The 242,890-nt window shown below is 41.0% G+C and overlaps 11 protein-coding genes, 3 long non-coding RNA genes and 2 pseudogenes across 22 annotated transcripts; 11 read left to right on the forward strand and 5 right to left on the reverse strand.

Annotated features, from left to right (window-relative positions):
• Positions 1 to 8,536: 8,536 nt before the first annotated feature.
• On the forward strand, positions 8,537 to 14,618 carry LOC113421939 (olfactory receptor 9G4-like; annotated as a pseudogene).
• Positions 14,619 to 23,312: 8,694 nt separating this feature from the next.
• LOC113421924 (olfactory receptor 9G4-like) lies at positions 23,313 to 24,271 on the forward strand. Its single transcript, XM_026682580.2, has one exon. It carries the CDS (start codon positions 23,327 to 23,329, stop codon positions 24,269 to 24,271), a length of 945 nt encoding a protein of 314 aa, XP_026538365.2. The 5' UTR covers positions 23,313 to 23,326.
• Positions 24,272 to 33,663: 9,392 nt separating this feature from the next.
• Positions 33,664 to 34,585, forward strand: LOC113421938 (olfactory receptor 9G4-like; annotated as a pseudogene).
• Positions 34,586 to 43,664: 9,079 nt separating this feature from the next.
• On the forward strand, positions 43,665 to 44,615 carry LOC113421926 (olfactory receptor 9G4-like). The gene has a single exon (XM_026682583.2). It carries the CDS (start codon positions 43,665 to 43,667, stop codon positions 44,613 to 44,615), a length of 951 nt encoding a protein of 316 aa, XP_026538368.2.
• An 8,109-nt stretch (positions 44,616 to 52,724) lies between these two features.
• LOC113421909 (membrane-spanning 4-domains subfamily A member 12) lies at positions 52,725 to 65,108 on the forward strand. 2 transcript variants are annotated; one of them, XM_026682553.2, is made up of 7 exons: positions 52,725 to 53,216; positions 55,421 to 55,602; positions 56,602 to 56,718; positions 57,247 to 57,303; positions 58,660 to 58,806; positions 60,733 to 60,849; positions 61,894 to 65,108. In XM_026682553.2, exons 2-7 carry the CDS (start codon positions 55,423 to 55,425, stop codon positions 61,900 to 61,902), a joined length of 627 nt encoding a protein of 208 aa, XP_026538338.1. In that variant the 5' UTR covers positions 52,725 to 53,216; positions 55,421 to 55,422; the 3' UTR covers positions 61,903 to 65,108. The 2 variants fall into 2 exon arrangements, 1 of the variants encoding a protein (XP_026538338.1); XR_015746611.1 differs by having other exon boundaries at positions 52,999 to 53,216; positions 60,733 to 61,292; positions 61,624 to 62,519.
• A 4,399-nt stretch (positions 65,109 to 69,507) lies between these two features.
• Positions 69,508 to 76,363, forward strand: CCDC86 (coiled-coil domain containing 86). Its single transcript, XM_026682575.2, has 4 exons — positions 69,508 to 69,969; positions 70,662 to 70,791; positions 71,944 to 72,018; positions 75,711 to 76,363. The coding sequence occupies exons 1-4, from the start codon at positions 69,737 to 69,739 to the stop codon at positions 75,828 to 75,830; spliced, it is 558 nt and encodes a 185-aa protein (XP_026538360.2). The 5' UTR covers positions 69,508 to 69,736; the 3' UTR covers positions 75,831 to 76,363.
• LOC148133257 (uncharacterized) lies at positions 75,801 to 84,572 on the reverse strand. Its single transcript, XR_015746612.1, has 2 exons — positions 82,922 to 84,572; positions 75,801 to 76,731 (listed from the first exon to the last, which is right to left on the reverse strand). It is a non-coding gene; the product is annotated as an uncharacterized LOC148133257 (long non-coding RNA).
• A 1,590-nt stretch (positions 84,573 to 86,162) lies between these two features.
• BAAT (bile acid-CoA:amino acid N-acyltransferase) lies at positions 86,163 to 108,319 on the forward strand. Of its 6 annotated transcripts, XM_026682570.2 has the most exons (5): positions 86,163 to 86,335; positions 89,346 to 89,398; positions 91,942 to 92,426; positions 96,202 to 96,404; positions 107,474 to 108,319. In XM_026682570.2, exons 3-5 carry the CDS (start codon positions 91,964 to 91,966, stop codon positions 108,089 to 108,091), a joined length of 1,284 nt encoding a protein of 427 aa, XP_026538355.2. In that variant the 5' UTR covers positions 86,163 to 86,335; positions 89,346 to 89,398; positions 91,942 to 91,963; the 3' UTR covers positions 108,092 to 108,319. The 6 variants fall into 6 exon arrangements, with proteins under 6 accessions (XP_026538355.2, XP_087806712.1, XP_087806713.1 ...); XM_087950586.1 differs by lacking the exon at positions 89,346 to 89,398 and having other exon boundaries at positions 86,230 to 86,335; XM_087950587.1 differs by lacking the exons at positions 86,163 to 86,335; positions 107,474 to 108,319 and adding an exon at positions 102,394 to 104,030 and having other exon boundaries at positions 89,352 to 89,398.
• Positions 108,320 to 115,541: 7,222 nt separating this feature from the next.
• On the forward strand, positions 115,542 to 130,034 carry ZP1 (zona pellucida glycoprotein 1). Its single transcript, XM_087947079.1, has 16 exons — positions 115,542 to 115,803; positions 117,228 to 117,346; positions 118,377 to 119,305; positions 119,620 to 119,790; positions 120,484 to 120,655; positions 122,317 to 122,757; positions 122,812 to 123,340; positions 124,161 to 124,304; positions 125,341 to 125,525; positions 125,629 to 125,726; positions 126,201 to 126,328; positions 126,419 to 126,602; positions 126,898 to 127,048; positions 127,655 to 127,739; positions 129,133 to 129,249; positions 129,866 to 130,034. The coding sequence occupies exons 1-16, from the start codon at positions 115,617 to 115,619 to the stop codon at positions 129,985 to 129,987; spliced, it is 3,762 nt and encodes a 1,253-aa protein (XP_087803205.1). The 5' UTR covers positions 115,542 to 115,616; the 3' UTR covers positions 129,988 to 130,034.
• Positions 130,035 to 143,159: 13,125 nt separating this feature from the next.
• Positions 143,160 to 151,264, reverse strand: LOC113429589 (pre-mRNA-processing factor 19-like). Its single transcript, XM_087950595.1, has 16 exons — positions 150,960 to 151,264; positions 149,240 to 149,389; positions 148,344 to 148,420; positions 147,880 to 148,021; positions 147,704 to 147,777; positions 147,561 to 147,623; positions 147,314 to 147,355; positions 147,090 to 147,164; positions 146,417 to 146,492; positions 146,057 to 146,166; positions 145,749 to 145,904; positions 145,555 to 145,624; positions 145,323 to 145,408; positions 144,483 to 144,653; positions 143,775 to 143,880; positions 143,160 to 143,603 (listed from the first exon to the last, which is right to left on the reverse strand). The coding sequence occupies exons 1-16, from the start codon at positions 150,976 to 150,978 to the stop codon at positions 143,506 to 143,508; spliced, it is 1,515 nt and encodes a 504-aa protein (XP_087806721.1). The 5' UTR covers positions 150,979 to 151,264; the 3' UTR covers positions 143,160 to 143,505.
• A 2,345-nt stretch (positions 151,265 to 153,609) lies between these two features.
• Positions 153,610 to 161,965, reverse strand: LOC113429590 (pre-mRNA-processing factor 19). Of its 2 annotated transcripts, none has more exons than XM_026692091.2 (16): positions 161,705 to 161,965; positions 159,994 to 160,143; positions 159,097 to 159,173; positions 158,634 to 158,775; positions 158,458 to 158,531; positions 158,315 to 158,377; positions 158,068 to 158,109; positions 157,844 to 157,918; positions 157,332 to 157,407; positions 156,971 to 157,080; positions 156,193 to 156,348; positions 155,999 to 156,068; positions 155,767 to 155,852; positions 154,926 to 155,096; positions 154,222 to 154,327; positions 153,610 to 154,050 (listed from the first exon to the last, which is right to left on the reverse strand). In XM_026692091.2, the coding sequence occupies exons 1-16, from the start codon at positions 161,721 to 161,723 to the stop codon at positions 153,953 to 153,955; spliced, it is 1,515 nt and encodes a 504-aa protein (XP_026547876.2). In that variant the 5' UTR covers positions 161,724 to 161,965; the 3' UTR covers positions 153,610 to 153,952. The 2 variants fall into 2 exon arrangements, with proteins under 2 accessions (XP_026547876.2, XP_087806709.1); XM_087950583.1 differs by lacking the exon at positions 161,705 to 161,965 and adding an exon at positions 161,517 to 161,559.
• Positions 153,969 to 156,285, forward strand: LOC148133258 (uncharacterized). Its single transcript, XR_015746613.1, has 2 exons — positions 153,969 to 154,081; positions 156,164 to 156,285. It is a non-coding gene; the product is annotated as an uncharacterized LOC148133258 (long non-coding RNA).
• Positions 161,966 to 162,165: 200 nt separating the features above from the next.
• TMEM109 (transmembrane protein 109) lies at positions 162,166 to 176,709 on the forward strand. 2 transcript variants are annotated; one of them, XM_026682557.2, is made up of 4 exons: positions 162,166 to 162,983; positions 164,403 to 164,671; positions 166,569 to 166,671; positions 175,363 to 176,709. In XM_026682557.2, exons 2-4 carry the CDS (start codon positions 164,435 to 164,437, stop codon positions 175,743 to 175,745), a joined length of 723 nt encoding a protein of 240 aa, XP_026538342.1. In that variant the 5' UTR covers positions 162,166 to 162,983; positions 164,403 to 164,434; the 3' UTR covers positions 175,746 to 176,709. The 2 variants fall into 2 exon arrangements, with proteins under 2 accessions (XP_026538342.1, XP_026538346.1); XM_026682561.2 differs by lacking the exon at positions 162,166 to 162,983 and adding an exon at positions 163,071 to 163,441.
• Positions 163,021 to 163,245, reverse strand: LOC148133259 (uncharacterized). The gene is made up of 2 exons (XR_015746614.1): positions 163,160 to 163,245; positions 163,021 to 163,081 (listed from the first exon to the last, which is right to left on the reverse strand). It is a non-coding gene; the product is annotated as an uncharacterized LOC148133259 (long non-coding RNA).
• A 19,279-nt stretch (positions 176,710 to 195,988) lies between the features above and the next one.
• TMEM132A (transmembrane protein 132A) lies at positions 195,989 to 219,587 on the forward strand. The gene is made up of 11 exons (XM_026682574.2): positions 195,989 to 196,310; positions 207,798 to 208,012; positions 208,915 to 209,133; positions 210,698 to 211,098; positions 211,560 to 211,709; positions 214,312 to 214,504; positions 214,587 to 214,730; positions 215,694 to 215,899; positions 216,156 to 216,429; positions 216,969 to 217,160; positions 217,614 to 219,587. The coding sequence occupies exons 1-11, from the start codon at positions 196,241 to 196,243 to the stop codon at positions 218,799 to 218,801; spliced, it is 3,252 nt and encodes a 1,083-aa protein (XP_026538359.2). The 5' UTR covers positions 195,989 to 196,240; the 3' UTR covers positions 218,802 to 219,587.
• A 2,265-nt stretch (positions 219,588 to 221,852) lies between these two features.
• On the reverse strand, positions 221,853 to 242,184 carry SLC15A3 (solute carrier family 15 member 3). Its single transcript, XM_026682582.2, has 8 exons — positions 241,459 to 242,184; positions 238,635 to 238,933; positions 236,263 to 236,428; positions 231,106 to 231,216; positions 228,372 to 228,540; positions 223,654 to 223,812; positions 223,183 to 223,341; positions 221,853 to 222,921 (listed from the first exon to the last, which is right to left on the reverse strand). Exons 1-8 carry the CDS (start codon positions 242,023 to 242,025, stop codon positions 222,797 to 222,799), a joined length of 1,755 nt encoding a protein of 584 aa, XP_026538367.2. The 5' UTR covers positions 242,026 to 242,184; the 3' UTR covers positions 221,853 to 222,796.
• Between the last annotated feature and the right edge of the window lie 706 nt (positions 242,185 to 242,890).

Genomic DNA, 242,890 nt, shown 5'->3' on the forward strand with positions numbered 1-242,890 from the left:
AAGTTGTCCGGTTGGTTGAATGCTGATTTATTTTAATCCCCTGCTGGATTTTATCCATTTCTTTCTTGTTCTTTTCCTTTCATGTTTTTTACTTTTTTTTTTTTTTTTGAAAACAGTTTTATTAATTTTAACAACAGACAAAAACACATAAAACATAAAAACATCATCCTTTCCTTCATGAGTTTACAGACAGTGTATCGGTTGGTTTACCACTTTTTTTTGTGCATCCATTTCATAGTCTCCATTGTAATTATATTACATAATAGCTCATATTATCAATCAACAATTATATAGCCTGATATCATTATTAAACAATCATTTGACTATAATTTTGTTAATTCATACTTTAACGAGATAACTATAATTTGCTTAATTTATTTTATAGCAAATCATAAAGTCATACTAAGTCTATCTTAATAAAATTTTATAAAGATAGTATCAAAGAAAAAAAAGAAATATGTATTCATTATTTCCTAAAGTTCTAAATATTCTATTATTATATTTTATTATCTAGCCATTGATAGAAAAGGTCCCAAATTTCATAGAATTGTTTATCTTCTTGTTCTCTAATTTCAAATGCCAATCTACTCATTTCAGCACATTCCAATATTTTCTTAATAATTTCTTCCTGTGATGGTATTTTCTCACGCTTCCAATTTTTAGCAAATACAATCCTAGCTGCTGTTAACACATTTACAATAAAATATTTCAAATTTCTATTGTATGTATCAGGTAAGATTCCCAATAAAAAAATCTCTGGTTTTAAATTTATATGTTTCTTTGTCATTTTTTCCAATCATATGCGAATTTTAGTCCAATATTTTCTAGCGTCCTCACAAGTCCACCACATATGGTAATATGAGCCAGGTATCTGATGACATTTCCAGCATTTTTCAGATTTATTCTTGAACATTCTTGCTATTCTTGTCGGGGGGAAATGCCACCTGTAAAACATCTTATACAGATTCTCTTTATATGCTGTTGACATTGTCATTTTATAATTTTGAGACCACAATTTTTGCCATTTCTCTAAATCAATCCCATATCCAAAATTCTTCCCCCAAACAATCACAGTTTCTTTAACTTGTTCTTCCTCTAGTTTAATTTCCAGTAATTTTTTAATCACTTTTTCATCAGTAGCTGTCAAAATCTTATCTATGTCAGTCAATTTATCATAGAATCCCTCCACACTTCCACGTAAAAAGCAGACTCACACCCACACAGAAGATGAGACACGACCACAGACCAGAAGCCGCACTGCAGCTGCATCACTACCCACTTCAAACCCCTCTGAGCCATACATGAAGCGAACTGACCCCCACCATGAAGATGCAGCACGACCACAAACTCAAAGCCAAACAGCAAGATCACAGCTCACCAGCTCAAATCCCCCAGTAACTAAGACCAACCTGAGCACAACCAAGCCCCCACCTGAACAGAACACACCTCCAGCCAATCAGAACATGGCCAACCCCCCAACCAATCAGAACACAGCCAAGCCCCCACCCAATCAAGTCACACCCCCACTAGCAGTTAAAAGGAAGAAGCAGCTGCAAGCTCACATCACTCTGAGAAGCACAGAGCTGAAGACAGAAGCCTGAAGATGATGAATGAGACTTCATCGAAACGTTGCCTAGATACTTACGCAGGAGAAAACCCGAATAACCAGTGGGAAAATACCCAAAGCCGAATGCCATACATGTAAGTACCCGCGAAAACTTAAGAATATATATATATATATATATATATATATATATATATATATATATATATATATATATATATATATATATATATATATATGGCCTTCAGCTTTGTTCGGGTATTTTCCCACGTCATTATAGTTGTGCTTTTAAAGTTGTAGCAACGTTTCAGCAGAATCTCATCTGCCATCATCAGGCTTCTGTATTGTGTCCGTCTGTGAGTCAGACTTTTACAGTGGTTTCAGATTTAAATTTGGGGCAGCCTATTGCTGTGCCAGAATGGTTTTTTTCTTCATCCTGATTGATTGGGAGTCTTGGTCTGTGTTTATTGGTCTCGGAGTTTGCTGTGTTCTGCTTGATTGGTGTCTCTAATATCTTCTGTCTGTTTTTTTGCTCTTTTTGTATCTTGATTGGCTGGCAGCATTGTGTTACTTTATTGGAGGTCTTTAGTGCAGCTTGGCTTCGGGTAAATGGACGGCTATCATTAGTTAGGAAGCTGGGTTTCATCTGGATGCCTGGTTGGGATGTGTTTGAGCTGGAGGTATCAGGGGGGATCTGTTTGTGCCCAGGTGTTTGCCTGGCTTGTGGTGTGGAGATTTTTTTGTTTGTGAGTGCAGGCTTCCAAATGATTGACAGCCTGGTGGAATCATCTCTTCTGTTCATGCTTTCTGGTCTTTTTTCAATCTCTATGGCTTCTCTGATGATTCTGTGGCTGGAATTTTCTATAGTGGCTAGGGTTTTGGTGCCATTGAAGTTGATGCTATGACCTGTGGCTTCCATGTGTTGGACTAGTGAGGAAGTGTGTTCCAGCTTTTTGACTGCATTTTTGTGTTCATCCAGGCGGGTGCTTATTCTTCTATTGGTCTGTCCAATGTATGTGGCCGGGCATGATGCACAGGGGACTTCGTATATGCCTTGGTTTTCCAGGTCAATTTTGTCTTTGGGGTTTCTGAGGATGGCTGCTATTTTTCTGTCTGTTTTGAAGGCAGTCTTGATGTGGTGTCTGTATAGTATCTTACTAATTTTGTCTGTAGTGCCTCTTATGTAGGGCAGGACAGCTGTTCCATGGGTCTGTTCATCTTCTGGGTCACTATTATGTCTCAGTGTGTTTTTGTGGATCAAGTTGGTGATTTTGCTTTTGTGGAAGCCGTTGGCTGTCAATATTTTAGTCAGGGTGCATAGTTCAGTCTTAATGTGTGTCTTGTCTGCCAGGCGTTTGGTTCTAGTAATTAGTGTTTTAGCCACGGAGTTTATCCTGGCTTAATGAAGCTAGTGAGATTATATCATTATTAAGTAAGAGAATAAAATTAAAGCATTTAGGTGAAATCAGGCAGTATTTAGGATTGACAATAGACAAAACCAATAGTGGATTTAATATATCACAAGTAGATAAAATATACCAATTACTCAAAATGTATAAAATGGAACTGTGTAAACCGGCAAAGACTCCAATGAGTCAGGAATTTTGTCGTACTGATGCTCAGAGTTCAAAATTTGATAAGACTATTTATCAGTCATTAATAGGTAGCTTATCATATATAAGTAATTGGTCAAGGCCAGATATTGTATATGGAGTTAATCAACTGGCAAGATTTAGTGCTGAACCAAATAAACGACACCGGCAAGCGCTAAAGCGTATATTAAGGTATCTTAAGAAGACAATGAATTATGCATTGTATTTAGAGCCAAAAAGATGATTTGATTTTGAGTGCATATGTTGATGCAAGTTTTGCAACAGATATAAAAACAAAAAAATCAACTTCTGGTATGGCTATACTATTAGGTAAAACACTGATTGGTTGGAGGTCTATTAGACAGCAACATATTAGTATGTCCACAATGGAGGCAGAATTTTCATGTTTATCATTACTATGTACTGATATAATTCTGTATAAACAGTTATTGTTAGATATGGGAGTAACTGTTAAGAATGCCATTGTTGTGTATGAGGACAACCAAGCAGCCATACGGTTGGCTACAAATATCGCTGTAAAGACTAGATCTAAGCACACTGAGCTTAGATATTTGAATGTTAGACAATCTGTGAAAAATAGTCTGATAAGATTAGAGTACTGCATAACTGAAGAAAATATTGCAGATGGATTTACAAAAGCCCAAGGTGCAGTAAGGCACAAGGAGAATTGTGAAAAATATGGGTTGAAATTGTAAATAAAGATATATATTATGATGTTACCCAAAGGGGAGAATGTTAGGGATAACATTGGTTACCTAACTTAGTTTGGCTAAATATAATATATGTTTGTTAGTTTAAATGTGTGTGTCACTTTAAACTGTAAGCCAAGTATTTGGGTGCAGTTGTAAATCGCCATAAGAGGGAGCAAGAGAGCTCACTGTTCGCCGGCTTTTACTGGAATGCTGACAGAGAAGGATTGATGGTGATTGCTGAGTGCGTTTGCTGAGAGAAGAAAAGAAGGTTTGATTTTGCTTTATATCTCTGACTGCAAAAGAGATACATCACTGGACTGATTGTTTGTGAGTTGAACGACCTATCTTCTACACTGGACTTTGCAAACTGAATAACCCTCGGACTATCTGAACTTAGTGTATGACATATGGACTGCTTTGACTATGCTATAACTCTTGCTGGAATAAAAACTATTTAACTGCACAGTGTATCTGTCTTACTGAGTGTAAAGCTACAACAACGCTTTATCTCACACACACTCTCTGTCTGCTAGACTGCCGTTGCACGTTCTGCTAGGGTGTTGTATCCCTAACACTCTAAAATTGACTCTAAAATTGACTCTAACATTCACTCTAAAATTGACTGGCAGGTTTCTTTGTACACTAATCTTTTCCCCCCAACACACACTTTTCAGTTTGTTATTGCTTCTTTGTTTTCTTTCATTGTTCTTTCTCTCTCTCTTTGTATCTTTGTATTTTCTGTAAATAATTATTATAATTTAAAGCAAGGGTCTTCAAACTTGGCAAGTTTAAGACTGGTGGACTTCAACTCCCAGAATTCCTGAGCTAACATGACTGGAGGAGGAATTCTGGGAGTTGAAGTCCACCAGTCTTAAAGCTGTCAAGTTTGAAGACACCTGAAAAGGGATGACTATTATAAAGTCTACACTCCACCATTTTTTTTACAGAAAAGTGATGATGAAGTTGAACTTCTAAGGGCTCTCAACATGGAAGAAGTTTACTGCCCTGGAAATCTCAGGTAGCTCCAGGGAATGGTGATTTTTCTCCTTCCTGTATGTTTACATGAAACTCCCTTTAGAGTAATTAAGAAAAAAACTTTTGGCATGATACTGATGTTCCTTCCATCTTCAGATCATCAGAGGAAAGACTCAATCTTAAATATTTCCATAAGGCACTAAGGCTTCTGTGCATGGTGGTCATTTCCTCCAACCCTTTCTTAAAGGAAGGCTGGAGTCAATCCTGCCTCTGACAAGAGTCTTAGAACAGGAGTTGAAAGACAAGTCCAGGTAGAGTTCTAAGAAAGGACAGGAAAAGCTGTTCACAGCACATATTTGTGATGTTGAATTAACTAAAGACTTCTGTGAAGTGGAGAGAGCTGTTCACACTTCTGAGAAAAGGAGATAGTAATCTGGATCTTAGCAGAAGATGGAACTCCCTGATCAGATGAGTGTCAGGAAGAATATTGGCTGAAAAACCTCCAGGTGCAAAAGGGGAATGAGGACAGATCATTTCTGCTGCTCCTCTGGCTGGAAATGAAGTCACTCGGTGAAACCAGGGGGAGGAGTGGACATGCTCTTTAGGCCACAAGAAAGGTTTTTCAGTGAGGCACACAGCTCACACAATAGCACTGGGCATCCTCCTTTGTTTATTGCTTGTATTTAAGAGATGGGCTTACAAGGGAAACCTGAATGGCAGTCAGAGTGGAGCGGTCACCTTCAGGCATTCAATTTGGAATTCTCCTCAAAACAGAAAATCTTTCTGTTTTGTTTTGTTTTGTTGTCACGTTTGGGGGAATCCTGTTTGGATTTTTTTAAGCAGGAGCGTATCTGGTTATACTGGTGAAATTTGGAAAGGGAAGCTACACTCCAGTTATACATTTTGGGGATAATCATAAAGAACAACTTATTCAAAGAGCAGTGCATGGACTAGGAGTGACATGATAGTAGTGTTCCAATATTTGAGGAGCTGCCACAAAGGTGTGTGTGTGTGTGTGTGTGTGTGTGTGTGTGTGTGTGTCTGAATCTATTCTCCAAAGTACCTGAAGGCAGGACAAGAAACTAATCAAAGAAGGAAGCAACCTAGAGCTAAGGAGGAATTCCCTGACAGTTAAAAGAATTAATCAGTGGAATGACTTGCCTTCAGAACTTGTGGGTGCTCTGACCAACACTGGAGGGTTTTAAGAAGAGATTGGGCAACTATTTGTCTGAAATGGTATAGGGTTTTCTGCTTTTCTGGTTGGACTGGAAGACCTTCAAGGTCCCTTCCAACTGTTGTTCTGTTATTCTACTGTTCGGTTGTTCATGTCAGTGAAATCAAGTTGTAGCCACAGGGCTGTGAAAAACCAAGGGATTGTATGACTAAGGAAAGCTTCAGAGAAGATAGAAGAAGTAAGATCTGCAGTTCACCTGCCTTGTGTGAGATATTGATATAATTATTGTTTAGATCAAACTGATAAATATCATTCCCCTCCCCGTTTTTTTTTGTTTTTTTTTTACAGACTGAGACTATATCCACTGCTGTAAAACTAGGCTATTGGACCTGACCATGTCCCTTTCTTTACTTGTATTTTATCAAATCCAGGGTTCCCCAAACACATGAGAGTGGTCTCATCTTGTCAGCCTAAACTCTTCCGTGCCTCCCCTCCCAACCATAAAGCCACCCCCTTGGCTATATTCTGTTACAGCAAGAGTGCATGTAGGCTTTGTTTTTACTTTTACCATTGTGCAAAGTAATCAAGAGACTTTCTTCTCCATCTCAGTCCTATTCAATCTACTAGAATGGTTTTGATTGTCTTAATGACAATGATATGACATATTACTACTTTGTTATAAACTCTCCCCCTTGTCGCTCCTGCAAAATTCAACTTTTAATAATATTGGGATGGTTTACTGTATTGATTTAAAAGTGGTTTTATAACACAGAAGGCAGTGATATGTCTCTTAAGCACAGAAATGGTGGAAGGCCTCCCTCTCAGGATGCAGAACATGGACTTTGCAGTCGAAATTGCACCTCTCATTTTCAGACCCTTGATTGATTATCTCCTTTCTCCAACTTGGGCCATTACCTGATCAGGATTACTCATATGTTTCAGCCACTTGAACTCTTCACACAGACATGGTTAGAACTGCTTCATTAAGATAAGTTTTTTCTTAGGAGAGTTGGGCATCCATGCACTGAGGCAGACATCCTATTACAGTCCCCTTAATGCAATCCCTTCTCTTTGGATAATGTAGTTAGATGCAAGTCCTAACCAAGTGCTAATCAAGTAGCATTTAACAATATCAACCGTTCCTAGCAAGGTGGCTTTTGAAAAATCAGGATATTCAGCCCCCCCCACCCCATTCAATATTTCCAGATATTGAGGGAATCCTTTAGGTATTGGTTGAAGGGCTCCAATCACAATTGGTTAACAACAGATTTCCTTTTCCATGGGCATTCAATTTTAATCTTTCCAATTGTTTCTCCTCCATCCTAGCATCACTTGGTAAAGTCACTTGAACGAACTAAACTTTCCTTTTTTCTATAACTGTTATATTAGGCATGTCATGAACCACATGTCTGACTGTTCAGATCTTAAAGGTCCAATAAGATGTTTTCCCCAAACCTTTTCAACTTGATGGTTCTAGTAGTTTTTACTCAGGACATTCAAATCTAAACCTCTGGCCAAATTTCTAATGAAGAATTTTGGCAGTGGTTACTATTTAATAATATTATCATTAATAGTTAATTATGGTTCCTTGCACAGTCGTCCAGATGTTCAGATTGGATTAGCCATCCCCCCCCCACACACACACACATAGCAAGTCCTTCCCAAGGACCTGGGAGAAGCAGATGTAGATGTTTGACAATGTTAAAGGTACAGGATCTAAGCTCTTCCAAGGAAAGCTGCCTTTTGCAGTTAACAGCTGTTGATTTTCTCAATACCAGTGGCATTCAAGTGGAGCTCTTGGAATTGCAACCAAGGTGCCTTTGCTTTCTTTTGCCACAATTGTTCCTATTTCTATTTGCAGGTCTTTGTATGCTGTTATCTTCTCTAATTCTTTCTCTTCTATTCTGCAGTCTCCAGGTGCTGCCATGTCTACTATCCAAACGTTTTGTCTTTCTTATTAAAACTGTGAAGTCTGGGGTGTTATGTGGCATGTGCCTACCTGTCATCTTGGATTCTAAAGTCCCAAAGCACTTTAGCTTCTTCATTTTCTATTACTTTCACTATTTTATGGTACCATCAGTTTTTATCTGCAGGCAAATGTGTATTTCTTTTAGATCTTCCAAAACACCATTGTTGCTACTTTGTTCATTATTTGTAATCATATTTCTAAGAACTTGATTATCCAATCATATGATGGGGAGTCAAATATCTTCTTGTGAACAATCCAAGTTGTTCTTCCTTCTCTTGCAGTTTTCCAGAAATTGTTGTTGTTGTTGTTGTTGTTGTTATTATTATTATTATTATTAAAACTCATTTGCCTGCTGACTCACAACAATATTTGTTTGTTTATCTGTTTGTTTTATAGGCTGAGACCTCTCATAGAAACGCATTTACAAAACTCATGGGGTCAAGACAAGTGCACCTAATGCAAAGAGGAGATAGCATTATTTTCAAGTAAATCCTACACTATGTAAAAGTTTACAGAACATCAAAAACCAGAAGCCAAATCAGTTTGGGGCAAAATTAGCAACAGCATACAGAATATCATAAATAGTTTACAAAACATCTTTCAAAATCATAGCATGAATTCATTATTCAGGGCACAAAAATGCAAAAACCTCACTTGTTTTTCCTCTCTAAATAGGTTATGCTTGGAAAAAATGGAACTTGAAGATAATCGAACAATCCTTAGTGATTTTGTGATGGTTGGATTTACAACAGACCCATTTCTACGCACAATTCTCTTTCTGGTATTCTTGACTTCCTACATCCTAACTGTTAGATCTGAGGTGGATCAGTTCGAGTGAGACGCGAGACCATTCTAGTGAGTTCAGCTCTTTATTTAGAATAGGAACAGTCTGAAGAATACAAGCCGCGGCAGCCCTTCATATAGGGCTGGCTCGCGGCTCGGCGGCCAATGGCAGTGCTTTGAATCTCCCGCGATCAGCACAGCCAATCGCGGTAGATTCTTAGCGCTCCAATCACGGCCGGGGTTTCGACCAATCAGGTCGCTGTCCGTCTTGACCAATCGGTTGCGAGGGTTTGGAGTATGCTAATACAGCACACCCCTCCCCTCTTGTTTTCGTCTGTCGGTGCGTCGTGACGTAGTCGCGCAGGTAGGCGGGGCTTCGTACCTGTCTAGTTGACCTGCGCGGCTCAGTTTCCGTTTGGTTGTTGACCGGTTTGGAGGCCTTCTCTGTCGCTCCGGTTCTCGGGAATGGAACCTCCTGGAAGGTCGGGCTGGGCCTTTCTTGGTAGCTCCCTCCCGGTCTATCCGGGCTGGTTGAGCTGCCGTCTCTGTTGTTCCCGCCGGATCTTTCCGGGCTGGTTGAACTGGCCTGGCTGTTCCTTCCCGGTGACAATTCCGGGGTTGCCTGTTCTGTTGATCCTGTGTTTACTGGTGAGTAGGACCGGTTTATTTGCGGGTTATTTGTTTCGGGTGGGGGTTGTTCAGCTTGCACTAGGGGGGTCCCTCTTTCTTTAACGCTTGCCGTTCCCCCCCCCCTTCTAGTTTCTTGCTCGGGTGTCTGGTTGTTGGCTATTCTGGACCTCAGTTGGTTAATGTGCCATTTCCAGTTTTTCCCGTCGCTTGTTTCTAGTTGGTATGATATGGGGCCGGTTATTTGGGTGATCATTGCTGGTATCCAGAGTGGTTCCCCTGATAGGTTTTTTGCGTATACGGCATCACCTATGTTGAATTTTCTGTGCTTGCTGGAGGAACCCGGGAGTTTGTCAGGGGTGTATGTGGGGTGCATTCTATCTAGTGTTGATCATAGTTTTCTGCCCATCATTAGTTCTGCCGGGCTTCTATTTGTGGTTGCGCTAGGTGTAATATGTTGGATGAGGAGCATTTTATTGATTTTGTCTTGTATGTTGGTTGTTTCTATTTTCTGTATGGCTTTTTTGTGTATTGGACCATGCGTTCCGCCCGTCCGTTCGCCTCCGGATTTGCCGGCGCGGTTAACGCATGGCGTATGCCCTGGCCTGCCAGAAATTGTTCAAACGCTAGTGCGGTGAACTGGGGCCCGTTGTCCGACACTATTATGTCTGGCAGGCTGTGTGTGGCAAAGAGTTTGCCCAGTTTCCTTATTACCGCCTCCGTTGTGGTTGATTTCATGGTGCTTACCTCCAGCCAGTTGGAGTAAGCATCTACTGTGATGAGGTACATGTGCCCCTTGGTTGGTCCCGCGAAGTCTATGTGAATCCAAGACCACGGTCCTCTTGGTATTTCCCATTCATGTATTGGGGTGGCGGGAGGACTGGGTCTGGATTCTTGGCATTGTTTACATTTGGCTACCCAGGTTTCGATCTGTTTGTCCATGCCTGGCCACCATGCATAGCTTCTGGCCAGGCTTTTCATCTTAACCATCCCTGGGTGCCCCTCATGCAGCATCCCCAATACCCTTTCTTGCAATGTTTCTGGGATTACCACTCTGTCCCCCCAAAGTATACAGCCCTTCTCGGTAAAGAGTTCAGTTTGTCTGTTTCTGAAGGGTCTGAATAGTTCGTCCCTGTCCCCTTCCGGCCATCCTTTTCCAACCCAGCTTAGGACTCGCGCCAGCCGCTTGTCTTTATTTGTTTCTCTGGCAATGTCTGGCGCGGTCACTAGTGGGTTGGGTATTGTCTCTATTTGAAGTACCTTTGTCGTGGGTGCTGGGTCGTCTTCCAGATCGGGCAGGGATGAGCGGCTCAGGGCGTCTGCGTGGGCGATGTCCTTTCCGGGTCGGTGAACCAGCTGGTAATTGTATGCTGACAGGAATTCAGACCACCTTGTCATTCTTGGTGATAGAATGTTCGGTGTGGCCTTATTTCCTGCCAGGATCCCTAGCAGCGGCTTGTGGTCCGTGATGATTGTAAAAGTCCTACCGTAAAGGTATTCGTGGAATTTCTTGATGCCTGCGACGACTGCTAGGGCCTCTTTGTCGAGCTGGCTGTAGTTCCGCTCCGGCTTTGAAAGTGTCCTTGATGAGAAGGCGACGGGTGCTTCCCTCCCGTCTGGTGGCTGAGGATGGCGCCGATCCCAAAAGGCGATGCGTTGCACGTTACCGTTAATGGCAGGGTCTCGCTGTACTGGATTAGTACCGCGTTAGATGTTAGCAGGCTCTTTGTGTTGTTGAAGGCGCTCTCCTCCCGTGCTCCCCAGGTCCAGGTGGCTGTTTTATCTAACAGCCTATGCAACGGTTCCGCCACGGTCGCCTTTTGAGGTAGGAAGACATTGTAAAAGTTTAACAGTCCCAAGAAAGCCTGCAGTTCCGTTTTGTTTTTGGGTCGTGGCGCTTCCCTTATGGCTCTCAGTTTCTTTTCTGTGGGGTGGATCCCTTGTTTGTCTAGGAGGTACCCTAGGAACTCGACCCTCTCAGCCTGTAGCTGGCACTTCCCTTTCTTTACTCTGAGTCCCGAGTCTCTGAATTTCTTCAGTACCTCCCTCAACCGGGCTTCTAGTTGCTTTTCGTTTTTCGCGGCCACCAAGACGTCGTCAAAGTAGGGCACCACCCCTTCTATGCCCTGGAGGAGTCTTTCCATGAGGCTTTGGAAGACCCCGGGTGCCACGCTGACTCCGAACTGGAGCCGGTTGCAACGGAAAGCCCCCCAGTGCGTTACGATGGTCTGGGCTTCGGCGGTTGCGGCGTCGACCGGCAGTTGCTGGTAGGCTTGTGCCAGGTCGAGTTTTGCAAAGATCCGGGCTCCCCCCCACCGAGTGCAGAAAGTGCTGTACTACTGGGACGGGGTATGCGCTTTGCTGGAGTGCGTGGTTTAGGGTGGCCTTATAGTCCCCACAAATTCTCACGGACCCATCTGGCTTGATGGGGGTGACTATGGGGGTCTCCCACCTGGCATGATCGATTGGCTCCAGTACCCCTTGCGCGATGAGCTTCTCTAGCTGCTCATTGATCTTGGGCTTGAGTGCAAATGGCACTCGTCTGGGCTTGAGGCGGATTGGTGCGATGCTCGGGTCTATATTAAAAGAGATAGGGGACCCCCGGTACTTGCCTAGGCTGTCGTCGAAAACTTCCCGGAAGTCCTCCACGAGCGCTGCTTCCCAGTCCGACTCTGTGGTGCGGTGGATTCCGGTTACTTCAATGCCTAGGGGTGCAAACCACTGTAATCCCAACAGGCTCGGCCGATCCCGGTCGACAATGGTCAGGGGTAGCACTTCGGTGTGGTTCTTGAAGGTGACTTTAAAATGGCCTCTGCCAACTACAGGGATGCGGTTTCCCTGGTAGTCTTTGAGGGTTAGTGTTTGGTCTTCTAATTCCTTGCGGCGGATGGAGGGAACCAGGCGCTTGATGGTGTGCCATGAGACCATGGAGAGGAAGGACCCGGAGTCCACCTCCATGTCGCATGGCTGGTCTTCTATCCCCACTGTCACGTATACCTTTCTGGCGTCGCTTGTGGAGGAATGGGCCACCGCCGACGGTCTGGTGTGTTTCCTCCCTTTGTCTTGCCTCGTTGAGCCGCCTGTTCCGACCCTCTTGGCTCCAGCGCCTCTCCGTCTGGCGGTCTCGGTATCTGGTGGGGGTGTTCTCTTGCCTCCGTGGGTTGCCATCTCGTCGCCGTGGGCTGTAGTGTTTTTTATTTCTGCACACCTTGGCGATGTGCCCCCGTTTCTCGCACTGTCAGCAAACGGCATCAAGGAACCGGCAGTCCGAACGGGGGTGATCGCCTCCGCAGCCGGCACACTGGAACCTCGACTTACGACCTCGGGGTTCCCATCGCCCTCGTGCTGCTTGCAGGCGGTGGATTTCCTCCTCCTCGTCCTCAGTTTCTGAGAAGGAGTCAATGTCGCCGTGGTGCGTGGTTGTGTCCCGGTGGTCGATCTCGGGTTGCCTTTCAGGGTTCAGTGTCGTCTCTCCGGTCGCTGCTCGTGGCGTGATGCTCGATTGCCGCATCCGAGCCGCTGATTTCTTGGCCGCTTCAGCCGCGGCTACCTCTATGAGCGCATCGGCGAGGGAGATGTCGCCCTTTGCCATGATGCGGCTCTGGAGAATGGGGTCTCGGAGTCCCAGGACGACGCGGTCTCGCAGGGCTTCGTCCAGGTCAGCGAACTCGCACAGGCCACCCAAATCTCGTAGTGCCGCTATGAAGTCGCCAAGCCCCTCGCCCTCGCGCTGGTCCCGCCTGTAGAAATCGTGCCGCCGGATGAGGATGGGCATGACGGGGGCGTAGTGGCTTCGCAGCAGGGGCTTGAGGTCGCCCCACTCCATGGCCTTGATGTCCTCCGGCTTGGCCAAGGCTTTGGCCATTTTAAACACCGCCGGCCCGCAGTGTGTGAGGAATACGGCCCGTTTCTTGTGGCCATTGGCATCTTTAAGATTGCTACTCTCGAGGAACATCTGGAACCTATCGGTATAGGGTTCCCAGTCCTCGGTAGCGGGATTGAAGGGTGCGGGTGGTGAGTTGATGCCGGCCATGCTGCTTGCTGCTGTGTGCCGCCTCGCCACGTGCTGGGTGGTCTCTTTGTCTCACGATCCCACTTTCATCGCCAGTGTTAGATCTGAGGTGGATCGGTTCGAGTGAGACGCGAGACCATTCTAGTGAGTTCAGCTCTTTATTTAGAATAGGAACAGTCTGAAGAATACAAGCCACGGCAGCCCTTCATATAGGGCTGGCTCGCGGCTCTGCGGCCAATGGCAGCGCTTTGAATCTCCCGCGATCGGCACAGCCAATCGCGGTAGATTCTTAGCGCTCCAATCACGGCCGGGGTTTCGACCAATCAGGTCGCTGTCCGTCTGGACCAATCGGTTGCGAGGGTTTGGAGTATGCTAATACAGCACACTAACATTGACTGGTAATCTGGGCCTCATGGCCCTGATCTACCTGGATTCTCATTTGCACACACCCATGTACTTCTTTGTGGGTAGCCTTTCCTTCCTGGATGTCTGGTACTCCTCAGTCTACACTCCTCGGATCTTATATGACTGTTTGTCCAAGAACAACCACATTTCCTTAGCGGGTTGTGCAGCTCAGTTCTTCTTCTCTGCTGTAGTTGGTGGGAGTGAATGCTTCTTACTGGCCTTCATGGCCTATGACCGCTTTGTGGCCATCTGCAACCCATTGCTTTATACCATTGCCATGCCCAAGAAGCTATGTGTCCAGCTGGTGGTGGGAGCCTATACAGTGGGGTTTGCCAATTACCAGTACACACTGGTAATACCTTCCGTCTACACTTCTGTGGTATCATCAACCACTTCTTTTGTGATGTGCCACCACTTATGAAGATGACCTGTGATGACAAAAGAGAATATGAACTCATCCTGACTGCTGTCATTGGCTTAACTTTGCTTTCAGCCACTGCTGTCATTGTGAAGTCCTACATTAGTATTGTGGCAACCATTATTCGCATCCGTTCAGCTGCAGGGAGACACAAAGCTTTCTCCACTTGTTCGGCTCACCTGGTCTCTGTCTCCCTCTACTATGGCACCATGCTCATTACATACTCTGCACCCAACTCTCATCACACCGCAGATTGGGACAAGGTAAATGCACTGTTCTATACTGTAATCAACCCTCTGGTCAACCCTTTGATTTATAGCTTACGCAACAAAGATGTGAAGGCAGCCTTCAAGAAAGTCTGGGGGAGATTCACAGCACACAATTGAATGGCAAACTCTTTCTTTAGGGTGGACTGCAGATGAGGAAAATAACCTCTAGGCTCCAATGTCTGTCATCCAACCAGCCTCTTTTCCTCTTTCGTCCTTCCCTCACTTCCTTCCTTAGTAAGAGAAAGTGGAGAAAGTCATCAAGACTTAACTTCAAAGATTAGCAATCATCCTCATGCTCAAAATCCCCATGCTTTTCTTAATTAGCAATTTTTCCCATATGTGTACCTTCCCAATCTGCTAACCTAGCATTGTGAACTTTTTATTGCACACTTTTAAATTGTTTTAGCAGTTTTAATTTGCTTTGTGTTGTTGTTGTTGATGTTGTTTCTGTTGTTGCTACTATTCTGGCAATGTGAGTCACTAAATATGTTTAGGCATACCTTGGTTGGAGGTTTATATCTATTCCAAATTCTCCTAATAGCACATCTAAGAAAATGTTTTTCAAAATATGCATTAATACTGGCTTTCTCACACAATTATGTATCCAACTCAAATCTCAAATAATGTCATTCTAGTTACAAAAGGTTTCTATTTCTTAGCAACATCCATTCCTTCATCCAAACATAACAACTACCTACAAAACTTAATCTCAAATCAGGTAAACCCAATCTGTCTCTTTCTTCTGCATCGTGTAACACCTTAGATTTCACTTTCAAAGGTGTCTATGGAGATTCTCAGTCGTCTAGGTAATGGCTGACCCAAAGGTGATTTTTCACAAGGCAACTGGACTTTCTGGTTTTTCTTGGGAGACATTTTGCTTCTTGGATGAGAAGCGAAGCGACTTCAAAGAAAAAAACCAGAAAGTCCAGCTGCCTCATGAAAAAGAACCTTTGGGACACTCTTAAAGTTATATCTAAATCCATGTGGGATAGATGTGAGTCCTCAACTCTGCACCAATGAGGCAATAAAGATCTGGAGAAATTTCACATGCCCTCCCTCTGCTCCATCCTTGGCACTGGTTCTCTTGGCTACTGTGGCTACTGTATCTCCAGCCTGATGGTCTTGGAACATGTAAAATACAGCAGTGTCAAGGTCAGATAATCAGAGTCCAATTTGGGAGGGGAGGGGACATATCTTAAGAATGGATGGCCATTGTATTGTTGCTGAATGTTGTACTAAAGACTGGAAAGAGACCTCAAGATCACCCATGCTAATACTAGAAAGACACTATGCAGTGAACCTTATGCCTCTTGACATCCAGCCAAAGGAACTAGAAGCTCTGGATGCTGACAGAACCTGCTGCCAAGCCCTGTGCTATGAAGGCTCCACTGGCTTTGAAGACAGGCGACAACAAAAACTGATGGAAAACCCTGAGCAACATCATTAGAATAATGTCCACAATTACTGCAACAATGGACTTCACAATTACTGCAACAATGGACTTCCAGTGCCCCCATTGTAACTCATTGCAACTGTTATCATTGGTTTCAATCTGCTGGCAGCCACTGCTGTTATCGTGAAGTCCTACATTGGTATTGTGGTAGCCATTATTCGCATACGTTCGGCTGCAGGGAGAGGCAAAGCTTTCTCCACTTGCTCAGCTCACCTGGTCTCTGTCTCCCTCTACTATGGCTTCATACTGATCATATACTCCACACCTAACTCTTATCACACTCCAAATTGGGACAAGGCAAATGCATTGTTCTATACGGTAGTCAACCCTCTGTTCAACCCTTTGATTTACAGCTTACGCAACAAAGATGTGAAGACAGCCTTCAAGAATGTCTGGGGGAAATTCACAGCACACAAATGAATAGCACTGTTACATTCCTTTTTTAGGGTAGACTGCTGATGATGAAATTAACCTCTAGGCTACAGTGTCTGCCAGCCAGTTAGTCACTTTCCTTCTTTGCTCCTTCCCTTACTTGCTTCTTCGTAAAAGAAAGTGGAGAAAGTCCAAAATTAAAGATTAGCAATCATTCTCTATGCTCAAATTCCCCATGAATTCTTTCCTTAATCAGCAATATTATTCCATATCATCCATGCTAGAAAGACACTATGAATTGAACCTTATGCCTCTTGACATCCAGCCAAAGGAACTAGAAGCTCTGACTGCTGACAGAACCTGCTGCCAAGCCCTGTGCTATGAAGGCTCCACTGGCTTTGAAGACAGGCAACAACAAAAACCGATGGAAAACCCTGAGCAACATCATTAGAATAATGTCCACAATTATTACAACAATGGATTTCCAGTGCCCCCATTGTGCTACAGTAGAGACTTTGCTCTTTCAGACTGGCACTGCAGAGCCACCTCCACAGATCCATAGATGAATTCCACAATAATATCTTCTTGGAACCCAAAGAACTACCCATACTAATGTTTGGTGTATAACAATACAAACAACACTTTTTCTTGTTGGGGACTCTTGTGCCACTTCCCCCTCAACTTTATACCGCTTCCCTGGCTTATAAAACAAAATATTTATAGTTACATCAAGATGGTGATTTCCCGCCCCCCCACCCCCCGCTCGCCCCCACCACTATGTGTAGCCTGGGAAAATACTTAACTTCCTAAGTCTGCCCCTTTTCTTCTACACAATGGTGGTCTCAAACTGTAAATCACCACCCAAAAACATATGAATATTGATCTATAAGAAGCTTCCAAGGAGAAACACAGTGAGTTAGTGCTGACGGTTCAGGAATCGTTATCCTTTAAATCACCCTAACAGAAAACAGTCCATGTATTTAATGCCCAGATATGCCTGACATATTATCCCTGTTCTTATGCACATTACTGGCTATCATATGACAGACTTCAGCCACTGACTGGAATCAGGATCCTAACATGTCTAGACATGTGGATAAGGAGTATCATTCTTTGTTCTTGGGTTGGAGGTGATGACATGAGCATTTGTGCTACTAGTTAAATTACCAGTATATCAAATTACATCATGACTTGCTAGTAGGAAAATAAAATATTATACAGGAAATGCTTCAAAATATTGTTACGGATGAGTATTCCTATTTTTCAATTCAATTTTCCAAAGCTTGGTATCTTTTGTGTGAGCTTACGTATGTACAGTAGATATGTACATGTTTCCTACTAAAAAATTGCCAAACTATGTGTCTTTAACTTTTAGAAAAGGTAAAACATTCAAAAAAAAATTTTTCCTACATTTGTGGCTATGATTTTTAAATAGCCATAAAAATAATTTTTAAAAAAATTAAAGCAAGATTCATTTTTTTGTATTCAGGGTACAGATACACAAAAAATAATGCACAAATTGGAGTTTACTTCCAAAATATGATGAGGTTTGGGGTCTTAGGGAGTGGACTCCAAGGTCCCTTCCTATTGTTTGATTCTCTGATTCTGTTAATTATCCATTTTAGCCAAACTCTATGGCAGATATTTACAATGGAAATCCCAGGACTGGCTGCAATAAGGAAATATATTTGCAGAAGAGGAGGCTGGCTTTCAGGAAGACTAAACTACCATTAATGAGTGTCTAGTAGCCTGTCGTCTCATTGAAAAATACTCCTTCTGCAACACATCTCTACATACCACTTTGATAGGTTTTAAAGCAGCATTTGATTCTATGTTCTGAGCTAAATTGTGTGAAAACTTGGAGACATTGTCAATTGATCAGCATTTACTTTTTTTTCAGATTTGAAATATCAAAGGACTGGCCCACGGTGCCTCTGCCGGCCAAAACAGGCTGGGGAGGCGCATATGGCCCCACATGGCTTGTTTTTGGCCTCCTTGGCCTCCAGCAGCATTGTGCCAGCCAAAAACAGACCTTGTGATGCCTCTGTGTGGCTCTTTTTTGGCCGGGAGAGTGCTGCAGGAGGACTGGCTTGGACTGGATTACAATTATGTGGCCTCAAGTAAGTGCCTGATCTGGATAGAAAACAAGCAACGTCCTATGTTAATGCTACAGTTTAATGTCAGATTTTACATACTGTAGGTCCATTTAATCTAAAATCAACAATCTATAATTGACAGCCATTTCTATTTACTATCCTGGAAATTTACCTCTGCTGTTAGATCTGGTATTATCATGTTATTCATGCTATTGTATTTTTATTATTAGCTAAATAATAAAAATACAATAGTATAAATAGTTTTTCTGCCTGGGAAAGCAATTTACTATTAAACAATAGGATATAAATTTAGAAATAAAACATTTAGTGGAGTATGAAGAATAAGTAATAAATGTTTGCCAGTAATACCTGGTAGAAGAGATAAGAAAATGGTTATAGTAAATAACTGTGGAAAGAAAGAAGGGGAAAAATGCATCTTGAGCCTGTGTCAAATGCCCACCATGGCCACGCCGATCCTGGTCACACCCACCACAGCCATGCCCACCCTGACCCCACCACACCCATGGCCAGCACCCACCCACGACCCTCCGAGGTCAAACACAACCCTGATGTGGACCTCAATGAAATCGAGTTTGACACCCCTGCCATAAAGGTTTAGAACCAGGGTTTCAGATTACGTAATCATTCACTCGAGGATTCACTGGCAGCTTTCTTCAAACAGTAATCCTTTTTTCATTTTTTTTCTCTTCAGTTTCTTATTTTTTTATTGTTGTTATTTATTTTTGTTTCTCTCACTCTCTGCATTTTTGTATTTTTTCTGTAAAACCTGCTTAAATAAATCATTATAATAATTATAAAGGGATGACCATTATGAAGTTTATATTCCACCATTTTTTTTCCAGAAAAGTTCCTTAGACCAGTGATCCCCAACCTTTTTTACGCCGCGGCCCGGTATCCCCAACCTTTTTTATGACGCGGCCCGGTACCGGCATTAGCTGGGCGCCGCCATCTTTTTGATGAAAAAGTGCTTCCGGTGACCTCACTGGAAGCACTTTTTCATCAAAAAGATGGCGGCGCTACGCCTCGATGAGCTTTTCCGGTAGAAATGGCTTTCTACCGGAAAAGCTCACGAGTAGCTGCGCCGCCATCTTTTGATGAAAAGTGCTTCCGGTGAGCTTTCTACCCGGAAAAGCTCACCGGAAGCACTTTTTCATCAAAAAGATGGCGGCGCCATAAGCCAGCGGCCCGGTAGGACTTGTTCAACGGACCGGTCCCTCAATATGGAAGACGATTGCTTCCTTGAAGACCTCAGGCAGCCTCAGGGAATGGTGATTTTTTCTTCTTCCTTTATCTTTAGTCGAAACTCCCTTTGGAGGAATTAGGAAAAAACTTTTGGCATGATACTAATGTTCCACCTTCAGATACTCAGAGGAAAGACTCCGTCTAAGTACTTCCACAGGGAACTGAGACTAGTTAATTTGAAGGTATATTGTGCTCATCCTATTTAGGAAAACACAAGGCTCCCATTGTTAGCTTGTCCAAACAGACTTAGTGGGAAGACGCACCCTACTTCATTCAGGTAAGTTTGGCATCTCCAGGTTTAATTTAGGGAGATTCCTTCCAAGATTCTATTATTCTTCCAAATAGGACTTGATCAATTGCTATCTCACCTTTTTCTTACATCTACTTGCCAAGGCAGTTTCAATCATGTTCAAACCCATTCATTCTTGCCCTTCTGTGAACAAAAGTTCCAAGTTCTTTGAAAGTGATTCACTTTTGTGATTTCTGCTTATATTCAGAAGCAGCTCCATGCATCATGTGCATGGCAGTCACTTCTTTCAAGGTTCCAACCCTTTCTTAAAGGAAGGCTGGAGTCAATCTGCCTTATAATCAGAATTGAAAGACAAAGTCCAGACAAGCTCAAAGAAAGGACAGGGAAAGCTTTTCACAGCACACCTTTAAAATGTTTAATTGCCTAAATGGCTGGCTGAGTGGAAGGAGAGTTGTTCACACCTTTGAGGAAAGGGGACAATAATCTGGATCTTAGCACAAGATGGAGCTGCTGATGAGATTAATCTTATTTTTTTAAAAAAACCTTGACTGAGAACCTTTCAGTTATACAAGGGGAGTAAGGGCAGAACTTTCCTGCTGCTCCACTGGCTGGAAATGAGATCAGTAAGTGATGCCATGAAGATAAGTGAACCTTCTATTTAGACCACAAGAATGATCTTTCAAGGAGACCCATAGCTTACACAAGACTGAGCACCCTCCTTTGTCTGTTGCTTGTATCTATAAGATGCTTTTTCAGAGGCAGCTTGCATGGCAATCAGAATGGAGCAGTTGACTTAACTTTGCTAATTTGGGACTCTCATTAAAACAGAGAAAATCTTTGTGCTTTTTTCTTTTTCCCACACTTGGGAGAATCTTGTTCAGATATTTTTAGGAGGGATGTGCCTGGTTATTCTGATGACATTTGGAAAGGGAAGCTGCAGTAAAATTATATATTTGGGTACAATCAAAAAGAACAACTTAGTCAAGGTTGCTATAAATATAGTTTTCTGAAATTTTATAACAAAGAGCAGGGCATGTCAGTGAAACTAAGTTATAGCCACAGTGCTCTTTAAAACCCAGGGGTTATATGGCTTAAAAGATAGAAGAAATATTTGGATATTCTTGTTTTCTGGAGAAAAATATTAAAGATTGTATTGTATATGAGGAGTTTTTCAATAAAGGAGTGCATCCTGATCAGAGGTGGTATTCAGCAGGTTCTGACCAGTTCTGGAGAACCAGTAGCAGAAATTTTGAGTAGTTTGGAGAACTGGCAAATACCTCCTCTGACTAGATATTTTACAGTATCCTTCCCCTGCCACACACCCCAAGCCATGTTCACAGAACCGGTAGTAAAAAAAATTGAATCCCGCCACTGATCCTGATAATCAGATAATTTGGAGATCAGGATATTTTACAGAACAGAAGAAAAGGCAAGATTTAGGCATGGGGTAATGACAATAAGGAATTGAACTCACAATGAAAGTAAGCTGTGAAATGTTGAATCCCAATAACTAATGAAAACAAAACAAATTAAAGATAAAAAGAAAAATGACAAAAGCAAACAATTCAGGAAATGTTTAAGAAAATATTGGGAGCATTGGCAGTAAATTTGGAAATGTTAGATTCCAAACTACTGGGTCCAATATTAATATGGTCAAAATAATGGGAAAGAGAATTATGAGCCAAAAGCAAGGGTGAAAATAAGAGATGGGGACATGTTCAGATACTAATTTGATGCCAGTTTTGTTGCAAGCTCCTCAGCTAAGCTGATTGGGGATAAATAATAGAAAATATTCTCTGAATGCCGCTTCAGGGTAAGGTGACTTTTATGCTTCCAGTCTGAGTTCATAAAGGACATGAAATAGAGTACCTGGTTGCACAATATATTATTACCATTAATGCAAAGATTCACACACTGTTCAGATATGAAGTTCATTGACATACTTTTAATTCCATAACTTTTGGATCCAGACCCTGTCAAAATGAACTTCAAACTCATATGAACTCATACGCATGCAAGTAGATCTACTTTTATTTATCTGTTTAAGAATTTAGACAGCATGTGTATCAATTCTTTGCCAGATACAAAGAAACATTCCTTCTATAGTCACTTGCAATACATGGCATTCAAGATTTGGGTATGATTCATTTTCATTATTTTTCTGGTCTTCCTATCCAGTGCTTTTAGTTCTGCTTCCGGATGTGTATCTAATGACTAAAATTCCCTGGTGTTGATTGCCTTGATGGTATTTCCTCCACTGAATTTGGCATTTCCTCCATTGAATTTGGCATTCTTCACTCCCTTGATGTTTTTGTTTCTTACCTTCTTCTTGTCTTTGGTGTGCTTGATGTTGTCAGCTTGAAGATACCCAGGTATTTGCAGAGATCATCTTCATCTAGACTTTTAATGTTATTCCCATCTTGATTCATTCTATTTTCACCAATTTTCACTGTTTAAGGGTGAGCAATAGAAATAACATTTAGGCTTATATACCACTTCATAGTGCCTTACAGCACACTGAAGCGGTTTACAGAGTCAGCATATTGCCCCTAACAATCTGGGTCCTCATTTTACCAACCTTAAAAGGATGGAAGGCCGAGTCAACTTGAGGCACACAGAATCAAACAGTGGGCAGAGTCAACCTGCAATACTGCATTCTAACCACTGCACCACACTGGCACCTTACAAGGCACACTTGTCCAGTCCAAATTCCATTGCAATATCTTGACTGTATATATGGTCATGATGAGCAGTGATTTTATTTCAGATGATGTTTTTCCATATAACTTCTGATCATCAATATAAAGGAAGTTGGATAGTCTGGCAGATATATTTGATGTTTGATAAGTATGACCTGAGTTATTCAATGTTGTTGACAGAGGAATCAGTGTAATGACAAACAGTAGTGGTGAATCTCCTTGAAAGATTCCTCTCTTGATATTAACCTCTCCCAATCTATCATCATGCACCAGCAACTGGGTCTTCCATTGTGCCATTAATCTTCGCACAAAGCTTCTGGTTTTATCACTGACTCCTGTTATTTCTATGCATGCCATCATCCAATCATGTGGCAGGGAGTCAGATGCCTTCTTGTAATCTTGTTTGCTTTATATGCTAAGACCTGTCATACCATTTGAAAACTACATGGATTAAAGTGCACATAATGTAAGAGGACATAATACTATTATTTTCATGTAAAATCTGCATTCTGCAAGTTTACAGAATGTTCAAGAACCAGAAGAAAATCAATTTGGGGTATGATTAGTAGAAGCATATCAAATATGCTTTTTTCAAAATATCTTTCAGTGTCATAGCAGAAATTCATTGTTCAGGTCACGAAACTGCAAAACCCTTAACTGTTCTTCCTCTCTAAACAGGTTATGCTTGGAAAATGATGGAAGCTGAAGATAATCGCACATTGCTTAGAGATTTCATCTTGACTGGGTTTACAACAGACCCATTTCTACGCACAGTTCTCTTTGTGGTGTTCTTGGCCTCCTACATCCTAACATTGACTGGGAATCTGGGTCTCATAACCCTGATCTACCTGGACTCCTGCTTGCACACACCCATGTATTTCTTTGTGGGTAGCCTTTCCTTCCTGGATGTCTGGTATTCCTCAGTCTACACTCCCCGGATCTTATATGACTGTTTATCCAAGAACAACCACATTTCCTTAGCGGGTTGTGCAGCCCAGTTCTTCTTCTCTGCTGGATTGGGCTGGAGTGAATGCTTTCTATTAGCCTTCATGGCCTATGACCGCTTTGTGGCCATCTGCAACCCACTCCTTTATGCCATTGCCATGCCCAAGAAGCTGTGCATCCAGCTGGTGGTAGGAGCCTACATAGTGGGGTTTGTCAATGCAATCGTACATACCGGTAACACTTTCCGCCTACACTACTGTGGGAGTAATGTCATCAACCATTACTTTTGTGATGAGCCACCACTTCTGAAGATGGCCTGTGATGACACAAGAGAATATGAACTCATTGCAACTGTTATCATTGGTTTCAATCTGCTGGCAGCCACTGCTGTTATCGTGAAGTCCTACATTGGTATTGTGGTAGCCATTATTCGCATATGTTCGGCTGCAGGGAGAGGCAAAGCTTTCTCCACTTGTTCAGCTCACCTGGTCTCTGTCTCCCTTTTCTATGGCACCATGCTGATCATATACTCCACACCTAACTCTTATCACACTCCAAATTGGGACAAGGCAAATGCATTGTTCTATACGGTAGTCAACCCTCTGTTCAACCCTTTGATTTACAGCTTACGCAACAAAGATGTGAAGACAGCCTTCAAGGATGTCTGGGGGAAATTCACAGCACACAAATGAATAGCACTGTTACATTCCTTTTTTAGGGTAGACTGCTGATGATGAAATTAACCTCTAGGCTACAGTGTCTGCCAGCCAGCTAGTCACTTTCCTTCTTTGCTCCTTCCCTTACTTGCTTCTTCATAAAAGAAAGTGGAGAAAGTCCAGAATTAAAGATTAGCAATCATATGCTCAAATTCCCCATGAATTCTTTCCTTAATCAGCAATATTATTCCATATGTATACCTCCCTAATCTTCTTCTAACCTTGCATCACCCTGACTTTTTATTTCAGACTTTTTAAATTGTTTTAGCAGTTTTTAATTTACTTTATGTTGTTGATGATATTATTGCTGTGGTGGCACAATGGTTAGAATGCAGTACTGCTGGCTGACTCTGCCCACAGCCAGCAGTTTGTTCCTGACTGGCTCAAGGTTGACTCAGCCTTCCATCCTTCTGAGGTTGGTAAAATGAGGACCCAGATTGTTGGGGGCAATATGCCGACTCTGTAAACCTCTTAGAGAGGGCTGTGAAGCCCTATAGAGCAATATATAAGTCTAAGTGCTATTGCTGCTGGTCTAGCAGTGTGAGCTACTAAATATGTGTAGTGCTCCCCCTGAAAGTGCTGCTTGTAATCAGTTGCTTCTATCCTTTTCCCAAGTGACCAGCCCACCTGGCCTAGGCACACTAGCACACCTTGGAGAGAATAATGGGCTTTAATTAAAAATAATGACTATTAAAATAAAATAAAATAAAATAAAATAAAATAAAATAAAATAAAATAAAATAAAATAAAATAAAATAAAATAAAATAAAATAAAATAAAATAAAATAAAATAAAATAATAAAATAAAATAAAATAAAATAAAATAAAATAAAACAGCAATGACAGGTAACAACACATACCAGTACAACAGACATGTAAACAATAACACAGCAGCACATTAAAATGGTGGTACTTTAAATAAAATCAGTTTAAACAATACAATAATATAAAACTAAGCCTTATGGAAGCAATGTTGCCCAAGCTAAAAATGTCCCAGTGCCTCCCATGTGGCTTAGCAATGGCCAGCATAAAGATCCAAGCTTCCATTGGAGCATTCAGTTAAAACCTACAAATAGGTCCCAAAGATTGTGGGCCAAACTAGTTCTCACCGATCTTGTTACCTCATAAACACATCTTCTGCAAGCCAAGTGAGAGGCCTATGGAGTCTACCTCACATGGCAGCTAGGATACAGTCCTCAGGCTGAGATATAACCCGCAGAAAGACAGAAAGAGAAAGTGCATCGGCTGGTGAGATTTTATTTTAATTATCTGGAACTTAAGCTCACTCTAGAAGAAGAAGAAATCTGTAAGATTTTTGACAGAACTCGATAAGGTGGATTTAGTGGCGATTTTTTTTTTAGAGCTGTCAAAATGAGGCTTGGCCGCTCTCCCCTTTCCAAAGGAGTTCCTCCTTTTTCCTCAATCTTTTTGCTCCCTTCCAGTCTGAAGAAAGTTAGCACCTACCCCACTCCTAGAAGAATGACATATTTTAGGAAATATTAAAAAGGCAGAATATTATATTTTCCTGGATGAGAAAAGGAGAAATATGTTCTTGTAAAGCAGCCCCCACCTTTGTTAATAGCCCCAGAAAGACTGGGCCATCTTATCTACAAGACAAAAGGCCTACAGCTCCAGGGTGATAGGATTAGCCCTCAATCAAGATCCAAACCAGGACAAAGCCATAATAGGAATTGCTCAACACCCTTTCAGAACACAAGCCTCTTCATTACATCATCACCCAGCAAAATTCAACCAAACCTGGGACACAGACAGCCTACAAGGTTAACTGGACCTCCTTGGGAGTCTGGCAACCAATAGGATACCCTCCCTTGCCACAAGAACAGGAAGCTCAAAGGCAAGGCCCAAGAGAGAATGTATGTTTATGTATATATTTCCCTGTAGTCAGCTACCCAGAATCACATGTGCTTGGTGGTTCTGCTTCATCATTAAACCATCCTTCCAAGCACCCTCCATGTTTCCAGTGTCTTTCTCCCCACTTGGAACTGAACCCAGAAGGACATTTCTTTGAACAAGTCCTTTTTTTCTCTGAGCTCCTGGAATCTTTCTTCCTACTCCCCAACATTTGATTTAACTCTCTCTGTTTTGGACTATATTTTCCAGAAATCTACAGGGCCCCTTTCTGTCCCAATTCCCAAGGCAAGTCCACCACTAGCCAGCCAACCAGGTAATGCTGCTAATGGAACAGGCTGCACACATTTAGGCTCTCTTTGTTAACAGGTATATATACCTATTCCAAATTCTCATAATAGCATGCCTAACAAGATGAATTTTATAATACTCATTAATATTGTCTTTATCATACTATAAAAAACTATGCCACCCAAATCTCAAGTTATGCCTTTCTAACTGCAACATTTTTGTATTTCTCAGCTATATCCATTCTCTCATCAATTCATTTAAATAAGAACCTGCAAAATATAATCTCAAATCAGGTAAATCCAATCCTCTTCTTTCTTTTGATTTTGTAATATCTTAGATTTCATTTTTAATGATACACCTAAATTTGTGTGGTATGAATATGAGTCCTGGACTCTGTAACAATGACACAATATACATCTGGAGAAATTTCACATGTGCACCCTCTGCGCCATCTTCAGCACCTGTTGGCAATACTGTGTCTCCAATCTGAGGGTCTAGGATCATGCAAAGTCCAGCAGCATTGAGTCCTTCATTATCAGAATACCCATATGGTAGTGGGAGACATATTTTAAGAATGGACGACCACTTTATCGTTGCTCTATGGTGTACTAAAGTCTGGGAAGAAACCTCAAGATCATCCACACAAAACTACAAAGCCACTATTAATGGAACCCTATGCCTCTTGACATCCAGTCAAGAGAACTAAAAGCTGTGGCTGCTGGCAGAACCTGTTGGCGAGCCCTGGACAATGAAGCCTCCACCGGCTTTAAAAGATAACAGATAATCAGAGTTGAAAAGGACCTTATAGGTCATCTGTCCAACCCCCCACCCAAGTGGGAGACCCTACACCATTTCTGACAAATGGCAGTCCAATCTCTTCTTGAAGGTCTCAAGTGATGGCGCTCCCACAACTTCCGAGGGCAACTTCTGTTCCATTGGTTGATTGTTCTCACTGTCAGAAAGTTTCTCCTTATTTCCAGGTTGAATTTCTCCTTGTTCAGTTTCCATCCATTATTCCTTGTCTGGCCTACAGGTGCTTTAGAAAATAGCTTGACCGTCCAAAAATTGATGGAAAACAGTGAGTTGCACCACAGAATAATACCAGGTTACTACAACAATGGACTTCCAGTGCCCCCCATTGTGCTAGAGACTGCGCTTCCAAATCGGGACTGCAGAACCAGCTCTACATCCACAGATGAACTGCACAAAAGAGTCTTCTTTGAACCCAAAGTATTACGCGTTGTCTATGATCAAATATGGCCAAGGAGTGGAGTCGGCTAACAGACTCCACTCATTGGCTCAGCCACTGGCAGGAGAAATAAAGTCCCGTCAGTGGCTGAAGCTTTGGACAGCGCCGGCTTTAAAAGCCGGCACCTGCGGCAACCATGCGGCTTTTTGAACTGAACCTAAATAAAGACTATTTACCGTTCCTGCTGTGTTCTGCCTCTCATTCGCGCGTGGACCCATCTAATATTACGATATAAATGTTTGGTATATAACAATGCAACTACAAATAGTAGTTTTTCTTGTTGAGGACTCTTGTGACAAAAGCCTACCAACTTAACACCCTCTCCCTAGCTTATAAAACAAAGCCTTTATGGTGACATCAATATGATGTTCTTTTTCCCCTTGTCCTGGGTAAATAGCACCATTCTAAACTTGTTAAATTTGCCCCTTCTGTTCTTCATAATGGTGGCCTCTAACTGTAAATCATTACCCCAAAACACATCAATATTGCTCCATAAAAGGTTCCAAGGAGACATAAGTGATGATGGTTCAGGAACTCATGATCATTTAAATCACTGTATCTGTCTCCTAATAGAAAACAGAATTTGATTCACAACTGAAATCACCTGCGGTTAATACGTAGACATACCTAGTCATATATAACATCACCCTCACCCCCACCCACCTTGCTGGCTGTCATGTGACAGACTTCAGTCCATGCTTATTTCTGACCTGTCGAGACATGGATAAGGAGCATCATTCTTTGCTCTTGGGTTGAAGGGGATGTGTGTGAGCATTTGCATTACCAGTTAAATTAGGTCAACTTAAGTTATGGCTTACTAGTGGGGAAACAATATCTGATCAACGACTTGCTTCAAAATGTTTATGTATGCGAAAATTCATATTTTTCAGTTCAACTTTGCAAAGCTCTCTCCCCCGCCCCGTGTGTGCGTGCGCGTGTGTGTTTTCTTAGTTCAAATATGCCAAACTATGCGTCTTTATCTTTAGAATAGTTCAAAAAGGGTTTTTTTTTTCTGAATTCAAGGAAGTGGTTTTAAAAATTCAACAAAAAATATTTTTAAATAAAGGGTGGCTTTCAAAAGTGTTCTCTCTCTCTCTTTTTCTTTTTGCATTAGAGGCACAATTTTTTTTTAAAATCCATGCAAATTAAAACATTTTTAGGTTTTTCTCCATTTTACAAGATACAAATTAATTTCCAAAATATGAAGCCATTATATTCACTTAAATTACTATTGATTTGAATCTGTATAGGCTTAGAACCAGGGCCCTTCGCAAGTTAATCATTGACTCTAGGACTGACCAGAAGGTTTCTTAGTAAGTAATCCTTTTTATTTTCATTTTTTTCTCTTTAGTTTGTTATTGATTCTTCCATTGCTTTCTTTGTTTTTCTCTCTCTCTCTCTCTTTGTATTTTTCTGTAAAATTTATTTAAATGAATAATTACAATAAATGTTGTAACCATTAAGAAATGTACATTCCACATATTTTTCCCTAGAAAATGCCACAAGACAAGTGATGATTATAGCTGAACTTCTAAGGCCCCTCAACATAGAAGATGATTGCTTACCTGGAGATCTCAGGTAGCCTCAGGGAATGTGATTTTTCTCCTTTCTTTTTTTGTAAAATAAACTCCCCTTGGAGAAATTAAGAAAAAACTTTTGGCATAATCCTAATGTTCCATCTTCAGATCATTATCATCAAGAGGAAAGACTCAATCTAAGTACTTCCAAAGGGAATTAAGACTACTTAATTTGAAGTAATATTGTGCTCATCCTATTTAGGATGACACAAGGCTCCCATATAGGCTGATCTGTTAGCTTGTCCAAACAGAACTGTCAGGAAAATGTACTCAGCTTAATTCAGGTAAGCTTTGCATTTCCAGGTACAATTTAAGGAGATTCCTCCCAAGATTCTAATTTCCCCAGTTAGGATTTGACTAATTAACTCCACAGTGTTCGAAGTTGGGTCACTTTTCTGATTTCTGATTTGCATCAGAAGCAGGTCCATGCATTATGCATGGCAACCCTTCAATTTCTTCCGCATTTATCTAAAAGAAGGCTGGAGTCAGTCCTGCCTCTGACAAAAATCTTAGAAGGAGATTTGAAAGACAAAGCCCAGGTAGAGCTTTAAGAAAGGACAACAAAAGCTTTTCACTGCACTTCTTTAAAACGTTTAATTACCTAAACTGCTGACTTCACCATCTCTGGGAAAAGGATAGTAACATGGATCTAAGCAGAAAATGGTAAGTCCCTAAGGCAATAAGTCTCAGGAAAAAAAACTTGGCTAAAAAATTATTGTTGCACACGGGGTGTGAGTGTAGATCTTTTCCACTACTACATTGGCTGGAAATGAGGTGACTTAATGACACCAGGAAGAAGAGTGGACCTTGTCTTTAGGGCACCAGAAAGGTCTTTCAATGAAGCACACAGCTTACACAACAACACTGAGTGGCCTCCTTTGTTTGCTGCTTCTATCTACCAGATGCATTTTCAAAGGCAGCTTGAATGGCAATCAGAGTAGAGCCGTCAACTTCACCCTGCCAATCTGGGACTCTCATTAAAACAGAGAAAATATGTATGCTTTTTTCTTGTACTTTGCTTGTACTTAAGTGATGCTCTTTCAAGGACAGCTTGAACCACAGTCAGAGTGGAGCAACCAACTTCAGGCAGTCAATTTGGGAGAGTCATTCTTTATTTTTTCCAGACTTGAGAAGTATCTTGTTTGGATTTTCTGCCTGGGTGTGCCTGGTTATTCTGATGAAATCTTGACAGGAAAGCTGTACCTCAATTATATAATATGAACAAGAGAACAATTTAACGAAAGTTGGTAGAAAATCTACCTTTATGAAACTTTGTAAACAAAGAGCAGTGCAAAATAGGGAAATCGAGTAATTATCTCACTCTCACTGCTCTGGAAAGCTAGGTGATTTCTTCTCAGTGTGGCAGAGAAAATTTTAGAGAAGATTCAAGAAATATTTGAATGGTCTAATTTTCTGAAAGAAGATTTCAAGGGTCCAGATTGGTCGAACAGTTTTTCAATAAAAGAGTTGCATCATATGAGATAATTTGGAGATCAGAATATTTTAGGGATTAGGCATGGGGTGGCTCAGGCTAACTAGGGAATCTAAATGCATTAAGCAGGAAAGCTGTAAAAGACTGAACACTGTAGGTATCACAGAATAAAACAGTGAATTTCAATAGCACAATAAATATAGTCATTGCAGTCAAGGGTGGGATTCTACTGGTTCTGTCCACTTCTGTAGAACTGGTTTCTCTGAAGAGCAGCAAACAGAGAGCATACATAGAACCAGTTCTATGTCTGCTGCTGTTTTGGCCCGCCCGCCCGCCTGGGCTCTTACCTGACCTTTATTTCCTGCATTTTCAACCACAGCTGCTTTGCACGACACAGCTGTGGTTGAAAAAGCAGGAAAAAGGGGCTTTTCCAGCCGCTGTGCACTTGCATGCAGCGCTGCTCAGCTGTCCAGGCAGCTCAGCAGGTCGTAAATTGCACTCACACGACTCACGCATGCGCGCACATGCGCACACAACGCAGAGCAACAGAACCGGTAGTTATACCGGTCAGATCCCATCTCTGACTACAGTTCAAGTATTAATCATGACCCCCAATGTTACTCTGCTTTCTTGAAATCCATTAACTCTTTCTTTCCCTTTTTGGTTTCTGTTATACGTATTACATTTGAAGTTCCAATCTAAGTTTTCCCTCTCCGCAATTTTGAAATAATTCTGCTTTGGATGAATTGCTCTCCATTCAATTGTGTTGAATGCAAAATAATGTATATGTGACCTAGCATCTTTGGTACCAAGCATTCTCTTATAGACATCAACATGTTTGGAAGTAGTTCATGCTAGATTCATTTCAGGCCCCATGCCTAAGGAATTGTGTAATGTTGCACTTTAAACTGTTCCATGTACCCTATCCTTCATTTAAGGAAATCCTTGAAAACCTGAAAGATCAGTGCTGGTTGTCAGCAAAATTAGAATTAATGTCAACAAGAAAAATGAAAGTGCAAATCTCAGGTTTATTGAACAAGTATCATCCCCAGCATTTAATAGCTACAGATTTAATGCACAATTATGCAAGTGATATGAAATAAATAGGTTGATAGTAACAGGAGACAAAGGACAAAAGAAAATAATCCAGAAGATGGTTTGGATCATACCTGGATACATTTTAGCCTTCACCACCGCAAATGAAGCCATTGGTGAGGTCTGCTTTCTCTAACCAGCTGCCTTCCCAGATGTGTTGCACTTTCAGGGACTTTGGTCATGCAGTGACCATTCTGGATGAGCATTATGACAACTGCTTCCAGTATATTGGGGAAGAGAGAACCAAGTTAAGAATGCTTTGGTGAAGTATTTGAAGTCTGATGACAGAATATTAAGGGTGAAACTATGGAATCCACTACTAATGCTGCCAAAGAACATTAAGGTGAGGAGAGTCATGAGCCAAAAAGAAAGACTGAGAATGGGGACTGGGAGCATTTTCACAAACTAATTTGATGTCAGTTGCCAGTTTTGTGAATGCAGGGCTCCCAGATGAACTAATTATGGATATACTGTATGGCAGAGACCTTCTTCTTGATGTAGAACATGAGTGGGACAATATTCATCCTACCAATCTGAGGTTTCCCTTTGTCCATAACTGGCATGTAATAGATTGGCTGGGTGGTATGTCATTACTATTACTAGTACCCATCATCCAGATGGTGCTCAAATATGCAGTGCACTGGCTTTTATTACATTGCTTTCTCTTGGTCTGTTGCATCTGACAAGATTATAGGAAAAAGAATATAGGGAGGGATCAAGTATGCCTTGAGATGATTGGGGGGGGGGGGGGAATATCAGATAAATTAAGGAATGAAAAATTTCCAAATAAGTAATGATTGGTACTGGTTCATTTAGGAAGATGCATACTTTTTAAAAAGATATTGCTATTTGTTTAAAAATTTGCACAACAATTTCCCCTTACAATTTATGTGAAATTTTCTCTGGTGGTCAGTTGCCAGAGGCCATAGTATTCACTTGTTTTTACAAGTTTTAAAATATTTGGACTCAATTCCAGAATAAAATCCCCTCTAAAGCTGCTTTGTGAGATGCTGATATCAAATATTATGCCTCAGTTTTCCCTTTGGTTTTTACAGACTGAAAATCCATGCATTATTGTAAAATCAACAGGTGCAAAACCGGGCCTTCGGATTCTCAGGTATTTATACATGACCTTTTTTGTTCACTTGCATTTCATGTTAGCAGTAGATGGCCCTGTTAAATGTACACTTCCACCATTACAACACAGTGGCCTCATCTTGTCTGGAACCCAGGGTTTAAATGGTGTTACATCTTCTCCCCCAAACATGAAGTCTGCACCTTCATGTGGACTTCACCTTCTCCATTTTAATCTGATAAAAGGTACAATAATTTTATTCATTTAATTTGGGATGCTAGATATAGGATCACTTTAATCTCTCGTTCTTTTCTTTCTTTTTTTCTATGTGACCCCATAACAAAAAGAGGTGTCTATGTAATTATCTGGGGAAATACGTAGGAGTAGTTAAATATAACCTGTCCTAGGTGATGTCTCCAACTTCCCAGATTAGTCTTCCTCATTGTCTGCCTCCAAATTTTTTTCATTCCCCAACTGTCTTACAGGTTTGACAGCCAATAATATCAGTCAAATACTTCCATATGCTGAGAGCTATATTTAGAAATATCTGGCAAAATCAGTTTGGGATATCATTGACAACACAAAATATAACTAATTTTAAATAGCTTCCTATAAATGTACATAGAAAAGTAGAAGCAAAATTAGTTTGGAGCAACATTGACAAAATTGTACCAAAGGTCTTGGGAGTTCAACAAATCTTTCATAAAATTGGAATTAATTCTCTATGAAATGCAGAATTCTAACTTCACTTTCCTTTCTAAACAGGTTGTGCTTATAAAAATGACAGACGTGGAAAGCAATTGAACATTGGTTACTGATTTTGTCTTGGTTGGGTTTACAACAGACCCATTTCTACAAATAATCTTCTTTGTGCTGTTCTTGATCGCCCACACATCTGGGCCTTATGACCCTGATCTACCTAGACTCCTGCTTGCACACACCCATGTATTTCTTTGTGGGCAGCCTTTCCTTTCTGGATATCTGGTACTCCTCAGTCTACACTCCTCGAATCTTGTCTGACTGTGTGTCCAAGAACAACCACATGTCCCTTGCTGGTTGCACAGCCCAGTTCTTCTTCTCTGCTGGATTAAGCTTCAGTGAATGCTTCTTACTGGCCTTCATGGCCTATGACCGCTTTGTGGCCATCTGCAATCCACTTCTTTATGCCATTGCCATGCCCAAGAAGCTCTGTGTCCAGCTGGTGATAGCTTCCTATGTTGCTGGTTTTGCGAATGCCATTGCACATGCTGGTAACACCTTTCGACTACGCTTCTGTGGAGAAAATGTCATCAACCACTACTTTTGTGATGTGGTGCCACTTGTGAAGATGGCCTGTGATGACACACAAATATATGAATTTATTCTGGCTGCCCTTAGTAATATGTTAGCAACCACAGTTGTGATTCTGAGCTCCTATATTGGTATTGGGGCAGCCATAGTGCGCATCCACTCGGCTGCAGGGAGACACAAAGCCTTCTTCACTTGCTCTGCTCACTTGGTTTCAGTCACCCTCTTCTATGGTTCCATTCTTATTATGTACTGTAGACCCCACTCTCAACACACTCCAAATTCAGACAAGGCAAATGCGTTGTTCTATACGGTAATCAACCCTCTGGTCAACCCTTTAATTTATAGCTTACGCAACAAAGATGTGAAAGCAGCCTTCAAGAAAGTCTGGGGGAGATTCACAGCACCCAAATGAATGTTATTTATATTATATTTCTCCAGACTGGATTACAGACAAATTAAGCCCCCCATCTATACTGTCAGCTTTTCTTCTTTCCTTCCTTCCTTCCCTCCTTCATAAAAGATGGTGAAGACCCAAGAAATTACTGCAAGAATTAACTATCTTCAGTCCTCAAAAATTTCCACACTTACTTCTCATTGTGAGCAACTGTTTCCAAATATACACATCTTCCCATTCCTCATCCTACTTTACAACTCAGCATGATCATAATAAAATCATTGGACAATGAGAAGCTGGAGAAAAAGTTTGACTTCAAGCTAAGAATTAACAAACTGAAGACAGCTCTTTTGTGGCAGAATGAAGAACTGATGAATAGACTGGATTTTTGTAAATTCTCTCTTGACAAGGAAAAGACTTCAGATCACCCACAAATGCTCTACTGAATAAAGTTTTTCTTCACAAGGATCCAGCACTCTGGAAGGTTTAGAGCAGTGATGGCTAACCTATGACACACGTGTCACTTGTGACACGCCGAGGCACTTTGACTGACACGCCTGTTGGTGTGGGGAAAACCTGCACATTTAGAGGCTGCCTGTGCTCTGCTCCAATCCCTGCTTCTTGCTTGTTGCGTGGAGGCGTGGTGTCACCGCTGCCACAAGATCTTTGCAGCAGAGAACCAGTTTTAACTGCCATAAACTGAGGTTTGTCAGTTTCATTACCTCAGGAACGCTACAGGAGGAAAGGAGATCCATGAGGTTCCTGTAAGGTGGCCTTCCGATCCCCACATCCTGCACCTGCAGCCCTGAGACCAGGAAGACGAGTTTCACAGCCCTGTGTGATCACCCCAGCCCAGTCCATCATAAACCAAATTATTGATATTTCTTGAAGTGACAAACGACCCGAGGAAGGCTACACTTTTTCCCGATTTTCAACACACCAAGCTGAAAAGGTTAGCCATCACTGGTTTAGAGCTCTGGGAGATAACACTATAATATCTTACTCAAACCATGCTTGGCACCTTTAAAAGAACACCAGGTTCACCTATGCTCTTCTCTAATCACTTTAAGAAATTGCTTGTTCATTGTGATTAAAGTTAAAATATAGATGTTATTCCTGTGTTAAATTTGTGAAGGAATTTATGAGAGGGGACAAAGAGAAAATGAAACAAATCAACTGGTGGGATGTTGTTTGAAAATTTTAACTTTCAATTAAATTACTATTTTTAAAAAGAGAGAAAGTATGAGTTCTGAGGAAGATGTACACTTATGGATTAAAGGTGTGCTTAATTGTCTCCCAAACTCTACTCACAATTTGGAAATTACCTTCAGGGCCCTGCTTCATTGTCACATTCATATAAACATTCCTCCACTCATGATTATTTTAAGAAGTATGCAGCCTTAATCACATTGCCCCAAAACCAAATCTTTTCCTGCCTCAGCAATCTGGCTGGACAGCCTTTACTGGTTTCATATGGGATAATTTAAAAACAACAATTGATGTATTTCTTCAGCTTCACTTCCTCCCCTACCAACAAGGATCACCCATTAAGAAGAGAGATGAAAATCAGCAACTTTATTCTTTATTGAAGGGTGTAATGGGGCTACCTAAGTGAAGGCAGGTAGCTGGGATCAAGGATCGGCCACCTTTCAATTTACCAGAGTGACAGGATAGAGTAATTGTCATTCAGTCTATTGCCGAACAGGGTGTTGCACTCTTTGCCATGACTGAAAATAACTATTTCTCCCTTTTCAATGTACTTCCCTCCTTTCTTGAGATCTTCAACAATAAAACCTCAGGAAGAATCTTGAAAAGGAAAGAAAACTACAGGCAGCACCTCCATCCCAGAGACCAAGTGAGAGACACACACACACGTATCATAAGCATACACACTTCCATGACAGCTTCGTGAGGAGAGGCCTATTCCTGTTTCTATAACTAGTGATTTCCCGCTCTTTGAAAAGAGCAAGAACTGGGTTTGCAAGGAATCCACTTAACATACAATAATGAACATGGCAAGCACCTAGCAGGCATGACAAGGAGATCTGAGATGCTTCCATGGAAATCATGCACCTGTTTTTCCTGCCAGATAAAATGGCCAAGGAAGATGGGAAGGGCAACCTGAAGGAGGTAAATCACCACCCACAATACATCAATATTGATCCATAACAAGCTTTCCAGGAGACATGCAGTGACGATAGTTCAGGAACTCACGATCATTTAAATCACCATATGTCCCCCAATAGAAAACAGAGTTTGATTCACAACTGGAAATCACATGCAGTTGATGCCCAGCCATGCCTGAACATATCATCCCTACCCTTACTGACTGTCATGTGACAGACTTATTGGCTGTCATTACAGGCTGTCATGTGACAGACTTCAGCCGATGCCATGAATCATGATCCTGACATGTCTAGTCATGTGGATAAGGAGTAGTATTCTTTGCTCTTGGGTTGGAGGGGAGGTATGTGAGCATTTGTGTTACTGGTTAAATTATGTTGAATTAAACCATAGCTTGCTAGTGGGGAAATAAAATCTAATACAGAAACTGCTTCAAAATGTTTATGTGGGTGAATATTCTTCTTTAAATTCAACTTTGCAAAGCTGTGTGTTTGTGTGTGTGTGTGTGTATGTGTGTGTGTGTGTGTGTGTGTGTGTGTGTTTCCTACAAAGAATTTGCCAAACTTTAAATTTTAGAAACCTAAGTTGAAAAAAAAGGGGGGGGGGCTGATTTCAAAAGCTCCCAAAAATAGAATATTTTTAAGAGGTGTAAGGCACCATTTTTTAAAAAATAATCCACAATATTTAGGTCTTTAGGCTTTTCTTTGTTTTATAATGCAGAAATTGGAGTTTATGTCCAAAATATGATGAAGCCATAATTATTCACTTTAGTTAGTTTGGATTTGAATCTGTATAGGTTAGAACCAGCATTCAGATCAGGTTAATCTTTCTCTCTAGCTAGCAGCTTTCTTATTAACCTGTGTTTTTTTTCCTCTTCAGTTTATTATTGTTGTCTTTGTTATTTTCTTTGCTTTTCCTTTTTATGTTTTTATCTAAACCTATTTAAATAAATACATTTTTATAATAATAATAAAAAGGCTGACCATTATCAAGTGTAAACACTACTGTTTCTTCCAAAAAGGGCCATGAGACAAATGACATAAGGTGGGATAAATACATACATAAAATGACTGAACTTCTAATGTGGATGATGATTGTTTACTTGAAGATCTCGGGTAGGGAATGGTGGCTTTCCCCACATTCTTAGATGAAATTCCCTTTGGGAAAGTTAAGAAAAAACATTTGGCTTGATACTAATATTCCACCTTCAGATCATCAGAGAAAAGACTCAGTTTAAATACTTCCACAGGGAACTGAGGCTACTTAATTTGAAGGAATATTGTGCTCACTCTATTTAGGAAAACACAAGTCTCCCATTTATTGTGATCTCCAGTCTGACTTAGTGGGAAGACATACTCCATCCACTTCATTCAGGTAAATTTGGCATCTCCAGGTTTAATTTAGGGAGATTCCCATCAAGATTTAATTTCCCCAGCTGGAACTTAACTAATTCCAAGATGTTGGAAGGCAGATTACTTTTCTGACTTCCAATTCACCCCAGAAGCAAGTCCATGCATCATCCATGCATCATGCATGGTTCAATTTCTTCACACTTTCTCTAACAACAGGTAGGAGTCAAACCTGCCTCTGACACATGCCTTAAAACAGGATTTGAAAAACAAAGTCCAGGTAGAGTTCTGAGAAAGGACAGAGAAAGTTTTTTACAGCACATCTTTAGAATGTTTAATTACCTAAACTGCTGATTTCTATTAAGTGGAAAGAGAACTGCTCACACCTTTGAGGAAAGAGAACACTAATCTGGATTTAAGCAGAAGATGGCATGCCCTGTCAAGATCAGTCTCAAGAAGAATCTTGGCTGAAAAACGTGAGGAAAGAGGCAGATATTTTCTGCTGTTCTACTGGCTGGAAATGAGGTCACTCAGTGACACCTGGAAGAGGAGTGCATATACTCTTTTGGATACAGAAAAGGTCTTCAAAAATGCACACAGGTTACACAACACTGACCCCCCCTCCCCTTTGTTTGTTGCTTGTACTTAAGTGATGCCTTTTTAAAGACAGCTTTTAAGGAGAGCTCTACCTGGACTTTGTCAGGGTGGAGTGATTAACTTCAGGCAGTGAAGTTGGGATTCTCATTAAAAAGGAGGAAATATTTCTGCTTTTTTCTTTTTCCCAAATCTGAAAAGAATTTTGTTTGGATTTCTCCTTGATGGGCACCTGGTTATCCTGGTGAAATCAGGTCAGTGAAGATGTACATCCAAGAAAACAACTGAATCTAAGTTGGTAGAAACTTAGTTTTATGAAATTTTGTAGTCAAAGAACAGTGCAGAATAGTGAAACCAAGTGCTCTGGAAAGCTAAGTGGTTGGATGGCTGAGAAAAAGATGTGTGTGTGTGTGTGTGTCTGTCTGTCTGTCTGTCTGTCTATCAAACTTCTTACCCATCCATCTTCCTCACAGAGGGGCTTTAGAGAAGATACAAAAAATGTTTGGTCTAATTTTCTGAAGGGCGATTTCAAAGGTCTAAAAATTGGAGAGTATTTCAATAAAGAGTTGCATCATATGAGATAATTTAGAGATCAGAATATTTTCAGGATGGCATGGGGTGACTCAGGCTAACTAGGGAATGTGAATTCATTAAGCAAGGAAGCTGTAAAAGACTGAACTGTGTAGGTGTCACAGAATAAAACAGTGTATAGGTAGTCCTCAACTTACAACAGTTCACTTAGTGATCGTTTGAAGTTACAATGGCACTGAAAAAAGGGACTTATGACAGTTTTTCACACTTATGACCGTTGCAGCATCCCCATGGTCATATGATTTTCATTGGGATGCTTGGCAATTGACTCACATTTATGACAGTTGCCATGTCCTGGGGTTACACAAACACCTTTTATGACCTTCTGACAAGCAAAGTCAATGGGGAAACCAGACGCACTTAATAACCGTGTTACTAACTTAACAACTGTGGTGATTTACTTAAGAAATGTGGCAAGAAAAGTTGTAAAATGGGGCAAAACTCACTTAACACATTTCTCACTTAACAACATAAATTTTGGGCTCAATTGTGGTCTTAAGTTGAGGACTACCTGTATTTCAATAGCACAATAGAGAAACAGTAATTACTACACATATTAATCATCACCCTCTAATATCACTCTGCTTTCTTGAAATCCACTAACTCTTTCTTTCCCTGTTTGGTTTCTGCTATGTGTTTTAGATTTACAGCTCCAGCCAGCCCAAGCTTTCTCTCTCTTCAATTTTGAAATAATTCTGTTTTGGAGGAATTGCTCTCCAGCCAATTGTATTGAATGTAAAACAATTCATAAGTGACCTAGCATCTTTCATATGGGGAAGGGACCAAAGTACGGGGAAGCTCCAATTCTTTCCAGATTGAAAAGACATTAACAGCAGGTAAATTAAAGAAAGTGAGAATTCAGAGTTAGCGTGATGATCCATGAGAGTTAGTTTAGCAAGATGCAGATTTTCTAAAAAGATACCTGTTTAAAAATTTACACTATGGATGCAACATTTCTTTGACAATTTAGAAGAAATGTTTCCTCTGATGTTCAGTTGATTGGGTGCATAGTATTCACTTATTTTTGCAACATTTAAAATATTTAGATTAGATTTGAATTATTCTAGTCCCCTCTAAACCTGCTTTGTGAAGTGTTGATATCAAAAATTATACCTACAGGTTCAAAATTTCACGTGCAAAACTTCAATTTATTTATGTATGACCTTTCTTCACTTGCAATTCGTGTTAACAGCATGTAGCTCTACTACATGTACTCTTCCCCCATTACAGTACAGTGGCCTCATCCTGTCTGGAGCCCAGATTTTAAATAGTGTTACACCTGCTCTCCTAACTATGAAGCCCACCTCTCACCTGATTTGTATTACAGTAAGAGTATTTTCAGGCTTTGCTGTTTTTTCTACCAAGTGATCAAAAGACCTTTCCATCTCAGCCCAATAAAAGTTACCAGAATGCTTTTGTTTATTTTAATTTGGGATGGTAGATTTTGGATTATTTTAATCTCTTATTCTTTTTTTTCCTATGTGTGCCCATAGCAAATAGATTATTAAAAATATCTGGGTTACATAGATTTAAATTATTTTATAATTTAAGCTTTCAAAAATGTAATTTTTTGTAGTTGCAAACATTTTTATTTTCTGCGTGCATATGATTTTCTTAGTCTTGTTAGGAGCATAAGTCTAATTCTGAGCAGACATTCAGATTTACACACTCTCTCTTCGTTTTTTTTAATAAAATTTTATTAATTTTTAATAAACAAACATACACATACACAAACAAAACACAAAACACAAAACATGAAAACATAAAACTTCTTTTTGGAAAGTGGCTTAGTCCCGGGTTACATCTTTTTGAACAGACATAAATCAAATTTATGCTCACTTTATATACCATTTCATAACTTATTTACCATTCTATATTTTCTATATGGCTTCTCCCCTCTTTTCACTCTCTTAATTCTATTTTATTTATTTCATCTCGATTTAAATCATTATACTTGTATCTTTTGTCCGTTCTGTTTCAATTATCTATTTATCTTTTGTCTTTAACACAAAATTTCTCCTGCAATCACTGACTGAAGTATGATGCTTTTATATCTTTCCCCTAAATTTAACACTTAAAATAATATATAGTTTCCATTTTGATTCTGCTTAGTACATTCTAAAGCTACATACTACATTTTAAAATAAGAAAATAATAAGTTTATAATATAATTAAAACAATAATCCATAGCAAATTAAACTCTATCATTAAATCTTAAGCATTTTACACATTCCCTTTAATATTTTATTAAATCATATAATGTTCAAATTTTCTAACTTTATTTCAAATACAGATACAACAATACAGTCTTATGTACTTTTGCAGAATCTCTTTTTTAATTATGTTTTTATCCTTTATCTCTGAAAAAAACCTGTTTCTTTACATCTTGTTTCAAACCTTTGTAACTTCTCTTCCCTTTTTCCCTTCCTTTCTTCTCCGATCTAGCCTTTTTACCCCTCCGTCTCTTGATCTCCACCCTCTTAATCTCCACTCTCTTCTGTATTCCCCTTTTCTGTTGCTTTCCGACATTGTATCGATTTTTCACCTTATTTTTCCCTTTTTTTGTTGTTCTTTTAAGTCTTAAATTCTCCATTCTCTTTCCCCTCTTTCCCTTTTCTTCCCCAGTTAAAATTGTTTGTTCATTAAAGATGGCTTCTTCTTCTTCCTCCCAACCTTCTTGTTCTTGTAATTCCTGGTAGGTAGAAATCACCATTTCTAAGAAATGAAAAACAGATCCAGAAGAGCCCTTCCCTTCTTCTTCCTCTTCTTTTAGCTTTTTAAATCCCATTTTCAGTTCTTCAACAGATAATGCCATTGTGAAAAAATTTTAAACAACCCAAATGTCTTTCAAATAATAATTTCCAAAGGTCCCAAAGTCACCAAGCAATCCAGATAGACACAAGCTGTTTCATTTAGCATTTTCTTCTTTTTATACTTTCTCTTCCTGGGGTACAGTTCAATTGCAAAGTTCCAAAATGTATCTTTTAGAAGTCTTATTACAGTTTAACTCTGATCTTATAAGCTCCAAGCAGCCTCCTCCAGCAAAGTCTTAATATTAATTCTTTACCTCTCCCTTCCCACTTATAGCAAGAAAAGAATTTTTCTTTTTAATTCCAATGTTCAGAAATCTTTAATGTCCCCTTGGCTTTAATTTTCAAATTTAATTACCTGCTGCTGCCAAAACGGGTTTTTCCTATTTCCATCTGCTATCTCCGTAGGGAAGGAGAGTGAGAAAAAACAAAACTTTCCCTTTTAACTTTCAACCACCGCTTTTTACGATCTTCTTTGGGAACAATGTATCTTTGATGAGGTTAAGTTTCCAGGGTATTTAGATGTTACTTGTTGTCCTGGTTCAGCCAAAAACTTTCACTTTCTCAGCTTCCTCCTGCACATTCTTGTCTGGATGAAAGCTTCTTTGTGGCGGCCATTGCTGACCACCGCTCCACCGCTTTTGGAAAAGGGAGTTAAGCCAGCTGATGAGGGGGGGTTGCGATTCCCCCAGACCCCTGCTGGATCTCCCCTATCTTCAGTCACCTCTATGGGGTAACTATTAGCCCGCAAATCCAGCTGGATCAGGGGCACTCCAGCGGCGAGCGCGGCCGAAGCCTTGCAAACTGGAAGTCCCCAGACTCTCTCTTCTTGAGCCTTGGTAAAACTGTGAAATTTATTTTATGTGTAGTACATGAAACCTAATTTATCACCACACAGACTATAAAGTCAACTCTTGGCTGGTGATGAATGCCCAGAAGAAGAAAAATGTTCCTTCTCAACACTGCTATTTCAGCAGATGGCAATGTAGCCCCAAAGACCTGAGTGGGCCTCTTCAATTAATCATATATCAATCTCCATATCAGCTGAAATATCTTGGGTCAACCAAGGAAACTCCTATACTTTACTCTCCCTTAAATAATCCAGACACAACTTCAATGTGGGAAATCATTGCTCAACCTTTTTTTATATCCCCTTAGGAGGAGGAATCCACGTGGAATGTATGTTTCCATTTCCCTGTGTTCTTTTAGAAAATCCAATATTTCTTTAAATCCAGATTGACTCCTCATGTTTACATGAGCAAGGGTATGTAGTTATCTTGGCAAATAGGGAAAAGTGGCTGCACATTATCTGTCCTAGGACATAGCTCTAATTTCACAGATTAGTCTTCCTCGAAATTCTACTTATCACCAAGCCTCCTAATGGTCAGACAGCCAATAACGTCACTAAGATCTACATTCAGAAAGCGTTGGAAAAGCTCACAGAGTGTATATGATTCTGACCTGCATCCTGCAAATGGTTATAGAACATTAAAAAAGCAGAAGCAAAATGAATTTGGGGCAACATTGGCAAAATTGTACCAAAGTTGTTGGGGGTTCAACACATCATTCAAAGGCTTTGAATTAATTATCTATTCCTGGTTCTCTTTCCTCTGCAAACAGGTGATGCTTATGAAAACAATGGAAGTGAAAAGCAATCAGACATCCATTACTGATTTTGTTTTGGTTGGTTTTACAACAGATCCGTTTCTACGAATAATCTTCTTTGTGCTATTCTTAGTCTCCTATATGCTAACACTGATTGGGAATCTGGGCCTCATGGCCCTGATCTACCTGGACTCCTGCTTGCACACACCCATGTACTTCTTTTTGGGCAGCCTTTCCTTTCTGGATATCTGGTACTCCTCAGTCTACACTCCTCGGATCTTGTCTGACTGTGTGTCCAAGAACAACCACATGTCCCTTGCTGGTTGCACAGCCCAGTTCTTCTTCTCTGCTGGATTAAGCTTCAGTGAATGCTTCTTACTGGCCTTCATGGCCTATGACCGCTTTGTGGCCATCTGCAATCCACTTCTTTATGCCACTGCTATGCCCAAGAAGCTCTGTGTCCAGCTGGTGGTAGGTTCCTACGTAGCTGGTTTTGCAAATGCCATTGCACATGCTGGTAACACCTTTCGACTACGCTTCTGTGGAGAAAATGTCATCAACCACTACTTTTGTGATGTGGTGCCACTTGTGAAGATGGCCTGTGATGACACACAAGTATATGAATTCATTCTGGCTGCTCTTATTGGTAGTAATATGTTAGTAACCACACTTGTGATTCTGAGCTCCTATATTGGTATTGGGGCAGCCATAGTGCGCATCCGCTCGGCTGCAGGGAGACGCAAAGCCTTTTTCACTTGCTCTGCTCACTTGGTTTCAGTCACCCTCTTCTATGGTTCCATTCTTATCATGTACTGTAGACCCCACTCTCAACACACTCCGAATTTAGACAAGGCAAATGCGTTGTTCTATACAGTAATCAACCCTCTGGTCAACCCTTTAATTTACAGTTTACGCAACAAAGATGTGAAAGCAGCCTTCAAGAAAGTCTGGGGGAGATTTCTAGCACACAAATGAATGTCTACAATGCTGTATTTCTTCAGACAGTCTTACAGAAAATTTAAGCCTCCCTCCCTCCCTCCCTTCCTTCCTTCCTTCCTTCCTTCGTGTCATATAATAGTGTTTTCCTGAAAATATCACCTACCCTGAAAACAGGCGCTAGGCTGATTTTCACACCTGCACCTAAAATAAGTCCCACCCCAAAATAAGCTCTAATTAGGCCCCGCCCACCATCTGGTTGTACGAGATGGAGTGAGGCGCAGGCTTAAAAAATCAAGCTCAGGTGGAGGTGGGGGGAGGAGCTGCTCCACACACCCTGCACCCACTTTTCTTAGGAATGCCGCAGCCAGGCCTCCCATGCCCCGACACCTGTCACACCACTGCCTGATGTCTTCTGCAGTCGCTCGCGGCCACTCAGGGCAGGATGCAAGTGGCCACTTTTTCCTGCTTTAGCTTTGCCCTCAGTCAGGAGCGGGATGGTCATGGTGAAATGGTGGGTGAACTTGCTTGCAAAGTATTCCTAAAGCCTCAGCAGGAGGAGAGGGTCACTTGACTAGTAGGCTGAGAAAGTGGGGTTAATACACAAGGTGTGGGTACAGGTCAAGCTTGGCATTTCACCTTCCTGCCTTTTGCAAACTTTTGGCCACACGCAAGGAAAGCAGAAGGAACAGAGACCCTGGCTTGTTTCTCTCTCCCAAACTCCGCCAGCAATGGGTCTTTGCGAGGCTCATTACACAGGTGATGCCTCTCGAGGCAGTACACCGCAAGGCTCATTAAAATCCTTATTAAAACGTGAAAAATTTGAATTTTAAGTGGAAGAAGTCTTCTTCTGAGAACGTATTGTATATTAATAAAAAACATGATAAAAGGAGACTTTGAAGATTGGACACTGAAGGCAACCAAACTTTACAGCACTCTCTAAGTGGTTTAGAGAGTCAGCCTATTAAAATTAAATCATAGCTTGAATCACTTTATATCTTTCACCATTTAGCAAATAATGATGAGTTCCGATTATCTTTTTTTTCTTCAGAATATTTTTATTGGAATACCAATGTATGCACATTGTATTGTTTAATCAAAAAGACCAATAGATGATTAAAATGGTTGGATATAGTGAATGCAGCATTGTGGGCAAAAAGAACTACATATTTTTTTTGTTGCAGATTCTTGGGCAGAAGGATTTTTCATTTATATAGAACTACTTTAAACCCACTACTGTTCTGAGTGATTTGATGAGTCAAAATGACAGTTTCCATTTTGGCAAAAACATCTGATGCTTTTGGGGAATTTATTTATTTAAATTTGTTATAGCTGTGAAATTCCATTGAACTCCAATGGGAATGATGGTCTGGGGGTCTTGGGGTTCCATAAATTGGGTTCTAAAGCACTCATGGTTCAAATTACCATATGGCAATAAAAATTTAAAAATAAAATAAAATAGAACAATGGCAGAACTTTACAAACAGCAAGGTTTCATGTTTAACAATTGCACAATAATACAATTCCTTCAGAATAATTGGATAACGTGATGTGGTGAAAGCAATAGCTTGCTTTTTCCAATCACACAACACTACAAAAAGGAAGCAATGTAGCAAATAAGTTCATTCATTTGTGTTATAGTGAAAAGTTTGCACTAGAAATGTTTTGGCCATGTTCGTGCCTGTTTTACCCACAGGAGATATATCATTGGGCTTCTGCAATAGCATTTGCACCAAGATAAATTCCTTGTGTGTCCAATCACACTTGGCCAATAAAGAACTCTATTCTATTCTATATATTAGCTTATTGAGTGAGTCTGGACCATCTTCTCCAGGCCCAATCTATCTCACAGAGGGGTGTCCATAGGGAGAAAGAGAAAGAACAATATGTATGCTGTCTTGAGCTCCAGAAGCTTAGATAACAAAGAAGTGAAGGCAGCCTTCAAGAATGTCTGGGGGAGATTCAAAGTACCCAAATGAATGGCAGTGATAGTGTATTGCTCCAGACTGGATTACAGACAAACTAAGCACCCATCTGTACTGTCAGCTTGTTTAGAGTAGATTGCAGATGAGGAAATTAACTTCTAGATTTCAGTGTTTGTCAGCTAACCTTCCTCCCTCCCTCCCTTCTGTCTTTCCTGTGGAGAAAGTCTGGAAACCAAGGGTAACTTCAAAGATTAGTTATCATCCCCTATGCTCAAACAGTCCTGCATTATTTAAGCAAGAAGCATATGTTTAGGAGAAAAAGGGTATGTTTGATGGCATAAATTAGATATTACATTTTAAAGCTGAGCATGCAAATCTGTTACAGTGTTGTGTCAGCTGAAGGCTGTAGACACTTTTCCCAGGTTCTTTGCTTCCTCCTCATCAACACTCTCAGCCTAGGCTCAGTAGAGTCCTCTGGAGCTTGGTCTGAGTCATAGTTCTCAGTTTCTAGGAAAGGAAGGGGAGAGAAAGTCATGGGTGTGTGTGTGTAAAATAACTGACAAACTCTGCAAAAATACTGGTGTACTGGGTATAGAGTTAGGGAAGTAATAAATTGGCTACTACTTTTCATCACTGACTTTTTAAGCATCTGTCATAGAGTTCTCCATTTTGGCAGCTCTGCTCATGCTCAATGGGCTTTGCATGCCATAGTAAAATGTACAAACTCAATCTTAAATGTATGATATTTTGAGGGCATTGTGTTGAGGTAGGCTTATGTTATTTGGAGAAAGAAAGGAAATTCAGGATTAAGGAAGAAAGTCTGTCATGTAGGGAGAAATCTTCCCAAAGACCTTCACAAGAAGGTAAATTGGACAGTAGCTTTACTTGTTAATTTATTTGGATCCTTTTCAGAAAGAGGAATAGAAATCTGCTGATTTTTCCCTTCCCTTTTCTCATGCATTTTCATTGTTTGCGCAACTGCTTAATCTCCCCTTCCTGTTCTCACATATCTCTGTTGTTGGAAAAGGGAATTTGGAGCTCTCTTGGGGTCAACTTCCTTCACTCACAGCCTAACCAACCAGCAGTAAAAATGGCAGGTCTTTTCACCTGTCCTTTCCAGACAGTTTAGAGTTAATGGGATCTGGGATAGTCAGTTAGGAATTGAGAGCTGTCCCCTTAAGGGAATGCATCATGGTAAATGTAGTTAAGGTATCCTGGAAAAATGTAGTTCATGTCATGTGGCCACAAGTGTAACCCTGATTGGTCACTTTTAACCCTTGGTGGGTTGGGGGAGGCTTCTTCACTCTTGCCTGAACACAGCCTCATGGTAGCATCTCTACCCCCTGCTTCTATGATATGGGATGAAAGGGAAAAGAGCTAACCATCTTTTTACCCAGAAAGACAGATATGCAAAGGATTGGACATTAAGAAGAATCTCATCATAACTCTGAGTTATCTTGAGAATGCCTGATGAACCAGTAAAAAGACTTTGTGTGGATGCTTTGTGGAGTTATCTATCTGCCCTTGTACATTACAGAGGACAGTTTGTACAGGACATAATATCATCCAAGAATATGTATTGGATTCAAAGTTTCCAAACCTCTTTCCACTGTTTGCCTCTTTAAAAAGAAACAAGTAGTATGAAAGGACAATTCAATGCATCAAGGACCACATTGTGAAAGATATTAACTCTGCCTCCAAGTAGTTTTCTGTCCCCCTACCTAGTTCTTTAATCTGTTTATCACTATTACTATTGTAAATTGAAATTGGGTTGGTTAGTTGGTTTTCTTTTGTTTGTTACAAGCTGCTCAAGGTTGGGCAGACATATACATTCTTTAAAATAAATATAATTAATGTTAATCCAAATAAAAAGTAAATTTATCAAAAGTCACAAAAACAACAGCTGAAATTATCATTCCACCCAAAAGATTTAGATGAAGTCTTGATTTTCTTCCAGGTGCAATGCCCAAGAAAATGCATTTCACAGTCTGGGCTCTTACGTATAGTAAGACATTCTCTTATATGGATTGTATTGCAATACAAACCAGTATTGCAATATTACAATATTTATTACAATATTATTAAGATTCCCTGTAGCAGGGCAAACTATCCTTCAATGACTAGGAGCTTTGGGTCATGCACTGTTTTTTAACCTAATATCCCTCACAGAGACTATCTTCCAGAGATAAGGAGAAGGGCAGATTGAATGCCTCTTAGGCTCTTGGAGGAAAGGAAGCATATCAGGATAACATGAATAAGGTTTATGCAATATTTAACGCTGCATAGTTGAGCAATATCTGAGTTCCTCATAAAATTACAGAATGGAACAATGAAAGATGTCTCCGTAATTTCCTTAAACCAATTATTAGAAAGCACTCTCCAAACAACTAGGGAGCCAGTCTGATCTAGTGATTAAGGCACCAGGCTAGAAAATGGGAGTCTTTGAGTCCTGCCTTAGCCATGAAAACCAGGTGGGCAATTTTGGGCCAGTCATTCCCTCTCATCCCAACACACCTCACAGGGTGGTTGTTGTGGGAGAGAAATAGGAGAAGGAAGGTATCTTGGATTATGTTCACCACCTTGAGTTATTTGTAACTATGATAAAGGTGGCATAGAAATAAACAAACAGCAGGGTTCACTTCTCAATAAATTCCTATTCCAAATCCCTTGAGAGAACATTTTCTAGATCTTTTCAGACCTCAGTAGTTCAAATTGCCAGATAAAAAACATTTTCACCATTCTGGCTGGGAAGCGCCACATTTGGAGAATGCCAAGTTGCAGAAGGACTACTGTATGAAACTTTTCATTAAAAAAAATTAAAGCCATATTAAATGTATGTACAGAATAACCGCATTATTGGTTAATCAAAGCTCATAGCCTAGTTCTCTGCAGGACTGCTTGTTCAATGATACCTAACATCTGATTAGATCTAGGCCATCAGGCTTACGGCAAGTCCAATGGTTAACATGTACCAGCTTCCCTAGGTAGAGCAGACAGGAAATTTGATCAGATGAGCTGCTTCTAATTTGTTGTAAGACAGCATTCCAGCAAACCTCCAGTCCAACCAATAACTGGGGAGACAGACATCTTCTCAAAAGTTCTGTTTTATTTGTATAGTAAACTGGCACATCTGCGGAATCCCAAAACTGAAAGTTCTAGGCTTCCTTGCAATAAGTAAAAACTACAAATCCACCCCCTGCACCCATCATCACATCACATGCCCCTATCGCCATCCGTCCCAACTTGAGACTTCCCCTCACTTATGTGCAGAATAACATGACCTTGACTTAGAAAAAGAATGCTATTGTGTCTAACCACATACACTCCAAGAAATCCCCCCCTCCCATTTTCCCAGGCTCAAGAATGTAGCAGTGTGGAAGCATCTGGTCTCAATATGGCTTCCAAAGCTGACATACAGTGGCACTGAAAAAAGTGACTTATGACCATTTTTCACACTTATGACCGTTGCAGCATCCCCATGATCACGCAATCAAAATTTGGCCGCTTGGCAACTGGTTCATATTTATGACGGTTGCTGTGTCCCGAGGCCATGTGATTCGCTTTGGCGAGCTTCGGACAAGCTAAGTCAATGGGGAAGCCAGATTCTCTTAACAACCATGCAACAACTAACTCAACAACTGCAACAATTCACTTAACAACTATGGCAAGAAAGGTCGTAAAATGGGGCAAAGCTCACTTAACAAAGGTCTCACTTAGCAAGAGAAATTTGGGCCTCAATTGTGGTCATAAGTCAAGGACCACCTTTACAGCCTGGGGGTAGGTGGGGAGTGTTCCTTCTGAGCTTGATTGTCCATTCCTTGTGTGACTGTGGGCTCTGCGCTCTTAGCTGCTCTTTCCCAAGGCAACATCTCTTCTGCCCATCTTCCATTTCCACCTACCCTCATAACAACATGTCATCTTGTGGACTTTGGAGATGGGCTCTTTGTCTGTGGGCCCCATCCCTACTGCCCTATGAGATTGTACCTTCTCTAAAAATCTAAATCGTTTCAACCCCATTTTTGTTGAGAGAAGCCTTTAAAATCCTTTTTTTTTCCCAGCAGACCTTTCGTTACAGTGATTTTGGATTTTATTCCTTGGTGCTTGTTATTTCCTTCCCTGTTAAACAGATATTGGCTGTTGTTGTTGCTTGCCATTGTTTTCGGCTTATTTCATTGCTTTAACATATTGTATACAGCTAGAGCCATGATGGCAAACCTATGGCATGATGCTGGAAATGGCACACAGAGCCATTTTTGCTGGCACGTGAGCCGTCACCCGGAACAGATCCACTGCGCATGTGTGAGCGCCTCCTGCCAGCCACCTGATTGTTGGGTATCTCCCATGTGTGTGCGGGGGCAGGGCGCATGTGGGAGACATGCGTACATATGCAGAGGTGTGCGGCGTGGGGGGGTCATAAGCGCATGCACAGAGGCATGCAGGGCATTGTGCGCGCATTGCATTATGGGTGCAGGAACACACGTATGCACTTTCACAACACAATGATGAAAACATTAGCCATCACTGGCCTAGAGTCACTTAGATCAGTATTTTTCAACTTTTGGCAGCTTTCAAATGCATTTGACCTATATGATTATGATAGCTTACAAAGTGAAGAAACAATGTTTCTGAGCTGGAAGGCAGAACCTGACTCAACAATTCAGCTTGTTGGGAAATCCTTGGGCAAGTCTGCCTCTCTCCATCCTACAGCTGCCCCTTCACTCAACATAATATTCAACCATTTGAAGATCTGATGAGGAGCTGCCTATTAGGGCATCTAATAGAAAATCAATTTTTGCCATTTTTTTCAGAGAGGGGTTCTAAAAATATGTGTTTCTTACACCAAGAATTCAAATCTGCTATTATTTTTGTAATTGCATGTTTAGTTAATACGGTAAGTCCACATCTGAATGATATACCCCTCAAATATTGTTTAAGTTTGTCTTCTCAAAATTACACCTTGCGCTACAAAAATCGAAAGTTTGTTTCTGCATGAATCTTATCTAGCTGAGGAAAAATTAATCCATGTAATCATACATTAACATCAGAAAGCAATTATCTGAGTTACAAAAATGTTTAAGCAAGTTTCATCAAGTCTTGCTTTGATTTGTTCTAAATGAGATGTCAACACTTCTTTTGCCTCTGATATAACTCTTACATTTCTCATGTGTACACACTCTGCTTGCTGCCTCTGTAACCTGTTCCACGCCTCTCTCTATTGATTGGGCATGGCAGGGCCATTGTGGTACTTGCATTGGTTTGTTGATGAATTTCTTTATTACCACTATAGTCAGTTTGCACGTCAAAGGTGGCTCGTATACTCCTTCAGACCAGTCAATCAGCTCCAGCAGAGTGAATGCTCTGGCTTGACCTCTAGCCAGTGCATGGCATCACCTCCACCGGTATTAACATTTGTAGAATCTCTTCCAATGGTTTTCAAGCTTTTGTCAATGCCTTTCTTCTTCATGAAATACACCAGATTACCTGGAATCACTTGAGCAGGTTTTCCTGTTTGTGAGCCTTTCTCTGGAGTGAAATGATAAAGATATCTTCCACCCAGCTCACTGCACACCGAATAATGTTCTTCTTTGATGGGGAATTGCTGGTCTGAATCACTTGCTGGGGAATTGCTGATCGGAAAAGTTACACTATTTATGTAGCACATCCAAATTATATTAAAGTAACCAAAATACCTTTACAATCCCCAAGGCATGTCACAACTTTTGAGCATCCCTAATGTTTGAAAATTGAAAGTTGAAAAACTTGGCTGGAGGGCCTTGCTTGAGGGATACAGACCCTAGGATGACTCCTTCCCCCCCCACACACACACATCTGTATTAACCACTGCTAACCCACCCACCCCAATCTTGGTATTTCTCACCTTTTGAAATGTAATGTTATTTTTGTAATTTTAAAACTTTTAAATCTTAAATCAAGTCTGGTTTTAATATTAATTTTATTAATTATATTGTACACTGTCCAGAAACCCTCTCTGAAAGAAGATGATGGTAAAGAATTAGGAAATTAGGAGGTAGGTGGGTAGGTAGGCAGGCAGGCAGGCAGGCAGGCAGGCAGAAAAAAACAAATAATTTTTTTTAAAGCAACAGAATAGAATAGAATAGAATAGAATAGAATAGAATAGAATAGAATACTTTATTGGCCAACTGTGATTGGACGCACAAGGAATTTGTCTTGGTGTAAATACTCTCAGCATACATAAAGGAAAAGATACATTCGTTAAGAATCAAGAATCATAACGTACAACGTACAACGCTTTATGTAAAACATTTCCCTAAAATAGCAGATACACTTTTCTTAGGAATAAACTCATTTCTCAATCGGAGCAGCTGCTTCTCGCATCCTCCTCCTCCTCCTCCTCTTTTACCGGTATGTTACAATCTTTGGCGACGCTACGTTAGCGACCATTCTGAGAAATGTCCCCAAATTAGCCGCCGCGGAACAACTACGGAGCTGGGAAGGAACAAGCAACCTCTTTGCGCGCGCGCAGAGCCGAGATTCGGCGTTTCCTGACCTCCGTTCCGTTTTTTCTTTCCCGGAAAAGCGGTGCGAGCGAAACTGTCAGCGAGGGAGTACCACCCACAGCCGCCTGGTCTCGGGAGAGGGAAGCCGGCGCGGGGAACGAACGAGTTGTGGGTCTGCGGCAACTGCCGGCCAAGGACTGCAAGCTTATAGAAGGGAAGAAGCGACCCTCCCGCGGGTGAGTGTCTCCCCCGGCTCCTTACAGATCGGCGGTGCGTTTTTCGGTGGGAGGAAGGAGCGGGCGTGGTGCAAAACAACGTGGGGTCAGAGAAGCGAGTTGCTTCCCTGCAGGCAAAGCCGAGTCAGACCAAAACATTCAGTTATGATCTTATTTATTCGATTTTATTATTATTATTATTAGCAAGAGTATAGTGGGAGAAATAGTACAGATTTCAGTTGCCCTCTTCTTCAGAGGAGGCAGCAAGCGTAGAGGCTCCGGTGGTATTGGCAATTGAACAGGGAAAGGGTTCCGTGTTCTGCACACAGGTATCCAGGCTGGAATTTCGATTTTGGCAATTTGTCCTCAAGGATGGACTTTTGCAGCAAGGCCGTTCGTAGGCTGATTTTGGAGAACCAAGATAGATGAGATCCCCATCCTCAGATGTGAGGTCCGCTCCACTTTGGGACACTGGTGGGGTCCTCTATTCCCCACCCAGGCTGTCCATCTGGATTGGGTCTTGCTATTTACTTTGAAAAGTCCATTCATGTAGTTGCTCTTTGTGTTAATAGCATCTCTTCCAGGTCGACCCTAAAGTTCTGCCACATTTCCAGTTATATGCTGCTATTTTTATTTCTTTTCAGTTGTACAACGCAAGAATGAATTAAGCAATTTACATACATGATGAACAGGTTGACTGGAGCATTTTTCCTTAATGCCAAAAAAAATGAAACATGAAACTCCTAAAGAGGAAGAAATAGAAAATGTTCTTTCTAAAATCTTGGTTTGTTTTATCATTAATAAGAGGGTCAGGAAACACACTGTAATTCTTTTAAACTTCCAGATAGAGGCCTTCTGAATATGATATGAAGGATGTGGGTCAAGTTACACATGAAAAATAATGAAATATTGAAACTCTGTGGATTCCTATGAATGCAGCAAGAAATTGTACAATAAAACCTTTGATTGGAAGCATCAATCATTCCTAAAAGTAATCAGCTGGTGATTTATATGGTTTAATGAAGCTGGTGCTTCTTCTTTAGATAGACAATTAGTGGCAAAACTGAAGTGGCTTATTAAGTTGGATGTCAGTTCAGTACCGGACCTACCACTCTTCTCCACTCTTATCAATGACTTCTTTGGTAAATAGTAAAAGAAATGCTTACCAAATTTGTGAATGATGCAAAAATTGATATACCCCTTTTATAAAAAAATGAAAATGATCTAGGTACGGTTAGATAAATAGGCTAAAAATATCAAAACTGTATTTAATAAAAACTAGTGTTAAATTCTCAGAAATAGAAGTCAAACAAACAGATATAGGATGGGGGGGGGGGGTATTAGGCTTGGTAACAATATTGGTCCCAAAGGTGCTTTTTCAAAAGACATCTGGACTTTCTGTTTTTTTCTTTGAAGACGTTTCACTTCTCATTCAAGAAGAAGAAGCTTCTTGGATGAAAAGAGAAACGTCTTCAAAGAAAAAACAAAGTCCAGATGCCTCTTGAAAAAGCACCTTTGGGACAACCATGACTTGGATGACTGAGAATCTCCATAGACATTTAACAGTATTTATGAAACATTTATTGGAATACTAGTTAATTGGAATCTGAGCCAGTTTGTTCCAGTGGTTAAGGCATCAGGCTAGAAAGTAGTATAATGTATCAAATATAATGTGTGGGGGGGAGAGAAATTCACTATTTTTTGAATTGGACAGATTCATTTTAAATATTGGTTCACCAGGATTCTTATAAACTGGAACACATTCATTTTGGCTCTTGCTAATTATGCGTTATTATGGATGACATCTTTGCACCTCGCTGTTTGAGGAAGTTGCACAACATTCTCAGAGACTCTTCTCGCCCTGCTTACAATCTTTATAAACTGTTGCCCTCTGGCAGAAGATACAGAACCATTAAAACTCGGACCACAAGTTTTCTGAATAGTTTTTATCCCAGAGCTATAATTGCACTTAACAATGAACTTAAGGACCACCATCAGTGAGCTATTGGACAGTATTACTTGGTCTGTTGTGTGGATGCTTGTGTGTTTTTAGGAGGCGGGGAATTTTGGCGGGTGGGGAGGTGTTTGGGGATTGTCATGTGTGTGTGTGCATGTTGAGTCTGGTCTCTGGGTGTTATGGGAATTTCGTTGTATATATACTGTGTATATACATACAATGACAATAAAGAATTCAATTCAATTCAATTCAATTTGGTTTTCTTCAGAAATGGACAGCAGTGTGACAGAGCATGGAAATGTGAGGATCATCACTCAAACAGTCCCACAGACAGGTTCTCTGCCAACACTGGCAGCTACAGTCAGAGTGGTTGGCTCTGCTTCTGCAGCATCTAAGTTCCTACTAACCCATAACAAAAAGATCAAGAATACTCTGCTCAATGTGATTGGGGTAAGGCCCTCTAGATTTGTCCAAGTAAGCCCAAATTCTGTGAAGGCCTCTGCATTTCTCTGTGTCAGACAACTCAGGTCCTCAAGAACGTTCAAGAAAGACCTGTTAATAAATTGAATTATATTAGTAGAATCACAGCATTCATTTTTATGTGATTATGCTAGTGACCAGAAAGTACACAAATTTTTATTGGGAGTTCCTTATGTAGAGGGTAAACATGGCTTAATCCTTCCTCTCCCCATTCCCGAGTTCTATTCTAATAGAATTTTTTGCATAATCACTAAATAAGAAGCTTATACCTCAAAGACATTACAGTTATTTTTGTGTTAATGTGGTTTTAGCAGATATTTTTGCTATTGTACTACTTCTATTGGGTTTGTTGGTAATCAGATATATAAGAATAACCTTGGACTCCTTGCAAAGCTAGAAAGATTTTTGGTTTTGGAGGGCCTTGGAGGCAAACTTCTACTTTTTAGCATGGCATCCCTAAAGGATTTAGTATTGCTAGACTCCTCTTAATGGCTTGGTTTTTCCTTAACCAATGCTCAAAGTTCACTCTACATTTATTTATTTTTTAAAGTGAGGATTATATATTTTTTTTAAAAGGAAAGCCAAAGGAGGAGGAGGAGGGAGCAGCACAAAGAGAGCACTGGATGGTCTCTCTCCAGCTACAGCCCCTGCAAATCATCTGTGCTGAAATCCCAAGAACATATTTAAGGAGTTAATCATTAACCATTTAATTGAAATGATGGTATTGGTTTTATTTATAATTCGGAGTGTGATTTTCATTTCTCCCCTCCCTTTTTTATATTGCTGTCTTATCCAAAATACTCTTTCTAATAGAGGAAAAACTTGATTTTGCAGGAAATTTCTCATTAAAACTTTTGCCATATTTGGGATTGCATAGTACAAAATACTCCTTGGATTTGTTAGATCGTGATGTTAATGCTTTAGATATCTAAATATATTACTTGCACCCTCTTTTCTTTTTTCCTTCAGATCATGCAGATCATTTTTGGAGTTACCCATGTGAGCTTTGGCATTGCCCTGACAGCAGCTCAACAAAGCTTCACCGTCACTGTGCAAAGTGGCATTTACTTCTGGATTGGGATCCTGGTAAGCAAACTTTTTGAGAGGCACAAAGGTTTACCCATTTTCAGTCTGTAGAAGCTTCTGCTCGGTTCTGTATAGTTTCAGAATCAGGGAGAGATTCTGCCCTCCAGTAGATAATATGTTTGTTCAGTACAAACTTTTCCTTACACATTTTTTTTCCAACTTGGTGCTTTCCAGATATCTTAGAATTCAGTTCCCATATCAATGCTGGTTAGAAAGCAGTGAAGTTAAAATCCAACGCAAGCCAAAGACACCAGGTGAAGGGATACATTCTTTCATAGAGGACTTTCTGAGCATATCTCACACAAATTCAACTGGCTTGCCTTGGCCTACCCATAGGGGAAACTGGAATAGGCTTTTTCTCATCTTTTAATTGCCTTCAGAACTTAGTGCTTGAGTAAGGAAGAGGGATGTAAATCAAGTTAATTAATAAATGCCTAGTAGGGACAGGCTGATTCTAGGAGCACTGGTTCTGCAATATAAAATAAGCTCACCCTTATACCTGCTGTTTGTTTTTCTTTGCTTTTGTAGCTCTTGATCACTGGGTCCTTGTTGATAGAAGTTGAGAAAAGACAATCTGATCTGCTAGTGAGTATGTTGCCAGATTTATCAGTCTGGCTTTGTTTTTCCCCCCCCTCAGGTAAAGCCACCTTAGCATGAAATAATAAAGAGACAGCTGGCTTCACTACTTCACCATGCTGCTCCCATCCACCCTAACAAACTCCTGTTTGGGTTGATTCAGGTCTCTGGGATGGGGATTGACTTAAGAGATTTAGTAAGTGCTGGGAAAGGCCATTTGAAAGAACTGGATCATCCTGCAGCCCAAAGCAAAATAATCTTGGAGGACAGTGCCTGAGAACAGAGGGAAAGATGCTTGCCCACACTAGTAAAAAGTGTCTAAGCAAATTCAAGGAATTATCTGAATATGCCACCAAGAGAATGGTTAGTGACGCATGTTAGATTGCATCTACAGGAAAACCTGCATTGGATTAAGGGAAGGAACACTACTTTAATACCAATATAGTTAAAGAAAACTCAAGGCTGCCTCACATCTGAGATGGAGGTTATTTAAAAGCAATATTGGGGGAATTCACTGGTGCCTTTTTGCTGCAATTGGACTCAAATGGGAAAAGACTCACACTTGACCAAGATAACTAAAGGGATGTCTGCATGAAGAGCTTGCGCCAGTTTACACTCAGCTCTGGACATTTGATCATGTGCCAACCTATTTTGGGGAACTGTGTCTTCCTCGCTGTGCATTGTTTTAGTTGAAACTGGAGCAAAACTGTTTTCTACCTTTAAATTATGGTTGCTCCAGTGAGTTTATGGATGGTATAATTTCTTCCTATGAGTAGAAATCAGGATTACTGACATGCTATCATTTAACTATTTTAGCTTGTAAGAGGCAATATGCAGGAGAAAAAGAGCCGAATGCCAGATGGAGGAGGGAGAAGAATGGTGTGGGTCATGGAAGGTGTTGTGGGGGAAGCTCAGTTCAGGAGAAATACAGGTGGGTGGGCTGGGGAAGGTTTGTGGGTGGGTTTCTTCTTCCTTCCCCTTTCCCATTTCACCAGATAGTTAAATGGCTGCTGCCAGGGGAGGGGGAGGGGAGGGAGCAAAGGGTTGGAAGTCTGTCTGGGAAACTGTCACAGAATGTTGAAAATAAAGATCATGTGACTGGAGCAGCAGCCCATCATTACAGCAGCAGCCAGTACCATGAAACTTTCTCAAATTTCATTCGGGAGTCATGAGTGCTGTATTTTGGATTCATTCTGTCAATTAGCCTGTTTGAGGTACCTTGGTTCAAAAATTGTTGCCCTGTGATGCACCATTTTGCCTGGCTAAAGATCATGACAACAAGAGTTTTAGTAGTATATAGACAGATGCTTCTAAGAGTTACACAGGATGTGTAACAACTAACCTTTATCTAATATATTGATGTAGGTGAAATCTGCTTTCTTTGTCAACGTGATATTTTGTGTAGTTGGACTGGTTGCAATAATCCTACATGGTATTGAGATTGCACAAACTGTTAAAGAAGGAAACCCATGTGACTCAAATCCCAGTTTTTACTGCCGAAATTATTATCAGGTAAATTCCTGACCTTCATATGTACATAGCAGCAGTTGAAATTATTCTGACATAGTAAGATTCAGACCTTACAAGACTCTTCAACTTGTCTAAATTTGGTATAGATATAAGCCTTATTCTCTATAATGAGATTTATTTTGTTTTGTAGTTTTTGTGTCTCTTGCAGAACTATAATTAAATTGTGCTACACAAGTATTTTTAACTGGAAACAAATGCACCAACTGAGTTAACATACTACATTAAGTTATGATTTCTTTAATGATTTACCATGATGTTATAAGTAAACTGCAAATAACTAAACACATACAACATCCTAAGACACAAATTAGTGTTAACAATTCACAGTGGTTGGGTTCACAGTCAAACATTATTTCTGAGTATAATGTCTAAATCCAATTACTGTATTCTTTCTATATTGATTGAGAAACTCATGATATCATTTCTTTTGATTTATTCAACCTTCCCATCTTAGCATTTATTTCTTTGCAACACTTCCCTGCTTATCATCTCCCTGAATGCAGCAATTTGAATATAACCCATGCACGTTCTATGGCGTGCAACTCTTCGCTGCCTGCACTGTTCAGTTGCTACTTAAAGGAAAGATCTCATTTGAAGGGAGGGGCATGCATCCTGGTGGATTACGGCTTTTTCAGTCTTCATATTCATCATAAAAATTTTCTCGATAGATGGGTAGCCAGAAAAAAAATAGGAAAACTAGAAATACAAGGAAGAAGCTAACATAAAGAGAAACTAAAAACCCTGAAGAAGCAAAGAAGCCTAATGTTACCACCTGCCTTTTTTGCAAGGGAAGAATAAAGATAATGAAGACATTTCGTCCCATTCCCATCTTGGCTTTTCAAGCAAGGTGGTTCCCTAGGCAAAAGTCTGAAAAAGCTCTTGTGGGAAAGATTAAGCTGGGGCAAGCAAAGCCCATCCCCTGTGACTTCCTGACTGAGGATCACAGTAGGTGACTCCTGTCTTCATCTGTACTCCCCCTTTTCATTTCAGAGGGGCTCAGGCAATACTCCTGAGTGAGGTGGTACAAAAAGAGCAAATAAGCTCCAAGTTATCAACATACGTTAGATTAAACTAAGTTTATATCAAGTGTAACTAAATTAAATAATTGAGTAATATTTGGGTTTTAAGTTAATTAATTGCTCTTCACTTCATTGAGATATGAATTCCTATAGTTCCAAACAACTATAATGATAATGTTTTCAATTCTATGGTTTATACAGGTGAAACTCAAAAAATTAGAATATCGTGCAAAAGTTCATTTATTTCAGTAATGCAACTTAAAAGGTGAAACTAATATATGAGATAGACTCATTACATGCAAAGCAAGATAGTTCAAGCCGTGCTGTTTGTGCACCTTTTTCTTCCACACTTTTCCCTTCCACATAACTTTCTATTAATGTGCTTTGATACAGCACTTTGGGAACATCCAACTTCTTTTGCCATTACCTTTTGAGGCTTTCCCTCTTTATGGAGGGTGTCAAGGATGGTTTTCTGCACAACTGTCAGGTCAGCAGTCTTTCCCATGATTGTGATTCCTACTGAACCAGACTGAGAGACCATTTAAAGGCTCAGGAACCCTTTGCAGGTGTTATGGCTTAATTAGCTGATTAGAGTGGGACACTTTGAACCTTTTCACAATATTCTAATTTTCTGAGATTGTGGATTTGGGGTTTTCATGAGCTATAAGCCATAATCATCTCAATTATGACACATCACGGCTTGAACTATCTTGCTTTGCATGTAATGAGTCTATCTCATATATTAGTTTCACCTTTTAAGTTGCATTACTGAAATAAATGAACTTTTGCATGATATTCTAATTTTTCAAGTTTCACCTGTATAACAGAGGAATTTACAGTCAGGTGGAGTGGTGGTAACCAGCACATTTGTATGTGATTTTGCCCACAGATTCTGTCCTTTGGCCTGAACTCTGTGTTCCTCATCTTTGTGCTTCTTGAAGTATCCATAGCTATCGTGGCCATAAGTAGACTCAGGACTCAAAAGCAAGAGAGCTATCAACCAATGGTGAGGATACAAACTTTTGTCTGAATTACTAATGTAGCAAAAATGTAGTCTTAAACCAGAAGCTTTGAGGGCTATAAAGGAGGAGAGCCAAGTTAATCAATGAGCTAGATAAACTGTGTTATCAAGGAGAGATCCAACCTAAAACTAAAGAGAAATTTCCTGAAGTGAGAATAATTAATCAATGGAACAGCCTGCTTCCAGAAGTTGTGGATACTCCAACACTGGAGGTTATTAAGAAGAAGTTGGACAGACATTTGTTTGAAATGGTATATGGTTTTCTGCTTGAGCAGTGGATTTGGATTAGAAGACCTCCAAAGTGCCTTCCAACTCTGTTGGAATTCTGTATAATCCATAACAGCAAAAAAAAGCCAGGAAAGTCAGTGTTTTTCATATCTCACAAATATTATTAAATCCACATCACTCTATACACATGATAAAGTACCGTATTTGCCGGCGTATAAGACGACCCGGCGTATAAGACGACCCCGCACCACCACCAGAAACGCCCTCCAGAAATCCCCGGGGCTGCAGCGGCAGGGCGGAGTGCCAGGGGCTGTGGGAAGAGCAGGAAGGCTGCAGCCTCGGGCGGAGCGAGGCGAGCGGGATGAAGCGGAAGCGACGCAGGGGATCCGGGAAGCCAGAGGCGCCTTCGCTGCGTCCAACAAGCATCCGAAAGCCGGCAGTGGATATACCGGCGTATAAGACGACCCCCCCACTTGGAGGCATGTTTTTCGGGGCAAAAAAGTCGTCTTATACGCCGGCAAATACGGTAAGCCACAGCTCATGAAAGCTTATGCCTTGTAATAAAATATGTTAGTTGGAAAAGATGCACCAGAACTTCCTTCTGATTTTCAGGCTCTGGGACTCTCAAATCCTGAACTTCTTTCTGTTACCATTTAGAGATTCCCAAATGTTCTCCAGCCATTTTGATTCTGCTATTTTGGGAATTATGCAGAACAATGAACTTGCTATTCCTGAGCAATTAAGTGGTTAAAAACTTTTACAGATACTACATTAATCTTTGTGTATGTGTGTGTTTTCCAGGCATCATGAAGACAAGTGGTTCCTCTTCTCTGTCACACAATGCTGAATATTTACTCTAGATGCTTCCCTGGCTTGAAGCAATATGAGTGTGAGCTTCCAATCTTTACCTTTCCAGTAAACCTTCCCTTCCCTTGCTAAATCCCAAAAATCTGCCTCAACCTAGAAATGGAAAACAAGTTTTGTGTTTGTTTATTATGAGCTTCTTCTATACAGGGCAGCCACCAGTTTATCCTAAATGCAAGGCCTGTCACATTCCCCGTGTTATGAAACATCCTATGTAGTTTCATCAGTGTTCATATCCTGAAAAGCACCAATCGTGATGTGTGCTGGCGGTTCTAAATTTTATAATACAAGGGTTCTACCATCACTTCCTTCCATTTGTAACTCTTTGGGGTTTTCATGAAGAAGAGACAGATTATTTGAAAGTGTTTTCCTCTTCCCCACCATAAGAGGCCATCTATTTGGAATCGCCTTTAAATTTGTATATTTTCCTCTGTATGTTTGTACGAGAGAGAGCTTTTTCTTAGTAGGCTTTCTGAGTTTTTTCAACTTCACTTTTCTTTTTTATACATAACTTAAAATTTTAAGATGACAGAAACTATCAAGAACTAACGTTTAGAATAAAAAGGAAGAAAGAAAAGAAATAAGAAAGGAAACAGAAAAATTGCAGAAAAGAAATATAAAGAAATTATTTCTGATTTTATAGAGCTGTGGGGTGCAGTGGTTCAAATGCAGTATTGCAGGTCTAACTCACTGCTCATTCCAGGAGTTCGATTCTGGCAGGCTCAAGGTTGACTCAGCCTTCCATCTTTCCGAGGTTGGTAAAATGAGGACCCAGATTGTTGGGGGCAATAGGCTGACTCTGTAAACTGCTTAGAGAGGATTGTAAAGCACCGTGAAGCGGTATATAAGTCTAAGTACTATTGCTATTGTTATTTTTATAGTAATTCTAAGCATAAATGTACATTAAGCTTTTACCCTATAGTTACAACACTGTTTACATTTTTTAATAATTATTTTATCTTCTAATCATCAAAACCATGTATGGTAATTTCTTTTTTTTTTTTTCTTTTTGTTTCACATAAAAAGTCCATAAAGGTTTCCAATCAGCACTGGGCTGTACTATAAGAAATGCATTGATTAGGAGTCAGAAAGGTAATTTGTACTGAAAACAGAGAGAGAATTGTTCTGTTAAATTAGTTTATTTTTGTTGCCCCAGGGTTGAGTTTAACCTTATTTTATTAAAGTAGTAAAAGAGAATGGGAGATATGTTACCAACTAATTACCAGGAGGTGCTGCCTTTAGGAAAAAAGGAAACTACCCCTGCCAAAGGAAGAATCATTCAGAGATGCAACCTATCAGGAACTTGAACCAAATTTCTTAAACCCTGATCACATTGTGATATGATACAGAATTATTTCTGAAGCAAAAGAAAACAAATGGTTATTGGCTGGTTTGTGCATTCAGCAGAAAAAGAATAGCCTAAACACTTATCTTGGTCCATTATATGCCATTTACTTTAGTATCTCCACTTTCTGTAGCAAAAGCTTAGCATTTAATTCTAATGAACACATTAAATGGTCCATAGATCCAATTTATCCACTCAGATTATAATTTCTACTTTTATCAGATCAAATTTTCTGCTGTTTCACAAGGTCTTGGTTATTTTGCCTTCACAAACTATTTCCATATGAAATGCTTACTTTTTAATTTATCTGTTTTAGAGAAACTTTTGTGCCCACTCTGCTTCTTAGAAGTGCCCGCCCATGATTAAATTTCACAGATGATAAATACAGAGGTGATACCAGGCCCAAAACTAAGAATGACGTGGTGATCCTTTCAAACTGAATTCTTTATTATTTCATACTTATTGAAAGAATCTTGCCAGATTGAGGACGCTACTATTTGCATCTACCATATGCTATGTGAACAATTTTAGAGAAGGGCTGTTTTCACCCTCTTTTTCTCAACGTAATATTTGGACTGAGTTGTCTCTTAACATCTCTGGATTGCATCCTTTCCCTCCTAGATTTCATGACATCTATTGCAAGCACTTTGATGCAAACCTTATTATGTTTACAGCTTTATTTGTAAAGCTATGAAACAAAGAACCATTTCACCAAGTAATCTGTGCTTCAACTCAAAATCATCATGAATTTTAGGGAGTTTATCTCTTTCGTAATAAGACAGATCCCAGAGTGACTGTATAGCTGCATGTAGTGTTTGTTCAAACATTGTGAGTACTTCCATTTGTACTGGTTTTTTTTAAATATTGAAAAAGGTGCTTCTTGTAATGGAAAAAAGTGAAACAAGTGCCTTTAGATTTCTGAACTATGTAAATATGGCTTGTCATATTCACGTTGATATTTGCATTGAAATAACTATTAACAGTTGCATTAGTATTACTTTGCAGAATGTATGTTAATATTTGTATAATTATCAGAAATATTTCTTGTACTTAATGTAAGTCAATTTTCTAGTCTCTTATTAGGATTATGTAAATATCCAGCTCTGAAAGGAAAACATGATTTATGGAATGTGTGCCTGCATTTGTAGCACTTGCTGGGAATAGTGTAAATTAAATCATCTTTTCCCAGGTTTGTGTATCAGTTATGGATGGCAGCAGCAAGACCCAACAAAAAAGACACTTGTTTTAAGATATTCCTAGCAGATGCTCTGTACATGCTACATAATCTAGACAAATAGGCCACTGGTGTTTTTTCACATTGCACAGCATCTCCCTCCAGCAAGATGTAAGGGGAAAAGAGGTAGAACTTTCAGAGGCTAATTGTAAGCAATTTTCATCTTTATTTGCAAGCTAAATCAATTGGATTTATCTCAACTTGGATTCCAGATCACAGGTTGCTCTGACAACTGCTTGCCCAGTTCATATAGCTTCCAGCTTTTGAGGACATTGAGAGGTTATAGATAGGTAGGTAAACTCATCAATTTGCTTACCCCTTTTCCTTCTTAATTGGCCACTCTAGTTCAGGCACCATGATTAAGCCAGGCAACCAATGTCTCAGAATGTGGAACATGTTCCTGGCTGCTCAAAAAAGGTAGCTATAAGAATACAAAAATATGTGAAAAAGGGAAGATTTTCTGATAATAATTATAGACCAATTTTGAACATTCTATTCTTGGGTAGGATAATTGAAACTGTGGGAGCCCTAAAGTTCCAGATGCATTTGAATAAAGCTGATTTTCAGAGCAAATTAGAGTATGTTCCTGAAACTGCTTTGATCGTGTGAATGACCTACAATGGAAATTATATGTGGGAAACTACTTGTTCTTTCTAATATCAGTACTTCATTAATAGTTCTCATGAATCTTTTAGCAACATTTGAGACTATTAATCATGGTGTGGGAATAAACTTTGGATTGGGTTCGAGTAATGATTAAACTAATGCCTTATACATACATGTCTGCCTAAAGGTCACTGAGATAAAGCAAGGAAATTAAAAACAAACACTAGAAACAATTAAGCAGCTCAGACAACTGTAAACAAGTCTGTGTACTATATCTAATTATTGTAATCCACAATGTGAATGCTTACTATGTACTAAAATCTCAATAAAAGGGAGCACTGGAATTTGCTCTAGGCTCCCATCCCGAGTACACACGCTTGTGTCTCATTCTTTCCATGGGAGACCACCACACATGGTAACTTTCTAGGTTTTCTGCCAGGCTTTGCAGAAGTTCCAAATCCTCCCTATCAAGAAGTACCAGAAGGTAAAATTGTTTGACACCTAGGTCAGGGGTCTCCAACCCCTGGGCCACGGCCCACTACCATGGCCTATTGAAACCAAGTTGTGTGAGTGGCAGGCTAGCGCATATTCACATGCAGCTCAATTTCCACAAGCAGTGGTCTGGCATGCATGCACATGCTCACACAGCTCAACATGCACAAATCAAGCTGTGTGCACATGCACCTGCGCTCCAGCCCGCTGCTTCCACAAGTCAAACTGCATGCGCGCTGGCCTTCCACTCACTTGGCCCAGTTCCCTCCTCCTCAGCCGGGCCGCCAAGCTGCAAAGGTTGGTGGCCGCTGACCTAGATGATTGATCCATAGTGCTTCAGAGTTCTGTCTTGTCCACTATACTATTTTAATACCTTATGAAAGAATTCAGTATGTTGGAGAAACTTGCTGCTTCCCTACCCCAAAAGTTCAATTGGTACCCATTAAATTAGCTTTAATGGGATGAGACAGACAGCTTATGTTAACTCAATCATTAATTTATATTAATGGAAACCAGGACACATAATTAAGGCAGACTAACAGCAGATAGCCTGAATCTGCAAAGATGAAGTAAGGAAAGCAAAGGTTCAGAATGAACAAAGACTTTTAACAAAAGTCAAAGATAATTTAAAAAAAGTTTCTTTCAACATATAAATAACAAGCAATCAAGGAAACAGTCAGTCCAGTAAAGAGAGAAGATAGCAAAGAAGTAACATAGTAGAGAGAAAGCAGAGTTGCTTAGCTCATTCTTTGCATCAGTCTTCACACAAAAAGAAACTATAGCCCAACCTATCAAAAATATAACCATAAAAGACAGGCTAAAAATTAAAATAAGCAAGAAAATGCTAAGAGAACACCTGTCTGATCTTGATGAATACAAATCACCAGGACCTGACAAAACATCCCAGAATTCTGAAGCAGCTGGCAGATGTTACCTCAGATCCATTATATCTTTCAAAAATCCAGGAGCACCAAGGAACTACCTGAGGATTGTAAAACAGCTGATGTGGTTCTCATCTCCAAAAAAAGGAAAAATACAGACCTTGGAAACTACAAACCAATCAGCCTAACATCAATACCTAGGAAGATACTGGGAAAGATAATAAAAAAACAGGTCTGTGAACATTTAGAAACAAAGTTATGACTAGAAGCCAGAATGGGTTTGTTAAAAACTCATCATGCTGAACCAATCTTATTTCATTCTTTGACCAAGTGACTAAATTAGTGGGCAAGCAAAATGCTGTGAATATGGTATACTTAGATTTCAGTAAGGCATTCAACAAAGTAGACTACAACCTACTTCTTGGTAAGCTTGAAAAATGTGGGACAGATACCATCACCACCAGACGGAGTTGTAACTGGCTGACAAACCATACTCAATGAGTAGGTCTTAATGATACTGTGGTACATCTGGAAGAAAGTAAGCAGTGGAGTATCACAAGGTTCCATCTTAGGCCCAGTACTCTTCAATGGCACATTATTCAGGCAATTGCCTCTCCTGTTAATTAATCTGACCAATTACTTAAACAAATGAGAAACACATTTCTGAAGATTTCCTTTGCCAGAACATGATTAAAGGTTCTCAATCACTGACACTATCACTGAATTTAGAGGTCATAGTGACATCAAAGAGCATATCATGCTCATAGTGACATCGTGCATGTTTATATAATTATAGACAGTGCATCATCTAACTCTTCTTGACTCTGTTTTACTTAGCTTTGTTACAATACATCTCAACTACTGTAACATACTGTGTATATATGTATATATACAGACGAACACTATACAGAAGCCTGATGATGGCAGATGAGATTCTGCCGAAATGTTGCTACAACTTTAAAAGCATAACTATAATGATGTGGGAAAATACCCAAACAAAGCTGAATACCATGTATGTATGTATGTATGTATATGTTTTCTTAAGTTTTCGTGGGTACTTACATGTGTGGTATTCAGCTTTGTTCGGGTATTTTCCCACGTCATTATAGTTGTGCTTTTAAAGTTGTAGCAATGTTTCGGCAGAAGCCTGATGGCAGATGAGATTCTGCCGAAACGTTGCTGCAACTTTAAAAGCACAACTATAATGACGTGGGAAAATACCCGAACAAAGTTGAATACCATACGTGTGTGTGTGTGTGTGTGTGTGTGTGTGTGTGTGTGTGTGTGTGTGTGTGTGTTCCAGCATAACTCTGGAACACTTCAAACAATTTCAACCAAATGTTGTAGACAGATGACTTACCCTCTGGAAAAAAATACTATGGGGGTAAGACACTTCTAACACCCTGGGGGGGGGGGGTTATGTGTTTTAAAATGGCTTCTTCTGTACAGCACAGTGGAGTTGCCATGGTAACGGCTTCACAATACACAAAGGGGCTCCCTTTGACTTGCAATGCTGGGCGAGAGAGCTGCTACATCTAGAGTCACAGACAGTGCAACAGCGTGAGTTCTGACTATAGGATTTTCCTGTCTAACACAGGATTGGGATAAATAAATACCCAGGCAATCCGAGGTTATTAGCTGGTTACTTAAATGAAAATTCTCTTTGCCAGAAGCATGATTAAAGGTTCTCAAGGAAATGGTAATGATACAGAATTTAGTTTTAATTTTTTATTTTGATTGCATTATTTTATATTCTATTTTTAATATATAAGAAAACTTTAGATTGATATAAATAGATAGGTTAAAAATCAAAAATAAATTAAAAGATACTTCTAGTTATCTTAATAACTTTATTCCAGAGAATTAGACATAATATGTAACAACACAACAAATGCATGCATCTCATAATGTAGACCATTGATCCATAGAAAGTTATACAATTATCAGTTTATTACTCTTTGTGACATATTAGTCTCTCTGCTATTTTTAAGCACTGAGCATTTGAAATATTGAGAATATCAAAATGTCAAAATCATTTTCTTTTCATAAGTTCATATATACATTTCTTATATATGATACAGAAACAGGATCTGTCTCATACAGTACTTGATCAGATTGGGCAAATTTTCAAAATAAATTTACATTTTTTGCTTTTTCAAACAGGTAACAAAATCCAATGAGTTCAGAGACAAATTTCATATTAAAAACAGATAAGGAATTGTATATCCAGTTGCTCTTTTCAATAAATGAATTAGCTCAAATTTTAACTTTTAAGTGTGAACTAGCTTGCTAAAGCTACAGGAATTGTCTTTTCTTAGACTTTTATAGCATTGTTATTCAAAGTGTTTTGCATATATTATATAAATATATATAAATGCAACAGTAATTATGGTTGAGACCATCAATCATTGCTTAAAGTCTTTAATATGCTTATAATGTTTCTTCCACAGCCAAGAAACAGAAGTAGGAGGCTCAGGGATGACTAGATATTATTGGTTTAAGAGTTGATCAAACAAACAAACAAAAAATTTTGTAACTATTTTCCTAATTCAGTTAGTAATTAGGAACCAAGTAAGAAAAATGTAAGTGCTTTAAGTTTAGACTTCAGTCAAATGAAAATAAATAAAATATACTAAATATACTATAAAATAACAAAAGCTTATATTAATGCCCATTAAAATATATATTCTTCTAACAGCCAAAAAATGCCAGTGGTATTTTTAATGATATTTTAATGGATCTTCTTCCACACCTAAACGCTTTCCAGCTGTTTAGTACTGCATACTACAAAGCCCAGAATGCCCAGCAAACATGCACTTCGGAATTCTGGCCATACTGTTCCCAAAATATTTACAGGGTATTACATAGCGAAGACGATTGCACTGAATCTTTACCACTCTTGCCCCGCATATGGATTCCACTAAAAGCAGCGGATACCGGAAGTTGTATTCAAGAACAAGTGAAACTTACCCTCTTTCTAGTCAAGGAACCGCTCTAGCTTACGTAACTTCCAATGAATAGTGCATTCGCGGAAGGCTGCCGCAAAGAATGTTATCTAGCTCGTAGTTTTGCGCATCAGCGTGCGTCGCATATGGGACGTCATCCGAAAGGGCCCTACTGGAGTCTTCCTCGTGGGGTAGGAGAGGGGGGTGGAGGGGAGAGAGAGAGAGAGAGAACGTGTTTGTTAGCTGGGACTGTAGTGAAGAGACAAAAAGGAAGGAAATGGCGGCGCTTATCCCCGAGGAGCTGCTGCAAGCCGATCGACTGTCTCCAGAGCCGGAACGGGGTGAGCAACTTCAGCAGCTGGGGAACGAGGAAGGGGCTATTGCCTTAGTGGAAGCTGGATCCGGAAAGCTGCAAATAGCTGCTTTGGGTAAGAAGCGGAAGGAGGCAGCGTCTATCCACAAAGGAAAGCCTAAATCTGGGCGGGTATGGAAAGACCCCGGCAAAAAGCGGTAAGAATGCGATCTTGGTCGCCAGATGATCGGACGCAGCATCTTGGCGAGCAGTTTTCTCCACGTCAACAACTTTTAGGATATAAGGACTTCCAACTCCCAGAAATTCCCAGCACGAATTCTGGGAGTTGAAATGGGCTGCCGTTTATGTGTATTTTATACCGCTTTGTTAGACAAATACTGCGTATTGGTTAGTTCTCCTAGACAGAGTTTATTTTATGCACTTCATGCCTACCTAGTGTGCACAGTAAAATGCTACCCCAAAAAAGATTAAATGTTAATATTCATCCTCAGTTCAAGTTGAGTGTAAATTTTAGAGGGTTTGTATTAAATAACCAACCTTTGGTGCCACACGAATTAAAATCATAGTATGCTTTTAATGTCATTCTTATTTGTTAGGGTAATGTTTTTGATCTGCAAAAATAGGCTTTTGTTTCATTGGAACTCCTTGCCAAGTAAAAGTGTGCAGGATTCTTATCCTAGATCAGCTTCACATAATATACTAAATGTTACTAAGATTGTTTGGTCTAATTGCAATTTATGGCTCAGTGTATTGCACCAATTTGACTATTAGTTATTCTGTAAGGCTTTATTAAGGCAAACTATGGCTGTCTTGTATAAGGTGATACCATCTAGAGCTGAAACTAAACTCTTATTTGTAACTGATAATGTAAATTTTGCCATCTCCCCAGGTTTTCCCACATGATCCAGGATAAGCCTTTACATACTTCCTGGCAACATAAAATGAAAATACGTCAGGAAAAGAAGTTGATCAAAGATTTTGCCCAGGAGCTGAAGGAACAAAAACAAAGGGAGCGTGAGGTAGGTAAAATATGTTTGTCTCAAATGTCTGGAAGCAATGTGTCCATATTATTATTAAGTAACTATAACGTATCCCTAAGCATCTCTGCCAGACACCATCTTCATTGATATTTTTTGTCACTCTAATTAAGTTATGGACTGAATTAGCAAGAAAAGACTAGTGCTAAGTCTGTTGAACTCACACTCTGTTCACAAGAATTGTGAATAGAATTCCCAAAGGCAGAACAGAATTCACAAAGGCATATGGATTAGATATAGGATATACTTTTGGCCTGCAGAATGATATGTTGTAGCTGTTTTGAATTTGGCATCTAAAAGGTTATTTATTTTATTGAAAGTTTAAAATAGGATTGCTACCCTTTTATTCAGGCATACATGCATAACTTTGCTGATGCTACTATTTTGTAAAGCAGAATATGAATTTCTGCATATCTTTGCTGTTGAATGTTAATAGAGCTTCCTGAGGATCCTACTTATATATTAAGAAAGATTGAGTGAAGATCCAGAGCTTGATACTTGTTTTATTTAGGTCATAAACAAAAAATGACATAATATATACAACATGGCCACCCATGGGGAAAAGATAGGCAAATGACAACACTTGCATTAGATGTCATGCCACAATTTTTGTATTTGATATTGCTGCTACTCATGTTGCTGCTTTGTACCAGTGTGAAAAAACACCCCTCCCCCAATTCAGTCAATTCAAATAAAATAATTAGAGCCAATTTACAAATGCTTTGTTCAAAAATTGTTGCTGGTTTGAACTGCTTTTATCTTACGTAAATCCCACAGATATTCTGTTCATTTTAGTGAAGGTCTCAACTCATAGATTCTATAGTCACATCATGTTCTGCTTAAAAGAAACTTCTGAGGACCTCATAAAATGGTAACTTTTATTTCAGCTTACAAGTCTGGAAAAGTTTGATGAGCGAAAACTTTTAAAGAAATAAAGTGTTCTTCTGTGTTACATACTTTGCTACTTATTTTTGAGAGTTATTATATAAAGTCAGTTTTTTGGTTCATAAAGCTGTTTGCATATGCTTTTTTGTCAGTATTTGTACTCTCGTATATTTATGGAATTATTTGGTCAAATTTTTTTGCTGGACTGTGACATATAAGATAGCATGCATAAAAGCCTCTTCCTTTCAGGAGAAAAAACAGCGAAGGAGGGATAACTTAAAAAGAAGGCTACAAAATGAGAGGAAAGCGGAGGTTGTGCAAGTGGTGAGTTTGGGATCAAGTTATTTTCATTTAGAAAGAAAATATCCTTCCTTGGTTGAAGAAGAGTGGATTGTGTTTCATAATTAATGTTTTACTTAACTTGGTAGTACATTATAATGGGTTCGGGTCAACAGCAACATATAATAAGTTATGCTTTTTCATTGTTGTTAAAGAGCATTTTGAGAATTGGAGGCTGAATTATTGATCCAGTAACTGCACAAATTTAATATCACTCTGTTGCCTCAAATGGGAAATCCTTTGGTGAAATGGAACTGCATTTAATTTTTCTTGTGGAAGGAGAACACAAGGGCCTCAGTACAAAGGCGCTGACAATCCAAAACAAGTAAAATTATACAATAGTTGAATGTAATAGAATAGAATACTTTATTGGCCAAGTGTGACTGGACACACAAGGAATTTGTCTTGGTGTAAATACTCTCAGTATACATAAAAGAAAAGATACATTCGTCAGGAGTCAAGAATCATAAGATACGACACTTAATGATAGTCATAGGGTACAATAAGCAATCATACTAGGAAACAGTCAATATAAATTGTAAGTATACAAGCGACAAAGTTACAGTCATACAGTCACAAGTGGGAGGGGATAGGTGATAAGGAGTGATTACAAGATTTAACAGTAATAGTGCAGACTTTGTAATAGTTGAATAGGATTGAGGGAATTATTTCTTTAGCAGAGTGATGGCTTTCAGGGGAAAAACTGTGTCTAGATGTTCTGGTGTGCAATGCTCTATAGCGTTGTTTTGAGGGAAGGAGTTGAAACAGTTTATGTCCAGGATGTGAAGGGTCTATAAATATTTTCACAGCCCTCTTTGACTCGTGCAGTATACAGGTCCTTGATTGAAGGCAGGTTGGTAGTAATTGTTTTTTCTGCAGTCCTAATTACTCTCTGAAGTCTGGGTCTATCCTGTTGGATTGCAGAACCAAACCAGACAGTTATAGAGGTGCAGATAACAGACTCAATGATTCCTCTGTAGAACTGGATCAGCAGCTCCCTGGGCAGTTTGAGCTTTCTGAGTTGATGCAGAAAGAACATTCTTTGTTGTGCTTTTTTGATGACGTTTTTGATGTTGGTGTCCATTTTAGGTCATGTGATATAGTAGAACCTAGAAATTTGAAGGTCTCTACTGTTGATATGATGTTGCCTAGTATTGTAAGAGGTGGTAGTATGGAAGGGTTTCTTCGAAAGTCTACCACCATTTCTACGGTTTTGAGTGTGTTCAGTTCCAGATTGTTCTGGTTACACCACGAGTTGTATAACCTGTCTGTACCTGTCTGTATGCGGATTCATCGTTGTCTTGAATGAGACCAATCACTGTTGTATCATCAGCAAATTTCAGTATTTTAACAGATGGATCATTTGAGATGCAGTCATTGGTATATAGAGAGAAGAGAAGTGGAGAAAGCACACAGCCTTGGGGTCCCCCTGTGCTGATTGTACAGGTATCTGATGTGATTCTGCCCAGCTTCACCTGCTGCTTCCTTTCTGTTAGGAAGCTTATGATCCACTTACAAGCGTGTTCAGGTACCGCTAGTTGGTTTAATTTACTTAAAAGAGTGTCTGGAATGATGGTATTGAATGCTGAACTGAAGTCTACAAAGAGGATCCTTGTGTAGGTATTAGAAGATTCAAGGTATTGTAGGATGTAATGCAGAGCCATGTTAACAGCATCATCCGTTGATCTATTTGTTCGGTATACAAACTGCATGGGATCTAACAGCGGATCCGTGATGGTTTTCAGGTGAGACAGCACAAGCCTTTCAAAGATTTTCATAACTACAGATGTTAGAGCAACTGCTCTGTAGTCATTCAGTTCCTTGACGGAGGGCTTCTTTGGCACTGGGATGCTAGTAGAGCATTTGAAGCAGGAAGGAACATAGCACATCTCTAATGATCTATTGAAGATTCGGGTGAAGATGGGGGCCAATTGGTCAGCACAGACTTTTAAGCAAGATGTAAATAGATTTTCTGATTTGGGGTCAAGATATTGGTGTGCTGCTGGTTTTTGGCAGCCATGATTGAAGCCTTCGCCTTTCTCCCTCCCAGCCTGAAGTATTAGGAAGGTGAATAGGATCCTGGGGATAGGTTCGTCCCTAGCCTGAGTTCAAGTGGAAAACATGACTTGCTAGCTTTGCATGTAAATGTGCTTGAACCAAGTTCCTACATTTCTGCCAGAGAGATTCCTTTTGAGAAAGAGCCAACATGAGAGATGCATGCTAGGGATCAAGCCATGAATAAGGGGGCTTCAAGGCATTTGATAAGATCCATTATAGCAGGTGTTTCCAACCTTGGCAACTTTAAGACTTGTGGACTTCAACTTATTCTGGGAGTTGAAGTCCACAAGGCTTAAAGTTGGCAAGGTTGGAGACACCTGCATTATAGAGAACATGTGCTTCTTGAATTGAATTGGTAATGATAGTGTGTCACTGGAGTTCACCTGGCCTTTTCTTTCAATTATCTGGGCTCTGGTCCAAGTGAAAGCTAGTTCCAGAGTCCAAGCTGATAGCTATGTTTCATTGTTAATACTTTACTACCAAGATTATTCAGAGTTCCATACTATTGGGAGATCATAACTATGAACTTTGCAGCATAGAAAAAGTCAGAGGCATACAAAGATGGGAAAACATATAGCAGTACAAGTGTCAGTGTTCCAGCAAACCTCCACTCCAACCAATAACTCTGAGACAGACATCTCAAAAGTTCCTTTTCTTAGGATAGTAACTGGCACAACTGGGGAATCCCGAATCTGAAAGTTCCTGGCTTCCCTGCAATAAGTAAAAACTACAAATCCATCCCCTGCACCCATCATCACATCACATCACATGCCCCAATCACCATCCATCCCAACTTAAGACTTCCCCTCACGTGCAAAATAACATGACCTTGAATTAGAAGAAGAGTGTGGCGCGTGTTTTTTTTTTTTTTTTTTTTTTTTGTTTGGGGTGGGGGTGGGGGTGGGGGGGGGGTGGTGTTTTTTTTTTTTGGTTGTGTTTTTTTTTTTTTTTTTTTTTTAATTTTTTATTTTATAATAAAAAAAATTTTTTGGGTTTTGGTTTTTTTTTTTTTTTTTTTGGGGGTTTGGTTTTTTTGGGTTGTTGTGTTTTTTTTTTTTTTTTTTTTTTTTTTTTTTTTTTTTTTTTTTTTTTTTTTTTTTTTTTTTTTTTTTTTTTTTTTTTTTTTTTTTATTTATTAGGCAAGGAAAAAAAATATTTTTTTTTTTTTTTTTTGTTTTTTTTTTTTTTTTTTTGGGGTCCAAATATTTTAGGAAAAGAAAAGTGTGAAAATGTTGGGCTCCCTTTCTTGTTCCATTTACTGTTGACAAATGGAGTATCTGTTGCCAGATGACAAAATGACGGAGCTTGCTTGTGATGGTGCAGGCATGTGCCAATCCTACTTCTACATTTTCTTTGTCTTCCTTTTGCATGTGTAGAGTTTAATCTGTTGCTTTCTTTAGATTTAAGCACCTTGGAAAAGATTTAATATTTATTCCTTTCTGTGGAAAAAATGTGTTTTCTATGGAAAATCTGTATTTGGTTCTGTTGTGGGAATTTTGTAAACCAATAGCAATAACATTCTGGAAGCCTCTAGTTTGGTTGATTGTTATTCAGAAAGTTTTTAAGTCTTAGATGAGCATGAGATGAGACCATATTTCTCCTTTTTTTTTTTTTTTTAGATTCGAAATCCCTTAAAACTGAAGCGTGCAAAGAAGAAACATTTGCGGCGCATTGAGAAGCGCGACACATTGGCCTTGCTGCAGAACTCCCAGGCACAACTTAAACCAGCCAAGCAATAAGAGAGCGGAAGTCTCTTTGGTAGCACATTGAAAGACTTCTTGAAATGCAAAAGTTGAGAGACAGAATCCAGTGTACGAAGAGACGTTGCTATATTACAACTTTTTATTTGGCTTCTCTTGCAATCAGCAATAGGACATTCCATGCAAAATATCTCATTGTATCCCAATAATTTATCATCTCATAGCTTTGGCATTAAAAGAACAAATTTGGGGAGGACAGCTGGGATGTTTGAAAATGAGAAAAAGTCCTAAAGGAGTTATTGCAAAATCTACAGCTTCTAAAGACTAGACATTTGAGTATTGTGAGAAAATGTAATCCATATCACATTTTTCTTTTTTAGTCCTGTACTTCCTCGTCACTATTAATCAAGGAAGCAGTTTTACAGCAAAAGATTTATTGGGTTATAGCCATTGCTGTATAAAAGTAGAAGTATACTCCTGTTTTGATCCATTTTTAAAAAACCAAAACTAATTGTGGTTATATTGCTTAATACTTATTTAAATGTATGCATATAAATCATATTGTGATGTTCCTTCTTGCTTCGACTGTGAGATATATAGCATTTGAAATTCTCTGCAAGTTCTTAAGCCAAAATACTAAAATAATTACTTTCAGGATAGTTCCTTTTACAGGTAGTCTTTGAATGGTCTTACAACCATTCATTTAGTGACTGTTCAAAGTTACAACAGCATTGAAAAAAGTGGCGTATGAATGTTTTCCACGCTTATGACCCTTGCAGCATCCCCATGGCCATGTGGTCAAAATCCAGAAATTTGGAAACTGGCATGTTGCAATGTCCTGGCATTGTGATAACCTTTTGCGATCTTCTGACAAGCAAAGTCAATGGGGAAGCCGGATTCACTCAACAACTGGGTTACTAACTTAATGGCAGTGATTCTCCTGAGAGCCGTTCGGATCATCCAGTGTGTGGGAGGTGCTCCAGTCTGCGTCGTTGTAGGCTGAGCTTAATTACTGAGGAACGCTCCGCCTCCGTCACGTGGCTCCCTTGCGTTCCCCAGTTTGCGCTCAGCCTACGTGAGATTAGGCTGTGTAATTCTTTTCTCTCTCTGGCCGATTCAAGCTATTAACTTTCAGGTTTGATTTTTGATTTAAAAGGGACAATCCTTCCTTCCTTAGCCTGCTCGTATAGGAGATACAAGGGGAGCACGTTTTCTTCGCCCCCTGGGGTTGTAGAACGGGTGGCTTTAGCGCTCGGCGCCAATCCCCCAATTCGGACGTTTCCTGCCGTTCTTTTCGCCGCGATCGCAGCGGCTTGTTTAAACGCGCCAGATAGCGCTGCTGGCATTCCCCCACCGCTAACGCCGCTTACAGCAAGTAGGGGAACAGCTTTAACTACCTTCTCTCGGCATTCCAGGTGCCAGAGAGGTCCCTACTCAGCCCTGAGCAGCCCGTAATTACAGGAGCGTGGGCGGTCGCCTTTTGGGCACTGCCGCGCGTGGGGCGCCATTCTTGAGGCCTCGTTGTGCTGCGGTGACTGATTTTACATACAGGCCCTCAACCAGAGGACCGATTGATTAATCTGTGAATTTGGACAATATTGTTGGCCTTCCGCAGCTGGCTCAGGGCAGAATTTAGCAGCCTATCCCTCCCGGTTGTTGTCTGGGAGCTCCAGCTGCCAGAGGCCTCATTACAGCCTCAGGCATTCTAATTCGAAACATTGGTGTCAGTTAGCAGAAGAATCATAGAATATTAATAATTATAATATTATTTTAATAATCTAATAATATTAACAATAATAATAATAATAATAATATCAGTAATAATAGTAATAATAGTAGTAACAGTAATAATATTACTATTGATCACAACTCTATAACTGCATCTTTGCAGGTCTAGATTCATATATATATGTATATACATACACATATATAGACTTATTGTGAATTCCTACAGCACCCACTGGAGGCCAAGCCTTGGGGTGCACAGAACCTTAATAATTAGACCAACTGCTATATTATAGAATTTATACATCTAAATTCCAAAAGGGGGTGTGGACCAGCTGAAAGGACACCCGGCCTTTGTTGTAGGTCGAACCCTTGGCGAGCCAACCGCCCTTAAAATTGTATTGTAGTCCTTTCTCTATAATGGCAGATGACAACTTCAACAAGCGCCCTTCTTTGAAGGCCAAATCTAAATCCTATCACCTGCAAGCAAACAGGCTAAGGAAGCCCCTAAGGAAGCCCCTAAGGAGACCTCCAAGGCTTCTCAGAGAGAGCGCCCTACGACATCATAGGGCTCTAGAGAAGGAATTTGACAGGCGATCTAGAGAGGCACAACCGGTTCTTCCAACCCTCCTGCCCTCAGCTCCTTCTACCTCCTCCCCCCTCCTCCAGTTTGTTCTCCCTCTCCAGGCACAGCCCATCCCAGGGACAACAGGTTCCCGGTCCATCGACCAGACGGACTCCTGAAGCTACATTCACGCCCACGGCCGCTGGCCTGCGCCCAGAGGAGGCTGTCACACCAGAGATTCCTGCACACGTGCAGGCTTGGATGGAACGGGCCATTCGCCAGGGGATAGCAGAGGGCCTTCAGCAGAGGGTCAGGTCCGGTCCCCCTCATTGGCGTCCGAACTCGATCCGCCATCTGTCAAGTCCTCGCCCAGATCGGATCCCTTTCATGGTCAGGTACCTTTACAGGGGCAGCCCTCCTCCAGAAAGAGATCTGGAGGAGGCCATGGAAGATCAGTTTGGGGTGGAGGAGGAACTGGAATGGGGTCTATGCACCAAGAGGAGCTCCTATCGGAGGTAGACCTCTTGGAGGGGACATGTCCGAGGACGAGGCCTTACCCGGACCAACCCACTGTTACGGGACTGTTCAAACTACACATGTTCAAGTCGCTGTTATTCAAAGCCAGGATTATTTCTGGCCTGTCCGTGCAGCCCTCCTTGACTCTCTCCTCCCCGGCAGAAGGCCAGGAGGATGTCATTTTAGACAGCCCGTGGTGGAGGCGGTGGTAATCCCGCCCCACCCTTATTTCACGACCTGGTCTCTAACCAGCTGAATTCCACTAGGGCCCCCTGCCCCATCCAGCCTGGACAAGAGGTTCTTCAACCTCGAGTCAAGCTTCTGCGACTTACTTAATTCTCCCGGGTAAATGACCCCATCGTTGGCCTGGCCTCTTCGTCCGTCCCCAGTGATCCTCTAGAGGCCCTAAAGCCCGAGGACTAGAGGTCTGAGCTCGCCTCCGTAGGGCTCATCAAGCAGACACCTGGGCCATTAGATCAGCCACTGCCGCCGCCTTCTTCACCAGATTTCTATCCGGTGACTTCGTCCAACTGAAGCAGCACGTCTCCCCTCCAACACTAGGGCTCAACAGGACGTAGCAAAATTGATGGCCGCGGCAGAGTTCTCCGCCGATGCCACCTACCATGCGGTTAAGTTTTCCGCACGAGCAATAACATCCCACGTCATAGCTCGCCGCCTGCTCTGGCTCAAGCACTGGCAGGCGGACATAAAAACAAGGTTAAGCTGGCCACGCCCCCATAAAGGGGGGACAAAATATTGGGTTCTGCTTTGGACCCCTTGCTTTCTGAAACCCGAAACAAGAAAAAATTCTCCTCCTCTTTTCGGAGGTCAGAATCTAGAGCCCCTCAGCCATTTCGGAGAGGTTCCTCCCGTCCCTTCTACCAGTCCCCTTCCCGCCCAGGTACCCTAGGCCATTCCTTCTGGCCATTCCAGCCCCAGGACCAAACCGATCCGGGCGACAGGAACAGGAGGGGCAGCGGCTACAGGCACCCCTCCAGGGGTTCAGGAGGGAAGCCCTTCCGGCGTAGATAGATCCCGTCCCTCCCTTCCCATCGGCGTCCGCCTCTGGCACCTCGCCGACCGATGGGACCCCTCCACTTCTGATGCTTGGGTCCGTGATACCGTTAGACTTGGTCTCACGCTTGAGTTCCAGCGCGCCCTCCTGACTTCTTCATGGCATCCCCCTCAAGGGACCCCTCCAAACGCAACCTAATGGATTCAGCAATCCGTCATCTCCTCACCATACAGGCCATTCAACCCGTCCCACCATCCCAGCGTGGACAGGGGTTCTATTCTCACCTCTTCGTGGTCCCTAAATCCTCTGGTGGATGGAGGGCCATTCTGGACCTGAAACGTCTTAACCGTTATTTGGTTTATCGCAGTTTCAAGATGCACACCCTACAGTCCATCTTACTCAGCATCTGGCAGGGGATTGGCTATCCTCCATAGACCTTTCCGAGACATACCTTCACATCCCTATCCGGCCCTCCCATTTCAAATTCCTCAGGTTCTGCTACAACCATCGCCACTTCCAATATGTGGCCCTTCCTTTGGGCTGGCCTCGGCCCCGGAACCTTCACCAAGGGCCTCGCGGCCCTGGCGGCCCACCTCAGGAACCTCCCGGTCCGCCTCCATTGTTATCTGGATGACATCCTCATCCTCTCTCCCTCCAAAACCCACGCAGAGAGGCATTTTAGAGCTACTCTCTCAGCCCTCCAAGACCATGGCTTCCTAGTTAATTGGCAAAGAGCCAACTGTCACCATCTACACGGATCACCCCTTGGGGGCCGTCATTGACTCAGTTCAGGGTAAAGTTTTCCTTTCCTCGGAGAGATTCCTTAGCATCCAGGAAGCCATCAAACATATCAGGTGATCAAGGAAGGTAACAATTTTAGGATTGTCTAAATTACTGGGTAAATGGTCTCTTGTATTTCCATTGTTCCATGGGCCCGTTTACACTCTAGATCCCTACAGTGTTTCCTGCTCCTGCTCCAGCGGGCCGGCAGAAGCAATTCAAAGGCCTCAGTCAAGGTGCCTTCAAGGGTCCTCACGCCTCTCCTCTGGTGGACCCGTCCCACCATCAACAAGGGCCATTTCTTCAAGGAGCCCCAACGCCTCACCCTCACCACAGACGCCAGCCTGTCCGGATGGGGCGCCCACATCCACTCCCTCTCAACACAGGGCAGATGGTTACAGGTAGACCGAAATACAGTATAAACGGGTTGGAACTCCGCGCGATCCACTTGGCCCGGCGCACTTTCCTTCCACACGTATGCGGGCGGCATGTCCTCATACCCACGGACAACGCCACCGCCAAGGCTCACGTCAACCGACGGGGGCACCCAGTCCATCTGTTTGATGAGAGAGGCCGCGCACCTTGCCGTTAGGCGGAGCGCAACCTCCTCTCCCTCAAAGCCGAACACATCTCAGGGGACTCAAACTCTCAAGCGGATTGGCTAAGCAGGACCACGGTCGACCAGTCCGAGTGGCGCATCCACCGTTACTGTTCAGGAGGCGACCAGGATGTTCGGTCTTCCATTGGTGGATCTCTTCGCCTCCCCGCTCAACACACAACTACCCAGGTTTTTCTCCAGGTACCCCCCACACGGGCCGAGAATTACGACGCCCTCCGTGTCCCTGGCACACAGGGCTCCAATATGCATTCCCTCCACTAGCCCTGCTTCCCAGAGTCATCCAGAAGCTTATCTCCGAGAGAGCGGAGCTGATTCTAGGGCCCCCCTCGGGCCCAGGCGCCTTGATTTGCGGACCTCCGCAACTTGTCGGTGGCCCCTCCCTGGAAAATTCCTTCCAACAGGATATCCTTCTCCCAGGGGCCCCTCCGACACCCGGACCCTCAGTGGCTCCAGTTAGCCGTTTGGAGGTTGAGCGGGAACGTTTAAAAAACGAACACTTTTCTGACCAGGTTATTACTACCATTTTAGCTGCCAGGCGGCCTTCAACAACCCGTATATACGACGGCACTTGGAATAGCTTCTGCAAGTGGTGCCATAGTCTCCAGGTCAACCCGATTTCACCTCCCATCGCTCAGGTCTTGGAGCTTCTCCAAGAGGGCTTGAGGAAAGGGTTTCTACAAACACCTTGCGGCGTCAGGTCGCAGCTCTCTCAACAGTCATTGCCTGTGATAATCTGGGTTCCCTCTCCCACCACCTCGTATTCGGACATTCCTCAGAGGAGCCACCAACTTGTGTCCACCAACCGTACATCGATATCCTACCTGGGATCTTGATAGGGTCCTGGTGTCCTCACTAAACATCCCTTTGAGCCCCTCAGGAGGCCTCACCCCAGTTATTAACGTTCAAAGTCGTGTTCCTGGTGACTATTACTTCGCCCGCCGAATATCAGAGCTTGCAGCCTTGTCGGTAAGGAAGGACCTTTGCATCTTCCATGCCGACCGGTGGTCCTCCGACCGGATCCCACCTTCCTGCCCAAGGTCAACTCGGCCTTCCATAGGGCTCAGGAACTCACACTCCCGAACTTCTGCCCCAATCCCTCTCGGGAAGGGAGCAGCTTTGGCACACCCTGGACGTTAGGGCGGGCCCTATGCGTTTACATTAAACGTACTCAGCCCTTCCGGAGATCAGAATCCTTATTTCTTCCAGCCCAATTCACTAGGCCATAAGGTGTCCCCGTCTACCACCGGCCGCTGGATTAGGGCTACTATTGCCAAGGCCTATTTGTCCCAGGCCCTGCCGGTACCCAGGGGGATCACAGCTCACTCCACCAGAAGTGCAGCCACCTCAGCAGCTTGGGCCACTCAGGCTCCACTTCCGACATTTGTAGGGCAGCCACTTGGGCATCCCCTTCTCCTCTCATTAGACACTATAAGATAGACACGTTTGCCTCGGCGGAGGCTTCGCTTGGTAGACGAGTCCTTCAGCAAGTCTTTAGGGAACCTCAGGGGTTGCAGGGCCAGACGGAGTCCCCCCGTAGGACAGCCAAGCTTTGGTATGTCCCACACACTGGATGATCCGAACGGCTCAGGAGAATGGGCGTTGGTTCTTACCTGACACGCCAATTCTCTGAGGCCATGAGGATCATCCAGCCCCACCCTTTAGATTTGCCGTCTGGTGGGAACTTGTTTCGCCAATGAACTCTTTAGCATAGGAGGATGGGAGAACGACCTTCCTTCACTTTCGTCTTCGCAAACTGGGGAACGCAAGGGAGCCACGTGACGGAGGGCGGAGCGTTCCTCAGTAATTAAGCTCAGCCTACAACGACGCAGACTGGAGCACCTCCCACACACTGGATGATCCTCACGGCCTCAGAGAATTGGCGTGTCAGGTAAGAACCAACGCCCATTCACTTTGTGGCAAGAAAAGTAAAATGGGACAAAACTCAACTGTCTTGCTTAGCAATGGAAATTTTTAATTCAATTGTAGTTATAAGTCAAGGACTACCTGTATTGTAGAACATTCACAATAAAGTTATATCTACTTGTGACAAAGTTATCTGTTGGGCCATGCTAGGTTGAACAATACACAAAGGTTTTACACAAACAAAAGGTGCAATGTGAAGGTGATTTCTTTGAGTATCTGAAGATGTTGCACAAAGATTAGATTGTTGCCTGAGAACAGCCAAGCTACATATGGATGAATTCATACATACATAGCATTTCTGGATAAGTGTGGAACTTTTTTTTAAACTAGAAGAATGAAAGATAATGAGAATATTAAAAAAATGCAAATTACTGAGCAAGGCTGCTGTTTCCCTGAAAATAAGAAATTAGCATTTGTGCGTGGGAGCAAATGCTAGCTGTACCTTTCAGACTTTTTAAAAATGATGTCTAGAAACCTGGCAAAAGTTCATACAAACTGTTAGGTTCAGGGAATAACTGGTTTAACTTCTTGCTTCTCTTAAGGCACACCTGGGGAATTTCTTAATCTGTTGTAATAGCAAGAATTATACGCCTTTCATTGAAAAAAGAAGTAATTGCTTCTTACACGGAACTTGGCAACTCCAGTGCTAAGTTCTCTTTTGTTTGTTTTGTCAGAGGATTGTTATAGGTCCAGTTGACTGCCCATTTTTTTTAGTTAAATGAAAGTTGAGATCAAGGACAGCAAGCTCACCTAATATTTGCCTCCTATTTTCCCCACAACAGCAACCCTGTGAAATGGGAAGGCTGACAGAGTGAGTAGACCGAAGTTACACAGCTGACTTTCATGCCTAAGGCAAGACTTCTAGGCCAACACCTTTACCTCTATACCAAATTGGCTCTTATACGATAAGAGTGATCTTTTATTTCAGCATTTTTCCCCTTGTATTTCAGGTTGTAATAGTATGTGGGAATGACTTTGAGGGAAAAGGGAGGGGGGGAGCTGTCAAAAGTGGTATATAAAAGCTGCTTAATGGCCAGAGAAAGAAACTAAGGAAGGACCTACCCTAAATTGATCTAACTCTTGTTAAAAAAAACCAGGAGATTTGTACTTTCAGAATTGCAAGGTTCTGTTAATATAGCTTTACAATAAACTATAAGTAGTTTGTCTAGACATGTTTCCTTTCTGGTTTACCCTGGAGGACTGACTGACCTGTCTTAGCAAGTGTCACAGTTATGGTGGTAATGAAACAGTAACCTTAAGACCAGTCTTACATTTATTACCCGCACATATTTGAAAAGCAAAATAAAGCTGAAGCAACATCATCAGCACTGTCACTGTTTCTCTCTCTCTCTCTCTCTCTCTCTCTCTCTCTCTCTCTCTCTCTCTCTCAAGTTTTTTATTTTGTATTTACAACAAATCCATCTTTCATTTAACAGTGTCAACTGGGTATATATATTTTGTGCTAACAATTATACTTAACATACTTTCCTTGCCAATATAACAGTAATCACATTTTCTTTTTAAGCAGTTATCGGTTACATATTTTATCTTTATAATAATCTTATTTCTCTATATATTCATCTACTTCATTTCAACTTTGTACTTTATTTTCCAATCATTGATAAAATAGATCCCATACCATATATTATTCAGTTTCTTCTTTTTCTTTAATTGCCAGTGTTAATCTATTCATCTCTGCACATTCTAACAGTTACTGTTTCTCTTAATGACCAAGTAGCAAGTCCCAATTGTGGTTCCTAAACAAGGACTGCCTGGATATGTAGTCATAAGCACTTCAAAGCACCATCATGATAGTCTTGGGTACTATAACCAAGCTTATGTATATTTTGTTTCATTCATAATCATTTTGTATGGCTTTATTTTCAAATTAGTCCAGTGGATGGCTAATGAGCTATCACAGGTAGTCCTCAACTTACAATCTTTCATAAAGCGACCATTAAAAGTTACAATGGTGCTAAAAAAAATGACATGACCAGATTGTCACAGCATCCTTATGGGCAAGTTATATAAACTCAGATACTTGGCAACTGACACGTGTTTCCAACTATTGCAGTGTCCTGAAGTCACATGATCGCCATTTGTGACTTTTTCGGATGTCTTCCAAAACTGAATTTGCTTAATGACCCTGTGATTCATATAACAATCATGGTGATTCATGGCAAAAGTTGTAAAATCAGAAACAAATCGCAATGTTCCAGTTGAAATTGTAGTCATGAATCAGGCACTATCTATAGTATTTTTATATATACAACATTTTTCATCTGTCCTAGAGTAGCAGTAGCCCCATGGTGAGAAAGGCAGCAAATAAATTGAATGAATGAATGAATTGATACTTTCATCTCATATAGGATATTTAAGTTTGATTTATTGGCTTTTAGCAATCATACCCTTTTTTCAGACTATAATGATTAATCGTGAACAAGATTATGGAAGGTCAGAATCAGTGTAGCAATAGTTGTGGAATTAACAGCCTGAGCTTTTATTAAAATGGCACCCAAAGAAATGCTTGAGGCAGCAGCAAACATGGAAAATCAAGCAGAGGAAGAAACATGGCAAGGCAAGACCCCGCATGGGATGCATCATTGACACATAGCTGAGTTGGCTTGGGAAATCCTACCAGTGGTTGGAAAGGGCTGGACTGAAACACTGACAATAACAGCACAAGTACTAGTTGCATTAAGCACCAGATCCATAAAAGCTGTGGTCTACCACACTAGGCAGGACCCAAGGTGCAGATTATGCAGAGGGGCCTCAAAGACAATCCAACATCTACTAACGGTGTAATTATAGGAACAGCATATGCTGAACAGCATGACTAAGTAGCTGGTATTCTGTATTCTGATCCTCCCAAGTCCAGATGGGAGATTTCATACATGGTCATGGAGAATAAAAGGGCTAAGATACCATGGGACTTCCAGACCAACTGTCAGATACTAGCCAATCAAAAGTCTGCAGTGTTTGCATATTATAATGATATAATCAATGTTATCTAGAATTTCTAGAGACACAATTTCTTATTACCCAGTTTGCTTTTTCATAAATGTGATGACCTGGAAACATAGTTCAAACACAGCTATAAAAAAGTGGGATCTAGGAGTAGCTATGTTTAAATGGTACATTTAAGAAGGAAAGGCCATTGTCCCCACAGTCATACTGTATTTTACAATGGGTGAATTAGATATAGTTTATATCTTTCAGTTAATGATTACCACTAAGCGGTTTTGATAACTCAATATAAACAGGCCATGTTAATCAACCAAGACCTCATTCTCAGATTTTAATTTATAAAGTGGTGTTTAGAAGAGCTTGGATCCCAAGCAAACAAACCGAAATAGCAAGCAGAGAGAGACGTGAGAATTGTGGGAAAGCACTGGAGAAAAGTGAGTTTGGGGTTCCTTGTCAAAACTTGCCTACTATTTGGGGAACTGCTTTTTCATGGGTAGAGTTTTTGTTGTACAGATTGAGTGGTTGATCTAATGTACACCGAAAAGATCATAGTATCTCAGGAAGTTCATGTTCCAGAGTGAAAGAAACATCCAGTGTTTTGAGTGGGAGGATAGCTACTGAAGTATCACAATCTCACTGGGGAGGTTTCACTACAAAACTAAACAGATAAGAGAGTCTATTGTTCCATTTTATTTACTTGGTATTGTTTTGCAATCTGCATTGTTAAACTGAAAGCCAGGTGAAGTATCCATTGCAAACAGAATGGCAGCATGAAAACGTTTGAAGTGTTTAGGAAAGACGTTTCTTCTCTTCTTCCATTTCCACTCTCCCTTCCCCTGCACCTTTTGATAGGAAAACAGCTCTCAAGCTGAAAAAAATGTAATAAAAATAAGCAATAAAATACAATAGAAAGAGGCAATATTGTACAAGCTATTCAGAATCTTGCTCAGGGTACTGTGCAGAAACAGAAACAGCGTGTTTAGCCTTGATTTTAGAGACTGTTGGGAGAATTATCTTTCTGGGTTCAGTTCCAAGTGGGGAAAAAGACACTGAAAATATGGAGGCTGTTTGGAAAGATGGTTTAATGGTGGACAGGACCACATGGCTTGGAGCTCCAAAGAAGGAAGGCTGAGATGCTGAGAGACCCTTGGTTTTTTATCCTCTGTTGGGATTTGAATTGGAGCTTGTATTCTGATTGGTTGTCAGACTCCCATGGGACCATGCAGGGGCAACTCTGTAGTCTGTCCTGAGTCCCAGGCTTATTTGAGCCTTGCTGGGTGATGATGAAATGAAAGGGCTTTGGGCAATTCCTATAGCTCTACCTGGAGATCTTTGTTATGTAAAATAGACTGGCCTCGGCCAGAGTAATGGCCCATTAGCAAAGGTGCTTCTGAGTTTCTACTCTTTTTAGGGGAAATATTCTGCCTTTGTAATATTTCCTAGGATATTTCAATTTTCTAGGAGAGGGGTGGGTTTTAACTTCCAACAAGACCAAGGGAAATTGGACATTTGAGGCCACAGAAATTGAGGAATGAAGCCTATGGAGATGCGATAATAGCAGGGTCAGGTATCTTGGAGAATGGTCATATCTGAGAATATTACCTCAAAAGGCAAGGAAATCTCTCTTTCTTCAGGGGTGTCCATAAGTAGAACAGAAATGATAGAAGTCAAAATACCAGAAAGGAAGCTATTTGGAAAAGAATGCTTAGTTCAGCAGCAATGCCATCAATAATCTTTACTGCATAAAAAGCATGGGAAGGAATCTGTTGAGAAGACTGTTACATAGCAGGGATACAGGATTCCTCATTTATACTCCACTTATTTCTGTACCATTTAAATATTAACAATAGGCCTTTAGGCCTTTTTCTGGATTTTAGAAAACATGAAGTTGTGGGGTGCATCCCAATATTCCCTTCCTCATCAGGATGAGATTAAGAATGATCAAATGTCATGAATACTACAAAAATAGGAATAGATTCTCAGTTTTACAACATTAACTCCAGAGATGGATTTAAGCCTTTCCAGGTATGACCTGCAATTTCTGATTATGGATGATTTTTGGGGAAGTTAAAAAATTAGTCTGGAGATGTGATGGGGAGAATGGATAATCCAGAACTGTTTGTCCTCCTGTTAATCTGCTTGTCTATGGCTCTAAACTTCAAATGAAGCAGAAAGAGATGACATGGAAGCAAGCCTAAAAGCAAAATAGACTGACGCTCTGGAATATATCTATATATATAAAAGGGAAATACCACTCACGCATCATCACAAAATCTCCAGAACTGTAAAGCCTACAAACTTGAAATTTGGCACATATGTTCCTCTTGGATTCTAGGTGCTCACGAAGAAAGGATTTTTCAAAATGACCATCAGAGCATTAATAATTTTGTATATTATTATTAACATGTTCTGATGCTAAGGAGTTCTATTCCCCCTCCCCCACCTAAAAAGATGCAAAACACAAGCAGAGGAGAGAAGTTTCAGTTTCAGTTTCACAGCACCATCAGCTTTAGTACAGAACAGTTGAGCTAAGCCACACCCATGCTCCTTGCTGTCTCCTTCTTGCTCACACAGCAAATACTGTTTCAGTTTCCAAACAGCCCTCAACTCTCTCACACACTGACAGGACGCTAGCCATAGATGCCAGTAGGCAGAGCCAGAATTTTTTTCTTCTTATTTTCCTCCCCAAAAACTAAGTCCAATCACATAGTTTTGTAGCAAAGCATGGGTATCCAGCTCGTTGAAAAAAATGGGAACAAAATTGAACTTCATTAATCACCTCATTCTTTAAAATGTTGGAAACAAAGGAATTGTATCTCACAGTGACTTAAGCTCACCCAACATTAGGACCCAAAGAACAAGAGTTTGAATAGGAATACCATTATCTCTGCTAACTTATGAAATATTGCCCATCTGGAGAAAAAAAAAACTGAAGTAGATCTTAAGATAAAAATTATCCAATTATCTCAATTCAAACCCTATTCCAAGTAAATTTTTGTTTAAAACACTATGCAAAATGCCAGTTTCCTAATCAACCAAACTAACCAAAACTACCAGTTACAGAATAATAGAAAGGGCAAGTCCTGTAAGATTGAAATTTGCTTCCCACTCAGGATCAAAGCAAAATGATGATTTCATAGTTGCTGAAACTCAACAGTCATTAAGAGCACAGTACTTGAAGTAATATGACCCAAAACATTCTGGAACAGCAGATTCTGTTTATGCATTATAGGCAAACTTTCATTTATCAAAAAAACAAAAAAACAAATCACCTTATCTTGCCTGGAATAGATGACAAAAACCATGGTGCCCTTGAACATTTTGGGTGATAGTGTTGAAAGGTGTCAAAATGCCTTTCTTTTGAGGATTCGATTTTCCCGCTGGGAGAGCTCCGGTGCAAGGATACGGACAACTGCTTGAAAGCTGGATCTTTTTATTTTTCAGGAAGGCGGGGGACAGCGAGAAGTCTGCGTTCCTGGGCTAGCTAGCTTCTTATGGTAAGTCCCTGGTTTTTTATACCCTTTTCTCCCTTTGTAAGTTGATTTTGTGTGAATGTTTGTATTTGTGCTTAATGTTTCAAATCCTGTTTGAGTTTGTCTTTATTCCCGCCAGAGGGCAAACTCCGCGGGGTGCGGAAGGCAAACTCCATGGGGTGGCTAGATTGTATTATTGGTTTTCTCTAATCTCTTTTAGCTTTAAGATAGTTTTTCATATTTGTTCTGTGGCAATCTCCTGTCTGTCCCTTTTGTAATTTATATTTTGTGTCTTTTGTCTGTTTGTTTTGCTTATTTGGTATGTCCTGTGTTTGTAAGGGTTTTCTAAATTATCTTTTTGTTTCCTTTTCTTATTTGTCTAGTTTTCTTAATTACTTAGGCTTTTGTCTATAGGGATTCTTTAATACCTTTTTTATTTGATTCCTTTTCCTATGTAAGTTTGTTTTATGGCTGACCTGATGTTTCCCTTGGGCTTTTCCTGTTTTTGTGACACTACTGTCTTCATGAAGTTCCCTTTCCACAATAGTACATGGTCACTTATTCTTAACTAAAAGGTGAATTTGTTTTAGCTGAGTGGGATGTATTCCAAATAGTTTCCAAAATATATAGTTTTATCTACTGTTAAATTGTTTGGTTTGGTGGATGGGGAAGTGGGTTATTCTGTGCTAATTTTGGAAATATAGGAGTTTGCCCGGAATGCGTTAGGGAACATTGTTTTCATGGAATGTTTGAAACTTTTTCATCACTGCCATTTATTATATGTGACTATGAATTTTGTTAGTTTGGTTAGATGGACCATTTTTAGACAGTACAGATTTTTACTGAGAATAAACCATAATTTCTTGGTGGAAGCTTGATTCTTTTTGTATTAAAGCCTTCCGATGCACTATGTGTCTGGTGAGATTCATTGGTCTGGCTGGGTAGGAGATAATACAGTATTTCTAATTGCTTCCTAAAATAGTGATTCTTGTCTGAAACCAGAATTGAAATGTGAGCTCTTTTGGAGTCATTGCTTTCTTGATGCACATAACTGCAGAGTTTTGTCTGTTTTACAGAAGTGTTTCAGCAGTGGTATTAAGGCTCACTGGTGCCCGAAGCACTGACAAATCTTGGTGCCCGCTTCCTTTGTACATATTACACAAACAAAGCCATATTCTTAACTTTGTGGTGTCCCCTTTGGGCCTGGTGTCCTAAGCATGTGCTTAGTCTGTTTAATGGTTAATAGACCACTGTGTTTCAGTTAATTCCTCCTTGTTTTAGGTATAGTATATTTTAAGGCATTAAAAGGTTAAAAGAAACTATTATTTATGTAGACATTCTGTAAAGTGACCCTGGGCAGAAAACGGTTACAAATTGAATACTATACCGTATATTTTCCTTTCTTTCTAAAATTGCTCATTCCAGTCCATTAAATTCCATTTCAACTTTTATATCACCCTGAGAATTAGTTTATGTCACATGTGGAAAATCCAGTTCCCTGTTTTCCAAAATCTTCTCTGGATCCTCTTTAAACCACTGTTTGCTTCAGTGAAGAGTGAAGAAAAGAATTCAGAGTTCTGCTCAAAGTCTATTTTTTCCTTAGCCGTCAGCTGGCAGGGCAAGCCTTTATTCTGAAGAAGTTTGGAACTGAAAGGTATTGTGTTTGTTGTGGGGGGGAGAGAAACAATTGCACTGTGCCTCTCCATTAAGCCTGAGAGAAGAGAAGCTGGCTACATGAGGCTGGTTCTGCAATCAGGCAAATCCAGAGGCTCACTTTGAGGAGCAGGAACTGGAAGGTGAGAGGGCATGCAAAATGCAGTTCTGTCGGAGGGAGTTAGCTGAAAGGAAAGTTTATTTTATTTATTTATTTATTTATTTGATTTGCCAATTGTTTACAAGATAATAAGTACAAGTGTATACATAGTTGTGAATACATGAAATTGGGTACATATAAGAAAAATAAAAGAATAAGAGAAACAATAGGACAGGTACGGTAGGCACGTTGGTTTAACTGTCTTGATGTATTGATATATATATATGTATTGATATATTGAAGTTTAACTGTCTTGATGTATTCTTAGTGAACTTAGGACATTTCAAGTTAGGAATTTTCTGTGGAAAGATGATCTCACACAGGTGTGTATCCAAAGCTGCTTATTGTTCCTTTTCCCTCCTGCTGGTTTTAACAACACTTTGATAATCTTGCAAACTGATCTGCAGCTCAAACCTTTTGATGCTCATAATTTCAAAGTAGGAAATTGTAGGTGCAGGTTCACAAAAGATATCAAAAATAGATTAAATATGATTCATTTGAATTGATGTCATCCCACACAAAACTTAGGAGCATTTATAAAAACCTCCAATTGGTCCCAGTTGGGTTCTCAGATAAAGGAGTATCTGAACAAGTTAACAGACACCTCTGAAATACTTCAGCTTTGCAACGCAGGACTGGCAGAGCAATGTAGATGACATTTTGATCACAGATTGGGGATGATGTGTGAAAGCGGGGAGGTAAGGAAACTGAACAAGCCTCAAATTTAAATGATTAGAAACCCGACTTTCCCCAGGTACTCTCACAAACTGGCTGCTATGGTCCACCTCAGTGTCACGCCAGAAGTCTCCCTTGCTGACTTGCCAGTGAAGATTTATGCCTCTGACCTGGCGCCCTCCCAGCTTGTGACCTTATATGCATCACTGACAGATGAAAGGGGGGTGAAGTTCGTAGCCAGAGCCTTTTACCAAGCCAATCAGAATGGAGAAGTGGATGTGGCTCAGGCTTCTGCTCTGGGAGGCAACTATACAGGTGTGTGGCCCATGGGCCTCTTCTACACTCTAAAGGCTGAGAAGATGTTCCACAGGCTGCTCAAACGTGACGTGACAGGCAGCCCCTTCTATGTTCAGATTAGCCTCTTCAATTCTGCTGTGGTTGTACCCTTGCCCACACATGAACCACTGGCTACTTGTACTGTGGAACGATGGTATGCAGCCCCTGGAGTGGAACGCATCCCCATTAAGTCCGGCAAGGTCCGGGGAGCCCTCTTTTTACCTCCAGGTAAGGATTCTGATTTTCCTTCCACTTATCTTTATTTCCTCTATCTCTTGCTTGCAATGGAGGGTGGCTCCAGATGTATTTAGGGTAGTAGTGCCTAGACTTCCTAGCCAGCATGGAAGCACAGTTGATTTGTGCTTGGATGAGCAATCCCATAATCTGTTATCCCTTTGAGATTAGCCAAACCAGGAGACCATCTTTACAAGTTTGTCTGGATCTATATTTTGATAACCACCATATTTCCCCAAACTTCTTGGTTCCTGGTATCCCTAGTAATTCCCATATAGATTTATAATATTAATATTCTTGAAGTATTCATCTTTTGTTGGCTAGATTGAAAGGTCTGGTCTCCTTCTCCACCTCTGCCTCTCTCCTTTGGATGGAGAGTGGCTGTTCTGCAGATATGAGCACAGAGCACTTTTCTCTAAGTTGGATCATAATACTGATAAAAGAGACCATGTGCCCATGCACAAAGCAAGTGAAAATCTGAACACTTTTTGAAAAAGGGGCACATAAAAATAGAAAGGCATGTTGTGTCACAAGGAGGGGAACAAATGCATCACCCAGATATGCACAGATGTTGTTGGGAAAATTAAAGCTAAGAATGAGTCAAAGTTAGTGAAAATTGTAAGGACAACAAAAAGTATTCATCATATATATCCAAAGGGGAAAAAAACAGCAATTCATATATGAGCTACGAGAACTACCCATCTCATCTTTGGTCCATTTTTTTCTGAGAAGTACTCCATTGGACAGAAATATGCTCAGGGAACACTTACTGACTTTAAAGGAATTCAGTCTTTTGAATAACTAGATCAGGGGTCTTCGAACTTGGCAGCTTTAAAACTTGTCAACTTCAACTCCCAGAAGTCTTCCTCCAGTCATGTTAGCTCAGAAGTTCTGAAAGTTGAAGTCCATAAGTCTTAAACTTGCCAAGTTTGAAGATCCTTGGACTAGATCAGGGGTCCCCAACCGCCGGGCCCCAGACCGGTATCGGTCCATGGATCACTTTGTACCGGGCCGCAAAGAAATAAAAAATAAAATAAAAATGGCGGCTTTCTTCGCCTTCGGTGAATGCTGCTGGGATCAGGGATCAAGAACACAAAGGAGAGAAGGGGAGGGAGGAAGCAACCAAAGCCTGTCCTGCTCTCCGGCTCAGCGGCTTCGGTTTCCTCCCGCCTCGTTCCTCTCTCAGTCGCTCTCTCGCTCCTCCAAAACAACCAGAAATAAGGCAGGCAGGCAGGCAGGCAGAACGGAGCACTGGATTGAACCGCGGGCAGCTGTGTGGGGGTGAATGGGCGCTTCGGAGGAGCTGCGCCGACAGGAAGCCACCCTGCCGGCTTCTTTGAAGCAGTTTCTTCCTGGGCTGGTGGAGGAGCGAGAGAGCAACTGAGAGAGGAACGAGGCAGACACCTGAGGGATGAGGCTGAGGGAGGGAGGGAGACACCTGAGGGGTGAGGCTGAGGAAGGCAGGGCCGAGAGGCGGGGCTTCTCAGCCGTCCTGCAGGGACTTGTCCTGAGCCGCGGAGACAGCCGTGGGCCGCCACCACCCAGCGCTCAGTTTTGAAGGCGCTCCTCAGCCAGGCGCAGTTCCTGAATCTGCAGCTGAAACCCTCCGTTTTAAATGTCCCAATAGAAGAGAATATCTGTCGCTCAGGGTTGCAATGAGGAGGCATTGGCGCTCCCTGAACTTGGTGGTTTGCTGGCAGACGTTTTATTACCCGACTAGGTAACAACATCAGATGTTACCTAATCAGGTAATGAAACGTCTGCAAGCAAACCACCAAACTCGGACTCCCCCCCTCCCCGGTCCTTGAAAAAGTGTTTCTGTGTGAAACTGGTCCCTGGTACAAAAAAGGTTGGGGACCACTGGACTAGATGATTCCTAGACCACCAACCTGCTGACGATCTGGTCAAATCATTATCTTTGAAATTATCTTGGAGAATATGTGAAATACTAAATAACTAAAGCAGTGGTCGCCAACCAGTGGGCCACTGGTAGGCCGTGAGAAAATTTTGGTGGGCCGCAGAGAAATCTCACCCCCAGAGCACCCCCCAAAGCAATTAATCCAGGCTGCACAGAAACACAAGGTTGCTCAGCCCACATGGCCCGTGGGAACCCTCCCTGCCCACTCACTCCTTACCCGGCAAACTTGTCTGCTAAGTTGCTATTTTTCCTTTTTCTGACCATCATCTGTTCTGCTGTGCCGGGAGATTTAGATTAGCTAGAAAGCAAGAAATGGTTGGATTTCTTGCTTTCTAGCTAAGCACAGCTGAACCTCCCTTAGGACTGAAGGTTTGCTTGCAGGCAAATTCCATGCAGACTCACGGCAAGCAAATTTGAGAGACTGAGCTAGCCGATGGCAGATAGATAGATCACTGAATGATTCTGTGAGCAACTCAATCTGCCTGCTTTGCCTGATTTTGGATAAAAGTTGCTTTTTTATATAAAAAATTCAATATTTACATGCATGGTGTGTTGTGAGTTCATTTTATGAGTTTGCTTGCAAGCAAATCTTATGTGACAGACTGAGCTAGCCAATGGCAGATAGATAGATTTCTGAATGAATCTGTAATTCTGTGAGCAACTCAATTTGCCTGCCTGCTTTGCCTGATTTGGGGTAAAAGTTGCTCTTTTTTTAAAAAAAATTCAACATTGATATAAATATTTATAATATTTACATACAAGCCATGCCCAGCCAGTCACATGACCACCAAGCCACACCCACAAATTAGGCCATGCCCACAGAACCAGTTAGTGGTCCCTGGGATTTAAAATTATGAGTTTGGTGGTCCCTGAAGTCCAAAAGGTTGGCGACCCCTGGACTAAAGGATAAAAATACTGCCAGAAAGGAGGAACTGGGGAACTACAAATCAATCAATTTGGCATAAATATTTGGGATGTTTCTAGAGCAGATCATGAAAGAATTGACTTGTTAGCATCTTGAAGCAATATTTGAACTTTATATACTTACAGTAGTACTGATTTACAATATTTGTAGACCACCCCAGTTATGAGAGTCTATTATCACCCACCAGTATAAGTTAGCATGTATCAGACTAATCTTTACTTTCTATTAAGATTATGGAAATGCTGTAAATACAACACTGAATACCAAGATTTCATCAATGCATTTGACAAACTATGGCATTCTCATCAGCAGCCTGGATTATTGTAATCGACTGACATGTCAGTTTGGATATATAGTGACTCGAAAATCATATTCAGATTTAATCTGAATATTTAATCATGATTCTTCATGAAACTGCAGTGAGATACTGAATTCAGTGCTGCAGACTTCAGCCTGGATCTTACACAATTTAATATTTTTTATTAATGTCTTTGATGAAGAGGCAGAGGGAATGCTCTTTAAATCTGCAGATGACATAAAATTAGGTGAAATAGTTGGTGCCCTAGAAGATACAGATAAAACTGAACATGGACGTAGCAGTTTAGAGAAATGGAACAAAAATGACAGAAACTTAATTGAGACAACGAAAAATCCTTCATGCATCTCACAAATAAGATGTGAGATGCATAACTTTCTAACAGTACCTGTGAAAAAGAATTTGCAATAGTAGCTGAGTGAAAATTAAATTTGGCTCAGCAGTATGACCTAGCAGCAAAAACAAAAAAAAGCAAATGCAGTTGTAGACATCATTAAAAGTATTGTTCCCAAATCAGAGAAAGTAATGTATTTGATAAAGGGATATTACTCTTTGTTTTTCATATCTTTACTTATCCTTGTTTTTTTCTCCCTCTCTGCCTCAACGCCAGGCCCTGGGCCATTTCCAGGACTGATTGACCTGTTTGGTGGAGCTGGAGGACTAATCGAATTTCGAGCTGGCTTATTGGCTAGTAAAGGCTTTGCAGTCCTGGCTTTGGCTTTTTTTGCATATGATGATTTACCACAGACTCTGGAAGTAATAGATCTGGAGTATTTTGAGGAAGCATCCAGACTGCTCTTAAAAAATCCTAAGGTATGCCTGAGATTATATTTTATCTTAAACTTCTTGTTGGGATTCAGGAAAGATCCTAGAGTTTATTCTCTATTTGCTATGCAGAATACTCCGTATATACCAGGCATGCTATGCACCCATCTGATATAACAAGCTAAAGACATTTTGGGCCTGATATGAGCACAGCACAGATCAATAGCATTATTCTTGAGGGCAGAATGATGAGAGTAGCTGTTAGGTATAACATTGATACCAAATATGGTTTGGGTGAATAAATATATAAAACTTAGATATCATGGTTTATGTGCTTATCACTTTAAGCACAATGCAGCAGGCAATTAGCCGATTAAGGGTGCGGTTAGAAGTTACAATATAAGGAAGCATTAGAAGCTGGCTGTTACTGTGGGTTACTGTTTCTGGCTGTCTGTAACTGTAACTGTGTGCTGCTGCGACTAACTGTGATTACTGACTGTGAGTGCCTGTGACTGAACTGTTATTGTTTGCTACTGTTTGCTGAATATCCAGCGTTTGTTTCTCTGGAGAGTGAAACCGGAGGAGGAGAAGATATCTTTATCGGCTGATAAAGATATTGCAAGGACTCTTAACTTGGACTATACTAGTGAGTCTTACTGGATGGAAATACTGTGAATGACTTAATGGACTGAATGACAATGCTTAAACTCTAACTGGATTAAAAACTATTTAAACTACAAACAGTGTTTGTGTACAGTGTGTGTATACTCTGGGGCCCTTCCGCTCTCCTTTGGCTGTCTGGCTTGACTACTGCTGCAATACTCTGCTAGGGGCTAATTCCTCAAACCCTAACATTGGTTATGGGCCCAGCTGCATAGTCTAACTAACCAGGATATAGCAGAGAGAGTTGGTGTGAGTTGCACATTACTGTAAAAACAAACTGTTTTAATTAGTTTAAAATAGTCAAAATATCTGAAGAGTAATGGCACAAGTAAATTTGTCACAACTGTCCATGATATCCAGGCTGGATGGAACAAACTATGTTTCATGGTCAATGAAATGTAGTTTACTTCTACGCAGAGAAGGTTTGTGGGACATTATAGCAAACCCACCAGATGTGAGTAGCTGGGATCCTGCTAATGATGATGATAAAGAAAAGTTACAAGACTTTAAACTGAAAAATGAGCAGGCTTTATGCATCATAGGACTGACTCTCTGTGATCAGCAGCTTGTCCATATTCGTGGAGAAGAAAATGCTGCAAACTGCTGGGAGAACCTCAGGAAGATTTATGTTCGGGACAGTGTAGGAGCACATATAAATCTTACACGGAAGCTTTTTCGAACGCATCTTCAGAGGAATGGAGATATGTTAGTTCATTTAAACTGTATGAAGAGCATTTTTCAAGATTTGCAAGAAAAAGAGCTTATATTTAATGAACTGCAACAAGTCTACATAATATTATCTTCATTAGATCAAAGCTATGATGACTATGTGACTTCGTTAGAGGTATTGCCAAAAGAAAGCCTCTCATTAACCGAGATTACAGGCAGGCTACTAGAAGAAGCCAGAAGAAGGCGTGAGCGTGACGAGCTGAGAGAAGATAAGAAAGAAGAGAAATTATCTTCAAAGCTTGAAAGAAACCAGCAAAGCAAAGTAAAGCACCTGGAAGAAGAGAATTTATCTTCGACGGCATACACAATTAAAAAGTGTTTTAATTGTGGAGGCAGAGGACATTTGGCAAGATTCTGCAAAAAGAGAAAAAGCCAGAATGTAAAAAAGCCAAAGAAAGCATTTGAACTAGCCACGTTTAGCAACTCTGATGTGAAGAATAATTTATGGGTGGTTGACAGTGGTGCATCCCACTGCATCACAAGAGATAAGACAAAATTTATAAAAATGTCTACAAGTTCTCAACATATATCTCTTGCTAACGGCTGGAACCTGAAAGCCAAAGGTCAAGGTTTTGCAAGTTGTCCGTACATAAACCAGGATATAAAAATGTTGTATGTACCGCAACTAAAGTTTAATTTGCTTTCAGTAAGGGTATTAGATAAATTAGGTTATGTAATTACTTTTAAGGATAATAATTGCATAATTGAAAAAGATAACAAAAGGGTAACTGCAGCTTTAAATGGAACATTATATGTATTAGATAATAGTAAGAAAGGGGAGGCTCAAACTGTATTTAATAATATAAAGCCTCATGAAGAATGTATCCATTTATTGCATAGGCGTTTGGGGCATGTAAATTTTAAAATGCTAAAACGTACAGTTGAGTTATCTGAAGGAATAAGGTTAAAATCTTGTGATAAATATTTGCGTTGTAATGTTTGCTGTGAAGATAAGAGCAAAGTATTGCCTGCAAATAGGCTAAATGGTTTCAAAACAAAAGAACCTTTAGAAGTAGTATTTGCAGACATAATAGGTCCAAAGAAACCCAGTATGGGGGTGCTAGATATATACTGAGCATTATGGACCATTATTCTAGATATGGGTTTTGCTATTTAATGAAAAGCAAAACTGAAACATATCAACATTTTTTCAATTGGCTTAGGTTTGCTGAAAGAAAGTCTAAACGACAACTGATAACCCTGGTGACAGATAATGGTACGGAATTTATTAATAACAAATTCCAGAACAGACTTAAGGTAGCTGGAATAGAGCATAGAAGTCTGCTCCATACAGGCCAGAACATAATGCTTTTATTGAAAGAAGAGGCCAAACACTACAGGCAATGGTTAGAACAATGTTAAATGATTCTGGGTTACCTGATTCTTTGTGGGGGGGAGGCTACAATGTGTGCTAATAACATATTGAACAACGTTGTTAATACAACAACAGGTGAAATTCCATTCACCAGATGGCATGGCAGGAAACCTGATCTAAGTTACCTGCACACATTTGGTGCACCAGCATGGGTGCATATTCCTGCACAACTCAGAAAAAAAGGGGCAACATAGAGCTAAAAGATTTTTCTTCGTTGGTTATCAGGCAAACCATAGGGCATATAGATTTTGGGAGAAAGGCACATCTAAAGTGTTATGTAGTGCTAGTGCCCAATTTCTAGAACATGAAGGATGGGAGAAATTAGAACAGGATGCCAATAAAGATGTAATTATTGAATCCTATAGAAATCCCATTAGTTATCCCTGTAACTTTAAAAATAAAGTAAAGAGACAAATACAGAATGAAATAGTGCCCATAAAGGAAGAAACAGATTCAATAGCTGAACAGGATGAGGAAGATGAACAGGTAGTAGTTCAACAAAGTCCTCCTGTAAGCCCTGTAATTCCCAGAAGAACTACACGTGTATCTAGACCGCCTGATAGGTACCAGGCTAACACAGTGTGCCAGATTAATCAAGTTCCTAATTCTGTTGAAGAAATTAAAAAGTATCCTAATAAGGAAAAAGAAAAATGGTATGCAGCAATGAATAAGGAACTGAATTCATTAAATGATATGAAGGTGTATGAAAATGCCAAATTACCTGTAGGAAAGAAATCCATTGGCTGCAAATGGATATTTAAGGTAAAAACAGATAAGGATGGTAATTTAATCCATAAGGCAAGGTTAGTAGCCCAAGGTTTTAGGCAGAATGCTAATGACTACGATGAGGTGTTTGCACCTAGTCTTAAGGCAGCAACCTTGAGGGCAGCTTTAGTGTGGGCAGCTAGTAAAAACTATATAGTTAACCATTTAGATGTGGAAACTGCTTACTTGCACGCCCCATTAAAACATATTATTTATATGAAAAAACCTGTTGGTATTAAAAGTGAAAGTAAGGATAATAATGATTGTTGGTTGTTAAAGAAAAGTCTCTATGGTCTTAAACAATCAGGCTATGAATGGAACCAGTATATTGTAAAGGAACTTAACAATATAGGATTTAAAGCTGGTTTAGCCGATCCATGTCTGTTTAAGAGGGAGACAAATGGGAAAGTATCATTATTATTACTATTCACAGATGATATTGCTTTGATAACTGAAACTAATGATGAAGCAAATAAAATAATAGCATCATTAGGAAAGAGAATAAAGATCAAGCAATTAGGGGAGATAAAGAAGTATCTCGGTTTGAATATAAAGAAAACACTGAAAGGTTTTAAGATATCTCAGGAAGATAAGATAAGCAAATTACTAAAAGATTACAAGATGGAGCTTTGTAAGCCGGCTAAGACTCCAATGAGTCAGGAGTTTAGCAACACTGATGTACAAAGCCCTGAGTTTGATAAGGTGATTTATCAATCTTTAATTGGTAGTTTGAGTTATATTAGTAATTGGTCTAGACCAGATATATCGTACTGCGTGAATCAGTTGGCTAGATTCAATTCTGCACCATGTGAAAGACACTGGATTGCAGCTAAGAGGATATTAAGATATCTTAAAAGACAATGAATTATTCATTGTATTTAGAACCAAAGGGTGATTTAATTTTGAGTGCTTATGCTGATGCTAGCTTTGCATCAGAAAGAGACACTAGAAAGTCGACTTCAGGAACAGCCATAATGCTGGGTAATACATTAATAGGCTGGAAGTCAATAAGACAAAAGCATATAAGTTTGTCTACTATGGAGGCAGAATTCTCCTGTTTATCATTGTTATGTACAGAGTTAATAATGTATAAACAAATGTTAATTGATATAGGTATAACAGTAGATTATCCTATAATTATACATGAAGATAATCAGGCAGCAATTCAAATGGCCACAAATATTGGAGTAAAAACAAGGAGCAAACATACAGATCTAAGATACCTAAACGTGAGACAATCTGTAAGAAGTAAGATGATTCAGCTAGAGTACTGTATGTCGGAGGACAATTTAGCTGATAATTTTACTAAAGCCCAAGGTGCCAGTAAGCACCAGGAGAGTTGTGAAAAATATGGGATAAGATTGTAAAGGTATTATATATTTATATCACCCAAAAGGGGAGTATGTTAGGTATAACATTGATACCAAATATGGTTTGGGTGAATAAATATATAAAACTTAGATATCATGGTTTATGTGCTTATCACTTTAAGCACAATGCAGCAGGCAATTAGCCGATTAAGGGTGCGGTTAGAAGTTACAATATAAGGAAGCATTAGAAGCTGGCTGTTACTGTGGGTTACTGTTTCTGGCTGTCTGTAACTGTAACTGTGTGCTGCTGCGACTAACTGTGATTACTGACTGTGAGTGCCTGTGACTGAACTGTTATTGTTTGCTACTGTTTGCTGAATATCCAGCGTTTGTTTCTCTGGAGAGTGAAACCGGAGGAGGAGAAGATATCTTTATCGGCTGATAAAGATATTGCAAGGACTCTTAACTTGGACTATACTAGTGAGTCTTACTGGATGGAAATACTGTGAATGACTTAATGGACTGAATGACAATGCTTAAACTCTAACTGGATTAAAAACTATTTAAACTACAAACAGTGTTTGTGTACAGTGTGTGTATACTCTGGGGCCCTTCCGCTCTCCTTTGGCTGTCTGGCTTGACTACTGCTGCAATACTCTGCTAGGGGCTAATTCCTCAAACCCTAACAGTAGCATTGCATTGCCACTTTTTGTATGTGCATTGTGACATCCCATGCACATACAAAAGGTGCAGGGCTGACCCCTCAATACTGCAATGCTCTTTTGCCATTTTGTGGACACCCATGACACCCACTCCACTTGGTTTTCATTAAAGCATACATTTTTTTTCCCTTAAGCTTCTTTACGTGTAGCTGAAAAACAAGCAAAAATATGCAATTGAGAGTCGTGCTAAAAGTGTACTGCTTTAAAGAGTTGATTCATAAAAGCAGCAACGTTTTTTGTCAGGCTTGCTTGCTTGCTTCCTTCTCTGTCATATTTTCTTGTCACATATTGGCTGGCTGGCAGAAAGACAAGGTGACCAATTTTCCATTTTTGAATGGTGTAGATCTGCAATAATCTAGCATGTGCACTAAAAGACTCATTTTTTTATAGCTTTGATATTGTTTGTTCTCATTGTTTTAAAGAAGAAACTGATTTAAAATTTTATATATATATCTCTGTGTTTGCTCATCTAGGTAAGGGGTCCGGGACTTGGAGTTATTGGTTTATCCAAAGGAGCAGAAATTGCATTGGCCATGAGTACTTTCTTAAAGGAAGTAATGGCTTCAGTGTGCATCAATGGTCCAACAAGAATGTGTGATACACCACTCCATTTTCATGATGTCACTATCCCTGGAGCTTCCTTCAAACATGAGAAGCTCTGCATTAATGAAATGGGATTGGCATCCATTTTCTACTGCTTGGGACATCCTCTGGATGAAACACTTGAAGTATCTACCATCCCTATGGAGAAGACTCAAGGGCACATCCTCTTTGTGGTGGGAGAAGCTGACCAAAGCTTTGATAGCAAGGTGTTTGCTGAAGCAGCCATAGCTCGAGCAAAGAAACATGGGAAAAATAATTGTAGCCTGTTGTCTTATCCAGGAGCTGGACATCTGATAGAACCCCCTGGATCACCAGTTTGCTTTGTCTATCCACTTCGGGTTTTTCCCTTGCCAATCCAATGGGGTGGGGAAATGAAGCCTCATGCTAAAGCCCAGGAACACTCTTGGAATGAGATCCTGAATTTTTTTAAGCTTCATCTTGGACCACTTCAGAACAGCAGTTTATGATAAAAGAAAGGGCCCATTGTTTAGCTTCTTTTAGAATTATGCATTTGGTTGGAGCCATTGAGGCCATGAACTCCAGTCTTCTTACTCTATGCAGGTTAAAGTTAAAACATCTTCTTTAGATGAAGGGGATCCCTCTAGCTCTTTGACTAATTAACTGCTCTTGGTGTTAGGAAATTTTTCAGAACATTCAAATAGAGCTTGACACCTTTTAAGATTTGTGGACTTCAACTCCCAGAATTTCTCCTCCAGTCTTGTTAGCTCAGGAATTCTGGGAGTTGAACTCCATAAGTCTTAAATTTGCCAAGTTTGAAGACTCTTGAAATACAGTCTGTCTCATATGTTTATATGTCCCACAGTTTGAGAAGAAAACAGACATTAGCATTCTCTGTGGGCTTGTTAATGCTTTTATATCCTTTCTTCCATCTTTTGCTTTTCATAAAGCTGCACATGTCAAGATACTTTGTTGCCATTCTCTAAAACTACAACAGCTTGTGTGAGTTCTTAAAGGGTGGAACATTTCCTCCTGAGATTTGGAACTTACATTTCTTCTGGTGCAAAGTAAATTACATTTGCTCTTTTTTTATAACATCACAATGCTATGTGATAGTTTTCAACCAACAACTATTCTAAGCTTTTTTATTTTTTGAGATACTAGTGTCAAATCAAATATCTTCCATCCCATAAGTATTCATCTGAATTATGCTTTCTAAATGCTTAATTTCACCTTTGGTTTACTTTCAAAAAAAAAAAATTTTTTTACCAGCGGTTTATTTGACCTTTCTAGATAATTCTGACTTTTATTTCTATTCAGTTCGCAGCCAGGTTTAACGTCATCTGAAAATGTGATAACTTGGCAGTAATTGTAACCAGAAAAAAAGACCATTCATAGGACTTACTGATCCATAGTTTGTTTGATCCATAGTTTGTTGAATAAGCCATTGCTGCCTAATTCACATAAAATGCCAATGACCATAGAATACAAAACTATCAACCTTTTTACGTTCACAAACCATAATGAAACATAAAGTGATTTGCTTGGATTTGCTTAGTGTGATGTGGGAACTCATTGTCAGCCCCAAGGAACCAAGAATGGCATAAGGAGCTCCTTCAGAGTGCTCAGAGTACTTCACCATCTGGTCAGTCTCAACCGTCCTTTCAGCCTGCCCCTGCCATCACACATGATGATGTTTCACGGATGAGAAACAAAATGTTTTGTTCTTCTTCCTCAAGAAAAAAACAGTCCAGTTGCCTTTTCAAAAGCACCTTTGAGACAACTATGACCTGGATGACAGAATCTCCACAGACACTGATTACACTACTTCAGAGTACTTTCTTGACTGTTACTCGCCAATAGACATAAATTTTGCCAGACTAAAGCACTTCTCAGTGTGACTATTAGATTTATCCTGTGAGCTGCAAGGGAGGGTCTGTTTTTGCCCTTTTCCTACATACCAGAGATTCAAAGCTATGTTGTCTCTTTGCTCCCCAGGAAGGAGGTCATCCTCCTGTGATTCTGGACTACAGTCTAGATGAGATGATTTATTATTCTGACATGGTTTATTATTCTGTAAAGTACATATCAGAAATACAACTTTGCAGTAAAGGGGAATATATATATATATATATATATATATATATATATATATATATATATATATATATATATATATATATATATATTCTCAAGTTTTCGCGGTACTTTATGTTTCGCGGGTACTTACATGTATGGCATTCAGCTTTGTTCGGGTATATACAATGATGTGGGAAAATACCCGAACAAAGCCTGATGATGGCAGATGAGATTCTGCCGAAACGTTGCTACAACTATAAAAGCACAACTACAATGACGTGGGAAAATAAATTTCCAAGTTTCTATTTGTCTCATGGTTCCATAAGATTGATTGGTATTTCTTTAGTAGAAGTGCTCAACTGTAAAATGAAGTCAGTAATGGTTCCTCCCCACCCCCCGCCCCAATTCCTATCCCAAAGAAAGCCTCAACCGTTGTTAGGATAGCCCATTTACAATATAAACAAGAAAGACTTCTCAGCCAAACCCAAAGCTAACTGTTCCTATCTTACATTATTTTATTGTGTGGATCAGTTTCTATCTTAGCAAGTAGCAGCACCTAATTGTCCTTGGAAGCCAAATATAGTTGGACCTGATTAGTACCCAAATGGAAATATCCAAGGAAAAGTTTTGAAGACAGGGCATACTTCTTTTTGAGGCAAACAGACACCAAATACAAAACTATCTGTCACACTGCGTGTCCAGAAAATAAACTGACCATTGTCTCACAAATGTGGAGTGGAATGGATGAGTTCCAGAAATAGGCCTATGTGTTCAAGGCTTCTCTTTCTCCCAGATTTGCATATTAACAAATGGTCATAAATTGTGCTCATGGGAGCAGAAGTTGCTGTAAACAGCCATAAATATGGGCCGGTTGTGAAGCACCCAAAATGTGATCACATGACCTGGGGCGGAGGGGAAGCCATTGGAACTTAAAATCCAGGTCATAAGTAGAGATGGGAAGGCCTGGAAAAAAAACTGGAAAAATTGGAAAGAAAGCAGGTTTTGGTTTTTTTCCAGAGCTGTTTGGGAAAAAAAATTGGAAAAAAAACCCAACCTTTCTTCCCAATTGTTCCCTTTTATTCCAGGCCTTCCCATCTCTAGTCATAAGTACTTTTTGGGGAGGAGGGTCTGTTGTAACTTTGAACCAGAGGTGGGTATTCAGCAGGTTCTGACCAATTCTGGAGAACCGGTAGCGGAAATTTTGAGTAGTTTGGAGAATCGACGAATACCACCTCTGACTAGAGATTTTACAATATCCTTCCCCTGCCACGCCCACAAAGCCACGCCCACAGAACCGATAGTAAAATAAATTGAATCCCACCACTGCTTTGAATGGTCACTACCTGTAAGCTAAACAGAAGTTGAAAAATACTAGTCAATACAGCAAAGATGAAAGCTTCTATTATTGTTGCCAAGAAAATTAACAAACGTGTCTTTTATGTCAGTGGAAGTCAAGATCAACACAAAGGAGTCTTTGTTTTTTTTGTGGGCTAAATGTTTTTGTTTTTTTTATTTTTCTATCCTTTCATTCCTTCTTTTGCACAGTGAACTTTAAAATATCAAGATAAGGCAGTCAGTTTTGAAAACAGGACTTTAAGAATCATGATTAGGAAAAAAGAAAGGAACAAGAGTGGAGCCTGAAGAGGGATATTTGGATAGAAGTCTTTAAAAAAATTTTTTAGCATTAAGATAACAACTCTCGTTATTTTAAGGAATCATAGCATTATTATCTTAATTCTATAATTTATTTAGGTGCCCAGAGAAACAAATTACAGATAGTTATGAGGATGAAATATAAAAATTGTTGTAGGTATTATTTCAGTTATCTGAAAAATGAAAATTCAGCCTATTTTTCATCCTAGTTTGTTAAAGAGAGAATGTGCACAAGACAAAAGCTTCAGTTCTTGCCTTAGAGTGCAACAAAACCTCTGTAAAATACTATGGGTCAGATCTATCACACCCCTGGGGTCCCACGAAACTAAATCACTGGCTGCTTGGCTCTCCTCACTAATAGCCCAGGGAAGTATACTCTAATGCAGGGGTAGTCAACGTTTTTATACCTACCGCCCACTTTTGTATCTCTGTTAGTAGTAAAATTTTCTCTAACTACCCACCGGATCCACAGTAATGGTGATTTATAAAGTAGAGGACAAAACCCCTACCGTTCACCATGAAAGTTGGTACGCCCACTAGTAAGTGGTAGGAACCAGGTTGACTACCACTGCTCTAATGGAAAACTTAATACAGTTTAGCTGCAACTGACTTGTTAGAGCAGCACTCTCTTCACCAGTTGGCAGCAGTGAGAATAAGGAGAAGCAATTTTGTTTGGACGGGTGAGAAAAATGTGATTTAGCACATTGCTATTGAGCCAAGCGGAACCGAATAGCCTGGTAAAAGCAGATTGGGAACTTCAGGGAACTCTTGCTGAGGGCACTTCAAGACTGGACAGTGTCATAGACACCACAAGGCTAAATTGACCAGATTCAGGCTGACAGAAGAATGGCCATCTGATTGTTAACTCTTGAATATTCATTGATAATTGCCCAACCATATTAAGCGGGAAACACTAAAAGGGATTAAATCTGCAAATAAGACTCAGTTAACTTCACAAGGGGTCTCAGGTAGTTTTATTTATGACTACACAAGACAGGAGGATTTTGATGGCAGAAAAGGCATTATAATTAAGTGCCAAATTTTAAAACCAAACCCTGGGCAAGTTTATATTTTGCCCAGTAGAATTCCATCACTTCCTTTGACAAATTCATTCTGTGTATTTAGGTTTTTGTGATAAGTGTTTGGATCGGGATTAAGAATTTCCATTTTCCCTTGGCTATGTTTGCATAACACTTTTCAAGCTTCTGTGAACTATTTTTAACCTTGGCTATGTGTTTATTTCTCCCCTTATCCACCCAGGTAAAAGGCCCCAAAATTGGAGTTATTGGCTTGTCCAAAGGAGCTGAAATTGCATTAGCCATGGGAACCTTCTTAGAGGAAATAGCAGCTGCAGTTTGCATCAATGGTGCCACAAGTATGAATGGTGCACCCCTTCATTTTCGCGATATCAACATCCCTGCTGTTCCCTACTCGACAGAGGCAATTCTCATCAATGAAATTGGATTGATGTCCAGTTTTAATGTCATGGGAGATCCTCTGGATTCAGTTCATGAAGTCTCTGCCATTCCCGTGGAAAAAGCCCAGGGTCACATTCTCCTTGTGGTAGGAGAAGCTGACCAAAGCTTGAACAGCAAGATGTTTGCTGAAATGGCCTTAGGCCGTGCAAAGAAGTTTGGGAGAACTAACTGTAGCTTATTACATTACCCTGGGGCTGGGCATATGATAGAATCACCAGGATCCCCAATTTGTTTTTTGTCTTTTCTCCGGGCTAGTCCTATGCCCACAATATGGGGAGGAGAGTCGAAGCCTCATGCCAAAGCTGAGGAACACTTCTGGAAAGAGGCCCTGAAATTTTTTGAGCTCCATCTTGGCCCAGCTGGAAAGCTATGTTATGAGAAAAACGTGCAGATTTCATAGGTTCTTTGGGTCCTCAAGTATTATCAAAAAAAGTCTACTCCAGAAGATAGAAATTAGGTTCTCATAATGCAGATGTCATAAAGATAACTAGAAAGTAAGAATCATGTGCCATGACAAGGCTCTGGAAATGCAAAAAGATGAGTGGTACTTGTCTTGTTTGGTCTATTGTGAATTTCAGAGGATTTCTATACATTTCTATTTCAAATAAAATGATGAGTTAATTATAAATATATTGGCTTTGAAATGAATTATTTGGCCTCTTGAGTAAAAAAAAAACTTCATAAATTCTCAACGTTTTACATCTATTGTAAACAGCTTGTTTTATAAGCAGCTATCATCTGCAGGATTCCTAATTAATCTCAGGGTAGGATCTATGTAAACCATGCTTGGTTCTATTGGGATACTGACTTACATGCATTATAAAGTTATTCAATCACTTATTTCCATTTTTACCTTCTTACTGTTTTAGTATGATTTAGGTAAAAATGTTAAAGAGATTACATAGTGGCCCGACGGTTGCAGAAGGCCGTGGCAGCCAAAAACGGAGCTTGGAAGCCTATTTTCACTGGCAGAAGCACCGCGGGCCGGTCCTTCACTGTTTCCAGGATGGCCCCGCAGGCCAGATCAGATCCCATGGGCCGGATTCAGCCCCCACCCCCCGGGCCTTGAGTTTGACACCCCTGACTTAGTGCAATCCTTAAACTTAATCACAAGTAGGAAAAGTGGCAGTAGCTACCATCACCACCACTACATCTGTCATCAACATTGCCATCTCCAGTTGATCCTCCACTTGCTCAAGGCTGAAGGTAGAGGGCTAAGTAGTATAGCTGTTCCTCAACTGTCAACCATTTGAAGATAAAACGGCACTGAAAAAAGTTACTCATAACAGTTTTTCACACAGCCATCGTAGCATCTCCATAGTCATGTGATCAAAATTCAGACACTTGGCAACTGGCATGTATTTATGATGGTTGCAGTGTCCTGGGTCCTGCGATCACCTTTTGTGACCTTCTGATAAGCAAAGTCAATGGGGAAGCCAGTTTCCCTTAACAACTGTGTTACTAACTTAACAACTGTCATGATTTACCTAACAACTGTGGCAAGAAAGGTCATAAAATGGAGCAAAACTCCCTTGTTTAGCAACAGAAATTTTGGGTTCAATTGTGATCATAAGTTGAGAACTACCTCTAATGCATCCAGGGCTGAAGGTCGCGCCCAAAGATCTTTGCTCACGGCTCTCAGAGCAGCAGGGGCTGGGAGTAAGCAAGCCTAGGCCCAGGATCTCAGGCAGCATGAGCATGTCAGGTCCCATTAATTGAGCTTGATGCTGTGGAAAGGGAACTTCACGAGGACAGTGGTGTCACCCAAGCAGGAAAAGCCCAAAGGGAACATCAGGCCAGCCATAAAACAAACTTGCATAGGAAAAGGAATCAAATAAAAGGTATTAAAGAGGCCCTTTAGACAAAAACCCAAATAATTAAGAAAACTAGGGAAACAAGAAAAGAAAACCCTTACAAACACAAGACATGCCAAATCAGCAAAACAAACAGACAAAAGACACAAAATATATTGCAAAGGAGACAGACAGGAGATTGCCACAAAACAAATATAAGAAACCATTAAGCTAAAAGAGACGAAAGAGGACGAAACCAATAATGCAATCAAACCACCCCGCAAAGTTTGCCTTCCACACCCTGCGGAGTTTACCCTCCGGCGGAAATAAAGACAATCCCTGACAGGATTTAAAACATTAAGAAATACAAACACAAGCACTCACACACAAAAGGAGAACAGGGTATAAAAATCAGGGACTTACCATACGAAGGTAGCTAGCCCAGGAACGCAGCCTCCTTGCTATCTCTCGCCTTCCTGAAAAACAAAAAAGATCCGGCTTTCAAGCAGTTGTCCGTATCCTTGCGCCGGAGCTCTCCCAGCGGGAAAATTCGAATCCTCGGAAGAAAGGCATTTTGACAGCCTTTCAACAATGCAATTTGCTGAAATAGTTTTACTTTATTTGTTATGAGCAGTGCATATTCTGGGTATGGGCACTGTAGGGATAATCATAAGAAACACACCCCTCTCTTTATTTCCATGCCCCCAGAGAAGGCAAAGAAAAACCATCATAGAAGCTAAAGCAATCCCTGCCTCCCTGCAGAATGGCCTCAAGTAACCCCAATTAGAAGACTGAGACATGCCAAATTGATAGGATTAAGGATTAAGTCAGTAATCCCAAAGCCACACAGAATTTACATTCCCCACTTTTCCCCAGCCTTGATCCTGACCACCACCCAGGAAACCAAACAGGGACAATTAGAGTAGAGAATCTAATCTAATCATATAACCCTATCAAGTATGTCAATCTCAAAGGTCCAAAAGGGTATAAAAATAACTCTACTCCTCCTGCCAGGCAGTCAACTGTCCCAGAATTGATGCTAAGTCATTTCGCTTCTGATTCCTAAATAAATGGAGCCTGTCTCCAAATTCATTGACTCTTGCATCTTTCTCCCGGCTTGGAACTGGACCGGATTTTTCTTCCAACAGTACTGTGAAAGATGAATAAAGAGTTAGTGGTGTGGATCCCTTTGCACATATAGTACAAGAAATACTTCTATTTGCCTATACAAATTATTAGGCCCAAGCTCAGAGATAAGACAGTGAGCTCCAATTGAGTTCAGTTCTTTATTTGCTCGCACGTAATGGGCAGAAGCTTGCCAAACTACTGTATGAAGTTAGCACCCACCCCTGTCCTAGAAAAATGAAATATCCTGGGAAATATTTAAAAGGCAGAATATTTTCCCTAAAAAAAGTAGAAACTCAGAAGCAGAAACTCACCTCAGAAAGGCAGAAACTCAGCCCCCACCCCACCTTTGCTAATGAGCCATTAAGACCTAGGCCAGAGTACTCTACATAATAAAGGCCTCTACCCACATCTCACCACCTGGCCTGGGAAGATTGTATCAGCCAACACTCAGGTGAAGCCATGTGGTCCAGACCAAGCCTACAAAGTTAAGACCCCCGCCCCTGGGAATCTGACAGCCAATGGGATACATTTCTTGCACAGGAACATGAAACACTAAGGTGGGGCCCAACAGAGGGTATATAAGGGTCTCTCAGCATCTTGGCCTTCCTTCTCTTTTCCTTCACCTTGGAGCATGAGATCATCCTTCTTTGGAGCTTCAAGCCATGTGGTCCTGTCCACCATTAAACCATCTTTCCAAATAGCCTCCATGTTTCCAGTGTCTTTTTCCCCATTTGGAACTGAACCCAGAAGGATAATTCTTCCAACACTATTTCTAACTTTCAAGATATATCCTGAGAGATTCTAGGAAGGTTTCCGTAAACCTCTTCCCCCCTTCAGCACAGTGTCTTAATCTAGCCTCTTTCAAGGAAATCTCTGGGTTGCCAAAGTCCTCCCCCTCTGCACATTCCATCACATCAATTGCTCTACATATGCACTTAACATATGCCTACCCACTCTCCCCCATTCCACCACTTTTGCTTTTTTAGGATTCAAAAATTTGAGGAACCGTTACAATCCAGTGTCCTTAACTGTCTGGGCAAGCTTATCCGAGAGTAATATGGAAGCAATAAATCATCTGCATAAGGTAATATGGACAAGTTCCCATTTCCCACATTTCCTGGGGAAACAAAATTCTCCATTCAGAGCTGGGATGACCTAATTAATACATAGATGAAAGTGGAGCAGTGCAAGCACACATCCTTTAGAAATCTGTATTTTGTTGGAGGTGATCAGATGTCCTCCTGGGATGACCCTAATCTGAGTTTGAATGCCTGTGTATTAAACACAATCATGATTAATATCAATAGCCTTCTATCTAATTTAAACCATAACTTGTTTCTACTGATAAAAATCAAAAGCACCACAGAAACCCACAAGGACAACAATTTATTTCTTGAAGGCAAGTTTTACAAACATATTTATAAAATCATACAATGCAAAATTGTTGAGTATTCTACTCTAAACCCTGCCTGCTACTCTGCAAATACATTGTTTCAGTGACTCAATCCTCTAATTTGTTAGCTAGATGTTTTGCATACATCTGGCTGTGATGTTAATCACCCTAATTGATCTACAATTCCCCAGAGGATTACCTTTTTTTCATATGGGGATCACTAAGGCTTGCACTGCAACTCCTCTTGAGGGAGTTAGTATGAGGAGTTAATGTTATTAAAAAGTTCAACCAAAATAGGCTTCCACCAAACAGCATTAACTTTTAATGAATCTCCATAGGTATAATCTTCTCCTGGGGCTTTGCCTGAGACAAAGTCAGAATCAGAGGTTCAATTTCTTTTAGAGAGACAGGGGGCTACAGAATAAGATTTGGATTAATCTAAGAATTGTCCTGGGTGGGATAGGAAGCAAACAATCTCTTGTAAGAATTCTCCCATTCATTTTTTGATTCTCTAGTTTGGAAAAAGTTCTTATCTTCATCCAAATTGGCTTTCCAGACTAATGCTGTGTTTTTAAAATCTATGGCAGTCAGGAGAGAGTGCTAAAGAATCATTTCATATATTTTCTTGTACTTTAAGAGTTTATATTCCCCTTTTTTTCCTAAGCAGCTCTATGATTACCCATGTGTAATGATTTTCTTTTGCTTTTCTTGCGAAATTGCTGACCATTCAATATACTGCCATAGTCTCAAACTGAAATATCTTTTATGCTGATACATAGTAGGCTGTTTGATTTTGGCCAATTTTCCATTCCATTAAAGAATTTAGAAACTACTTCCATCAGTTGCATATTTGATAAAAACAAACATATAATGTAATAATGTAAAACTTAGGATGGAATCTTGCAGCAATGGAACTCAAGCTTCCATTTTCCAGTCTGTTGAAGAACCAGGGCTAACTTTACTCTGTGGGGTCCTTGGTGCTCTCTCTTGCAAACACTGCTCTCTACTAGCACTGGTGATGTAACCTACTTGGGTAATGAAACATCTATAAGAAAATTAGAAATTTTACTAATAGAAGATATTTCTTTACTCTTTCAACATGTTTTCCAACCCGACACAAATCCACTTAACCTGTAGTAAGCCTTTTTTGCTATCCAAAATGTAATGCAATTCTTTGTCAAATATTTTGTCAAAATCAGGCTGAATTGCAACCATGGTGCATGTCAAGATATAAATAAAATAAAATTACCTTGAATGGTGGAGCTGGAGGAATGGAAGAGGATAAATGTAATATAAAAACCTACCTCTGCCTTGCTGGCTAGCAAACATCTTTGTAATTAAAGTCAGAACTTTATTGCTGGTCCCACCATCTTCAAAAGGGAGTATCTTTGAACAGTGATAAACGTTTTCACTGGAAAAAAATGTTATCTGATTCCAGCATGTTTGTAGCAGCTCTCACATTTTTTAAAATAAATTGCAGAGCTAATCAAATTTGTTTTACTGGTAGAGAAGCAGTTGTTCAAGAAATCTAAACAGAAACACGCTTTGATAGAAAGTACAAGCATATTATGAAATTAAGAATGGCTGCATAAAAGAGAAATAGTTGTTTAGCAAACACTTTCCATAAATCCAAAGCAATAGCCAGCAATAACCAGGAAACTGATTAACCTCTTAAAATAAACTTTCTTGAAGCAAAAATATGCCTTCATTCAAGTCAAATCTGGCATTTTAGAGAAGTTTAATTCCTCTGAAAAGTGAGGAGGTAGGATGTGATTATTTCACCTTGCAATCACTGGTTTATGAAGCAACAGACTGTTGAAAGCAACCACTGGAAACTCTGGGAATTCTTCAAACTCTGTGTAAGTTGTGGAAGAATTTCCAATACTTCAGAGAAGAGCATCTTTAGTACAATACAGCATTATTGGATTGATGGTCCCTACTTCCCAAAACTTTCAGCAAGATCCATTCCCACATTGGTTTAACAGACTCATTTCCTGGCAAGGCATTTGGGAGTACAAATATGATATAACTAACACGTGGAGGTTCACCAGATTCTAGTGGTAACATTATTTGAGAAGAAGCAGAATTAAAGATAATGATGGTTGGAGGTTCTTAGTAGCAATATTAAAATGAAAGATTCATCCCTCCTGACTTCACATTGCAGAAAAACACTCTTAATCCAATGGACATGGGGTGAAATGAGAACATTGGAACAATAAATTCAGGGATCATGGGAAATATGTGTAACTCTCATGCTGTGAACCTGTGTCTTTTTTATTGCACTTGAAAATCTCCTCCAGAGTAGGTGATGATTTTTAGTTTCCCAACATTAATTTTTTGGCCATCTTTTTCAGTTTGGATCCTCTGATCTTTAAGAACTTTAGAAACTCTGATAGTGACTTGTGTTTATTAGCATTTAGGCTTTTAGTCACATATCTTTGGACCATCTAGTGGTCACCTGCATTTTTGCAGGCCAAATCATGACTGGAACAAATATATCAGACATACTAAATGGAAAGATTGCAATCATTTACCTCAGTGGTGTTTAGGGTCAGGATGCAACTTAGAGAAAGGCAGAGAAAAGCAATATAAATTAGAAAGTAAGTAATGTGACCATATGCTCAAATGGTACAAATTATAAAATCCATGAATATAACAGAAAGAATACAATAAACAACATTCTACCAGAAAATAGAGGCTGAAACACTTCTTTCATTTCCAAGCTAATAATATTTTCATCTTCCAATCTTTGGGCTCAGTTTATCACAAAAGAGAGGTATAAATAGATTGGGTAACTCTAAAATTTGCAGAAAGACAAAAAGAGATTCAAGGAAAAAGAAAAACTCAGGGATGAAATCTAAAACTGTCTAATCAAGACTAAATTAGTATCAAGACGAAGAAAATGGAAAGCTATGGGTGGCTCCATGGTGTGGACTGGAGTACTTTGTACATTATAATATTGCGGGCTGCTGATTAATTTCTTTTAAAAACCTATATGCATCATAAAAATAATTTAATCTGCACCCTTCATAACAAATCTCTGGCAGACATAGTTTCCCTGCAGAGTAGAAACAGCTGCACTGTGTAATAGGGTGAAATTCAACAGGAGAAGCTATTCCAGTCTTATCTTACTAAATTTGTTTGCCCTAAAAACTTCAAAGAAAATGAAAGTGTGCAGTCTCAGAAAAGGGGGCAGCATAAGGGGGGGGGGGAATGTAAAGAACTGAGACAATACACCTGCTTCTAAAGTCTATGCAAAACTTAGTTTAGCCCTACTGAATTTAGTAGAATTTGCTTCCAAATTTGTGTAGATTGCCTCATTCTCTAATCTGCAATAACTCCTCAAGAAAGGATGAGAGAAAAAAGTGGAAGGGAAGTGTTGTTGGATGAATACTATATGCTTCTCTTTTGGTTGAGTTTTGTTCTTTTGACCCTATCCCTCACTTGGCCTTTGCAGATCCACAGGTGCAGACACTGCTGAGTAAATTTTCATTCCAGCCAATCCACCTCCCCCCCCTTGTTCTTTTATAGTTTCAGTTCTGCCTCCCTTCTGTTTTTACCAGCAGTAGCAGCTTGTTGGTGCAGCATTTCTTTTTTTGGCTGCTACAACCATGGGCTGGGGTTGTAGTGGCTCTCTAGGTTTAGTAATCCTGGTGATTCTGGGGTTATGTCATGGACAAGCAGACTTTTGGAAAGCTGGTACAGAAGCCATCCAGTATCTCTATCAGTGCGGAGACCATGGTTTGCAATTGCTTGTGTACCCCAGTCCCAGCCAAGCGGTCCGCTTTAAAGTTGTGGGTAAGGACAATAGTCTTGTTTTCCTGCAAAATACTAAATTGGAGTTGTAACATCTCTTGTAACAAGACGACTCTAGGGGCTGTAGGGGACTTCATGTTTACAACACATAGTAATCCTTTTTGGGGTGGGTGGGTGTGGTGGCTACTCCTGTATTTAGTATTACTGAGCAAAAGGATGTGAGATAACTTTCTCCCTGTGAGTGAAGAGTTGATATCAAGTTGACTCAGAATATCTAATTGCCATTTCTACAACTCGGAATTAGATGTAGGCTTTCCTAACAACTTCTGCTGGCATTCTAGCAGGGAGAGACATGTTGATCTAAAGAAGCAGCAATTGGAAGGAGCCTGGGCAACACTTTTTCCAACTAACAAACTGTATTAAAAGGCATCACCTTAAGTCTTCTTTCACCTCTCATATTTTATTCTCGGTTGTTTATTGGCCAGGGTCACCCAGAGAGTATTGTGGTTAGAGGGATTTAAACCCACATTGCCCTGGGTCTTATACGACATGCTAATTGCCCTACAATTAGTGAACTTGTAAGGCAATTAGCATGAAATTATAGTGAAAAGAGCAAGAGGAAAACAAGCTATTGGCAATCCATGATTCACAAGCAGCTTCCTTCTAACATAATTTTGGCTAGATAATTTGGTGTGAAACATTTAATAGGGACAGGAAATTTTACAAGGAAATTAAAGTACTAGGAAAGATTAGCAACTTGTAGGTAGGTGTAAGAAATGATTCCATAATCCTTGGGGAGTGAAATTGGAGGTTTAGAAATGCAAAGCCAGGAAAGCTATTCACAAATCTTGGCTTTTTAAACGAAGCTGCTTGCTATTACTTGCTAAGGTTTCTGTAGTTTCTTTCTTGATATTATTTAATCTAGCATTCAATTCTTGTAGAATTTGTTTTCAGATAAACACCTCCTATAAGAATGTCAGCTCAGAGACTGTCTTGATTCACATAAATGAAGTTTTTCAAATAAACTATAATTAGTTGGTTCCTACAATGAACTACGGTATGATTTACAATCCTCATGGCTGGAATTAGCCATAGGACCAAACAAACTAATTTATGACTATTATAGCCTCCTCTTTCTGAGAGGTAACTTCAACTCCCAGAATTCTCTAGCCGGTATAGCTATTGGAGAGAATTGTAGTCCAAAGTTAGTTTTTATTTAACTGTACTGTAGAGGAAGCTGAAAGAATTCATGGAATCTATAACAAATACAAATTTCAGAAATGATTTTTAAAAATCTCCTTCTAGCCTTTATATCTCTTCAGTATTGGTGGGGTGTTGTTGTGAAGAATATGTAAGTAATCCAAAGAACACATATTTGCAGAGCCTATTAATGCTACTGGATTACTTTTGGATTACTTTTTGGATAAATAGCCTTTGATAGTTAATGCATTAATTTTTGTCAACAGATGAATTCGGGAAAGTCTTTGAAGTTTCCAATTGTCCCTTCTGTCATCACGTGATCACATCACATAATAGGACAGTTGCCTTCTCTGCTGGCTATGATGGCTGCGGTGTAATAAAGAAGGTGAGACTTTGTTGGAAAAATGCTGGGGAGGGGGGGGGAGCTGTAGACATATGTATTGTACTTCTGAATTTCTACTTAGAAGAGCTTTTCCCAATCTATCTCCTTCAAATATTTTTGGCTGAAATTTGCTCCAAACAAAAACAATGTAGGCTAGAAATTAGGAGAATTGCCACCCAAACCTCAGTAAGGCCCCATGCTGGGAAAGGCAGAAATATAATTTATGTAGTCACCTGGATCTGCATTCCCACCCCCCCACCCCCAGCAAATTCAAGGGCAATGCAAAAAGCACAGGGAATCGTTTTTGAAGCACAGAAGCTAGAGTTGCTACCAAACCAATCAGACAAGCAGAGCTTGAGTCCATTCTAAGAAACTAAAGGGACAAAACATATCAGACAACCCCCTCCCTAATTAACATCAAGGTAAAGTGAAGGAGGGGAATTCTGTTACTACAGTATTGTGTTTTTAGCCCTATATAGAATTAGTTTCTTAAGTCTGCCCTACCCTATACGGCTTACAGGTTACCTACAGGGGCTCCCATTATTCATAAATTACAAAGAGGAACAAGTTGTGTTAAAAAAAATAATGGAAGGGAAATTCCATACTTGCAAACTACTGTGATTTGGAAATCCTAATCCTAAAAGATGGGAGATGGTTTTTTTTTTTTTACTTTTTTTACTGTTAAAACATTTTCTGAAGCATAGCAATTAATGTAAAAACACCCAAAGAGATTTAGATAAAACCTGAAATAGACAGACAGACAGACAGACAGAAAGACAGACACTATATACAGGGGTGGGATCCTACCGGCATAACAACCAGTTCAGTGAGCATGCGCTTTGCATGCGCAGGACTTGCAAAACAACTTCTCCTGCAAGCAATCACCATCTCCTGCTGATGTGAGGCACTCATATATAGAGAGTCAGGGGCGGGATTCTACCGGTTCAGCCCAGTTCTATAGAATTGGTAGTTCCGATATATGACTATCTACTAAAAGCTTATATTGTAACATGTTGGATTAACATTTTTCTAGGATGGCATACATCACTTGAAAGTCCATTTAGAGGAACTAACAAGGAACGGAAGAGTAGTAGCTGTTCATGAGATCAACATGATCTGCCCCAAGCCACAGGAGCATGTCACAACCCCAGAGAACAATATGCGCCGTGTCAACCAGCCGCAACCTGTTCTAGTGCATACAGGAGGATCCCAGCTAGGCCTGGTGCACCATGGGCAGTCCCGGCCCGGTCTTCTTCTGCCACACCAGCCCAGCAGAGTGCATCCAGGACAATCTCAGACTGGTCAACTTCTCCCACTCCTGCCTGGCCAAGTACATCCATTCCACCCTGGCTTAATGCGTCCAGGAGAGTCCCAGCTTGCCATAGTGTGTACACAGGAGTCCCAACCAGGTCATGTGCACCCTGGACAGGTACATCCAGCACAGCCCAGTCGTACGCCTCCAGAGGAATCCCAACCTGGCATGGTGCACCCACTCCAGCACAGCCTAGTTTGTTCAGGGGAATCCCAGCCTGGCTTAGTGTACCCAATAGAGCCTGGCCAAATGGACCCACTCCAACCTGGTTTATTACAACCAGGTGTATCCCAACATGGCCTCATGCGTCCCATGAAGCCAGGACAGGTTCGCCCAGGAGAATCCCAGCCAGGTCTCATGCGTCCATTGCAGCCAGGACAGGTTCGCCCAGGAGAATCCCAGCCCGGTCTCTTGCATCCCATCCAGCCAGGACAGATTCGCCCAGGAGAATCTCAGCCTGGTCTCTTCCATCCCATCCAACCAGGACAGGTGCGCCCAGGAGAATCCCAGCCAGGTCTCATACGTCCCATGCAGCCAGGACAGGGCGCCCAGGAGAATCTCAGCCCGGTCTCTTGCATCCCATCCAGCCAGGACAGGTTCGCCCAGGAGAATCCCAGCCAGGTCTCATGCGTCCCATGCAGCCAGGACAGGTGCGCCCAGGAGAATCTCAGCCCGGTCTCTTGAGTCCCATCCAGCCAGGACAGGTTCGCCCAGGAGAATCTCAGCCGGGTCTCTTGCGTCCCATCCAGCCAGGACAGGTTCGCCCAGGAGAATCTCAGCCAGGTCTCATGCGTCCCATCCAGCCAGGACAGGGCGCCCAGGAGAATCTCAGCCCGGTCTCTTGCATCCCATCCAGCCAGGACAGGTTCGCCCAGGAGAATCTCAGCCCGGTCTCTTGAGTCCCATCCAGCCAGGACAGGTTCGCCCAGGAGAATCTCAGCCCGGTCTCTTGCGTCCCATCCAGCCAGGACAGGGGCGCCCAGGAGAATCCCAGCCAGGTCTCATGCGTCCCATGCAGCCAGGACAGGTTCGCCCAGGAGAATCTCAGCCCGGTCTCTTGCATCCCAGCCAGCCAGGACAGGTTCGCCCAGGAGAATCTCAGCCCGGACTCTTGCGTCCCATCCAGCCAGGACAGGTGCGCCCAGGAGAATCTCAGCCTGGTCTCTTGAGTCCCATCCAGCCAGGACAGATGCGCCCAGGAGAATCCCAGCCAGGTCTCTTGCATCCCATCCAGCCAGGACAGGTGCGCCCAGGAGAATCTCAGCCCGGTCTCTTGCATCCCATCCAGCCAGGACAGGTTCGCCCAGGAGAATCTCAGCCCGGTCTCTTGCGTCCCATCCAGCCAGGACAGGTGCGCCCAGGAGAATCTCAGCCTGGTCTCTTGAGTCCCATCCAGCCAGGAAAGATGCGCCCAGGAGAATCCCAGCCAGGTCTCATGCGTCCCATGCAGCCAGGACAGGTGCGCCCAGGAGAATCTCAGCCCGGTCTCTTGCATCCCATCCAGCCAGGACAGGTGCGTCCAGGAGAATCTCAGCCCGGTCTCTTGCATCCCATCCAGCCAGGACAGGTGCGCCCAGGAGAATCTCAGCCCGGTCTCTTGCATCCCATCCAACCAGGACAGGTGCGCCCAGGAGAATCTCAGCCCGGTCTCTTGCGTCCCATCCGGCCAGGACAGGTGCGCCCAGGAGAATCTCAGCCTGGTCTCTTGAGTCCCATCCAGCCAGGACAGATGCGCCCAGGAGAATCCCAGCCAGGTCTCATGCGTCCCATGCAGCCAGGACAGGTTCGCCCAGGAGAATCTCAGCCCGGTCTCTTGCATCCCATCCAGCCAGGACAGGTGCGTCCCAGGAGAATCTCAGCCCGGTCTCTTGAGTCCCATCCAGCCAGGACAGGTGCGCCCAGGAGAATCTCAGCCCGGTCTCTTGCGTCCCATCCAGCCAGGACAGATGCGCCCAGGAGAATCTCAGCCCGGTCTCTTGCGTCCCATCCAGCCAGGACAGGTGCGCCCAGGAGAATCCCAGCCAGGTCTCATACGTCCCATCCAGCCAGGACAGGTTCGCCCAGGAGAATCCCAGCCAGGTCTCATACGTCCCATGCAGCCAGGACAGGGCGCCCAGGAGAATCTCAGCCCGGTCTCTTGCATCCCATCCAGCCAGGACAGATGCGCCCAGGAGAATCCCAGCCAGGTCTCATGCGTCCCATGCAGCCAGGACAGGGCCGCCCAGGAGAATCTCAGCCCGGTCTCTTGCATCCCATCCAGCCAGGACAGGTGCGCCCAGGAGAATCCCAGCCAGGTCTCATACGTCCCATGCAGCCAGGACAGGTGCACCCAGGAGAATCTCAGCCCGGTCTCTTGCATCCCATCCAGCCAGGACAGGTGCGCCCAGGAGAATCTCAGCCCGGTCTCTTGCGTCCCATCCAGCCAGGACAGATGCGCCCAGGAGAATCTCAGCCCGGTCTCTTGCGTCCCATCCAGCCAGGACAGGTGCGCCCAGGAGAATCTCAGCCTGGTCTCTTGCGTCCCATCCAGCCAGGACAGGTGCGCCCAGGAGAATCCCAGCCAGGTCTCATGCGTCCCATGCAGCCAGGACAGATGCGCCCAGGAGAATCTCAGCCTGGTCTCTTCCATCCCATCCAACCAGGACAGGTGCGCCCAGGAGAATCCCAGCCAGGTCTCATGCGTCCCATGCAGCCAGGACAGGGCGCCCAGGAGAATCTCAGCCCGGTCTCTTGCATCCCATCCAGCCAGGACAGGTTCGCCCAGGAGAATCCCAGCCAGGTCTCATGCGTCCCATCCAGCCAGGACAGGTGCGCCCAGGAGAATCTCAGCCTGGTCTCTTGCGTCCCATCCAGCCAGGACAGGTGCGCCCAGGAGAATCCCAGCCAGGTCTCATCGTCCCATGCAGCCAGGACAGATGCGCCCAGGAGAATCTCAGCCTGGTCTCTTCCATCCCATCCAGCCAGGACAGGTGCGCCCAGGAGAATCCCAGCCAGGTCTCATGCGTCCCATGCAGCCAGGACAGGGCGCCCAGGAGAATCTCAGCCCGGTCTCTTGCATCCCATCCAGCCAGGACAGGTCCGCCCAGGAGAATCCCAGCCAGGTCTCATGCGTCCCATGCAGCCAGGACAGGTGCGCCCAGGAGAATCTCAGCCCGGTCTCTTGCGTCCCATCCAGCCAGGACAGATGCGCCCAGGAGAATCTCAGCCCGGTCTCTTGCGTCCCATCCAGCCAGGACAGGTGCGCCCAGGAGAATCCCAGCCAGGTCTCATGCGTCCCATGCAGCCAGGACAGGTGCGCCCAGGAGAATCTCAGCCAGGTCTCTTGCATCCCATCCAGCCAGGACAGGTTCGCCCAGGAGAATCCCATCCAGGTCTCATGCGTCCCATGCAGCCAGGACAGGTGCGCCCAGGAGAATCTCAGCCCGGTCTCTTGCATCCCATCCAGCCAGGACAGGTGCGCCCAGGAGAATCTCAGCCTGGTCTCTTGCATCCCATCCGGCCAGGACAGGTGCGCCCAGGAGAATCCCAGCCAGGTCTCATGCGTCCCATGCAGCCAGGACAGGTTCACCCAGGAGAATCCCAGCCAGGTCTCTTGAGTCCCATCCAGCCAGGACAGATGCGCCCAGGAGAATCTCAGCCAGGTCTCTTGCGTCCCATCCAGCCAGGACAGGTTCGCCTAGGAGAATCCCAGCCCGGTCTCTTGAGTCCCATCCAGCCAGGACAGATGCGCCCAGGAGAATCTCAGCCCGGTCTCTTGAGTCCCATCCAGCCAGGACAGGTGCGCCCAGGAGAATCTCAGCCCGGTCTCTTGAGTCCCATCCAGCCAGGACAGGTGCGCCCAGGAGAATCTCAGCCCGGTCTCTTGCGTCCCATCCAGCCAGGACAGGTGCGCCCAGGAGAATCCCAGCCAGGTCTCATGCGTCCCATCCAGCCAGGACAGGTGCGCCCAGGAGAATCTCAGCCCGGTCTCTTGAGTCCCATCCAACCAGGACAGGTGCGCCCAGGAGAATCTCAGCCCGGTCTCATGCATCCCATGCAGCCAGGACAGGTTCGCCCAGGAGAATCTCAGCCTGGTCTCTTGCGCCCTATCCAGCCGGGACAGGTTCGCCCAGGAGAATCTCTGCTTGATCTCATACGTCCCATCCAGCCAGGACAGGTTCACCCAGGAGAATCTCAGCCCAGTCTTGTGCGCCCAGGAGAATCTCAGCCTGGTCTCTTGCATCCCATCCAGCCAGGACAGGTTCGCCCAGGAGAATCTCAGCCCAATCTCATACGTCCCATCCAGCCAGGACAGGTTCACCCAGGAGAATCTCAGCCCAATCTCATACGTCCCATCCAGCCAGGACAGGTTCACCCAGGAGAATCTCAGCCTGGTCTTGTGCGCCCAGGAGAATCTCAGTCAGGTCTCGTGCACCCAATTCAGCCAGGACAGGTTCACCCAGGAGAATCTCAGCCTGGGCTCATGCATCCCCTCCAGCCAGGTCAGGTGCACCCACTCCAGCCTGGCCTAGTGCATCCTGTTGTGTCACAACCTGGCTTAGTGCATCCAGGGCAGTTTCAGCCAGGCCTGGTGTATTCAGGCGAATCCCAACCTGGCCAGCTTCTTCCACTTCAACCAGATCATGTTCATCCAGGGGAGCCCTTTCCTGGGCCTGTACATCCAATGGTTATCCAGTCTAGTATAGGTATGTGAATTTTCTTTTTACTTAAATATTTGTTATTGCCAGTTTTGTACATGTGCAATATGGAGCATATACTGTCACTCCATAAAAGTAACTTTGCTTTCTGGCTTTATGTTTTTAATTCCTGAATGTGCAGATCTTATCATACAGTGAAAAAGAAATGGATTTATATAGGTATTATTGCTCTATATTGCTTTTCTAGTTCTTGTTTTTTTTAATTTATACACTACTAAATCCTGTGTGTCTGTAACCTTTAATTGATTGAAATGGTGCCTCATAGGCCGAAATATTTTCAACCAAATTTACCTCAAATCGGCTAACTTGTATAATGCATCTAACATCTGGTACCCATGACACCTGTGGAATTGAAATCTGGCAAGTTTTATAAAACATTTTATGACGTAAAAATTATCAAAGTATTTTATGACATAATACAAAATGTCATGAAACATTTCATATGTCAGCTCCTGATGTTTGACTGCTATACAGTTCAACATGGTTTACTTTCCATGGAGATACATTAACAACTCTTGATGTCCATTGGAAGTTCTGCTATTTTTGAAGGCATTGAGGAATCCAGTAAGGAAATATCTCTGAAACAACCTAACAAGTCACAAGTGATGTCTTTATGTTTAGGTATAAAGCCCTTTCAGTTTTCAGCTTCTTGTGTATTTCTGGCCTTCTCCCTTTGTTCATTGAATCACAAGAGTTTGTGATGCTAAGCTCAAACCAGACAAAAACATTATGGTTTATTATGATATAGGCATCTAGTCATTAAGGGCTAATTTTTCTAGTTTCTAAACAATATAATTTCTCTTACCAGGTCGCCCTCTAACTCAGCAGCAATGCCAAGTTTTTTCTGAGAGAATACCCTGTGCAGATGTACAAGGACCAACAGCTTGCCATCAGACTGGTTGCTGTTATGATGCTAGGGATCAGGTGACTCCATGCTACTATGGCAACACAGGTAAAAAGTAAAAAAAAAAACTTAATTCTGAGCCTAGGGTCCAGCCATTGCTGTACTTTGAAAGTGAAAATGTCTTGTTTGCTCTCAAAACCCGGTAACAGGTTTTTTTCCCCTCCTTATCCACATTCTTTGCAGCATTTTTTCAAATAAGATCATTTTCCTAAAAAGAGAGTTTATATGCAATAGTCATATCTTGTGCAAGTTTCATTTTTAAGGTTTTTACATATTATTTAGGATTTTTTGTTAGATTTTTTTTATCCCACCTTTTTTCCATATACAACTCAAAGTGGCAAACTTGCTCATATTCCTTCCTCCTATCACAACAGCTCTGAAAGGTGAGTTGGGCTGAGACTGAGTGCCTAGCCCAATGTTATCCAGCTGGTTTTTCATGCCTAAAGTGGGACTAGAATTCACTGTCTTCTGTTTCTAGACCAGCACCTTTACTGCACCAAACTACAGTGGAACACCAATTCTCAACCAGCATGGTCAATAATTCTAGAAATTATTGTCAACTTGTAAAGCATTTCTATGCCTGTTTTCAAGTTGCCATAAGCAGGTGGGGGGGGGGACCTGAAGGGGCAGTACGGCAATTAAAACCAGAGGTACATTCCATGTTTGTCTTACAAAGATTGTAGCCTAGGCTACTGGATCTTCTGGCCTCAAAATCCTTTTTCATATGGCTCAATGCCGACATGTTGCTCCTAATAAATCTTTTGGATTCTTTTGAAGCTTGGCTCAAGGCTTATGATTTCATTAGGGCATTCGCAGGAACTCTGACATATTCACTGGGACGTTTGCAGATTACACATTGATTCACATTGGTGAAGCTTATTCTAGATACTCTTTATTTTTAATTTGAGAAACAACAAAGCTTCTGTGAGAAAGCAGCTGAGCAGTAGTTTCTTATCCCAGTCTGATGAGATTAAGGGAGAGAACTATCACTTCTGCCTTTTCCTGAAAATAAACAAACATACCCACTCACCCCAAGAGTTCTTGATCTGTTTGCCCTTTAACCTCTGCAATTTGTGTCTTGCAGTCACTGTTCAATGCCTTCGAGATGGCTACTTCATTTTGGCAATCTCCAGGGATATGTTGGATTATCCGATTATCCTGGAGAGTGTCAGACTCTCCTATGCCCAAGCAGATTGCAGTCCAATCAGAAAAACAGAATCTTTCCTGGTCTTCCGCTTTCCTCTCACACAGTGTGGCACAACTGTTCAGGTGAGGATGCTGTCTCAGCAAGTGCTAATCTATCTGGAACTTGAAGGATCTTTGATTTAATTATTAGACCATATAAAAATGCTGTTGTTTGTTATCCTTCTAGGTGACTGGTGGCAAATTGATATACGAAAACCAGCTTGTTTCTGGCCTTGACATCCTAAAAGGGCCAGGTGGCTCTATTACACGAGACAGTACCTTAATGTATGTTGAGTTTGCCATGTACCAATGAGATAGTTCTCCCTTTAGTTTTAAGATATGGATATTTTTAGTCTTCTAAATTAAGTTTTACAGATTTGATCTTGGTCTCCTTTAGCTTTTGACTGATGTAACTATTTTTCTAGACTATGGACCATGTTAGCTGATAAGAATAGGAATGGAAGTCCAAGTATAGAAGATTTCCCACTTTTGGCATAGATTGGTTGTGGACTGCCTTTCAAGTGCATCATTTGTAAACTAAGGTCCATCTTCCATAGCTCTTCTTTTGAAAGCATCCAACTGTTAAGTGCAGTTTGATTCACGTTTGTTTAGATTGCCATAAATAATCATGTTATAACAGAAATTTGTTAACTCAAAACCTTCGAAAGGATAGCTATCTACTAAAACTAAGATTCATTTTGAGTATTCTACTCAAAGCAAATGATTTACAGGAAAGTCTCTTCCATCTTGTACATGTAGGCTTCATGCTCGTTGTATCTACAACACTACTGATTTCCTGCCACTTCAGGTTGAAGTGTTTTCACCTCCTAGCCCAGCTCCAATTTTCCAAGTAGGGCCTCTCCGGCTTGAGCTGCGCATTGCCACAGGTACACATGCCTTTATGTCTCATATCAAGACTGCTGTGCATCTCTTTGCCTTGAAAAACCATACAGCCTTATTCTGCCTCTTGTCCCCAGATTCGAGCTATACCTCATACTACTCACAGTATCCTATTGTGAAGATCCTGAGAGACCCTGTGCATGTAGAGATTCGCATCCTACAGAGAGATGACCCATCCCTAGTTCTGGTTCTTAATGAGTGCTGGGCTACTCCAAGTTCAAATCCCCTTGAGCAATTACAGTGGCCAATCCTAGTAGATGGGTAAGTAAATAGAAAAATGCTAATTCTCAAAGAACTGGGTGGTTTCAATGGCAATGTTATACTTACTTTATTTAAAACAAGTTTATATGGCCATCCAGTTTAATCAATGTGACTCTCAGTGGCTTACAGAAAATTCAGCACACCTGGTTAAACCAATTAATAATGATGAAACAATAAAATGTAGATCCAAATGGAAATGAAACCATCACACAATTGGGCCTTCAACACATCACGAGCCCAAGGCTTGGAGAAAGAGCCATGTCTTGACAGCCTTTCTAATGCGTCTTCTTCACAGGTGCCCATTTGAAGGAGACAACTACAGAACCCAGCTGGTACCCATGGGACCTGCTACGTCAGAACTTCGCTTTCCTAATCACTACCAGCGTTTCATCATTTACACATTCACATTTGTGGATTCTGCCCCTCAAATGGTGCTAGATGGTTTGGTAAGAAGATAAGCAAAATAATAATCTTTTTATATTCAGTTTTTTCCAATGAAATTACCTTCTAAGAGAGTAGGGGACAATGTGCACAGTATGCTACTTGAGTGTAAGGGGGGGGGGGAATCTAGTAACTATTTTCCTAAGAAAATGGTGTGGTCGGCTTTTTAATACTAGTACAGATCACACATGTTGCTAAGGAGCAGGTCTGAAACAAATCTCTGGAGGGCATTAACCTGGGTTTTTAATGGGCATTTTGGGGTGAGACCAATATATTTATTTGTCGTCATCTTTTATTACAAATCTGTTTAAGAAATCTTGTTTTTTGAATACTTGTATCTAATAAACTGTTCATGGAAGCTGTGCTTATCATATATCTAAAGAGAGATGGCCAAAATAGACAATACCTTAACTGTTAGGGCACTGCCCATTGCTTGCTTATTTGGGTAAATAAAGGAGACTGAAAATATCTTTTTTAGCAAGGCGTTAATGAGTACATATTTTGGAGATATATCTTAATAGAAGCTATAATCTTGAAAGTAACTAAAATTAGACCTGGCAAGATTGAGGCTGGTCTACTCTATTAACAGACTTGTGTTCTATCTTTTCAAGGTGTACCTCTTCTGCAGTGTATCTGTTTGCCATCCCCCCGATCATGATTCCTGCAGGGTTGCATGTCAAATGCCAGTGGCTTCAAGTAAGTTAGACTGTTTCACTGCCACAGTTTTAAAGGACTTTTCTCCCTCAACTTATCTGTTCATGAGGCACATAATATATAAAAATAGTTAACATCAATATATCTTGGAATGCATGAAGAAATCAAACATGATCTAGTTTAAGGAAGGATTTTTAAAATCATTTTCAATAATTTAGCATTGCCTGTAAACCTAACTAGGTCATTGCTTACCCATAAAGTCAAATTTTTGTATGAGCAAGGAAGACCATAAGAAGCAGTTGTCTCATTTTACTCAGCCTTGATCAAACCCCACTTGGAATATTGTGTTCATCTCTGGACATTGCAGTATAAGGTAGACATTGATACACTGGAGCAAGTTCATAGGATAACTATAAGGTGGTAAGGGGATTGACAAACACAGCCTCATGAGAAATCTGAGGAGAGAAATGGTAGCAGTTTTCAGATATACACTGGAGGAAATAGACTTGGTCTCTTTCAGCCCAGAAGCAGAGGGCAGTGCAAGAATCAGAGGGACATAGATTCAGGTGATTAAATATTAAGAATTTCCTGATAATGCTCATGATGTGATATATCATTCTTTACTGGAGGGTTTCAAATAGAAGATACATAGTCACATGTCCAAAATGTTTTAGCAGTTCCTCCGTTGAAGAAGCACTAAAGTTTTAAGGGCTCTTCCAACATTGATTAGGTGCATTTTAAGTTAAAAAGCACTGGTTCTGAAAAAGCTTTTGGAGGAACTCTACTTGTTTCTCTCCATTCAGTGCATTACTGATTTGTTTTTTGTTTTGTTTGCCTGTTAACAATATGTAAAAGAACAAAGCCTTTGATCTCATTGCCACTAAATTGTATTTTCATTACCAGTTTTGCCAAAGGCTTTTAGAAAATCCAAATATTGAACACGAGCAAGGTTATTTTCATTCACTTGGAGGTTATTCTAAAAAAGAATGAAGTATTGGCAAATCAATATTTGGCATTGTAAAATCTGCAGATTTTTCCCTTGGTAGAGCCTTATGCCTCTGTGTGCTTCAATTCCTTTTCATTGAATAGTGTTTTCACCAGTTTGCCTGATGTTAAGCTTACTTATTTATAATTCCCTGATTCTCCCATGGATTCATTTTTAAAAAAATATTTGTATATGTTTAATTTAAACATTCCACCTTTGTTATTTTTTATTATTAACTCAAGGCAGCAAACATACCTAATGCCCATTCCTCTTCTTTTCTCCATAACAACTGTGTGAGGTGGATTGAGCTGAGGTAGTGGTCTTTTGAACTTTTCTATTTTTTTCTTTTAGAACTTTCCCCTTTCGTAGTTAAATGGAAATATATTGCAACCTGCTGGTAATTTATCATTTCTATGTATCTTATTGGAGATCTTGTCCTCTATGTCTTAGGAGGCCGTCGGTTTTTGAAGGAGGAAAATGAGACAGAATCCTTGGACTTAGTAAGCACTTATGGAGCTGTAATTTTTCAAGAGAGTATTCAAGAGAAACAAGTCGAGTGGAAGAATGGTAAGTAATTACAATAATGAAGAGCCAGGAATTAAAATATATTTAACATACTTCATATTTTCCTCAAAACACTAACCTGGGGTTACTACATTCCTGTATAAAGTGAATGCTTGATATGCATAGTCATTTAAATAGGAATATTTATAAGTGGATTGGTAAATGGGCACCAGCTGACAATTATTGCTTTTGATATTCCAGAATGTACTGACAACCCTGAAGCTTTTACATTAGTATTACAGAAAAACCCAAGCTGTAAGCATCCCCTTCCCCTCATTCTTTTTACCCCAAGCTGAGGTAATGCTGATAGAATTTGCTATTAATTTGGATCTCAAGCCATTGTATATTCTACAATAGAATATTTTATTTATTTATTTATTTATTTGATTTATATTGCCACCTATTTGCCCATGGTGACTTTACATATGTTATGAAAAGATTAAGGGAGCTTTCATAAGAAATATGGACATCATTATATTTTATTCAGTGCTATTTCTGTGGCCCCTACAGAATAACCATAATATAGCAAGAAAAATGTTTTTCAATAGCCTTGGTCAAGTGGCAACCGCTTTGTGAGATGACAATAAGTGAGTTACAAACACTTTTCTCTTATCCACAGATGTGATCTCCAGTGAAGACCTGACACTGGTACTTTTGGTGGTACTACCTATCATTGGGATTATCCTATTTATTGCTGTGCTAGTGCTCTGGAAGAAAAGAAGCAGGATGACAAAGCTCTAAATTTGTTATACAGAAAATATATAAATAAAGCTATACCCAATGGCTTATAAAGAGTCTCTTGATATTTCAGTTCTTCGTTGATTAGATAGAAAATCAGCCATTAACTGATTACTTCCAGTAATAATTCAATTCTTATGTAGATGTAGATACGGTATCTTCACATTGCTACAATTATGAATGTAAGAAATCCATTCAAAATTCATGCTTTGTTCTCTCTTTTTTTTATCAAATGGATCCTCTTTGTCATATGGATCCTCTTTTGCCCTTACACAAATACTGCATGTTCAAGGAGACAAGCTCTTATTTTAAATAGATTCCTGTGTGATGTCCTCTAAGCTTATTTCCAGTCCCTCAATATTGCTTCAAAAGGAGGGATGAAATTAAAAGGACCAGCTATGTTAAATGAAGCACAAGAGAGAGTCAAGAAAACATTTCTAGGAATTATTAAGGAGTTTCTGAGAAAGACAATGAGTTATATAAGTTGTAGATTTGTAAACATGCCCTGCGACAATCTGCATAAATGCAACAATGGGAGGAGGGGGCAGCATCTATTTAGGGGGGGGAATTTCTGGTAGTAAAGCAACACTTGCTTTTCCACATTTTCCAACTTGCCTATGAACTACATCACCAGAAGTGGGTGGAAAAACCACAGTTTGCCATATCTTTGCTGCTATTGATGTTACATGGGGAAACTTAACATTTATTTGGAACTTGCTTCAGCTCCAATTACTGCTTTCATAACCTACAGCAGAAATGGGCTTTTATTCTTGGAAACCTCCTTTGTCTCTACACCATTACATTTTTGTTTTCTGATACAGAAGCAAGAAGTATTAATGCAAAGATATAAGGTAGTGTAATATTGGGTTTTTACCTAGAGAACTTGTGTGGACACCCTACCTGCAAGAATAAAACTAGGATTTCATTGGGGTTCAAGTTGATAAGAAATAGATACTGTAGGCCATTTTTAATCTACCTCAAAATAACACACCACCTTATGAAGTATTTTTTTCCCCTTTCTTTGCCTTTGACACAATTTTTTGATCCACGGTGTCTGCCTGGACTAATCCCAGCAGTTTTTTTGGCAAGATTTTTCCAAAATGGTTTTCTCTTGCCTGCTACTTAGGGTTGAGAGAGAAAGGAACAGGGCCAAGGTCAGCCAGCTGGCTTTGTACCAAATAAGCAGTGAAAGGGGGGGATTGTAGTGGGGGGTAATAATGTAACAAAATTGAGACTGCCATTGTCCCCTCCCCAGTCTGTTGGATATGACCAAGATCAAATCCAATTCCTCCTCTTTGCCTAATCTCACATTTTAATTCACTGAATTGTTGCCTAGTTGCTAAAATCTGGATTTCCTTTAAAGACACCCATTCTCATTTTCCAAAGTCAGGAGAAGAAAAACCCTACCCCATCTTGCCTACCTTCCTGAAGGGAGAAGTTAAGTCTTCCTGCCTCAGAGCGAAAGTGCTTGGCAGGAGTCACTCGAATGGTTGCCCTGAAAAAGGCTTCATGGCTCAGACAGGCCCGGGGCTGCCTCAGTGAACCGAGGCAGCTTTTTAATGCCTTTGCTAAAGCAGTAATAGTCACCTTAGGGTTCCCCAGGATGCTAAACTTCACTATATCCCCTAAATGAGATTTACCTCTCCTTGGGTTAGTTTCCTCTGGTTGGAGCAGCCAGCTAACCAAGAGAGAGATGACTGAAGTTGATAATCCCTTTCTCTATATTGAATTTCATTTTATTAGATACGGCCCAGTGTTCTAGTCTGTCAAGATTTATCTGGATCTTGAGCCTATCTTCTTGGGTGTTAGCTATTCCTGCCAGCTCAGTATCATCTGCAAATTTGGTAAGTTCCCCTTCTATTCCCTCATCTAAGTCATTAATGAAGATATTGAAGAGTACTGAGCCTAAGACGGAACCTTGTGGCACCCCACTGCTTACTTCCCTCCATGTAGACTTAGACCCATTAAGGACTACTTGTTGCGTACAATTTGCCAACCAGTTGCGAATCCATCTAGTGGTGGTGCTATCTATTCCACTTTTTTCTATCTTACTAAGAAGTAGGTTGTGGTCTACTTTATCGAATGCCTTGCTGAAATCTAAATATATTATGTCCACAGTATTTTGCTGGTCTACTAATTTAGTCACTGTGTTGAAGAATGAAATAAGATTGGTTTGGCATGATCTGTTTTTAACAAACCTGTGCTCACTGCTAGTTATTACTTTACTTGTTTCTAGATATTGGCAGATCTGTTTTTTTATTATCTTTTCCAGTATCTTCCCGGATATTGATGTTAGGCTGATTGGTCTATAGTTTCCTGGGTCTGTTTTTGTTCCTTTTTTGAAGATGGGAACCGCATCAGCTCTTTTCCAGTCCTCTGGTAGTTCCCTGGTGCTCCAGGATTTTTGAAAGATATGGTGCAGTGGTTCTGAGATGACCAGGTGGTATCATGCCCCGTGGTACGAAACAAGGGATAGTTACATCTGAAAGATCTCAAGGGGTGTCACAAAAAACGAACACGGAAGTAATGACAAATAGATATGAGAGGAAAACACCTGATGGCAAACAACTACCCAAGGTAGTCTCAGGGTTATACGATAGTGGAGATAGTCCGGATGAGGATGATTTGTGAGTAATCTTGTGCGTCCATTTGTTATACCAGTAGTATTGGAAAATCTAACAAGCAAATTGAGGGGTCAGTATGGAGCATTAATCGACACTGGATGTACTAGATGTTTAATTAGTAAAAAAGTGGTTGGTGAATTACAGTTAGCGGTGGAAGAACTGCCCAAACCAGGCATGATATTCCCCTCTGAAAAAAAAAATCAGGGCCGGCCAAAAGAGACCCCACGCCACGCGCCAAGAAATTGCACACACAACACCAACGCTACACACCCTTTCCAGCCAGTTGGGTGTGGATCAGCTCCGGAGCTGGGCAGCCGCTTCCCTGGTGGTGGGGCCAAGGCCGCCGCCCGGGGAGCACCCGCTTTCCCTCGCCAGGGCCGGGCAGTGGCGTGTTGCCCTGCGCTGCGTGGCCTCCGCCTGGCAGCGCGCTTCTCGGCACGAGGCAGCCGGGTTGCCCAAGGAGCCCGGCCGGCTAGGCGAGGGGAAGGCAGCGAGGGCCTTGCCGGGCTGGGGCAGAAAACCCACTTGGCAAGGGGCCGGGGAAGCCTGCGGGCAGAGGACCAAGCGCGCTGGGAGGCAGAGATTCGGCCAAGGCCGTCAGACGGAGAGACGGCTGGTCTGTGGCTGCCCAGCTCCCTTTTACTGCCGCTCAGCGGCCTCCGCTCGCACCACCCGGGCTCCGCTCAGGTGTCCGGCTGGGGCTGTCAGGAGTTGCTACTGCCGGTGCGGCTCCGCGCAGCTCCAGTCCCGTTGCCTCGGGAAGGGAAAGGCAAAACCGGGAGCCGCTGCGCCTGAGCCTCCAGTGCCGCTGCTGCCGTTGCAAAGCGCCGCCGCGGCTCTTCCTTTTTGCCTTTCCCTTCCCGAGGCAACGCAGGACTGGAGCCTCCTGACTCAGGGGGCCTCCGAGGGGAGGTGAAGGAGAAGAAGGGGGGAAAGGGGGGGCGATTCCCCAAAAAATCAGAATTCCAATTTTAATCGGAAGAATATCATGTCTGCCAAACCTATGTGTTTTGAACAAGTGGACGGTTCATTATTAGGTGGGAGTCCTGCTACAATAATGACAACCCCTATCAAACTAGAGATAGGGAGTCATTGGGAGTCTTTACGATTTATTGTAGTACCACAGATGAGGGAGGCACTAATTTTAAGTCTAGTATAGTTAGACAAACGGTGGGAAGACGGTTTTAGGAAGTTACGAATTGCAGTTGGCCCTATGTCCCCAAGTTGTAACAGCTATAGATGATTCTGAAGAACTACGTTGTCCAGAGGAATATAAAGACCTAGCAGATGTGTTTAACAAAAAGTTGGCACGTGGATTTATTCAACCCGGGAAATCACATATAGCTGCCTGTTTTGTTTCGTGAGAAAAAAGATGGATTACGTCTTTGTGTTGATTTCCGCGGGCTCAACACTATTTGTATAGACAATGTATATCCTTTACCACTGATCAATGATTTGTTAGCAATGTTAGAGACTGGCAGGTATTTTACGAAATTGGGCTTACAAGAAGCCTACTATAGAGTTCGAATACAAGAGGGGGATCAATGGAAAACTACTTTTAATTGCCCCCTTGGAAGTTTTCAGTTTAACATTATGCCATTTGGGTTGCAAGGGGCACCCGCTGTCTTCATGCAACTTATAAATGAAGTATTACAAGAACATTTATATTGTGGCATTTTAGTATATTTAGATAATATTTTAATTTATGTCAAAACAATGGAGGAACATGTGACCTTAGTGAGGAAAGTTCTGAAAAAATTACTTGACGCCAAATTATATGTGAAACTTTCGAAGTGCGAGTTTCACTGTATGTCGTTGGATTATTTGGGGTACAGAATATCCAATAAAGGAATAGAAATGGATCCCAATAAAGTCAGAGCCGTAGTTGATTGGTAAGAGCGAAAAACACGAAAGCAATTACAAAGTTTTTTAGGATTTGCGAACTTTTACCAGCAGTTTATTCCTAAATTCGCGCAAATTGCTTTACCACTAACAGAATTGTTAAAAACTAAACATCAAGTGCCAAAACCCAGACCTAGTCAACCCATTGTATGGTCACAGGAGTGTCAGTGAACGTTTGATCTGAAAGCTTTATTTGCTCAAGAGCCCATTTTAAAACATCCTGATACAACTAAAAGTTTTGTAGTACAAGCTGATGCAAGTGATGTGGCTGTGGGGGCTGTCCTCTTACAGTATAACATTGATGGACAATTACAGCCATGTGCATATACATCACGGAAATTTACAATCACAGAACGCAGGTGGGCTATTTGGGAAAAGGAGGCTTTCGCCGTAAAATGGGCACTTAGTACATGGAGACACCTATTAGAAGGGTTGAAAGAAAAATTCGAAGTTTGGACGGATCATAAAAATTTACAATCATGACAGAAACCAAGAAAACTATCCCCTAAACAAGTAAGATGGGCTTTGTATTTTAAATGTTTTGATTTCCAGTTGCGATATGTTCCGGGAGGTAAAAACTTCATGGCGGATGCACTATCTAGACTACCTCAATACAATGTGTCTAGAGACGAAGTTATTCAGCCCATGATCTCTGTAGGACCGTCAACCGAACAAATTCAGATGTTGACCACGAAAGAAATAACCAGAAAGGAATTACAAGAGGCTACAAAAATGGATGTATGGATAAAAACAAATAATAGTGCCTGTTTACATAAAGATGGATTGTATTGGAGAGGGGATAAAATATATGTTCCATCAAATTGTAGGAAAAAGATATTATCCCAATGTCATGATGTAAGGCAGGCTGGACACTTTGGATTTTTAAAAACACTTGGTGGCCACATATGAGATCAGACATTGAACAGTACCTTAAAGAATGCCACATTTGTGCTACTACGAAACCTTGAGTAGGAAAACCTTTAGGACTATTATAAACTGTATTGGATCCAAACCGGCTGTGGCAAGATATAGCCATGGACTTTATTGTGGAGTTGCCCAGCAGTAACGGATATACAGTAATCTGGACTATTCTAGACTTGTTTTCAAAACAAGCTCACTTTATACCATGTAAAGGATTACCTTTGGCAACAAAATTAGCCAACCTGTTTATAAAACATGTATATAGATTACATGGCACACCTAGGAGGATAATTTCGGATAGAGGCGTGCAATTCACAGCACAATTTTGGAGAGCGTTTGTACGCCTTTTAGGATGCTCTCAAGGTCTTAGCTCTGCATACCATCCCAGCACCAATGGCACTGCTGAAAGAGCTAATGCGATGATTGAAAGGTATTTGAGATCATATACATCTTATCAACAGCGAGAATGGGCTGATTTACTTCCATTTGCTGAAGTACTGCATTTCTCACAAAATAAGGCCAGGCCTTATTTTTTTTTGACCCCCGAAAAAACGGCTAGGCCGTCTTTTCGGGGGTGACTTAATTCCCCCCCCCCCATTGCATCCTCGGGCGGGCTGGCGGCAACGGCTTGGATGTTGACCTCGGCATTGGTGGGGCACTTCGTATCAGGAGACCTTCCGCCACCGTTGCTTTCCCTTCTCCCTATGCTGCTGCAGCATTTAGAGCAACGCCGCAGCGTTTGGCGCAGCCACGCGTGGCCAGCCAGGGCTCCTCCCTGCAACCGGAGCCCAGCAGAGACACTCGGCTTCAGGCGCTCCTGTGGCCGCCTTCCCTTCGCCTTCGAAGGCAAAGCCAATTCTTTTAAAAATGACGCCCTACTACCGGTACGACAAAGTCTCATCTGCCCGAGAGGGCAGCCCAACCCCACATGGTGAGGCGAATCTCCTGGGGCCGCAGCGCAGGATCGGCCTACCCCAGGAGAAGCGCCCAGCCGCCATCCCTGCCTGGCGCCGAGCAGAGTGTGAAGAGCTTCGCCTGTGGTGCCCAGTGCAGCTGACAGGCGGGCCCTCCTGCCCAGCGGTGGAGCTCTTGCCAAGGCAGCGAGCGCCTCCCCTCATCCGCTCATCCCGCCAGGGCTGCGTCAGAGCCATGAGGGCTGGGCAGAGCCGAGAAAGCGAGCTGTGGGTGCGCGCCCGCCTGCCAAGTGAAAGAGCTGGGCCGACCCGAGCTTGGCTTCCTTCCCAAGTCCCTCCAGCCCGAACCCGAAGGGGCCACCAGGAGAGGCTTCCTGAGGCAGTGATAGCGCCCACCCATCCGTGGACAGGGAGGCAAGGCAACAGCCTGCGCCATGTCCTTCTCTGAGCTGAGCCCCGCCAAGTGAGCGCCTCTGGCTAAAGCCAGACTAAAACCCAGACTAAACCCAGACACTCGTCCTAAAACTAAAACCCAGACTAAACCCAGACACTCGAAGCCAGCTAAAACCCAGAATGCTACATCACAGCTACCCGCTCAGGACATCACATCAGAAAACTCAGTAAATTACACCACAAGAACTCAAGAAGTTGCAACGCAGCAAATGACCCAGGATATCACAGCACAAGACCAAGGATACCACAGCAATAAATCTCACAACCCATTACCCAAGCCGTTACTACACAGGAGGCTAATGGAAAAGAGATCAAAACACAAACGACCCAGGAGATTACAACGCAGGACCCAGGATACCACAACAAAAGAACTCACAAGCCCATCACACAACCCATTACCCAAGCCGTTAAAACACGAGAGGCTAATGGAAAAAAGATCACTACAAAACAAATGACCTAGGAGATTACAGCACAAAATCCAGGATATCTCCACAACAAAACTCACAAGGCCATCACACAGCCCATTATACCAACAACAACTCCATCAACTAATCAAGAGGCAGTAGCGCAGCCAACCAGCCCAGCACACCAGCCCCCACCACCAGTATATATAGAGAGACTGCAGCTCCGATCACACACTGCTTGCACTGGCACGAAGCTGAAAGCACCAGCCTGAGGATGGCGAGTGGGACCTCGCCGAAACGTCGCCAAGATACTCTTAATCTTACACGGGAAAAGACCCAAACACACCTAGACCTACACACACACACACACACACATATATATGTTGTGGCCCTGATTCCCGACCCTATGCTGTCAGAGGAAGAAGACCTGGAAGATGAGGAGGAGGAACTGGGAATGCCTTCCCCCCCAGGACCTTCCTCTCTGGCAATGCCTTCCTCCCTGATAATGCCTCAGGTTTCATCAGACAACCGAGAGGAACAGCCTGAGATTAATCAGGAGGAAGGCATATCGGAGCAGCCCCTGACAGGGAGTAAAGAGGAAGAGTGTTGGCTTGATCCTAAGCAGCGTCGTAGGGAGAAACATGAGCAGCAACGTAGGAGGCATGGGAGGGTCAAAGAGTGAGCTGAGTCATTGAGCCACACCCCACAGGGGATAAAAGTGAATATGTTTTCGGCTGGAACTTTGTACGGGACAAAGTTTAATCTTACTTCAGATTTTCTTCGTGAATGATTTTTGTGGACTGCCTTGTAATTTTCTGTGAGTAGATTTTTATTTGTTATCAGTTCGGACTTGGCAGGCAGAGCGTGTTGGAATGCCAAGGATATTATCAGTTCCAAAGAATTAACTCTATGAAGTCCGAGCCAGCTTGCCTGCCTGTGTTTGTTTTCTGAGGTTTTCGCGGGTATTTGTATGTGGATCTTTGGTTATTCGGGTTTTCTCCCACGTAAAATGGAAGTATCTAGGCGACGTTTCGATGAAGTCTCATTCATCATCTTCAGGCTTGTGTCTTCGGCTTTGTGCTTCTTGGAGTAATGTGAGCTTGCAGCTGCTTCTTCCTTTTAACTGCTAGTGGGGGTGTGACTTGTTTGGGTGGGGGCTTGGCTGGGTTCTGATTGGCTGGGGGGGTGTTCTCATTGGTTGGGGATTTGGCTGTGTTCTGATTGGCTGGGGGTGTGTTCTGTTCAGGTGGGGTTAGGGTTAGGGATCCTCGAAAAACACAACATTAAAACAGCATTCTGCACAAACAGAAAAATATCCACCATTCTAAGAAACCCTAAAGACAAAATCGAGTTAGAAAACCAAGGAGTATACGAAATCCCTTGCACCGCCTGTCTCACCACATACATCGGACAAACTAACAGAAGAATAAGTGCATGCATTGAAGAACACAAGAACTCAATCAAAAAAGAAGAACCGACCTCTTCCCTGGTCCAACACCTCAAAGCCACAGGACATGAGATTGACTTTAAAAATACCAGAACTATTGCCAAAACTGAACACTTCAACAACAGAATAATCAGAGAAGCCATAGAGATAGAAAAACGCCCACACAGCATGAATAAACGAGATGATGCCTCCCGCCTACCAGCCATTTGGAAACCTGGCCTCATTAACAAACAAGTACCGAACATGAAGAATGACACCAGACTCACACCCACAAAGGCCACACAAGATGCTACCACACTTCCACGTAGAAAGCAGACTCACACCCACACAGAAGATGAGACACGACCACGGACCAGAAGCCGTACCGCAGCTGCATCACTACCCACTTCAAACCCCTCCGACCCATACATAAAGCGAACGGATGGCCACCATGAAGATGTGGCACGACCACGAAGCCAAACAGGATCACAGCTCACCAGCTCAAATCCCCTGGCAACTAAGACTAACCTGAGCACAACCAAGCCCCCACCTGAACAGAACACACCCCCAGCCAATCAGAACACAGCCAACCCCCAACCAATCAGAACACAGCCAACCCCAACCAATGAGAACACACCCCCACCCAATCAGAACCCAGCCAAGCCCCAAATCAAGTCACACCCCCACTAGCAATTAAAAGCAGCTGCAAGCTCACATTCTCTGAGAAGCACAAAGCCAAAGACACAAGCCTGAAGATGATGAATGAGACTTCATCGAAACATCGCCTAGATACTTCCAATTTTACACAAGAGAAAACCCGAATAACCAAAGATCCACATGTATGCATGCATGCATGCATGTAAGTATGTATGTATGTATGTATGTATGTATGTATGGTATTCAGCTTTGTTCGGGTATTTTCCCATGTAATTATAGTTGTGCTTTTAAAGTTGTAGCAACGTTTCGGCAGAATCTCATCTGCCATCATCAGGCTTCTGTATTGTGTTCGTCTGTGAGTCAGACTTTCACAGCCATTTCAGTTTGATATATTTCATATATATATAGTCAGAAATGGCCACCTCAAAGAAGAATCCGACTGGATAAGATTGTGCAAAGAGGAAAGCAGGACAGACCGGGCTAAACAACAGAGAACATCTAAGCAAGGTACCCTGAATCTAAAAGTACCTAGAGGGATACTTCTGAAAGAAGATCTTTAAGCGGCGAAGGAGAGAGAAAAGGAGGTTAAAAACCCTTTTTTAACCTTTATATTGACAATTACAAATGGTATGGAAAGAAATTTATATTAATCTATTTTGACACTAATAGGCAACCTTAAGCTGAAATCTAAGTGTCAAAAGGAGAATAAAGATTTTTTTCTTGGTCATTTTAAAGCCCTAAAAAGGAGAAGAGTGGAGGCAAAAGGGTGGGACTTGGAATAATGGAAAAATGGAGTGCCACCTGGAAAAATAAGGAGGATTAACAGTGAAACTTTGAAAAGACTCCCAAGGATAATCTTATTAAAAGATACAGTAACCCACAGAAAGGAAAAGTAAAGGAAAGAAACAAGAAGGAACAGTCTGGGATCATTTGGTGATTTTAAAAAAAGTTTTTGGCATTGGTTTTTTCTTTCTTTTTTTACTTAAAGTTAATCGGGTGGTTGTTCAAAAGTGTTTAAAATGCCATCACTCCTGGAGGAATAGAAGATGAGTCTTAAAAAAATAGAAAGAAGATGCAGAAAGGGGAGGAAGATCCTTTGGCTTCATATTTGAATTTTTTGAAATGGAGATCCTGAACTATGAAAAGCAAAAGGAAAAGCTTCAAGACAAGAAGAAGGGCGGGACAAAGAAGAAGTCATTTTCAATGATCAAATAATGCAAAGTGTGGTAACAAGGGGAAAAAGGGGGAAAGGAGTTAAAAGTTTGAGATCAAAGGGAACAGCCAAAAAGAAAAATAGTCTGAAAAAGAAGTATAACAGCAAGGAGAAGCAGAAAAGAAAACTACAGAAGGGAAAATTAGAGAGAGAAGGGTATAAAAAAAGGGATGAGAAAAAAAGGGGAAAAGATAGAAAGGGAAAGAACTTATGAGGGACAAAAACAGGAAATAAAGAAAAAGGGGAAACGTACTAGGATTAAAGGTATTTGCTCAGCTAGAAAACACAGAGACAATGGTTAAATTAAGTTAAAAGTGAGGATTCTGCAAAGGTACAAAAGATAGTGTTGTGACAGTAGAATACTGTAATGAGTCAGAAATGAAATAAGTAAATAATCTATAAAACTGTATTGTTATGTAATGGTATGTTTATTTATAATTAATGCAATAATAAAGATGAGAGGGAAACATTGCAATTTTTTCTAAAGATTGATAAAATATTGAAAATAAATGTGAAAGATTTATAAGGAAATTTATACCAGTTATTAGAATGAATTTGAATAATTATTTTGCTTATTAATAGTAAATAATTTATAAGATAAAACTGTATGACTATCCAATGGTATGCTTATTAACAATTAAGTAATAAGAAGGGAGAGAAACATTTCAATTGTTCTCAAAGATTGATATTGAAAAGAAACGTGAAAGATTTACAAGGTTCATACCAGTACTAGAATGATTTTGAATAACTATTTTGTTTACTAATGTTTATATATATATATTGTTTTTGCTATGTTTTTAGAATTTTTCTTTTTACATTTTCAAGGGGAAGTACCAAGCAGAGTCTAAATGATGAGATTTACATGATATATAATAGATATTAGAAATTTGAATGTTATAATTTTAGAATGCACAAATTCAATGTTTAATTTCATATGATAATAACAATAAGATTTAAAGGTGTTGCACTTCAATTGGCAATCACAGAGGGAATTTTTCTTCTTAAGAATGTTGGAAGAGAACATATGAAATTGTAAACAAGACAGACGAAAGTATAAGTACAATGAATAAAAAGATGTAGAAATTTAGGTAAAAGAAATACAGTTGAATAAGAAGAAAATGAGATAACCATAAAAGAAAATTAAGAGAAGTAAAGGGAGAAATAGTAAGAAGTTGGAAAAAGAGTAATAAGATATGAAGTTGAATACATAAGATGAATATGCATATGAAATTGTGTCTGTATATAAATGTGATAACCCGGAACCATGCTGTACTCAAATAAGATGTTTTATTTGTTTTGTTAAAACTCAATAAAACTTTATTTTAAAAAACACACATTTTGAAGAGCTGTTAAGCTTTGCCCTCTATTCCTCATCAATATCCAATAGCATATTAATGAAGATGGACAGCCAAGAAGCATCAAATCAATCCTACAACATATGCAATATTTGTTGTATCTGGATTTATGACAAACTTTTCAGTGTTGCTCATGTGATGGCTCATTCTATTTTTCTATAGAATTAATACTGTCAAGAGATTCAAATTGGTGAGACTCACAATCCTACATCAACCTATCAATAAACATTTCTGCTCCTAGAAAGACTATGAACACTTCAATTGCCATTATCTTAATTTATTGAGGTCTTTACCCAGAATGAATTAAAGTGATTCCATTGGCTGATTCATATACTCCTTGGCAAAAGATGAAAGTTCGATTTAATATATGGGAAGTCTAACAGAAGCAGCAGTAACTGCATTATGAAGCAGATAGTCTTAACCGGAATGTTTTAATCCTAGCCTTATCACAACTGTTGAAAGATTTACAACACAATACCATAAAGTGGCAAGTGATAAAAATGTAGCATCCTCCAATGACCTTATAACCACACAGCATTTTTGGGACTTAAATAACCAAACTTCTTTTTAAAAATTCTGGAGTAGTTGATGTGCTCTTGCTACAATCTGTTCAACCTTAGCTATTGCCTTGCAGTGGTTGTTCAGGGTCTGGTAGGCAATACAGATAAAGCCTTTATAGTTCAATGAAGTTCATTCTTTAAATGAAGTTGTGATTTTTTTTCCCCTAATGTTTCTGAATAAATGTGATGACAAGCTTATAGACAAATATGGCTGTCTCTACTATTGGTATCTGAAATGCACTAGGTGTTTTAATGTCCTGTGACAATTCCTTTAAGTAAGCAGAAAATCCTGAAAATATGTGTTACTTGCTATATGCTATACATAACACACTTGCCAGGATTAATTTAACTAGTTTCCTCAGTAATGTCAACCTTCTAACACAATGATACATAACTAACCAGACTAAATGAATTCACTTAAAATGATAGATTAACTACTTTGTGGCCCACATAGCATACTACTGTCTATTCTAATCAAACAAGTACCAGATTTCACATCTCAAAGAAGTATGCATGCTCCCTATTTGAAGTTGTATTCTAAACATTCCATTTTAATGAATATACTGCCTTCAGAATGTGCCTATAAATTGAATACTATCTTTAAGGAACTCATCATCAAAATTGCTGAACTGCGATACCTTCTGATGCATAAACATTCGTAAGACATACAGCCAAATCGCAGGCTGAAAAATATAGTTCAAAATTCAAATGTTTGAAATGTAAGATACCACCCAAAAAACATACTGTTATAGTTGAATAGTTTTTTTAATGAAACTAGAGAGCAGCATACAAAAATCTGCACATCTCCCCCTCCCTTTCTTCATCCTCATCTCTGCCACTATCCCTACTAGAGAGTCAGCAGTGGATCGGTTCTGACTAAGTATTCTTACAGTTACAAATTTATCTAAGAAACAAACACAGAGAGGAAAACAAATATATTTAAAACTGAGAGCAACTTTCCATGCTACAGAAAACTGACATCAACAGCTATAATGTACACGATGTTCCATCAGTCCAACACCCCATGTTTACCCCATAGTTTTTCATTACAGCAAGGAATAGGATCCAGCGGCTTTGCATCCTAGAAACAAGTTACAGGCTGTAGAATTTCAGGCTTCTGTCCATGCCTGTGGAAGCGAGGAACTTAGCATGGTGCCCGAAGGCTACTCCTGTTGTCAGCCCACTGTGCTCTGCAGAAAAAAGAAAGGACAGTCAGACAAGGTATTTTTCACTCTATGATTATCATTCAAAGAAACAGAAGGCAGCAGAAAGAACCAAAGTACTGATGCTAGCCATCAATTCAAAGGACAAATATTGTACGGCACCTGCGGAGAGTGATACAAAGGCCAACAATCACATACCTGTGAAATGAAGAACTTCTGTCCATTGTTTACAGATGAATACTTGGACATCAGTACCACCCAGGGCCAGATAGGTACCACTCTGATCAAAAATGAGAGACTTCACCTAAAAAAGGGAAAGGCACAGAAAATAGGTTTCTAGAAGCAAAGCATGATTATATTCATACGATCTAGATTCCAGGACATTTCCGAGACAATCTACGTTGATTAAATCTACTCAGCCAATTCAAACAAGTAAAGAGAACGTGCCATAAATTGCCACTTTAGAGGATAAGGGATCCTTGAAATAACTGTCTCTGTTATAAATCCTACATTCTGAAATAGTTTGCCTTCCCAATGTCAGGAATGGTGCGCCTTCCCTATTGATGTTCAGGAAATACTGCTCTTCTGCAGATCCTTCCTGGAATAAATGTTAGTCTATGTCATGACTAAACTAGCCAGTGATAATTTGGGAACTAATGATTTTTTGTTACTGTTTTGATTGTTTTTGCATTGTATTACAATGTAAGCCACCTAGAATTTGTAGTTTCAGGATGAACACATTTCAGAAGAAACCAAGCTTTCACAGAGGCAACAGGTTTTGTCCCATTCCAAGGAAGAGGTTCCACAGCTTTAAAAGGAGCTAGCTGGAATCTGTTGGAAGTGGTATATTAAAATAAAGAGGATTCTAAAATACTGAACTGACAAACAAAATACAACTAGGCAAACCTCAAAGTTATTATCCAGCTGCAGCGTCTTGAAATTCTTCAGCTTGCGGAGATCCCAGAGTTTGACTGAGGAATCATCAGCAGCAGTGGCCAAGTAGTAGCCATTCTCAGAGAAGGCGATGCTAGTAATGGGACCAGAGTGTCCAGGGAAGTTTGCGACATTAGTCCGTTCCTGAGGAAAGCAAGTAATTAGTGGATATTAGAGTGATGTTGTATCCTCCAAAGAAATGCAACTCATGTCTCTTCTCTGCCTTCACCATGAACAGAGACGTGAATGTTCATTCTCCATTCTATAATATTCCTGTATAATGTTTTGAGCTCAAGTTAACATTGACAGCAAAACCTAGGAGGATAGATATTTCAGACAGATCAGATTTCACAAGACTAAAAAACTGTTTGAAAGAGAATGAAATGAGCCTTTAGATTTCTTTATAGTTACTGATGTTTTCCTAGAATACTTTACATAACCATTTAGATACCTTTAAAAAACCAATAAAAATATAAATATAATTGTTGCACATATCTTTCAATTATTTGACACCTTAAGTCTTCTCCTCCAACAAAGAAGAAGCCAAGGAGAGTTCCATGCTCTTCAAGATTAGCATAAAAACCTTCCAAATACTGGTATATAACAACAACTATATCTACTTATTCACAAAAGCATTAACCAACTAACTAAATCAGTAACGATCTAGCTCTAGTTAAGATACTGATGTACTAAATATTCCATTTCTCGTGCAAAACCTCTAAGAAGGTAAGAATACAATGTCAGCAAATCCTTAATAATCAGGCTTGCAAAGTAAAACATTCCAACACTGTCATATTAGAAGCTAATTCTCACCTTTAAGTCCCAGATTTTAATCTGGGAGTCCATTGTTCCTGTTCCAAAAATAAGCCCATCAGGATGGAACTGAGCACAGGTGAGAGCTGCAGGAAAGAATTTTGGATCACCGCATAAGTGAGGAAGCTCCAACCAGCTTCTCCCCTCCCCCATGTCCAATACATTGAGACCACACTCATTCAAGCATGTCTCACAGCATACTCAATTTAGATTCTAAATGCAAAATCCATACCACAGGCAGAAGTTTCGTCTGTGACTTTGGTGAGAACACGGCCAGTCTGGATGTCAGAGAAAGCCCAATACTATAAAAAGTAAATATTGAGGTTGCATATAAATAGTTGGTTTCAGAAGATCATGACTTTATTATATTGAATTCTTGTTTTTCTTTTAAATCTAGCCTAAAAGATACTCTGGATTCACTCTCACCTGGTCATCAGAAGAGCTCAAAAGATAATCGCCAGTTGCATGAAGACTCAGCCCTGTGACAGCACTTTCATGGGCTCGTACAACCTGCACACAGGAAGTGCCAGACACTGACCAAATCCGGATAGTAGCATCTGGAGATGCTGAGAACACCAGTTCCTGGAGGGCAAAAAGAAGTCCAACTCCTTAAATACCAATTCTGTAAGACTACATGTAAACCTGGTAAGCCTGATTCCTTCAACAAATGTATGAGAAAACCTCATAAGAGATTATCTCACAGAAAAAGATTGCAGAAAATCAAGAACTTTTACCTGAGATGGATGGAACACTACGCTGGTGACCTTCTTTGTGTGACCTTTCAGGGTGGCCAGGATCTGTTCTGAGCTCTTGTCAAAGACAACAACATTTTTATCAGCCCCACCTGCAAACAAGGCAAAAACCAGAAACCAGAGCAGCTCAGCAACAGAATTTATTAACAGAAAGCATTCTTCAGTGGTTGACTTAAAGTACATATTAATGGCATAAACTGCAGTAACATTATTACTGCAGCTGCATGTAAACAGATGCCAGCAAAACAAAAATAAGTTGTAATCTATTATCCTTTCAAATATAAATATGGAGCAAAAAAACCAGCACTCTGGGAAATAAAGGAGGCAGAAGTCTTAACATACCTGTGAGGATCTTGTTGCTGTCAGAAGGACACAGGTCAAGAGCAAGGATGCCAGGGATACTGGCACTATGCAATCCCTTTTTAAAAACACAAAAGTATTGCAATTAGCATTCCAAATATTCTCATTTTATTCACTGGCCAGCAAACAACTTATGAGGAGGTTTTTACAAAAGGTGTGTGTGTGTGGACACGTTTGTTTGTGGACCAATTTTTGTTTGCTTATACTGCTAAAAAACTAAGCAGTTTTTATTCTGGCAAGATATGGTAAATGTCCCACTGCAGATTTGTAAAATTACCAGAAAAAGCAAAAAGGAAATCCTGCATCAACAAAGTGAAATAAGTGCCCAACATAATAAAACAGAGGAACCAAGATAGAAAATACAAGCAAAACACCAGTAGCACATCACTGGATTTTGGTAATAAAGACCAAGATGTACTGCTAAATTGATGCAGAGACAGCATGTGCATACAAAAAATTATGTATTTTTAAAAAGAGTATGTGAATATATAATCTCAGACATTCCAGAGTACAGCAATATCTAAAATGTAAAAAACTATCATTAATTAAATATGCTCCCATCAGGCAGCAATGAGGAAATTCACCAGCATTGTTAAAAAAGTTTAAGAATCTTCAGAACTCTTAAGATAACTTTCTCAATTGATCATATATTTACCACATGTGAAGCCACCTGCCGGTATCTATTAAGTTCTTCTGGTTTCACCAGTTCCTCTGGCACAGTCTTCCCCCTCTGCAAAAAAGAAAACAAAATTCATCCACTAAGAACACAGACTATCTAAGACAAGCAATCAGATCTCTTGGTTCTGCTGCTAAGAGAATTTCTATGCACATCCCAGAATCACCCAATTCCACACCCATTTAATAAAAAGGGGCACTTGCCTTTTTGCGCTCTGTGGTCAGCACTGTGGCTTTGTCTTGAAGCTGCAAGGCAGAAAAACATTAGAAAAACTAGAAAAAACTATGCCATGATAGTGCCTGAAATTATATTACATACTCAAAGTGGTTCAAAGCACATGTTTTTGCACATCCCTACTACAGAAATGCCACAGTGATTTCTATATTTAACAGCTCAGGCCAATCTATTATAACTGTTTATCTGTAGTTCTGAACTCAAAACATTTCTTACTTTCTGGATAATTTCTGGGGTCATTCCTGCCAACTCTCCTAGATCCATTGGTTCACCAGCACCCTGGAAGAGGAACAAACAAATCATTTTAGTTGAGAGAAAGATACAGTGTGAAGAAAATAATGTAATTATGTGAAACATACCATAGGATTTGGTTGTGAAGAGGGTATAGCTTGGGGAATAATGAGGCCAGCCTGGGGTTTCAAAGTTGCCAAAGCTGTGAAGAAGGAGATGGTTTGGCATGTTTAACACACTTGGCATAATGGGGTCTCTTCTTGCACACCATTAAAAAAATAAAAATATAAATTCTGTGCTGTACCTTCTCTTGCAGCAGTCACCTCTTTGGTGAGACGAGCAATGACACGGCAGGCAGCATCATGTTGGTAGAGTGCATGAGAAAGTTCCTGGCGTGTAGTCTGAAGCTGCTGGCGCAAAGTGAAACTGTGTAGCATGACAGCATCCTGAAGGAAGTAATTCAGTACATTAATATTGTAGGTGACGATATCTGGACATGCTGGCTTAGTGAATAACTCTGAACACATAGCATGACATCATATGCAGTCCATTAATTTCTGCCTTGCTTTTCCCACTCTTGTCAACAGGAAAAATAAAATGAAAATGGATAGCTTTCATGACATCTGAAATCAGCGTACTGATTTTTACGACTCCCCTTGTTCTACGAGCACAAAATCTGATTGTTGATGTTACATGAGTGGCAGAACTTACAATAAAATAAGAATTCTGGATTACTGTGTTAATATGTATATATACATATGTATATACCCATTCATCTTGTAGTGCCTTCAGGATAGCTGGAATACTGGTAGCAGAAGGAGGCTTAGGCCGAATTGGGTGGGCAACTGTGAATGAAACATATACAAGCATTAATTCTAGCCAACCCCCAATAGTTACCCTCACAAGTTTTTAAACCAGGAGTGTCAAACTCATGTCATCACCGTGGTGTCACGTGATGTATTACAACTTTTTCCTTCGTTAAACTGGGTGTGGGCATGGCCATTGCGTGACTCATCTGGCCAACAGGCCGCAAGTTTGACAGCCCTGCTTTAAACCATGGCTAGGACAGTTTTGTCAGTTTTAATTTTACTGTATTGTTTAATTTTGCCTATTTTTGCGGGTGGGTTTTCAGTGTGATCCAGCTGAAGGTAGAATTGAAGACTATGGATAGCACTAGAAAAACAAAATCATGCCTTGCGATTTTGAAACCCAAGAAGCTGGAAAAAGTTGTAGAAGGGACATGTTTTATAAAAAATCTGACCACACACTTTGATATAATTGAAGTTGGAGACAAATGTTCAAACAAATCAGACAGAAAAAGCAACATGGAAACAATGGACAAAGTACAAAGTAAAAACTGAGAAAATGCAAACAGAAACATAGGTGGGATTTCTGATTGAAATGCTGGATATAGTCAAGACTTTAGTTAGGGGATGGGCAGCATATAATTTAATAAATATGATTTATACATGTAGCACTTTTTTGAAATTGTTCTAAATGGATATGTTCAACAATCCTTTCCTTATACTCGGCCTTGATATTTTGGAATAATTTTATATCTCACTATAAATTAACAAATATTTTCAAGACTTCCCTACAAGATTGACTTCCAGTCAGGTTAGGTATTCTGTATTCAATAAACTAATTCTCCTGATCATCCTTACCTTTGATATCTAGCAGCTGTTCCTCAGACAGTGGCTGGTTATTCACTGGATCCGTCCCATTCTCTGCAATATATTTTTCAATTAGTCTTCGTTCATAAACATGGTTTGAGACTGGAGACAGACAAGGATGTTCTGGTACCTCATTAGAAACTGCAAGAAAAAAGGTGTAGAAAAAAAATCACTAAAACAAACTTCTTCTGTAAATCAAGTTAAACTGTCTTTAAAGATAAATAGGAATAACAGCAGGACCCCCCACAATACGGACCTTCACAAAATGGTTGCAAACAAGTAATATTCAGTTAGAATATGAAGTCCCAAAAGAAGATAAACAAAATGTTGATTTAATAATATCTTTAAACAACCAGTAGTCAGAAATGTTATTTATGCAAATCAGATTCACAGGCATTTCTCAAGGCCCATATTGTAATTTGCATTTTATACAATTATAAGTGTAATCCAACAAAGAACATAACTGGAAGGAAAATTTAGAAATGTTCTATTTAACAAGATAGAGAAAAAAATAAAAAGAAAATAGATGAAATGTGATAGCGACAAATGTAAATGTCTTTATTGGGGAAAAACAGTTATAGAATGTGGGATATCTAGTTGACAGCAGTATTTGTGAAAAAGATCTGTTAACCATAAGCTAAATACAGGTATGAGCAAGGAAAAATCATGTAGTTGCCAAAAACTGAATGCAAGACTGTTTTGATGGTAATTTCAAATTAGGTCATTACATTCTGATTCAGGTAGCTTTAAAATATTGTCTGTTTGTAGACCCCAAAAACAAAAAATTCAAAGTAAATGACATGGATAGAGAGAAGGACAACAAGGAAATCAGAGAACCAGAAATGCTTAGGAGACACTGAAGGAACTGGATATGTTTAGATTGGGGGGGGGGGGGGATAAATGAATGAATGGAATAAGATATTTTTCAAGTATTTGAAATGGTTTAATACAGGTCAAGAACTGATGCCTATCATTCCAAAATGCAGGACAAAGAAGCGGCAGAAAGGCAGATCCTAGCTGAGCAGATGAACACCTGAACTAATTACTTAAGAGAGGCACTGGCTCCTCTTTACTGGATGTATACTAACTAGAGCTCGGCGGGATTGTAATTTTGAATTGATGATTAATTTGCATTCTCTGTGTGGGAGATGAGTGGTTCAAAAATGTGATGAATATAAAATTCCTGCACTGAGCAGATGGCTGGCCTTGACAGCTTCTTCCACTTCTATATGGATTAGGCAGTTGCACAGTTCATTATAACCAAACTCAGTTTCTGCTTCTAGCACATCCCGTTATTTATAAAAAAAATCTGATCAACTAAAAAAAGCTCCCCAAGATGTACAATCGAGCCGTATAAACTATCTTCCTCTAGTAACTGTTCAGTGACCAGGTACCAAATTGTGAAGAAGGGTCCCCCCCCTCTAACGTTTTAACGGACTGTTGAATCCATGTTCTGCCTTCTGGAGAGGGAAAAGAGAGAGAGAAGGGCTTTTTTTCTCCTCTGACCACCTCTCAGCCCCTACCGAGCTGCCTGCAGTTGACTGGAAACATTACAACCCCTCAGACCTCTCAATATTGGAAACTGGCACAGTTAACCGCCAAACAGCTGCGGCTGTTAAAAGGGGAGCCCCTCTTCTCGAGCCTTCTCCCTCCATGCGAGGCCGCAGCTGTGCGGGAAGAACGAGAGCCGAGGAGAAAGCGGGTCACTCACTGGAGCATATGAGGGACATGGCGCGCAGGATAAGCCCCCTAGGGCTACTGTAATGGTATAATCCCTCGGTTTAATCCTTGAGGCGGCTTCGGGGCCACGAAGGCCGAGGAGAAGAAGGAAGGTTCGGCTATCGGTAGTCCGCTTCAGCCTTTTTTTTTTTTAAACGCCACCACGCCACAGGCCACGAAACGCGCGCAAACCTCCAACAAGAGGCCGGAAACGGAATCTCTCCACTTGCTCACGCCCCGCTAGCGGCACAACCCTCGTAGCGTCACCTAACCGTCCGGCGAACACAATCTACTTCCGGATCCGGAGGACCCTGGAAAAAAAAACTACCATTCCCGTCATGCACTTGCTGAGCATAAGGCGGGTCTCGAAATATAGTTGAAAAGTAGATTTATTCAGCGAGTTGCCAACTTCCGGGAATAGGAAAGAATGGAGAATACAAAAACCGAAGTGCACCTATGTAATGTATCTAGTCAGCCTTGGAAAACAGCAGCAACCAAATTACTTTTCGTGTTGAATTTAGATGACTTGATTCCTAGAAACTGCTGGAGAAGTCCCTGTAGTTTTCATGGGAAAATTTCTTCCATATTCGACATGATTTTGAACAGCTTATTTAGTTTTAAAGTACTGTATTATAATTAGTATCTAATGGATGGAAAGCAAGTTACAAATTCCTACAACTTTCAAGTTGTAATATAAGCCATTTTCCAAATGTCAAGTCCAAATTGGACTTTGTAGGTGTAGGGAGTTGTATTTTCATCACCTGCCTCTTTGGTTAGAGTGCAGTACTGCAGGCTACTTCTGCTGCCTGCCAACTGCCTGCAATCTAGCAGTTCAAATCTCACCAGGCTCCAGGTTGACTCAGCCTTCCATCCTTCCAAGGTGGGTAAAATGAGGACCCAGATTATTGGGGGCAATCTGCTGACTCTGTAAACCACTTAGAGAGGGCTGTAAAAGCAGTGAAGCTGTATATAAGTCTTAAGTGCTGTTGCTATTGTTGTGTTGTGAATCTTTCACCAATTGGAATAAGACGAGGATTAAAAGAGATCTAGTAAGGCTGTCTACTTTATAATGCAGTTACTGCTTCTTCTGTTGGGCTGGATTCCCTAAACATAGCTCGGAACACAGAAGCTTACCATACACTTCCATTAAATTCAACATTTAGCTTTTGTACACGAAGTGATAACTACTACATGGACAAAGGGAAACCACTCCATTTTGCTGCCTTAATGTAGTTTGCACAGGCAGGAAAACTAAGGTGTTTGTCCCTGGGTTTGTGGCATCCTCACATTTGCCATTTTGGTGCACGCAGAAAGATTTGCGAGCATAGTGAAAATGACATTACTTTTGTCCCTGCAGTCGGTCATCAGGGTGAATGACCACGGGGGCATTGCAGCAGCCATAACTTTGAAATGGGTTTATAAGTAGCTTGGAGAGGGAGCAGAGGTCTGTTGTAACTTTGAACAGCCATTAAGTGACCAGCCATATCTAAAGGAAAACCAGTAGCGATACAGTTTAGGCAGAGATTTAATATTGCAATCCTTCCTTACTTGGAAGACAATCCCACAAAATTTGAAAGGGGAACTAAAGTGAGAATAGGACTGTGCCCCCTGATACTGTTACACCGAGACATGCTTAACCTCTTTTGCTTACTTGCACCAGGAATATAAGAGGCAAGCTAACTAACAACTTCTGAGAGTTGTGAAAACTTTTTTAGGGGGTCTTCCAGTTCAGAACTGAAAATATGATATAGGTAAAAGTGAAACCCTTGCAGTTCCATATTTTCAATGAAGAAGTTGTAAAAAAATTTCTAGCTAGTTTTTCTGAATAAATGTAATGACAAACTTACAGACAAATATGGCTATCTCTGATATTGATATCTAAAATGTACTAGATGTTTTAATGTTCTGTGACAGTTCCTATATGCAAGTTCCCAGGACATTTTTGAATTTTTGCTTGAAGAAAACAGAGTGCTGGTCTTGTGGTAATATAACACACTTCCCAAGATTAATTTGACCAGTTTGCTGAGTTATTTCAATCTTCTTGCCTAACACAAAGATCCATAAATTAATCACACAGAATGGATTCATCTCAAATGTTAGATTAAAAAATGATTAACTCCTTTATGGCCCTTGTTTTAACCCAATATAACCAAGTGATGCTTAAAACAATGTTTATACAGAATTAAATGTACACATTTATATATTTAGGAAAAATGAAATGAAACCAAATGAAAATGAAATGAAGGTTATTTGGAAATAAGAGGTCCAGAGAAAAAGGCTAATCAAACCACACTGGTATCTAGACACAGAAAGGTGCTTTGTGCAAATCAGATCCTGGCCTACATAGCATACTACTGTCTATTCTAATCAAACAAGTACCAGATTTCACATCTCAAAGAAGTATGCATGCTCCCTATTTGAGGTTGTATTCTAAACATTCCATTTTAATGAATATACTGCCTTCAGAATGTGCCTATAAATTGAATACTATCTTTAAGGAACTCATCATCAAAATTGCTGAACTGCGATACCTTCTGATGCATAAACATTCGTAAGACATACAGCCAAATCGCAGGCTGAAAAATATAGTTCAAAATTCAAATGTTTGAAATGTAAGATACCACCCAAAAAACATACTGTTATAGTTGAATAGTTTTTTTAATGAAACTAGAGAGCAGCATACAAAAATCTGCACATCTCCCCCTCCCTTTCTTCATCCTCATCTCTGCCACTATCCCTACTAGAGAGTCAGCAGTGGATCGGTTCTGACTAAGTATTCTTACAGTTACAAATTTATCTAAGAAACAAACACAGAGAGGAAAACAAATATATTTAAAACTGAGAGCAACTTTCCATGCTACAGAAAACTGACATCAACAGCTATAATGTACACGATGTTCCATCAGTCCAACACCCCATGTTTACCCCATAGTTTTTCATTACAGCAAGGAATAGGATCCAGCGGCTTTGCATCCTAGAAACAAGTTACAGGCTGTAGAATTTCAGGCTTCTGTCCATGCCTGTGGAAGCGAGGAACTTAGCATGGTGCCCGAAGGCTACTCCTGTTGTCAGCCCACTGTGCTCTGCAGAAAAAAGAAAGGACAGTCAGACAAGGTATTTTTCACTCTATGATTATCATTCAAAGAAACAGAAGGCAGCAGAAAGAACCAAAGTACTGATGCTAGCCATCAATTCAAAGGACAAATATTGTACGGCACCTGCGGAGAGTGATACAAAGGCCAACAATCACATACCTGTGAAATGAAGAACTTCTGTCCATTGTTTACAGATGAATACTTGGACATCAGTACCACCCAGGGCCAGATAGGTACCACTCTGATCAAAGATGAGGGACTTCACCTAAAAAAGGGAAAGGCACAGAAAATAGGTTTCTAGAAGGAAAGCATGATTATATTCATACGATCTAGATTCCAGGACATTTCCGAGACAATCTACGTTGATTAAATCTACCCAGCCAATTCAAACAAGTAAAGAGAACGTGCCATAAATTGCCACTTTAGAGGATAAGGGATCCTTGAAATAACTGTCTCTGTTATTAATCCTACATTCTGAAATAGTTTGCCTTCCCAATGTCAGGAATGGTGCGCCTTCCCTATTGATGTTCAGGAAATACTGCTCTTCTGCAGATCCTTCCTGGAATAAATGTTAGTCTACGTCATGACTGAACCTAGCCAGTAATTATATGGGAACTATTGACTATTTGTTACAGTTTGGACAGTTTTTGTATTGTACTATAATGTAAGCCCACTGTAGTTTCAGGATGCACACGATTCAAAAGAAACCAAGCTTTCACATAGAGGCAACAGGTTTTGTCCCATTCCAAGGAAGAGATTCCACAGCTTTAAAAGGAGCTAGCTGGAATCTGTCGGAAGTGGTATATTAAAATAAAGAGGATTCTGAAATACTGAACTGACAAACAAAATACAACTAGGCAAACCTCAAAGTTATTATCCAGCTGCAGCGTCTTGAAATTCTTCAGCTTGCGGAGATCCCAGAGTTTGACTGAGGAATCATCAGCAGCAGTGGCCAAGTAGTAGCCATTCTCAGAGAAGGCGATGCTAGTAATGGGACCAGAGTGTCCAGGGAAGTTTGCGACATTAGTCCGTTCCTGAGGAAAGCAAGTAATTAGTGGATATTAGAGTGATGTTGTATCCTCCAAAGAAATGCAACTCATGTCTCTTCTCTGCCTTCACCATGAACAGAGACGTGAATGTTCATTCTCCATTCCATAATATTCCTGTATAATGTTTTGAGCTCAAGTTAACATTGACAGCAAAACCTAGGAGGATAGATATTTCAGACAGATCAGATTTCACGAGACTAAAAAACTGTTTGAAAGAGAATGAAATGAGCCTTTAGATTTCATTATAGTTACTAATGTTTTCCTAGAATACTTTACATAACCATTTAGATACCTTTAAAAAAACCAATAAAAATATAAATATAATTGTTGCACATATCTTTCAATTATTTGACACCTTAAGTCTTCTCCTCCAACCAAGAAGAAGCCAAGGAGAGTTCCATGCTCTTCAAGATTAGCATAAAAACCTTCCAAATACTGGTATATAACAACAACCATATCTACTTATTCACAAAAGCATTAACCAACTAACTAAATCAGTAACGATCTAGCTCTAGTTAAGATACTGATGTACTAAATATTCCATTTCTCGTGCAAAACCTCTAAGAAGGTAAGAATACAATGTCAGCAAATCCTTAATAATCAGGCTTGCAAAGTAAAACATTCCAACACTGTCATATTAGAAGCTAATTCTCACCTTTAAGTCCCAGATTTTAATCTGGGAGTCCATTGTTCCTGTTCCAAAAATAAGCCCATCAGGATGGAACTGAGCACAGGTGAGAGCTGCAGGAAAGAATTTTGGATCACCGCATAAGTGAGGAAGCTCCAACCAGCTTCTCCCCTCCCCCATGTCCAATACATTGAGACCACACTCATTCAAGCATGTCTCACAGCATACTCAATTTAGATTCTAAATGCAAAATCCATACCACAGCCAGAAGTTTCGTCTGTGACTTTGGTGAGAACACGGCCAGTCTGGATGTCAGAGAAAGCCCAATACTATAAAAAGTAAATATTGAGGTTGCATATAAATAGTTGGCTTCAGAAGATCATGACTTTATTATATTGAATTCTTGTTTTTCTTTTAAATCTAGCCTAAAAGATACTCTGGATTCACTCTCACCTGGTCATCAGAAGAGCTCAAAAGATAATCGCCAGTTGCATGAAGACTCAGCCCTGTGACAGCACTTTCATGGGCTCGTACAACCTGCACACAGGAAGTGCCAGACACTGACCAAATCCGGATAGTAGCATCTGGAGATGCTGAGAACACCAGTTCCTGGAGGGCAAAAAGAAATCCAACTCCTTAAATACCAATTCTGTAAGACTACATGTAAACCTGGTAAGCCTGATTCCTTCAACAAATGTATGAGAAAACTGTGGTAATATATTTTATTAATCATTTTATCATTTTCTGTAAGGCCTTTGAATACTAGCAGTAAGTCTAGGAAGATGTGGGCATTCTTGGTGGGGGTAGGAGTATCTTTGCTCAGAGTGCCTCATTCTGTTTTGATTCTGCCAGTTTAGAAGGAATAGGAAAATGGGTGAAAGTTCAAGGTACAAGATACACAGTTGTGCTTTCTCATGGGACTTTCCAAACTTTCCCATGAGACTTTCCGTGGCTGTATGATCTCACCCTAGCAAGGTAACATCTGGGACTTTCCAAGATTGTGTGTTCTCATGCTGGTGAAGTAATCTCCTGTTGAGGTCATTGTTTTCTGAATATGCATACTGTATATTTTGCTGTGTTTTTTCTCAATAAATACTGCTACCTGAGTTCTCTCAGGGTTGGCATTTTTCTCAGAGACAGTTCCCTGTGTCTCATTTCAATGTCAAACCACCATAAAAACCTCATAAGAGATTATCTCACAGAAAGACTGCAGAAAATCAAGAACTTTTACCTGAGATGGATGGAACACTACGCTGGTGACCTTCTTTGTGTGACCTTTCAGGGTGGCCAGGATCTGTTCTGAACTCTTGTCAAAGACAACAACATTTTTATCAGCCCCACCTGCAAACAAGGCAAAAACCAGAAACCAGAGCAGCTCAACAACAGAATTTATTAACAGAAAGCATTCTTCAGTGGTTGACTTAAAGTATGTATTAATGGCGTAATATTACAGTAACATTACGACTGCAGCTTCATGGAAACTTGATTTCAACAATGTAAAATGTGGCATGTAATCTACTGTCCTTTCCAAAATACACTTAGAGCAAAAAATAGAATTTGGGGGGGAAAAGAAAACAGATATCTAAACGTACCTGTGAGGATCTTGTTGCTGTCAGAAGGACACAGATCAAGAGCAAGGATGCCAGGAATACTGGCACTGTGCAATCCCTGTTTAAAAACACAAAGTATTGCAATTAGCATTATAAGCCTTCTCATTTTATTCACTGACCACCAAGCAACATGAGGAAACTTTTACAAAAGGTGGGTGTCTCTGTATATATGTGAGGTGTGGGGGTATGTTGGTGTGTGCGTTGTCCATATTTTGATTGTTGTTGGATATTTGGTGGTAAAGATAAAAATGTACTGGTAAACTGGGGATACAAAGGAAGCATGCACATACAAGAAATTCTGTATTTTCGAAAGACCCAAGAGTATATAATCTCTCAGACATTCCAGAGCTCAAGAAATGTAAAATACAGAGAACTATCATTAATTTATATGTGCTCCCATCAGGCAGCAATGAGGAAATTCACCAGCATTGTTAAAGAAGTTTAAGAATCTTCAGAACTCTTAAGATAACTTTCTCAATTGATCATATATTTACCACATGTGAAGCCACCTGCCGGTATCTATTAAGTTCTTCTGGTTTCACCAGTTCCTCTGGCACAGTCTTCCCCCTCTGCAAAAAAGAAAACAAAATTCATCCACTAAGAACACAAACTATCTAAGACAAGCAATCAGATCTCTTGGTTCTGCTGCTAAGAGAATTTCTATGCACATCCCAGAATCACCCAATTCCACACCCATTTAATAAAAAGGGGCACTTGCCTTTTTGCGCTCTGTGGTCAGCACTGTGGCTTTGTCTTGAAGCTGCAAGGCAGAAAAACATTAGAAAAACTAGAAAAAACTATGCCATGATAGTGCCTGAAATTATATTACATACTCAAAGTGATTCAAAGCACATGTTTTTGCACATCCCTACTACAGAAATGCCACAGTAATTTCTATATTTAACAGCTCAGGCCAATCTATTATAACTGTTTATCTGTAGTTCTGAACTCAAAACATTTCTTACTTTCTGGATAATTTCTGGGGTCATTCCTGCCAACTCTCCTAGATCCATTGGTTCACCAGCACCCTGGAAAAGGAACAAACAAATCATTTTAGTTGAGAGAAAGATACAGTGTGAAGAAAATAATGTAATTATGTGAAACATACCATAGGATTTGGTTGTGAAGAGGGTATAGCTTGGGGAATAATGAGGCCAGCCTGGGGTTTCAGAGTTGCCAAAGCTGTGAAGAAGGAGATGATTTGGCATGTTTAACACACTTGGCATAATGGGGTCTCTTCTTGCACACCATTAAAAAAATAAAAATATAAATTCTGTGCTGTACCTTCTCTTGCAGCAGTCACCTCTTTGGTGAGACGAGCAATGACACGGCAGGCAGCATCATGTTGGTAGAGTGCATGAGAAAGTTCCTGGCGTGTAGTCTGAAGCTGCTGGCGCAAAGTGAAACTGTGTAGCATGACAGCATCCTGAAGGAAGTAATTCAGTACATTAATATTGTAGGTGACGATATCTGGACATGCTGGCTTAGTGAATAACTCTGAACACATAGCATGACATCATATGCAGTCCATTAATTTCTGCCTTGCTTTTCCCACTCTTGTCAACAGGAAAAATAAAATGAAAATGGACAGCTTTCATGACATCTGAAATCAGCGTACTGATTTTTACGACTCCCTTGTTCTACGAGCACAAAATCTGATTGTTGATGTTACATGAGTGGCAGAACTTACAATAAAATAAGAATTCTGGATTACTGTGTTAATATGTATATATACATATGTATATACCCATTCATCTTGTAGTGCCTTCAGGATAGCTGGAATACTGGTAGCAGAAGGAGGCTTAGGCCGAATTGGGTGGGCAACTGTGAATGAAACATATACAAGCATTAATTCTAGCCAACCCCCAATAGTTACCCTCACAAGTTTTTAAACCAGGAGTGTCAAACTCATGTCATCACCGTGGTGTCACGTGATGTATTACAACTTTTTTCCTTCGTTAAACTGGGTGTGGGCATGGCCATTGCGTGACTCATCTGGCCAACAGGCCGCAAGTTTGACAGCCCTGCTTTAAACCATGGCTAGGACAGTTTTGTCAGTTTTAATTTTACTGTATTGTTTAATTTTGCCTATTTTTGCGGGTGGGTTTTCAGTGTGATCCAGCTGAAGGTAGAATTGAAGACTATGGATAGCACTAGAAAAACAAAATCATGCCTTGCGATTTTGAAACCCAAGAAGCTGGAAAAAGTTGTAGAAGAGACACGTTTTATAAAAAATCTGACCACACACTTTGATATAATTGAAGTTGGAGACAAATGTTCAAACAAATCAGACAGAAAAAGCAACATGGAAACAATGGACAAAGTACAAAGTAAAAACTGAGAAAATGCAAACAGAAACATAGGTGGGATTTCTGATTGAAATGCTGGATATAGTCAAGACTTTAGTTAGGGGATGGGCAGCATATAATTTAATAAATATGATTTATACATGTAGCACTTTTTTGAAATTGTTCTAAATGGATATGTTCAACAATCCTTTCCTTATACTCGGCCTTGATATTTTGGAATAATTTTATATCTCACTATAAATTAACAAATATTTTCAAGACTTCCCTACAAGATTGACTTCCAGTCAGGTTAGGTATTCTGTATTCAATAAACTAATTCTCCTGATCATCCTTACCTTTGATATCTAGCAGCTGTTCCTCAGACAGTGGCTGGTTATTCACTGGATCCGTCCCATTCTCTGCAATATATTTTTCAATTAGTCTTCGTTCATAAACATGGTTTGAGACTGGAGACAGACAAGGATGTTCTGGTACCTCATTAGAAACTGCAAGAAAAAAGGTGTAGAAAAAAAATCACTAAAACAAACTTCTTCTGTAAATCAAGTTAAACTGTCTTTAAAGATAAATAGGAATAACAGCAGGACCCCCCACAATACGGACCTTCACAAAATGGTTGCAAACAAGTAATATTCAGTTAGAATATGAAGTCCCAAAAGAAGATAAACAAAATGTTGATTTAATAATATCTTTAAACAACCAGTAGTCAGAAATGTTATTTATGCAAATCAGATTCACAGGCATTTCTCAAGGCCCATATTGTAATTTGCATTTTATACAATTATAAGTGTAATCCAACAAACTAAGAACATAACTGGAAGGAAAATTTAAAAATGTTCTATTTAACAAGATAGAGAAAAAAATAAAAATAAAATAGATGAAATGTGATAGCGACAAATGTAAATGTCTTTATTGGGGGAAAAAAGTTATAGAATGTGGGATACCTAGTTGACAGCAGTATTTGTGAAAAAGATCTGTTAATCATAAGCTAAATACAGGTATGAGCAAGGAAAAATCATGTAGTTGCCAAAAACTGAATGCAAGACTGTTTTGATGGTAATTTCAAATTAGGTCATTACATTCTGATTCAGGTAGCTCTAAAATATTGTCTGTTTGTAGACCCCAAAAACAAAAAATTCAAAGTAAATGACATGGATAGAGAGAAGGACAACAAGGAAATCAGAGAACCAGAAATGCTTAGGAGACACTGAAGGAACTGGATATGTTTAGATTGGGGGATAAATGAATGAATGGAATAAGATATTTTTCAAGTATTTGAAATGGTTTAATACAGGTCAAGAACTGATGCCTATCATTCCAAAATGCAGGACAAAGAAGCGGCAGAAAGGCAGATCCTAGCTGAGCAGATGAACACCTGAACTAATTACTTAAGAGAGGCACTGGCTCCTCTTTACTGGATGTATACTAACTAGAGCTCGGCGGGATTGTAATTTTGAATTGATGATTAATTTGCATTCTCTGTGTGGGAGATGAGTGGTTCAAAAATGTGATGAATATAAAATTCCTGCACTGAGCAGATGCCTTGACAGCTTCTTCCACTTCTATATGGATTAGGCAGTTGCACAGTTCATTATAACCAAACTCAGTTTCTGCTTCTAGCACATCCCGTTATTTATAAAAAAAAATCTGATCAACTAAAAAAAGCTCCCCAAGATGTACAATCGAGCCGTATAAACTATCTTCCTCTAGTAACTGTTCAGTGACCAGGTACCAAATTGTGAAGAAGGGTCCCCCCCCTCTAACGTTTTAACGGACTGTTGAATCCATGTTCTGCCTTCTGGAGAGGGAAAAGAGAGAGAGAAGGGCTTTTTTTCTCCTCTGACCACCTCTCAGCCCCTACCGAGCTGCCTGCAGTTGACTGGAAACATTACAACCCCTCAGACCTCTCAATATTGGAAACTGGCACAGTTAACCGCCAAACAGCTGCGGCTGTTAAAAGGGGAGCCCCTCTTCTCGAGCCTTCTCCCTCCATGCGAGGCCGCAGCTGTGCGGGAAGAACGAGAGCCGAGGAGAAAGCGGGTCACTCACTGGAGCATATGAGGGACATGGCGCGCAGGATAAGCCCCCTAGGGCTACTGTAATGGTATAATCCCTCGGTTTAATCCTTGAGGCGGCTTCGGGGCCACGAAGGCCGAGGAGGAGAAGGAAGGTTCGGCTATCGGTAGTCCGCTTCAGCCTTTTTTTTTTTTTTTTTTTAAACGCCACCACGCCACAGGCCACGAAACGCGCGCAAACTCCCAGCAAGAGGCCGGAAGCGGAATCTCTTCACTTGCTCACGCCCCGTTGGCGAACACAATCTACTTCCGGATCCGGAGGACCCTGGAAAAAAAAAAACTACCATTCCCGTCATGCACTTGCTGGGCATAACGCGGGTCTCGAAATATACTGTAGTAATTAAAAAGTAGATTTATTCAGCGAGTTGCCAACCTCCGGGATCAGGAGACAACGGAGAATACAAAAAACGAACTGCACCTATGTAATGTATCTAGTCAGCCTTGAAAAATAGCAAAAGTAATCAAATTACTTTTCATATGAACATTAGATGACTTCGAAAGACTTGGAATTATGGCCCGTCGCTGTGTTTGAGGAGGATTGTTGGTGATAGACCATAAACGCCCATAGTATTCCCAATTCGGAGGCAGAAATGGCCATAAATAGATCAATAGTTAGGCGACAACAGCACTTCGGAGGCTGACCATTTTCAACTTTCATCGCTGCCTTAGAAACATTTGGAAGCATTCCAAAGTTGTGAGTGCGTAGGGTGCGCAGATACTTTATTTTTCCGTTGCTCTTTTTCATTTACTACAAATGCCTTACGTCACTTCACTCATTGCGGTACCATGCACTATGCAATACCCATAATCATCGCAAATCAAATGCAAATAATAAAAAGAACCATCGTGTACCAGATACAATAATCAAAACCTATCAATCTCCGGCCACTTTCTCGCTATCCGCCCTTCGGGCAAGTTTTCACAAGTTTTCCATAACGACAGGGAAGGCGCAGCTCTTATTTCTGAAAGGAAAGCACTCCGTAGGAGGAGCGCTCCCGCAGGTAAATTTAAAAGAGATTGCGTGTATTATATCTTCCAAAATAAATAACTACTGGAATACAATTCTGAGCATGCTCCGGACTAGGATTTAAAGCGCCTTCCGACACTGCCCGGACTGCATTTCCCAGAAAGTAGCTGGACTTGGAGACTGGGGCTATTTTTGAATTTCCCCCGAGGGAGAGAGAGAGAGAGAGAGAAATTGTCCATACAGCTGGAGCTGCCATTCCAGTCCTTTTCTTTAAGCTCTGGACAAAGTAAGTATCCACCCAACTTTTCTCCTCAGCGGCGTCCCGAAGTTGCGGCTCGTCTCGCCTTTCCCTCTCGCACGGGATCTTCCTTAGATGCAGCTCACCTGAAGTTTTTGGAAGGAGAAGCAGCTTTTCGCTTTCAGAACAAAGAGATGTGGAGGGAATCACCTTCTACAGCTCACGAAGGTTCTTGCGGGAAAATGTGTGGCTTTCCCGTAGGTTGTGATTGAGCCGAGAAATGAATTTAGAAAAAGAATCGGATCTTGTTCAACTTTCTGGGAAAAAATGTGGCGGTGGAAAACGGCGTGGATTTTACACACAGGTCCTGAGTTTGGTTATGTTTGTTCTTACGTTTCTGGAAACAGGCTATATGAGACAGAGACACCAAGAGTGCATAGAAGATGAATTTGGCTTGTAACTGCCTCTTTATCTGGAGTAGAGTTTTTAAAATAAATCTATATTCGGTAAGTTTGCCTAGAATAGGTAAAATCTAGTTGTAGAGTTGTAAGCTTTTCCAAAGCAGACTTCAGACGTATGAGATCTGGTTGGTTTTCTGGATGAATCTGGAAATTCTGACTTACTGAGGCTTTGAAGCAAAGCAGCAGTTTGTGTAAGGGAACATTGGTTGCAGTGTGGAGTGCTTCTGAGTACAGTCTGAACCGTGGACTTGATTGTGAATGCCAACAATTTCACATCCTTTGACTCCTCTTTTTTTTCTAATAAAAATCGGGGGAGGGGGAGGTTTGCTGGGGAGATGCCATAATTGTGGAGCAGTAGAAAATGATAATACAATCAGCATTTGCATTTATCACTGGCTATGCAATTTCATCTTCTCTAAGCAATAAGTAATAATCTACATTGTTCATAGTAACACATACTGGCTGTAAAGCACTCTGTGGAACTAATGTTTAAAATCATCTGAAATTTCCAATGAGCATAAACAGTTGCAGCTTGGCAGCTCTCTAGTGTTATGACACCTAAGCAAAATGATTGCAGCTTAGTGGCTTATTGAGCACAGTTGAAGGTGTCAGTATTAACTGAGGGAGGGAGGGAGGGAGGGAGAGAGAGAGAGAGATGCAAATAATTACTGATATTCTATATTGCTTGTGATTTATTGATAAGAATGCAGCTAATTCCAGGCAAGCACAGGAAGGGAATCCCATATTCTTCAGTCATGACTGATTTTTAGCGTGCCACTAGGATGGCCAGTGTGTCAAGGAAAATAGAAGTACCATAGTTGTTTAACATCCAAAGGAAGACAGGTTTGTCCCATGGAGAGAAATATTCTTGTATTCATGTATGGACTGCACCAGTAGAGGCTAAACCAATTTTGTTGTATACATGATGTACAATGACAATAAAGGCTTTGAACAGTTAAAAATATATACTTTATCTTAATGAATCTGCTCTTTATCATACTTGCAGAAAGACTGGGTGTGAAGACAAACACTGAAAAGATGGTTGGAAAGAAACTTAACTTATGCAATTGCCACAAGGTGATGCTTGCCTCATCTTTGGGCATCATTGTATTGCTGTCTCTCATGAACACCTGTTTCGCCCATGCCCAACACTACCAAAGTTCATCTTGGGAAAAGAAGCGTGTGGAACGTGACTTTTTATCTGAAGTGACTCGTTCTGTAAGGAAGACACTGGAGAATTTGGTTGGTAAAGAGAACTTTCTGATGTTGAATGAGGTATGACAGCAATGCTATCCTTATTTTTATATATGTGTGGAAAATAAGTCACATACTAAATGAATTGAGTGACACAATTTGGGAAAATATATAATCACATAGTTTTCCAGGGAATTATCTAGAGAAAGAGCACTCAATCATGCTGTTAAACAAAAACTTTGTCTACCAATAGCTAGTATATAAGACATCCATAACCTTCAAGTTGATTTTCCAGTCTTTTCAGTTTTTCATATGGTAGGAAGAAGTATTCCAATATATTATCTTCTGAGCACTATTCAGGATTGATTTGCATCCCATGTTTGTTTTTTAAGTAGGATTCTTGGCTCAAAACAGTCCAGCTTTTCTTTATACAAATACACAAAAGGACCTAGGAAATGTCTTGTATTGCAGTTTTGGTTAGCTGATTGCAATCTATGAAAATTCTTGATGTTCTCCTCCCCTCCCCCCAAAGTGATGCTATGTAATAGCTTGCAAATAATATTCCATTCAATATTATATTTGCAAAGAGTTAACATAACCATAATAAGATTTAATATAAGTTAGTTTATAAATTAATCTTATTTGTGCAATCAGATTCTCCTCCTCCTGCAATTCTTTTCTCTCTCCCACCCACCATCAAATCTTTTCCTTGAGTCTTTTCCCTCATATTTGCCCCACAATTGCCCATCCATTCTTTAGGACACATTTTGAAAGTGCAAGTGTACCCTAGATGTGGAAGAAAAATTACTCTCCATGTTATTCCTGGAAATATTTTAATCTCTCTCTCTGTGTGTGTGTGTGTGTGTTTGAGTCAGTCTTGATCCCTGGAGCCTGCCTGGAAAAGTCCCTGCAGTTTTCTTGGGAAGATTTCAGAAATGGTTTCTTCTCTATTCAAAGGGATTCTAAACAGCTTATTCGGTGTAATATATTATAATGACAAACTAATGGATGGAAAGAAAATATAAATTGATTTGTTTCATCACATGAATGACAATTACAAATTCCTACGCATTTCAGATATAAACCATTTTCTGAATGTCAAGTCTAAATCTTCTGTTTTTTTAAAAGAACAGATTCGCAGCTAAGTTTTCAAACATCAGACTCCTGATTATGCCAAAGTATGTTCCCAATTCAGTGTAAGCTATTCCAAAGTTCAGAAGTAATGCCATAGCTGGTGACTGTATTTTGTGCAAATTACATGAAAAGATTTCCCCATAACTTTAGAATAGTATCACAAAAATTTCCTGGCTTCTTTGACCCCCCCCCCCCTTGTTGAGAATGAGTTTACAGGGGAATTTACAGGGGAAAACCCAATGCAGAGGGAGTTCTGTGGGAACAAGATCTCAGTTTTGCAGAATCCTTTGAGTATAAAAGTTTGTACTGGTGATCATTCATCTTTCACAGACACTTTCAATGCATACAGATGGTGGGAGGATGAGACTGGTGGTGAAAGCATTGCCATGCCAATAACTTTGTAAAAGCAGTTTATATCTTTTTAAAGTATGCTGGCCAGGATGGAAGTCTCATCCTGGAAAGGTTTCCATTGGAATTCAGCCTATCTCTATTTCATTCTCCAATGGCTCTGATATTTTTAGTCACTGGTATCTTTCAAATCTGATACTATATCAGTCAAGCAGGCCCTTAGTTTTGCATATGATTCCTAATTCTTTTTGCCATTCAGAGCACATGTACTTTTATGCTTTCAATTTGGTTTACAGTTTTAGTCATCTGTTAAATCTGTACCTTATTATCACAGTTCGATTTAATCCTAACTCATTTAAGCACTGGAGGGAGCTGCAGCCCTATCATTTGCTATGTGGCTCAGGTGAAAGACCATCCCCTTTATGGTAAATTGACACATATTTATAGAATGTTTAGTGCTGTCGAAAAATTCTGTGTGTATTTGCTTTCCTTGCAGAATATGTCTGCCATGCTTTGGATAGTTTCCTCTGGAATCTCTTCAGCCTTCTGTGTTGTGGCTCGAATTACAGGGCAGTTTCTTACATCCTTTGGATTGGCTGGTAAGTGACCAGGTTATTGGCCTAATGAGGAAAAAAAGATGGAAGTTAACAGAAGAGGTTAAGCATGTTGCAATCTAACAGGATATGGGACATAGTCCTATTCTTACTTTAGTCTCCCTTTCAAATGTTGTGGGATTGTCTTCCAAGTAAGCAAAAGAAGGATTGCTATATTAAATGTGTGCCTAAACTGGATCACTACTGAATAGGAATCAGCATGGAGGAATGGTCTGCTTTTTTGCAGCAAAGGCCAGTCTGGTGTTTTTTTTAAACCTTAGATTAGTAATACAGCATGAATATTGTTCATATTCATTCAGGAAGTTATCTCACTAGTTCCTTCAAAGAAGTAAAATGGAACTCCTGGTGATCAGAAAATACTTATGTGGTTTTCATAGTGACAAGGTGAAAGTTTTTCTTCATGAGCTTCATCATCTTCCTGATAGCCCTTTCTTTAACAGTTCAATCCTGGGTCGTTTTTTTGAGAGAAACACAAGTTGAGACATTTAAGTTTGCTGCTAAGTATTCCCAATCCTCTTTTGGGAGCTTTTGGGATGGCCTAGCATACCATTGGTAAATCCCTTGCTGCTCGCTTGGCTGCCAATTTTTTTATAACTTTCTGCTAAACTGGGAGAAGGAAAAGCCTTTTTTCCTCCTCCCTATAGGCTTCCTTACTGACATCATTAATGCTTTTCTTTTGGAAGATATATTGCTGATCAATATTGTTGAGAATGCTACATTGGTGTCTTTTTGCCCTCATCCATAAATGCACTTTGTCCCGAGTTGGAGGGGGGCTTTTTCCAATATGAAAGGTCCACTGGGTTTCGGCGGAGTCAGTTTCCAAATACAGGGTGCTCAGGATGAGTCTTATGTCTTTCCTGAACTGATATATAATGTATCTAAGAATACATTTAAATGTGAACAGGTCTATTACATAAACAGTTGTCCAGAAATTAAAGCTGACATTTGTATATCTCAAAAAAGCTGGAGTTTTGGATTATTATAAACGAGCATGATTGCTAATATATTTGATGCATCTTGGCTTGTTCTCACTACAGGAATAATAAAGTGTGCCCAGGAATCTTCATCCCTGATTTGTTTAACATTACAGTACATCATAGTTAAGATCTGTGATTAGTTGTCCCATAACAAGACAGAGTCTGAAATTAAAAACAAACATTGGCTTCCTGTTCTCGTGTAATAGGAAACCTTAGTTTTATGTTACAGTTGAAGTTTTGTTATGGGATTAGGTTTATAGTATACTTGTACACTATTGGATTTAGGTCAAATTAGACTTTGGGTTCATTAGGCCTTTTGGTTTAAGTTGTTGTTGTTGTAGTAGCGAAGTTGTGTCCGACCCATTGCAACCCCATGGACAACATTCCTGTCCTCTACCATCCCCTGGAGTTCATTTAAGCTCAGGCCGACTGCTTCAGTGACTCCATCCAGCCACTTCATTCTCTGTTGTCCCCTTCTTCTATTGCCGTCAATTGTTCCCAGCATTAGGCTCTTCTCCGGTGAGTCCTTCCTTCTCATTAGGTGGCCAAAGTATTTGAGTTTCATCTTCAGGATCTGGCCTTGTAAAGAGTAGTCAGGGTTGATCTCCTCTAGGACTAACCGGTTTGATAGCTTTGCAGTCCAAGGGACTTGTAGGAGTCTTCTTCAGCACCATAGTTCAAAGGCCTCAATTCTTATGGTCCAACTTTCATAGTCATACATTCAGGGGTGGGCTGCTACCGGTTCTCCCTGGTTCGGGCAAACCGGTAGCTAATTTTATGGCTGGTTAAGCGCACTGGCAAATCCCACCCCTGCCTGGCCCCGCCCACCCTGCCCCTCCCAGGAGTCCCCATGCAATACGTTTTGGATCTCTGGTAAGTACAGGGCCCGCACAGAGGCTCAGAGAGGGCAAAAAATGGGCCTCCCGGAGGCTCTGGAATGCCGGAAACAGCCCCGTTTCCAGCCTCCGGAGAGCCTCCAAAGCCCGGGGAAGCCTTTTTTGCCCTCCTGATGAAAGCCTCCAGAGCCCAGGGAGAGCGAAAAATTTCTGGAAGTTCCAGAAGGCCAGAAACGGGCCGGTTTCCAGCCTCCAGAGGACCTCCGGACTCCAGGGAGGCCATTTTTTGCCCTCCTGGAGGCTCAAGAAAAGCCTCCAGAGCCCACACCGCTCCCCCCCACACCGTGGTACAGGAGGCTGACTAGGTCATGCCCACATGGCTATGCCCACACAGCACCTGGGCAGAGAACAGGTTGCTAAAATTTTTGAAGCCCATCCCTGCATACATTGCAACTGGAAAAACCATGGCCTTGACTATACACACTTTTGTTGGCAGGATGATGTCTCTGCTTTTTAGTGGTTAAAATTAGCACTAAAGTAAGTGTCTGAGAGCACTGTTTTAATGTCTTAGATTTAGATTAGAGTTGAAGTTATTTTTAGAAACTCGGTTTACAGTATATATTTGCATTGGAATTATAGTGAACTTAAAGTTTGGAATATTTAAGGTTTAAGATTATAATGTAATGTCAGTGTTAATATAAGGGTCAGGGTTAGCATTTTTATGGGTAGGTGTAATTGTCATAGTCCTATTATGTAGCTCCTTTGTGGCAGTGACAGGATGTTTCTGGCAGGGATGACTAAAAATTACTGGAATGTACCAGGAATATTTTCTTCCAGGCAGGTCACCCAAGACATAGTGATCATGCTCGCTACCCAAGAGATAATATCAAAATCCTGAATGAGGGTCTGAAGGTTGGGACTGAATGAAGTGGAACAGACTCACTGTCATTCTTAACACAGGTCAATTAGTCTTGGTCTTAGATAGGATTGAACTTTCACAAGATGGTTGTGCTATCTAGGGGCTGCCCTGAACTTACAGCTGGGAATTGAGCAGCCTCTAAATAAATAAGTAGATAAAAATAAGCAGACACCTATATTGGAATGTGGATGACAGATGGAAACTTTAGGACAACAACAAAGGCATCATTTCATATTACAGTATGCAGGAGAAGGCAATAGTAAATCACTCCTGTATTTTTTTTAACAAGAAAATCACATGGCTAGACAATACAAAGTGATTGATAATATAGTCCTGGAAGATGGCTTCTCAGGTCAGATGTTATTCAACATGCTACACAGTACAAAGAAATTGAATTGATTATATTTTTGAGTCAAAAAGGTGAAAGAGTTCAGTTATAACAGCAAAGATATGGCCAGAGAATGACTGAAACAGATTGTGAACTGCTCGTGCTTAAAATTCAAGTAAATAAAATGGAAGAACAAAGCCAACTGGTTTCTATGATATGTTCTTGAACATAAGCTCATCATTTTCAAGAATCCCAGGAATCTCTTTGATGTCCTGGATTTTCACTGATAGGGAACTAGAGAAGCTGTGGAATGAAATCAAGTAAGTTGCTGGGGTAAATGTGAAAAGAAGCTGCCAAAGATGGAAAACAGAAGAAACCAGTGTCAAAATAATAAAACTGACAAGATGCCAAAGCTAATAAAGACATTACTGTATCTCAGAACAAACTTAACAGCTGGTAGAAGATACAAAAAATAATCTTACAACATTTGTGAAGAGATTAAAGATTGAAATATATAGGCAAAAACAAGGAAAGTCTTGATCTCTAAATGGAGGAGATTCCAACCATGAACTGGTATGGTGTAGTACTTACTGTGCCTTTAATTTTTAACTATAGTCCTTGATGACTGGAACTCTAATCTTAACACTAGCTTAATCTTATCTCCCATGCAAATATGTGCTGTAAAACCCAGAACAATACTGCTATTGTAGGCTTAACCTCAACCCTGATGAGACTGAGTTACTGTGGCCCTTTTGGAACACCTTCTCCCAGGGCAGGGGATGTTTTGTTTTTAATCTATATGGGATTACACTTTTTCTTTTGGGACTGGTATGCAAGTTGGGGGGTCTTGTGGGGCTCCTGCTCAATATTGTGTTTGTTGAGCAAGTAGAAATTATGGCTAAGAAGGCCTTTCAACAATTCCATCTTGTGTGCCAATTGTGACCTTACTTGGACCAGGAGACACTTCAGAGCCCACAATTTGGTTACCTCACATATGAACTACCACAATGTATTCTATATGGGGCTGCTCTTAGAAACTATTTGAAGTTGCAGCAGGTTTAGAATGTGGCGGCATAAGCAATTATGGGCATAACTTATAAATCTGTGTAACAGCTTTCCTCCTTGAGTTGTACTGATTGTCAGTAGGCTTCAGGATACATTTCAAGGTTCTGGTTATTACCTGTAAACCCTCCGTGGCATAGAGTCTTGTTATCAAAAGACCATCTGCCTTTGGTGACTTCTGCCCAGCCTGTATGATTGGACAGAGTTGCCATGCTGAAGATCCCATCCACAAAGCAGTGTCATCTGATAAGACCTAGGAAGTGTATGTTGTCTGTTCCTGCACTGTTTCCACCCACCCACCTAAGAGTTATCTGGCTCCCACCATGCCCATGTTCCAAAGAGTTCTGAAAACATGACTCTTTTTTCCAGGCTTTTGGTTAGAGTAAGAGGTTGGTCTTGTATGTTTGATTGCCTTTCAGTGGTCGTCTATCAGTGTTTAAAAATATATTGTATGATTATTTTTACTGTATGCCACCCAGATATGTGGTAGTTCCCTAGTCCTTACACATTTCAAAAATGAACTCATATAAATCTTAAGACTTGTTCAAACATGAGGTTAATCATTCCATTGATTGAAATTTCCTTGAGTGTTTCTGTCAGTGCTGAGAGGAGAGCAAAAAGATGCCCCACCTTCCTTGTTCTCAATGAACCAGAGGAGGAGCCCAAAGCTTAATAGACAAACAAAGATTTATGGCCATAAAACATGCCAAAGTGCCCACCTGCTGCTCTGTGTATGAGCTACACTGGGACTTCCGGTTTGCTCCTTGTCGGAGTCGGAGCGCAATCCACAATCATGCACAGTTTTGCCCGAGCTCACTTGTTGGAGGGTCCCGATCAGGACCAGAACCACCCTGGTGGGGTGGTGAAGAAGGGGGAAATTGCCTGGAGGGTCGAGGGGAGTCGCAACTCCCCTCCCTGACAGGAAAATCCCTCCCAAAGGCAAGCTGCAGTGGTGGTCCTAAAATGGCCACCACGAAGACAACACTCCGGGAAACTAAGTTTTGTGCTGGAGCAGAGAAGTAGCGAGCAGAGTGTGAACCAGACAAAGGACATCACTTTTGAGGTACCCCGGTATTAAAATAAAGGGCTATCTTGGATTGAAGTGTGTGGAAGCAGCAACCAGAGAAAGTGAGAAAGAAATTGGATCTTATAAAACTTGGATTGGATTAATTTGGAGGAGAAAAGTTAAAGGAAAATACTTTAACACAACAAAGGTTTAGAAATTAAACTGGATAACTATTGAATTATGGGCACTTAAAGGCATAATTCAATGCTGAAATTGAGTGTGTTGAAAAGAAAAGAAATAATAGCTAATGATTGAAATTAGCGAACTTAATAAAAGTATTATATTCAATAGAGAAAGTTAAAGGTAAAAAGCCTCGAGAGCGCCACCTGATGGTACAGGAAAATGTCAGTACGTTTTTAAAAGTGTCTGGTCTTCTCAAGAATTTGGATTTTGGAACTTAAAAGAAAATAAAATAAACTTTATTATTGTTATAGAACCATCCGACCAAAAACTCAAGAGTATGGATTGTTGAAAATAAATTCAAAAGATATTGGCTGAAATAATATACTGGACTCTGGGATTGAATATATCTATTAAAGAAGAGGATTGTAACTATTAAGGAAGAGGAAAGAAAAGGAAAAAGGAGAAGATATAATGGGGAAACTATTTGTTGATATAAGATTGGACTTACAAGAGTCAAGATTGGATTTGCAAGATATAAGGGACATGATAAAAATTAAACTTGAAATGTGCATTTATGTACTACAGAAATTAGCAATGGTGACTCAGCATACACAAGAACAAAATAAACCAGAGCGGGAGGAGTTCTATAAAGAAAAAGCCAACATTGAAGGACAAAACAAACAACAATTATTTAAGCGGGGGGAAAAGGAATTAGAATTAAAAATTTGTGGTCTGATGGGATGATAAAAGGGAGAATGGTTCGGAAAACGGATAAAGGGAGAGGGAAAAAGCAGAAAAAGGAAGGGCAAAAGAAATATCAAAAGAGGGAGAGAGAAAAGTTTAATAACTGGAATGAGAAATGGAGGGGAATAAGAATGGGAAAAAAGGGAATTAAGAGAAAGGACCAGAAAACAAAGAGGAATAGGAAACAAACAAGGATGAAAAGAAAGTACATTGTCCAAAGAGTGAGAGATAATGGGTGAAAAAAATAGGATAAGGAAAGAGATTCCGCAAGGTAATATGTTGTGATGTACGAGGGCTATCCACAAAATAGATTACGTTTTGCGATAGAAAAAAAACAAAGTGTAGGAAAAAAAATGTATTATATACACTTGAAAGTGACACTTAAATACTACTTTTCAACATATTCACCGAACAAATTGAGGCACTTATCATAGTGGTGAACAAGCTTTGTAATTCCATTGTCATAAAATTCAGCCGCCTGAGATTTGAGCCAGTCAGTCATGCCCGCCCGCAGTTCCACGTCGTCGTCAAAGCGCTATGTTCCAAGCCAGGTCTTCATCCTCAGAAACAAGTGGTAGTTGCTTGGTGCAAGATCGGGGCTGTAGGGCGGATGAGGAAAAATCTCCCACTTGAAAGCATTCAGGACTTCTTGAGTGCGATTTGCTGTGTGTGGTCGGGCATTGTCATGCAAAAACAAAATTTTTGAGCTTAACTTTCCTCTACGCTTGTTCTGAATTGCTTTTCTTAGTTTTTGCAACGTTTCACAATACCTCACAGAGTTTATTGTTGCACCATGTTCCAGAAAATCTATAAGAAGCACACCTTGCCTATCCCAAAAAAAACAGTCGCCATAATCTTCCTTGCAGAGAACGTTTGCAAACATTTTCTTGGTTTTTGGGGGGAATTTTTGTGCCCCCACTGCATAGACTGCAATTTGGTCTCACTGCTCACATGTTTGACCCAAGTCTCGTCTCCAGTTATGATTCGATCAAGAAATGAATCTCCATCTTTGTCGTAAGAGTACAGAAATGTCACTGATGCGGCCATATGCTGGCTCTTGTGGTTTTCTGTCAGGATTTTTGGCACCCATCTTGCACAAAATTTGTGGTAGCCTAGCTTTTGTATAACAATTTCATGCAACAAACTGCGTGAAATTTGTGGAAAACTAAGTGAAAGTTCCGTTACTGTGAAACGGCGGTTTTCACGAATCTTGTCGTCGACTTTCGTGACCAGTTCATCAGTCACAATGCTCGGACGTCCACTCCGCTGTTCATCATGAACTTTAGTTCGGCCATTTTTAAACTTAATGCACCATTGGCGCACTCCACCTTCAGTGATGATGTTGTCCCCGTACACTTCACACAGTTGCCGAAAAATTTCAATCGGTTTATGGTTTTTTGCCAACAAAAACCTTATCACTGATCGCACCTCACAACTCGCACGATTTTCAATTGCAGCACACATTTCAAATGTTTGCTGTGAAATAACGGGCAACGATACGAACCTCCCACTAGCACGACTAGATGCAGACTGAGCAGCGGACGCACAGACCAAAGATGGCCGCGCTAGCTCTGCCCCTTCTTGCTACAGACGAAAACGTAATCTATTTTGTGAATAGCCCTCGTATAAGAATATATTGAAAATAGTACAGTATTTTGTAATGTATAGATGATTCGTAAGGTGTTTGAGAAAATATAATGTGGAATCTGAGAAAAATATATATATTTGTGTTATATACTAGATAAGGAGGTTGATATGAAGGTAGAATGAAGGTAGTTAGTTCAAATTGTTAACCAGAGGGGACAATTATATTTACAGATAAGGATTGATAAAATGACAAATGTGACAGAAAAAAGTAATATGAGAAATGACAACAGAAATGAGATGAGAATTTTAGATAACATTGTAAAATAAGATATGAGAATGTATTAATATAACATGAATTGGAATTGGATAAGATAAGGTTAATATTTAACAATAAGGATGATGCAATATGAAACTAAACAAATATAATGAACAGGTAACTATGGTCATGTTTGTATTGAGATGTGAAACCTGGAACCACACTGCTTGCCACATGATAATTTTTTATTTTAAAAAATAAAATAAAAGCAGGGAGAAAATTGAATAATGGAATTACTAGGTATGTTTAACTGATATGGTGGTAGGCATTTGGAGAGAGTTTTGAAAGGTTGAAAATAAGCATTGAAGGATTATGAATTAATGTGAAATATATGCATTGAGAGATATGATTGGTATTATTAACTCTGCCTATACTAAAATGTATGATATATTGATGCCACGCTATTAATGTATTGTGCATATGCAGATTGAAATAAAAAATTTTTTGAAAAGGAATTAATGAGTTACACCATGAGGTAAAAAAGGAGGAGTTTGTTTGAGCTGTAATAATACTTAACACGTTGAGTGTAGTTGTTCTTTGTAAGTAGCTAGTGAGTTTCTTTCCTGTATGTGGTAACACTTCCTCCTAAACTACCGTAGATGTAGACTTATCCTAGTTGAAAATTTGACTTAATTCACCTGGGGTACCATGTGGGGAAGGCTGTTATAGTGATACATTGGACTGATTATATTGCTTTTTTTTTTCTTTTGTGTTTCAGGAGATGGATTAACACAGTTTCTGAAGCTGAGCCCTGAGCAGGTTCAGGCATTGCTGCTCTGGAGCCTGGCTGCCCTGATTAGCTATTGGGTGCTCTGGCTGCTGTTCAGCCTGTTGTTCATTATCTTAAGCCGCATCATGTGGGGCCTCAAGCTGGTTCTCTTTGGAGGCTGCTTTGCATTTATTGTGTTTACTGTGCCTGACCATTCAGTACAGATTTTACTTCTATTGGCCTTGCTAACTTTCTATGTTTTGCTGGGTTGGTTGAGTGGATCCTATCGCTCTGATGCACGGCTGGAGGCTAAAGTGCACAACTTGGAGCGCCTAGTGGAGGAACTGCAACGGCGGCAGAAGCGGTCTCCCAGATACCTGGATGAAGAATAAATTTCAGGCGGGGGGCTTTCCACATTTACCCATCTTGTCCAAGAAGCAACTACATTTCTCTCTCTCTTTATCACCTATGTTACTTCTTTTTCAGTCTGTACATGTTCCTGGATGGTATCATTTCGCCCACCTCTATTTAGGACAGAAGTCCTCCCTAAAAAAATGATTGCACCTGACATACTATAGCTTCTCAGATGGTAGTAACATTTAGAAAAGCTCTTTCCCTACTTTTGTTTCGTTGTTTTCATCCCCCTTTTTAGGCCCCGTTTTTCCCACTCTGTTTTTTGCGGCAGCTGTTGGCTTCTTTAAAGACAACGGGCCTGATAATGAAAAATGCTTATTCCTTAAAAGAAAATAAAAAACAGAATTTCATGACTGGGGATATGAGAATGGGTCCTTGGATATGATTATTCTACACTATCATGCTCATATTTATAAAACTCAATGCCTCTGTGAAAGTTAAGGATGACTACTATGTTTGTGGTGCTCCTCACAGCAATCAGAACATTGTGTGTGTTGAAGATGTTTTAATGCGAGCCAAAGATGCCTTTTAAAAGCAGGTTTACATCATTTTCTTATGCATGCCAGTGCTGTGTGTGAGGTAATTTAAGGTGGTTCTGACAAGTGGTGTTCACCTGCTGATCCAGAATAGACAAAACACAAGGGAATATACACAAGCCTTGCACAGTATACAGACTGAATTTACTGTATACTGCAAGTAAGCAAAACCATAAATTCAGGCTTGACTTGTTTGCCTATTGAAGAATGGGCCTGTGGTTTACACTACATATTTTTAAAGCTCCAATTTTAGATTAATTGAATAGTTTGTTACTGTTTTCCAAATAAAGGCTATCTATCTAATCACATCCCATTGTCCTTGGCTGCTTTTTTAGGTTCTAAAAGGAGGAAATATACACGTATGTAAGCTGGATGCAAAAGGGTTGTGAATACACTATATACAAGCCGTGTTGGTGTCTTTTTCCTGCAGAATCTTGAAGTGAACTTCTGATGGTGGGGGAAGACAGTGGTTTCTGGTTTGACTTGACAAAGCAACATTTTTTTTCAACAATTAATGCTGAGCGTACCTGCACACGCAGGCTGGTTGTTTTTGCAGGCTCATTCTATAAAATATTCAAGGAAGTTTATTTTTAAGAAGCTCTCCAAAGATTTTCTGTACTGGTGTGTAACTTTTCACTAAGCCTGCACCATTGTGTAATGCAGATTAAATGTTTATGGGTTGTCTGTACAGGTAGTCCTTGACTTATGACCACAATTGAGCCCAACATTTCTGTGGTTTAGTGAGACATTTATTAAGTGAGTTTTGCCTCATTTTATGACCTTTCTTGCCACAGTTGAGTGAATGACTGCAATTGGTAAGTTATTACTTTGGTTATTAAGTGAATATGACGTCCCCATTGACTTCGCTTGTCAGAAGGTTGCAAAAGAGGATCACAGGACCTTGGGACACAGCAACGATCATAAATACAAAACCAGTTGCCAAGCATCTGAATTTTGATCACATAATCATGGGTATGCTGCAAAGGTGGTAACTGTCAAAAAATGGTCATAAGGCACATTTTTCAGTGCTGTTTGTAACCTCGAATGGTCACTAAATGAACTGTTGTAAGTCAAGGACTACCTGTAATCAGTGGTGGAATTCAAATTGGTTTACCACCAGTTTGGTGGGCGTGCTTTGCGCATGGCAAACACGTGCTTTGCGTGCGCGCAGAGGCTTTCCTACTGACTTTCTCCTGCACTCCTGCACTCTCCCTGTTTCTTCAACAGCTGGCATGCAGCAATCTGCTGTGCCGTGTGATGTAGCTGAGCGTCAAAAGCAGGAAATAAAGGTCAGTATGGACTCCGGGCAGGTGGGCCCAGCAACTGATCACCAGAGTGAACCGGTTCGCTCCCAGATGATCTTCGGCCAAACCAGTAGAATCCCACCCCTGCCTGTAATAAAGAAATCTTATCTCTTCAACATATCCCCAAACATGTTTACCATAATTTTCACTGCATGGGGAAAAAATGCATTTTCTTTGGAAAAGGTTTTGGACAAGAAGATATGAGAGTGGTAAAACATTCTACCATCTTTTGATTTTACAATGCAAGGTGATGTAGCCCAGGCAAATGAACAAATCTCAGTAGCCTATTTATCCTTCGCTTCTTTGACTTCTATTTTTGCTTACAGATCATTGAAGTATGCGCTTGGATCTTCTGCCTGACCCATTTATTTATTTATTTGCCAATCTAATCCCTCCAAATGTGTTGCATTGAGATACTCGCAATCTCCAGCCAACATTGCTGATGGCAACTGGTATATAGCCCAACGGGAAGTCTCCAGCTTAGGAAAGCCATATATCAAGCTCTCCAAATGTATTGTCACCACTTACACTGAACCGCAGCAAATGTGCCTTGGCCATACTGCTTTATTACTGGGTGAAGAGCTGTGGTGGCGCAGTGATTAGAATTAGTACTGCAGGCTAACTCTGTCCACAACCTGGAGTTTGATCCTAACAGGGTTCAAGGTTGATTCAGCCTTGCATCCTTATGAGGTCGGTAAAATGAGGACCCAGATTGTTGGGGACAATATTTTGACTCTGTAAACTGCTTAGAGCCATGATGGCAAACCTATGGCATGCCATTTGTGCGGGCACATGAGCCCCAGCCAAACTTACCTGCACTGTGCATGCGTGCACCTCCCAGCTGATTTTCAGCTCGTTTGAGGCTGTTTTCACTCTCCCAGAGGCTCGAGGGAAGCCTCTGTTGCCTCAGGAGGCCGAAAAACAGGCCTTCCAGAAATAACAGAAGTGCCAAAACAGGTCCATTTTCAGCCTCCAGAGGCTTCCCTTGAACTTCTGGAGGGTGAAAACGGCCTCTCCCGGGCTCCAGAGGCCCTCCAGAGGCTGAAAATGGGCACTTCCGGTATTTCCGGAAGGACCGTTTTTCGGCCTCCCGAGGCTGCAGAGGCTTCCCTCAAGCCTCCAGGAGGGCAAAAACGGCCTCAATCGGGCTGAAAATCAGCTGGGAGGCACGCACATACACAGTGCAGATAAAGGAGCGGGGCGGGGGTGTTGCATGCGCATATGCGCGGGGGGTGCATTGCATTGTGGGTGCTGGCACACGCGCACTATTGGCACACCACAACAAAAAGGTTTGCCATCACTGGCTTAGAGAGTGCTGTAAAACACTGTGAAGTGGTATATGAGTATGTGCTATTGCTGTGTATTGTGATAGCATGCTTACAGGGGTGGGATTTAAATTTAACAAGCAGTTGTGTGGGCGTGGCTTAGTTGGTGGGCATGACTTGGTGGTCATGTGACTGTCTGGGCAAAGGCCAACTCAACATCACTCACATCGTGGCACACATCTCCTCGCATGGCCTCTCATGACTATGGGGATGCTGCAAAAGTAAGTGTGAAAAATGGTCAAAAGTCACTTTTTTCAGTGCCATTGTAATTTTAAATGGTCATTCCACACAAGCAAAGTACCAGCAAAGGAGGGGAAAAAAACTCAGGAGAACTTCCTGAGACAGGAAGTCTAGTCCTGCCAAGAATGTAATAAGGGTTAATGGAGAGGCAGTTTCTGTAAGCAACACCAGAATGTTTCCTTCCTGCCTTCCTTACAGGATTAGGCCAGTAATTTCTTCTAACAACCGGTTCTCCGAACTGCTTAGAATGTTAACAACCGGTTCTAGCGAATAGGTGCGAACTGGTAGAATCCCACCCCTGCATGCTTATATCCCCACTCATATGTGAGACATATACTCTGTATGTGAAACAGATTTACACTGAAAGGTAATCCCACCCCATTCCAATTCCATGTAATCTCATGGTGTGCAAAATGTATGCAAATGATAGTAAACAGATTTGGTAGAGACAAGATAAAAAGAAGGAATGGGTACAGCAAATTTCAAGCCGGTATCATTTTCTACCAGCTCAAGGCTAGATGGAACACCCTTCTACTCAGCAGTGGGGATATGCTGTCCAGCCAGTTATAGTTAATGGGAATTGCCATAGTTAGTTAGGAATTGAGAGCTGTCCCCTTAAGGGAATGCATCATGGTAAATGTAGTTTAATGCATCTTGGGAAATGTAGTCCATGTCATGTGGCCACATCTGTAACCCTGATTGGTCACTGAATTGACCCTTTGTTGGGTTGATGGGAGGTCTCTTCACTCTCACCTGGACCTCAGTAGCACACCTGCATCTCTACCCCTTGCTCATTCCATATGGGATGAAAGGGATGAAAGATTACCATCATTTTACACCATAAAGTAAGATATGCAAAGATTTGGACATTGAGATGAATCTCGATGTAACCATGAGTTATATTGAGGATGCCTGATGAACCAATAAAAATACTTTGTATGGATGCTTTGTGGAGTTATCTGTCTGCCTAATATTCAGCTAGTAATTGCAGCGCAGAACAGTAAAATGATGGTCTGGATTCCCTCAGTATAAAGACAGTTAATTTGGACTCTTAGAAGTAAAGAATTATTGCTATATCGGATTCCCTGTGAAGATTAAGAGCAATTTGAATTCTTGTGATAAAGCAAAGGAATATTGAAGCCAGGAGTGAATGTGCAATGCTAATCTCTCTCTCTCTCTCTCTCTCTCTCTCTCTCTCTCTCTCTCTCTCTCTCTCCCTCCTCTCTCCTCCCTCCCTCCCCCTCCCTCCCTCCCTCTCTCTCTCTCTCTCTCTCTCTTCGAGCCACAAACTTTAAAGCCTGTTTGGATTGCAGGAAGGGGCCAAAATCCCCCCCCTCTATTCAGCAAGAGAAGCTTCTCTGTCTCAGATTACATCTCTGCTAGCTCAAAAAGAACTGATTTGCAAAACAAAGGGAGGGGCCAGGTATTCCCCATCTATCCCTGTTTCCCTCCAGTTACTACCTACAAACTCTTTTTCAAATGCAGATGAAAAGAGTCAAGGTAATCTCTTCTTGTGGTCTATAAAACAAGAAACTGAAGCTACATTTCTCAGTGGCTGGAGAGGGTTTGCTTTTTTCTTTTTCTTCCCTTTCTGATCCTTCTTGCAACAGGAAGTAAGCAATCTAAGAGGCCTCTCACCAATTTATTGGGGTTTATAAATCATTAGTGAAGAGCAATTTCCACAGCAACAGAGCACATTTCCCCCTCCCCATGAAGACACTAGTCTGATCCATGCAGGCTATTTGAACAAAGGAATTGCAATTTGGTTTCCTGTCTGCTTACAAGCCCAGAAGTTTTCTTTCTCGTCTCCTTTATTTAATGAAAATTAAAGGATATCAGTCTGCATTGCCAGCAAAGAGAACTTACTTAATCATAACTGCCCTTGCATTGCCTCAGCATAAGTGCCTACCATGCAGTTCCCCTTTCAGACTAATTGGTTGCCATCAAGTAATAGCCTAAAGCACCATCTGGTGGTCAAGTAGAAAATCCCCCCCCCCTTTTTTTTTAAGCTAACAACCCTGCCATCCAACTCAAGGGTCTAGCTCCACCTCGTGGCAAGTAATGAATTTACAGGAAGTTTCCTAATTTTAACCACTGTTCAACCAATGAATTTCATAGGAAAATTCTATTTATCTACTAGCTTGTGGCAACCCCTGGTAACTTAATCCAAGGGTCCAGCACCACCTGCAGGCCAACCTGTGCTTAGCAACAGTGTCTTCCAGGTCTAGCAAGTATCACAAACAGGCAAATTTGTGCTCTGCACCAACATCTTCCTGACTTCGCAACACACCCTATACCAGCCAACTTGTGTAGCAAGCATCACTAACAGGCAAATTTGTGCACTGCACCAATGTCCTCCAGACTTCGCAACTCGCCCTATACCAGCCAACTTGTGTAGCAAGCAACACTAACAGGCAAATTTGTGCGCTGCGCCAACGTCTCCCAGACTTCGCAATGCACCCTATAGCAGCCAAATTGTGTATTGTGCTAGCGTCGCCCAGTTCGGCAATGCACATCTCTAGTGGTCAACCATTGAAATTTACTGAATTTTCTCAATTTAGCCACAAGGCTGCAGTGCCAACTACGTGGTCAAGTACTGAATTTCGCAGAAGTGTCTACATCAGGGGTGGGCAAACTACGGCCCGCGGGACACATCTGGCCCGTTGGTCATTTAATACGGCCCGCCTCTGAAAAAAAAATTCCCCTCTGAAAAAAAAAAAATGGGGCCGGCCAAAGAGACCCTGCACCGCACACCAAAAATTGCACACACAACACGGGCTGGGCAGCTGCTTCCCTGCTAGCGGGGCCAAGGCCACCGCCCGGGAATGCCCACTGCTTTCCCAAGCCAGGGCTGGGCGGTGGCGTGTTGCCCTGCACCGCGTGGCCCCGCCTGGCAGCGTGCTTCTCAGCTGGTCTCCTCCTCGGCCATACAGAACAAACAGGCAGAGAAGGAGGAGACCAGCCGGCTGGTTGGGGAAGCTTTCTGCGCCGAAAGAGGCAGCTACTAATCTCCGGCTTTGCTCCGCTTCTCCAATGGTCCGGCACCACCCTGTTCTTCTTGTGCTGCGAAAGAGCGGCTAATGATCTCGGCTCCGCTCTGCTTCTCCAACATCTGGCGCCACCCTGTTCTGTGTCAGGCCCAGCAAGTCTGAGCAGCTGGCGCACAGAACAGGGCGGTGCGTGTGTTGGAGAAGCAGAGCGAGCCGAGATCATTAGCCGCCTCTTTGGCAGCACAAGAAGCCTCCCCAACTGACCAGTTGCTCTCCTCCTTCTCTGTCTGTTTGTTTTGTATGGCCGAGGAGGAAGAGACCAGCCGGCTGGTTGGGGAAGCTTTCTGCGCCCGAAAGAGGCAGCTACTAATCTCCGGCTTTGCTCCGCTTCTCCAATGGTCCGGCACCACCCTGTTCTTCTTGTGCTGCAAAAGAGCGGCTAATGATCTCCGGCTCCGCTCTGCTTCTCCAACATCCGGCACCACCCTGTTCTGTGTCAGGCCCAGCAAGTCCGAGCAGCCGGCGCACAGAACAGGGCAGCGCCTGATGTTGGAGAAGCAGAGTGAGCCGAGATCATTAGCCGCCTCTTCGCAGCACAAGAAGCCTCCCCAACTGGCCAGGTGCTCTCCTCCTTCTCTGCCTCCTTCTCTGCCTCTCCCTCTTGTTCCTCACAGTTGCCCTGAGCTGGTGCGGTTCTTTACTTGGGCAGCCAGACACCCGCAGCAGCGCCCGCAGCAGCAACAGGCAGTTCTGCCCGGGCTCTGCTCAGGTGTCTGGCTGGGGCTGTCAGGAGTTGCTACCGCCGGCGCAGCTCGCGCGGCTCCAGTCCCGCGTTGCCTTGGGAAGGGAAAGGCAAAACCAGGAGCCGCTGAGCCTGAACCTCCGGTGCCGCTGCTGCTGTTGCAAAGCACCGCCGCGGCTCTTCCTTTTGCCTTTCCTTCCCGAGGCAACGTGGGACTGGAGCCGCGTGGCGTGCCGGCAATAGCAACTCCTGACTCAGGGGCCTCCGAGGGGAGGAAGGAGGGGAAGAAGGGGGGAAGGGGGCATTCCCAAAAAATCTTGTGCTGACCCGGCCCGTCTGTCAAATTTTAAAAGTGAATGCGGCCCCCCGAGCCAAAAAGTTTGCCCACCCCTGGTCTACATTCAGATACCTGCTTGCGGCGCACCCTAGTGGACAAAACGGAAAACCACTAAATTTTCCAAATTCTCTTTTTGCCAATTTGAAACATGGCAACTTCTTCAGCCATAACAGATGTCTCTGATGTACCAGAGGACTCAAACCCTCCACCCACCCTCGAAGTAAACATGGAGCCTAGTTCCCAAAACCCTCATTCGGATATCCAAACCTCTGAAGAAATGGCAATACCTCAGAAAGCCTATGACCTCAGATGGCATAGGAAACTTACCCCACCCACGGTGGCACGCTTCAGAGAGGATTGGGACAGTATTGCTGTCATGCAGACTCATAGACAGAGCTGGTAAGGATCTGCGATACTCCCAAAAGCAAGTTGCCACTCGAGAGCCTCCTAATGCAGAAGAAGATGGAGGAGCATCTCGCATGGTGGAAAGACTTCTTCAGCCATAACAGATGTCTCTGATGTACCAGAGTAAGCAAAGTAAGCTTAAATACATACAGTCGAGCCTGGAAGACCCAGAGCTCCAAGAACACATTCATTGCTTCGAGGGGGCGAACAAAGAACACGAAGACTGCATTCGGGAAGGAAAAAACTCCCTCCAGGCCGCACTCTAAAATGCGCTACAGAGGGAACAAGTATCAAGGGAGAGGGCCACATCTGACATAGGTCTTCAATCACAAGCAGCTTCTTCCTACCATTCGAAGAAAGCCTCCTCCCTCCACCCCAAGCCTGCTAGATCTCAAGCAGGCTCCAGCATCTCACAGCAAATCTCTATTGCTGGCTCTCACCATCCTTCCAGAGCATCCTCCCATCACAGCGTCACATCTAAAGCCTCCAAAGCAGCAAGTTACACCGACCAAGCTGCAGAAGCTGAGATAGAAGTGGTGGTAGCAGAGGCAGATTTATGTATCACGATGGAGGTGACATGGCAGAAGGCAGAAATGGCCAACCAACAGGCAGAAATGGCCAACCAACAGGCAGAAATAGCCAAAACGCAGGTCCAAGTGGAGTTGCTCGAACGACAAAGAGACACAGCAGCAAAAACAGTGGGGGTCGCAGCATTGCGGAAGGTGGCCAACAATGCCTCCTTCAACTTCGACCTTGAAGAGTTGGGAGAAGAGAGCCCAGACACACGGGTCAAGGCCTACATGGATGAGCAGCACTCGCTACGAAATGAGCAGGTGGAACCGGCAAGGTTAGTTAGCAATCTACCAAAACCAGGGGATCGAAGGGGAGAATCTCAACCACAGCCTCCAGATGCCAGTCACAAGACTGACGTTGTAAGACCTAAAATATGAGATTCACTTCCCACCAACAGCAAACTTTCCCCAACTGATGTTGTACAACCTAAAGTCTGAGATTCTCTTCCCAGAATCAGCAAACCTACCCCAACGTCTCATGGCCTGCTGGGCAAGCAACTTAGCCCACCAGTGATCACAATGACTTCTCAACAATTAGACATGCAACCAACCACAATTGCCACACTCAATCCACAGGCAAAAGAGTTCTTGCCACAACCACAAGACAACTCTAATGCACAGCATGGAACCTACACCCGACTTCAAGAGGTACTACCTGCGTATGTGGTGAGAGATAATGACCTCATAAAGTACTCTGAGGAGAACCACGTACCATCCACAGCACATGCCCTCGAGCCAGAAGGCTATGCCTATATCATTTTCTACCAGCTCAAGGCTAGATGGAAAACCCTTCTACTCAGCAGTGGGGAAGACTCTTGAGCCTTGAGTGTCTTTATTCTTTGTCTGGATGAAAGAAAATGTGTTTTGTGGCAAGAAATATAACTAGTCGCTCTGCCATTCTTTGATGAGCAAGAGAAGACAGTCTCTTATGTGAACTGATTTCACATCCAAACATGGAGCAGTTGGTTTGCTGAAAACTTCAAATGATTAAAAACTGCCAGCCCATAAACAGAGCTCATTTATCTTGATGGTACTTTATTCCTAGAAGCTAATGTATGATTCATTCTAGCCATTCATAATTTTGCCTTGGCAAGCCAAAGACGTTAATTGTTCTATTGCGTTCATTTCTCAAGTCGGCCTCATTCATTGTTAAGTAATAGCTTTTTTGTCATGACTGTTATTTTATTAATATAAATTTTATTTACAGGCTACTTTTAAAAGTCTATTACTAGTCACGCCAATGCAAATAGGTCATAGGGATGGGTCAAGCCGCTTTCTTAATCTTGTTACAGTAAAGCAATACATTTTTCTGCAATTCATATTAGATAATGTACTGTAACCTGTTTATATAGCTGCACCAGCTAATACCTCTGAGCCTTGAAAGCTTAATTTGTCATACAAGCTCCCACAGAAATTATGTCAAGGAGCATAGGCTGCTTTTCCCTGCCTGTATCAGAGCTGGTAGCCCCGGGCCAGGCAGCTCAGGTTTTGCTGTTGGGGAGCAGAGATCCCTCTGTAGCAAGAAATTGTTTATTCCCTCATCCAAATTCAGTCTCTGCTTCTCATTATTCTCCTGACTCTAATGGGACCAGATCTATCTCCAACTGTAGTGAAGTAATCACCAATTGCTGAAGGAACGATTTCAGAATCAATTAACTAGAGGTCAGAGAAAAATTCCAGAAGGTCTTCTTCAAACTTTGAACTAACAAACAAAATAGGCATGCTTTTTTGAAATGGCATCTAGCACTGTTGTAAACCTTCTAAATACACCATGTGTATACTTTCTTATAGCCTTTACAAAAACCCTGTAAACAAAATAAATCAGGAATTATCCTTCCTATATTTCAGGGGAAGATAGGTTGAAAATGAAAATTATACTCTGGATGCCATATAGTGAGATCATGGCAGATATGAATTATTAACTGGGGACTTCCAGATTTGTACCTCAGCCTCTAGACTACTAAACTTTCGCACACCAATTTTTCTACCAAGAAGAACATGATCAGAAACATGGGATATTTATCTCCCTTTTCTAAGTATAGGGGCTTAGGTTCATGCCATTCATAATTCAATTTCATAATCAGCCAGCAAGAAGTATTATGATCTCCCTATTTATTAGATACAGTGGTATCTAGTAAATAGGGACCTAAGAGAAGTGATATAATACCTAAATGATCCATTATGTAATTTCACTAATTCCATATAGTATTGGTCACTTTAAATAATAATGTAGATAATGAAAAAAAAATGTTTGGCTTATATTATTGTAAGAATGGAGTAGGAGTGGATTCATGTCATAAAAGGCAACAGTTTGCCCAACCTAATCATATTTAACTGTAATCCCAATCTTATGAAAACTGTTTCTCTTTAAAATTGGAGTTGTGAGTGAGTGGTAGTCACCAGATGGACGTTGAGTTTATTCTGCTTGGCAATTATAAGTAGATAATCTATTTCCACATATGGATTGAGTTTTGAAGAACATCTTCCAGTCATAAATCTCATATATTAAACATTCATGTTATTTTTATGGATTCTTGGAAGCATGCACTGATGAGGCAATGAAATGTTTGCAAGCAAACAACCAAGCTCAGAGGACCAAGAACTCTAGAGTTCAACCCTGTGGGGTGTGTGTGTGTGTGTGTAATTAATATATAACCTTAAGTTTTCACGGGTACTTACATGTATGGTATTCAGCTTTGTTCGGGTATTTTCCCACGTCATTATAGTTGTGCTTTTAAAGTTGTAGCAACGTTTCGGCAGAATCTCATCTGCCATCATCAGGCTTCTGTATAGTGTTCGTCTGTGAGTCAGACTTTCACAGCCGTTTCTGTTTTAAATTTGGTGCTAGCCTACGCTGTGCCAGAATGTTTTTTTCTTCATCCTGATTGGTTGGGAGTCTTGGTCTGTGTTTATTGGTCTTGGAGTTTGCTGTGTTCTGCTTGATTGGTGTTTCTAATATCTTCTGTCTGTTTTGTAGCTTTTTTTGTTAGAAACACCAATCAAGCAGAACACAGCAACTCAAGACACAAACACAGACCAGACTCCCAACCAATCAGGATGAAGAAAACCATTCTGGCACAGCGCAGCTACACCAAATTTAAAACAGAAACGACGACTACAGACTGTACATACGAAGCTGATGATGGCAGATGTCTCCGAGTGTGCTACAACTTAAAAGCACAGCATGTGACGAGGAAAACCTGAACAAAGCTGAATACCATAGATATAAATACCGCAAACAAAATATTATAAATATATATATATATATATATATATATATATATATATATATATATATATATATATATATATATATATTCTTAAGTTTCGCAGGTACTTACATGTATGGCCTTCAGCTTTGTTCGGGTATTTTCCCACGTCGTAGTGGTGCTTTTAAAGTTGTAGCAACGTTTCACCAGAATCTCATCTGCCATCATCAGGCTTCTGTATTGTGTCCGTCTGTGAGTCAGACTTTTACAGTGGTTTCAGATTTAAATTTTGGGCAGCCTATTGCTGTGCCAGAATGGTTTTTTCTTCATCCTGATTGGTTGGGAGTCTTGGTCTGTGTTTATTGGTCTTGGAGTTTGCTGTGTTCTGAAACAAGTTGAAACAGAAACAAACAAACAACTACCATTCCTAGATGTACTAATCTACAAAAAAACAGATGGCACACTAGGTCACACCATATACCAGAAGAAAACACACACCAACCGCTACCTCAACGCCCAATCCCACCACCACCCAGCACAGATAAACTCCGTGGCTAAAACACTAATTACTAGAACCAAACGCCTGGCAGACAAGACACACATTAAGACTGAACTATGCACCCTGACTAAAATATTGACAGCCAACGGCTTCCACAAAAGCAAAATCACCAACTTGATCCACAAAAACACACTGAGACATAATAGAGACCCAGAAGATGAACAGACCCATGGAACAGCTGTCCTGCCCTACATAAGAGGCACTACAGACAAAATTAGTAAGATACTATACAGACACCACATCAAGACTGCCTTCAAAACAGACAGAAAAATAGCAGCCATCCTCAGAAACCCCAAAGACAAAATTGACCTGGAAAACCAAGGCATATACGAAGTCCCCTGTGCATCATGCCCGGCCACATACATTGGACAGACCAATAGAAGAATAAGCACCCGCCTGGATGAACACAAAAATGCAGTCAAAAAGCTGGAACACACTTCCTCACTAGTCCAACACATGGAAGCCACAGGTCATAGCATCAACTTCAATGGCACCAAAACCCTAGCCACTATAGAAAACCCCAGCCACAGAATCATCAGAGAAGCCATAGAGATTGAAAAAAGACCAGAAAGCATGAATAGAAGAGATGATTCCACCAGGCTGTCAATCATTTGGAAGCCTGCACTCACAAACAAAAAAAATCTCCACACCACAAGCCAGGCAAACACCTGGGCACAAACAGATCCCCCTGATACCTCCAGCTCAAACACATCCCAACCAGGCACCCAGATGAAACCCAGCTTCCTAACTAATGATAGCCGTCCATTTACCCGAAGCCAAGCTGCACTAAAGGCCTCCAATAAAGTAACACAATGCTGCCAGCCAATCAAGATACAAAAAGAGCCAAAAAACAGACAGAAGATATTAGAGACACCAATCAAGCAGAACACAGCAAACTCCGAGACCAATAAACACAGACCAAGACTCCCAACCAATCAGGATGAAGAAAAAACCATTCTGGCACAGCAATAGGCTGCCCCAAATTTAAATCTGAAACCACTGTAAAAGTCTGACTCACAGACGGACACAATACAGAAGCCTGATGATGGCAGATGAGATTCTGCTGAAACGTTGCTACAACTTTAAAAGCACCACTACTATGACGTGGGAAAATACCCGAACCAAGCTGAACACCATACATGTAAGTACCCGAAACTTAGAAAACTATATATATATATATAAATATATATATATATATATATATATATATATATATATGTGTGTGTGTGTGTGTGTGTGTGTGTGTGTGTGTGTGTGTGTAGTATATATATATATATATATATATATTCTGCAATGTATATATATATATACACACACACACACACACACACATACATACATATTTAAAAACCTGTTTTTATTAGGGGTGATGGCAAATTTTTACCACAAGTCTTTGTTGTATAAAAATATATACAAAATAGTCGGGATGTTCATTTGCTAAATGCTGCAATTTCTTATTTGTGTCAACATTAAGCATAATCCATTTACATTTGTTCTTTTCTGTCATTTTTGAACTTCATTCCTTTCAGTCAGCTTTCAGCTTTTAGCTTTTAACCTTGAAATTTCTCTGCATGTAACAGACATTTTATCTTCCCCAGCACTAAATTATTCACTTCACTCCTCTTTTCTGACTTCTCTCTAATTATTTATCTTTGTTAATGATTTCTTGTGTCTTGTAGATGCAGACTTTATTTATTGCTTTTATAACCTCATTTCTTTCCTCCTCCTTTCTCTTTCTTCTCCTAGAGCAACATTCTTTGCTTTTTCAGCCAATTCAATTGGCTGAATCTGGGTTTGAAGTTGTTCTCACAATTGACTATCTTATTGTGGGTCATAGGCTCACCAAGGATATTCTATTAAAAGCAATATGATATGATGCAATAAATGCTCTTCTCTACATCAATCCTAAATTAATTTGCAATTAGTAAAGCATGTTGGCTGCAAAAGCAAACTTAGCAACTGGCTTGTATTATCTTCCTGTCTTTGTTTGCACGAAGGAGATTTACATGAAATTAATCTGGTCATTGGGGAATAACTTAATGAAGTATGTTACTACCCGTCTCTCTATAGAAGCTACAACAGTCTATAGCAACACAGGGGTCAGTGATTCAATATTCCCAGACTGACAGAGACAAGTTCCTTCTGAACAGAGGGGTTTCTAAAACTTGCCCTCCAGGACAGCTGAGGGCAGATATCAAAAGCCTTACTACAGCCTAACTGTGGTTATAAAACTGAACCAATTTAAGAAGAACTCATTGTATTTTGCATGGTATGATGCTGTTTCTGTTTGCAATTCTGCATCTAGGCTCTCTTAGTCTAAGAATTGCCATCACTTGATCTTGTTCTATTGTCAATGATGCCTTTGGTACAGCACCCAATTTCTGAACCCCATCTCCAATTTGCTAATTCCAGGTGGGTTGGAATTGTGTAACAAAATAATAAAGGTCCGTGGCAGGAGATGGGGTAGGTTCATTTTGTGGAATTTCTTCTGTCTGGAACCTACAAAGGTGTCTCCACAAAGTCCACCTGGAGCTCAATTCAGTCTGAGGGAGACTTCATCTGCAAAAAATGTGTATTTGATCTTAGTAGAACACTCTATCATACTGAGCAGATGGCCTGAGGAAGCATTCTGAAGATCTTAACAGTTTGCACATCTTTAAGTTAGGATCACCTGGTGGCAATAAAGAGACAGAGAAAACTCTATGGCACCTCCTAGTGGTTCTCCAGATTTTGCAAACAAGACCAAACATTTTGGTTGGACCTAAGAAACGATGATTCATCTATGGATTCCCTTATTATTATTTTTCTCCCTTGCAGAACAACACTGCTCCTTGGTTTCCTCTGATTTTGACATGCTTCAACTTGTAGTATGAAAGGCTAACATCCCACAGTGCCTCTTCTCCAACTGGCAGAGTGGGATCGATGCCTTAGGTCAGGGGTGTCAAACTCAAGGCCCGCAGGCTGGATCCGGCCCACGGGGTGCTTAGATCTGACCCGTGGGGCTGGTCTGGAAATAGCAAAAGACACCCCCACACACACAACCGCTTTTGGCCTCCAGAATGCTCCAGGAGGCTGTCCTTTACTCCGAAGGTTATAAATGGAGGAAAAGTAAAATATTTTATCTTGCAGGATTCTGCTACTATAGCCTATATCAACAATGTATAGTTCTAGTCTTCCTATGGAGTCAGTTTCTTGATCTGGTCTCTCTCTCATAAGGTGATCAAGTAGATCAAGTAAGTGTTAAAAAAAACAAAATCACAGAAATGTACGCCTCCCTATTTTTATAAGTTTATAAAACCATGTCTGCGCAGGTCTGTGTCACGCTCACTTTGGCCATGCCCATGCCCCCCCACCGCCCTCCAAGGTCAAACCCAATCCTGATGTGCCCCTCAATGAAATTGAGTTTGCCATCCCTGCCTTTGGTGGAGAAGGGTAGATGAACAAGGAAGAGATACTGAAGGCTTCCAGAATGAGCGGGTGCCAGAGGGTCTACTCAGTCCCTCCCCTCCAGGTTATAAAGGCTGGCCTTTGTAAACAAGATAGGCAGAGTAGAACTTCTCGTGGCTAGTCCTGTCGTCTTGATGTTTTTATTGTATTTAAGACAGTAGGATTAATGTTGTCAGTCAATATTTATGCTGCGTCACCTGTAAAGTAATGGAATCAATTATTAACCAATCCATTATCTTCTACTTAGAGACAAACAACCTACTCTCTAATAAACAATTTGGTTTCAGGAAAAAACTATTCTGTAATCTGCAACTCTTACATTGTAAAAACATATGGACTACACAACTCAATCAGGGCAAAGCAATAGACGCAATCTACATAGACTTCTGTAAAGCCTTTGATTCAGTGGTACACGACAAACTACTCCTAAAACTAAAATCTTATGGTATCTCTGGACACCTTCATAACTGGATAGAGGCATTCCTCTCAAACAGACAACAAATGGTCAAAATTGGGAGTGTCCTATCAAATTCTGTACCTATCAACAGTGGTGTCCCCCAAGGCAGTGTTCTAGGACCAACTCTCTTCATACTTTACATAAATGGCCTCTGTGATCACATTAAGAGCAACTGCATTCTCTTCATTGATAATGTAAAGCTATTCAACACCACCAACAATACTGCTACCCTTTAAAAGGACCTCAACTATTTATCAGAATGGTCAAACAAATGGCAACTTCAAATCTCAACAAATAAATGCTCTGTCTTACATATTGACAAAAAAAAAATATCAGAAAATAAAATACAAGCTGAATAGTCAAGACCTTGTTGATGATCCAAACTCCGTCAAGGACCTTGGAGTACTCATATCAAATGATCTAAGTGCTAGAGCCCATTGTAACTACATAGCCAAAAAGGCATTAAGAGTTGTTAACCTAATCCTACGTAGCTTTTTCTCTGCTAATATCACACTACTAATTAGAGCATACAAAACATTTGCTAGACCAATACTTGAATACAGCTCATCAGTCTGGAACCCGCATTACGTATGTGATATTAATACAGTTGAGAAAGTCCAGAAATATTGCACAAGAAGAGTTCTCCACTCCTCTACTCATTGCAGAATACCGTATGCCACCAGACTTGAAATTTTAGACCTAGAAAACCTTGAATTATGCTGTCTTTGGTCTGATCTAAGTATGGTATATAAAATCATACATTGCAATGACTTACCTGTCAATGAATACTTCAGCTTCAACCATAACAACACAAGAGCACACAATAGATACAAACTCAAGGTTAACCGCACCAAATTTGATTGCAGGAAATACGACTTCAGCAACAGAATGGTCAATGTCTGGAATGCTCTACCTGACTCTGTGGTTTCTTCCCCAAACCCCAAAAACTTTAACCTTAGACTGTCTACTATTGACCTCACCCCTTTCCTAAGAGGTCTGTAGGGGGTGTGCATAAGCGCACCAACGTGCCTACTGTCCCTGTCCTATTGTTTCTTTTTATTTTTCTTATATGTATCCATTTCATGTATTCATAACTATGTTACACTTATACCTGTTATCTTATAATTGCTTGACTAAATAAATAAATAAATAAAATTGGGGGGTGGGAACACCGGGAAATAGCAAAGTAATACATCTTATTGCTATGCTATAAGAGAGAGGGTGAATATGAGATCTGAACCGACCTTAGGTTGGAAAATATGCAGATAAGTCTTTCCGCTACTATTGCTCTGCTCTCTTGTTGGTTGGTTCAGGAAAAAAGCATCTGCTAGAAACAGCAGAAACGAGGTATGCTAATTTGGTTTGTGTGCCGGGCACTTCCTTAATTTAAGTATTCAGAAATAAATCACAGACTGGGCAAACAGAAGCTGAAGCTGCCTGGATGTGTGAGCCCATGACATGGTAACTGTATTCATTAAGTGAGCATATAGTGCATAGCTAGGAGCCCGGGAGCCAGCAAGGAGATTGTACCGAGCAACAATCACTGTCAAGGTTGTTGCTGTCACTGCTGTCATTCTGGATGGTTTGATAAGCAAACGGGAAAAGATGCAGCTTTTTACAAAACAGAAAACGTTCTAAATTTCTTCACTTGGTTTTTCAATATATTTGCTAACTCAGGATTTTGGACAGAAGCCTACCAAAGTTAGAAATAATGCTTTCAAAACTAATATTAACACAGATTAAAAAACAAGTCAGATAGTATCATTGGCTGGGTTTGTCTATTATGCCCAATATACATGCATGCACATTCACACAAGGATACTCTTTGGCTGAGAATAATTTTGCGAACCCAGCCACCGTGGTTACGAAAAAGTGGTTTTAGTCTGGTTTATAAATCAGGTTACAATGCACAATTAGATGGCATCTCCTTTGAGTCAAGCTGGATTTCTAGTAGCTTCATAAACATGTCCTGTTTCCTTGGTAAACCATGTTATATTGGGTCCGGATCACAATCAGTTTGATCTTTATTGGGGCTCTTCAGGCACAGACATCCTCCATACTAGATATCTACATTCAACCCTTACATTCAAGCCTTTAATGAGGATTTGAATGCGTAGGTCTTGTATTTGATGACTTTGCAGGGCACTTAGCTTTAGAGCTATCTTGCCCTGGCTGTCTATAGCTTGAGGGTAGGAGGTCTTATAGAAACTGTGCATGTACACTTTCCTTTTTTCCCCTATATCGCTAGGCTCTCCTTCTAGAGAAATTTGGGGTTTTTCTTGGTATTAGTATAGAAATTATTTGCCATTGTTTTTTTCCTGGGATGTGTGGGAATCAAACGTGAAACCCCAAGCAAATATTCAAGGCTTGCTGCAGTGTTTATTAGAGAGCACATGCTGGTGGGACTCTCTTTGAAGAACATTGAACAAAGGGATGCAGTCCTATTCATACATTTCAAAAAGGCAGGAGAGACTAATGTATAAGCAATAGATGATGTAAGCATATATGTTCGTAGGTAGAGGATCTCAAGTTACTATAAGTAATGGACCGTTGGTCACTTCCTGTGCTGTTTCCCTTCAGAAACCAAAAGGGAGGAATAAAGCAGTAAAACATTAAAATAGAGGAAAACATCTTCATAAATCAAGAGCATGGGGCAGTTTGGGAATTCCAGAAACACACACACACACACACACACACACACACACACACACACACAAAGTTCTCATTGCAAATATGGGATTGTTCTAATGAGGCTGTGGCCTTTTATCTGTATATATCAATTCGATTTAATTAATTTCATTCATCTAAGAATTGATTTTCTCCGTAAGTGTTTTACTGATTTCTAAGTCTGACTCCTGATATTTCCTAGTGGTCTTTCATTCGGGTACTGAGGTTAGTTTATCCTTATCATCAGCAGACAATGAAAGTTTATGATTGAGGTAATGCTGAACAAGGGGCTTCCCAACTCACTTTAACTGTATCAACTCTCAGTTGAACCAACTGAAAGGAATCCCATCTATTGTTAGCTTAAGTGGATGAGCAGCTTTCCCCTATCTGCTAGAATTAAAGAGTGAGTTAAAATAACAGGTTATTGAAGAATTTCCTGCCTTTCATGGTATGACGTTTTAGTGGACCATTTTTAATCCCTCCAGATCTATCTTGATTAACGTAAGTTTATCATGAAGCCAGCCTATTGTCTTTAGTTTAACAAACCATAATTTAGGACAATACTTGAAACATTGTCACTATGTTAAATATGCAATTTCTTTTAATGAATATTTTGTAAAAAAGAAAAGAAACCCAGCAATGTAGAGGTCAGTTGTGGACTGGCATGTTAACTCCCCCATAAGCTCTGATCTTGATGAAAGTACATCCAAATCATACAAGGGAAACTTCCTACAACAAGCTGCTACACCAAAACCAGATTAACACACATTATTATGTAGTGTCTTGTGCAAAACCAATGAATTATTAGGAATTGCTAGGATGTTACAGACCAATCTTATCAAATTTAATACCCTCCAGATGTATGGAGGTTCATAATATATAATCCATGTCAGTGAAGAATTCCAGGAACGGCAGTCTCAGCCCATCTAAAGGACATCACTTTGAGAAAGACTGGAGACAATGGGAACATCCCATCAGCTGGCTGATCTTTCTCGATTTGGGAACACAGCGGTTTTGCAAAGGAGAGCTTTGGGGTCCATTGTTGTTATTGTCATTCCGTCATTCCTCACTTCTGATTCTTTGTGACAGACGGGCATCATCACTTCGTTGGAACTGTTATTGTCAGTCATTTCAATTCTTGCAAGCTCCTGTTTAGGACATAAGAGAGAGTATCCAGACGTCTGTTGGGTCTTTTTTCTTTTATCACAAGTCATTTTCCATAGACGCGGCTCTCTCTCTTTTTTTTTTAACTTTCTCTCTCCTTTTCTGCCACCGTTCCGCCTGGCTCCGATCGCGATCAATTTCTGCCCAAGCCGACGGCCTCGTCCCGGGGAGGCGCGGCTAGCTAGCGCGACAGAAGAGTTCTAGGACCCAGCAGGCATCCAGGCAGGAGCGGAGCCCATGTGCTCCCCTCCCCTCCTCCGCTCGCCTATCTCTATTGTCTGAGTAGCCTGGCGGCGGCAGCAACACCTACAGCTTCAGCAACTATCCGGCCGGACTGCGTTGTGCGACTGGGTCAGCTAGGGGCGGACGCGCACGGACCACAGCTCCGACTGGCGCTTGCCCGAAGCCGAGTTCTGCAGCCGCGCCGGGCACTTAGGCCCGGCGGGGATGGACTTGCGTCCTGCAGCGGCGCGAGTGGGCATCTGAGCGGAGGGAGAGAAGCGGGTCGGGTCCGGCAGAATGGGCTCCAGCCGCGCCGCCCCCGGGCTCTGGCTGGTCTTCGCGGTTCTTTTCCTGAGCGCTCCCAGAGGTGAGTCCTGGTTGTTCGTCTGGCTGCCGGCGGCGGAAAAGTTCCCCAGCTCGGTCCTAACCTTAAGGGAACTGATCCTTCCCCGGGAGGGTCCCTGAGTTCGGGTTCCGGCAGGAGAAGTGTGTATGTGTCTGGGGGGCGGGGAGTCTGTTGTTCCGACGGGAATCGGCCAATTCGGGTCTTCGGATTTCGGCCACCTCTGAGACTTGTTGGGTAAGGGAATCCCTTGGCTTCGGCTTCGGAAAACTATCCCGCGTTCCCGGGTGATCACCATGGAAACACTGAACCTGTCTAGCCGGCCGCTGTGAGTGTGTGTGTGTGTGTGTGTGTATTTAAACCGAGCAGCTGGGGCTCGCCGCCGTGGGCTCCCCCTCTCGGACTCCAAGGAACGGATCGTTAAGAAGGTGCCCTCCGGCTGTTTGCCAAAGCCCACGGCGTCCGTCCCCCCAGGTTGGACCTCCCCCTCTCGCAACCTGGACCATCCCCAAATGCTGCGGGATTTTAAATTCTTTCCCCCACGCAAGTTTCCGCCACCTTCTTTACTTGCAGTCGCGGGTTTTCCTTAGAGGGCTGTTGAGATCTTGGAGATGCAAACCCCCATCCCACCACCTGCAGGACAGGGTTAAATTTACCTTGAAAGGCAAAGGAGCCGTTTGGGAGCTCTATGATTCAATTAGCTTCCGTAGTCCACGCCTTCTCCCCTTCCAGCAGGGCAGGGTCAATCCCTGAGGAGAGACTTTCTCCTCCCAGTCTCGATGAATGGAAACGGACGCGGCTTCCCCCGGGAAATAAAATTCCCTAGAAAAGCAAATACAGCTGTGCCTTACTGCTCCCTGAAAATACTCCGTCCGACTCTCCAACTGGCTGGAAAGCTCATGAAATATGGCTAGAAAAGCTCTTCAGATATGATTATCATTGACCTACTTGCTGCTCTCTGACTTCACCCCCTGCATTCTTTTCTTACAAAGCAATCCAGAAAAAAAATTCAGATCCTCCTTATTTATATTTAGAGCTTTTCTAGTGAGGATAAGTAGTTACCAATGTTTATGTTTGAAGAATTAAGACAAGACCCTTCGGTTTGGGCAAAGCAGCCTTCCTTCCCTGCCAGATACCCTCCAGAGATACTAGACTACAACATGAATCTTCCCTGGCTAACATGACTATCAGCATTAAAGTTCACACATAGGGGAGATACAAAGGCTCAAGAAAAGCTTATATACTTGCTACCCCTGATATACTTGCTACCCCTGATTTGTTTCTCTTGTGGTATAAATTGTTATAAGAGCCTAAAGACAACAAGCCACATTCCTGGGTTCTTAATTTATTTCTGAGCCCTCTCTGAAGTCATATAAACAAAAGATATATAGCCAGCCTGGATCCCTTAATAAGAATGATTGGGATTACATCAGAATATAGTTTGCCTCAATAATACTGAAGAATTAAATATATGGAAATGCTTCCCAGTAATATTCTCAGCATCATTTTGCACATGTGAGATCATTGTTCCAAGCCATAGATTATACCCTATGTTGGTTTGAATTAAAGACATTTTGGGGCTGAGAGGTATTGGGTTCATTTTATAGTACTGAATCAATCCTTCTGGTTCTCTTCTTAAAAGCAAGCTTATAAGGTAAGCAGGAAAGTTATATTATTGCCTGAAACCTTGAAGGATATATTTTCCAGTAATACCTGACTTTGCTGTGACTGTGAAATGGAGAGCTATTTCAACCAAAGGAAATTGTGTTGTGCAAGATGACATCTGAAAGGTTTTTTCTTATGGCCAACAGAGGAGAGAAAACAGGCATGTTGTGAGAAATGGACCCAAAATCTATTGCAGAGGAGCTACTCTATTCTTAACATGGAGTGGAAGCCTGTGGTTGGATCACCATGTCAAGTTGATGAGGGGAAAATAGATGAAGAAACACCTATTAGCATAGAAGGGAGGAGAGGTGTCAGAGGTCACAGCCCAGGGGAGGAAGAAACCAGATTGGTAAGGAGTCCCTTGCTCCTACCCTGTCACCCCCCTTTCTGGAACCTAACAGGGCACGGAGTGATGTCATGGTATCTCTCAACCATCTGCTGCTTCTTCAGAAGGAAATCCTGTAACATAGAATCTGAGGGAGCTTTGATAAAGGGTACCCATGGGGTTCAGCATCTTTTAATGGACTGATTGTTCTCCAGTTCAGAGAAGGGGAGGGGGTATTTGTTTGCTGCTCTGGCCTCACATCAGACAGAGGAGCAGGTGGAGATGGCAAAATATGTTGTTTTATGGAGGTTGCATTATAACCGTTGATACAGATTTATGTGTGTGCATGTGTGCGAGAAAAATTCATTGTTGGACTGAGCAATTTCCCATTGTGCCTCTGGCCACTAACCTCAATGTACAGTGTATATTGTATACAGTATACAATATACAGTGAAATCTGGATTCTTTCTTATCCTTGCTCATCTGGCATACATTGAGGATAGGATCATATAGACAGCCAGTTTAACTCATGGTTTTCTATGGTCAAAAATGTAGTGATGTAATTTATATTAATAGCCACACAATTTTAGTGAATACATCTCCTGCAACAGTTTAGAAAGCTGAAAATGCTCTCTAGGAGTGTATCTATAATGTAATGTTTCCAGTTTTCAGAAAATAAAGGCATAAAAATGTTTGGATATGCCTCATCTTTCAAAATTGGGGTGGGAATGAGGGTGGGGTTCTTCCTATTTTCTGAGTTAAGATGTCACATCTATAGCAGTGCTGGATGCTAGAAGAGAGGGATTGTCAGCTTTCATTCAGGAATACAAACCCTCAGATGATCTATAATTTGGTAATCTGGCACTTTGTTTCTAACATGGATTAACCAAATGACTTGGGATTCCCATAAGCATCACCAATGCCCAGGCTCTAGCATTAAGACATACAGAGCATCTGATTCAAAGCTAATGCATAGATATCAAGGCTACAGTAGTCACCAATGATAATCTCAGCCTTAATGACTTTTTAATCAGTTCCTTGGAAGAAGCCTGTTATTCTCAGGTTGGCTTTTCAATTTGATTTTTAACACTGGTGTCCAGTTGAAGTGATGCTAACCCACACCTGCTTTACCTGAGTTTCTGTATATGTCAATGACCTTCAGGCAGACATTCTTATTTCTCCTGAAAGCAGGAGGGAACCTAATAGTTGGAAATTGTAGGGAGGGTAGTCTTTGACTAACTGTCAGGAAAACGTTTATGGAAATATAAAATGTTCAACAATAGAACAATCTGCTGGAGGAGATGGCAAGATCACTTATGTGGAAGGCATTTTAAAAAGGCTAAATGGCCAAGTATCATGGATGGTGCAGCTATATCTTCCATTATAGGTCCTGTGTCAAGCAGTGGGTAGGAATAAATCTCCAGTCTTGTTCCAGCACTATGATTCTATTATTTTATTTGTCAACCCTGAAGCTGACCAAACCAAGGCCATTTTGAGGCTTAAGTGTTGCCACACTGGAGCTTAGGGACAGGGAGGGGAGAATAGAGATAGCTGGGGTTTTTTAGCCAAAACAAAATACTTTCTCCTGGGAACCAAGGACATTCCCACAGGTGGCCGGAGAGAGGAGGAGTAAAGTTTACTAGGCAACTGGATGTCACCTTGATTGGACTATGTGACTGATTGTTTGGGGAAGGGGAAAAACCTAATTAGGTGAAAACTGTGGGAACATTCAGAGTCAGTTTTCACCAGCTTGAGCCAATATGATATGTCCAATAAACCTATTTGTTGAGGAACCTATGTCAACTAAAAAGATTCTCCTTTGGTCTTTTTAGCTGCCAGAAAAAGGGAGTGGGGGAAAACAAGGCATTCCTTAAATGCCTAGATAATCACCCCAGCAGCCCAAAGTTGTCAGAGCGTAAGAAGGTTATTGGAGAGCATGATGGATGATTCTTGGAGATGGATGTGTCCCATTGGAGAAGTCATATCCAGGTGGTGGTGGGCAGACCAGGGTCAAGGAGGAAATGTATAATTTAGTATTGGCTGCACCCAGCTAAATGCCAACATGGCCACTTCTAATAAATCAATTTTCTTTTCTTTGATTTGAATGGGGGTGGATTTGTTGGAACCCTGACAACCTACTTGCCTCAGAGTTCTGTTTGCTATGGGTGCATTATATGGAACCCTGACACTACTCCTAAACTGGGCAAACAGAAAAACATCAATTTAGTGGTTTGGAAGGTACAGTAAAACCTCAGGTGATGACCGTAATCTGTTCCGAGAATTCGGTCGTCACCCAATTTGGACGTCACCGGAATTACATGCGCGTAAAAAATGGCACAGCATGGAAGGGGAAATTGGCACAGACAAGCAAATCACTGCAGCTGTGTTTGGTTACCACCCGAGCACCCATTCGTGACCAGAGATAAAAAATGTTGGTCGTCACCAAATTTGGTTGTGAACTGAAGCGCTTGCAACCAGAGGTTCTACTGTAGTTTTAAATAAATGTAAGTCTACATTGCATTGGTCTGTATCTTTCCCTTTCAAGGGATGGTAGCTGCAGTGGGTCAATAGGCATAAAGCTCATTTGAACACGGAGGTGATGTGGTGTAATGAGAATAACCCCTTTGTGGATTACAGTTTTGTATTTGGACTTGCATCATATCTGAAGTTTAGCATAAATATTTCACATATTATAACCTGCCTGATTCTTAATAATAAGGATGGATTTTTCCTGGTTAGAAATGCTTTTTAATTGTTCTTGTCCATGGACACAACCAGGGGTGGGATTCTACCAGTTCGCACCTATTCGCTAGAACCTATTCGCTAGAACCGGTTGTTAACATTCTAAGCAGTTCAGAGAACCGGTTGTTAGAAGAAATTACTGACGTAATCCTGTAACGAAGGCAGGAAGTAAACATTCTGGTTTTGCTTACAGAAACTGCCTCTCCCTTAACCCTTATTACATTCTTGGCAGTACTAGACTTCCTGTCTCAGGAACTTCTCTGGAGTTTTTTCCCCCTCCTTTGCTGGTACTTTGCTTGTGTGGAATGACCATTCAAAGTTACAATGGCACTGAAAAAAGTGACTTATGACCATTTTTCACACGACTGTTGCAGCATCCCCACAGTCATGAGAGGCTAGGTGAGGAGATGCGTGCCTCGATGTGAGTGATGTTGAGTTGGCCACACCCAGCCAATAACATGACCACCAAGCCATGTCCACCAACTAAGCCACGCCCACAGAACCGGTTGTTAAAAATTTTGAATCCCACCCCTGGACACAACTGTCATGGTTATGCATTATTCTGTGCTTTAATCCAAGAAGTGGCAGTAGATTTTATATGAATGGGATATGTAATAATACCACATTTATTTTGTATGGCATTTAGTTTTATATATTTTTTTAATTAACACACACGGAATAACAGAGTTGGAAGGGACCTTTGAGGTCTTCTAATCCAACACCCTGCTCAAGCTGGAGATCCTATTCATTTCAAACAAACAGTTCTTCTCTTCTTAAAAATCTTCAGTCAAGGAGCACCCATAATTTCTGAAGGCAACCAGTTCCACTGATTAATTGTTGAATTTGCAAGAGGATGAGTGAAGCAGTGCATTCTTTGTTCTGCCCATTTCAATTCCCAGGTCCTGGATTCTGCTAATACATTGTTCGTGCTTGCAGTTAGTGTTGCAATGTGACCTTTGAAGGATGTTGTATTTTCATTCTTACAGTGGAGGACCAAGTGGGATGCTGGATTTGAATCAGGGAAGGTCAGGTGCACATCTCCACCCAACAATGGAGCTCAGTACTTTTTTGGGCAGAGAATTATCTTTTGGATGACCCCATTTTACAGTTGTATTTTGGGAATGAATTAGAAAGATCTTGTGTATTTTTGCAAAAGGAAAGAAACATCAGTGATAAAGAAGTACAATTTTGGCAGAGCAATTTGGCTTCCTAGAATGCGACATTTGGGCTAGAGCTGAATATCAATTGCCTTTCGAAATTCTCCGATGAATTTGTGGACAGAGAATTGGGCCTAATGATTATCTCCACATATTATCCCTTAGTGGTGATAGCAGTACCGCTCCACAAAAGCCCTGTTTTAGGAATTTCTTTCTAATGTCTTCTCGTTGTATGTAATGGAAGCATCGGAAGCCCAGCAAACTGCAGATTGCTGAAGAGAAGATAGTGCAGCGAAGGTAGTTATTCTCACACAACCTATGGCCAAATTGTAATTAAATATGTCAAGCACATCATACTCCACCCATTAGAATTTATCCAAAATCTTTCCCAGCCTAATGCTTTATAGAATCATAGATTTCAATAAACCCCAAATTATCAGCATGCTTTGGGACTTCAGGGAGGAGATGATCATTCTGTTCTGCAAATATCAATCACTTTGTAACTATCCCTGCCCAGGCAGCAGCCTAGGAGAACTTGAACTAGAGAGAAGTGATCATATCATGTATTTTAGGTAGGATCCAGATGATTTTATTTGGTTTATGATATTTGAGCTTCAACATTCCAGAGATCACTAGGTCAGGGATTCCTAAACTTTTTGCTTCCTTAAAAATCCAGACACCCAAATAAAATGGACAACAAAGACAATATTTTTCCATGGGCCATTTACAGTACCTATATATACATACTAGTTGGATATTCATCAGTGGTGGGATTCAAACATTTTTACTACCAGTTCTGTGGGCGTGACCTGGCTTGGTGGGCATAACTTGGTGGATGTGGCAGAGGAAGAATACTGCAAAATCTCCATTCCCACCCCACTCCAGGGGAAAGATATACTGCAAAATCCCCATTCCCTCCCCACCCCACTAACCTGCTTTCCAGCTCCATTGTTTTGTGCAGGGCAACAAAAGAAGACCCAGCCAATCAACTGGGACTTGGGAGGCTGAGAATAGATGGGGGCAGGGCCAGTCAGAGGTAGTATTTGCTGGTTCTCCGAACTACTCAAAATTTCTGCTACTGGTTCTCCAGAACTGGTCAGAACCTGCCAAATACCACTTCTGATACCCGTGCTTCGCTACAAAACTATGTGATTGGGCTTAGTTTTGGGGGAGAAAAATAAGGGGAAAAAATTCTTCCTTTCCCTACCAGTATCCATCAGTATTCATCTGGCTAGCATCCTGTCAGTGTGTGAGAGAGCTGAGGCCTGTTTGGAAACTGAAACAGTATTTTCTGCGTAAGCAAGAAGGAGACAGCAAGGAGCCTGGGTGTAGCTTAGCTCAACTGTTCTGCTAAAGCTGGTTGCAGGTCTGAAACTGAAACTCTTCTCTGCTTGTGTTTTGCATTGGAACAGATTTCAGACGGGGAGGGGGAGTAGAACTCGTTAGCATCAGAGCGTGTTAATAATAATATATGAAATACTAATGCTCTGATGGCCATTTTGAAAAACCCTTTCTTAGTGAGCATCTAGAAGCCAAATACATGCCAAATTTCAAGTTTGTAGGCTTTATGGTTCTGGAGATTTTGTGATGATGCGTGAGTAGTATTTTGCTTTTATATATATAGATTCTCCACATGTGGCTGCTTCACTGTTAGCAAAATGCTACCTTTTGCCAGACAAGTAATTTGCAGAGCACTTCATTAGATTTCAGTTAATTAAAACAATGTTCTTATCAGTTTCAACATTGTTGGAAGCTGGAAACATGCCAAAACTCAAAACTCAAATCTAGTTGTATATTACTGTTTCAAATGATTGAGGGGAGTGAGTAGAAACCCTCCAAAAAACTCTTATTAGTCCTTTGCACATCCCGAAGAAATAAAATGGCTGCTTTGAACAGAAAAGCCAAATGAAACTGAAGTGTTGGTCAGAAAATGAGGAAAAGGGATAAAGTACATTATCAAGCTGATAGACAGGAAAGCCGGGGCTAGCAGCTTTGAACTGCAAACATTTGGAAGATCATTTGATAAACTCATTGTTATCAAGTGTCAAACTCTGAGGTTTGTCTGCTCAGATCTGGGAGTTTTAAGTAGAGACAGCTAATCATTGTTGATAAAGCTGAATTTACTCTGGCAGAGTCATCTTCAGAAAGTCTTTAACCTGATCAATAATCATATTTTGACTGGCACTTAATTTTCCCCCAATTCATTTGATTTTGATTATACAACTTACAAAGTAAAACGGTTCAATATGACACAAACTCAGCGCTACAGTGGTTTTCTTTTATTTTTGTCTTTACCATCTATTATTTAGTAATGAGTCAAGGTCAATTTTCTATTTGTATAAAATATTTTAAGCCATCTTGTCTTCTCAAAGCAATTTAGATAACTACAAAGCATCCATTGAGGGCAAAGAATTTGGATGAAAAATTAATTAAGAATTCCAATTAAAAAAATGAAAAAGCAGAATAAAAATATATCAACATTTAAAAAACTAAACAGGATTAACTGTGTCTTCAGAATTTTGCATTGTTTTGTTTTTAAAGAGGACATTTAGGAAACCTTTCCCTATATCCATGAGTGTGATAGTACTTATTAATGAGTCAGAGATAATCTTGATTGGTAGTCTTTTGTGGTAGCCAGAATAGTGGCAAAAGGCTACCATCAAAGTGGGCACAACAACATTTCTAATGGTAATGCCTTTTTTTTCAGGAGTTAAGTTTTGTATGTAAGCTATTCTTGCTGCATGAAACCTAAAGAAGGTTAAAACTTCATTGATAGTCATTTTGTTTGGAACAAAGTGAGAGACCATACCTCCACTTGCTATCAAAATTCAGTTAATAACAATTTTGGGGAACTCTGTGGGTTACAAAAAAAGGAGGTGGGAGATGCTAATCGTTTCCATGGAAAACTATCTCAAGATATTAGGACATTACTAGAGATGGAGGTGAAGGTATGAAGGTGTGAAGGGCACTGTTGAAATCGGTCTTGGGGAGAGTGCTCTGTTCTGCTCTGGGAGAGGGATCAAAGAGTCCTAGTGGACACTTACTTAAATATGAGCCAGCAATGTACCACACAAAAAAATGCCAATGAAGTCCTGGGCTGCATTAACAAATGCTGTGAAGTGTTAGTACCGCTTTATAATGCCTTGGTAAGACCACATTTGGAATACTGCAACCAGTTTTGGTCGCCACAATATACAAAAGATGTTGAGATTCTAGAAAGAGTACAGAGAAGAGCAACAAAGATGACAAGGGAACTGGAGGCTAAAAGATATGAAGAACAGTTGCAGGAACTGGCATGTCTAGTCCAATAAAGAGAAAGACTAGGGATGACATGACAGCAATTTTTCAATATCTAAGGGGCTGCCACAAAATTTCAGTAGGCCTGATCCAAGTGTGACTTAATCTGGCCTCAGTTCAATCATCATGTCACAAGAACATAGGAAGCATGTTCTATAGCCTACTTTCACTTATAAGTGGAATATGTACGAGACACCTAAGAGCTAGTGTGATTGAAGGGCTAGTATTGGGTAAGGATTGGTAAAACTCAGGTTGTATTCTAATCTTAGCCATGTAAAGTTACTGGGTGACTTGAGCCAGTTATTCTCTCCCTGCACAGCATACCTTGCAGGATTGTTGTTTTTGAAATAAAATGAAAGGAAATCTCCATGTCAGTTACCTTGAATTCCTGATTATTGATACCTGAGTAATTTTTGTTTAAAAAAAACTGCATGTGTAATGTTATCATTTGGTTCATTCAATGTGCCTCCAAAAAAACCCTGATCACAGTAATCTTCAAGCCATTTTCCAAAAAAGTCCATAGTGAAATTGTGCTACAGATTCTTGTAGAATACAACAGTAGTTCAATTCATAATACAATCCCGAGGATACTTTCTGTGAAATAGGTTAAACTGAATTCATTACATCCTGAGTAATGTGCACTTAATTGAGAAATGTCCAGTTGAACTCAGGACACATGTTTGTATAAAATTTTAATAGGTATATTACCAACTTCAATATTCAGAAGGAAAATCCTTTTGTTTAGTTAATCAAAAATAATGCAATTCCTAAGAGTTAGTGAAAAATTTGAGGGAACTTCAAGATTTGCAGAACTACAGACCTATGTTAAAAGAACAAGAAAAGCTCACTAAAAAGTCAACATGAGGCCACTCTCAATATATTTTGCTTCTATGAAAGTTTGAGATAATATATAGGAAATAAAATAAATATATCTTAAAATATTATATGAAATCTCAACAGTAACAATTTCATTCATTTTTATTTTTCTTATTAATTTAGGTATATATTTATTCACAAAATATATAACCTATTTTTCATTGATAGCAGAATCCAAAGCATGGATAAACCATTTTTAAATATAACAAAATATTATCTAGTTTTTTTAAATCATGAAGGTATTAAAACATAGGATAGAAATTCTAATACAAAGATCATCAATAGCAAAACATGATGATGATGATGACGACACAATACAGTTACAACATTGTACTCTCCATGGTACTGAATTAAGCCAATAGGAGAAGTCATCAGTCATTTGTCAGATTCACCAACTGAATTAAAAGTACTCAATTGTTCAGAATATTTTGTCTTCAGTGTACTAAGTCTTACATACCAGGAAATATTTCTTTCTATATATGTATATCAGAATAAGGTAGATATACACACATGTTTACACACACACACACACACCATTTTGGTATATACCAGAATCAATCTATCGATCTTCTGTCTGTCTGTCTTTCTAATCTATCATTCTGGATTTATAAGCAGAGTGTAATGGATGCAACTATTTACTTGTAAGAACTGATCACTAGGCAGAAATCTTAGAAAATCTGGACTTATATTTAATGGATGTTCTGCTTAGATTGATTGTGAAGTAGAAGAGGTTGTCCATTAAAATGTAACTCTCATCTCCAAGATTGAGATTAGATTGAGGCCACACTCTACATCAAGAGTTGAATGTCCATGGTTATAGAGGTTACATGTGTGATGTATATAAAACACTTGTTGGCCACAATCACAATTTATTCTGATACGGTCACCCGTTATGGGAGATTAATTGCATTGAATTATTATGTGTCACTGACCCAGGGTTGACTCTTAACAACCATATAAATAACTTTTTATGATGAGGGATTAATCTACACCTTTAGATGGTTGTTTACAGAAGAGTATTGTATTTGGGCTGCAAGAATCCAGCCTGTACTAAATTGCAGAAAACAGTGGTCCACATTTCTTTGTCAGATTACTGCAGCGAGATATGGTAGTCCTATCCTTGAAGCCCTACTTTGTTGTTTGAAAGTGCTCTGAACAATACCGATAGAAACTGTTATACATATGAATTATTATTTTTAGCATAATAACTTTAGAATAATTGGAGCCAGAGATGGTTCATCTGGGGACCAATTGATTATCTCTGATCCAAGTCGTGAGTTCCTAGTTTTGTCAAAATGACTTGAACACAATACATTCCATTCTTTTACTTAGGGTTTCCCTCCATCTCATAGAAGGATCGGGAATGGGAATGGGGTTTCAAATGTAAGTGTCTATGGAGTGAGGAAGTTACCTGTCTGATGTTGATGGATATAGTTCTCCTGTTTGCAGCGGATTGTGAATCAGATCCTCCTGACATGGTGTATTTGCCAGCTGAATTAAAAGTACTCAATGGCTCAGAGTATTTCCGTCTTCAGCGTACTGACCGTTACTCACCAGGAAATGCTTCCTTCAGCTCTCACTCAGAGACATTCCTCTTCCTTCATCATCGACTTGCAGGAAAACCCAGTATCCAGGCTACCTACCTTCCTTTCACTGCCCAGCAGGTAAATTTGCCTTATAATTGTTTACAAAGATGTTTCAATGTAAAACGGAAACCACAATCCTTAAGTAATATTTGGAACTTTAAGAATGTATCATGGAAACTCATATAAAATGTCTATTGTGTGAACCAAACCATTGACTTCGTGTTTTGTTACACCCTCTCTCAGGATTCCACCAACAGGAGGAGGTAGAGGTAAGGGGGGGAAATGTCAAAATGTGATTTACAACAGAAGTATATATTTGGTGGGGCTTATGTGATGTCACAATGTAATATTTTGACATTTTGATGCCCCCGTGGTTAGGAATGGACACCTATAGTATGTTCCCAATGGTGGCGTAGTGGTTAGAATGCAGTATTGCAGGCTAACTCTTTCCACAGTCTGGAGTTCAATCCAGATAGGGCTTAAGGTGAACTCAGCCTTCCATCCTCCCCAGGTCAGTAAAATGGGGACCCAGATGGGAGCAATATGCTGACAGATGACTTAGAGAGTGCTGTAAAGCACTATGGGGTGGTATAAAGATCAAACTGCTATTGCTAATTACTTCTGTTCAGTTTTATATTTTCTAAAATAAACTTTTCTTTTAACAACATAAAGTTTTACAGCCACCTATTGTATTTCTTTTCTAAAAATTCTTATAGTATCCACATGGGATCCAGAATCATGTTTGTAAAGTAGAATGATGTTAGCGGCTGCCACTTTGCTCTGTAACTAGTTTACTATTTATATGGTTTGTTTGTTTGTTTTAAAATGGGGCAGGAAACATGATAGGTACCAGGTTTGCTATCTATGGGTACCACACTGAAGATTCCCAGTGTAAGAAATGGCACGTTGCCAAGTTCCATTCTTCCCTGGGTTTGTTTAGTGAGATTTTATCCTGAATTCAGATTCTTTTTTCCTTCCAGGAAGTTCCAGCAGATAATTCCCAGTTCACAGATGTTTCTACTACCTGGGACATCCGTGCTGTATCCATTGAAGGCACAGTATCTCCTTATGAGCCTTATGCTCGTGTTCTTTTCCACCTCCAAGGGCAGGATTGGATGTCAAAACGACAACCCCTGCCTTGTGTCAGCCTGCATGTCTTCCATCAAGCCCAGGTTGTGCATCGGGCCTGCCACCTTCAGGTACAGTGGTGGGATTCAAATATTTTTACTTCCGGTTCTGTGGGCGTGGCAGGGGAAGGATACTGTAAAATCTCCAGTCAGAGGTGGCATTTGCCGGTTCTCCAAACTACTCAAAATTTTCGCTACTGGTTCTCCAGAATTGGTCCGAACCTGTTGAATACCACCTCTGTGCAGTAGGCGCAGTATATATGTTTATATTCTCAAAAATTGTGGATTTTGTATACAATTTGTATATGGCTCTCATATGGCTTGGAAAGTAAAGTTCTGCTGTGGCTGTTTGGCTGCATTCTGTTGAAGACTGTAGAAGTGAATATATGGAAGTGAGGTGAAGTTATGTGGTGCAAGTTGCTTGGAGGTTCTAAGAGATCATGGACAATATATGATGATATATGGATCATCGTGGATCATCTATATGATGATTGAATTCAACAAGCCTCTGGTATGATCTAAGAGCCATGCAATTAATCCCAGGAATCCATGATTCCAGAGTAGAAAAGGTTGATATTTAAGTATTAAATATTAAAAAGTAGATAAATATTAAATAATAGCATTCTTCTTGTAAACATTGCTTAAAGCAAAAGTAGGATGCAAAGCATCTGATTGGTCTGGAGCATTGCTTTCTCTTCTCAAATATAAACGCTCCCACCCCTCACCAACAAATGCCATGAAGCTTTTGGCACCTGGCATTTATGTTGCAGCATCCTGAGATCATGTGGTCACCATTTGCAATTTTCTCAGGAAGTTTCCAACAAACAAAGTCAGTGGGAGATGCTGGCATCACTTAACTGCAGCAGAGAAAGATCATAAAATCAGGCACACCTTATTTAACAACTACATTGCTTAATGATAGAAGTTGCGGTCAGAATTGAGGTTGTAAGTTGAGGATGACTTGTACTCCAAAATGTGGAAGTGATCCCTCTGAAGGATCACCTGATTCCCTAGAAAGATAGGAGAAGAGAGTGAGAGAATTGTTACTAAAGTGTAAGATAAGTGCTTTCAGAAAAGTATCTAAAAGTAGCAGATAATTGGGGCAGGGACCATAACTAAGTGGTAGGGCACATATATCATGTATTTGCAATGAAATCTTAGTACTCATTGTTAATTGGTTTTGGGAGGCATGATTAGTACCAAACAAACAATGAGTACCAAACAAATTTTCCCCGTAAGAAATAATGCAGTGAGTCACAAGGCAGCCAACAGTGACAAGTTCCATCTTGTGGGTTAAGTACTAAACGAACGATGAGTTCCGGGACAAAATTTTTGCCTCAAAATATGTTCAGTACCAAATTCAGTGAGTTTCAAAGCAGTTGAGTACTAAGGTACCAACACTATAAGGTTTCAAGTTTGATCCAGCTATTGCACTCATTAGTGTAAATGTGAGAAGGATATGTGTGTGTGAGAGAGAGGGACATTGGCTCTAGTTTCTCAGGGACCTGTTGCTTATTAGAGTAGGTGGAATTAGGCAAAATAAACCAGGTCATTGCACAGTATAAGGTTTGCATAGCTTGAGGGTGGACTTTACAATGAGTCAATGGCATGTGAGTTTCTCTCTTTTCCTATCTAGGCCCCCCTGGGCATGTGTGTGGTGGAACTAGAACTCCCTCCTCGCTGGTTCTCTCCTCCACTTGGCACTCTTCATCGCAGATCAGAGGATTCAGTCACCCCAACTCTAAGGGCAGAGTTGTATTATAGGCTGGAGGCCACTCTCCCTGGAAAGGTGCAGAGAAATTGTCCCCATGTGCGAACCCAGCAGAGGCCGCATCCGGGTACAGAAAGCTCCAAGGAGCAGCTTCACTATGTGGGCCCTGTGGATATCAGAGTGATGAGCCCTCCACGGCGGCAGGAAGTGTGGCTGGATAACAATGTGATGGTCCGAGTTCCTGACACAGCCCTGCGCCCAGGACAGCTTTTCACTGCTACTCTCCTTCTGCAACAGAACTTCACAGCTGATCTGCTAACTCTCCGGTGAGTGACGGTTGCTATGCACTTACCTGAATGACAGACAAAGGATTTTGAATTCAAGAACTTTTCAGTCAAAGTAAGCACAGTCTTGATAAATAATCATAATTGTGAACAATTAAATTAAATATCAGATTGTTTTTAACTGTTTCAAGTTCATTGCAGACATTTCTTAGTTGGGAAATAGTCACGTTGGGCTTCTCTATTATTCAGCAAACTCCTGTAGATGAGATTGAAGATGTGAGAGAGTGGATTGCCTAATTAGTTGATGACAGAGCTGAGATTTACCGCAGCCTATGGATTTCTTGATGCCAATTTACTCTCTGGGTTCTCTGATGCAGGCTTTCATCTCTTCCAAAGGTCCTTATCCTTCAAAGACTTCTCTTTGCTCACCCTAACCTTACCACTGAGGCTGTCTTTGCTTCTCTGTCTATGCATCTTTTTTTAAAATTTCTGCTTCCTTTCAGAATCAAGGTAAAGAAAGGATTACAGGTTCTGGCTGCTCGCCCCACCAAACCAGAGGCTTGGATGGCCAAGCTGGACAAGTTCAAGAGTGCCAAACACCACACTGCTTTGATCACTTGTCGTCGTTCTTCTGGCAGTGGGTTAGACTGGAAGTAGGTAGCCTTTCAGGCTCATAATTTCTTCTACAGAATTGCTTGGTTTGCCTTGGGATGAGGCATCAGGTAGCACCTCTGAACGGTTTGTACTGTAATGCATTGGGTGTTTTTCTTTTGAAAGGAAAACCTTGCCCTTATCTACACATACTGTACCTATGAAGAAAGCACTGAACTAGGACTCCATCTACTCTTGTCTCTCCCCATTCTTTGTAAAAGAACAATTCATTTTTTGCTTGAAGGGAAGTTGAATACTGCATCATTTAGTCTGGGCAAAGTTCATTGTTTCCTTAATTTATATAATAATATAACTGTTTCAGTTTGCATAATTCCATGTTAGTGATAGAAGGGACAGGTTCTCCTTCCAACAAATGTTTGTCTGCTGTTTCCTTCTTCACCATCACAAGGACTAAACTCTTGTTGAGCAGACATTGTTAACAGAACTGAGATGCCCTAGAAATAAAGGTCTACACCTAGTATGCTGTGCTATGTCTTTAAGAGCTATTCAGATTGTTTGCATAGTTCTGTAACTGCCTCAGCGTATTAATTTTCTCTGCTAAATTAGACTTACCTTACTCCTTGTATTATTCAGGCAAGTCTGATTTTCAGATACTGAATAGTCTGGCTGGCCAAGAATCTAAAAAGAGCTAAGGAAGCTTAGACAGAAATCCAGGGAGCGCGTATACTTGAGATATTCATTCCTTGGATCTCAACAAAAGAACCCTTGCCTGTTGTTCCCCCCTACAGTATTGATTCCAGCTGGGTAGCCTCAAAGTTCTTCCCCTCTGATTTTTTTCTGGGTAAGCATAATCATGAAGGGAGAGGGAATGAGGAGATAGTTCTTCCCCAAAATCCAGCCAATCATATTTGATCTAGCATCCTGCCTCCCCCACCCCAGCGCCATTCTGCATTTGTTAATATCAGTTGAGAGAATTTGCTTGAAAAATTCTTCTCAAGGAGTTGAGCTTTTGAGAGAAATACTCAGGCCTAGCATGTCATGTTCTTGATAATGATAAAGAGGTACATCATGAGAGAGACTGTCCCCTCTTTCGTTGCACACTTGCCTCTCCAGAGGTCTATAACCTCCCTGGCTTCTCATACTTCCACCAAATTTCAGGAAAAGAGATTCTGGAGGTTCTTCTCTCATCAGGCTTTTATCAACTGGGAAGTGAAGACAACCTGGGAGGCTTCAGAGTGAGGGGGAAATTCAACACAGGAGCCAGTGGTAGCACCAGCATCCTGTGCCACTTCCAAAAAAGAATGAGCTCAAAGACAGTACCTAAGAGTAAGGTTCAAAACAAAGCAAAACCAGAGATCTATTTTACAAGGAACTTGCATTTGAGATAAAAAGTGCAACCTCAGTTATGAAAATCATTATTATTATCATTTCAATTAGTACTCAAACTTCTGGCCAAATATCTGCCTTATACTATCTCAACATTTAATTTTTGATAAACAAAGAAGAATTGGCCCAGGTATGCAGCTGAAATATTTCATCCCTTAAGTCTTTTGTAGAAAGTGGGGAGGTGGAATTTTTAAAGAAAGGATACGTTCTGCTGAAAATTGTGGCTTCTCAGAGTCATAAAATGGAGAGAGGCTCATGCAATCCATAGGACACAGATTGCTCATACCCAAGGCAGGAAATAAGAAAGACTTGGAAGAAAATATCCATTTCCCCAATGCTTATTAGAGGCACGATTCTGGTGCCATCCTTGAATCGTACTATGGAAAAGTAGGACAAGATTAGTTGGTTGAGCGTACATCTTGGAGGCATTTCAAGCAACATCTACTGTATATTTCTTTGCTTTGATCATGCTCCAGAGCAGAAAAGGTATCAGAAACTGATTTAATAGTGCTGAGTTTCTGGTTAATAGGCTAGGGGCTAATTATTTGGTATCCTGATGTTTCACCAGTAGCTACAGCTCAGAGATGAAAGTGATCTTTTACACTTCTTGGCTCCTCAAACTGACTGAATTCTTGTGTGTGCACTAGAACTAATTTGTAACTGGACTATGTCACTGGTATTCTGGAAAGCCAGTTTCTGATTGGGCTTTTATTCAGGTGAATTTGTCTGATTTGAGGAAGTTCCAGAGGAAGTCATTTTTTTTTGTTGGTCTTTGAAACATGCTGCTGTTTATTATATTTCAGATTAGATTGTCCTAAAGTTTATCTGCTGTTGGTTAATTAAGAGCAGCTTTATTTTGGTATGATGTAAAGCTGGAAACCAGGCTTTGTTAACCTTCTTGTTCAAGTTATTGGAAAGTTTATACATTTCAATAGCTTTTCTAAGTAGACATACTTGATGATTTGACAAGATTGCTTGTACTTTTGTGCCTTTAAACTGAATATTGTGCTCTTTATGTAGCAGCAGATGTTCAGCTGCCACAAATTTTTCATTTTTTTCTAGTCAGCAATATGAGAAATATCTTTTGAAAGTTTGAATAGGTCAGTTTTTTGAACCAGAGAATGCTATTCAACTCTTTCAGCTCCATGATGATCAAGATAAGTGAGGTGGACATATTATTGTTCCAGTTTATAATCTCCTCAGTTTTCCCTGGGTTCTTTGATCTCTTAAGTGTTGACTTCTAACCTCTCCATTTAGGGCAGCAGATTCTGCAGAGTTCCTATATTTGGATTTTCTTGTGGAGAATGGTACAGGTGCTCTGGCTGCTACACGCCCTGTTACCTGGCAAGTGGAGTACCCTGGCCAGGATCCTGAGGCTGAGAAGGACAAGATGGTGTGGGAGATCCAAGTATCGGAGAGAGATGTGCGAGCTTTGGTTCCACTAGTAAAGGTAAGGCCTGAAACTTGGTGTTTTTTTTCCTCATGGATAACTTGTAGCCGGATCCTTACACAATTCCCTTGACTCTCTCCAGGAGCAGGAAATTGTGAACACTGCACTCCTCACAGGAATCCCCCAGTCTGTGCCTGTGAGACTGGTTGTGGTTGAAACAGGAGGCGCTGTATCAGAAGTAACACAGCAGATGGGATGTGAATCCTCTAATAAGCAGGTCCTACAGGTGAGAAACAAATACCGCCATAAAAGCTTCTGGATCAAATCAGCAACATTTATTAAGACTGCAGTCTTCTTCTCTAATTGCCAAATTATTTCTCAGATGAGAGTCAGACTCAGACTCAGACTCAGAGTTACAAAACATGCTTAATAACATCAGTTAAAATTTTTAGGGGTTGCATTCTCACAAGGTAGGCTGAATTTTAACCTTAGTTAATATTTGAAGTTTTGGATGTTAGCGAATTCAGACAATTCAATTAGTTTATGACTTCATATATTGTACAAACAGAGAGAAGAGGTTAGTAATCAAGTACAAACTTAGCCAGAGTTCCCATTCCAAATCAGACAGCCTGTTTGTGTTACTTTATATTTCCAATTGTCTACTGTATTTATGGAAAAAATAGACCCTGCATTACTACCTGGAATGCTTCGAAATCTTGGTTCCTAATCCACATAGCTTCCTCTTGATAACACCTCACCTTAATTTTACTCTTTCTCCCCATGCATTTTAAGACCTGGCATTCCACTGATCTAGCAAACTCGTGCTCCCTTCTAGTGGTCTCCATCAGTGGCCACAGCATTGTCTTTGTCCAATGTTCTTCTTCCATGTTTTCATGCACATGCCATTTCTATGGGAAGCTAGAATGAAGCAGAGCAATGTTGAAACTCAAGAAAAATAATTATACCAGTATATCCAATGATAGTGTATGACTTCCCTTATTTCCTTTGGTATTTACAACCCATTTCTCTATAGCACCCAAAAGGCTTCAGTCTCCGACTGATAGATTATAAGAACTCACAACAATTTCCAGCTATGGTTCCATCTTGAATTGTTCTAGAGGAAAACAAAAGAAATGAATCCATACTGAGTTAAGGAATCACTGTGGACATTCTTGCTTTCTTCTAACACTTCCGTAGGCCTTTGGATGCACATCTGTGGACTTGAATGTGTTTTCTAATTCACCTCTAGGTATCAGATGTATGTGATGCTGTCTATGTAGGAGGAAAAGAGAGCCGAGGAGCACGGGGTGTAAGGGTGGATTTCTGGCACCGTCGTCTGCATGCATCCTTACTCTTTACTGTCTGGGCTCCACTTTTGCCTTTGCGTATTGAGCTGACCGATACTTCTTTGGAACAAATACGAGGCTGGAGGGTACCTGGCCCAGTGTCTGAGAGGTAAGTGTTATGATTCCAAGAGAGCCACTAACAATGGTTTGAAGGTGTGGCATTCTTCTTCAACTTAGTTCCCTGTAGATGTTTCTATGCCTGTTTTAGAGTTGTAATATGGTTTCTATATTCCCTATCACCAAGGCCAATGCTGATATAGAATATTGGGAGCTGTGACCCCAAATCATCCAGAGGATATTAAATTGAGGAAAGCTGCCTTATGCTTTGTAAATGTGCTAAGTTCTTGCATTTCTTCCTTGAACAGTCCAGCAGAACCAGAAGAGGGTGGAGAAGAAGCTGAGAGGAGAGCACGTGGCTGTCGGTTGCAATACCAGCGTGCTGGGGTCCGTTTCCTCACCCATTTTGTGGCTCACCCTCTAGATGGTGGGCGTCACCTGACCTATATGCCAAGCTCTGATTGGCTGCTGGATGTTTCCCATCTGGTGCAGAAGCATGCTAGAATCCAAGACCCTCGAATAGCAACACTGGAAGGTGGAAAGGTGGTGGTTGGCCGTGAAGTAGGAATGACCTCTGTGGAGGTAAGGAACATGTGAGGAAAAAATGGGGGTCGAGTGATACCTTGCTGAGATGGGTTGGAATGAGATGAGAAGCTTGCTTGGAGCATGGTGATAGTTGTTCAAAGGGATGAGCTGTGCACATGCTGTGGATGTTACTTTTGTCTCCAGTTTGGGGAAATGGTGGGATAATATGATGAGTGTGGGTATGAAGAAAGTGACTATGAAGAGGGATGTGATAGCTTTACAAGCAATCTATGAAACATACTGTACATTATAAGCATCTCTCTCTCTCTTTTTTTTTTTCTCCCTCTCCCTCTCTTTCCCTCCCTCCCTCCCTCCCTGCACCAACCCATTCAATCATCCATCCATCCATTGTCTATATCTATCTATCAGTGATTGAGGGGAACTCACTCTCCCTATTTGGTCACTTGGCTGGCAAATTAATCATTCCGTTAACCATGACTTAATGTTGCAATAAATGAGAAGAAGCATCAAAATGGATACAGTTTCTGTGCAAAGTCTTCTTATGAAATAACAATATATTCCCTATTTTTTTTCAGGTGCGTTCTCCTGTTTCTGATTCTATCCTGGGGGAACAGACTTTGGTGGTGTCAGAAGAGAAAGTCTCAATTTCAGAGTTGCAAACCCAGCTGGTATCAGGTCTATCACTCACACTGTTTGCAGAACCAGGACATCTGAATGTTTTCACTGTGATGTGCCAAGGATTTTCTGCTCTGCATTCCCCAAAACAGGTAGGGAGTTTTTCTAGCCATTCATAGCATTATGAATTTAATTTTCTATCCTTCTGTGTTACAGAAGCACTAAACTGCATTTTGAGGGTGCATACGTGTCCTTCCATGGCTCACTTAAGCTAAAGTTAGACTTGATAGAAATGTCATGTTGTAATTATCTTCAAATATGGAATCTGTGTGTCTTGTCCTCTCAAAGATTTGCAAAATCTGTTTTATTTGGGTGTCATGACAGGGGATCAATGTACAGTGAGGGTTTTTTGCCATGATGTATAGTAGTCAAAGAAGAGGGATAGAAATTTGGTAAAGGGGAAGCTGTTTCATCGAGTTGGGTGGTGTGATTTACATCTGCTACCAATGTGGGTAATGATGCCTTTGTTTGCCAACTTGCCCAACCCACCATTACCATTTTAAGGCAACTTGAGAGCCCAGTTTTCTTTCTTTCTTTTTCTGCAGGAAGCAGTTCTGAGCATTTGGTTGGTATTCAGTGATCACACTTTGGCTCCAGTAGAGCTTTATGGCTGGCGGGATGCATCTCTCTTGCTTTCTTCTTTGAATCCTGGAGTAATATCTGTGCGGCTGGAAGAGGAACATACTTACCCAATGATCATTGCGGAAGGCCCAGGCCAGGGATCCCTCCTGCAGCTCAGCCTACATTCCCCAGACTCTTGCCGCAAGGGGAAGCATAAGGCTCCCCTTTCCCAGGGGACAGCGTGGCTGGAAGTGAACTTTGGTTGGCACCTCCTGACCACTAAGAGCCCACAGCAAGAAGATCTTCATCAACATGGTAAGGGCCCCTTTCAGCGAGCAGAAGGTGCCATGTCAGGTGAAGCAGTGACTGTTGCAGCCATCACAGAGAATGGCAGAGGTTCAAGGAGGCGTGGCCCAGTAGCACGAGGGCCGCCGATGACCAAATTTGAGGGAGCTGGTATTAGCTCCTATGAGGATATTGAACAAGTGGAAGAAGTGGAGGAAGATGAGATGGTGAAAGCACCTTCAAGGGTGACAGATCTAGAGATTGGAATGTACGTCCTCCTGGGTGTGTTCTGCCTTGCCATCTTTATCTTCCTCGTCAACTGTGTCGTCTTTGTCCTCCGTTATCAGCGCAAGGAGCCTCCTGATGCTGGATCTGGCCCAGCCTCTTCTGCCCAGCAGCCTCACAATTGGGTCTGGCTAGGCACCGATCAGGAGGATCTTAGTCGGCAGCTGGATCTGTGCAAGCAACCCTGCAAAGACCAGCCTCGGGGCCCTTCTAGCACTGCCAATGATGGGTACCCTTGCTGTGCAGGGCCAGATGGAACTTTGGAGGCTTTGGCCCCAGAGGCCCCAGTTCCACTACCAGAACCAGAAATGGGGGTCTCTGCTAGTAATTTGGGCCTGACTGCACAAGGGAACCCAGTGCTTAGCAGCACCTTGTCCAGGAAGAAAGAGGGCAGGGATGCGGGGGGTCGGCGGAAGCGTGTAGAATTTGTGACCTTTGCTTCCCCGTCCAACTCTGCTCCCAGCCCCCCTGCTTCTGGACCAGTAGTTCAGTCCATCCTGGTAGCCAGCGAAGATGACATTCGTTGGGTGTGTGAGGACATGGGGCTGCGTGACCCAGATGAGCTGCGCAGCTACATGGAAAGGATTCGAGGTAGCTCCTGATCTGCCCTGGCCCGTTCATGTGGGCAAACCAATAAGATGGTCACCCCCTTAGGTGCTCTCCTAGGATCAGTCAGCTGAACTCTCTACCTGCTTCTTTTTAAATAAGGGCTCTCCACCACAGGACACCCAGCCTTGGACTAGTTTGTGAGGAGAAAATGAGCCAGAGATATTTCTGTTGCTCTCTGTGTTGCAGATCTACTTCCTTGGCTGCGCTATCCTCTTCATTCTGGTTAGAGGCATTCTTTCCACCTGTTATTCTCTCAGCAGAACTAGCACATTCCTCCTGGGAAGACTGCCCATCTGTGCTCATTGCTCCTCCCTTTACCCCCTTAGGAGGTGAGGATGAGGAGTTTGCAGACTGGAAAGTAGCTGCAGGTGAGAGGTAGGCTGGCTGCGATGTACTGTGGAGGTGATCTAGGGGGCTGATCCAAGACCTCACATGTTACGTTGACCCCCATTGCCAGTGTGTGTCCATTGTGATGGTATGAACGACAAGTGTCTTTCCGTCCTTCCTGTGGTCTGAGCCTGGGGCTCTGCCCCTATTCCCCCACCCACACCTTCCCCACCCCGTCCCCTGATCCCTCTGGGCAAGGACAGAGCTCCAGGGAGCACCAGCTGGGCTTTTTCCACCCTGGTTGTTTGCCTGATGTCCTTAAAAGTTTTGTACAATCGCTCATATTTTATACCGTACTATTGGGAGGCTGTCAGGCAAGTCCTTTATTTATGGAAGATTTTTAATTCTTACATTGTTAAAAAAAAAAGTAAAATAAATAATAACTAAACATGAAAGGTGTGTCATTTTTCTGCAGTCTGATTTATTTGCGTTTCCTTGGTAATAGAGTAGTAGTCATCTCTGCTGCGGGGATTAAATCCAGACACCTGACAGTTCTTTTCATTCCGAATAATTGTGGACTTGATCCTAGCCTAAGGCCAGTGTGTCATCACTGTTGCAATGCAGATCCTCTGAATAGCTTTCGGCATAATTTTAGTTAAGCTTTCTTTACGAGAAGGTAGTTTAAACTACAAATATGGGTAATTCTTGACTTACAGCCATTCATTTAGCTACCCTTTCAATGTACAGGTAGTCCTTGACTTACAACAGTTCACGTAATGACCGTTTGAAGTTACAACATTGTAACTTCTGAAACTCTGCACTGAAAAAAGTGGCTTAGGACTGTTTTTCACACTTATGACCATTGCAGCATTCCCCAAACTCACGCTCGGATGCTTGACAACTGACTCACATTTATGACATTTGCAGTGTCCTGGGGTTATGTGATCCCCCTATGCAACCTTCTGACAAGCAGTCAGTGGGGAAACCAGGTTCACTTAACCACCATATTCCTAACTTAACAACTGCAGTGATTCACTCAGCAAATGTGGCAAGAAAAGTCGTAAAATGGGGCAAAATTCACTTAACAGATTTCTCACTTAGCAACATAAATGTTGGGCTCAATTGTGGTCGAAAGTTGAGGAACTGCTTGCACAATAGCATTGGAAAAAAATGATTTATGACCGGTTCTCACGATGCTTGTAGTATCCCCAGGCTCACTCAATCAAAATTTGAGCACTTGGCAACTGGCATGTATTCAGAGGTTATATTCAGCAGGTTCTGACCAGTTCTGGAGAACCAGTAGCAGAAATTTTGAGTAGTTTGGAATACTACTTCTGACTGGCCCTGCCCCCATCTATTCTCTGCCTCCTGATCAGCTGGGTCTTCTTTTGTTGTCCTGCACAGGAGAATGGAGCTGGAAAGCAGGTTAGTGGGTGGGGAGGGAATGGGGATTTTACAGTATCCTTCCCCTGCCACGCCCACCAAGCCATGCCCACCAAGCCACACCACACCATACCACGCCCACCAAGCCACGCCCACAGAACTGGTAGTAAAAAAAATTTAAATCCCACCACTATGTATTTATGGTGGTTGCATTTTCCCGAGATCATGTGATCACTTGCAAACTTCCTAGCCAGCTTCCGATGAACAAAGCCAATGGAGAAAGCCAGATTTGCTAATTGGGTGTGACTCATTTAGTGACCACTTTGCTTAGCAACAGAAATGCTGGTGCTAATTCTGATGTTAAGTCGAGGACTACCTGTAGTATAAAATCAATTCCTAGCAAAGAACTCTCTATGTCAGCATTTCTCAACCTCAGTTTCTTTTAAGATGCATCCCAAGGCAGGGATGGCCAGGGAATTCTGGAAATTGAAGTTCATCCACCTCAAAATGGTTGAGGTTGAGAAACATTGCTCTATCTAGTTATTTACTAATCTTTGCAAATGGGAGGCAGCTTATAGAAAAGGAAAACACAGAAATGGATTGATGACATGTACGAACAGGCACTGCGAGGTGGTGGGGAATGAGAATTGCTAAATCAACATCATGCAGGGTGTAGCATCTAACTAAACAATAGTGCTCAATAAAATTGAGGGCAATAACATACTGGGTGATATCGCTGGTGTCTAAATCGCACAACTGATGTATGTTTGGTTGCTGCTTCCCTAGGCTTACTAGTAGCTATATCGGATTCACTTCTCCACCAAGTGCAATGGGGACTTCCAGGTTCACTATTCAGCCCTTGTACTTTTCCAAAGTGTATAAGCAAGAGAGCTTTTGGAAATGTTGCTTTTCATATCCTTCCATGTTGTATCTGCTAAAATGTTTCTCTTCTTCTATAAAACAGTTTCTAGACTTCTTGCATTTAAAAACTGTCAGCTCCGAGCAAACCTTCCCCTTCTCCTTCCTAGGGTCTCCTCAAATAAAGTAGTAAACTACATATCATTAATTGCATTTTTTTAGATTAAATTTCATGTTACTGCTAAAATAGCTTTACCTCTCATCAGTCCTATACGCCTGGTTATGTCTAGGATTATACAAGTGTGGAGAGTACCCAGGATGATCTTGAAAGACAGAAGGAAGATCTGTTACCAAGGCAACAATCAGACAAGTGTGGCTTGAGTCCAGGCCAAAAAAGGAGATTTACAAAAGCACCTCAGACAATTCTCCCACTCCCCTCTCTATTCACATGAAGAGGAAAGATGGGAGGCACAAGATTTAGTTATTGTAGCTGTTTTAATAAAAGCAGATTTAGGCCTCATTTGATATCTGTTTTTAATCTGGTCTACTTTATGAGGATAACAACTAGTGAACTACCAAGCATGAAATTTTAGAGTTAACACTAATTTGAGTTTTAAAAATTCAAGAGCAAATTGAAAGCCTGGGAAGCTGAATCTGAAATAAGCAACCCTAATACAGTAGGTTTAATGTTCCAGTCCAGATCAAAAACTTAAAAATACTTTCAAGCAAAGATTTGCATGTCCACAGATGAAGGACAATGCATTATTTATTTAAAAAATAAATGCTGCTACTGGTAATATGCATCTTTAAGATTGAGGTAGGTTGCTGAAAAGGAAACTTCTAGTACCTTCCTATTACATTAACAAAAGTTAGCTATAAATACAAGGTTTTATTTCATATTTGTGATCCCCGTGAAATCTACATTTGCAACACTGATATTTGGCTGGAAAGTATCAGAAGCTTCTGATGATTTTCGGATCCCCAAATTATGTGAATGTCTATGTACAAGTATATACAGTTATGTATGACATTCTCCTTTTTTAAAGGATTTAATTTTGTTTCCCCCCAAAATGGTTCAGCTCCAAGGAAATTGAAAGTACTAAGAGGGGCAAGAACCATTTTGATGGATCAAGAAATGATTTGTTTCACTTACATTCAGTAGTTAATATCTTAGCTTCAAGCTTCCCATATTGAGTTTCTAGAAAACATTAACACCTCGACTAAGGAACTGGAGTTCTTAGTACCCTGATTAGTTGCCATTGTTGGTCATCTGGATTACTTTATCTTAATTTTCATTCATATAGTCTTCACAACATTTGAATCGGTTAATTTTCTACCACAGCCATAGCATTGAACCTCATGATAACTGGAGAGCACGTGTGCCTTCTTGCAGTCCTGAAAAATGCGATCAGTTGTTCTCTCAGCTGATGGGACGTTGTTGACGCTCATAGCGGACGGAGATGAACATGAAGAGGATGCATGTTACCCCTTGAATCCCACCTAGGAGGAAGAAATAATAATCCATCCGACATTTGTTGATGTTTCCTAGGTAAGAAAGAGAGAGCAAGAGAGCCTTTAGTATACAGCAGCAGAAAGATGTCTTCTGCAGCCTTTACAGGTCCAGGAATCCCTTGTGTACAACAGTCTTGACAACACATTTTTAAATAATTTTCTCTAAGTCTCCTCCAGTCTACCTTCCTTTACCACAAGATGTTTGGCTTTGCTGGAGAACAGTGAAAACTCTTTGAATGGCTTCTCTATTTTTCTTAGTGGAGAAAGGGGCTAAAGAGTATGGCACATGCTCACCAAAATCTTCTGGGCAGTACATCCAGCCATTGGTTGGCAGGGAGAGTAAACTCAGGAGGCCAGATCCTAAAAGAGATCCAACTCCAGAAATGAAGAAGAAAAGACCCATAATTGCTCCTTTCATGGTTCTGGGAGCTTCAGAATAGGCAAATTCCAGCCCTGGAAAAGTAGAAAGAACTCAAAGGATTAGCAAGGTAGAGAAGCACGTTTAAAATAGGTTTAAAGCAGGGGTCTCCAATCTTAGCAATTTTAAGCCTGGCGGACTTCAAGTCCCAGAATTCTGGGAGTTGAAGTCCGCCAGGCTTAAAGTTGTCAAGGTTGGAGACCCCTGGTTTAAAGGATAGTTCAAGACCTGAAGTCATGATGGCAACTCTGTGTTTTTTCATCTTTTGGTGCAACTAGCTGCACTACATTCGGATCAATGCTGATATAGGAACAACAGGGTTAATAAAACCTTGTTCCCTGGCTTACCCGGAATGCTGGCAAAGATTTCACTGATTCCAATGAGTAAATATTGAGGGATTTGCCAGAAAATGGAGAGTGGGGCTGCAAAGTATTCATCTTTCCCAATTCGTTGCGTGATTGTCTGGTTGTGGTTCACATATCGCAGCCGCTTAGTCTCCAGGAAACCTAGATAGGAGGAAAGCATTTGGACCAGAATAAGATATTGTGAAGAACATTATCATAGATGAGGCAGATTTTTAAAAATTAGAAAATAAGTGGTCATATCTTCATAATATTAGGTATAAAATATCTATAGGTATAAAAATACTTACTAGACAACTCATGTCCCATTGGGTTATTGTTTCAGAGATATTTCCTTACTCTAAGCAGAAATACAATGAACAAGGGTGGACAAAAAGCAGGAGCATCTTTCAACATCTTGCTTGCTTCCCCTTTGAGTTTCCATGTGCAAATCTGGCAGGGAGCATTGGAAATCTCCCTTCCCTTCCCTCCCTTTCCCTTTCCTTGTCGGCAGGCAGATAAGTAACTGCTGATGGGTGGGGGAGGGAGGAAGGGATTGTGAGACTGGCTGGAAAACTATTATGGAACTTTGAAAATGAAGATCATGTAACCTCAGTAGTAGCCTAGCAGTGCAGCAGCAGCCAGTAACACTAAAGCAGCCACAACTTCCCCAAATTGCATTCCCTCTGGAGTCGTGGATTTTAGACATATTCTGTAAAATAGTCCAATTGAGGTACCATGGTTGAAAACCCATTTCCCTATGATGCACTGTTTCTCCCAGTTAAAAGCCATGATGAGAGTTTTAGTAGTATATCAATTAAAGTATCACTAACCAAAACAGTATAGCCTGTTTAAAAAGGAACCACATGAAGCACTTCACAGTTCAGCACACTCTGTGGGCTGATCCGCGCCTCAAGTGCACAGCTTTAATTTGGTCCAGAATTTGTTCTCATTTCAGTCTATGGTACAATGAATAACCATCTCCAAAACTACAATGTGAAAGTATCTTTTTTTCTTTCACGTTCTCAAGTGTCCAGACTGCAGAACAACTAACAACTTTTCAGAACAACTTTTCAGGACAGACCATTCAACATTTTAACTGGAAATCAGGACGCTGCTTTGCTCACATCCCCCACATAAAGCACACGAAGAACTAGAAGAACAGATTATGTTTGGCAAGGATGAGGGACGTAGACTTGGTAAGAGATTGATAGGGTCCAAGGAGATCACTGGAACATCCTCAGAACAGCTATGGGCTGTCATCAGAGACAGGTTGGGATGCCAGGCACTTGAATATTCAGTCCCCGGAGAGTATATATCTATGTTGCCTTAAACATTAATGATCAAGTTTCTTAATTACTGAGGCACAGGCAGTACCATACAGAATGAAGACATTGTTTCCCTTGAGTCAGGTGCCTATTAACTACTTGATTGATTGACTCCATTTTTATACTGCCAGACTTAAAAAAATAGCTCCTTACATTATACATCATGCCTCAAAAAAAGATTGAAAATCAAGGTAAAAGAAGACCTACAACAATATAAGTGCATCATGATGACTATTCCCTGTACAAATCTCCCCAGGACCAGCAGTGGTACTTCTACTGGTTTGGCCCAGTTTGGCTGAACTGGTAGCTCCAAGGATCATCTGTGAGTGAACCAGTTCTCTCTGACAATCAGCTGCTGGGCCTACACGCCTGCCCTGGTTCTATTCTGATCTTTATTTCCTAGTTTTGAAGCTCAGCTGCTTCGCGCAGCATAGCAGATTGCTGCGCATTAGCTGTTTAACACACAGAGAGGGTACAGAATTGCAGGAGAAGGTCAGTAGCAAACCCGCTGCGCGCACACCAAGTGCACGTGCAAATCACACCCACCAAGCCACACCTATAGAACCGATGGTAAAAAAAATTGAATCCTACCACTGCCCAGGACTACTTTGTTCTGGAAGGCTAACAATGAAGGAAGTAACCTAATTTTCAGAGGAAGATTATTCCATAATATGGGAGTTACAACTGTCCATGAGCCTTCAGTTTGTGAATTTAGGATGCATTAAAAGATGATGGTAGTGCTGGGTGAGCTAGCTTCTTCTACAGAGAAAAGGAATCCTGTAAGTACCCTGGTGCCAAGTGTTACAAGGGCTTATTATAGGTCAAAAATAGCACTTTGAATTGCACCAGGAAAGCTACTGGTAAGTAGTGCCGTAACCGTAAAACAGTGTTAGCTGATTACAGTAATTTTGATTTGCTAATACACAGGCTGCTGTATTTTTCAGTGTAGATGTAGAGCTGATTTTAGAAATTGTTGGGGCAACAATTTCAACAATTACATGAGTAACGTTTTCATACAATGCAAAAATGTTTGCATTTGTTAAATAGATTGTTAAAGCTTTGTTTAATATACAAAGGAGAAAGCAAGAAGATGGAAATAAAAAAAAAAAAAACCCACAAACAATAGGAAAGGAAGAAACAAGATGAAATCAGAGGGTTTTTTTTTAGCATTGCATTACACTTTGATCACATAGAATAATATTAACCCATCTTTCCTTTATGTCACTAGAAAGCTAATTCAGAAAGAGATGAATATGTATCCTATCATTAACTGGTTTCTTTTGCATGTCCAGTGAGACATTGTTTTCCATGTCACTTTTGTTGGAAGAATCCCTTCTGATGCCATCTCTGCCTTTCAAATACAACTTATTCCATACCTACCATTACTTCCATATCATCTTTTCGACACAGTCTATCCATAGAAGCAAGGATTACTATTCACATTGTTGATACTAACTTCTGATTCCATTTTTCAAAAGTGTCCATCAGTATTTTCAATGTTTTAATGTTTTGTATCATTTTATAAGCCCCAATTAATTAGCTGGCTCATGTATTTTTCTTCTTTAACAAAAATCTTTAGTTCCCTCTAGTGTCTAATTTTTAAAATTGCTAATCTTTACGATGTCTTGCTAAAAGTCCAAACAAATCTATTTCCTTTGGGAAGGACTCTTTACAATTACAATTACCGGTAATTTAAAAAGTGATTAGAAAAGAAAATTAATAAACCGAATGTCCTTTAAAGGGCAAAGATCACATTTAAGAGGAGGATGACTATTCTTGTCTTTCAATTCTCAAAACCTACTGGGGACTACTGTCTTGTGGTCTTCTTGTGAGGAGCAACTATTCAGAGTGCACATGGATGATGTCCCATCCCAGTGGTGGGATTCAAATTTTTTTACTACTGGTTCTGTGGGCATGGCTTGGTGGGTGTGGTGTGGTGTGGTGTGGCTTGGTGGACGTGGCAGGGGAAGGATACTGTAAAATTCCCATTCTCTCTCCACCCCACTAACCTGCTTTCCAGCTCTGTTCTCCTGTGCAGGGTAACAAAAGAAGATCTGCCGATCAGGAGGCAGAGAATAGATGGGGGCAGGGCCAGTCAGAAGTGGTATTCTGAACTACTCAAAATTTCTGCTACGGGTTCTTCAAACTGCTCAAAATTTCTGCTACCGATTCTCCAGAACTGGTCAGAACCTGCTGAATACCACCTCTGTCCCATCCTCTCCTTATATCCAGAGAGGTTCTGAGCAGCTGGTCTACTTATTGACTCTTTGTTGTTTGCTGTAGCCATTGGCATAGTTTTTGTGCAGCCATCTCCAGTCTGCCATTTTTCCTCTGGAAACTTTTTTTATAGTTCATTTTGAAAAAAAATCTGATTCTGTGGGCACCTCTTACTGGTGGTCTTTCATCATAACATCATTTTTTACAGCATCCTGTACCTGATAAATTCAGTTCTTCATACATTTACTGCTAATTGAAATCCTACCTTCCATAGTACTTTTCATGTTTTCATAATTGCATAATTCAATATTACATTAGCAGATTTAAGCTATATTTATCTTCCCAAACCATATTAACAAATGTATGGTCATTAACAAATATATGTATTATATATCAACTTAAAACTGGATAATCATGGGACAAACCCATGCCATATATCTAAGTGTTTCCTCCATAATTTTATACTTGTAGAATTATAAAGTTGATAGACAGTTTTTTAAAAAAATGTTCTCAGATGGGTGCAATAAATATGAAAAAAATATTTTGTTGAATTAAACTTATATTACAACTATAGAAACATTGTTTATTTATTTTATTCCACACTTTTCACAAATAACCAATACTCATCTTAGTAAAATTTTTAAAAACTATGCTATCTATATACTATATATATGGTACATTCAAAATCATTCAAAACAATTTTAGTACAGCTATTGGGGTTGGATCAAATTATAACATTAAAAGATATAATTGAATGAATAGACATTCTACAGCTTTAGACATTAGAGATTGTTAGAAACTGAATTTTTCCTCTTAGGCTAATTAAAATGTTCAGACAACAAATAATAAACTGATTTTACAAATATCCAGAGACAGGTTAAAGTCTATCTATCAGAAATACATAATAGCTGTTCCAATTAATTGAATAACTTCATAATTTACTAAATGATTATGGTGTATTAATCACTTTTGGTTTAGAGTAGACCATTCATTCTAAGCAGGATTTGCTTAGGTTTTCCTCATGGCAAAAGCCAATATGGTTGTTATGGTTCCCCAGGCCAGGCAAACCAGATCATGATCAAATCATGGCTAGTGTTTCTTTTTTTAACATCTTAGCCTCCCCCTGCTTTAGGGGTAAGGAATGTGGGGTTAGTACAAGCTTATGAATGAAGTGCTTACCTGCTAATAGGACTGAGCCAAGGCCAAAGATCATGCCTGCTGCCATTCTCTTCAGTGCTGATGGCAACAGCTTCTTCTTTGCTAGGAATGGGTCTATTACCCGGTCCTTCAATGGAATGAGGATCAATAGAACCGCTACATTGGCTAGAAGGAGCCAGGCATCTGGAAACTGAAGAGAGAGTGAGGAAAAGAGTGTAAATATTATCCTGCATCTCCCAAACACTTCTAAGGTGTTTGGTAATGAATGAAATTCAACCAGTTTCTATGGACTTGAATCTGGGTCCCCTTGCTCCTAGCTCAGCAACTTAACCACAATTCCTATTTCCCCGAGCTCAGCAACTTAACCATAATTCCTTTTCCATTACAGAACAATGCTGCTTTTTGGATCTCTAAAGAGTCAATGAACAAAACTAAATTGTAATATTTATAGATCTATGCAGTTTCACAGATGCTTCCAATACTTGTGCAACTGCTTATATCTTGCAAAACCCCTACTAACAGCCAAAAAGGCGTTAAGAGTTGTTAACCTAATCTTACGTAGCTTTTTCTCTGCTAATATTACACTAATAACTAGAGCATACAAAACATTTGCAAGACCAATACTCTAATACAGCTCATCAGTCTGGAACCCACATTACGTATCTGATATTAACACAGTTGAGAAAGTCCAGAAATACTTCACAAGAAGAGTTCTCCATTCCTCTACTTGTTGCAGAATACCTTATGCCACCAGACTTGAAATTCTAGACCTAGAAAACCTAGAACTATGCTGCCTTCGGTCCGATCTAAGTATAGTATATAAAATCATACATTGCAATGTCCTACCTATCAATGAATACTCCAGCTGCAACCATAACAACACAAGAGCAAACAATAGACCTAGAAAACCTAGAACTATGCTGCCTTCGGTCCGATCTAAGTATAGTATATAAAATCATACATTGCAATGTCCTACCTATCAATGAATACTCCAGCTGCAACCATAACAACACAAGAGCAAACAATAGATACAAACTCAAGGTTAATCGCACCAAACTTGATTGCAGGAAATACGATTTCAGCAACAGAGTGGTCAATGTCTGAATACTCTACCTGACTCTGTGGTTTCTTCCCCAAACCCCAAAAACTTTAACCTTAGACTGTCTACTATTGACCTCACCCCCTTCCTAAGAGGCCTGTAGGGGGCATGCATAAGCGCACCAGCGTGCTTATCGTCCCTGTCCTATTGTTTCTTTTATTTTTTATTTTTCTTATATGTATCCATGTATTCATAACTATGTTTTTACTTATACCTATTATCTTGTAAGCAATTGACAAAAATAAAATAAAAATAAAGCAATGGCTTTATAAAGGAATGGCTACTAGAAGTGATACAAAAATGCTATGACATGTGGATGGAGTTGTAAATTGAATACCCACTGATGTACCACTGATTGTTTTAATGTCAGATCCCTTCAACTAGCACACATTCTCAGTATTCTTGTCCAGACTTGTAAATTGTTTCTCCTCCAGGCATATAGAGAACACCTGAAATCATATTCTACTCCTTCTAACCATCCTGGATTGATTATATACAGGCAAGAAGCTTCAGCACACTGTTCCCACTGTAAGTGATTTGCAATAAGCAAAAAGCTTATCTTGATTATTCTTGGACTTTCATCCAAACATTTTAACAAATTTCAGCAGAACATCCTATTTTTCAGTCATGTGAATCAGCCTTCCAGCAAGACCATTCTGTAAACTGGGGCTGTCACGTCTGTTAGCTGGATTAGGGAAAGATGTGTGGTGAATGATCCAGAGATTCAAATTAGATATGCTGCATCACATATGTGCAGAACCCTTCCCCCTCTTTTTTAATTTTTAGGAGGAGTATGATTTTGGATGTGGTTATGGTTCAAGATGACATTCTGCAGATTCTTGGCAATAATGAGCAACCATTGCTTCAAGGTTCAGATGAATTGTAGCAGAAGCCTCTTAACTGCAATCAAATATATTTACCAGCTAGATTTAAATTCATGGTGATGGGACTACAAATTAAAAGAAGAAGAACCAATTTATTCTCATCCTGAAATAACAGATCTCTTTGAGAAAAAAATTGAAATCATCAACATTAGTTTTCTAGAATCCTCACTATCCTACTTATACACACTGTCTTCTAATGTTTCAGCAATTCCTCTATCTGTCATAACCCAACTTGTGGCTTGAGAGAAAATAGAACAGTTTCTCTTCCATCTATATGGTAACCAAAGGCCTATGATCTTAATTAACTATGACATATGCAGTTGATCAGGAGATTTCCTGATTACAAAACTAGGGATTGGACTTGGGTTCTTGGAGACAAGGACAATTGAAAGGATCTGTTTCACACAGCTTCATTCCACAAACGATCATTTTCTTTCTACCCAACTATTGATTTCTTAACACATCTACATTTAGTGGTGGCCCTTTATGTGAGCTGTTGGACACTTAGAGCTTCTCAGTGGTGGGATTCAGCCAGTTTGCACCACTTCAGGAGAACCGGTTGTTAACTTTCTGAGCAGTTTGGTGAACTGGTTGTTGGAAGAACTCATTAGGACAGAGAACTGATTGTGAAATTATTTGAATCCCACCACTGGAGCTTCTCCATTAGAGGGACCTTTATTATGATTTCAGAGGACCAACATACTTCGGAATGAGTCAAACTTCTTAGAATATAACAACTCAAACCGACTGACTCGCCTGTCCCATAACTTACCATATAGACAGTATCTATGGTTTCTGAGAATGCACTGTCATTCATATGACTATTTTGAAAGAAGTTGGGGATGGAGAGATGGAGACCCTGCAAGTAATAGGTTGACTGCATCTAAAATAAAATAGAAAGTGATATTATTAAAGAAATAAACACAAGACTTAAATGTTTTTCTATACGGAGCTCTCCTATAGTAAAATAACATACACTAAACCTGACAAGCCTGAGACATGTCAAACCAATTCCCCTATTGTCTCACCTAAAATGTCCATTGGTTATGGTGGCTGGAGATGATGGGAACTGAAGTTTAAACTATTAGAAAGGCACCTATTTGGGGGAAAAATAATGTTCCTATCCTATATCTTTAACAGAGGACCCTCTTCTTCTTCATGGAACAGTGAGGCTTATTATTACATGGTAATGCCAGTGTCCTGTCATAGGGTCTTAGTAATATCATAACATGGGTAAGTAGATATGGCAATTATAGGATGAGCTGGAAAGTACAGTTTAGACTATCAACTTCTCCCTGCCCCACCACCCCAGTCAGTATAGGAAAAGTATGAAAGTATCCCTGAGTAATGGTTGTTAATTTTCTGTGTGAACACTTCTTGTAAAAATGAACTCTCTTGACTTGATATTTGGTTTATTGTTGAATTGCTGTTCCATCTAAGAAACTTTCCCCAACATTCAAAGATACGAATGTTATGATTACACATAGATGATTAACACACAGGTTGTCTCATTTAATTTGTTTTTCCTAAAACTTTATATTTATTTGATTTGCACCCCAAATTTATTATTTATAAGTAACTCAAGGTGGTAAACATATCTAATACTCCTTCCTCCTCCTGTTTTCCCTACAACAACCCTGAGAGTTGATTTGAGACTGAATGACTGGCCCAAAGTCACCAATCAGTTTTTCACGCCTAAGGTGGGAGTAGTAGACATGCGTGTGTGTGTGTGTGTGTGTGTGTGTGTGTGTGTATACCACATTACTATATATTCTGTTTGATTTTCACTTAAGAGTGTTGTGTTCCATCACACAGGTTGTTCTGCTGGCATTCATTCACCCCACCCCCATTTTCTTCTTTTTAGAATGGTTGTGATTGCACTTTTAGCACTCTGTTTCTAGGAACGCTTATTCATCCTGATTGCCTCCTCTGATGAGCTTCTTCTACTGAGGAAACATACTTACATTTGCTAAAATACATTGAAATCTAAATTATGCAGTAATTTCTTATTTTGGCTTATCACTCTTCCCTTAGCTTTCTTCTTTTTCTGAACCTTTCCTTATTTTATTTATTTATTTTATTTATTTATTTGATTTGCCAATTGTTTACAAGATAATAAGTATAAGTGTATACATAGTTGAGAATACATGAAATGGGTACATATAAGAAAAATAAAAGAAGAATAAGAGAAACAATAGGACAGGGACGGTAGGCACGTTGGTGCGCTTATGCACGCCCCCTACAGACATAACATACCGCCCTTTGCGCCCCAGTGGGGTCGCCTTATACGTACCCGGCTGGTGCTTGTTGCGCAGCCGCCTCGGCCGGTCCCCGCCGCTGCATCCGCGCCCCCCGCCCGAGGCGCAGCCTCCGCTCTCCCACGCCCTGGCACCCGCCCGCCCTGCAGCCGGGATCTGGAGGGTTTGGTGGTGGTGCGGGTCGCTTATCGCCGTCGCTTATCCGCAATACGGTACATAACCTTTCCTTATGCAGTGTTGCATTTCAACAAACTCCTTAGTTCTCACTGTTCGCTTACTCCTATCCCAGTTGCCTTATATTCTTTCTACACTTTCTACAACAGTCTCTGCTTACTCAGCAGGAAGCACTCAATTGTTCACAATGAGCAGCTAACAATTTTCAGGACACATTATTAGCAGCCAACAGCTATTTAACAGGTGACCTTTTCAACCCCTATAGCTGAGCACATTGTCCCTACAGCTCTCCTTTCTGATGAACCCTGTTGCCAAAATAGGGGGAGAAAGTATTTAAGGATCATCTAGGGTAGTTTTGCCCTCTTCTTATTTTCCTTGTTCATGTATCTCTTTAGAATAATTGCTTCTAAATTTTCTTGGCAAATGAAATAACAAGGATTTACAATTCTTAAAAAAAAAAGACTATAGAAAAAAAACAGACCTTTTTTGTTTTTTTAAGTGCACATTTCATTCAGTTTATTGCAATCATTTATCAATTTTATTGCTGTGCTATAATAGCAAAGAGGCATCAGGGGAGAAATGAAAGTGGCAGGCTTCTCTTTTTCTCTAACCAAATCTTTCAGAATGATTTAGAATGCCTAAAACCTGGCAGGTTGATAGTATTGAGGTGGATCTGCCTACTATTTATTCAATGGGTTTAATTTGAGTTGCGCACGGACTGAAGCCTAATGGAATCTGCCTTCCTGCTAACAACTGGGCGGAATTTATCTGGGGGAAAGAACCATACTATTTTCATGTTTTGCATGATCAGGCTAGATAGTGTGCGGGATTCTCTCTGAAGATTAAGTAAAATCATGGCTATATCAAATAAATAAATAAATAAATAAATAAATAAACAAACAAACAAACAAACAAACAAATAAATAAATAAATAAACAAACTTGTGAGTATGAAGGAAAACAGAAAAAAAAACAGAAAAACAATTAGTCTTTCAAGGTTCTTCATCCAATTTAAGTCTATGGAGATTCTCAGTCATCCAGGTCATTGTTGTCCCAAAGGTGCTTTTTTCAAGAGGCAACTGGACTTTCTTGTTTTTCTCTGAAGACGTTTCGCTTCTCATCCAAGAAGCTTCTTCAGCTCTTGGATGAGAAGCAAAACATCTTCAAAGAAAAACCAGAAAGTCCAGTTGCCTCTTGAAAAAAGCACCCTTGAGACATCCAATTTAAGGACATAAATATTAGGGGGAAGATTTGTCCATTTTTAAAAAAATAAAAAATTATGTTTTCACTTCTTAGTATAGGACTCCTCTTAATGCCAACAGTACCACTCAATAGAAGTGCGGCAACCCTTTCTTCAAATATTCAGAAGAAAGTATGTACAATAAAATAATCACATTTTGGTTGGCTATGTTATAACTAATGCCTAAGGGGCAAGAATATCCTGCCACACCTCTGAATGTTTCATTAAAATGCTTTTTTTTTCTTTGAAAGAATTTCCAAAGGAAATGTTCTTTGTGAAATTGAATGAGTAATGATATTAAAAAAAAACACAAAGGAGAATTTCTTTTCCTGGCATGAGCTGAAATCTTTTTTCTACATGTCTAAAAGATTCTCTCTTGATTTTTTTCCCCTCTCTCTCAAGACAACATTTCAAAGATCAAATTTGAATTGCCGCGAATGTGCAATCTACAGAAAGCAGCAACCACCCCAGGATTCACATTGTATGTACAGGCTGCCACTCCCAAATTATAATGTTAATTGTCCTTCACCAGAGCATTGCTGAAATTTACAATACAAAGAAATACATAGCATGGAAAAAGTGTATAAGGAGGACTGTAAGCTGGTGATGAAGCACACCTTTTTAATTTAACAGATACTGTGTTTCCCTAAAAATAAGACACCAGGTCTTATTTTTGGGAAATGTCTTCTACTGACTCACCTCATGGCAGTGGCACCAACAGTCCCGCCCTCCTAGCCCATTTCTTCTATGGCCGCTGGTGGTGCGCATCACCACCAGCTTCCGTTTCGTTGTAAGAGGCCTTCTGGAAAGGCCTCTGGAGTTTAGAAACAGATTGATGCCTGTGACACTCTTCAGCCTCATTTAGCCATCAGAGACCTTCAGGAAAGGCCTCTGCAGCTGATAAAAAAGTTCCAGATTAACGCGCACAAGGCCTGGCTGTAACTGTTTGAAGGTAAGTACCAGTAGGGCAGCTCCACTCCCACATCCCCACCCTAGCTTGATTTTTATATGTGCACTCGCCCCACCCTGTGCACCCTGGAGTGGGCAGGGTCTTAAGTAGGGCTTATATTGGGCGCACATTTAACATCAAGGTAGATCTTATTTTCAAGATAAGTCTTATATTCAGTGAAACACGATATCAGCTTTGGTATCTCCTGGAAATATGAAAACAGGTTTTCTGAACCACTGGACAGAACCTAGCATTAGAACACACATCTTCCAACTGGGCAACGTTATCCTTTCCCAAACCCTCAAAACTATTCCTTCAGCTGCCTTTGAGGGTCTGACTCGAGTGCAGGAAGGGGGGCAACCAGCTTGCACAAAATTCCACACTTAATAAGGGCAAACCAGGCGTAATAAGCAAAACATTCCCAGAGCCTTGTTTACCTCAAGGCCTACCCTGGGGCACAGCCAGACAGCATGCTGAAGTGATATCCACCAGTCCTTAAGCCAGCAGAATATTATGTTTAATATAAAATTTCCTTGGAACAATAGTTGTAGCCATCTGCCAGATTACCCCACTAACCTGTTGCAGCAGATGTGAAGTGCTCCATATCTTTGGTCCAATTAATCAGGCAGAACTTTGTATTGTTAGGTACACATCTCTAAGGTTGAAAGGACAAATGTATCTAAACTGTCTACTAAAAAAATGGTTTTTACATTTCTGAAGGTGCTACCTCTTTTCTGAGGCACCTGTGAGACATAGACTCTTCTAATAATTACATTAACCTGCAAAGAAGAAAAATGCATCTGTTTGAATTTCCTTTTTCACTGAAATCAACATCAAGAGCCTTCTCTGGCGATCCCCCAGGGTGAAACTTGCAAATGGTGAGGAGAGAACATTTCTAAATGGCCCTGCAATCAGGGAAGGCTTGCCCAAAGAAGCTGCTTGTTGGCCATTTATTTTGGTAATTTTGTTGCTAGGCAACTCCCTTAAACCATTAAAGCAAAAGGCTTCTTCTGATGCTGGATTTTCGCTGCCAAGTTCATTTTTATGCTATTACTGTTTAATCTTACTGTACAATTGCATGTAGATAAATAGATAATGGGGAAAGATGGAATATAAATCCCTAAATAAATACTAAGTAAGTGCTTACTATTAAAATGCAAATTAAAACTGGCATCCTCATCAGATTCCCAGCTAAATGCTGCCTCTGAGAACACAACAAGCCCCTATGCTTCCCTCTGCTGCTGGCATTATTGCCCGTCAGTCAGGGCATTTTCCCATACGAAAGAAGGAGTGCCTGTAGGGTGGCTACCTGGAAATAAACCATCCAATAGGGGATGAGAGTCAGCAGAACTGGCAGGATCTTTGCCATCACATGGAGGTTGGAGGCGTGTTCATAGGATGATGACCCCATAGGCTGGTTGCTTTCCCCTGAAAGGGGATTGGGTCTGTCTGCTTCCAGCAGGGGATTCCTTGCCCTGTAAAGAAAAGGGAGGAAGGAAGATGTTGGGTCTAAAACAACTTTCCCCAAAATGGAGAGCCAGCTCCTAGATAGAACAGATCACATATCCTATAATCCACAGCCATAATCAACAGGAAGCTGTTGTCTGTTCACCGGAGGGCACCAGACAGGGAACAGATTATTTCAAATTATAGCAGACCCCCTCCCCCCCAAAAAAAACCCCTCTACTTACAACCCAGATTTGAAGTTCCAATGTCCGATAATAATTTACAATATTTTAGCCAGAAACTGGCATGTGTTGGCCAATGTTTGTTTAATGTCTGCTGTATTTGCTTAATGACCCCCACAAAAAAGTTTGTAACATCAGGTCTGATCATACGGCTCCCATGTTAATGACCGTCATAACTTACAACTGAAATTGTTGGCTCAATTATAGTCATAAATTGAGGACTTCCAGTAGAATTGATTGCCTAGGCAAAAGGGATTGAAACCTTATCGCGAATAATGAGAAAATATTCAGAAGTGGCTCAGGCAGACACCTCTCTAGTTCACTGAATTATTTTTTTTTAAAGGAGGAAGAAAAGATACATTGCAATCAGCCTGCCTGTGGAGCTGATTTCCTGATCTGATTTACCTGGTGGGGCCAACCTAGTGATAATGAATTGGACTGGCACTGTGGAGACCCAGATTCAATTCCTAGTCATGGAAACATTTTTTTCTTTGCTCAATTTACCCCAAAGGGCCACTGTTACAGGGTGAAATAGGAGAAGGAAAAACTTGGTACATTGCTAGGGGCTCCTGAAGGAAAGGCAATTATATATTATAAATAAGTGCTTAAACCTTGTTAGCAAAGGGAGCAATTCTCTTCCTACTGTTCACGCTGTCAGAGAAACCTCGTGGGGAAAGGACATTGCTCAGTAATTTGGTTCATGATTTGAATGCAAAAATTTCATCTAGCAATTCTGGTCACAGCTGGGAAAATCTAAAATCATAGAAAAGTGATAACCGTTAATGTTTTTCCTGAGCTGGATGGACCACTGCTCTGACTCAGCCCTCAAACGTTGAGTTCTGGTATGATATTTAACCACTTCAATGAACAAACCACAATTTGTCTGGATCACACAGAATGCTAAGCCATTAATGCATTGTCTGGATTTACCCATTGTGACCTGCCAAAATAACTTCTGACTGCCTCACCCCAACATATTATTGCCTTTGGCAGAATTCTGGGAGTTGAAGTCCACATATCTTAAAATTGCCATGGTCAGGAACACTGTCCAAATGCAATTTGCAGATTTCCTTCTCCTTATTTGTTGCCTCTTCTTATACAATTTCCAACCATCAAATCCAAATAATAATAGAACAGATCTCTCTCTTTCTCTCCACCCATGGTTTTAACCATGGAGTTTCATTCATCCATATAAGCAGTGGTGGAATTCATTTTTTTTTTACTACCGGTTCTGTGGGCGTAGCTTGGTAGGTAAGATACTGTAAAATCTCCAGTCAGAAGTGGTATTTGCTGGTTCTCCGTACTCCTCAAAATTTCCACTACCGGTTCTCCAGAACTGGTCAGAACCTGCTAAATACCACGTCTGCATATAAGCCAATTAGAAGATGAAATAAATTAAGAGTTCATCCCTTTAGGACAAAATGGTGTAGCTGCAGGATGAGGTGAGATATACCTTAAGCTGGTAAAATGAGCTACATCTTTTCAAACTGCTGTTAAGGATTGCCATTTTATAATGCTTCCTCGTGTATGTTTAGTTTTTTAAAAAATATGCTCTTCAAGCAGAAAGCAAAGCCCATTAGTATTTAGACTAGATTACATCTGGTCTTTTTTTTTTTGGGGGGTGACAATTCACAATAATTTTTTTGGATATTCCATCTGCACCATAAAAACAGTAAAGTCTGTATTTACTCAATAGTTCTACAATTTCCTTCTCCTGAACATGTACCCAAATAATTGCAATTATTTGCCTGTTGACCCCTTGCAGGGAGAGTCACAGATTTAAAGAAGTGTATGACCCAGTCCTAAGTTCAGCAAAGCCAGGTTTACTTCAAAGGCCTTGTCCAAGCAGATGGAAATGCACTGCTGAGATTCATTCAGTTCCAATGCATGAAGATAGCTGCTAGCATAGAGAGGACACTAATCCTCACAGGCCACCAGAAATATATGGCAGTCATAAAGCCACCTTGTGCAAAGTGGCCTCTGTCTGCCTTACCTGGTTTTTAGGGTCACCTTTTGCAATGCTTTGCCACAACAGCTGTTCTGGAGAGTCAAATGCAACACAGTGAAGACTCGACTGCCAGCAGCTGGCTTTGTGATAAAGATGGGGGCAGCCAGAAGGAAGATTACAAGGGCCACGGCCAGACAGACAGCAGGAATGGCATAGCCAATCAGGAAGCCCACATTCTGTTGGATGAAGGCAATCACCAGCAGCGAAAGCACAGCCCCAATGTTAATGCTCCAGTAGAACCAGTTGAAGAAACGTCGGGTAGCTTCCTGGCCACAGTCTGTCACCTGCAATGGAAAAAAAAATAGAAAGAGAGAGAACAGAATGAGGTTTGATTCTCCTGAATTAGTCCTTAATATGCTAAGCCCAGCAAAAAAATATCTAGTTAGCTGATTTTCTCTTTATCTCTCTTCTCCCTTCCCTTCGCTTCCTTCTTACATATGCTTCCTTGCATATGAGAAGATATGGAGGTGTACGTTTGATAAAGGAAAGGATAATTGTTGGCTGGTGGGCAAGAGAAGGAATGGTGGGTGGGTATTAAAACCTTCCTTTTGCAAGTGGCACTGCTCTTCCAGCTGTGGAGGAAATAAGTGGCACTGAAAACAGGCCCTTAGCCTTGCTTGTGTAACTTTGCACAACATTCACATCAGAGGTGGTATTCATCAGATTCTGACCAGTTCTGGAGAACCAGTAGCAGAGGTGGTATTCAGCAGGTTCTGACCAGTTCTGGAGAACCGGTAGCGGAAATTTTTAGTAGTTTGGAGAACCTGCAAATACCACCTCTGACTGGAGATTTTACAGTATCGTTCCCCTGCCACGCCCATCAAGCCACAGCCACAGAACCGAATTTGAATCCCACCACTGACCGGTAGCGGAAATTTTGAGTAGTTCTGAGAAACTGCAAGTACCATATCTGACTGGCTCCACCCCCATCTATTCTCTGCCTCCTGAGTCCCAGCTGATTGGCTGGGTCTTCTTTTGTTGCCCTGCACAGGAGAACGGAGCTGGAAAGTAGGTTAGTGGGGTGAGGAGGGAATGGGGATTTTGCAGTAACCTTCCCCCAGGAGTGGGGAGGGAATGGAGATTTTACAGTATCCTTCCCCTGCCAGGCCCACCAAGCCACACCCAGAGAATTGGTAGTAAAAAAAATTTGAATCCCACCACTGAGTCACATGTTTGTTTCCATGATATTGCCTTCATATAATCTACAGGTTGTGCATGAAAGAACTTTAAATCTTTATTAGGTATACTGGTCTTAAAGCAGTATACCCTCCCCCTCCCAACATTATCCCAAGAGGTGTAAAATCTCTCATGCCTTGCCATACACTAGCTTGGAGGCACAGTCAGCTATTGTGGATCTTATCAGAGGCATGCTGGAAAGCAGAAGCGCACCCTCTGTGGTCACTGGGCATCTTCCTCATCCAGAGTTAGTCTTCTCCATTAGCACTTTGTTTCCTAAATTCCTTTCAGAGCAGTCATCTCCCCATCTTCCATTCTGATTTGACACCAGCTTCTCCCCCAGCTTCCAACAAGACAGAGGACAAAAGAGCAGACCACCAACATTTTATTTAGAGTAAAGGAAGTATAATTGTTCTAGTCCATTTAGCCAACCCAGGTCTCCCCTATTCCTGCTGCTGTGCTCTGATCACTGGATTTTTCCCCTCCACTGATGATTTGAAAGGAACAGGAACAAAGCACAACTATCATCAGGGATCAACCCCACAGGCATCCATAGAAACGGCAGGGGGGACAAGTAACAATACGTGTGTCCTCCTGACACAAATCCCATGACCTATATACTTCTATCAGACCTCAGAATGCAACTCTGGAAATCATTTCATGGTGTCATTATACATGTATTGTCATTTTGCTGTAATATTGGTTTGTGTCAATTGGGAAATACACCATTTGGATGTGACTCAGAGGCGGGATAGAGATTGACGCAAGGGACAGTAAATTTCCAGACAACATAAGGCCACCATTTTAATTAAATAGTGGAGAAAGACTCTTATGATTTGAAAAAGAGAGATAAATGAATAACTCCAGGATTTCTGGAAACAATGAAAAATTAGCATTACAGAAATGCTATGGGACTTGATTTTCAAAGGAAAAAAAACCCCTATCATCCTGCTTAACAGTTGTCCCTGCTTCCATGCAGCAGATTAACCACTGATTATGATCATTGTTTCCCCATTGTTTTACAGGAGGTTTACTGGGTGCTCTTCTCACCACTCTAAAGATATATTTGGGGGTGGGTGGGTGTCATATGATTCCCAGTTTTCCTCCAAGGCTGTTAATCACTCTCACATTTGCATTAAGGGTGCTGCTACTTTAATTACATGGCCTAGAGATAATTTTGATGGGGAAGAGAGTATCATGATGTCAAGATTGCTAACATTGTTGAGTTCTAAAACTCTTTTGTCCCTCAGAGCTTTGCCAGCCACCAAGGTGTGCCTTTTCAATCCTGGAGTAAAACCCCTTTCATTTTCAGAGGCCTTTTCTATTTTTGTCTAATTAAACCAAAATACTATTGTGTCTTCCTATAGTCTTCCTGCTTTGAATTTGTTTTAGATGGCCATCATTTAGAAAATGTGTATCAAAAAATATTGCACAACTATGTGAAATCAGTAAACGAAAAATAATAAAAGACATTACATTAAATCAAAGTACGTTTTAAAGGCAAAACTCTGAGGCTTATTGGGATAGAACCATCCCAGCAACCCAGTGAAAAATTTAGTAATAATTCCAAATTGCTTGCCTTGAAATAAATAAATAAATAAATAAAGGATAGATCCCAAAGATGATCTCTTACCTGATCGGCACCAAATGGAATGAGATTGGCTTTGACGGAGCTGATGCCAAGGGCCATGATCAGCAGACCAGTGTACAGGAGCGGGGCGCAATATGGACTCGGAAGCTCTTGTTTACACTCGGACATGTCACCTTGACATGAAGGCTGTATTGGGTATGATGGCATCTCTCCACACAACCAGAGGCGCCCGTCCTGTGAGGCCACAGTGGGCAACAGGCATGCTGAGACAAGGTAGAGCAGGAAGCTGAAGACAATAGTCCAGTAGCAGCCTAGGTAAGCATCGGCGAGCCAGCCCCCGATGGGTGAGAGCAGATAGGAGGCACCTATGAAGATCAAAACTGCCTGAGAAGCCTGAGAGCCACCCCAGTTAAAGGTGCTGCTGTTGAGGTACAGGACAAGGTTGGAGACGATACCAAAGAAAGCTGCCCGCTCCAGGATCTCCACCAGCAACACAGCCAGACAGGCAGCCTTTCTGCCCTCAAAGGGAGATGGGGCTGGCCCATTGAGCTGGGCTTCTTTCTGCTTGAACAGGGGTTTGCACTCCTCTTCAGTTTGCCGAGAGGCCATGGTGGAGGCCTCAGAATCCTTGTTTGTGCTTCTATACAGATCTTACTTCTTTGCCATTTCTCTCTGGATCTTTCTATGCTGGCTTTTATTTCCTGATCTCTTCTCTTCTACAAAGTCTTTGAGTGCTGCATTCACTTCCCCATTTCTCCCCTCCAACACAAGCATCACATGAGCGCTCATTTCCCTGAAAGGAAACATGCATATTATACAGGCCAAGATGGTTTCCTTTTCATGGGAGCCTTTGCTCCTGCCCCTTTTGCAGCACCACCCCTTTTGCATCTGCTGTACACACACACACACACACACACACACACAGCACCAAACTGCTGTTTTCCTGTATGTCTATCAAGGCAGAACCACATGACCACATAGTTTTAGACAGGACCACCAGCCCCAAGTGAATTGTCTCTAATGTGGTCAGTCAAAAACCCTCCACAGTTATTCCACATCTTCTGCAAAGATGTTTGCATGTATGGACAAAAAGAATCAAGACAGAAAAAGATTCCCACAACATTTGTACTTTTATAAAACCCCATAAATGATTCCAGATTATAATGCAATAAATAATTAAAGTACTGTACTTAGGTACTGCCCTTTTCATTTCCTTTCTTATAAGAGATCAAAAATTTGATGTCCATGCTAATTGATCTCACTTTTGAAGATTAAAAGCTTTAAATACTATTTTTGAGAAGAATTTTTGAAAGCATAGCTTGTTTTACTCTCCCCCACCCCCACCAAAGTCCCCTGTGCATCATGGATGGGGGGGGGGGGTGTTGTGTTCCTGGGAGGGATGAGTGAAGAATATCTGGAGTGAACACCACGAGTAAATATTCCCAGCAGGGTCACCCAAAACATGAAAATCATC

The sequence above is a fragment of the Notechis scutatus genome, chromosome 1, assembly GCF_049901735.1.
Source record: "Notechis scutatus isolate UNSWTSFEM ecotype Mainland chromosome 1, rNotScu1.2, whole genome shotgun sequence".
In the NCBI taxonomy this organism is placed as follows: Eukaryota; Metazoa; Chordata; class Lepidosauria; order Squamata; family Elapidae; genus Notechis; species Notechis scutatus.

Coding starts and splice junctions, on each gene's coding strand:
- LOC113421924 (XM_026682580.2), top strand. CDS start 23,327: ATGATGGAAGCTGAAGATAATCGCACATTGCTTAGAGATTTCATCTTG.
- LOC113421926 (XM_026682583.2), top strand. CDS start 43,665: ATGAAAACAATGGAAGTGAAAAGCAATCAGACATCCATTACTGATTTT.
- LOC113421909 (XM_026682553.2), top strand. CDS start 55,423: ATGGACAGCAGTGTGACAGAGCATGGAAATGTGAGGATCATCACTCAA. Junction 55,603..56,601: donor CTCTGCTCAATGTGATTGGG/GTAAGGCCCTCT, acceptor TTTTTCCTTCAG/ATCATGCAGATCATTTTTGG. Junction 56,719..57,246: donor ACTTCTGGATTGGGATCCTG/GTAAGCAAACTT, acceptor TTGCTTTTGTAG/CTCTTGATCACTGGGTCCTT.
- CCDC86 (XM_026682575.2), top strand. CDS start 69,737: ATGGCGGCGCTTATCCCCGAGGAGCTGCTGCAAGCCGATCGACTGTCT. Junction 69,970..70,661: donor AAAGACCCCGGCAAAAAGCG/GTAAGAATGCGA, acceptor CCATCTCCCCAG/GTTTTCCCACATGATCCAGG. Junction 70,792..71,943: donor AAAAACAAAGGGAGCGTGAG/GTAGGTAAAATA, acceptor TCTTCCTTTCAG/GAGAAAAAACAGCGAAGGAG.
- BAAT (XM_087950585.1), top strand. CDS start 91,916: ATGATTAGAAACCCGACTTTCCCCAGGTACTCTCACAAACTGGCTGCT. Junction 92,427..96,201: donor AGCCCTCTTTTTACCTCCAG/GTAAGGATTCTG, acceptor CCTCAACGCCAG/GCCCTGGGCCATTTCCAGGA. Junction 96,405..107,473: donor TGCTCTTAAAAAATCCTAAG/GTATGCCTGAGA, acceptor TTATCCACCCAG/GTAAAAGGCCCCAAAATTGG.
- ZP1 (XM_087947079.1), top strand. CDS start 115,617: ATGGGCTGGGGTTGTAGTGGCTCTCTAGGTTTAGTAATCCTGGTGATT. Junction 119,306..119,619: donor GTCCCATGCAGCCAGGACAG/GTGCGCCCAGGA, acceptor CGTCCCATCCAG/CCAGGACAGGGGCGCCCAGG. Junction 125,727..126,200: donor ACACGAGACAGTACCTTAAT/GTATGTTGAGTT, acceptor TTGTACATGTAG/GCTTCATGCTCGTTGTATCT.
- LOC113429589 (XM_087950595.1), bottom strand. Junction 147,624..147,703: donor CTTCACAACCAAATCCTATG/GTATGTTTCACA, acceptor TTCCTCTTCCAG/GGTGCTGGTGAACCAATGGA. Junction 144,654..145,322: donor TTAAAATCTGGGACTTAAAG/GTGAGAATTAGC, acceptor TGCTTTCCTCAG/GAACGGACTAATGTCGCAAA.
- LOC113429590 (XM_087950583.1), bottom strand. CDS start 161,544: ATGTTTCCAGTCAACTGCAGGCAGCTCG. Junction 158,776..159,096: donor AGGCACTACAAGATGAATGG/GTATATACATAT, acceptor TACTTCCTTCAG/GATGCTGTCATGCTACACAG. Junction 155,853..155,998: donor AGACGAAACTTCTGGCTGTG/GTATGGATTTTG, acceptor TCTTTCCTGCAG/CTCTCACCTGTGCTCAGTTC.
- TMEM109 (XM_026682557.2), top strand. CDS start 164,435: ATGGTTGGAAAGAAACTTAACTTATGCAATTGCCACAAGGTGATGCTT. Junction 164,672..166,568: donor ACTTTCTGATGTTGAATGAG/GTATGACAGCAA, acceptor CTTTCCTTGCAG/AATATGTCTGCCATGCTTTG. Junction 166,672..175,362: donor TACATCCTTTGGATTGGCTG/GTAAGTGACCAG, acceptor TTTGTGTTTCAG/GAGATGGATTAACACAGTTT.
- TMEM132A (XM_026682574.2), top strand. CDS start 196,241: ATGGGCTCCAGCCGCGCCGCCCCCGGGCTCTGGCTGGTCTTCGCGGTT. Junction 211,099..211,559: donor GCTGATCTGCTAACTCTCCG/GTGAGTGACGGT, acceptor GCTTCCTTTCAG/AATCAAGGTAAAGAAAGGAT. Junction 216,430..216,968: donor TAGGAATGACCTCTGTGGAG/GTAAGGAACATG, acceptor ATTTTTTTTCAG/GTGCGTTCTCCTGTTTCTGA.
- SLC15A3 (XM_026682582.2), bottom strand. CDS start 242,025: ATGGCCTCTCGGCAAACTGAAGAGGAGTGCAAACCCCTGTTCAAGCAG. Junction 236,429..238,634: donor AAGGTGACCCTAAAAACCAG/GTAAGGCAGACA, acceptor TTTTCTTTACAG/GGCAAGGAATCCCCTGCTGG. Junction 223,813..228,371: donor TGGCTCAGTCCTATTAGCAG/GTAAGCACTTCA, acceptor CCTCCTATCTAG/GTTTCCTGGAGACTAAGCGG.